Raw genomic sequence first — 280,458 nt, 5'->3', positions numbered from 1 at the left:
GCTTCAGATGAGAAATACATTTGAAAATTGGACCTGGATCGGTGGGTTCAAAATAAAACGAGTCCACAGTGTCAACGGGGGTGGCAAGATTTTATTTCTGCCCTGTACCAGGCTCTTAATTTAGGCTTGGTTCATAAAATGGCATGTGCTCCAAAAAATATTTTCCTATCTAGATCACCGCTGTTACTAATTTATCCTCCACATACTGTAGCGATGTATTGAAAAAGCTCACACTTCGGCAGGAAAAATAAACACGATAAACCCCTCAGTTTTCGGAGTCCATTTTGTGCCCATAAAATTGGCAGAAATGGTCACAGCCGTGGAAATGGTAGCACAGGTACCAGGGGCTTTAGAAAACCCTCATTCTTTAACATTAGATGGAGTGAATATTGGACTGTATCCAACCTGATTAACTGGTATCTACCCCAGTGCTTAGAGAGTGTTGGCACTTAACGAGCACCATAATTATCATTATTATTAGTCAAAGTGTCACAGCACAGTGGTCACTGTGATCATCATTTTCACATGGATTTACTGATGATCTTGTGGGAAGAACATGGCCCTATTCTGCCACTGGCCTGCTGTGCCACTTTGGGAAAGTCCCTGAACATCTCTGAATCTGTGCTTCTTCATCTGTTAAGTAGGGATAGAGATTGTGAGGGAGGGGGACTCGGTCAAGTCTCATAACAGTGTGTCTACCCCCCCCAGCATTTAGCATGTGCTTAATAAATGTTATAAATGATATAAGATCTTCAGCAACAGCTGTCCCCAAATAAAGGATTCAGAGGCTATAAAACTTCAGTTTCCCATGGGGAAAAGTCAACAGGTAATTTTTTGTGTCTACCTGAAAATGTACCTTGTGAGATTTTAAACATATCCTTCGGTGAAAGCTGAAATGCCAGCTTTGAAATTCACTTTATGATAGTCGATTCTGCCTTCGTTATCCTTTTATTAACAACTAAATGAATTACTGTTCACTGAGAGCATCTTTTTGTGGAAAGGGAAGTCAGTCATTTGCATTTGAGTTGACTGTGCAGAGCTCTACTAAGTACGTGGGAGAGTACAATACAAAAATAGGCAGATTCCCTGCCCACAACTAGCTTACAGTCTAGGATCATGGGGGTGGGAGTTAAAAGACCTGGATTCTATATGTTGCCGACTTGTACTTCCCAAGCGCTTAGTACAGTGCTCTGCACACAGCGCTCAATAAATATGATTGATTGATTCTACTCCTGGATCCACCACTTATCTGCTGTGTGACTCTGGGCGAGTCATTTCTTTGTGCCTCAGTTTCTTCATCTGTAAAATGGGGATTAAATCCTATACCCTCAGAGTTAGACTGTGAGCCCCATATGGGACAGGGACTGTGTCCAACCTGATCATCTTCTATCTACCACAGTGCTTGGCACAAAGTACCAACAAATGCTGATCTCCATAACCTTGGGAGAAAAGGGAGACCATTTTTTTCAAGATACAGTTGTAGAAAATGGACACCCTGAGGCTGAGAGGTGTCTGAAATTCCATATAAAGTTGCTGCAGTTTAGTGGTTTTTCTAGAGAGGCATTGGCAGTCCCTGGCCTGCAAACCTCTGGTTTTCACTGGTCTGCTCTTAAGGGATGTATAAAACTTAATTGTTCATTTTGGAGGTGGAGGGAGTGGGAATTTGGCTTCTGCGGAGAAAAACCAGTAAATTGGAGCCCCCCACCTCGAGTTCTCTGAGCCTGCGGCCCTTTCTAAAGCATCTCCTCCAAGAAATTAACAGCAAGTCTTTGTTCTAGCTGTAGACCGATCTCCATCAGAAGGAACTGAGGATTTTGGTTCCTGACTTGCCATGGCTACTTCCTCACCTGCAGAATGGAGGGGATGGCAACAACCGTCCCTACACTCACCTGGGTGAGGAGTCTCTATATGTACTTCCCAAGCACTTAGTACAGTGCTCTGCACACATTAAGTGCTCAATAAATGCTCTGCACACAGTAAGTGCTCAAATGCTCTGCACATAGAAAGTGCTCAATAAATATGATCGAATGAATGAATGAATGAATGGCGGTGTTTTAGCTGCTGCTGCCCCTAGCATTCCTGCCAATCTTCACCATGTTCCCTAGCCCTCCTACTCTACCCATTGTGGCCTGCTACCTGGAGCGGTGATTTGAAAAGCGAAAGCATTAGTGGGACCCCAAAACGTCTGTCTGGCTTTAAGGGATGTGGTGATACGTCCCACAGTCGAGGTCAGCTGCCATTATAGGCTTGGTGCAAGGCCAACTCCTTCCTTCCCCCACGGAGTCCCTGAGAATAGTAGAGCAACAACAAATCATCCGGCCAGGGCCTGACTTGGGACAGTGTTTCTTGGAAAATAATTTGGGCACGGCTGATGACTTCTTTGGTGATTGCTGGATCCCTTTACTCATGGAAATAAAAATAATAATGATAGCATTTATCAAGCGCTCACTATGTGCAAAGCACTGTTCTAAATGCTGGGGAGGTTACAAGGTGATCAGGTTGTCCCACGGGGGGGCTCACAGTCTTAATCCCCATTTGACAGATGAGGTAACTGAGGCGCAGAGAAGTTAAATGACTTGCCCAAAGTCACCCAGCTGACAAGTGGCGGAGCAGGGATTGGAACCCATGACCTCTGACTCCAAACCCTGGGCTCTTTCCACTGAGCAAGAGCACAGGCCTGGGACTCAGAGGACCTGGATGGTAATCCGGGCTGTGCCGCTTGCCTGCTGTGTGACTTTGGGCAAGCCATGTAATTTCTCTGTGCCTCAGTTTCCTCATCTGTAAAATGGTGATTGGATTGCCCATTGTTGGTTAGGGACTGTCTCTATATGTTGCCAACTTGTACTTCCCAAGCGCTTAGTACAGTGCTCTGCACACAGTAAGCGCTCAATAAATACAATTGAATGAATGATTGGGAGCCCCAGGTGGCATAGGGACTGTGTCTTCTCTGCATAGACTGTGTCTGCCCCAGTGCTTAATACAATGCGTGGCACATAGTAAGCACTTAACCAATACCTCGTTTATTATTGTTGTCTCTTACTACTTTTCTCCCTTCATCTGTTCCTCCCTCCTGGACCCCATCTAGTATCTCTTCTGTCACTGAGATTGTCTACCCCTTTCGTCCTATCCCTCTCTTCTTCCCCGCTCTGATTGTTCAGATTAAAGTAAGACGAATTCATGGGTTTGAAAACCTTCCACCCATTACCCATTCTCTCATTCATTCATTCATTCAATCGTATTTCTTGAGCACTTACTGTGTGCAGAGCACTGTACGGAGAAGCAGCGTGGCTCGGTGGAAGGAGCCCGGGCTTTAGAGTCAGAGGTCATGGGTTCAAATCCCGGCTCTGCCAATTGTCAGCTGTGTGACTGTGGGCAAGTCGCTTCACTTCTCTGGGCCTCAGTTCCCTCATCTGGAAAATGGGATGAAGACTGTGAGCCCCCCGTGGGACAATCTGACCACCTTGTAACCTCCCCAGTGCTTAGAACAGTGCTTTGCACATAGTAAGTGCTTAATAAATGCCATTATTATTATTACTGAGTGCTTGGGAAGTACAAGTTGGCAACATATAGAGACGGTCCCTACCTCACAGTCTAGAAGGGGGAGACAGAGAACAAAACAAAACATATTAACAAAATAAAATAAATAGAATAGATATGTACACATAGAATCTCCACAATAACAACTTTAAGTGTGCCACCCAAGTACAATTTGCCTAAATGGAACGTTCTCCCCACGTGTCTTCACCAAACCATGACCATTCCCTTCTTCAAAATAACTCAAACCCTATCTCCTCCAGGAATCAATCGTATTTATTGAGCGCTTACTGTGTGCAGAGCACTGTACTAAGCGCTTGGGAAGTACAAGTTGGCAACATATAGAGACGGTCCCTACCCAACAGTGGGCTCACAGTCTAGAAGGGGGAGACAGAGAACAAAACAAAACATGTTAACAAAAAATAAATAGAATATATACAAGTAAAATAAAGGAAGGAGGAATTCTTAGCTTAAATTTGTCCAGTTAACAGTTAAGTTTTATACATCCCTTTGTCCAGTTCTAGTCACTCCATTGCACTGATCTTTAGCACTTAGTAGCAGTAAATTACATATGTTCCTATACACAGAGTTCTGCCAAAGGGTGCTTCACTATTTTGGCTGGGACACTGTTTGGGAATTAGGGAATGTTTGTCCAACAACATAACCTTATTCGGATTTAGGGCACCAGTGTTTGAAAAAAACAGTTGGTTCACTGTGGCAAATGTGAATACTACACGAGTTTTCCGTAAGGCGGGGTTTTGCAAGAACACAACTCCTGAGTAAAAGGTCATATGTTTCTTGAAAACACAGTTGTATTGTGGGTTACATTTTCTACATTCTAGACTGTGAGCCCACTGTTGGGTAGGGACCGTCTCTATGTGTTGCCAACTTGTACTTCCCAAGCGCTTAGTACAGTGCTCTGCACACAGTAAGTGCTCAATAAATACGATTGATTGATTTTCTTATAGTCTGAAGTGCAATTTGGAGGCAAATATATTAGACCTGATGAAGTAATAGGGCACTATATTAGCGGTTTGGGGGGGGTGGGTGTTAAAAAAAACTAGATGAATTAGACACTAGGCCTATAATTATGGTATTTAAGTGCTTACTGTGTACCAGTCACTGTACTAAGCGCTGAGGTGGATACAAGCAAATTGGGTTGGACACAGTCCCTGGCCTGTGTGGGGCTCTCAGTCTCAAGCCCCGTTTTTTCAGATGAGGTAACTGAGGCACTGAGAACTGAAATGACTTGCCCAAGGTCACAAAGCAGACAAGTGGTGGAGCCGGAATTTGAACACATGACCTCCTGACTCAGGCCTGTGCTCTACTGCACTCGATATCTAAAAATAGGGTGGGAAAGGGCTTGGTGACAGAGCCAGGGTGAAAGAATGAATAATAATAATGATGGCATTTATTAAGCACTTACTATGTGCCAAGCACTGGGGAGGTTACAAGGTGATCAGGTTGTCCCACGGGGGGCTCACAGTCTTAATCCCCATTTTACAGATTGAGGTAACTGAGGCCCAGAGAAGTGAAGTGACTTGCCCAAAGTCACCCAGCTGACAATTGGCAGAGCTGGGATTTGAACCCATGACCTTCTGGCTCCAAAGCCTGTGCTCTTTTCCACTGAGCCATCCTGCTTCTCTAATCAATCAATCAATCGTATTTATTGAGCGCTTACTGTGTGCAGAGCACTGGACTAAGCGCTTGGCAAGTCCAAGTTGGCAACATATAGAGACAGTCCTTACCCAACAGTGGGCTCACAGTCTAAAAGGGGGAGACAGAGAACAAAACCAAACATCCTAACAAAATAAAATAAATAGAATAGATATGTACAAGTAGAATAAAAAATAGGGTAATATGTACAAACATATATACATCTAATACATATATACATAAATATGTACAGACATATATACATCTAATACATGTATAAATATATACAAACATCTAATGAATGAAGACCAGTGGTATTTGCAGACACCTGCTGTCGCTGTTGGTTAAATTCCTGTGGCCGAGCACGCCGAGGGCATCATCATCAATCGTATTTATTGAGCGCTTACTATGTGCAGAGCACTGTACTAAGCACTTGGGAAGTACAAATTGGCAACACATAGAGACAGTCCTTACCCAACAGTGGGCTCACAGTCTAAAAGGGGGAGACAGAGAACAAAACCAAACATACCAACAAAATAAAATAAATAGGATAGATATGTACAAGTAAAATAAATAAATAAATAAAGTAATAAATATGCCATGCCAAGTGATGTGGCCTCCTGGATGCTTCCAGTATTAATTACTGCATGGCAAACCTCCAGATTTTACACACCTGTACTTTGCCTTTTGATGGGAAAGCACATGTGATCAATTGAATTGTAAAGTTCCCAAGAGACCTGACCTTGTTCTTTGTTACACCCTCACGTCCTCTCAAGAGTGGGTATTCAATATATATTGTATTCAGTTGGCTCACACAAATGTTTGGGACCACTCACCATTTCCTGTTTTTTCCATATTTTTTAAAATGCGGCAGTAACGCCATATAGCGTGACTCTATCCCCACATCGGCACGGTAGCTGTCTGGAGAATTGAAGGAGAGAAAAGGAGTTTTAGGATGGCTGAGGAGCCATCTCAAAGCACTGGAGGAGAGGGATGTACCCTAGAACCCAACTAGGCTGTGGGAGATGAATGGGGGGTTTGAAGAGGGAAATCAGCCTCCTAAATTACATGGATAAGCCCCAGTGCGGTTCTCTGATGAAATAATTGAGTGTATTATAACTTTGGCATTTATAAGGAATGTGATTTATAAACAAGCTGCAGCTGACTTGTTTCAATTATAACAGAAGCTGGAAAACGGCATTATTTTCCTTCAGGAAAGTGCATTTCTCAATCGCAGGCTTTTGCCTAAAGCGACACAAATAACCCAAAAAAAATTAATTTCAACCCAGCACTAAGTGAAATTAGCCTCCACCCCAGGGACTATATCTAGTTCAGACAACTCAAGGCAATCAGCTAAAATATTACTTGATCGTGAATAGAGTTGACCTAAATATAGCTTCACAAAAGTGGGTTAACATTCCAAAGTCGTTTGACAAACTGTCATATATCTGTGGATCCTCCCACACATAATACAAAATCGGTTCTTCGTCTCTCTACTTTAAATAATAAGAAAAAACCCAAAGTACGCAAAGGAGTACTTTATGAAGGAATCCCCGAAGTCTTCCTATTTCCTTCCTATTTTCATTCTCACGCTGACCTATAGCATGAGGTCTCTAAAGTGCTGCTTACCTAGCTAGAAGTAACGGCGACAAATCATGGGCAAAATTTGAATTAGAATCATTTTAAGACAAAAGATTTTTTTTTATCCCGGTTCCCCCCAAAATAGCACCTTACACAATGCCAGAATTGTATATCAGTTCCTCATTTGAGAGATTGAATCAACGACTATTCTATTGTTTTAAGAATGCTTTTTTCAGTAAGTTTATCTGAGTGAGATGATTGAGTCATTAGCGGCAAAGTTTACATTGGATAGTATTTTTTACAAGGGATTCAAGTAGGATATACTCATTTCCTCTATAATAAAGGGGTTATGTTCCTGGCAAACCGCGCATTAAGTACACACACACACCCATCTGCTCTTCTCCTTTACTGATGCTGGGTACAATTTAATAACTGGGATTTAAGTGCTTACTATAAGCCAAGTAATGTACTAAGTGCTGGGGCAGGTGGTAGTTACTCAGGTCGAGACCCTGGTTCCACTTGGGGCTCACAGCCTAAAGGGAAGGGAAAATACGTATTTAATCCCCATTTTATAGAGGCTTAATATATGTCTAAACATGCACTTGGCAGTGTGCTGCACTGGGCTCACCTCCCTACTTACGTTCCAGTGGGAACATGGGTGGCAGGAACGGATTGGCACTGAGCAAGCCACTATTGAATCAATCGGTAGTATTTATTGAGCGCTTACTATCATCATCATCATCATCAATCGTATTTATTGAGCGCTTACTGTGTGCAGACCACTGTACTAAGCGCTTGGAAAGTACAAGTTGGCAACATATAGAGACAGTCCCTGCGCAACAGTGGGCTCACAGTCTAAAAGGGGGAGACAGAGAACAAAACCAAACATACTAACAAAATAAAATAAATAGAATAGATATGTACAAGTAAAATAAATAGAGTAATAAATATGTACAAACATATATACATATATATACTATGCGCAGAGTGCTTTACTAAGCACTTGAATCACTAAAATCTCTTCCTCTGAGCAGGTTCTTCTAAGGAGGCTGCATGGTCTAGTCAAAAGAGCGCGGGACTGGGGCAGGCGATTCTAGTCCCTGCTCTGTCATAGGCCTGCTGTGTGATCTTGGGCAAGCCGCTTTACCTCTCTGTGCCCCTGCTTCTTCTGTACAATGGGAATAAAAATATCTGTTCTCCCTCTATCTCAGACTTCAAGCCCCATGTGGGCTAGGAACTGCATTATATCTGATAATCCTGTACCTGTCTTAGAGCTTAGCACAAGTAAGCTGAATACTGAAATTATTATTATTATTGTTCTCAGTCCAGAGTCTTCAGGACCAAACTCACCTGTTACTGCTGGCAGGATAGTCCATCCATGGTAATAATAATAATGATGGTATTTGTTAAGCGCTTTGATGGTATTTGTTAAGCTATGTGCCAAGGACTATTCTAAAAGCTGGGGGAAATCCAAGGTTATCAGGTTGTCCCAGGTGGAGCTCAGTTTTAATCCCCATTTTACAGATGAGGTACCTGAGGCCCAGAGAAGTTAAGGGACTGGCCCAAAGTCATACAGCTGACAAGTGGCGGGCCGGGGATTAGAACCCAGGACCTCTGGCTCCCAAGCCCGGGATCTTTCCAACTGAGAAACTCGGCTTCTCTGGGTGTGTTGAGAGAATGCGTTACGGATGAACTGAGTGCCTTAGTTTTGGGGGTCTGGTAACTCACATAACTCCTTTTAGACTGTGAGCCTACTGTTGGGTAGGGGCTGTCTCTATATGTTGCCAATTTGTACTTCCCAAACGCTTAGTACAGTGCTCTGCACATAGTAAGCGCTCAATAAATATGATTGATGATGATGATAACTCTGCATTTACCGGCAATAGCCGCGGACAAAGAAATGCTCTATCGCCCAGATGGCCGAGGTACCTGTGAATGCCAACCTACTACAAACTCCTTTAAAACACCTTTGACATTGAACTTCTTCGCTGCAGAATTTGCCTGCCCTAACTTATGTGACATTAATAGTGCTCAACTGACCTTTCTAGGCTTCAATCTGCCACCCCAAATGTATGGGTGGTTGTTGAGTTCACAGCATGAAGTTGGGTGGAAGGCAAAGTGGCTACCAGCGGAGCTTGGGTAGCCCAAATAGCCCTCATTACACGCACTAGGCAAATTACGCGGTGTCACGCTGTCATGTGGAAACCCACACAATTTAGAGCCTGTCGCCAGGGGTTTGCATTCCCGTCCCAAATCCCTGTAAGCCCGTAGCCCACTTCTGAGATGTGGGACTCGGGAGCCGGGGAAGCTGAGCATTTAAAGTGAAAATACCAGACCCACAAAGATGCCTGGCATTTTATCCGTGCTGATTAGAAATGCTCTATCGCCCAGATGGCCGAGGTACCTGTGAATGCCAACCTAGTACAAACTCCTTTAAAACACCTTTCACATTGAACTTCTTCGCTGCAGAATTTGCCTGCCCTAACTTATGTGACATTAATAGTGCTCAACTGACTTTTCTGGGCTTCAAACCCATCTGCCACCCCAAATGTATGGGTGATTGTTGAGTTCACAGCATGAAGTTGGGTGGAAGGCAAAGTGGCTACCAACGGAGCTGGTGTAGCCCAAATAGCCCTCATTACACGCACTAGGCAAATTACGCGGTGTCACGCTGTCATGTGGAAACCCACACAATTTAGAGCCTGTCGCCAAGGGTTTCCATTCCCGTCCCAAATCCCTGTAAGCCCGTAGCCCACTTCTGAGATGTGGGACTTGGGAGCCGGGGAGGCTGAGCATTTAAAGTGAAAATACCAGACCCAAAGATGCCTGGCATTTTATCCGTGCTGATTAGAAATGCTCTATTGCCCAGATGGCCGAGGTACCTGTGAATGCCAACCTACTACAAACTCCTTTAAAACACCTTTCACATTGAACTTCTTCGCTGCAGAATTTGCCTGCCCTAACTTACGTGACATTAATAGTGCTCAACTGACCTTTCTAGGCTTCAGTCTGCAACCTCAAATGTATGAGTGATTGTTGAGTTCACAGCATGAAGCTGGGTGGAAGGCAAAGTGGCTACCAACGGAGCTTGGGTAGCCCAAATAGCACTCATTACATGCACTAGGCAAATTACGCGGTTTAACGATGTCATGTGGAAACCCACACAATTTAGAGCCTGTCGCCAGGGGTTTGCATTCCCGTCCCAAATCCCTGTAAGCCCGTAGCCCACTTCTGAGATGTGGGACTCGGGAGCCGGGGAGGCTGAGCATTTAAAGTGAAAATACCAGACCCAAAGATGCCTGGCATTTTATTCGTGCTGATTTTTGCACAGGCCGTTGAACAGATAACTGGCCACCCTAGAGGTGGGGCTTTATTAGTCCTAATGCTGAAATGCAGTTTAGGTTGCTTGGGAGAGCCCTTACCTCCTCACAGTCTGCTCTCACGGGAAGGGGTCTGACAGTAGCCGCAGCTAAACAGGGCCAAGTGATACACGCAAGCGAGCAAGCAATCTACAAGGAAGAATATTACTATTCTGCAGAGACGCGGCATGGCCTAGGGGAGAGAACAGGGGCCTGTGTTCTAAACCCAGCCGTGCCACTTGTCTGCCGTGATCTTGGGCAAGTCAATTCTCCGAGTTTCAGCTATCACATCTGTAAAACAGGAATTAAAACCGTGAGCCCCGCGTAGGACAGGGACTGCGTCCACCCCGATTTGCTTGTAACCACCCCAGCACCTTGTGGGAAGCGCTTAACAAATGCCACAGTTACTATTCAGTGCTTACTGTGGGCAGAGCTCTTTTTCTTTCAATCGTGTTTATTGAGCGCTTACTGCGTGCAGAGCAAGTTGGGAAGTCCAAGTTGGCAACATCTAGAGACGGTCCCTAGCCAACAGCGGGCTCACAGTCTAGAAGGGGGAGACAGAGAACAAAACAAAGCATATTAACAAAATAAAATGGAATAAATATGTACAAATAGAGTAATAAATTCGTACAAACATATATATAGGTGCTGTGGGGAGGGGAAGGAGGGGGTTCAGTCTGAGACTCAGCTCTGGACTAGACGCTGGTAAACATACAGTTGGAAGTTGGAATCGGCCCCTAATAATGACGGCATTTATTAAGCGCTTACTATGTGGAAATCACTGTTCTAAGCGCTGGGGAGTTTACAAGGTGATCAGGTTGTCCCACGGGGGGCTCACAGTCTTAATCCCCCTTTTTACAGATGAGGGAACTGAGGCCCAGAGAAGTGAAGCGACTTGCCCATAGCCACACAGCTGACAAGTGGCGGAGCCGGGATTTGAACCCATGACCTCTGACTCCAAAGCCCGGGCTCTTCCCACTGAGCCACGCTGCTTCCCCTGTCCCTGTGGGGCTCATAATCTCTGAGGTAATAATAATAATAATGACATTTATTAAGCACTTACTATGTGTAAAGCACTGTTCTAAGCGCTGGGGAGGATACAAGTTGATCAGGTTGCCCCACGGAGGGCTCACAGTCTTCATCCCCATTTTCCAGATGAGGGAACTGAGGCACAGAGAAGTGAAGTGACTTGCCCAGAGTCACACAGCTGACAAGTGGTGGAGCAGGGATTTGAACCCATGACCTCTGACTCCAAAGCCCAGGCTCTTTCCGCTGAGCCACGCTGCTTCAAGAGCCCCAGTACCGAGAAGGGTATATAACCTGTCACGACTCGTCCAGTAAATCTTTTTACCAGGCTAAATAATAATTTTTAAAAATGCACGGGGGTTGGGGGGGAGAGGAAGATGAGCCCTCGTGTTGTAAGGACAGAAAGCATCTAGCCCGTCCCCCCACTTAAACGGTTCGAGGGCTGGTAGGAATGAGAAAAACAGCCCCGGCTTGGGAGTCAGAGGTCGTGGGTTCTAATCCCGGTTCTGCCACTTACCAGCTGTGTGACTTTGGGCAAGTCCCTTCACTTCTCCGGGCCTCAGTTGCCTCATCTGTAAAATGGGGATGAAGCCCATGAGCCCCACGGGGGACGGCCTGATCACCTTGTGTCTCCCCCAGCGCCTAGAACGGTGCTTGGCATAGAGTAAGCGCTTAACAAATGCCATCATGATTCACTCATTCCATCGTATTTGAGCGCTGACTGTGTGCAGAGCACTGGACTAAGCGCTAGGGAAGTACAAGTCGGCAACATAGAGAGACGGTCCCTGTCCAGCAACGGGCTCACTGTTATAATATGATTAACATGATATTATTGTGTTAATAATAATATGATAATTAATAATAATATTAAAATAATATGAATAATAATGATAAATAATATGATAATTGTTCTATTAATGATATTATTAAAATATGATTATTATTTTAAAGGATGGAGAAAAGGCCGCCAACTTGGTACGGCTCCAAACGACTGCGTTGGAAAAGCAAGAGGCGGCCACTGCCCGGCCAAGCCAAGGAGCCCGAGGCGGCAGGAGGAAGCCAGCCAGCTCTCCGGCCAACCGCCAGAATAATAACGATAAGAATCATGGCATTTATTAAGCGCTTACTATGTGCAAAGCACTGTTCTAAGCGCTGGGGAGGTTACAAGGTGATCAGGTGGTCCCACAGAGGGCTCACAGTCTTCATCCCCATTTTCCAGATGAGGGAACTGAGGCCCAGAGGAGTGAAGTGACTTGCCCAAAGTCACCCAGCTGACAATTGGCGGAGCCAGAATTTGAACCCATGACCTCTGACTCCAAAGCCCGGGCTCTTTCCCACTGAGCCACGCTGCTTCTCTAGTCTAGAAATAATATGATAATCATTGTATTAATGATATTATTAATATATATAATTATTAATATATATAATAATTATTTTAAAGGATGGAGAAAAAGCCGCCAACTTGATACGGCTCCAAACGACTGCGTTGGAAAAGCAAGAGGCGGCCGCTGCCCGGCCAAGCCAAGGAGCCCGAGGCGGCAGGAGGAAGCCAGCCAGCTCTCCGGCCAACCGCCAGAATAATAACGATAAGAATGATGGCATTTATTAAGCGCTTACTATGTGCAAAGCACTGTTCTAAGCGCTGGGGAGGTTACAAGGTGATCAGGTTGTCCCACAGAGGGCTCACAGTCTTCATCCCCATTTTCCAGATGAGGGAACTGAGGCCCAGAGGAGTGAAGTGACTTGCCCGAAGTCACCCAGCTGACAATTGGCGGAGCCGGAATTTGAACCCATGACCTCTGACTCCAAAGCCCGGGCTCTTTCCCACTGAGCCACGCTGCTTCTCTAGTCTAGAAATAATATGATAATCATTATATTAATGATATTATTAATATATATATAATTATTAATATATATAATTATTATTTTAAAGGATGGAGAAAAAGCCGCCAACTTGATAAGGCTCCAAACGACTGCGTTGGAAAAGCAAGAGGCGGCCGCTGCCCGGCCAAGCCAAGGAGCCCGAGGCGGCAGGAGGAAGCCAGCCAGCTCTCCGGCCAACCGCCAGAATAATAACGATAAGAATGATGGCATTTATTAAGCGCTTACTATGTGCAAAGCACTGTTCTAAGCGCTGGGGAGGTTACAAGGTGATCAGGTTGTCCCACAGAGGGCTCACAGTCTTCATCCCCATTTTCCAGATGAGGGAACTGAGGCCCAGAGGAGTGAAGTGACTTGCCCGAAGTCACCCAGCTGACAATTGGCAGAGCCGGAATTTGAACCCATGACCTCTGACTCCAAAGCCCGGGCTCTTTCCCACTGAGCCACGCTGCTTCTCTAGTCTAGAAATAATATGATAATTATTGTATTAATGATATTATTAATATATATATAATTATTAATATATATAATAATTATTTTAAAGGATGGAGAAAAAGCCGCCAACTTGATACGGCTCCAAACGACTGCGTTGGAAAAGCAAGAGGCGGCCGCTGCCCGGCCAAGCCAAGGAGCCCGAGGCGGCAGGAGGAAGCCAGCCAGCTCTCCGGCCAACCGCCAGAATAATAATAAGAATGATGGCATTTATTAAGCGCTTACTATGTGCAAAGCACTGTTCTAAGCGCCGGGGAGGTTACAAGGTGATTAAGGTGGTAAGAGAAGCCGTGTGGCTCAGTGGAATGAGCACGGGCTTTGGAGTCAAATCCCTTGTCAGCTGTGTGACCTGGGGCAAGCCACTTAACTTCTCTGTGCCTCATCTGTAAAATGGGGATGAAGACTGTCAGCCCCATGTGGGACAACCTGATCACCGTGTAACCCTCCCCCAACCCCGGCGCTTAGAACAGTGCTTCGCACATAGTAAGCGCTTAACAAATACCACCATTCTTATTATTAGGTGCCAAGCCCTGTTCTAAGCGCAGGGGAGGTTACAAGGTGATCAGGTTGTCCCACGGGGGGCTCACAGTTTTCATCCCCATTTGACAGATGAGGGAACTGAGGCACAGAGAAGTTGAGCAGCGAAGCAGAGAAGCAGCGTGGCTCAGTGGAAAGAGCACGGGCTTGGGAGTCAGAGGTCATGGGTTCGAATCCATGCTCCGCCACATGCCTGCTGTGTGGCCTTGGGCACGGCACTTAACTTCTCAGAGCCTCCGTTACCTCATCTGTAAAATGGGGTTTAAGACCGTGAGCCCCATGTGGGACAACCTGATCACCTTGTACGCCCTCAGCGCTCAGAACAGTGCTTCGCACATAGTAAGCGCTTAACAAATGCCACCATTATTATTATTATGTGCAAAGCACTGTTCTAAATGCAGGGGAGGTTACAAGGTGATGAGGTTGTCCCACGGGGGGCTCACAGTTTTAATCCCCATTTGACAGAGGAGGGAACTGAGGCACAGAGAAGTGAAGTGACTTGCCCGAAGTCACCCAGCTGACAATTGGCAGAGCCGGGATTTGAACCCATGACCTCTGACTCCAAATCCCGGGCTCTTTCCACTGAGCCATGCTGCTTCTCTAATCTCTCAACATGTTTGTCTACGTGTTTTGTTGTCTGTCTCCCCCTTGTAGATTGTGAGCCCGTCATGGCCGACTTGTGCTTCCCAAGCGCTTAGTACAGTGCTCTGCGCATCAGTAAGAGCTCAATAAATACGATTGAATGAATGAATGAATGTGGGCAGAGAATGTCTGTTGTGTTAGGCTGTATTCTCCCAAGCGTTCAGTACAGTGCTCCGCACATAGTAATAATAATAATGGTATTTATTAAGTGCTTACTATGGGCAAAGCAGTGTTCTAAGTGTTGCCGACTTGTACTTCCCAAGCGCTTAGTACAGTGCTCTGTGCACAGTAGGCGCTCAATAAATACGATTGGAGTGATTGGAACCCGTGACCTCTGACTCCAAAGCCCGCGCTCTTTCCCCTGTGAGCCCGGGCTTTGGAGTCAGAGGTCATGGGTTCAAATCCCTGCTCCGCCACTTGTCGGCCGGGTGACTCTGGGCGAGTCACTTCACTTCTCTGGGCCTCAGTTCCCTCATCTGGAAAATGGGGATTAAGACTGTGAGCCCCCCGTGGGACGACCTGATCGCCTTGTATCCCCCCCAGCACTTAGAACAGTGCTTTGCACATAGTAAGTGCTTAATAAATACCATTATTAATATTATTATTATTCTCTGGACCTCAGTTCCCTCATCTGGAAAATGGGGATTAAGACTGTGAGCCCCACGTGGGACAACCTGATCGCCTTGTATCCCCCCCCGGCACTTTGAACAGTGTTTTGCACATAGTAAGCGCTTAATAAATGCCATCATTATTATTATTATTCTCTGGGCCTCAGTTCCCTCATCTGGAAAATGGGGATTAAGACTGTGAGCCCCACGTGGGACAACCAGATCGCCTTGTATCGCCCCCAGCGCTTTGAACAGTGTTTTGCACATAGTAAGCGCTTAATAAATGCCATTATTATTATTATTATTATCATCATTATTCTCTGGGCCTCAGTTCCCTCATCCGGAAAATGGGGATGAAGACTGAGAACAGTGCTCTGCACATAGTAAGCGCTTAATAAACGCCATTATTATTATTAATTTTATTATTCTTGGGGCCTCAGTTCCCTCATCAGGAAAATGGGGATTAAGACTGTGAGCCCCCTGGGGGACAACCAGATCGCCTTGTATGCCCCCCCAGCAATTAGAACAGTGCTTTGCACATAGTAAGCGCTGAAGAGATACCATTATTATTATTATTATTATTGTTATTTGGGACGGAGCGAGGAGGACATGGCCGCCACGGGGGCGGAGCAGGAGGAGGAGGAGGGCGGCCCTCCTGAGGAGCCAATTCCCGGCATGCCCCGCGCGCGGGCGGGGGGCGCGCGGGGCATGCCGGGAGCCGTAGTCGCGGGCGAGCCCTCCGCCCCCCGCGCCCGCCGCCGGCGGACTACAACTCCCAGCGTGCCCCGCGCCCGGCGCCCGAGCGAGAGGTGGGGGGGAGAGAAGGCCAGACAACATGGCGGCCCCAGCGCGGAGGGAACCAACTTCTCTCCCCACGAATCCGTGAAGAAAGAGCCGGCGGGGGACGAGGAAGAGGAGGGAGGGACGCGCGGGGGGGGGGGGGGAGAAGAAGAAGAGACCCATCGCTGATTTTTCTTCGTTCATTGGCCCCCGACGGGTGGGGCTCGACTCGTCCCCCCCCCCCCGCGTCGGGTGATTCTTCCCCGAGCGGCCATGGGGGTGCAGGGGTTCCAGGAGTTCCTGGAGAAGCGGTGCCCGGGGGCCGTGGTGCCCGTGGATCTCCTCAAGCTGGCGCGCGTCGTGTCGCGCCAGCAGCACGGGCCGCCGCTCCCCCACCATCACCACCAGCACCACCATCACCAGCAGCAGCAGCAGCCGTCGTCGTCGTCCCGCGTGCCCAGCCTCGCCCCCCAGCCGGGAGGGTACTGCTGCCCCCCGGGCACCCCGGGGCCGCCCCCGCCGCCGCCCCCTCAGTTACCTCAGGGGGCTCGGGTGCTGGTGGACGCGGGGTCGGCCCTGCCCCGCCTGTACGGCGGCTACCAGACGGACTGGGTGTGCGGGGGCCAGTGGAACGCCATGCTGGGCTACCTGGCGGCCCTGTGCCAGGCCTGCGCCTACCCCGCCGGTGGTGGCGGCGGTGGTGGTGGCGGCGGCGGCGGGCTGGAGCTGGTGGTGATGTTCCCCGGCGGCCTGGGCAAGGAGCGGCTGCCCGAGTGGGGCCGGCGGTGCCAGGCGGAGCGGCAGACGGCGCAGCTGATCGTGGGGCACGTGGGCAACAAGGGCACCCCGCCGCCCCGGGCCTGGTTCCTGCCCCCCGCCTGCCTCAGCCACTGCGTGCGCCTGGCGCTCATCCGCTTCCGGGTCAAGGTAAGCCCGTCACCTCTCACCCCCGCCGCCTCAAACGCATTCACTCAGTCATTCGATCGATCGATAAGTGCCTCTGACCCCGCCGCCTCAACCGCAGTCACTCAGTCATTCGATCGATAAGTACGAATGAACACAGGGCCGTGACCTCTGACCCCCGCCGCCTCAACCACATTCACTCAGTCATTCGATCGATAAGTACGAATGAACACAGGGCCGTGACCTCTGACCCCTGCCGCCTCAACCACATTCATTCAGTCATTCGATCGATAAGTACCTCTGACCCTGCCGCCTCAACCACATTCACTCAGTCATTCGATCGATAAGTACGAATGAACACAGGGCCGTGACCTCTGACCCCCGCCGCCTCAACCACATTCATTCAGTCATTCGATCGATAAGTACCTCTGACCCTGCCGCCTCAACCACATTCACTCACTCATTCGATCGATAAGTACGAATGAACACAGGGCCGTGACCTCTGACCCCGCCGCCTCAACCACAGTCACTCAGTCATTCGATCGATAAGTACGAATGAACACAGGGCCGTGACCTCTGACCCCGCCACCTCAACCACAGTCACTCAGTCATTCGATCGATAAGTACGAATGAACACAAGGCCGTGACCTCTGACCCCCGCCGCCTCAACCACATTCATTCAGTCATTCGATCGATAAGTACCTCTGACCCTGCCGCCTCAACCACATTCACTCAGTCATTCGATCGATAAGTACGAATGAACACAGGGCCGTGACCTCTGACCCCCGCCGCCTCAACCACATTCATTCAGTCATTCGATCGATAAGTACCTCTGACCCTGCCGCCTCAACCACATTCACTCAGTCATTCGATCGATAAGTACGAATGAACACAGGGCCGTGACCTCTGACCCCGCCGCCTCAACCACAGTCACTCAGTCATTCGATCGATAAGTACGAATGAACACAGGGCCGTGACCTCTGACCCCGCCGCCTCAACCACAGTCACTCAGTCATTCGATCGATAAGTGCGAATGAACACAAGGCCGTGACCTCTGACCCCGCCGCCTCAGCCGCACTCACTCCTTCCTCCATTCGATCGATAAGTACCTCTGACCCCGCCGCCTCAAGCACAGTCACTCAGTCATTCGATCGATAAGTACGAATGAACACAGGGCCGTGACCTCTGACCCCGCCGCCTCAACCGCACTCACCCCTTCCTTCATTCGATCGATGATAACTACGAATGAACACAAGGCCATGACCTCTGACCCCACCGCCTCAACCGCACTCACTCCTTCCTTCATTCGATCGATAAGTACGAATGAACAGAAGGCCGTGACCTCTGACCCTGCCACCTCAACCACATCCACTCAGTCATTAGATCAATAAGTACGAATGAACAGAAGGCCGTGACCTCTGACCCTGCCGCCTCAGGCACAATCAATCATTCGTATTTATTGAGCGCTTACTATGTGCAGAGCACTGTACTAAGCGCTTGGGAAGTACAAATTGGCAACATATAGAGACAGCCCCTACCCAACAGTGGGCTCACAGTCTAAAAGGGGGAGACAGAGAACAAAACCGAACATACTAGAGAAGGGGGAATCATTACTATATTATTATTATTTGGGAGCTAAGTTTTCCCAAGCCCCCCAAAAGGTGGGTCCGGGGAGAGACTGTGAGCCCTCTGTTGGGTCGGGACCGTCTCTCTATGTTGCCAACTCGTACTTCCCAAGCGCTTAGTCCAGTGCTCTGCACACAGTCAATCGTATTAATTCGTTCAATCATATTTATCGAGCGCTGTGTGCAGAGCACTGGACTAAGCGCTTGGGAAGTACAAGTCGTCTCTACCCGACAGCGGGCTTGCAATCTAGAAGGGGGAGACGGACAACAAAGCTAAACATGTAGATAGCTGTCAAAACCGTCAGAATAGAATTACAGCTATATTCCCTCATTCAATTGTATTTATTAAGCTCTGACTGTGTGCAGAGCACTGGACTGTTGGGTAGGGACTGTCTCTGTATGTTGCCAATTTGTACTTCCCAAGCGCTTAGTACAGTGCTCTGCATATAGTAAGCGCTCAAAAAATACGATTGATGATTGATGATGTAGACAGGTGTCAGAGTCGTCACAACAAATAGAATCATAGCTATATTCATTCAATCGTATTTATCGAGTGCTTACTGTATGCAGAGCCCTGGACTAAGTGCTTGGGAAGTACAAGTTGGCAACATAGACCATCCCTACCCAACAGCGGGCTCACAGTCTCTCCCTAGACCCACCTTTTCGGGGGCTCGGGAAAACTTAGCTCCCAAATAATGATAATAATCATGATTCCCCCTTCTCTTCATTCGTTCAATCGTATTTATCAAGCGCTGACTGTGTGCAGAGCACTGGACTAGGCGCTTGAGAAGTACAGGTTGGCAACATATAGAGACGGTCCCTACCCAATAGCGGGCTCACAGTCTCACCCCGGACTCACCCCCCTTTCGGGGGGCTCGGAAAAGCTTAGCTCCCAAATAATAATAATAATAATCATGATTCCCCCTTCTCTTCATTCATTCAATCGCATTTATCTAGCACTGACTGTGTGCAGAGCACTGGACTAGGCGCTTGGGAAGTACAAGTTGGCAGCATATGGAGACAGTCCCTACCCAACAGCGGGCTCACAGTCTCACCCTGGACCCACCTTTTGGGGGCTCGGAAAAGCTTAGCTCCCAAATAATAATAATAATAACCATGATTCCCCCTTCTCTTCATTCGTTCAGTTGCATTTATCTAGCGCTGACTGTGCAGAGCACTGGACTAAGCGCTTGGGAAGTACAGGTCGTCCTTACCCGATAACAGGCTCACAGTCTAGAAGGGGGAGACGGACAACAAAACATGTAGACAGGTGTCAAAATCGTCAGAACAAATAGAATTATAGCTATATTCATTCAATCTTATTTATTGAGCGCTGACTGTGTGCAGAGCACTGGACTAAGCGCTTGGGAAGGACACCCTCTCCATCCCCCCCATCTTACCTCCTTCCCTTCCCCAAAGCACCTGTATGTATGTATATATGTTTGTACGTATTTATTACTCTATTTTACTTGTACATATCTATTCTATTTATTTTATTTTGTTAGTACGTTTGGTTTTGTTCTCCGTCTCCCCCTTTTAGACTGTGAGCCCACTGTTGGGTAGGGACTGTCTCTATATGTTGCCAACTTGTACTTCCCAAGCACTTAGTACAGTGCTCTGCACACAGTAAGCGCTCAATAAATACGATTGATTGATTGATATAGAGACCCTCCCTACCCAACAGCGGGCTCGCAGTCTCTCCCCGGACCCACCTTTCGGGGGGCTCGGGAAAGCTTTAACTCCCAAATAATAATAATAATAATAATAATAATAATCATGATTTCCCCTTCTCTTCATTTGTTCAATGGTATTTATCGATCGCTGACTGTGTGCAGAGCACTGGACTAAGCGCTTGGGAAGTCCAAGTCATCCCTACCCAACAACGGGCTTGCAGTCTGGAAGGGGGAGACAGACAAAACAGAACATGTAGACAGGTGTCAAAACCGTCAGAACAAATAGAATTACATTTATATTCACTTATTCACTGGTATTTATCGAGCGCCGACTGTGTGCAGAGCACTGGACTAAGCGCTTGGGAAGGACAAGTCGTCCCTACCCGACAACGGGCTTGCAGTCTAGAAGGGGGAGACGGACAACAAAGCTGAACATCAATCAATCAATCAATCATATTTATTGAGCGCTTACTGTGTGCAGAGCACTGTACTAAGCGCTTGGGAAGTACAAGTTGGCAACATACAGAGACGGTTCCTACCCAACAGTGGGCTCACAGTCTAGAAGGGGGAGACAGAGGACAAAACCAAACATATTAACAATATAAAATAAATAGAATAGATATGTACAAGTAAAATAAATAAATAAATAGAGTAATAAATATGTACAATCGTATATCCCTGTCCTGTATGTCTATGAACATGTAGACAGGTGTCAAAACCGTCAGAATAAATAGAATTACAGGTATATTCACTCATTCAGACGTATTTATTGAGCGCTGACTGTGTGCAGAGCACTGGACTAAGCGCTTGGGAAGGACAAGTTGGCAACATCTAGAGACGGTCCCTACCCGACAACGGGCTCGCAGTCTAGAAGGGGGAGACAGACAACAAAGCAAAACATGTAGACAGGTGTCAAAAGTATCAGAATAAATAGAATTACATTTATATTCACTCATTCGGTCCTATTTATTGAGCGCTGACTGTGTGTGCAGAGCACTGGACTAAGCGCTTGGGAAGTACAAGTCGTCCCTACCCGACAACAGGCTCGCAGTCTAGAAGGGGGAGACGGACAACAAAACAAAACATGTAGACAGGTGTCAAAATCATCAAAACAAATGGAATTATAGCTATATTCACTCATTCGATCGTATTTATTGAGCGCCGACTGTGCAGAGCACTGGACTAAGTACTTGGGAAGTACGAGTCGTCCCTACCCAACAACGGGCTCGCAGTCTAGAAGGGGGAGACAGACAACAAAACAAAACATATAAGACAGGTGTCAAAACCGTCAGAATAAATAGAATTACAGCTATATAGTGTGGCTCAGTGGAAAGAACACGGGCTTTGGAGTCAGAGGTCATGGGTTCAAATCCCAGCTCCGCCACTTGTCAGCTGTGTGACTTTGGGCAAGTCCCTTAACTTCTCTGTGCCGCAGTTCCCTCATCTGTAAAATGGGGATTAAGACTGTGAACCCCATTTGGGACAACCTGATCACTTTGTAACCACCCCAGCGCTTAGAACAGTGCTTCACACATAGTAAGCTCTTCAAAAATGCCGTCATTATTCACTCAATCGTATTTATTGAGCGCTGACTGTGCAGGGCACCGGACTAAGCGCTTGGGAAGTACAAGTCGGCAACAGATAGAGACGGTCCCTACCCACCAGTGGGCTCACAGTCTAGAAGGGGGGAGACAGAGAACAAAACAAAACACGTAGACAGGTGTCAAAACCCTCAGAATAAATAGAATTACAGCTATATGCACATCATTAACATTAAATCATCTATCTAGATGATAGATGATATCTATCTACCTAGATATTTAATCTGTCATTACATAGAGAGTAAATATGTACAAGTAAAATAACTGAGCCCGTTGGTGGGTAGGGACGGTCTCCATGTGTTGCCGATTTGTACTTCCCGAGCGCTTAGGACAGTGCCCTGCACACAGCGCTCAATAAATACGATGGCATGAATGAATGGTATTTGTTAAGCGCTTACTATGTGCGAAGCACCGTTCTAAGCGCTGGGGGGTGGATACAAAGTGATCAGGTTGTCCCACGTGGGGCTCACAGTCTTCGTCCCCATTTGACAGATGAGGTCACTGAGGTACAGAGAAGTGAAGTGATTTGCCCAGAGTCACACAGCTGACAAGTGGTGGAGCGGCGATTAGAACCCATGACCTCTGGCTCCCAAGCCCATGCTCTTTCCACTGAGCCATGCTGCTTCTCGATAAATACGACTGAATGAATGAATGGTATTTGTTAAGCGCTACTATGTGCGAAGCACCGTTCTAAGTGCTGTGGGGGGGGAATAGCAGCGTGGCTTAGTGGAAAGAGCTCGGGCTTTGGTCATGGGTTCAAATCCCGGCTCCCCCACTTGTCAGCTGTGTGACTTTGGGCAAGTCTCTTCTCTGGGCCTCAGTTACCTCATCTGGAAAATGGGGATTAAGACTGTGAACCCCCCGTGGGACAACCTGATCACTTTGTCACCTCCCCAGCGCGTAGAACAGTGCTTTGCACATAGTAAGCGCTCAATAAACGCCATGATTATTATTATTACAATTCGGCAACAGATAGAGACAATCCCTACCCCACAATGGGCTCCCAGTCTAGAAGGTGGGAAACAGATTAAACAAAACAAAACAAGTAAACATTTCACCCCACTCCTTCACCATCATAAACCCTTGCCTTTTTTCCAACTTCTCATTCTATTCCACAGCCAGGTAACTATCTTTTATGTAAAGAGATGGAACACTTCATGACCTCATTTCTAGTATTTTTTTTTCCAGTTACTTACCTCCTACCCCCAGTACTCTTCTTCCTTCCTTTTAGACTGTGAGCCCACTGTTGGGTAGGGACTGTCTCTATATGTTGCCAACTTGTACTTCCCAAGCGCTTAGTACAGTGCTCTGCACACAGCGCTCAATAAATACAATTGATTGATTGATTGCCCTTTTTATTGTTTATGTCCTAGAAAATCTTTTGAAGCCTTAAATTTATTCTCCTTTATTAAAAATCATTAATCCAAAGCATTTCACTCGGCTCAGGTACCTTGAGAGCAAGTCATATCCGTGCATTACCTAAATCTATTATGCATTTACTCCAACTGTCATAATAAACTGCCTCGTCCACACTTTGCCTTTCTCACATTTGTTTTGACCGCTGGTTAACAACAATAATGCGTCCGCTTTTCCCAGTGCCTGAATACTCTTATTAAAGTCTGGATGATTTTCAGTGGACTATTAGTAATTCTTCTTTTTCAAGGCTTCTTGGGTCTCGTCCACATTGTCAAATAAATGAACAACTAACTATAGTTTTAAATTATTAAAGTGTGTCGAATACTAGCGGTTGTCTTACGCACCTTCCAAGTTTAAATTTGAAAATCTAGAACAGGAAATTGAATTATTGGACTTGCAAAGCAGTGTGGTCTAGTGGATAAGAGCGTGGGCCTGGAGTCAGAAGGACCTGGGTTCTAATCCTGACTGCCACTTGTTTGCTGCCTGTCTACAGGTTACATAACTTCTCTGTGCCGCAGTTCTCTCATCTGTAAAATGGGGATTAAGACTGTGAGCCCCGTGTGGAATAGGGGCTGTGTCCAGCCCAATTATCTTGTATCTTCCCCAGTGCTTAGAACAGTGTCCGGCACACGGTAAGTGCTTAACAGACACCATTAAAAAAATGGAGAGGAGAACGAGCTCTTTGCTTGGGAGAAACTGATGGTAACACTGTTCAGTGGTGATAGTTTCCAGGAATGTTTTAAGAAATTATGGAAAGAAGGGACTCAGAAAACATTAAGAATAGAATAGGAATTGCCATTCCAGGCAAAATGAACGGAATAGAAAGTTGGCATAAGCCAGAAGGGAAGGGGTTGGCAAGGATTTGAATTCAAGGCTCTTGACTCTCCGTTCCAGCCTTTTTCCATTAGACTACTCGGCTTTCCTGAAAGTAAAGAAAGAAATCATCATCATCATCAATCGTATTTATTGAGCGCTTACTATGTGCAGAGCACTGTACTAAGCGCTTGGGAAGTACAAATTGGCAACATATAGAGACAGTCCCTACCCAACAGTGGGCTCACGGTCTAAAAAGAAATGGGAGATGAGGTTAGCAGAAAGACATAGATATGTCTTTTCACGAATCCAAGCTTTGTATTATGGAATTGTTCACCTCTGTGAATAATTCTCCAAGTGTGTGTCTGCGGTAGGAGAGCGAACATACCAGGGGTGGTTGCGTTCCAGGTGTGTTCACAAGGCCGGGTGAATCCACGTGTGCACACATGTGAAGTCAGCGAGGTGCACAAGAGGGGATGGGATGTCTGGGAGTGTGAACCCACGTGTGACGTCGTGGAGGGTGTCCATACCAGCCCATCTCGTGGGTATGATGTTCCCAAGTGATCACCACCATCCTCAGGTTCCCGTTCCTTCCCTCCCTCGGCCTGTCCCGTGCCAGACCCAGAACATGCCACTGTGCACGTGTGCCTGAAAAGGTCAATCCCGGACCTACCATCCCAGCCAGATTGCGGGCGCCAAAATAATAAAAGCATTTATTAAGCACTTACTATGTGCTAAACGTCGTTGGGGTTGATAGGTGATCAGACGGGATACAGTCCCTGGCCTACATGGAGTTCACAGTCTTATTCCCTTTTTACAGGTGCCAAACTGAGGCCCAGGGAGTTGTGTTAAGTGGGAAGCAGCATGGCCTAGTGGATAAAACACAGGCTCTGGGAGCCAGAAGACCTGTGTTCTAATCCTGGTGCTGCACACCACATGCCTGCTCTGTGACCTTGGGCAAATCACTTCTCTGGGCCTCAGTTTCCTCAAGTGCAAAATGGGGATTCAATGCTTGTTCTCCCTTCCTACGTATACTGTGAGCCCCATGTGGGATAGGGATTCTATCCAGCCTGGATAACTTGCATCTACCCCACCGTTTAAAACAGCGTTTGACACATAATAGGTGCTTAAAAACAGAAATGGGACTTGGCTCAAGCTCAAAATACAGGTCAGGTCTCGGACTCCCAGTCCTGTGCTCTTTCCACTAGACCACCCAGCTGCTAAAAGACAGTCCTTTGTAGTTTTGTCATGTCTGATGCTTGCAAGTGATTTGCCTCCTCTCCCATTCCTTACAAAGACTTGCTCAAAAAAAAGCTGCTTCTTTCCTGATGAGTTACCCTGCGCAGTTCTATCCTTGGCAACTTACTCCCAATTTTCAGCTGGGATGTGACATTGTCTGAGACTTTGTTCTATTAAAGTTTACTGATCTTACAATTTATTCTGTGTGATTAAATGTAAATAGTTTTAGGTCTCTCTCCCCCATTAGTGTACAAGCTCCTTGTGGACAGAGAGTCCAGTCTAGAAGGGCTCACAGTCTTAATCCCCATTTGACAGATGAGGCAACTGAGGCACAGAGGAGTTAAGTGACTGGCCCAAGTCTGTTTTACCTTCCCAACCACTTAATACAGTGCATTACACTCAGCAGGTACTCAATAAATGCTGTTATAGCTACCACTCCTACTGCTAGGGTCTTGGGAAAAGCCTGAGTGGAGAGAAGAGGGATAAGGAAGGAATGTTGCCAGCCACAATAATTTAAAATGAGGTTGAGGAAATTGGCTGCGGGAGTAATGAGAAAGGGGGAGATTAGAAAAGGAAGTGGAAGGAAAAACCTATTTGGTGTCTGTAGCTCTGGACTTGAAGGAAGGAATTGAGGAAATGGCAACAATGTCGCACTTATATCCTGTTCGTAAAATTGTAAGACCATGGAAATGAGTGTAATTTGGTTTGTTTTTCCTGAAGTTTCTTTTTCTTGCTTGATTGAAATGAAAACTGCTAGGAAGGAATTGAGCTTATCTTTTGATTCATTCTTGGAAGAATTTGCCACTGATAAGCCATTCCTTAAGGAAATAGCACAACGAATGGATCATCTGTATCCACATGATCTCTACTTTGGCTTTAAAGACATTTATTTAGTGTGTGTTTAGTAGGGAGCAAATCTAATTTTTTCCCCTCGCAAAGGAGCCAGAAAGTCAGATAGATGTGGTAGGCATCTTGGAAAAGTTTTCAGTTGTCAGAAATGGAGAAATGTTGCTTCTTAACCAGATGTTTTGCTGGAAAAGGACCTTTTGATAGTCCCACTGGCAGGTAACTAGAGAAAAGTTGTTCCTTTGGGAGAGGGAAAATGAATGGGAGTAAGGAATTGAAAATTCAGTACCGTCATATGCTATGATACAACCAGGTTCTATTATTTCAAAATGCGGTTGTATCCTAAATGGTTGTATTCTGTGGTATGTTCTTCCCACAGACTTTCACGTTGTAAATTAGAATCCATTCCAGAACTTGTAAGAACCAATATGACTGTGTGACCTTGGGCAAGTCACTTAACTTCTCTGGGCCTCATTCCCTCATCTGTAAAATGGGGATTAAGACTGTGAGCCCCATGTGGGACATCCTGATTACCTTGTAGATACCCCAGCGCTTAGAATGGTGCTTGGCACATAGTGAGCGCTTAACAAATACCATCATTATTATATTCTGTAATGACAAACATCACTAAACTATCATTTCATTTTTATAAAGCAGGTCAGGGAACGTGTACCAACTCTGTTACATTGTACTCTCCCGAGTGCTTAGTACAGTGCTCTGTACACAGTAAGCACCCAATACATATGATTGATATCAGAATATTAAATAAATGAGTCATAAGGTGACTATGCATTCTTGTAAAAAGTTGCAAAAGTAAATGTTTGTTCTACTGACTGGTAATGCTTTTTCCAACAAAAAAAAATTGTTCAATTTAGATTTGACAGCAGGCTTCTTTCCTACTTGAATCACTCAGTACCAGGCTAACTCCTTATGAACACCTCTCCCTACCTTTAAACTCATCTCTTCATTAAGGTCTTCCTTAGTGAATAATTATAAAGTTGTCCACCGTCTTGAAAACTGAAAAAGACATTTTAATCCCCAAGTTTTTGCTGGTGGTGGAGAAGCCACGATTCATCTGTCCTGGCATCTTGCAGTGATTCATTGGCTAGTCGAAGTTCGACGAGGTCTTCATTGGATTCCTCTGAATGAGATCCAATTAACTCATTGACATTGCCATTATCCATTTCTAAATTAAATTGCTTCAGTTCAATAACATTTTTTTCTTTGATTATCTGCTCAAGCATATCTGCCCAGCTCCCCAGTGCCTCGAAAACCTAAAACATCTGTATGGATAGAACTTCTTTCACCGTGGATTTTTAACTTCAACCCAGAGTGAAATTAACTTATCCCCCTCGATTATTGCATCAGCCTCTTTGCTGACCTTTCTGTCTCCCATCTCTCCCGACTTCAGTCCATATTTCACTCTGCGGCCCAAGTTATTTTTCTACAAAACTGTTCAGTCCACGTTTCCCCGCTCCTCAAGAACCTCCAGTGGTTGCCCATCCACCTCTGCATCAAACAAGACTCAAAGACGCATCAAACAAAAAAGGAGAATTCCAAGAATGTGGGCTTCGGGAATGGGGAGGTTGATGGTGGTGTCGTCGGCTTTGATGGGAAAGTTAGGTGGACATGGAATTCGAGAGGGAAGATTGAGAAGTTCAGTTTTCAATTTGTTAAGTCTAAGGTGCTGGCAGGATGCCTCTGTAGGTATGTCGTGGAGGCAGGCGGGGTTATGAAGTTACAGAGGAGAGTGAGTGGTTGGGGCCAAGTGGGTTGATTTGGGAGTCAATCAGTTGTGTTTACTGAGTGGTTACTTCGTACAGAACACAGATTTTTAGGGACAGGCGTTGCCAAGGTGTCGCCTAAAACTCTGTTCTACAAAACATTTCAAAGGTTCATCTGTAAACATTTTGAAACACATCCACATGTCCAAGACTGAACTCCTTGTCTTCCCTCCCAAACCCTGCCCTCTCTCTGACTTTCCCATCACTGTTGACGGCACTACCATCCTTCCCGTCTCACAAGCCCGCAACCTTGGTGTCATCCTCGACTCCGCTCTCTCGTTCACCCCTCACATCCAAGCCGTCACCAAAACCTGCCGGTCTCACCTTTGCAACATTGCCAAGATCCGCCCTTTCCTCTCCATCCAAACCGCTACTCTGCTCATTCAAGCTCTCATCCTATCCCATCTGGATTACTATATCAGCCTCCTCTCTGATCTCCCATCCTCGTGTCTCTCCCCACTTCAATCCATACTTCATGCCGCTGCCCGGATTGTCTTTGTTCAGAAGCGCTCTGGACATGTTACTCCCCTCCTCAAAAATCTCCAGTGGCTACCAATCAACCTCCGCATCGGGCAGAAACTCCTCACCCTGGGCTTCAAGGCTGTCCATCCCCTCGCCCCCTCTTACCTCACCTCCCTTCTGTCCTTCTCCAGCCCAGCCCGCACCCTCCGCTCCTCCACCACTAATCTCCTCACCGTACCTCGCTCCCGCCTGTCCCGCCATCGACCCCCGACCCACGTCAACCCCCGGGCCTGGAATGCCCCCAATCCCTCTGCCTATCCGCCAAGCTAGTTCTCTTCCTCCCTTCAAGGCCCTACTGAGAGCTCACCTCCTCCAGGAGGCCTTCCCACACTGAGCCCCCTCCTTCCTCTCCTCTCCATCCCCCCGCCTTACCTCCTTCCCTTCCCCACAGCACCTATACGTATGTATATATGTTTGTACATATTTATTACTCTATTCATTTTACTTGTACATATTTATTCTACTTATTTTATTTTGTTAATATGTTTTGCTTTGTTCTCTGTGTCCCCCTTCTAGACTGTGAGCCCACTGTTGGGTAGGGACCGTCTCTATATGTTGCCAACTTGGACTTCCCAAGCGCTTAGTACAGTGCTCTGCACACAATAAGCGCTCAATAAATATGAATGAATGAATGAGTGAAACAAGGATGTTTTCGGGGAAAAGGAACTTCACATGATTTTTCTGGCTTTGACTATTTACTGGAGCCTCAGATGAAGCCACTTTAGGGTTGTCATGGTGCTTTTGATTTTCCCGAGGACTAGGTCAAAGGCGGCACCTCTCCTGGTCACTGACAAAAGATACGCTAAAATTTGGGAATAGGGAACAAACATTCATATCGTTATTCTTTGGAATTGTCTATTCAAAGTACAAAGCCCAAATATAAGATGATTCTTCTATGTGGGTTACTGTTTGAGGGCTACAATAATCCGGGCTTGTATTTTGCTGTCTTACATTTTAAACTACTTTACCCTGGGAACTGCTGCAGAAATGCTGGCAGACAGAATAGCTGTTAAGAGTTTTGCAGCAGCTTAGCAATTTGTTAAAGAGGTAGCTTCTGAATTTCAGGGAAGGATGTTCAGAGGCTCTTTGTACAGAACCATTATTCTTGCCCAAGTAAGAATGTTTTTGAAGCAAAAAACATGCTGGGTAGGGACTATGTCTACTCTGTGTGGTGCTTGGCATATTAGTACCGAATGATAATCATAATATCCTAAGATGAGTTAGTATTTTGAGCTTTCAGTGTTTCCTTCTGGAGCTTTTGCATATAAAGATTAGCAGAATCCATTCTTTTTCATTTAGAGAAGCAGCGTGGCTCAGTGGAAGGAGCCCAGGCTTTGAAGTCAGAGGTCATGGGTTCAGATAACCGCTCCGCCAATTGTCAGCTGTGTGACTTTGGGCAAGTCACTTAACTTCTCTGGGCCTCAGTTCCCTCATCTGTAAAATGGGGATGAAGATGAGCCCCCCGTGGTACTACCTGATCACCTTGTAACCTCCCCAGCGCTTAGAACAGTGATTTGCACATAGTAAGCGCTTAATAAATGCCAATATTATTTATTGAGCACTCGCCAGGTTATGGCAACGGACTGAACATGGGCATTGGAAGAGAGGGAGGAGTCAAGGATAATTCCAGGGATATGGGCTTGGGGAATGGGAAGGTTGACGGTGATATCAACAACTGTGACGGGAAAATTAGGTCGAGAGAATTTGGGAGGGAAGATGAAAAGTTCAGTTTTAAATTTGTTGAGTTTTAGGTACCGGTGAGGTGTCTCTGTAGGTGTGTCTTGGAGGTAGGAGGAGATGTAAGATTACAGAGGAGAGTGGTTGGGGCCACTGAGGTAAATTTGGGAGTCAGTCAGTGGTATTTATTGAGTGCTTACTTTTTGTAGAGCACTGTACTAAGCAGTTGGAGTACAATTGAGTTGGTTACCACGATCCCTGACCTTGAAGACCTGACATTCTAGTAGAGCGGTCTGCGAAGAGTTTGTATTTGAAGCTGGGGAAGCGAATGACCTCCCCAAGGGAGTGAGTATAAATTGAAAAGAAGAGGGACACAGAACTGAGCCTTGAGGGACACCCACTGCAAAAGAAGTGAGAGACAGAGGAGGAGCCAGGGAAGGATCCTGAGAAGGAGTGGACAGAGAGGAAGGAGGTCAGAGGAAAGAACTGTCAAAGACAGCCGAGAGGCTGAGAGGGCATAAGACTGAATAATGTCTTTTAGATTTGGCAAGAAGGTGGTCACTGGGGACCTTGAAAGAGAGCAGTCCCTTGGAGTGAAGGGGGGAGAAAGACAGATTGTAGAGGGTCAAGGTGGGAATTGGAGGAGAGAAAGAAGAGACAGCAGGTGTGTACTAGCTTTTTAAAAAAATGGTATTTAAGTGCTTACTGTTCGAGGAGTTTGGACAGGACTGGTAAGAGGGAGATGTGATAGCTGGATGGCCCAGTGGAGTCTAGAGAAAGTGTTTTTAGCCTAGAGGAGACATAGACATGTTTAAACACAGAGAGGAGGAGCCGTCAAAGAGTGAGTGGTTGTAGGTGACAGGGAAGGCTGAAAAGAAGGTGCAATATTTTTTTAAGGTGAGAAGCAATAGGGCCAAGTGGAGCAGGTTGATTTAGAATCAGGTGGGAGATCTGAGAGACAGCTAAGGATGAAGAGTGTGAATAATGGGGTGGGAGGGAACTGGGGACATAGGGAGGGAGAGTTTGGGAAAGTCATGCCTGCTGGTTTCGATTTTGTTAATGACGTGATTGACAAGGCCATAATGAGCCCTGGGGATTTCAGAACAGAGTTTAAAAATATGCAACCATCGGCGGGGACAGTTGGAATGGGAGTTGAGAAAGGAAAAGTAGTGTTGTTGAGCAGAGTGAGGATGAATTCTGGATGATTGAAGTTTTCCTGGTACCTAGATTTCCACCAACAATCGGTCAGTCATATTTATTAGTGCTTTCCGTTTGCAGAGCACTGCTAGGGGCTTGGGAGAGTACAGTATAACAGAGTTGTTGGACACGTTCCCTACCCACAATGAGCTTATTGTCTAGAATCTTAGAATCTACAGTCTAGAGCACAGTGTGTGGCACGAGTGCAGCAATTGAAGAGGCAGAGTGTAGAAATGACCAGAACCAGGGGTCTGGTGGTGCAAGCTGTGAACGGAAAGACAGGGGAATGAGAGTCCGCTGTTGGGTAGGGACCGTCTCTATATGTTGCCATCTTGTACTTCCCAAGTGCTTAGTACAGTGCTCTGCACACAGTAAGCGCTCAATAAATACAGTTGAATGAATGAATGAGAGAGTCAAGTTCCGTGAAAGTGTAGATTTGTGCATAACCGTTGCAGAGGTTTAGGAAGGGAGTTTGGCGGGCATGATGGCGTGACACAGGTGGAAGAGATCACAGGTCTCTGAGGGTGGAATGGACTGTTTGGGGGGAGGGTCGTGTGGCAGGTTAGGAGATTATGGTTGGAGAGTGGGATTTTAATAATTATAATAATGATGGCATTTATTAAGCGCTTACTATGTGCAAAGCACAGTTTTAAGTGCTGGAGAGGTTACAAGGTGATCAAGATGTCCCACAGGGGGCTCACAGTCTTAATCCCCATTTTACAGATGAGGTAACTGAGGCTCAGAGAAGTTAAGTGACTTGCCCAAAGTCACACAGCTGACAATTGGCGAAGCTGCGATTTGAACCCATGACCTCTGACTCCAAAGCCCGGGCTCTTTCCGCAGAGCCACGCTGCTAGATAGCGATGGCACGATTAGAGACTGTGCTTAGAGAGGAATCGGGCAGCTGGAAGGTTATCGGGAGCATCTATATGGACGTTGAAATTTCCAAAGATCAGTTTAGGGGAAGAGAAGGAAGGTGATGCAGGGTGTCAAAGTGGCTGGGAAAATTGGAAGTGGGGTCAGGATAGGCGGTAGATGATGGCAATTAATAACTCCTCATCCTCCCATCCAAACCCTAGAAGTGTGTTCTAGTGGGTCGAGCTTGGGCTTGAAAGTCAGGAGGACCTGGGTTCTAATCCCTACTCCACCACCTGTCTGCTGTGTGACCCTGGGCAAGTCACTTAACTTCTCTGTGATGATGATGATGGCATTTTTTTTTAAACATGTATTAAGCGTTTACTATGTGCAAAGCACTGTTCTAAGCGCTGGGGGAGGTGTTACAAGGTGATCAGGTTGTCTTGCCCCTTGTGGGGCTCACAGTCTTAATCCCCATTTTACAGATGAGGTCACTGAGGCCCAGAGAAGTTAAGTGACTTGCCCAAAGTCACACAGCTGACAAGTGGCGGAGCCGGGATTAGAACCCACGACCTCTGGCTCCCAAGCCCGGGTTCTTTCCACTGAGCCACGCTACTTCTCTGTGCCACAGTTACCTCATCTGTAAAATGGGGATTGAGACTAAGCCCAATGTGGAACATGGACTGTGTCAAACCTCAATACCTTTTATCTACCTCATTGCTTATTAATATTAATTAATATTAAGCATTTAACAAATACCATAAAAAAGCCCTCCCCATCTTTCCTGTCACAGAAGGCAACGCCAGTATCCTCCCTGTTCCACAAGCCCATAACCTTGGCATTACCCTTGATTTATCTCCCTCATTCAACCCAAATATTTACTGTCACCAAATCCTGTCAGTTCTACCTTCACAACATCTCTAAAATCTGCCCTTTCCTCTCCATCCAAACTGCTACCACAGTGATCCAAGCGCTTATTATACCCTTCCTTGACTACCACAGTAGCCTCCGTGCTGACTTCCCTTGCCTTCTGTTGCTCCCCAGCCCAGTCTTTTCTTCAGTCTGCTGCCCCGATCGTTTTTCTGATAAACTGTTCAGTCCACATCTCCCCACTCCTCAAAAACCTCCAATGGTCACCCATCCACTTCCGCATCACACAGAAACTCTTTACCACCGGTTTTAAAAAAACTCAATCAGCTTGCCCCCTCCTATCGTACCTTGCTGATTTCCTACTATAACCATGGGCGGGCACTAAGGCTTTTTAGCCTTTACAGCCTGGCATTATTATGATTCTTAAAATGGTATTTGTTAAGCACTTAGTACGTGCCAAGAATTATACTAAACACTAGGGTAGATACAAGCTAATTAATTAGGTTGGACACAGTCCACGTCCCACATGGGGCTCACAGTTCTCATCTCTATTTTACAGATGAGGTAGCTGAGGCACAGAGGAGTTAAGTGACTTATTATTAAGTATCAGCCACTTAAGAACCATCAAAACCAAGGAAAGTGAATTCTGCATTTTTGTTGTCTTGGACCTTGTATTGGGATATTTTGGGGGGAGTGGAGGTGGAAAAATCTCCACCCTAAAAAGACCCTGAGGAAATGGCACACTATTTCAAGAACTTAGTTCTGCTGTTTCAGAAAACTAATAAATAAGGCCACAGAGAAGGCATTCTCGGAGCCAGTAGTTTTAGGGTGAGATTTAACTATTAAATGGTGTGTGTCTGTAGATGTCAGTCAGTGCTCTCTACTTCAATCAATCAATCAATCAATCAATCGTATTTTTTGAGCGCTTACTGTGTGCAGAGCACTGTACTAAGCGCTTGGGAAGTACAAGTTGGCAAAAACTTGTTAAAAGTGGTGATGAAAGTACTTGATAAAAGTGTTCCTTGGAAATGGAAGTGGAAGGTGGGGGTGAGGGGGCTCATGGAGGTTCACGCCCCTTGCAGAGATTAGAGGGGGAAAGGGTTTTCTCTCCTTTTCCAGCTTTGAAAGGTTTGGAGGATCATGTGGTGAAGATGGAGAAAGATTGATACTCGGCAGAATAAGGTTGGTTCCAAAATTCTTCCTGCAAATCCCAGAAAGAACATGTGAGTGGTGGCAGGCTGGGTGGGAGGAAGTTTGGGGAGCAGAAGGTTCTTTATTTGCCCGATGCTGCTCTCCTACCTGGCTTGGGGCAGCTCCTTGGCTCAGAGACAGTTATAGAGCGGTAAGGTGGAAGGAAAGACTCTTCCTAAATTTGCCCAGAGGCCTATGTAGACCAGACTGGCATTGGTACACGGACAACAGAGAACATCATGGTCCACTGTTCAAAATTATTTCATCTCCCATCATTTTGTTATGGTTGGACAATTAGTCTGAAATGGGGATTTTTGAGTTCACAATTTCTAAGTGGTATTCATCCACAAGCGCTTAGTACACTTCTATGCACCAGACCAAACTCAGTAAATACCACCGATGGATGAAATTTCTCCTCCATGATACCTCTGTCCATCACTAATGTCTTTGGCTGATAAAGTGAAGTTTCTTTTGCTCTGCTAAAATGAATTTCATCATCATCATCATCATCATCAGTCGTATTTATTGAGCGCTTACTATGTGCAGAGCACTGTACTAAGTGCTCAGGAAGTACAATTTGGCAACATATAGAGACAGTCCCTACCCAACAGTGGACTCAAATGGTGCTAGTCAGGCAGTTTAAATCATTAATCTTGGAGGATGAAGGGGACTGGGTTTCCACATTTGGCTTAGAGTGAAAGTAAAATCAATCAATCAATCGTATTTATTGAGCGCTTACTGCTTGCAGAGTGCACACTAAGTGCTTGGGAAGTACAAGTTGGCAACATATAGAGACAGTCCCTATCCAACAGTGGGCTCGCAGTCTAAAAGGGGGAGATAGAGAACAAAACCAAACATACTAACAAAATAGAATAGATATGTACAAGTAAAAAATAAATAGAGTAATAAATATGTACAAACATGTATACATATATACAGGGTAAAAGTGGGGAGGTGTGAGCTTTGAGATGTTTCCTCAGTGGAGTGATCTCTGGAAAGGTGCTATTTGAAGTCAGTTGAAATGCTTTGTTGACTGTGTTCTGCTGGGGTTGAAACTCTCAGGAGACCACCCAGCCCGGAAAGGAATTGTGTGTTAATTAAAATGCTTTCATTGCTTTTAAGGACAAACCAAAAGGGGCCTTTGGCTCTAAATTTACCTTCCTTTGATTCATTGCTCATAGCTAGAAAATGGATCATAGAATTTTCTCCACTCTATAAATTGATAATTAAAAATTAGAAGAAGTTTAGAGGGTGTCTGAGAATTTCAGACCTTTTTTTTTTTGTTCTTTAAAGCTCATTTGTGTTTCTCCTTATTTATGTGCGCTGATGTAAAAATGCTACTGAACTTTTACCCTTCTGGATGAATGGGTTTTGAGGTTGGAAACCCGGTTGACCCATTTTGCCTGGACAGTCAGTTCCCTAGCCCTGAGTCTGGGGTGGAAGAAGCCAGTAAATTAATTAGCGTGGCTTAGTGGAAGGAGCCTGGGCTTGGGAGTCGGAGGTCGTGGGTTCTGATCCCGGCTCGGCCACTTGTCTGCTGTGTGACCTTGGTTATAAGCCACTTCACTTCTCTGGGCCTCAGTTACCTCATCTGCAAAGTGGGGATTAAGACTGTGAGCCCCTCGTGGGACAAACTGATGACTTTGTATCTACCTCAGCGCTTAGAACAGTGCTTGGAACATAGTAGCGCTTAACAAATTCTATTATTATTATTATTATTGTTGTTGTCGAGGGCCTCCTTGTGCATATTCTGTGTTAGCTGGGGCTAGAGAAGATGATTCTGGCTTTGTGTTTTCTTTAAAATAGCCGACATCAGTCATTGCCATCTTGTTGTCTCTCCGTCTACCTGCTCAGCCTTAGGTGAAGTAGGCAGAATGCGCCTGGACTACATTATGTGTAAAAATGCTCCCTCCGTCAGGCTACAGAGTCCCATTTACAAAGTATCTTTTAGGTCCTGTTAATTATGAAATCATGGAATAACATGTATATCTACTTTTTTCATTTGACACCTCAGTTATTTATTAACAGGTACTTCAGTGATCTTCAAACCTTCCAAACTGGAGACTTGATCAAGGCTCTTCCAGGCCACTTTCGGGGATGGAAGAGGAGACCTAGGCCCCTGGAGATGCTCAGCATTTTTAGAATGGGAGTGTGGCCTGACTAAAAATAGCCAAGACTGCAGGCGACGCTCCCTTCCTGATAGTGACTAAGAAAAGTAGCAGTGGTGGAGGCCACTGTTTTACCAGAGGTCTCTTGTGGACCTTACTTTGATCAGTCGATCAGTCAGTGGTATCTACTGAGCGCTTACAGTGTGCAGAGCAGTGTACTAGGAAAAACCCATATATTCCAAAGGAAAAATCCAGGTTGCTCATGGGGATGTGCTCTGCGTAATCAGTAAACGGCAGAGAGATGAAAAGGAAGTAAATAATAATAATAATAATAATGTTGGTATTTGTTAAGCACTTACTATGTGCCAAGCACTGTTCTAAGAGCTGGGGTAGATACAAGGTAATCAGGTTGTCCCACGTGGGGCTCACAGTCTTAATCCCCATGTTACAGATGACGTAACTGAGGCCCAGAGAAGTTAAGTGACTTGCCCAAAGTCACACAGCTGACAAGTGGTGGAGCCAGGATTAGAACCCGTGACCTCTGACTCCCAAGCCCGGGCCATTTCCACTAAGCTTCAAATAACTTAAGACCAAAATAATATGGAGTTGTAAAGGTGAAGAGCATCCTGAAAGCGCTGTTTTGGTTGGTCTGGAAAACTGAGCCCAACATTAGTTAGACCCTGACCGTGGGTCAGCGGGAAACTTCCCCATAATTTTAGGTTTGAATTTGCTGGGGAAGGCATCATCTTGCCCTCATCTCTCTTGCTGTCTTTCCAGGGTATTTCAGACTGTGCCTCATCACCTCATTGAATTTCTTCAAAAATATCTATCTGTGGACTGGAAATTTACAGTAATAAACCGTGCCTGTCATTGAGAAGCAGCGTGGCTCAGTGGAAAGAGCACGGGCTTTGAAGTCAGAGGTCATGGGTTCAAATCCCAGCTCCGCCAATTGTCAGCTTTGTGACTTTGGGCAAGTCACTTCCCTGTCCAAAAGGAGCTCACAGTCAAGAGGACGAGCTGAAAGTGTAGGGGGCAATATAACGAAAGGTGGCAAGCACACAGGCTGAAGCTAGATCTTAAAAACAGGGTCTGTGTTTATTTAAAGGAATTTGCACATCTAACAGAGGTCTACTTTGGAAGCTAGATAACAGAGAATGTTCCCTGTTGCCTGGGAAATCTAAAGTTAAAGGACTTTATGTCAGACGTTCATGCCCTGAGGTGAGGTTAACCAAGAAAAGGTGTTTTACCTGAACACAGAAAGACTTGGGCAGGGTCCTCAATATGCAGAAGAAATTGGATTCCTAATGATTCTCAGCCTCCTTTGCAGGCTCCTCCTCCCATCTCCTTACTGTAGGGGTTCCTCAGGGGTCAGTTCTTGGTCCCCTTCTGTTCCCAATACTCACTCTCTTGGGGAACTCATTTGCTCCCATGGCTTCAACTGTTATCTCTATGCTGATGACACCCAAATTTACATCTCTGCCCGTTCTCTCTCCCTCCAGGCTCGTATCTCCTCCTACCTTCAGGACATCTCCATCTGGATGTCTGCCCACCATCTAAAACTCAATATGTCTAAGACTGAGCTCCCACCTTATCTTCCCTCCCAAACCCTGTCCTCTTCCTCACTTTCCTTTCACTGTAGACGGAACTACCATCCTTCCCGTCTCACAAGCCCGCAACCTTGGTGTCATCTTTGACTCCGCTCTCTCATTCACCCCACACATCCAATCCGTCGCCAAAACCTGCCAGTCTCACCTCCACAACATCACCAAGATCCGCCCTTTCCTCTCCATCCAAACCACTACCCTGCTGGTTCAATCTCTCATTCTATCCCCACTGGATTACTGCATTAGCCTCCTTTCTGATCTCACATCCTCCTGTCTCTCCCCTCTTCAGTCTGTACTTCACTCTGCTGCCCGAATTATCTTTCTACAGAAACGCTCTGGGCATGTCACTCCCCTCCTCAAAAATCTCCAGTGGTTGCCTGTAAATCTATGCATCAAGCTAAAACTCCTCACTGTCAGCTTCAAGGCTGTCCATCACCTCGCCCTCCTACCTCACTTTCCCTTCTCTCCTTCTACAGCCCAGCCCACACCCTCCTCTCCTCTGCCACTGACCTCCTCACTGTGCGTCGTCCTCGCCTGTCCCATCGTCGACACCCGGCCCGGAATGCCCTCCTTCCACTCATCCGCCAAGCTAGCTCTCTTCCTCCCTTCAAAGCCCTACTGAGAGCTCACCTCCTCCAGGAAGCCTTCCCAGACTGAACTCCCTTTCTCCTCTCCGCCCCTCCCCATTGCCCCCCTCCCTCCCACTGTCCTGCCCCCTTCCCCTCCCCACAGCACTTGTATATATTTATACATATTTATTACTTTATTTATTTTACTTGTACATATTTACTACTCTATTTTATTAATGATGTGCATATAGCTATAATTCTATTTATTCTGACGGTTTTGACACCTGTCCGCTTGTTTTGTTTTGTTGTCTGTCTCCCTTTTCTAGACTACGAGCCCGTTGTTGGGTAGGGACTGTCTCTATACGTTGCCAACTTGTGCTTCACAAGCGCTTAGTACAGTGCTCTGCACACAGTAAGCGCTCAATAAATACGATTGATTGATTGAACGAATGAATCATAATAAGAGTATGTAGTATGGGGTTACTCTGCACTCAGCACTGGTAGATTCAGGGTTATCAGATCGGACACAATCCCTGCTTCCCACGGGACTCACAATTGACCTTATCCCCATTTTACAGAGGAGGAAACTGAGGTCCGGAGAGGTTGTGACCTGCCCATGATGACATAGCAAACCAGTGGCAGTGTGGGGACTAAACCCCAGGTCTCTTGGCTCCCAGTCATGAGCTTTTCCCACTAAGCCACACTGCCTATTTAGGGAGTATATCCTACTTCTGGGGAATAGCATTCCCCTCTAGTAGTTCTGCCTCGCAGCGTCCTAGCTTCTCCACTCCAGTCCATATCAATCAATCAATCGTATTTATTGAGCGCTTACTGTGTGCAGAGCACTGTACTAAGCGCTTGGGAAGTACAAGTTGGCAACATATAGAGACAGTCCCCACCCAACAGTGGGCTCACAGTCTAAAAGGGGGAGTCCATATATCATTGTTGGTTTAAGGTTCAGTGTCAGTTTAAAAAGTTAATCAGATGCTGAACATGATCAGGAAAGGGGTAGAAAGTAAAGCAGAAGGCATAGTTTTGCTTTCCCAATCTATTTATTTTATTTTGTTAGTATGTTTGGTTTTGTTCTCTGTCTCCCCCTCTTAAACTGTGAGCCCACTGTTGGGTAGGGACTGTCTCTATATGTTGCCAACTTGGACTTCCCAAGCGCTTAGTACAGTTCTGTGCACACAGTAAGCGCTCAATAAATACGATCGATGATGATGATGATGATGATGCTATGCACACAGTAAGTGCTCAATAAGTACGATTGAATAAATGGTACACCCACACCTGAAATACGGCAGGCAGTTTTGGATTTTTTTTAAATGGTATTTGTTAAGTGCTTAGTATTTGTCAGACACTGTTAATCCCCATTTTACAGGGGAGGTAACTGAGGAACAGAGAAGTCAAGAGACTTGCCCAGGGTCACTCAGCAGACAAGTGGTGGAGCCGGGATAAGAAGAACAAGGTCCTTCTGACATCCAAGCCCAAACTCTCTCCACTAGGCCACATTGCTTCTCAGCATTCAACTTGCTTTTGAATGTAGGAAGTTTTAGTAATTACGTAGTAGAGGAGAACCCGCAAGAAAATCAGGGGATGGACAAGATTGGAAGATTAGGGTAGGGCTCTTCAATCTTCAATCAGGAGGCCTTCCCAATCAATCAATCAATCAATTGTATTTATTGAGCGCTTACTGTGTGTAGAGCACTGTACTAAGCGCTTCCCAGACTGAGCCCCCTCTTCCCTCTCCCCCTCCTTCCCCTCTCCATCCCCCCCCGCCTTGCCTCCTTCCCTTCCCCCCAGCACCTGTATAAATGTATATATGGTTGTACATATTTATTACTCTATTCATTTATTTATTTTACTTGTACCTATCTATTCTATTTATTTTATTTTGTTAATATATTTGGTTTTGTTCTCTGTCTCCCCCTTCTAGACTGTGAGCCCACTGTTGGGTAGGGACCGTCTCTATATGTTGCCAACTTGTACTTCCCAGGCGCTTAGTACAGTGCTCTGCACACAGAAAGTGCTCAATAAATAAGATTGATTGATTCAATCTGGAAAGAGGAAGTCTGATTAGGGACACAGTTAAAATGCACAAGTCACGATGGGTGTGGGCAGCGTGAGAAACGTTGTGTGCTCGAAAGTGGTAGCTTGAAAACTGACAAGAGGAAACATGTCCTCATACTGGGGTTAGTAAACATGGAATTGAGTGAGCTGCACATAGTGAATGCTCAATAAATACCATTGATTGACTTCCACTAGATTGATTTCCATTAGAGAAGCAGCGTGGCACAGTGGAAAGAGCTCGGGCTTTGGAGTCAGAGGTCATGGGTTCAAATTCCGGCTCCACCAATTGTCAGCTGTGTGACTTTGGGCAAGTCATTTCACTTCTCTGGGCCTCAGTTACCATATCTGTAAAATGGGGATTAAGACTGTGAGCCCCCCCCATGGGACCACCTGATCACCTTGTAACCTCCCCACGCTTAGTACAGTGCTTTGTACATAGTAAGCGCTTAATAAATGCCATCATCATTATTATTATTCCAAGGGAAGTTATTCAAGCGAAGCTATCATCAAGCTCAAGTGTGGGTCTGTTCAATTCATCATTGAGGTGTTCTCAATGGGATACTCAAGGGAAAGTTACAAATTTAGACAAAAAAATTAAGGATGACAATAATAATAATAATTGTGGCATTTGTTAAGCTCTTATTATGAAATGATATGATATGAAATGTTTAAATCACTGTAGTCTCAAGCACTGTACTAAGCATTTGGGTAGATAAAAGATAATCAAGCCTCACATGGGGCTCATAGTCTAAGGAGGAGGGAGAACAGGTATTGAATCCCCATTTTGCAGATGAGAGAAGTGAGGCACAGAGAACTTCAGTGACTTGCCTGAGGTCACACAGGAGGTATGTGGTGGAGCAGGGATTAGAACCCAAGTCTTCTTACTTCCAGGCCCCTGCTGTTTCCACTACTAGGTCATGCTCCTCTCAACAGTATAATATATGGTATATAATATGATCATATTTCTGTAACGGTTGAAATGGCTGGCAAAGATGGTCTATCCCTCCAAGCAGCCTTTATTGGCCCTGTTGGAAGCAGAATTCGGAGCCGAATGAACCATACGTCTAAGCCAGTGATGGTATTTCTTGTGTTCTTTTGTTTTTGTACACCAAATTTGGAAATTCTTCTCGGTAGTCTTCTTTTCATTTGAGCCAGGAAGAGCCACCCTCCTCTGACCGACCTGTGCACCTCTTCTTCTTTTTTAGGTCTTCCAGAGCCTGGAGGACCATCACTTAGAAGTGGTAGCTTTCTTTCGGGAGCATGGATTCCACGGGCTTCTTGCCCACGATTCTGAGTATGCCCTCTGCAACATCCCATCGTATTACAGTTCCCATGCACTGAAGTTGAGCTGGAATGGGAAGAACCTCACAACCAACCAGTTCCTCATGCAAGAGGTGGCCAAGCAGTTGGGTCTGAAGCGGATTAATTTCCCCATATTTGCTGCCTTGTTGGGTAGGTATGGTGGGGAAGGAAGTGCTGGGAACATGGACGAGAAAAACCAAGTTAGCTCAAACGCTGTTCAGAGGAGACAATAGAAATTGTTCCTCTTCTACCCCTTTCTTGATTTCCCCTCAGCAGCGTCATCTGCAACCAAATTTCAACGCTCTCGAACACTTGATTTCAAGTGGGACCCCCTCAGAGTGTGCTGAGCCCTTTTTTTTTTGGTTTGTTTTTTGATATGAAATGTCTAAAGCGTTGTAGAAAGCTGATGTAGCGTAATCTGTTCATTGTAAAGGATAGTTTTCAGCTGTGGTTTGATGAGCTATCTTTGAGGACCACTGGCTTTGTTTTTCCCCCAGTGTTTCACATCTTTCTTTAGATTAGTTTGGGCGCAAGAGCTGTTGAGTTGAGGCCAGTCTTGTCTCCCAGCCCCAGGCTCTGCTTTTTGCTTCTGAAAGCTCAATCTGGATTGGGATCTATTTTTAAAAGCAGCCATAGTCCTGGAAATGTGTTTGGTTGTCACCTCTCCTTTTCCTGGCCTAATATTTTGGTAGACTGTAGAATGAAATGGCAGACACGCCACCGGGAATAAATCCCTCATCTATCATGAATAAATGGAGACTGTACTTTCTAGGTAACCACATTCTCCCAGATGAAGATCTGGCTGCTTTTCACTGGAGCCTTTTGGGACCGGATCACCCTCTGGCATCATTAAAGGTAGTGTGCTTCATCCAGGGCCTTTTCTATTCTATTTGTCCCCCCGACCCCCGTCGGGATCTAGTTTAGTATCTGTCAATCAATCAATCAATCGTATTTATTGAGCGCTTACTGTGTGCAGAGCACTGTACTAAGTGCTTGGGAAGTACAAGTTGGCAACATATAGAGACAGTCCCTACCCAACAGTGGGCTCACAGTCTAAAAGGGGGAGACAGAGAACAAAACCAAACATACTAACAAAATAAAATAAAGCTCCTTGTTGGCAGGGATAGACCAATTCTGTTGTAGTGTTCTTTCACAAGCACTTAGTACAGTTCCCTGCAAACAGTAGGAGCTCAATAAATACAATTGATTGATTTCCCAAAGAGGAGGATTCAAGTCTGTCATTCACTAGCTCAGTGGGTTCGTGGGAGTTGATTTCTTTCACCCATTGTAAAAACACTCCTTTCGTGGTTATGAAGCAGCGTGGCTCAGTGGAAAGAGCCCGGGCTTTGGAGTCAGAGGTCATGGGTTCGAATCCCGACTCCACCCCATGTCTGCTGTGTGACCTTGGGCAAGTCACTTCACTTCTCTGGGCCTCAGTTCCCTCATCTGTAAAATGGGGTGAAGACTGTAAGCCCCATGTGGGACAATTTCATTACCTTGTATCTACCCCAGCGCTTAGAACAGTGCTTGGCACATAGTAAGTGCTTAACAAATACCAACATTATTATTATTATTATTATTTCATGTGCCAGAGGACTTTCTTTTCCTTAGCCTGTCTTGGATGCGAACTATTCACCCACTTTTTAACATCTTTCTAGGTCCGCGCACACCAGTTGGTTCTACCACCCTGTGATGTTGTCATCAAAGCAGTCTCTGAGTACGTCAGTTCTATTAAAGATCCCTCGAACCTGGATAGAATTGGGAAAGATGTTTTCAAACAGTCACAGGTGAGCCAAAGTCACCTCCAGGTCCCACCTGTCACTCATCTAACACATTATTCAGCAAGAGCAGCTGCCCCAAGGAAAGTGTATCACTTCTTTTGGTCCTTCCTCCCTCTCTAGTTTTCATCCAGTCTTTTTTCTGTTCCTCCAGTTTCTTTTGTTCTGCTTAAGTTTCCTTCTTTTCTGCTGCTTCTCTCTCTTCACTTTGTTCCATCCTTATTGGCACGTTAGCTTTTTGTTTAATGTATTACCCTTTCCCCCCTTATTCTGAGGAAAAGAGAATAAAAAAAAAATCCATCTGTTCCCACATCCCCAAACCCTCCCTCTTTTTGATGTTAGATGATTTACTGTGGGTCTTTTAGGTTAAAAGCTTACATGATCAGAATCATTCTGGACTGTCAACATGCTCAGATCAGATATTTCCCTTATCCTGGTGGTGGGGGGCATTTTTCTGATTTGTAATCTACTGGTTAATGAGCCAAAGATCTTTATTTATGAAGGCGCAGTACCTTTACTTCAGAACCCAAGTATGTATAAAGTAAAATACATTTTGTTTTAAGTTTCCCCTTCTGAACCTTTTTAGTTTTGCTATCCAGTCTAGGATGGAAGATAAAATCGAGCGATTCAAGAAAGCAGTTGAGTACTATTCAGTTGCAACCAAACTCCGCCCACTGCCCATGGGCCCATCACCATTTTTAGGTGAGTTTTCCTATAGTCAGAGCTGCGCCCCTGTTCCCTCCAGCATCCTTCCTCCAACTCTCTTCAACACCTCTTGTTGGGAGAGGCGGAAATGGGGGTCACTGGATTTTTCTGTACCTTTCTCACAAATAATCCGGAGATCAGTTTGATTTCAGCCCGCCTCTCAATATGGTTTCCAGAAAATCACCCTACAGTTTGTCCTTACGGGGGAAAGAGCCAGAGAATGCGGTAGTTCCGAAAGCACCGGCCACTCGCCTTCAAGGCCGCCAGTGTAGTGGGTGCCGGGCCTTTCATTCAAACTCGGTGAAGTGCTTCTGCGTCCTAAATCCACAAGTTTTTGAGCACTCAGTGGGAGAGAAGAAAAAATTATTTTGGAAACCACGTGTGGAGTAGTTACTCTCGGGGAAGGGGCTGGCAATGCTGTATGTTGGTGGCGTTTTTTACTGAAGCTGAGCCCTTTCTCTTGGATCCAGGGTATGGGCCCAGTCAGTTTGGAGTTCCACCCCTTCCTCGCAATCAAATGGGAGGTGTCCCTGGTGGAAAGCCAATGGTAAGTAATCATCAGAGCACTGGAGCCAGGGAAGAGACTGCGCCACTTAACATGGGATCGTGCTACCAGAGCAGTTTTATTTTTGTTTTTATGTTCAGATAGTTCACTCACTTAATGCCATACGTGTCTGGTTATTGGCAAACCTCAATCTGCTTAGAGATGCAGCGTGGCCTAGTGGAAAAAAGCACAGGTCTCGGAGTCAGAGGACCTGGGTCCTAACTCCGGTTATGCCAATCATAACCCTGGACAAGTAATATTATTATTATTATTATCAGAATAATAATACTCTACTAGATGCTGGAGTAGTTAGAAGATAATCAGGTTGGACGTGGACCCTGTCCCACATGGGCTTCACAGGCTAGGAGGGAGTAGGCTTTAGCCCTCATTTTACAGTTGAGGAAACTGAGGCACAGAGAAGTTAAGCGACTTGCCCAGCGTCACACAGCAGACGAGTGGCAGAACTGGATTTAGAACTCAAGTCCCATGACTTCCAGGTTCATCTATGTTCTTTCCACTACACTGCTTCTCTTAACTTCTCTCTTAACACTGTTAGCAAGTCACTTAGCTTTTCTGGGGCCTGAGTTTCCTTATCTGTAAGATGGGGGATTAAAGAGAAGCAGTGTGGCTCAGTGGAAAGAGCACGGGCTCTGGAGGCAGAGGTCATGGGTTCAAATCCCAGCTCTGCCAATTGTCAGCTGTGTGACTTTGGGCAAGTCCCTTCACTTCTCTGGGCCTCAGTTACCTCATCTGTAAAATGAGGATGAAGACTGTGAGCACCCCCGTGGGACAACCTGATCACGTTGTAACCTCCCCAGCACTTAGAACAGTGCTTTGCACATAGCACTCAATAAATACCATCATTATTATTATTAATAAATACCTGATCTCTTCTTATGTAGACTGTGAGCCCCATTTGGAAGAGAGATTGTGTCTGACCTGATTATCTGACATCTACCCCAGCGCTTCGTACCGTGCTTGGCACGTAGTAATTGCTTAACAATTGCCACAGTTATTATTCTTTTTATTATGAGTGGTTCTTGTCTCCTCACTGGGGAAAAAGGGTTAGAAATAAGTCTGTAAAGGAACGCCGTATTGGACTTTTCATTGTCATGAAGAAAGGAGAAAGAGAATGTATTTCTCCCCTGTGCACGGTTGCTACACAATATTGCTGCACACTGTGTGTTCTCTCAGGCTCCTAGTGCCATATGGAGGAGTGCCTGTGGGTGTGATAGCTGGATAAACCTGTTGCATGTGGAAAAGAAGAGAGGGGACAAAGGGAACTTGTTCTCTTCTTTGGACTCTCTTCTCTGGAATAGAGTCATCCCCATTATTAGACTTCGGATAAACATACAAAATGCCTTCACGTATCTCATTTGATTCTCAAAACAGTCCTGTGAGATAGGGAAGGAGGGGCTTTTGGTCTTTTTTTACAGCTGGGAAATGGAGGTCTAAGAGGTTAAATTCTTCTCCCAAGAGCATGTAGTAACTGACATAACTGGGCCCTGAGTGTAAGGCCACAGATTCCCGTCCCAGTCATTTTTTTTTTTTTCCTTTACGCCATTCTGGTTCCAATTGGGAAACCGGGGTTGAAACTCAGGGGTTGAAAAATCACAAATTCACCAAATCAAAAATCACAATCACAGGGGTTGAAAAATCACAAAGTCTGGAACAATGGACTTTGTAGATGGTGCGTCTCATGTTTTACTAGTGTAGTTAGAGTGGAAGTGGATGAGTTTAGAACTAGGGATGATTTCCCATTCGAGGCTCCTTCAAAATTCTGCTTGGATCTTTTGGCCCCACGATCAGGGGTCAGTTATTCTGGCTGTGGGAGGAAGATGCTCAGTAGTGAAGTCATCGTCACTCATGGGCTAGACATAAATGTATTCCCCTCCTCATTTCGTATCCTGGTTCTTCCACGTTCTCTAATTCATTCATTTATTCATTCATTTACCCATTCATAGTATTTGTTGAAAGTAGCCCTGTTCTTCCTTGTTGTTTTAGTGGATGAGGTCAGTACCATTTTGCAGACTGAGGCTTTCCATTTGGAAGGCCTGGGGAAATGATAAAAAAAAACCATTTTTTGTTTGCTTTGTCTTTCAGTTTCCTCACCAGATGCCACCGAAAATGCAGTACCCTTCAAGCTTCCCACAGGGGCCCAACTCTGCTTTCCTTTTCTCCTCTCAACCTTTGGGGGAACCTCCCGCTTTCCCAGACGAACCAGTGCTGAAAGGGGGCTCCTTCGCCAATTGGTCCGTCACTTATGATTCATCAGCTTCCAAGTTTTCCAATCACCTGACCTCCAAAGCCTCTCCCCCTTCTGGGCTAGGTTCTTCCCCCTCCTCTTCATCTGATGGGGAGGAACAAAATGGGGGTAATTCCAAGTAAGTGCCTCCCCCCCGATTTATTAGGTTCCAGGTAAAGACCCAAGAGGCAACAAGCAGCTCATTCACTGGTCGAAGCATTATTCTCTCCCCAACTAGCTTGACCTAGTTCCTACTGTGAGAAAATCTGGGATATTTTCCCTAGCTTTAAATTCCCAATTATAATCAGTTTTTCCTCCTAGCATTTTTCAAACTGTTCAGCAGTTTTAAAGCTAAGCTCCTTCTGGACCTGGATGAGGCGGTGAGGAGAAAGGTGGAGAGGGTAGAGCCGAAATCAGGGGAAGTCTAGGAAAGTGGGAAGTGGTTTTTTTTTTTTACTTTAAACCGATGGGTTTTTCTTCCTCCTCCTATTTCCTAAAGAGGGTTATGAGTGGAAGAAGAGTTGAAGCGAATATGCATGTGTCAAGAATGAATTTTTAGGTTGAAGTACCTTATATCGAGTAGGAGTAAGAATTACTTAGTAACGTGGAAAGGATAATGAGAGTTTTGACTCTTTCTGTGGACTGTGTAGGATGCAAGTCATTTTAGGACTTGTGAAATAAAGAGCAAATACACATTAATACAAGGAGAAGGCTTTGTTCCCGGTCCTCTACTCTTCTCACTCTACACACTTGTCTCACCGAGAGGCAGTCCGCTCACATGATTTCAGCTCCCACCTCCATCCAGATGACTCCCAGATCTTTCTCACCGACCCTTTCCTTCCATTTGCGCTACAGTCTTTCCTCCTGCCTCCAAAACGTCCTACACAGATGACCCCACCCCCAGGCCTGTAAATTCAGTGTGCCAGATACAGACTTCCGCAACTGCCCTCCTGAATTCTCCTGACTTTCCCATTCCTGTCAACATCACCATTTTTCTTTTCTGAGACACTCAGTCCCGGCGTTGTCTTCGTCTTCTGTCTTTGACTTCTCCCCGTCAGTCTCTATAGCTTGCCTAAACGCATCCTTCCTCTCATATTTCACAGCCCTTGTCACCTTCTGGCTGAATTTTGGTAGCAGCCTCTTTTGACTGATCCCTCTGCCACAAGCCTCTCTTCTTCTTCAGTCAAATCCTACAAATAGCTCCTCTTAGCAGCTTAGAACAGTCTTTAGAATGTACCTTCCTCCTGACCTTTGAAAACCACCCATAGCTGCCTATTTCTGTATGCGTTAAGCCAGACTTCTAACCATTGGCTTTAAGGCTGTCCGCCAGCAGTTACCTGTCTGCTGTCTTCTCTCGCCACACTGCAGCTCCCCCTCTCCGCCCCTCCCAAGCTAACCTTCTAATTGTTCTTCACTCACAACTGAAATTCCTCCTCCGTCAAATCCTCACCTCCAAAGCCCTTTGAAAAGCCATCTCCCCCAAGAAGCATCCTCTGATTAATCCCAACCCTTTTGCCCACCCTAATTAGCACCCCCCTGTATGTATCTGTTTAATTAATTAGTTTGATCATTTGTGTCTGTCCTCTTACTCTTTTGCATAGTGTTTGTTTGGTCATTTATGCCCCGTCGTCTCCCCGGTTACATTGTAAGCTCCTCAAGAGCAGGCACCGAGTTTTTTATTTCAGTAGTTTATTCCCATGCTCCCAGTGCGGTGCTCTGCCAAAACAGATGGTCAGTAAATGCTGAAGTCGATGGTAGTGATGAGTGTTATTCAGGGTGCCTGGAGGCTTCGTTGATGAGAGTACACTCAGGGCTGAAGAGCAGAAAATGAGAAGAAATGGCAGGAGTTCTGGCTCACTGCCCTCAGGTTTGGCCGGATGCAGGCTTTAATTTGAGTTGATTGAGTTAAGCAATAAAGGACAACTGTGGCTACTGATGAAGGTCATGCCCGGGACCCGGTGCTGATTCCTGGCTCGGACCGGTGTTTGGAAGGCTTGAGAGGTTTGTAGGGAATGGAGTTGAGAGAGCTTATCAACTCCCTCCCTTTCTTTCTCTCCCACGCTTTCTTTTTCTAAATTGCTTAGTCACATCTCAGAGGCGCTGCAGCACAAGCCCGGGTGGGAGGATCCCAGCGGCGACAAAGTGCCCCAAGGCTGGGTGCAGCCGGTCAGCGCTGGCGACTCGGATGCTAACCTGGGCAATGCCGAGCCCCACATCCCATCTCTGCTGTCCATGGCGACGCGAAACCACATGGACATCACCACTCCGCCTCTGCCGCTGGTAGCCCCCGAAGTCTTGCGAGTTGCTGAACACAGGCACCGGAGGGGACTGATGTACCCTTATATCTACCATGTCCTCACTAAGGTGAGAGGGGAAACCAGCAGTCCCGCCCTCTGCTCGTAGTCTTGTCTTGTCTTATGCTGTCGAGGCACCTCCTGCTTGTAGGACTGCAGGATTAAACATCCTGATGGGCTGCTGACCTTCCAGCAAGGAGGCGAAGGGCCCCTCTTGTGCTGGGTCTCTTGGGGTTTGGGAGCAGTTAACTCTTCTGGACTGCTAGGAACTCAGGGTTAAGAGATATCTTAAAAAGGAATAATAATAATAATGGTACTTGCTAAGCGCTTTGTTATACGCCAAGCACTGTTCCAAGAGCTGAGGTAGATACAAATTAAGCAGGGTGGACACAGTCCCTGTCCCACCAGGGACTCAATGCTCTTAATCCCCATTTTGCAGATGAGGTAAATGAGGCCCAGAGAAGTTATGAGACTTGCCCAAGGTCACCCAGCAAACGTGTGACAGAGCGTGGGATTAGAACCCAGGTCCTTCTGATTCCCAGGCCCATGCTCTATCCACTAATAATAATAATGATGGTATTTGTTAAGCGCTTACTGTGTGCAAAGCACTGTTCTAAGCACTATGGGGATACAAGGTGGTAAGGTTGTCCCATGTGGGGCTCACAGTCTTAATGCCCATTTTACAGATGAGGTAACTGAGGCAGAGAGAAGTTAAGTGACTTGCCCAAAGTCACACAGCTGACAATTGGCTGAGCCCGGATTTGAACCTATGACCTCTGACTCCAAAGCCCAGGCTCTTTCCACTGAGCCACACTGCTTCTCTAAGCCATGCCTCTTCAAGGGAACAAGGACTGACTGATGGGAAAGCCTTAATACTGGCCATAGAGGGAACTGGCCAGTCCTTTCGGCTTGGATGATTCCAGGGATGTGAGCTGGGAACATTCCAGGACGAGAACCCGTCCCTGCTGAACGCACGTGCTCCCCCTTTTACCAGGGCCTCTCTGAAGCCGACCTTGCCTCATAATCCGTCCACTAGAAACGCTTCAGGGCCAAGCCTTGCGTATTTTCCCTTCCCCCAACTAAACTGATACGATATTTTGGAAACAAAGAATATCGTTGGGAGTCATTTTCCGTCAGCCTGGACAATTCAAGCCTCTGTATTATAGACTGAAATAGCCCTCCCAGAACGGATGTGACCGTGACCCAGCCCTGAGCGGTCATAGTTGGGGGCAGCTCCCGGTGACCCCACAGAAGTTGGAGCAAAGTGAGTTGTCAGAATCCGAACCTTTTCCTTCAGAACCCATCGTCATATAACCCGGAGAAGTCTGAGATCCGGCTACCGTTGTGCCTTGCCCTCCCCCAGCCAGAGAACCGTCCCTGATTCCAATGACTTTGGAGAAGCCCTGAATTCTGACTGACGGATGGGGGTGCTTAATTCACAGGCTTCTCTTCTTTTCAGGGTGAGATTAAGATTCCTGTGTGTATTGAGGATGAGTGCAATACAGAACTCCCCCCAGCCGCCATCCTGTTTCGAACAGCCCGTCAGTACGTATACGGCGTCCTTTTCAGCCTGGCCGAGACCCAGAGGAGACTGGAACGCCTTGCCATCCGCAGGCGGATCCCTGTAGAAGGTAAGAGCAGGAATCCCGACCTCCCACCTGTTTCAGAGCCTGAAGCGTTGGCGCGTGCCCGTTCAGACAGGCCCGCTTTAGCCCAGTACTCCCTCTCTCAGCTTTAAAACTAGCTCTTTCTGACTGCGTCCCTGGGCAGAACACCCTTTTGAGAATCCTTTGCATTAATAGCAGTCATTCGTAGTTGATTTTATATACAAGTTTTGAGAGGCTGGGGCGGGGGGGCCTTTAGGGGTAAGGTAGAATTAAGATGTGTGAATGAGTTGGAGCACACTCAAGACTGTAAGCTTGTTGTGGGCAGGGAACATGTCTACTAACGCTGTTAGGTTGTACTCTCTGAAGCGGTGAGTACAGTGCTCGGCGCTGTTAGTATGACTGATTGATGAAGACTGGCTCAGGAATAGTCCTGAGATTCCCCAACCTTCTGAGTCACTTCTGCATTGGTCTGTTTGTCTCTGATTTGTAGTTCCTCCCATAATCCTGAAAGAGTGGTCTGCCTACAAAGGAAAATCTCCACAAACACCTGAGCTGGTGTCTGCGCTGACCTTCCGGGAGTGGACCTGCCCCAACCTCAAGAAGCTTTGGTTAGGCAAAGCTGTGGAGGACAAAAACAGAAGAATGAGGGCCTTCTTGGCTTGCATGAAGTCAGACACGCCTAGCATGCTCAACCCGGCCAATGTGCCCACTCACTTGCTGCTTATGTGCTGTGTTCTCCGGTAAGAGAGGGTACAGAGAGTCTTGCCCCTTGATCTCCTCGTAGATTTTCCTAAGAGGGTGTTTGTGAGGCAGAGAGGCTAGTCGTCATGCAAAGCATCGGGGTGATTTCTAACGTGGGCACCTGGGCAGGGTGGTGCCAAGCAAAAGCCACCTGGGGTTCCAGGTGGTGACATTAGAGGCTGGTTGAGTTGTGAGCTTTTGGGTTGGGTTCCTGCGGCTGCTTGGGCCTTTGAGAAGAAAAGTATGATCATTTGCTGCCTCTGGAAAAGGAGAAAGAAAGATCGTGTCAAGGGAGGCTTGTAATAATATGTATCGATAAGGTGCTCATGCAGATTAGACGGGGGGGTCAGTAAGACAAGGTCTCTTTTATAAAGTGCAGTTTGGCACGGTCCAGGAAGAAACTTTTCCCCATTTCTTCTACTGAGGTAAACTTAAGTCAAATGTACCTCATCCTTTAATTTAATCAGAGTGGAGTCTGAAGCACTTTAGCAGATATCTGGTATTCAGACTAAAAAATATGAGGAGTACATGATCCACCAAATTCTCAACCCTGTTCTTGCCAAGATGAAAATGTTTACCACGTTCTTACAGTGTGCCAAGGACTAATTCAGATTTTGACATTCCCTGCTCCCTTGCCTCGAGGTTGAAGATAGTGAGTTCGTTCCTAAGAACTCCTCCTATCTTCTCTGTCAGGGAGCAGTAATACAAAATATTAACATTTTACAACATTTAAAGGAATTCTGGGCTTGTCTCTTTCATTTTTCTATATATTTGAACATCTTAACAGAATTTTTCCAGCAGATTGAAGCAAAAAGCTCTCTACTTTGATAGCTGACCAGGGTCCAAATTGTAGCATGGATTATCCGGTTAATTTTTCCCCTTGTGTCTATTGACTTGCAGGCTTTGAATTTACCACTTTGGGAAGCAGCCCAGGTGACTGACTCAATGGCCACCTTCTAAAAGGGACAACAAGCATTTTGCTCTCTGTTCCAGTTTCTCTCGTTGAGAATCTAGTTCCTGTTCAGTCATTGAATACTTAAACTGGGAGGGACTTTTAATGGGTATCTGGGGTAGTCCAGTTTATTTAGGTTGGGGCACAGCCCCGTCATTAGGAGTGGAAGTAACCAACCCCCTGCCCAATTTCTGATTGGCACGGGGAGAAAGTATAGGTTGTAGTAGGAGAGAGGTGCTGGAGAGTGGATAGATGTATGTCTTAGGTCTTGTTTCTACACTGAGCACCCCTCCTCTAGAGGCTTATCCACGTCTCCAAGATAGAGAGCTTACTACCTTAGGGCTTTTTTGCCAGTTTGTGAAAACTTAAATGTCAAGTGAGACCTGGCTTTAAGAAAGGAAGTGGGGAACTACACTCCCCAACATTGTGAAACCTAAGACAGAGGTCGGAAAGATAAGCGTCCAGCCACTGCAAAAACAAGAGCCGTTTGAGCCAAATACGCAGCCTGAACAATCAAGTCAGGAGGGTAAGATAGAGTGTAGATACATATAAATGAGCCGACGTGTGGTTGATGAGATATTGGAGAAAAATTGGGTGGTGAAGAAGAGTTGGGAAACAGAATAATAAAGAAGAAAAGCATTAGGGAAGGGTTGTCACTTTATTCTGCAATTAGTGAATCTTGATATCTTTTTTTTGCCCAAACAGAAGTTGGAATGTAATAATACCGCCAAATGGCATTTGCCTGTTTCCCAAATAGAAAATTAGAGATCTGTAAAGGCTTCCAACATTTCCACAAATATCCCTCACTGGGATATTCAGAGACAAAGTGCCAGTCTCATTTCAGGCATGGTTGGCCTCAGGTTCATCTGTGAGGCTTTGCAGACGAGCTGAGGAGTCAGATCCTTTCTGCAGAGGAAAGTCGAGGGGCATGTGAAATTTTCATTTGGCCTCACGTGGCTGATTGCAGGTGCCCTACTGAACTGGCATTTCAGTTCAGCAGCAGCAGTCATCGCTTGCTCGGTTGGTTTAATGGACTTCTTTCCTCTAGTTATATGATTCAGTGGCCCGGTGGCCGGATCCTGCACCGCCACGAGCTGGATGCCTTTCTGGCTCAGGCCGTCTCTGCCCAGCTTTATGAACCAGATCAACTCCAAGAACTGAAGGTAAGTTGATCAGCCGTGGCCCAGCCCCCTCTTTTTCCAGGTTATGAAGACTGAATTGTTTCCGGCACCATTTTCTGGAGCAAACCGGGGAGAGAGTCAAGTGTGATTGACTATGTATGAACAAGGTATCATATTCGAATTACTTAGCACCCTACTCCCGGGGAAAGGAAGTGAGTTAGAGTGGGCATCTTGTGAACCCAACAGGTCTATCAGAGAAAGCAATCCCCAAGCCATCAGCCCTTGGTGGAGGAATTCCAGAAAAGCCGTTGAATACGATTGTTGGCATTTTTGTCCTTGTCTGTTTTCTTTTGGTGGGGGCGGAATAGTTGTCTTTTGCATTTTCAACAAGTCTCTGTGAAATATCATCATCAGTGGTATTTATTGAGCGCTTACTGTGTGCAGAGCACTGTACTAAGCGCTTGGGAGAGTACAGCAGAGGTGGTAGAGAGGTTTCCTGCCCTTAATGAGCTTAAATCATCCCAGAGAAGGGGCATTCTAGAGAACAGCTCTTGGAGAATACAAATTTGGAGGGGAGTCCCTGGGGTCCTGACCGGGTCAGGGATTTGGGGAGGGAGATGGGACCAGGTTCGGAAGCCATGAAATCAACCAGTCCCTTTCTCGTTTCTTCCACCTGGCGGTCTCAGATTGAGAAACTGGATGCCCGCGGGATCCAACTTGCAGCCTTGTTCATGAGTGGAGTTGACACTGCTCTGTTTGCCAATGATGCCTGCGGACAGCCGGTCCCTTGGGAGCACTGTTGCCCCTGGATTTACTTTGATGGGAAGCTTTTCCAGAGCAAGCTGATCAAAGCTGGACGGGAGAAAGCCCCTCTGATCGAGCTCTGTGACGGCCAGGTACCAGAACTCTGGGCAGGCCTGCCCTCTTAACTGGCACAGTTATTGTCTGCAGTGATTATATCTGTCATGTGCGGCAGGCCCCGACTTAGGCACCGTGCCAGGTGCGGACCTAGAGCCCGGGGCCTGAGAGATTAGGATAGGGCAGGTAAGAAATGAAACGGTGCGCAAACAAGAAGTTCAAATGAACGTTCCCTGTCCACGATGAGTTAACGGTCTGGAGGGAGAGATAAAAATAATTTACAGATATGTACATATATTGGAGTTCCTGTGGTGTATAGTTTTGCATTTTGCTCGGATCACGAGCCCTGAACAGGCGACCATTGAGGTCGTGGTGAGTGAGGGCAACTTTTGAACCACACGATTGTCAACAGCTAAGTCTTAGGTTTATTCTGTTGAGGGCCACCGACGCGACGTCCGATCTATTGAAAAGCTCTCTGTTCCTTATTTACAGACCGAACAGGCGGCCAAGGTGGAAAAGATGAGGCAAAGTATCCTGGAGGGAATCAACCTCAATCGCCAGGCTCCACCTCCTCTCCTTCCACCGCCTCCATTTGTGCCCCCTATGGTGCCACCGCCCTTCTATCCCGTCCCTCTCTACCCCCGAGCTGTCGGGTCGATGCCACCTCCTCCTCCTGGAAGGACTAGGGGCTTTGCTGGTGAGTGTCAATGGACCTGCCCTCCTTGGCTCTCTGTCCCCTACTTTGCTGTGTTTCCCATTGCCTTCTTTGTAATTTTCCTTGCGCTCCGTCTTTTCCCAGGTCTCCACCCCATCCCTCCACAGGGAGGGAAACTGGAAATTGCCGGCATGGTGGTGGGCCAGTGGGCTGGCAGCAAACCCTCAAGAGGGCGAGGTTCTTTTGGCATGCAGGTGGTGTCTGTTGGTGGACCAGGGAAGGGGTATGTATCTCGGTGGGCTCAGCCTGGTGAATGCAGAGGCCTCAGGGAGACTGTTCAGCCATTTCTATCCCAGAAGGTAGATGGAGAAGCAGAAATGCTAGCTTTTCATTTTTCCAGCTGGTTTCTGAATCTTCTCTTAGTCCTTCCCCCACAGTGTCCCTGGGAGAAAATCTAATTTCTACAAAAAATTTCTAAAATCCAGTTTTGCCTCCGTTTTTTTTTGGCAAATAACTGTTTCAAGCCAGATGCTAAGGGCTCAGCTATAGTGGAAGTGGAACTGGGCCAGAAGTTGGAAAAAGGCCCTTCCCTCGGTTTGCAGTTGTGTCATTCTCTACAGCAAAACCCTCTAGTGGTTAATCCTTTGGTAGTTAAAGAGCAGATCTGAGCTCCGCTTCCTTCTCGGTTGCATTCTGCTAACTTCACTGTATTTTTCTTCCTTAAAGGCGCGGAAGGGAGATGATTGGAAAAGTCCCCAAAGGAAATAAGAAAGTCAGCAAACAAGTAAGTGTCCCTGCTTTTTAGGGGTCGGCTGGTCCCTCTCTTTATTCCCTCCTTCCTTTTCAGAGACTGGAGCTCATTTCTGGGACTCAGCTATTTAAGTCAAGTCTAAGATCTGGGTTCAGAACTCCAGGCTAGCAGAGTCACAGCCAGAATCTTAAAATTGCATTTCTGCGTTGCAGAAAAAGAGTCAGATGGAGGGGGTAACTATAGTAGACTGTAAGCTCGTTGTGGGCGGAGAATGTTCATTCGTTCATTCATTCAATTCATTCAGTCGTATTTATTGAGCGCTTACTGTGTGCAGAGTACTGTACTAAGCGCTTGGGAAGTACAAGTTGGCAACATATAGAGACAGTCCCTACCCAACAACAGGCTCTGTTTATTATCCTAAGCGCTTAGTACAATGCTCTGCACACAGTAAGCACTCAATAAATACGATTGAATGAATGCATGAATGAATTTAAGCAAGAAGGGGCTATAAAATATACATTTCCATGGAGGTTGAACCCACCAAAAAGGATACAAGTGAGGCAGCAGGAAGGCCCTACCAGAGAAACCAAAAGTGTAGGTGCCTCTAGGCTAATGATTTTCTGTGGGAACTGAGGGTCCTCTCCACCAGTGTCGAAGGAAAGAAAGCAAATGTGGAGATCTGGCAGTTGTGATCCTCCAGAGAAAAGGAAGTTTAAAAAAAAAATGGTACTTGTTAAGCACTTACTATATGCCAAGCCCCGTACTCAGGGCTGGGGTAGATAAAAGTTAATCAGGTTAGACACATTCTCTGTCCCACAAGAGGTTCACAGTCTAAGTTGGAGAGAGTAGGATTTAATCCCCATTTTACAGATGAGGTAACTGAGGCACAGAGAAGTGAAGTGACTTTCCCATGGTCACACAATGGGCAAGTGACAAAACCAGGTCCTCTGACTCTCAGTCCCACACTCTTTCCACTAGGCCATTCCCTGAGAGGTAAAGTCAGACTTTGAGGTCTCAGGCGGGCATTCGTTCTTTATGACTACAACCAAATTAACTACATTTAGTAACTACATCTAAATAGGTACATCTTTAGACCCACCCAGACCTGTGCCCTGCTAGAGCCCCCTTGTATGTTTTCAGTTTACTGGGTACGATTAGATTTGTGCAATAGTTCCGGGCATGTGTTTTAAGCCACCTTTCCCCTCACAAAGTGAAGTCTAGAACAACTTCTAGACATCATCACAACCATCAATATTCTTCAAGGGCTCAGAGCCTTAAATTGTATCAGTTTTACTTGAATCTACCTCTAGCCAGGCTTAGGTTGGATGCTGGCCTCCCCTCAGGTGGCTTGGGACCAGGTCAAACTAGCTAAGCCATAAGACCAGGCTGCTGTATATGGCCAGGGAAGAGCATGTGGTTCTGATTAGTTTTTCTGGCTAACACTACTTCTCGCCTCAGTTTTCAAAGACAGTTGTCATCAGTCATGTAATTAGGGTAGGGCTGTGGGGCTCACGATATTATATCAAGGACCATCTCATATTTTATCCATCCCCACCACCAGAAAGGTAAAACCCTTATGGTATCACAGACTCTCTTAAAGTCTGGGAAGGAGAACTGGGAGAGGGCCCTGTCATATAGGCTATGATCCAAGGCCGCCTCCATCAAACAGCTGTTCAGAACTCGGAAGCTCCAGTCTTTGTGATTTTCCCGCTCCAACCTATCATCATGATCATCAATCGTATTTATTGAGCGCTTACTATGTGCAGAGCACTGTACTAAGCGCTTGGGAAGTACAAATTGGCAACATATAGAGACAGTCCCTAACCAACAGTGGGCTCACAGTCTAAAAGGGGGAGACAGAGAACAAAACCAAACATACTAACAAAATAAAATAAATAGGATAGGTATGTACAAGTAAAATAAATAAATAAATAGAGTAATAAATATGTACAAACATATAAATATATACAGGTGCTGTGGGGAAGGGAAGGACGTAAGATGGGGGGATGGAGAGGGGGACGAGGGGGAGAGGAAGGAAGGGGCTCAGTCTGGGAAGGCCTCCTGGAGGAGGTGAGCTCTCAGCAGGACCTATGAGGGAGGACAAGAGGCATAACTCCATGGGTGCCATGATGAGCATTACCTTTAAGCGTTTCCTCCTCGTGGTGGTGAAGCCTCTGTTTTCATCAACACAGAGTTTTGCCCACCCTCCTCACTTCTCTCATCCCAAGTCTCAAACAAGACCCAAGACCCAAGAAATAAAAAGTTGGGTATTTCTCAGTGAGGTTGGAATTGGGTTTTTTCATCCTGGTAGCTCTTTAAAGCCTGCCTGCCTCTCCTAAGCACTGTTCTGCTTGCCCAATCCCCTGTTTGTCCCCACATTTAAAATGTAAAGTTGGCAACTGTATGTTTCTCTTCTCCCAGTGACTCTCTCTTTTTTTTCTTTTTTTATGGTATTTGTAAAATGCTTACTATATCCCAGGCACTGAACTAGGAGCTGGGGTTCCAGTGACTCCAGTGACTCTCTCTTTTTTTTCTTTTTTTATGGTATTTGTAAAATGCTTACTATATCCCAGGCACTGAACTAGGAGCTGGGGTTCCAGTGACTCCAGTGACTTCTAGTGACTCTCTCTTTTTTTTTCTTTTTTTATGGTATTTGTAAAATGCTTACTATATCCCAGGCACTGAACTAGGAACTGGGGTAGATACAAGTTAGTCAGGGTGGACACAGTCCATGTCACACGCAGGCCTCACAGTCTTAATCCCCAATTGACAGATGAGATAACTGAGGCACAGAGAAGGTAAGTAACTTGCCCACAGTCACACAGCAGACAAGTGGAGGAGCCGGTATTAGAACCCACGTCCTCCTGATTCCCAGGCCCATTCCCTATCCAGTAGGTCACGCTACTTTGAGAGACATTGGTCTTGATTCCATCACTCTACTTAGGATTGGTTCAGAATTTCCAATTAGAGAGAATACATTTTTTTCCTAATCTATGCATTGAATTACTAGATAGCTCCAGTGGCTGATATTTTGTCATCCTTTGCCCAGAAAGAGGAACTTTTTCACCTAATGGCCTTTTCCTGAACCCCATAATGAAAGGAACCATTTGGCAAAGTGTGACCACCTCATTTCTGGAGGAACTAAAACCAACATAGTACAGTCAGTTCTTTAGTGCTGCTTGCTTGCATTGCATGTTTTATTCCTCCAAGTTCTCAGTACAGTGGTTTGCACTCAGCCCTCAATAATACCATTGATTGATTGATTGCATTTTAGCTAAAACCTGTTATGGAACATTCTTCCACAACACATATCTGCCAATACAATGAAGTGCGGTGTTGGAAAAACATGTGGCATCTATTTTATTTTATGGTGATGGTTGTTAATCGCTTATTATGTGCAAGGCACTGTTCGTACTAAGCACTAGGGTAGATACAAGAAAATCAGGTGGGACACCATCCCTGCCCCATGCCGAGCTCACAGTCTAAATTGAAGAGAAGAAGATTGAATTCCCATTTTACAGATGAGGTAACTGAAGGATGTAGAAGTTAAATGACTTGCCCAAGATCCCACAGTAGGCAAGGGGCAGAGCCACCACGGTTAGAATCCAGGTTCTCTGACTCCCGGGTTCGTACTCTTTTCATTAGGCCATACTGCTTCCTGATCAAGTAATGAGTACTGTAACTCAAATTTTCGGGAACATGAGGTTCTTCAGAACACCAACCTCATGTTATAGAAGGACAAGATGTATGATTCTTTAAAGGCAATGGTCTTTTAGGGTTTTTTAATGGTATTAAGTGCTTACTGTGTGTCAGCCACTGTTCCGAGCGCTGGGATAGATACAAGTTTATCAAATCAGACGTAGTCCCTGTCTCACATGGGGCTTACAGTTAAAATACAACAGAGAACAGATATTGAGTCCCCATTTTACACTGAGATTAGAACCCTGGTCCTCTGATTCCCAGGCCTGTGCTCTTTCACTAGGCCACCCTGCTTCCCGTATTTTTAACTGCCCAGTCTTGCCTAGAATTGGCGCGGGCACTGTTTCAATTAGCAGTTGCAATTTTGAAAGAAAATAGAAATCAATATAGGGTTCAGGATGGAGATTTCATGGACTCTGAACTAGGTCTGTGGTTCCTACTGGGAAACAGATCAGCCCTGGGGTAGCGAAAAGAGGTCTCCCGGAGTATTGCAGTACTTGTCTTGGGGCAGGGCTGCTTCCCAGCGGGAATATCAGCCCAATGGGGAACTCTGCTGGGATGATAGAACAGTCCTCCACCCTCTAATGCAGCACTCCTGCTGTTGGCTCGGCACACCATTCCAGGCTAAGGTTCTCGTTAAGAACAACTCTACCCTAAGGCTAGGAAAAGTTTGCTACTTTGCCACAATCTCCATGGCCATTGAGGAGGCCAGGACAGTTGCCCCATTTACCACTCCCCTTTGTCCCAATCCAATCTTTTATGGAGTCTAATGAACCTTTGGAAGTTTCCGTCTCCAATTATTTACTTCAGTAATAATAATAATAATGATGATGGTATTTATTAAGCGCTTACTATGTGCCAAGCACTGTTCTAAGCGCTGGGGTAGATACAAGGTAATCAGGTCATCCCACATGGGGATCACAGTCTTAATCCCCATTTTACAGATGAGGGAACTGCGGCACAGAGAAGTGAAGTGACTCGCCCACGGTCACACAGCTGACAAGCGGCGGAGCCGGGATTAGAACCCATGACCTCTGATTCCCAAGGCCGTGCTCTTTTCATCTGAGCCACGCTGCTTCTAAGTCTCATGTCCGCTTCTAGTTGGGGGAGTGCCCTTCTTTGTCTCAGAATGTTCCCATGCAATTTCAGTTGGGCGTGTTCTCTGCTCTGCATATTCAGGGGGCCAACCTCCATTAGTCAGGGAGAACCATCCCTCTCACGGGATCGGCACCAAGGGCTCAAAATCACTCGCCGCTTCTTCACAGCTTTTGGGGCACCCCATCTGCAGTTGAAAGGGAAGCCGAGATCTCAATCAGCTCCTCTTCTTGCTCTCTGCTAGCAGGCCTTGGTTTCTGGCCCAGTCCCGGTCCCTGCAGATCCCTCTCGCCTTCTCCCGACTCCGAGGTTGGGCCGAAGGTTTCTCTCACTGTCGGGGGGTCCACCTCAGCCCTGGGATGAGACTAAATGTCTAGGCATTGGAGCCACGGCGCCTTCCAGGGCCGCACAACTGCTCCAACGCCTCCAATCTTGAAGTCCTCGGCCACTGCTGCCGCCACCCAGCCAGCAGCAGCTCCGGGCCACTTCCCCCACCCTGGGCTAGCACCAGGGCTACTACTGTTAGGCTGGTGGCAGCAGCAGAGGAAGAGGTGGAAGAGGAGACGGCAGAGGAGGGAGAGCTGCCACAGCACCAAAGAGTAAGTTCCCTCTTCCCCTCCTTTTTCGACTGATGGACTCCTCTTTCTCCTTCCCTCCGCTTTTCTTTTCCCTTTCTGCCCTGTTTCTCCCCTGCAGCCCACCCGAAATAAAAAGTCCACACCCCTGTGCCTTCCCGTCCTGATGGGTGTTTCCGGAATGAAACCCATATCCCCTGCCAGTCAATGTTCAAGGCCGGTTATTCATTTAAATGTCTGTGTATTCAACAGTGTTGCGCCGAAGGAGCGTTCAAACCCGGGGAATTCAACAACAACCGCCCCCCCCACTCGCAGGTAAATGGGAACAATGGCACCACGGGCGAGGAGGAGGGGTGCGGCAACAGCTCTCCGGCTCCATCACAGAGTGCCTTATCAAGAGACAGTGATGTGTGCAATAACAATAGTCCCTACTTCAACGCACTGAGTGGGGAAAGCGATTGCTGCCGGGAAAAGAAGCTGGGAACCGCGGCTCTCCAGAAGGAGGAATAAATCGCAGAGCTTACTAGTGCAGGAAGTATGAAAACATGTATGCTATCTGATTCCAGACCCAAGTTCGAGGGGGCAGGACAGGGGAGGAGGTTGGCATTGGCCAGCGGGAGGGTGGGTTCCCATTCTGCTCACCGATTCTGTTCCCGATTTGAAAGGTTGTGTTAATAGGGGAAATCCTCTTTAGCGGCAGGTGAGAAATGAAGTTTGATCCTGTTCTCAAATTAACTTTTGGTGCGCTCTCTTTCTCCCCTACCTTGGTCCCAAATGCCCTACCATAAGGATTTATGGAAACTCGTGATTTGAAGTCACACGAATATTGAATTACACAGCATCCTGGGGTCCTTTGAGAAGTTGCCTCTGTTGTTCAGATTTCAGTCTCTGAACCTGTGAGCCTTTATCGAAGAGACTGTCCTCGGGGAGATTTCAGCCATAATCCAGTGATTTTTGAATTGGACTTGCTGACATCTGTCTCTTCCTGGACCTGTTTTTCCCCAGGAATGAATACATCAATACTGAGGCACAATCAATAGTCTCCAAAGTTTTAGTAGCTACAAATTTGGTTCATTGACTTCTCCAGTTGCCTTACACCCTCCTTCCCCATCCCCCCAACCCCCCCCCCAAAAATTCCCTTCCGTTCATCCCACTCTCCTGGAGCTTTTGTCTAATAATCAGATGGGTACATGTTTTCAGGGTTATGGATTTTTAAATTTTTTTTATTTTTTATTTTTCTTTTTATAAAATGGCCTTTGTACAAGGGAATTCAAGTGAATTGGAAAGTGCTGGGCAGATTTTTCCTGCCTCTGAACTGATGTATTGTTATATGAAATGGAAGACATGGTACAGTTCACCCTGTCACTGCTACCCAGACCCTGGAAGGTGATGTAGATCTTTCAGGATTCAAGGGGCAGTGAGAGGGTTGAAATAAGCTGAATGAATTTTGGGGAGCGAGAAAGGGGGTTAAAAAAGTGTGTGTGTGTGTATGTGTGTGTGTTGTGTGTGTGTGTTGTGTGTGTGTGTGTGTGTGTTTGTGCGCGCACGCGTGCACGTGTATGAGTGTATACAGCAGGTGTATATATGAGTGCTTGTACCTCTACAAGCATACACACACCCTTTATATAGAGACAGAGATCTATTTATCTATACATATTATAAATATATATATATAAATAAGAACTCATTGATGTCCCAAAGGAGATGTTGCATTTCTCAGAAATGCTCCTACAGATATGGAGTGGTGGGTTTCAAGAGACCATACTCTATAGCTTAAAAAAAAAAAAATCTTACCAAGTCTCAGCTCATCTCTTGAGTGAGAGGATGGGCATCTCCAAACCAGACAGAACTTGCTTTCCGAAGCGCAACAAGCACTTAGAGAGACGAGTACAATCCTGTGCAGAGACCCTTTAATCTCATACTATGAGAGCAAATGGGGAAGGGTAGAGGGGGAAGGGAGAAGAACATGGGGACTGCCTTATGAAGGAACAGCCTGGATTGTAGGAGATAACAGGGAACGGAGATTTGGAAAGCCGAAGGGCTAGATAAATAAATTGAGATTTTAGGAGAGATCCTACATTAGGTTTTAGGCTGCTGAATTGAGGCGATTCCTATTAAAAAGTTTTCCATAGAGGGGGTGGGGAAGATACCTTGGGTATAGTGGGAGGTGTGGGAAGTCAAAAGATTTTTATCTCTTCTGCCTAGACTGTTCCATTTGTTCACTCGCATTTTGACTTTCGGATTCTTTTCATTTGTCTTAGAAGAAAGACTTCTTCTGGGTAGGTCAGAGGACTCTGATCTGGACCTCCCGAGCTCGTTAGCAGAGTTTTCCACAACTGGCTTCTGTCTTCATTCCCCAAAGAGGCCAGTGCCTAAGAGTGGAAGGTGCTCTGGTTAGGTAGGAATTCAGCTTCCACCTATCGCAAGACATTCGTTAGGCAGTTTTGCCTTTCCAATCAGTGGGGTTAAACCCTCTGACTTCCCTTTGTGACTGACACTTAAGTAGTCAGAGAAGACACACTTTTTTGTAGGGGAAAGAACATTACCAGTAGTAAGCTAGAGTGTGGTGAGAACTTTGGGGAAAGAGATTTCTCTCCCCCGCCCCCGCCTTTCACCCTTCATGAGAGAAAGTAACATTGCCACTTGGTTCCGAAATTTCTAGTAGGTTGGATTTCTAAAGATTTGACAAGCAGGGGGCTTCTCTTTCTTAAAAACAAACGAAGGAAAAAAGAAAAAAGCAAACCTCACCCCATGATAGCTGCTAAGTGCTTTTCCCCAGACTACCAAACTTTGTATTCATTATGCCCTCTTATGCCTACCATAGGGACATATTGTAGGGGATAGAATAGTCACCGACCACTTTATTCTTGCCAGGTATTTCCAGTTACGGAGGAACCATAGACCTCTTCTCTCTCCCCATTCCTGCAGTGTTTTTTGGAAGTTTCTGGGGGAGAGAGAGAGAGATGTGGAGTTATAATCCTAGAATTTCAATAGAGGAACCTTACAAAAGAGAAGGTACTTTGAAGGCTTCTCATTGGAATTAACTCAAAACTGTTCATGTCGCTTTGCATTCTTGGTGAATTTAACTGTTTTCCCTCCTGAACCAGTGGTGGAATGATGAGGAATCATACAAAGATTTCACGTGTGAATAGGGGCCCATGTGTTTTGTTGAGTTTGACCTCTGGCCCCTCGCTTTTTCCTTCCGTACTTCTTTGATGGTTTCAGTGCAGTTAGGTCCACGGCCTACTGAGGGGCTGTCTCTTGAGCCTTGGGCAGTCGGGGTAGCGTGTGGAAAGGCACTTTTAGTGGAGCTATTTCACCAGTTCAGCTTATCCAGAGGTCTGGGAGAAGGTAACGTGGTCCACTTTCTGTCCTCTGCGGATGTTTCACGTGACTCAAGGTATCAGTGGTTTGTCTTCCCCTCAGCTGGGAAGATCCGACCCTGGTCTGCGAAGTTGTCATCGTCATGTGGGACTGTGGACAGTTCCCATTTCAGCAGTAGGAATTTGGGGCGCTTAGAGATCGAAGGAGCAGGACTTTAGTTTGCTTATGGTTGTGCCTGTCAGCCAAATTGGCTACAGTTGCCAGGGACCATTGGAAAATTACCCACCTCTTTCCCATGTACCTTATTTAGGTTTTAAAGGACACTCAGTTCTTCCATAAAGTATGTTTTTAATGTATGTTTGGGCAAGATCCTGACTAGGGAAGATTCCTCTGACAAAGCCAGCCTGTTTGGACTCAGCGTGTCACACTACCAAAGAAACTACTTGCGTTTGTGTGCGGCATCAGAACTGATGAGTCCAATGAGGTGAATTTTCCATAAGCTAAGTTTTCACGAGAATGTGACCCTTGCATTACGGGGGAGCTGGGTGTAGTGATAAAAGGTAGGACCTGAAACGCTAGTTTGAAGGGGGGGAAAGTGACCTAGTCAGAGGGATTAATAACTTCTATAGGCTACAAAGCTGAAACCCACATATACTATCTCTCATTCCTCACTGTGTGTGTTCGTGGGAGAAGAATCTAACAGGCTGAAGGAAGAACATGCTACCCTCTGCGGTGTGTGGGCTGTGAAGAACCTGTGCCATCCCTTTACATAGCAAAATCTAAGGAAAATGTCTAGACTGTTTTCAAGTCAAACCCGGAGTGATTCATGGGGCTTTTCAAGAAGTCAGAAATTTTGAGCCTGTGGAGGGACTCATAGGAAAGTCAGGGAGAATAATTCGAGATAGGAGAAAGCTCCCTCCTAGTACAATGCTCAGCCCACAAGCGCTCAAGTATTTTTGATTGATGCGGTGGTCCTAATAACATGGAATTTGGCTTAGGAGCAGCTTTCTTTCATCACCCTAGACTTCAAACCTCATTCTTTTCACCAAGTCCCAAAATGTGTTCAGGTTAACGTGAATCCTTTGGCTTATTGGTCTAGTGTGACTTGCTGCAACTGCATGCATCACTGTTTCCTAGTGCGGGGTGGGAGGGGTGGGGTGGGATGAGATGTGCTAACCTGTTTCTCTCCTCAATTTTAATGTGTAATATTGACTTGGAGAAGACAAATGGGTCTTTTCCCCGTGGGCCTTTTTAAGTAAAGTTGGTCATTTGGTGGAACAAAATTAAGGGGCATGTGTGGCCCAGACTTCCGTCTTTTTAAGTCTTTGCTAAATGTGCAAAGCAAACCAATCACAGTCCCAGATTAGTTCTTAAAAACTGGGACCGGGTACTCTAAAGGGAAGAGAAGTGGCTCAGGTAGGATTGAAAATTGGTTATTCCAACTGAGACCGAGGGGATAGGTTCCTGTTGATGTTTGGAAACAACCAGAAACTGTATTTCTTTCTCTTTCACTTTTTCACATTCATATCCTCTTTCGTTCTCTCACTTTTTCTTTCACTGTCTTTCTCTTTCTTTTTATTTTTCTCTTTCTCTCTTTTGCCAGTTTGGAAATGAAAAATAATTTGTGCTAAACTGTCACCCCGCCCCCCCAACCTCTCTTTTAAAGGATATATAGTCCTTGTTTTTGAAACTGAAGTATATTTGACAATTTTCATGACAGTATTGCTATATTTCACGAACAACAAGATGATTTCCACTTTAAAAGGTATTTGTTTGGGGAATTCAAGATTTTTCTCTCACGGGGGATGGAGAAGACCAAGTTCCAGTTGAATATGGGCGATCCCTTTAATTTTTTCCAGTTTTTGCCAAAAGGATAGTTTTTATCCAGTGAGACTGATCAGAACAAACTGCAGGTGCTCCGCCTTTAGTTTGACTTCTCTTTTTTACTTAACGCTTGCTATTTGAAGGCTGTAAGGAAGGGAAGAAGACAGCTTCAAAATTGCACTTAACATTTCTCTGCAGTAATGCATACCGTGAACCAGAACTAGACGGACACGTGATTAATCAGTTGGAGAGGAACATTTTTACTTTTGCAAGGGAAATCAGGGTGCTCTGGGATGTGTCTCAGTGTTGAGAGCGACACTTTGAAGGCGCAGTTTTTACTTTTCAAATTGATGCCACATTTCTGAACAGACCTCGTGCTGCCCTTCCCAGCGGATGGTGCTGGATTTATGCCCCAAATGACGTTTTCATCCCGATTTTGTACAGCCACAGGTTGATTTATGCACATAAGTCAAGTACGTGGGCCTGTGTACAAACATAGAGCTGTAACCAGGCACCCGCAGTTCTTGAAAAATCCAGCCTTTTGATGGCAAGGTTCAAGTCCAGCCGGTAACATTGAACGGATAAGCGATGAGCCGGGAGGGCACTCCCGGTTGTGATTTATAATCTCCTGAAGTTTGAGTCGGGATTCCTAGATGAGGCGAACGTTAAAAACCGGAAAAATGATCAATGGTTGGCTGGTAGAAAATTTATTTCTCTCCATCTTTAATTTCCAGCATAGTTCATCGATTCATATTATGTTGGTTAGATGCCTAAAAATACGGCACAGGGTTTCAGTGATTTATTAGGAGGAGGAGGAGGAGGAGGAGGAGGGGTTGGAAATTTGGCAGTGAAAGTGTGTTTTGGGTAGGGTGGTCTAGTCCACAGACACTCCCAGGGCACGTTTAGGCACTTGTGGAAAAGTCACTGCCACCTATTTAGCACCCAAGATGTCTCCACACCCCTTCTTTAAAGAAAATATACAAGTAGAGTACAGTTTAATTTAATCTAGTTGGTGTAATTCTACTAAGGTTTAATCATTATACTAGTTAACTTCCTGAAGTATATTTCCTAAATATGCATGTGTTCTTTTTTTTTATTGTCCGCCCCGATGTTTTTCTTCCTTGTGTAACTCTTGGACATTTTTTTTTTTTCCTGGTTTAAATTTCATTTTTTCTTAATTCACTGCAGCCCAGCTCAATGCATTGAATTACCTATTACTGCTGATTATCTTTGATGTTGTCGGAGGTTGTTTTGATGTTCTAGGAATAATGAAAAAACACAAACGTATACCTTGTTTTCAAATTTCAAAGTGAAAGAAAATACCCTATTTGCTAGGGCATCCACCTTCCCAGCTGTAACCATTGCACCCCTACTTTAATATATGCTCTTTTTTCCTTGTTGGTAGTAACTAATAACTAGTGAATTTTCAAGTAAAACTCTTACAGAAAATGAAATATTTCAGAAAGACTTTTGAAACTATCGTGCCCCCTTGAGCCTGATTAACTTAAGCTTCGGTTTTATTGTTTTCTGGGGTAACAGTTACCCCGTTTTTTTTAAATATTTTAGAATAACAAACTAGGTTTAAAAATTTCACTGAAAAAGAGTAAAATGGTTTTTCTTTAGTGCTCCCTGTCAAATGATGTTATTTACAAAAATTTTTAATTTTTTTCTCCTTTTTTAATATTTTCCCTATATGCTATTGCCCACTTGTGTAGTGGCTGGATAATGTGTATCTCCCTATTTTCCACTCCTAAATTCCAAATCCCCTTCCTTTTCTGTACACCCCCCTCCCTTCCCCACCCACAAAAAAAAAAACCAGCTCCATAGTTTTACCAATGTAAGTTTGAACGGATGACTCTTTGGGGAAACTGCAGTAGTTAATTGAAAAGCATCAGAAAAAGGATCTGAATTGTCTTGGGAGTGTTTCTATGATGGGAATTGGTTTGCTGTTCTGTTACTGCTGATGGAAAGAGACTTACAGTGCTTAATAAAAGTCTATTCTTTTAGTAAAAAAAAAAAAAATATTCCAAAACTACTTCCGGTGTGCTGGATTTTTATTTTGTGTTCCCGTTCTGAATCCAACCTGACGGCCGAGAAACCGCTTGAAGTCAAAAGCACTACAGTCGTGCATCATGTAGGGTTGAAAACTCAGAGCAGCAAACGAATCAATTACTGAAACACCACAAAACAGCCTGCGTTCAAACCACATTTATAATTTTAAAACTTCCCAATCAAATTGGAGTCCTCGTAGACGGTAGTGACAGTGACGCGGAAAGCTTTTGAAAAGTAATTTTTGTTTGGGAACGTATGGGTTTAGCTGTAAATTGTGAGTGGAAGCCAGGAGTCTCAACTCCTACACTTTATTCCTTGCTGAGAAACCTTGGGTTTTCCTTCTTAACCATTTGGTGCCTTGGTTTATTGCTCATAAAAGAGAGAGAATTGAACTTCAAGGTGAGAGGGTTACAGTGATCTCAGCTCGCTAAGATTGGTAAACGGCGGTCAGCTCTATAATTGAAAAAATTGGAACAAGCTGAGCCTTGTTACTAATTCTTAGTGTGCTTTGTAATTTACAGAGGGCATGGGATTAATTAAGGTTTGGTATTTTATTTTCCTTAATATTGACGGACTTTTCCCAGGGAGGTAAGAATACGATTGCAGGAGAATTCCGGGATCGTGTTTAGTAATTTTGCTACCCAAAATCCACAAATACCGAGGATTAAAAAACTGATAGAAGTTGAAGAATTGCAGTTCGTTGGTGGTATGGACAGGATTGAGTGACTGAACTCATTCATTCATTCAATCGTATTTATTGAGCGCTTACTGTGTGCAGAGCACTGTACTAAGTGCTTGGGCAGTACAAGTTGGCAACATACAGAGACGGTCCCTACCCTACAACGAGCTCACAGTCTAGTATATACGTGGTGTTTGAATTGTATGTTTTCCAGAATATTGGTTTTTGCTTTGAAATGCAGTACAACATCCCTAAAAGTAATGCATTGGCAACAAAAAGGGCACTAGCTTTATCAGGAGATAAAGTTTGGTACCGAAACCCTTGCGGTAATGCTCAAATAACACATCTGGTGGTTTGTCCCATATAACTGGAAAGACCTCCGGCCTGGTAGTCCGAGGATTTGGGGTCTATTCCCAACACTGCCAGTTGCCTTCTTTGTGACCTTGGGCAAGTCACTTAACTTCTCCATGCCTCAGTTTCCTCATCTGTGAAATGGGGATTTAACGCCTGTTTTCCCTCCTATTTAGGCTGTGAGCCCCTTGTGGGACGGACTGGGGTCAACCTGATTAACTTTTGTAACTCTCCGGGGTTTAGGAGAGCGCTTGACCCAGAATAAGTGTCTAACAAATACCATAATGAGAGTAATAGTACTGAACACTTCATTCAATTGCAGCGTGGCTCAGTGGAAAGAGCCCTGGCTTTGGAGTCAGAGGTCATGGGTTCGAATTCCGGCTCCGCCAACTGTCAACTGTGTGACTTCCCAAGCGCTTAGTACAGTGCTCTGCACATAGTAAGCGCTCAATAAATACGATTGATGATGATGATGATGATGACTTCGGGCAAGTCACTTAACTTCTCTGGGCCTCAGTTACCTCATCTGGAAAATGGGGGTTAAAACTGTGAGCCCCCCCGTGGGACAACCTGATCACCTTGTAACCCCCCCTCCAGCGCTTAGAACAGTGCTTGGCACATAGTAAGCGCTTAACAAATACCATTATTATTATTATTATTTATTAAGCACCTACTGTGTGCAAAATACTTCTGCCAAGGAAAACGCTGAGTCCTTTGCACAGGGTGAAAAGAAGGCACAAAAGCAGACAGAAAGAGAGCAGGGGAGTTACCCTCAGTTCATCATCATCATCATCAATCGTATTTATTGAGCGGTTACTGTGTGCAGAGCACTGTACTAAGCGCTTGGGAAGGACAAGTTGGCAACATATAGAGACAGTCCCTACCCAACAGTGGGCTCACAGTCTAAAAGTTGTTCCCTGCTGCCTCAAATGTTTCCAACATGGACAGTGGGGCCGAAAGTGGAGGTGTCTGCAGGGGCCCGGTCATCTGAGCACAGACTTGATCATTTTGCTAGAATAAATTGGGCTTGTTGTTGCTTGGGATGTGGTCCCCGATAATTCTGGCTCAAAGATTGGCAGGGAGAGCTAGGGATCATCATCATCATCATCAATCGTATTTATTGAGTGCTTACTATGTGCAGAGCACTGTACTAAGCGCTTGGGAAGTCCACGTTGGCAACATATAGAGACAGTCCCTACCCAACAGTGGGCTCACAGTCTAAAAGGGGGAGACAGAGAACAAAACCAAACATACTAACAAAATAAAATAAATAGAATAGATATGTACAAGTAAAATAAATAGAGTAATAAATATGTACAAACATATACAGGTGCTGTGGGAAGGGAAGGAGGTAAGATGGGATGGAGAGGGGGACGAGGGGGAGAGGAAGGAAGGGGCTGAGTCTGGGAAGGCCTCCTGGGGGAGGTGAGCTCTCAGCAGGGCCTTCCCAGCAGGGATCATAGGCCCTAATGCAAATTTTTAACTAGGGATATTTCTAACCTGTCAGGAATTGTTGCTTCGGCTTCTGGCTGGGATCCCTGCCGAAATAAGAACTCCAGGGAACCCAACCAGAGCTGCAGCAGACTAGGAAATGGGTTCCACCTCCTTCCGTAGGTTACTCCTCTGCTGGGGGCACAGCAAGAATCAGCCCCGCAACCCTGGGGGCACAAATCAATGGCCATTTCACAAGGTGCTGCCTCTCTTCCTTGTCCCTGGCGTGTTTTCCTCCTCTGGATGTGTGGGTGGAGGGCTGCATTTGAAAAGCCAGGGTGCCGTTCTTCAAAACAGGTTTAAAATCCCATGTTAAAGTGCATGTTCCACTTTTTCCTCTTTCGGGAATAGACTGTAAACTCGTTGTGGGCAGGGAATGTGTCTGTCAATTCTGTTGTTCTGTATTCTCCCAAGGTATAAGTGCTCTGCACACGGGAAGCGCTCAATAGGTACCATCGACTGAATGAATGGAGCTGCTGCCAAAATGCCCCTGCAGGTGGGAAAACAGTGGACAAAATTCCAGGGAAGCCCAGTTCAGGAGTTAGGGAGCAGCCCCCGAGGAGCAACCAGGAAGAGAGCATGCAGCCCACAACTGGCTGCCCAGCAAAGGTGTTAATTCAGTAATGGCATTAGAGGCTATTTGCCCCCGCAGATTTTTTCAGCAGGACTGGCAGAAATCAATCAATCAATCATATTTATTGAGTGCTTACTGTGTGCAGAGCACTGTACTAAGCACTTGGGAAGTACAAGTTGGCAACATATAGAGACAGTCCCTACCCAACAGTGGGCTCACAGTCTAAAAATCATTGGGCCTTCCAAGCAGGCAGGGCTGAAAAGGCCCAAAATGATGTCTCTCTGGGCTTTACCCTTTAAAGCGTAGCCTGTCTGATCTTCCAAACTTTAATCGATCAATCAATAAGTGGTGGCTGAGCACTTACTGTATCCAGAGCATAATTACTAAGTACTTGGGAGATTACAATACTACAAACTTGAGAAGTTCGTTGTATGAGAAGCAGCGTGGCTCAGTGGAAAGAGCATGGGCTTTGGAGTCAGAGGTCATGGGTTCAAATCCCGGCTCCGCCAACTGTCAGCTGTGTGACTTTGGGCGTGTCACTTAACTTCTCTGCGCCTCAGTTACCACATCTGTAAAATGGGGATTGACTGTGAGCCCCAAGTGGGACAACCTGCTCACCTTGTAACCTCCCCAGCGCTTAGGACAGTGCACATAGTAAGCGCTTAACAAATACCATCATTATTATTATTAAACTTGTATTAACCCATTGAATGCTTAAATATCTTAAAAGAACATCAGTGGTATTTACTGAGTGCTTACTGTGTGCACAACAATTTACTAAGCGCTTGGAAGAGTACAGTATAACAAAATTGGTAGACATGTTCCCTGCCCACAATGAGCTTATGATCTTGAGGGGATATATATATATATATATACACACACATGTATATATGTATATATATATATGCATATGTATCTCAAATTTTATAAAATAATTTTTTAAAATACATATGATCGGAAGTGTCCAAATGGGGGTGGTTTTGTGAGCATGGTTAAGGGTTTGACTGATGTAGGTTATGTGTAACCTGGGGTGGAGAAAGGAGGGACTAAGGGAGGATATTGTAGGTAATAATAATAGTAATTACGGTACTGTGTGCCAAGCATTGTTCTAAGCACTAGGGTAGATACAAATCAATTCCCTCTCCATCCCCCCCATCTTACCTCCTTCCCTTCCCCACAGCACCTGTATATATGTATATATGTTTGTACATATTTTTTTTTACTCTATTTGTACATATCTATTCTATTTATTTTATTTTGTTAGTATGTTTGGTTTTGTTCTCTGTCTCCCCCTTTTAGACTGTGAGCCCACTGTTGGGTAGGGACTGTCTCTATATGTTGCCAATTTGTACTTCCCAAGTGCTTAGTACAGTGCTCTGCACATAGCGCTCAATAAATACGATTGATGATGATGATGATGATGAATTAGGTTGGACACAGTCCCTGTCCCACATGGGCTCACACTCAATCCCCATTTTCCAGATGAGGTAACTGAGGCCCAGAGAAGTGACTTACCCAAGGTCACACAGCTCTATCCATTAAGCCACACTGCTTATCAATGTAGATGTATCTGTTGTGGGGGTCGGGGGGCCGAGGACCAAGGAAGGTTGTGAGATCCCGTTTCCTGCGGAAGCAGCGTGGTTTAGTGGAAAGAGTCCGGGCTTGGGAGTCAGAGGATGTGAGTTCTAATCCTGACTCTGCCACTTCTCTGCTGTGTGGCTTTGGGAAAGTCCCTTACCTTCTCTGTGCCTCAGTTCCCTCATCTGTAAAATGGGGATTAAAACCGTGAACCCCAAGTGGAACAACCTTGTATCTATCCCGGCTCTTAGAACGTTGCTTGGCACATAGTATTATTACATACTGTAATAATAATAAAGTTTCCCAGGAGTTTTATTGCTTTCCCTGTAGACTGCAAGCTGGTTACGGGCAGGGAACGTGTCTGCTAATTCTGTTGTACTGACTCTCCCAAGCGCTTAGGACTGTGCTCTGCACCTAGTGAGCGCTCAATAAATAGCATCAACTGATCCCTTATCTCAGGTGAAACACAGGTAGGGCTGCCAGGACTCAAATGCACACACGGACCAGGAAATATCATCATCATCATCATCATCAATCGTATTTATTGAGCGCTTACTATGTGCAGAGCACTGTACTAAGCGCTTGGGAAGTACAAATTAGCAACATCTAGAGACAGTCCCTACCCAACAGTGGGCTCACAGTCTAAAAGGGGGAGACAGAGAACAAAACCAAACATACTAACAAAATAAAATAAATAATAGAGTAATAAATCTGTACAAACATATATACATATATACAGGTGCTGTGGGGAAGGGAAGGAGGTAAGATGGGGGGATGGAGAGGGGGAGGAGGGGGAGAGGAAGGAAGGGGCTCAGTCTGGGGGAAATACTGACATGAAGCAGGGACACATACACCCGCAGGGCCACAATCAATCAATCAATCAATCGTATTTATTGAGCGCTTACTGTGTGCAGAGCACTGTACTAAGCGCTTGGGAAGTACAAGTTGGCAACATATAGAGACAGTCCCTACAGCCAACCATCCATAAGACACAGTGAAGAAAGCGGACACTAAAACGGAGGAAGCGTGAACTTGGGTCGCCTCCGTGGAGGCTGCCCAATAAAAATAATAATCATAATGGTATTTGTTAAGCGCTTACTATATGCCAAGCGCTGTTCTAAGCGCAGCGGAAGATACAGAGAAGCAGTGTGGCTCAGTGGAAAGAGCTCGGGCTTGGGAGTCAGAGGTCAGGGATCAAGTCCAGGCTCCGCCGCCTGTCAGCTGTGTGACTGGGCAAGTCACTTAACTTCTCTGTGACTCAGTTACCTCATCTGTAAAATGGGGATTAAGACTGTGAGCCCCACGTGGACAACCTGATCACCTTGTCGCCTCCCCAGCGCTTAGAACAGTGCTTTGCACATAGTAAGGGCTTGACAATGTCCATCATTATTATCATTATTACAAGGTCATCAGGTTGTCCCACGTGGGGCTTACAGTCTTTGTTATCGACAAGGAGGGGGCAAAATAAGTTAACGTGTAAATCAGCCGCAGGGTTCGAGAAGCAGTGTGGCTCAGTAGGAAAGAGCCTGGGCTTTGGAGTCAGAGGTCGTGGGTTCAAATCCCAGCTCTGCCAATTGTCAGCTGTGTGACTTTGGGCAAGTCACTTAACTTCTCTGGGCCTCAGTTACCTCATCTGTAAAATGGGGATTAAGACTGTGAGCCCCCCGTGGGACAACCTGATCACCTTGTAACCTCCCCAGCGCTTAGAACAGTGCTTTGCACATAGTAAGTGCTTAATAAATACCATTATTACTATTATTATTATTATTATTAACCCAAGGTGGTGATGCAGATAGGAAAAACGACTTGGAGTTCAGATAATAATAACCATGGCATTTGTTAAGTGCTTACTATATGCCAAGCACTGTTCTAAGCCCCGGGGGGATACAAGGTAATCAGGTTGTCCCAGGTGGGGCTCACAGTCTTAATCCCCATTGTAAAGATGAGGTAACCGAGGCACAGAGAAGTGAAGTGACTTGCCCAAAGCCACCCAGCTGACAAGTGGCAGAGCCAGGATTAGAACCCATGACCTTGGACTCCCAAGCCCGGGCTCTTAACATTGAGCCACGCTGCTTCTCTCAGTAGAGGTTGGAAAGCTAACTCCCGAGAGGTACGAGTGACGAACAGCCGCCATCCCCGCCGCTTCTTCCCTTTCCTTTGGTTCCCCATCGGAGCTACGCAAAGGATTTTTTTTTTTTTGATGGTATTTATTAAGCGCTTACTATGTGCAAAGCACTGTTCTAAGCGCCGGGGAGGTTACAGGGTAATCAGGTTGTCCCACAGGGGGCTCACAGTCTTAATCCTCATTTTACAGATGAGGGAACTGAGGCCCAGAGAAGTGAAGTGACTTGCCGAAAGTCACACAGCCGACAGTTGGCAGAGCCGGGATTTGAACCCATGAACTCTGACTCCAAAGCCCGGGCTCTTTCCACTGAGCCACGCGTGCGAAACCTTGGCACCCCGTTATCAGGAGATGTTTACCAGGAGACATTGCCCACGCAGGATGGGGGGTCTCGGACAGGTCGTAGTCGTTTTGAACAGCGTCAGCCCTCCTCGATTACAGAATCTTCCGCAAGGCCGGCGCCTATTCCTCACGCATCCCGTCGTTGAGCCTTGCGCACCATGGAGTCGGTTATGCTAAGCCTTTAGGGAAAATGCAGTCAATGCCTCTTCTGCTGGAGTATGCGGCTGGGGTGGACCACGGTCTTAATCCCCATTTACAGATGAGATAACTGAGGCCCAGAGAAGAATGATGATGGCATTTGTTAAGCGCTTACTATGTGCCAAGCACTGTTCTGTCCCACATGGGGCTCACAGTCTTCATCCCTATTTTACAGATGAGGTCACCGAGGCCCAGAGAAGTGAAGTGATTTGACCAAAGCCCCACAGCTGACAATAATAATAATAATGGCATTTACTAAGCGCTTACCACGTGCTAAGCGCTGGGGTAGATACAAGGTAATCAGGTTGTCCCACGTGGGGCTCACAGTCTTCATCCCTGTTTTACAGATGAGGCTAACTGAGGCCCAGAGAAGTGAAGTGACTTGGCCAAAGTCCCACAGCTGACAATAATAATAATAATAATGGCATTTATTAAGTGCTTACTATGTGCCAAGCACTGTTCTAAGCGCTGGGGTTGATACAAGGTAATCAGGTTGTCCCATGGGGGGCTCACAGTCTTCATCCCTGTTTTACAGATGAGAGAACTGAGGCCCAGAGAAGTGAAGTGACTTGGCCAAAGACCCACAGCTGACACTAATAATAATAATGGCATTTATTAAGCGCTTACTACATGCCAAGCACTGTTCTAAGCGCTGGGGAGGCTACAAGGTGATCAGGTTGTCCCACTTGGGGCTCACAGTTTTCATCCCTGTTTTACAGTTGAGGTAACTGAGGCCCAGAGAAGTGAAGTGACTTGACCAAAGTCCCACAGCTGACACTAATAATAATAATGGCATTTCTTAAGCGCTTACTACCTGCCAAGCACTGTTCTAAGTGCTGGGGAGGATACAAGGTGATCAGGTGGTCCCATGTGGGGCTCACGGTTTTCATCCCTGTTTTACAGATGAGGGAACTGAGGCCCAGAGAAGTGACTTGACCAAAGTCCCACAGCTGACACTAATAATAATAATGGCATTTATTATGCACATACTATGTGCCATAAGCACTGGGGAGGATACAAGGTGATCAGGTTGTCCCCCGTGGGGCTCACAGTCTTCATCCCTATTTTACAGATGAGGTAACTGAGGCTCAGAGAAGTGAAGTGACTTGACCAAAGTCCCACAGCTGACACTAATAATAATAATGGCATTTCTTAAGCGCTTACTACGTGCCAAGCACTGATCTAAGCGCTGGGGTAGATACAAGGTGATCAGGTTGTCCCACTTGGGGCTCACAGTCTTCATCCTAGATGAGGGAACTGAGGCCCAGAGAGAAGTGACTTGCCCAAAGTCCCACAGCTGACAAGTGGCAGGGGCGGGATTAGAACTCGCGACCTCTGACTTCCAAGCCCGGGATTTTCCCACTGGAATGGTGTGGGGACGGGCACACCCGGCTTTTCCCGGCCTGGGCGACTTGGAAATGGCCACCACACGCCCGCCACACCCAAGATGGCGACGGCCCGCCCCGGGCTGAGGAGCGTTGGCTCGCGCCGCTCCCAAGATGGCGGCCGCGGGCCCCCCCGGAGCCCGCGCCACACGGGCGGGCCACTCTCAAGATGGCGTCGGTTTGGCCTCCCCCCGCGGCCCTGTTATTTTGAATAAACTTTATTGGGCCACCGGAGCGGCCGCCGCCACCGCCCCGGAGCTTCTCCGCGGGCCTTCGCGGTTGGGGACGAGGCGGAGCGGGGCGGCCCCGCCGACCTCCGTGGGCCGCGCCGCCCTCCTCGCCTCAGGCCGGCCGCGCGCGCGGGGGCCGTCGTCGTCGTCGCCGCCGCCTACTAGGCCTCAGCCCCGGCCTCGAGTAGCGGGGCCCCCGGCGTTTACCTCAGGCCTAACGGGGTGCGGGGCGAACCCTCTCGGGGAGACCCCCACTGTTTACCTCAGGGCTAACAGGGTGGGGGGGGGCGAAGGCTTTCGGTTTCCATGGAGACCCCCGCGAGCAGGGCGGGTGGGCCCTGAGGGGGAAGAAGGAGCCTGGCCCGACGTTTTGGACGCACTTGGGGACCCGCCTAGCCGTCGAAGAAGTCGTTGTGGGGAGAGGGGGCCAAACAGTAGGCCGGACTGACAGCTGGGGAGACCCCCCCGCGGCTCCTTCCCTGTTGAATCGATGCCCGGCGAGTCGCCCCGTTGGGCCCGAAGATGGCCTCGGTGCCCGTGTATTGTCTGTGCCGCCTGCCCTACGATGTCACCCGCTTCATGATCGAGTGCGACCTCTGCCAGGACTGGTTCCACGGCAGGTAAGGAGGGCCGGTGGCAGGCCGTCGGTCGGGCGTATTTACTGAGCGCCCGCTGTGTGCGGGGCACTGTGGTAAGCGCTGGGCGAGGCCAAGTCGGCTACGCGTGGAGACGGCCCCCTGCCCAACGGCGGGCAGGAGTGATGACGCCTGGGCAGCGCCCACCGTGTGCCGAGCGCTGTTCTGGGGAGGGGTCATTAAGAAATGATGGCCTTTATTATTGTCATTAATAATTATAGTATTATTAGTAGTATTATAATATAGTATTAGTATTATATATTATATTAGTATTATAATATAGTATTCGTATTATATATTATATTAGTATTATATATTAGTATTATATTAGTAGTATATATTATATTAGTGTTATAATATAGTATTAGTGTTATATATTATATTGGTATTATATATTAGAATTATATTAGTATTATATATTATATCAGTATTATAATATAGTGTTAGTGTTATATATTATATTAGTATTATATATTATATCAGTATTATAATATAGTGTTAGTATTATATATTATATTAGTATTATATATTAGCATTATATTAGTATTATATTAATATTATATATATTATAACAGTATTATAATATAGTGTTGGTATTATATATTATATTAGTATTATATATTAGTATTATATTAGTATTATATATTATATCAGTATTATAATATGGTGTTAGTATTATATATTATATTAGTATTATATATTATGTTAGTATTATAATATAGCATTAGTATTATATGTTATATTAGTATTATATATTAGTATTATGTATTATATTAGTATTATAATATAGCATTGGTATTATATATTATATTAGTATTATATATTATATTAGTATCATATATTTGTATTATATTAGTATTATATATTATACTAGTATTATAATATAGTATTAGTATTATATATTATATTAGTATTATAATATAGTATTAGTATTATATATTATATTAGTATTATATATTATATTAGTATTAGTTTTATAGTATTAGTGTTATTGTTAGTATTAATAGTAATAGTATTATTAGTAATAATAACTATGTGCAAAGCACTGTTCTAAGCACTGGGGAGGATACAGGGTGAGCAGGTTGTCCCATGTGGAGCCCACGGTCTTCATCCCCATTTTACAGATGAGGGAACTGAGGCCCAGTGAAGTGAGTGGCCCAGGATCACACAGCAGACATGTGGTGGAGTCAGGATTCGAACCTCTGACTCCAAAGCCCGGGCTCTTTCCACTGAGCCACGCTGCTTCTCTATTAAGCGCTAACGATGGGCCAAGCACTGCTCGAAGAGCTGGGGAGGTTACAAGGTGATCAGGCTCACAGGCTTCACCCCGTTTTACAGGTGAGGGAACGGAGGCACAGAGAATAATAATAATAATGATGGTATTTGTTAAGCGCTTACTATGTGCCAAGCGCTGCACAGGGGAGGTTACAAGGTGATCAGGTGGGCCCACGGGGGGCTCACAGGCTTCACCCCCGTTTTACAGGTGAGGGAACGGAGGCACAGAGAATAATAATAATAATGATGGTATTTGTTAAGCGCTTACTATGTGCCAAGCGCTGCACAGGGGAGGTTACAAGGTGATCAGGTGGGCCCACGGGGGGCTCACAGGCTTCACCCCCGTTTTACAGGTGAGGGAACGGAGGCCCAGAGAATAATAATAATAATGATGGTATTTGTTAAGCGCTTACTATGTGCTAAGCGCTACTCTGGGGAGGGTACCAAGTGATCAGGTTGTCCCACGTGGGGCTCACAGTTTTCACCTCCGTTTTACAGGTGAGAGAACGGAGGCACAGAGAATAATAATAATGATGGTATTTGCTAAGCGCTTACTATGTGCCAAGCGCTGCTCTGGGGAGGGCACAAGGTGATCATGTTGTCCCACGTGGGGCTCACAGTCTTCACCCCCATTCTACAGGTGAGGGAACAGAGGCCAAGAGAATAATAATAATAATACTGATAGTATTTGTTAAGCGCTTACTATGTGCCAAGCGCTGTCCTGGGGAGGGCACCAGGTGATCAAGTTGTCCCACGTGGGGCTCACAGGCTTCACACCTGTAAAACGGGGGAGGGAGCAGAGGCACAGAGAATAATAATCAATCAATCAATCAATCGTATTTATTGAACGCTTACTGTGTGCAGAGCACTGGACTAAGCGCTTGGGAAGTACAAGTTGGCAACATATAGAGACGGTCCCTACCCAACAGTGGGCTTATGGTCTAAAAGAGGGGGACAGAGAACAAAACCAAACATACTAACAAAATAAAATAAATAGAACAGATACGTACAAGTAAAATAAATAGAGTAATAAATATGTACAAACATAATACATATATACATATTATATTATATATAATAATAATGACGGTATTTGCTAAGCGCTTACTATGTGCCAAGTGCTGCTCGGGGGAGGGTACCAGGTGATCAGGTGGTCCCACGTGGGGCTCACAGGCTTCACCCCCGTTTTACAGGTGAGGGAACAGAGGCACAGAGAATAATAGTAATGATGGTATTTGTTAAGCGCTTACTATGTGCCAAGCGCTGCTCTGGGGAGGGCACAGGGTGATCAGGTGGGCCCACGGGGGGCTCACAGGCTTCACCCCTGTTTTACAGGTGAGGGAACGGAGGCACAGGGAATAATAATAATGATGGTATTTGTTAAGCGCTTACTATGTGCCAAGCGCTGCTCTGGGGAGGGCACAAGGTGATCAGTTGTCCCACGTGGGGCTCACAGTCTTCACCCCCGTTTTACAGGTGAGGGAACGGAGGCACAGAGAATAATAATAATGATGGTATTTGTTAAGCGCCTACTATGTGCCAAGCACTGCTCTGGGGAGGGTACAAGGTGATCAGGTGGACCCACGTGGGGCTCACAGTCTTCACCCCCATTTTACAGGTGAGGGAACTGAGGCCCAGAGAATAATAATAATAATGATGGTATTTGTTAAGCGCTTACTATGTGCCAAGCACTGCTCTGGGGAGGGTACAAGGTGATCAGGTGGTCCCACGTGGGGCTCATAGTCTTCATCCCCATTTTAATAATAATAACAATGATGGCATTTATTAAGCGCTTACTATGTGCAAAACACTGTCCTAAGCACTGGAGAGGTTACAAGATGATCAGGTGGACCCACGTGGGGCTCACAGTCTTCACCCCCATTTTACAGGTGAGGGAACTGAGGCCCAGAGAATAATAATAATAATGATGGTATTTGTTAAGCGCTTACTATGTGCCAAGCACTGCTCTGGGGAGGGTACAAGGTGATCAGGTGGTCCCACGTGGGGCTCATAGTCTTCATCCCCATTTTAATAATAATAACAATGATGGCATTTATTAAGCGCTTACTATGTGCAAAACACTGTCCTAAGCACTGGAGAGGTTACAGGATGATCAGGTGGCCCCACGGGGGGCTCACAGTCTTCATCCCCATTTTACAGATGAGGTAACTGAGGCACAGAGAAGTCAAGTAACTTGCCCAGAGTCACACAGCTGACAAGTGGCAGACCCGGGATTTGAACCCATGACCTCTGACTCCAAAGCCCGGGCTCTTTCGTCATGCTGCTTCTCTAAAGTAATAGTAATGATGACATCAGGTCAGCACCTACTGTGTGCCGAGCACTGCTCTGGGAAGGATACAAGGTGATCAGGTTGTCCCACGTGGGGCTCACAGTCTTCATCTCCATTTGACAGATGAGGGAACTGAGGCCCGGAGAATAATAATAATAATGATGGTATTTGTTAAGCACTTACTATGTGCCAAGCGCTGCTCTGGGGAGGATACAGGGTGATCAGGTTGTCCCACGTGGGGCTCACAGGCTTCACCCTCATTTGACAGATGAGGAAACCGAGGCCCAGAGAATAATAATAATAATGATGGTATTTGTTAAGTGCTTACTATGTGCCAAGCCCTGTTCTGGGAAGGATACTTATTTATTTTATTTGTACATGTTTATTCTATTTATTTTATTTTGTTAATATGTTTTGTTCTCTGTCTTCCCCTTCTAGACTGTGAGTCCACTGTTGGGTAGGGACCGTCTCTTTAAGTTGCCAACTTGTAATTCCCAAGCACTTAGTACAGTGCTCTGCACACAGTAAGCGCTCAATAAATACGATTGAATGAAAGAATGAATGAATCAGGTTGTTCCACGTGGGGCTCACAGACTTCATCCACATTTTACAGATGAGGGAACTGAGGCACGGAGAATAATAATAATAACAATAATAATAATAATAATAATAATGATGATGGTATTTGATAAGCGCTTACTATGTGCCAAGCACTGTTCTGGGAAGGATACAAGTTGGTCAGGTTGTCCCACGTGGGGCTTACAGTCTTCATCCCCATTTGATAGATGAGGGAACTGAGGCCCAGAGAATAATAATAATAATAATAATAATAATAATGATGTATTCGTTAAGCGCTTACTATGTGCCAAGCCCTGTTCTGGGAAGGATACAAGGTGATCAGGTTGTCCCACGTGGGGCTCAAAGTCTTCATCCACATTTTACAGATGAGGGAACTGAGGCACAGAGAATAATAATAATAATGATGGTATTTGTTAAGCGCTTACTCTGTGCCAAGCACCGTTCTGAGCGCTGGTGTAGATACAAGGTAATCAGGATGTCCCGTGTGGGGCTCAGGGTCTTAATCCCCATTTTCCAGATGAAGTAACTGAGGCACAGAGAAGTTAAGGGACTTGCCCAAACCCACACAGCTGACAAGTGGCGAAGCCGGGATTAGAACCCATGACCTCTGACTCCCAAACCCGAGGTCTTTCCACTAAGCCCCCGTGTTTCATTTCAGAATCCTTATCGAAAGTTTTAGGATTCTAAAATTTTCCCACAGATCAGGGCCACCACACCTCGCAAATGCAGCTTTTCTCTCCCCATATCCCATCCTTCAGCCCCAGTTAATCAGTCAGTCATCTTTATTGAGCGCTACTGTGTGCGGACTACTGTACTAAGCGCTTATTTTATTTTGTTAATATGTTTTGTTTTGTTGTCTGTCTCCCCCTTCTAGACTGTGAGCCCGCTGTTGGGTGGGGACCGTCTCTATATGTTGCCAGCTTGGACTTCCCAAGCGCTTAGTACAGTGTTCTGCACACAGTAAGCGCTCAATAAATACGATTGAATGAATGAATGAATACAAGAGAACACTACAGCTCCCTTGTACCTTCAGGGGCCAGGCCTCCTTTATAAACGTCTTATTTCTCGACCTCTGTGAGTTTTCATTCTCTTTCTAATCTTGACTCGAAGTCTCTCTTTGCCGGGGTTCATTGACTTTGAAATGTGGAGAGAGGGGATGGAATCCAACTGCTGCTGAAGTTGCCAACTTGTACTTCCCAAGCGCTTAGTACAGTGCTCTGCACACAGTAAGCGCTCAATAAATACGATTGAATGAATGAATGAAGTAAATTCCTTGCAGAACCATTGTTGTTGTTCTGGGGTGTCCAATTATGAGTTATTCGGACCTAAACAAGGAAACATAATTAACTGAAACCTTGAGGATAAATCAATACACATTTTTTTAAAAATCTGGACCAAAGCCAATCAACCTTAAGTAAGAGTAGAGTACACTTCTCCAAAGCTGTAAGACTGAATAAATAAATATTATTATCCTGTTACTGAATTCGTAATTTTTAACTAAGGGAAAAGTCCCAGCTCAGTGAATTGTGCAGGTTCCAACACTTGCCTGCTGTGGGACATTGGGTAAGTCATTTAATTTCTCTGTACTTCAGTTTCCTCATCTGTAAAATGGGGATTAAATACCTGTTTGCCCTCCCTTTTAGACTGCGGGACAGGCATTCTGCCCAACCTGATTATCTTGTGTCTGCTCTTAGTTTGGTGCTTGGCACAGCATAAGTACTTAACAATTACTGTAATCATTATTAATAATAATAATTTCATGAGGCTATCTGGCAGTCAGTGGCAGAAGTAGCTGAACACTTTATCCTGTGGTCTAGTATTTTGTGCCTTAAAGACATTCAGCAGCTTCTAAAAGAGTCATGATTTGGAGATCTTGTTCACATCAAAACTGGAAGTGATTGAACAGACTTTATTTTGAGCAACAGCCATCATCATCGCCATCCTCCCCACAGTATTTTTTGTGTACTTTCTGGCCATTTCTCCTCTGAATGGTTAAAAGTAGAGACGATGGGAATAAGTGCGAATAAAAGAAAGAGTGAAAGTTTTTTCCTAACTTCAGGCTGCCACTCTGACTCCATGGGCACTGGTCCAGTCAGAATTTTCTCAGTGTCCTGCTGACTTGTCCTTGAGGAATTTACAGTCTAATCGAGAAAGGCTGGGATACAGTATATTAATGGAAAAAAATGACACATATGTAATAAATACCGGGGAAAGAGGGGTAGATAAGTAGGAGAGTCATCAGGGAATTCCTCTTGGAGAAGGTGGATTTGTAGAAGGATTTTGAAGATGGGAGGGACATGGTTTGACAAAACTAAATGGAGAGCTTATTTCATCTGCGAGGGAATGTCATGAGCAGTGGATCGAAGATGGAAAAGTTAGGAATGAGGAGATTTGCTGGGAAGAAGAAGGCACAGAGTGGAATGTAGTGGGAGAAAGAGGGGTAAGCTGGGTCAGTCTTGAGTTTAGTGGTCAGGAGTTTTTGTTTTATGCAATGGAGAATTCTTGGCGGTTCTGAAGAGGAGGAGGATGGGCTCCAATTGGCGGGCGACTCGTACATTTATAAGAAAAACTGAAGACTGTAAGATCCTTTTAGGCCGGGCTTGTCTATTTGTCTTCTGTTTTGGTATTTATTAAGCGCTTATTTTGTGCCGATCACTGTGCTGAGTGCTGGAGGAGATATTCAGTTGTAACAGATGAGAAACCGTCCCTTTCCCACACGGGACTCGCAATCTAGGTTAGGGTAGAGAAGTGTTGCCGTGTATTGCTATGACAACAAGAAACAGTCAATAAGCCAAGAAAGGATCTTCGAGGTGAGAATCTTCACACTCAACAGTCCTTAGTTTGTCTACTTTCCCAACTGCCCAGTATATTGGTTTGCACCCAAGAGGTGCTCAATAAATCCCACTGATTGGGATTTGTTACTACGTGACAGGCACTGTACTAAGCGCTGGAGTAGGTACAAGAAAATCGAATTGGACACAGTCCCAGTCCCATGTGGGCTCACAGTCTCAATCCCCATTTTACAGGTGAGGTAACTGAGGCCCAGAGAAGTGAAGTGACTTGCCCAAGGTCACACAGCAGATATGTGGCAGAACTGGGATTAAGAAACATTGCGGAAGAATTATCAGCAGGGCTTTAGGGATTGACTGTGGAAGTATATCAGGAAGAGGGGGCAGAGATGATACTGAGATTGCAAGTTTGTGGGCCTGAGAGGAATGGTTGATAGTAGTAGGAAGATTAGGAAGTGGAGTGGGTTTAGGACAGAAAAAGAGAATTTCAGCTTTAGTTCTGCTGGGGTTGTCTAGATAGAAATGTCCTAGAGGGAGAAGTGGTGTGGCCTAGTGTCTTGGGCTTGGGAGTCAGAGGACCTGTGTTCCAATTCTGGCTCTGCCACTTCTCTGCTGTGCAAGTCATTATGCCTCTTCCCTGCTGTGCAAGTCATTGCCCAAGGTGTAAGACCTTGGGCGAGTCATTATGAGAAGCAGTGTGGCTTAATGAGAAGCAGCGTGGCTCAATGGAAAGAACACGGGCTTGGGAGCCAGAGGTCATGGGTTCAAATCCCGGCTCCGCCAATTGTCAGCTGTGTGGCTTTGGGCAAGGCACTTGACTTCTCTGTGCCTCAGTTACCTCATCTGTAAAATGGGGATTAAGACTGTGAGCCCCACATGGGACAACCTGATCACCTTATATAATAATAATGGCATTTATTAAGCGCTTACTATGTGCAAAGCACTGTTCTAAGCGCTGGGGAGGTTACAAGGTGATCAGGTTGTCCCGCGGGGGGCTCACAGTCTTCATCCCCATTTTCCAGATCAATCAATCATATTTATTGAGCGCTTACTGTGTGCAGAGCACTGTACTAATCAATCAATCGTATTGAGCGCTTACTGTGTGCAGAGCACTGTACCAAGCGCTTGGGAAGTCCAAGTCGGATCCTCCCCAGTGCTTAGAACAGTGCTTTGCACATGGTAAGCGCTTAAAAAAAGCCATCACTATTATTATTTACCTTCTCAGCACCTCAGTTTCCTCATCTGTAAAAAGGTGATTAAGACTGTGAGCTCCATGTGGGACATGGACTGCGTCCAACCTGGTTAGCTTGTATCTACTTCAGTGCTTAGTACAGTGCCTGGTACATAACACACTTAACAAATATCATAAATAAAAACAGAAAAGGAGGAAACATGAGGTCAGGGCTGGAAATGGAGAGTTGGAAGTCATTTGAATAGTTGAATAGTTGATGAGCTCCCCTTTCGAGAGATCCCCAGAGTTGGAGACTGACCACCACTGACCTGACCACTAAACTCAAGACTGACCCAGCTTACCCCTCTTTCTCCCACTGCATTCCACTCTGTGCCTTTTTCTTCCCAGCAAATCTCCTCATTCCTAACTTTTCCATCTTCGATCCGCTGTTCGTGACATTCCCCCACAGATGAAAAAAGCGCTCCATTTAGTTTTGTCAAACCATGTCCCTCCCATCTTCAAAATCCTTCTACAAATCCACCTTCTCCAAGAGGAATTCCCAGAGGGGAAGAGCAGCCAGAAAAACAAAAAAAGACCGGTTGGAGGGGGAGGGTGAGGACCAGGTTTTCCTGTGTCCGTGAAACTCAAGCGGAACATTGCTCCTTCCCTGCCTTAAGGTGCCAACTTGGGGCTCAGCTCCATGGTTTGCATTGCCAAGGGGATGAAACCAGAATGGGATATGACTCTTTTTTTTTTTTTTTAATGGCATTTATTAAGTGCTTACTATGTGCAAAGCACTGTTCTAAGCACTGGGGAGGTTACAGGGTGATCAGGTTGTCCCTCGTGGGGCTCACAGATTTAATCCCCATTTTCCAGATGAGGGAACTGAGGCCCGGAGAAGTAAAGTGACTTGCCCAAAGTCACACAGCTGACAATTGGTGGAGCTGGGACTCTTATTGACGTGGGGTGAAGTTAGCCTGGTTCTTTCATTTTTCAGTATAGAAAGAGGCTGTGGGGTTTTGCTTTCTGCCGTATAGGAAGTGAGGGGAGGCAGTGGCCTGATGAGGCTTCTCTCTCAAGTAGCAAATCAGGAATTTATACATTGGTTGAGTCCGATTAAAACTGTGGCCTGATGAGGCTTCTCTCTCAAGTAGCAAATCAGGAATTTATACATTGGTTGAGCCCGATTAAAACTGTGGCCTGATGAGGCTTCTCTCTCAAGTAGCAAATCAGGAATTTATACGTTGGTGGAGTCCGATTAAAACTTCAGTGTTGAGCGGCAAATTTAGCTGGAATGGATTGGATAGTTTCCTCTTCCACCTAGGAGCTCCGATTTCCGTTCAGGTCAGCGATGACGGTAGAGTTGTTTCTACCTGCCTAGGGTTAAGGTTACCCGTTAGAAATGGCTAGAGCTTCTGCTCTGGATAGTGCAGGAGCACTGTCACCGATTAACAGAATTTACTAAGTACCTACTCTGTGCGGAACATAGAAGAACTAACTGCTTGAGAAAATATAGAAGAAAGAATAGGCACAGCTCCTTGCCTTCAAGGAACTTACAATCTAATAATCTAATAACAGGGGAGCCAGGCGGACCTTATTATGTCCAAATAGCTGGGGCAGGAAAGAGACCAGGGGCAACTGGCAATGGAAAGAGACTGGAAAGATAAATGAATAAATAAGTGTGTGTCATTCAATATGCTCGTAATTGCTAAGGATGACTGTATATTCAAAAAGTGCTAACGTTGGCTTTCGGAACGACATGGCTATGTTGTTTCCCTTAACATAGAATCCTGCAAGAATGCAACCCTGTTAGGGGTAGAGGAAATTAATCGGAGAAATCATCATCATCAATCGTATTTATTGAGCGCTTACTGTGTGCAGAGCACTGTACTAAGCGCTTGGGAAGTACAGGTTTGCAACACATAGAGACAGTCCCTATCCAACAGTGGGCTCACAGTCTAAAATCTCCATGGAGGAGGCTTAGAAGGTGGAAGAGCCAGAGGCTGGTGGATTTGAAGAGGTGGGAGAAGCAGCTTGGAGCAGCAGTGTCACTTAGTGGATAGAGTATGTGTGATATTGCTGTGTGATATTGGGCAAGTCGCTGAACTTCTCTGGGCCTCAGTTACCTCATCTGCAAAATGGGGATTAAAAGCGTGAGCCCCATGTGGGACAGGGACTGTGTCCAACCTGATTGACTTGTATCTACCCCAGTGCTTTGAACAGTGCTTGGCACATAGCACTTAACAAGTACTGTTATTATTATTATTATGGCAGCCCAAATCACAGAATCCTTTGTGGACTTCAGTGAGAAGCAGTGTGGTCTAGTGGAAAGAGCCTGGGCCTTGGGACCCAGAGGACCTGGGTTCTAATCTCAGCTCCCCCTCTCCTCTGCTGTGTGACCTTGGGCAAGTCGCTGAACTTTTCAGTGCCTCAGTTTCCTCATCTATAAAATGGGGATTAAATACTAGTCCTCCCTCCTACATAGGCTGCAAGCCCCATGTGGGATAGGGACTCTGTCGAATCTGATTATCTCATGTCTACCCCACTGCTTAGTACAGTACTTGGCACATAATGACTGCTTAACAAATACTGTGACTATTCTTCTTATTAATATTATTATTGCTACTACCCCTCCTTTAAAGGAAGTCTGATGGTTTAAGTGAATACCAGAGGGGATTCCATAAATACTGACTGCTTCCTGATCTAATGTAGCTCTCAGGGCAGTTATAAGGATAAATATCTTCCAGCCAAATGCTTGAACAGAGCGCTAGGTGAAGAGGAAAGGGATGAGGGATTGCAAAGGACTTTGAGAGAAGCGTTATAGAAAAGGGCTCGTTACTGTTGCATCTTACTGGCCAGAAGCAACTTTTAACCTTGAGCACAAATTGTTTCACTTTTCCCCCAGTTGTGTTGGAGTAGAAGAGGAGAAGGCGGCTGACATCGACCTCTACCATTGTCCCAATTGTGAGATCCTTCATGGACCATCTGTCAGTAAGTAACTCTTCTCCAAAAGTGGGTCAGAGCATGGCCAGAGGACCCTGCTGATTGCTCCCCAGCCTATCCTAATAATCCTTTATATTTCCAAGACAAGGATGAGGAGGCGACGAGAATGAGAAGCAGCGTGGTTCAATGGAAAGAGCCCGGGCTTGGGAGTCAGAGGTCATGGGTTCGAAATCCGGCTCTGCCACATGTCTGCTGTGTGACCTTGGGCAAGTCACTTCACTTCTCTGAGCCTCAGTTCCCTCATCTGAAAAATGGGGATTAAGAACGTGAGCCCCACGTGGAACAATCTGATCACCTTGCATCCCCCCCAGCGCTTAGAACAGTGCTTTGTACATAGTAAGCACCTAACAAATGCCACCATTATTATTATTATCCCCATCACTAACCGAGATTGAATGGCTAACGGCTGTAGAGCGTCAAAGACACTGACCTACGAAGAGTAAGACCCAGTAGCTTACAACGTAATGGGCGAAGAGAAGCACACATAAATTGGTGCCTAGAATATAGTTGAAAAAAAATCATGATAGAGATAAAAATTATAGCTACAAGCAGATAAACAAGAACCAGTATAAGAAGGCGACCCACGCACAATAAAGTGACTGAAGGGAAACTATGAGAAGGATAATGGGGAATGAATCAAGGTATACCTCATGGAGGAGATAGTTTTTAAGAAGGGTTTTGAAGGAAGGGGGGGGTATGGTTTGATGACTCTGATTTGGAAGGATGTTTCAGTCAGGGAGAAATCGGCATCTCTGTTCAAGAGGATTTCTCAAGCAACGAGGCTATTCCAGTTGAGCGGTTAGGGCTTAGGTTCCCTCTTCCTAAAAAAAGTTTGTGGGGACTTGGGGGACCAGCAATCCGCAGAAGAATTTGACAGTTGGATATAGTGAATGGTGTGGAATTCCTAGCCCCAGATCATCGTTTTGCCTTCCAGCCAAGGATATCCCATGGGCCTCAGTACTGGGGGAATCTTTGACAGTTTGTCACCTGGGGAGTGGCTCCTTATGTTGATTCTCCTTGCTAAGTAAGTTCTTCCAACTCGAGTCGGCATATCCATGTACAGTTGTCTGTATGCCATTTTGTCCACCATGGTACGTCATTTTGAGTAACCACAGTTTTCCATGTCTGTGGAGAGCAGTGCATTTGCGTTTTCACTCTATGTTTGGTTAGAATTTGGCAGCAAATTAGGGAATGGTCTTCCGACAACATGCTTCGGATCTGGATATGGACCGACACGGTAGTAGAAGAAGCAACTGTGCATAGTACCGTGCTCTGCACCCAGTAAGCGCTCAATAAATACGACTGACTGAATGAATGAGTAAATGATTGAATGAAGGAATGAATATGCACATGGTGGTGGGCACTGGGGTAAATACTACAGGGTGAGTTTCTCTTAACATAGAATCCTGAAATAATGCAGCCCTGTTAGTACAGGAGAATCGGATACACTTGTCATTTCAAGCCAGCTGGGCTCTTCTGCACCAAGATCCCATTATGTTTCTCCACGATTGTATCAATCATTGGCTGTTGTTATCCAGGGAACTTAAGGGTATTTAAGTGCCTGAGAGCTTACAACAGAAGCAAAACATTTTCCTTGACTTTTATTCTCATGGGGCAGTTAGAAGTTTTCTCCACTTAGTAAGAAGAGGAAGAAGAACAAAAATGTATCGGGTAATAGTATGAATACGCCAAGATAAAATAACTGAATAAACAATTGAATATACATTAAGTGCTGAAAGTGGACATAAAATGCAAAAGTTCTAAGGGCAGCTGTTGCATTGGTGGACTATTTATCAGTCAGTTTTATTTATTGAGCACTTACCATGTGCAGAACACTTTAGTGAGTACTTGGGAGAGTACAATGCAGCAGAATTGGTAGACGCGTTCTCTGCCCACAAGGAGCTTATAGTATAGAAAGGAGGACAGACATTCTTCCCTAATGCTAAACTTCTCACTGTACCTCGATTTCATCTATCTCGCTGCTGAGCTCTCACCCACTTTCTGCGTCTGGGCTGGAACGTCCTCCCACTTCATATTCAGCAAACTTTCTCCAACTTCAAAGCCTCACTGAAGGCCCATCTCCTCCAAGAGGCCTTCCCTGACTAAGCCCTCCTTTCCTCTTCACCCATTCCCTTCTGTGTCGCTCTGATTTGCTCCCTTTATTCATCCCCGCTCCCAGTCCCACATCACTTATTGTGTGCAGAGCACTCTACTAAGCAGTTGGGAGAGTACAATATAACAGACTATTCCCTGCCCACAACGAGCAACCTGGAAAAAAGGAAAAAACAAGCATGAAAAAACACCAACAGCAGAAAAAGACATGCACGCAACTAGCTAGACCGGACTCTTTGAAAACAGCAGGAGAATCAGAGCAGAGCATGTACAGACGAGGCTGGATGTTTCAGGGTACAGCTTAGGATCACCAGACCGTCACTTCCATCTCCAGGCAGATTGGGAAAGACTGCTTCCAGCAGGGATCTGACAGCAGAATCCCCCTCCCCACCAAGCCACTGCTCCAGTGAGGAGAGACTTCTCCCAAAGAAGGTGTGTTCAACACCAGTGTTTGAAAGCCTTCCTTCATCCCTTTGGCACTCCCTCACCAGGAATAGTTGTTGTCTCGCTCTCCTTTCCTCCTCTTGCATTCATTCATTGATAGTTATTAAGCGCTTACTGTATGCTTTCTTTCCTCCTCCCCTTCCTACTCTTCCTCCTCTTAATTTAAATTGTACAATCGGTTCTTTGCACCCCGACTGCTCAAGGATTTCATTTTTGCTCGTCTGCTGTGCATGAAAAGGTTACAGACCTCTGGGGCAGAGTTTCATCAAAACCCTCCCTTTTTGGAACTAGACTGCTCGCTGCCCTCCTGCTATCTGGACTTTTAGACTGTGAGCCCACTGCTGCGTAGGGACTGTCTCTATATGTTGCCAACTTGTACTTCCCAAGCGCTTAGTACAGTGCTCTGCACACAGTAAGCACTCAATAAGTACGATTGATGATGATCTGGTCTTCCTGTAGACTGTGAGCTCCTTGCTGGCAGGGGACATATCTACCAACTCTGTTGTATTGTAGTTCCCTAAGTGCATAATGAAGTGTTCTGCACACAGTAAGCATTTAGTAAAGACCAGTGATTGATTGATTGGTCCTGGAACTGGCACTCATATATAGATGTTATGTTTACTGTATCTACATACATATATATCCGTATAATTATAACAGTATAGTGATGTGTAGCCCAGCACTGGTGGCAGCACATGAGAGTTCAGGCGTCTTGAAGCAAGCATAAAAATAATTTTTGTTCCCCTCTAACAAATGTTAATTTAATTTTACCTGGCATAATAGAAATCAGGGAAGCACTGTGGCCTAGTTTAAGAGAGCAAGGGCCTGACAGTCAGAGGACTCAAGTTCTAATCCCACCTCTGCCACTTGCCACTTCATCCGCACATTACATAACTTCTCTGAACCTCAATTTCCTCATCAGTAAAATGGGAATTATATCTCACTCTTTCTTTGTACTGTGAGCCCCATGTAGGATGGGGACTGTGTCCAACGTTATTTTCTTGTATCTTCTCCAGTACTTAGTACTTGGTGTATAGTAAGCACTTAATACTATAATTATAATTAATTATCACTGACCTCATATCTTCCATGACTTTGGTCTTATCAGCTATGGTTTTGCCAACCATAGGTTCTGTATTGTTTGTTAATGTTATCACTGTCATGTATTACCATTATCAAGTAAGTGCTTTCTTTGTGAAAAGCACTGTACTACGTGCTGGGAAAAGGATCAGCCTACCTGATATTTGTGGGTGGCAAGGGAACTCTGAACTCCATTATCTCAGGGAAGTGGAGAACTTGTTTGTGGGGTGTGGATTAGGGTAAGGGCATTACTTGTTTATGTACGTAAATTACCACACAGAAGCAAAGCCCTATTTGCTTGTATCCACCCCAGTGCTTAGTATAGTGCCTGGTACACAGTAAGCGCTTAACAAATACCAGAATTATTATTATTAATATTATTATTAATAAAACCAGAGGATAATATGTGAGAAAAGTTCCTGAGGCAACTTTGGCTCAGCACTCTCCAAGAAAAAAAGCTTCAGAAAGTCACAAGGATCTCTTCCCGACCCTGCTGTTCCTTTCCAAATTCACTGCTGCTCCCCAAAGACCAAATACTGTCCGTCGCCTGCCCATCTTCATACGTTTGCCTGTCTCTCTTCCCAACTCAGTGAAAAGGCGAAGAGGGGCTCAGAAAGTGCAAGACCTGTTGGTGAATAAAGAAGTGGGGAAGACGATCCAAACTGGGAGCCCTATATTCATTCAGGAGCTGCGGAGCAGAACATTCCATAGGTGAGAGCCATGGATCTTAGGAATCTTCCCTTTGAACTTGGGAAGGATCGGAAATCGGCCTTTGCTTGCAGGCTCCTTTGAGTTCTCTCACTGGTCCTGTTATTAAAGCTTACTTTATTCTTTTTCTTCTTTCATTCTTGCTCCTCCTTCCCCTTCATACAGCCCCCCTAATTTTAATCTCTGTGTGATTCTCCCCTTTTTAGAGGAGTCTCCCCACCCCACCCCACCAATGTCAAACAACTACAGGGCAGATTCCCGGTTTTGTCATTGACTTGCTCACTCATTTTACATAGTTGTCTTCTCTCGTGGATGGCTTTGTTGTCTCCTAAAGGATTCTGGGGTGATTGGATCGATGAGGCCGTTTGGCTCGGAAGGGATAAGAGTTTGCAAGTCATTTTCTCTTATGACTTGAATTGTTGTTTTGGGGTTTCAGTGCAGATGAGGTGATCTTGAAGCCCACGGGGACCCAGCTGACTGTGGAGTACTTGGAGGAGAACAGCTTCAGTGTGCCCATCCTTGTACTGAAGAAGGATGGGCTGGGGATGACCCTGCCTTCACCAACATTCACCGTGAGAGATGTGGAATATTATGTTGGTGAGTCAGAAGGACCTGGGTTCTAATCCCGGCCCCGTCACATGTCTTCCTTAACTTCTCTGGGCCTCAGTTTACCTCATCTGTAAAAATGGGGATTAAGAGTGTGAGCCTCCTGAGTCCAACCTTACTGACTTGTATCTACTTCAGTGCTTAGAACAGTGTTTGACACCTAGGAAGAACTTAACAAGTCCCATAATAATAATAATAATTACTACTATTATTCTTAATAATAATAAGACTGGGGGGGGGGGTCTAATAACCCCATCACACATGCACACATGCTTCCCTAACTGTCCCTTGTTGCACTGTGTCAGATAAAGATTGGACGTAGCCCCTCCTCCCCCTCTTGTCACCTTAGAAGCTGTGCAGCAACTCTTAATATAACACCTTGATTTGATATGGCATTTTTGTTCCCAAAGCACTTTTAACATGTTTATCTCATTTTTGAGAAGCAGCTTGGCTCAGTGGAAAGAGCATGGGCTGGGGAGCCAGAGGTCGTAGGATCTAATCCCACCTCTGCCACGTGTCAGCTGTGTGACCTTGAGCAAAATCACTTAACTTCTCTGGGCCTCAGTTCCCTCATCTGTAAAATGGGGATGAAGACTGTGTGCCCCAGGTGGAACAACCTGATTAGCTTGTATCTACCCCAGCGCTTAGAACAGTGCATGGCATATAGAAAGCGCTTAACAAATGCCAACATTATTATTATTATTACTATTATTACTGTTATTATTATTTTGTCCTCACAACATTGTGAGGTTTGGAGAGATAGGTATTATTGTTATTATCTGTAGACTCTAAGCTCCTTGTGGGCAGGGATTGCATCTGCTAACTATAATGTACTTTCCCAAGTGCTTAATATCGTGCTCTGCACATAATAAGCAGTGTGGCCTAATGAATAGATCACAGGGCTGGGAGTCAGAAGGACCTGGGTTCTAATCCTGCCTCCACCCCTTGTCTGCTGTGTGACCTTGGGCAAGTCACTTCAATTCTCTGTGCCTCAGTTTCCTCCTCTGTAAAAATGGGAATGTAAACCGTGAGCCTTATGTGGGACATGGATTGTGTCCTACCTGATTAGCTGGTATCTACCCCAGCTCTTAGTACAGTGCCTGGCCTGTAGTAAGTGCCTCACAAATACCATTAAAAAAAAAAGTAATCAGTCAAATGCCATTGACTGATATTATTATCTCCATTTTACAGTTGAGGAAGTGAAAGCTAGAGGGGTTGAATGATTTGCACAAGGTCACCAGCTGGCCCCAAGTCCTCCAACTCCCCAGACCTGTACTTTTCCCGCACCACCATGCTGCCTCCGTAAAGAGTGAATAGGAGGGTCCACTCTGTGGTCTGGGAAGGCACCTTGGATTCTGCCTTGTCTTAATGAACCTCTCAAATCCAGATGTGGTATCTCTGCCCCAGGTTCCGACAAAGAGATCGACGTGATTGACGTGACCCGACAAGCCGACTGTAAGATGAAACTTGGGGATTTTGTGAAATATTACTGCAGTGGAAAAAGGGAGAAAGTTCTCAATGTCATCAGCTTGGAGTTCTCCGAGACCAGGTGAGGAGAGTCTGGTAGAGGCCCTCAGGCAGCCAAGACGATATTTTTTTCTGCACTTTGGGTCCATTTTACTGGAGGACTGTCAAGAAGGACAGTCATCATATTGCTCCTCTAAGTAACCTCTATTGCCATCCCCGGGGACAGGATACTCTCCTTTCTTATGTTCTTATGGTTTGGCAGTTCAGAACTGGCATGCTGCCAGCTTTGTCAGTTTCAGGGGCCAGCAACTGGGAGAAAATCCAGTGGTGAGATTGGGGCTCAGGCCAAGGCAGTGGTTTAGGAGCTCTCTCAACAAATGATTCCACTGATTAAACCTCTCCTTTTAGACTGTGAGCCCACTGTTGGGTAGGGACTGTCTCTATATGTTGCCAACTTGTACTTCCCAAGCGCTTAGTACAGTGCTCTGCACACAGTAAGCGCTCAATAAATACTATTGATGATGATGATGATGATGTTGCCCTCTTCCCGTTAGAAGTGGCCCTGGTTGAAACTGGGAAGGAAGGCCGTACACCAAGGGGCTGCCCAGGCTTGCCAGACCTCTTCAATGCCAGTCCTGAGTACCCCGGGTTTCCAGACCTCTTCAGCACCGGCCCTGGGTATGATCTAGGGGGGCTGGCCCATTTTCCCTCTTTCAGGTCTAGAGCAGCACTATTACTAGACCTGGTGGATAAATGCTACAAATTAATATTTCTACTACTACAACTGCCGCTGCTCCCCCTTCTCCTCCTATGTCTTCATTCACCTGGGGAATCCCCCAAATGAGGCCGAAGGTGACTGAGGTAAATGCTCTGATTGCAGAAGGGCTCAACCACCACGGTTTACCATGGCCTCTCTCCTCCTCCTCCTCCAGACTCTCTAACCTAGTGGAGACCCCCAAGATTGTGCGGAAGCTCTCCTGGGTGGAGAACCTGTGGCCAGAGGAGTCTGTGTTTGAGAGGCCCAACGTACAGAAGTACTGCCTGATGGGGGTGAGAGACAGCTACACCGATTTCCACATTGACTTCGGGGGAACCTCTGTCTGGTATCATGTCCTCAAGGTAGGTGATGGAGGCGTCGCCCCACAGGGTGGAAGGCATTCGGACTTCCTGCTCCAACTGCCGTGGGAGGACCCCGATTGGAAGCCCTCATCCCCCCACCCCGATTGTAAACTTTCTGAGAACAGGCCCCAGTCTCCTCTGGAATTAATAACGTTTTTCACAGAATTTGTGGGTTTGAGAAGGGCTAGTAATCCATAGCCGCCAGCCTGTAATTGGGTAGACCACAGGACTGTCTTATTGCTAGGGCCAAAGGGACCACTGCCTCAGACCCATTTCCCTGAAAGGGAATTCACAGGTGGCCGCTGAGACCCACGTCACCATCCTTCCCAGGAGGCCTTCCCAGACTGAGTCCCTTCCTTCCTCTCCCCCTCGTCCCCCTCTCCATCCCCCCCCATCTTACCTCCTTCCCTTCCCCACAGTACCTGTATATATGTATATATGTTTGTACATATTTATTACTCTATTTATTTTACTTGTACATATCTATTCTATTTATTTTATTTTGTTAGTATGTTTGGTTTTGTTCTCTGTCTCCCCCTTTTAGTCTGTGAGCCCACTGTTGGGTAGGGACTGTCTCTATATGTTGCCAATTTATACTTCCCAAGCGCTTAGTACAGTGCTCTGCACATAGTAAGCGCTCAATAAATACGATTGATGATGATGATGATCCTGCTGGCCCCACTTCCCTCTAGTACTTCCGCTGCAGGTGCCCATCTGGGCTAAAAAATAGCCCTGGCAGTGTTGTGGTGGATGGTGTGAGCCTGGAAGTAGAGAGCTGTGCATGGAGAGAGAGAGAGCTGAATGTTCGTGCCAAGGATAAATTCTGGCATCCTCTACCCCAGGATTCCACACCTCATCCAGTGCTTAATCTGGCCCACGTAAAACACTACATCCAAACCACTCTCAAACTAAAAGCCTCGGCTTGACTCCTTCGTCTGTAGGCCTGTGGTTCCCCAATCCCCCATCCATCTTTCTTCCAGGGCGAGAAGACCTTCTATCTGGTCCGCCCTACCAGTGCCAACTTGGCCCTGTTCGAACGCTGGAGCAGCTCCTCCAACCAGAACGAGATGTTTTTTGGAGACCAGGTGGACAAGTGCTACAAATGTTCTGTGAAGCAAGGACAGACCCTCTTCATCCCCACAGGTGTCCCTCAAGCCCCCTGGGAGGTTGGGGGAGATGGGAAAGGGTGGAGGGAGTGGGGAACTGGAGGGGAGTCAGCGTGAGAATGGTGTGTTTCTTTATAGATAGGCGCGCTTACCCACCCACTTCACATCGGGCCGGGAGCGGAGATGGGAATGTGTTGGAACCTGGGAAGCATGGCCTTTGGAAAGAGCAAGGGAATCAGAGGACTGATTACTAATCCCAGCTCCACCACTTGTCTGCTGTGTGGCCTTGAGCAAGTTACTTAACTTCTCTGGGCCCCAGTTCCCTCCTCTGTGAAATGGGGATTAAAACCTACTCCCTCCTACTTATATTGTGAGCCCCATATGGGCAGAGGACTGTGTTCGGCTCGATTGTTTTGTGTCTTAGTACAGTGCTTGGCACAGGGTAAGGCTTAACAAATGCCATTATCAGTATCGTAGCAAATGCTTAACCAGTACCAATGAAAACAACAGAAAACCCAACAGCCTCATTGAGGGAAAAACCCTGATCTGTCTTCACGTGGAGCTGGGTTTAAGATCAGGTCAATAGATCAATCAACCAATCAATCAGTGGTATTTATTGAGTGCTTACTGTGTGCAGAGCACTATACTAAGCACTTGGGATGGTGCAGCTCAGCAGTTGGTAGACATGTTCCCTGCCCACAGTGAGCGTACAGTTCTTGCTGTGATGGGGGAGCAGGATGATTTAGGTTTCCTCAGTGGTTTCCTTCCCCAGCTGTTCCGCTGAAACAGCTTACGGCTCTGGACTCCTGACTGGAAATGCCTCGCCTTGTTTTCCCGTAGGCTGGATCCACGCTGTCCTGACGTCCGTTGATTGCCTTGCCTTTGGAGGAAACTTCCTCCACAGCCTCAACATCGAAATGCAGCTCAAGTGAGTCTCAGTTATCCACGGTCAGGTTTTCAACCAGTAGCGCGCAGGAACGTGGCCAAACTTGCCATGTGTGGATCCCTAGGCTGAGACCAAACACTTAACCACAGTCAAAGAGGAGAGATTTCAGTTGGATTTGAGGAAGAACTGCTTGCATGGTAAAGCATTGGAACAGACTTCCAAGTGAGATCTCGAGCAAAGGAGAGACAACCATTGGATGGTTTTATTTATTTGCCTGGCTGATGGCCAGGGGTTGGATGATGCCCTGCTCGTGTTCCTTACCTTTCAGCATTCGATTCTCTGATTGATTGTGTATAGCCGGGTCTTCTGCCATTTATTTTTTTTTCCTTTTCCTTTGCCATATGTGCCCGTCTGTTTTCTCTACCCTCTTTTTTGTTTGTCCCGTACTCGATTTTTGGCTAATTCAGAGTGGGGAGAAGGAGATTCTGGGAAATGGTTTGTGTTTCCAGTCACGCTATTCCTGCTTGGTAGGAAATCCCTTAGCTAGAGGTTAATGGGAATAGCTTTACTCTGGATCTTGATCTTTCTACAGACTCCTAAAAGATCCAGATGCAATTCCTGTAGCGAACCACTGATCTCTTGAGAAGCGGCGTGGCTCAGCGGAAAGAGCCAAGGCTTTGGAGTCAGAGGTCATGGGTTCGAATCCCAGCTCTGCCAACTGTCAGCTGTGTGACTCTGGGCAAGTCACTTCACTTCTCTGGGCCTCAGTTCCCTCATCTGTAAAATGGGGATGAAGACTGTGAGCCCCCCGTGGGACAACCTAATCACCTTGTAACCTCCCCAGCGCTTAGAACAGTGCTTTGCACATAGTAAGCGCTTAATAAAGCCATTATTATTATTCTGGAGAAGCGGTGTGGCTCAGTGGAAAGAGCACCGGCTTTGGAGTCAGAGGTCATGGGTTCGAATCCTGGCTCCGCCAATTGTCAGCTTTGTGACTTTGGGCAAGTCACTTCACTTCTCTGGGCCTCAGTTACCTCATTTGTAAAATGGGGGATGAAGACTGTGAGCCCCATGTGGGGCAACCTGATCACATTGTATCCTCCCCAGCGCTTAGAACAGTGCTTTGCACATAGTAAGTGCTTAATAAATGCCATTATTATTATTATTATTATTATTATCTCTTGCTCTCTCTCACTCTCCCCAGGGCCTATGAGATTGAGAAGAGGCTGAGCACCGCTGACCTCTTTAAGTTCCCCAACTTTGAAACCATCTGTTGGTACGTGGGGAAGCACATCCTGGACATCTTCCGAGGTGGGGAGCCCTTCGCCGCCATTGCCGTCAGTTTTTCCTGCACATGCTGCATCATCTCCCGCCCCCATCTCCCCTACCCCATTCTTCTAATCATGATGTCTGAGCGGATTTGGTGTAGCAAGTATAGGGGAGTGGGTGGTAGAATTTGTGGCATGAGGTTTTTGTTTGTTTCCATTTGGCTGAGGGTGTGGGATGATTCTCATGGAGCGACGTGATCCTTTTGCTCTTTTATTCAGAGAACCCTGCAGGGCTAGAAGAATAAAGCCCCCATTATTTTTTTCTTTTGTCTGTTGGATTTCACGGTAGAGCCGTTAAGGAAGTCCTCTCACTGCATTCAGTTTTCCATGAGCATCTCCTGTGCGTGTCAGGCAGTTAGTCGTATTTATTGGGTGCGTACTGCGTGCAGGGCACTGTACTAAGCGCTTGGGAGAGTACAGTATGGCAGAATAACAGACAAATTCCCTGCCCACAGTGAGCTCGCAGTCTAGAGAAAGGTCACCATACAGTGACCTTTAAGGAGAAAGGAATGGGGAATCATAGAGGAGGGAAAGTCAGGCAGCATGAGGAGTTGGAAGGTGGGATTTGGTAACTGTTTTCACAGGTCAGTGATCATCTCTGTGCTTTTCTGTCCCCCGTGTTAGGTTTACGGGAGAATAGAAGACACCCTGCCTCTTACCTCGTCCATGGAGCCAAAGCCTTGAACACGGCATTCAGGTCTTGGACCAAGAAAGAAGTAATGTACTTGTTTATAATGCCTTGTCTCCTGTACACCTCATTCCCTAGCTCTCCCCTTTAAGGTAACCTTGAAGGGAAGGTGAAAAACATCCAAGGAGAATCGTGGACTCAAAAGATACGGCAGAACTGGGGTGCCGGGACTAGTCTCCTCAGTCTTCTTCCTGAATCTGCCGCTGATTTATAGTCTGGCCTGTGCAGGAAATCGAAAACATTTGGCCTGACCTGCCAGAGTCGAGTCGAGAGGCCGGCCCTTCCCAGGAAGCACCCGGGCTCCGTCTCCAAGGAGGGTCTCGGGCGATGAGCGGCAGCTTGGGCTTCGGGACGGGGGTGCTGAGGACCGTCTCCCTTCTGGTTTGGCAGGCGCTCCCGGACCACGAAGACGAGATCCCCGAAACGGTGCGGACGGTCCAGCTCATCAAAGACTTGGCCAAGGAGATCCGTCTGGTGGAAGTAAGAGGCAACCCAGGGATATTACCTATTGCAGGATTCTCCCCCAGGGCTACTGACTTTACTGATGGTGTGATAGTTGTCAAACACTTACTCGGCGCCAAGCACCGTACTAAGCGGTGGGGTAGATGCGGTCAGATCGGACATGACCCCTGGCCCAGGTGGGGCTCACAGTTTAAGGATTGCCTACTTGCAGCAAGCCCTGCGTGAGGGCCCTGAGAGCAGTGTGGTTGAGCAGCTCCTCTGAGGACATGTCAGCTTCCCCTTAAAAGTCCCGGATGTGAACCTTAAGGTGCATTGGAACGCTGTTCTTAATGAACTGAATCTGCACAACGACGTATAGACCAGAGCTCCGCCACTTGTCAGCTGTGTGACTGTGGGCAAGTCACTCAACTTCTCTGTGCCTCAATTACCTCATCTGTAAAATGGGGATTGAGACTGTGAGCCCCATGTGGGACAACCTGATCACCTTGTAACCTCCCCAGCGCTTAGAACAGTGCTTTGCACATAGTGAGCGCTTAATAAATGCCGTCATCATTATTATTATTATTATTATTATTACTATTATTGGGCTGGCATTCTACTCCAGCTGTGGGAGTCAGAGGTCATGGGTTCTAATCCCAGCTCCGCCACTTGTCAGCTATGTGACCTTGGGCAAGCCACTCAACTTCTCTGTGCCTCAATTACCTCATCTGTAAAATGGGGATTAAGACTGTGAGCCCCACGTGGGACAACCTGATCACCTTGTAACCTCCCCAGTGCTTAGAACAGTGCTTTGCACATAGTGAGCACTTAATAAATGCCATTATTATTATTATTGCTATTATTGGGCTGGCATTCTACTCCAGCTGTGGGAGTCAGAGGTCATGGGTTCTAATCCCAGCTCCGCCACTTGTCAGCTGTGTGACCTTGGGCAAGCCGCTTAACTCCTCTGTACCTCAGTTACCTCATCTGTAAAATGGGGATTAAGACTGCGAGCCCCACGCGGGACAACCTGATGATGATGATGGCATTTATTAAGCGCTTACTATGTGCAAAGCACTGTTCTAAGCACTGGGGAGGTTACAAGGTGATCAGTTTGTCCCATGGGGGGCTCACAGCCTTTATCCCTATTTTACAGATGAGGTAACTGAGGCTCAGAGAAGTTAAGTGACTTGCCCAAAGTCACACAGCTGACAGTTGGCGGAGCTGGGATTATCTTAATCACCTTGTATCCCCCCCAGCGCTTGGAACAGTGCTTCGCACACAAAAAGCGCTTAACAAATACCAACATTATCATTATTATTGCTCCCAATAATACTACTGACCCAGCTGCGTGACCCGAAACAAATCATGTAGAAAAACAGGGATGTCCGATGCCGCTTTTTCCCCAGATAGGCTCACAAGATCCATTTTTCCAGGCTAGTGTTCTCAAAATTGGTTTTTTCTAACCTGTTTCATTTTGTGTCCCATTCTCATCCCCCCCGCCGTAAGGCCCATGTGGGGAAAAAAAAAAAGGAAAAGGATTTTATGTCCTTTGTTTCCTCCCAGAAAGAGGGACATGGGGAAGGTTTTGATAATAGGGGGAAAAGCTCAACTGGGGAACAGCATAGTCTAGTGGAAAGAGCATGGGCCTAGGAGTTGAGTTCTAATCGTGGCTCTGCGAGTTGCCTGCAGTGTGACCTTGGGCAGATCACCTCACTTCCCTGTGCTCAATTTCCGCATCACTAAAGTGGAGATTCAATACCTGTCCTCCCTCCTACATGAACCCCAAGTGGGACAGGGACTGTGCCCAAATTAATTAACTTGTATTTATGCCAGTGCTTAGAACAATGCTTAGCATATAGTAATCAATCAATCCGTCATATTTATTAAGCCCGTACTGTGTGCAGAGCACTTTTCTAAGCGCCTAACAAATACCAAAGTAATAATAGCCAAACATCCTAGGTTAAAGAGATCAATGGTGGTTGAGAAAATTGAACCAGGTTCAAAACAGTAGTTTTAAACTCTCCATCAGACCTTCCCTCAACTCCTTAGCAGGATAGAACTCCAGTTTTAAAGTGTCGGGGCCGCAGTGCCTCAATCCTGGCAACTTGTAGGTGACTACAGCAGAGAAAAGGGGAGGAGGAGTCAATCACTTAGTGGTATTTATTGAGTACCTAATGTGTGCAGAGCACCATACTAAGCACTTGGGAGTACAGTAATAATAATAATAATAATGATGGGCATTTGCTAAGCGCTTGCTATGTGCAAAGCAGTGTTCTAAGCACTGGGGAGGATACAAGATGATCAGGTCGTCCCACGTGGGGCTCCCAGTCTTCATCCCCAGTTTACAGATGAGGGAACTGAGGCACAGAGAAGTGACGTGACTTGCCCAAAGTCACACAGCCGACAATTGGCGGAGCCGGAATTTGAACCCAGGACCTCTGACTCTGACACAGTTTTAGACTGTGAGCCCACTGTTGGGTAGGGACTGTCTCTGTGTGTTGCAAACTTGTACTTCCCAAGCGCTTAGTACAGTGCTCTGCACACAGTAAGCGCTCAATAAATACGATTGATGAGGATGATGACTCCCAAGCCGTAGGCATGATCCCTGCCCTCAAGGAGCTTAGAAATCTAGTGGAGCAGGTGGCGCTGGGAAGCTATTTCCTTGAGATTAACAACTAGGGAAACTCTTGCCTTCCCAGTGATAAGCACGGACTTTTTTGCAGGATATCTTCCATCAGAACATCGGAAAGACCGGCAGCCCCTTTGGGCTACAGAGAAGCACCCCAGCCACAACCACCGTGCCCCCAACTAAACCAGCTTCCACACCTTCAGTGCCCACACCCAAACTGTCACCAGCCTCCAAAGGGGGAGCCAAGAAGAAAAGCCTGAAGCCCAAAGAAGCGACCAAGAAGACGGAGCGCAAGGGGAAGGAGAGCTTGTCTACAGCAGTCAGAGAGCTGGACCTAGATCTCCTAGACCAGTACACACAGCAAGCCCTGAAGAAGATGAGCGGCTCCCAGAAAGGGAAGGTTGGTGGTATCTCCGTGACAACCGTAAACGCGTCTTTTCTCCATCATCGGTGGGAATGGGGCCATCACCCCCTGCTCTCATCTTCCCAGCCCCCTGGGTTTGATTGCCTTAAATCTCTGCCCTCAAGCCTGCCCTAAGGGGATGGGAAGCGGGGGCTGGGGGGGAGAGAGAGAGAGTCCGTCCCGTGGGTTTGGGGAAGGCCCGTTCTGCTCGAGCTAACCTTCCTGCCTCCACCTCGGTGTGTGGGAGTGGACGGTGGTTAAGAAAGGGGGAGGGAGAATCATGGTTAATGGTACCCCCTCCTTATAGCCAATCTCTGTCCCTCACCTAACCAGGAGGCCTGCATTTTCACCATTGGCCAAGACCTTTTATTATTTATTTATTTATTTATTTATTTTACTTGTACATATCCATTCTATTTATTTTATTTTGTTAGTATGTTTGGTTTTGTTCTCTGTCTCCCCCTTTTAGACTGTGAGCCCACTGTTGGGTAGGGACCGTCTCCATATGTTGCCAATTTGTACTTCCCAAGCGCTTAGTACAGTGCTCTGCACATAGTGAGCGCTCAATAAATCCGATTGATGATGATGATGATGACCTCAAGCGCTACATTCAAACAGCGTCGCAGAAGCTGCCTGCCTGCAAACATTTGCCTCTAGTTCTTTCCACCTCTAACGCGGTGCCGAGGACCATGATTTGCCAGAAGAGAAAAAGTGCGATTTCTAAAAGTCGCCTTTTCCATTTTTGTTGAAATCCCCGGATGCCTGAATGTAGCCCGATTTCAGTGTCGTCGGATTGCTTGTAGGCCCAGTACTACTTTGCAGTAGATTTGAGTCATTAAAGAACAGACAGAGGGTTTTAATTTGCAGAATTTCTGTTTATCGGAGACGCATTCTCAATTAGGGAAGCAGCGTGGCTCAGTGGAAAGAGCCCGGGCTTTGGAGTCAGAGGTCATGGGTTCGAATCCTGACTCCGCCACATGTCTGCTGTGTGGCCTTGGGCAAGTCACTTCTCAGAGCCTCAGTTACCTCATCTGTAAAATGGGGATTAAGACTGTGAGCCCCACGTGGGACAACCTGATCACCTTGTAATCCCCCAGCGCTTAGAACAGTGCTTCGCACATAGCAAGCGCTTAACAAATGCCATTATTATTATTATTATTATTCCTGGAGTATTTCCAGTTTCAGGCTTGAACAGAGACCAGGATCTGGCTAGTTTGGAAATTCTTAGTGAGTTAGAGGATTTTCACTTTAGGGGGGAAAAATACTCAAAGGTTCTTCAGTTAGAGGCTCCTTGAATGCTAGGCACCTGCTTTTTTACATTTACTGTTTCCTACGCATGACCTAGCTGCAGAGGAAAGGTTCTTGGCATTTTTAGTGTGTGCGGGGGTTCCTTCTGGCTGAAAGGCACCGATTTCTGCCACGGTGGGCCATAGGGCCGGCAGCTGGAGGAAAAGTGGACTGAGGTGCATCCTTCCCTTCAGATACTGAATTCCTAGCGCCAAAGCTGTCCACAGTCTCAGAAGCAGCGTGGCTCAGTGGAAAGAGCCCGGGCTTTGGAGTCAGAGGTCAAGGGTTCAAATCCCGGCTCCGCCACTTGTCAGCTGTGTGACTTTGGGCAAGTCACTTCTCTGTGTCTGTTACCTCATCTGTAAAATGGGGATTAAGATTGTGAGCCCCCCATGGGACAACCTGATCACCTTGTAACCTCCCCAGCGCTTAGAACGGTGCTTTGCACATAGTAAGCGCTTAATAAATGCCATCATTATTATTATTATTAAGTTCCACCTTTCGGGCCAGGGCTCTAAAGCTCATGGGTTCGGCAAAGCCCGCCTGGGCCCCTGCAAAGGATTCCCGGTCATCACCCAGTTGAATCGTTTTCCATTCCAGGTCAGTGTCCCCGCCTCCTCCTTAACCGACACCGAGGAGGACTCACCGGACCCCACGCCAAAAGCGGAGCTGGATGAGAGCGAACTGATGCTGGGGCTGTCCAACGGCAAAGCTGCTGGGTGAGGAAGTTTGGGGCACAGGGCGAATGAAAGGGTTAAGTCCCCAGCGATCGGTGGAAACTTTCCAGCCGAGAGATCGGGAAGTGGAGTTCCCCTTTTCTTTTGGAGAGTCAAATCACTAAGGCTAGTAGAGCATTGCCTAGGGTAGCCCCAGTGGAGCTTCGTAAGCCCAGCCCTTGAGGAAATGAGAATTTGTTGGGATCCAAAAAGGGACAGTTTTCGTCTTATAGTTTCCTTCCCCCCTTATCCGGTTCAGTTTCTCATCAAAACTGGTGGCCCAAGGCTTCCTCTTAGCATATCGTGTCCCAGAGGCGAAACGGAAATTGCCGGGAACTGGCAGGAGATGGAATCAAGACGATACCGTGAAGGGGGAAGGGATGGAATGGCTCAAAGATAGAAAACTGCTTGGGCAGGGAATGCTTTTCGGAGGCCAGATGGTTCAAACGAGCCCCGTTGGCTGTCACCCCGTGTTGAGGAGCCAGGGTAAATAGGGTTCTTGCTGTCCCAGTTGTAAATCTGGGGCTCTGCTGCTCCGTATTTTCTTCTCAGTAACAAGAAGGTCAAGGCCTTTACCCGGTCCCGGAGTTCCAAAGCCGCGGCGAGGAAGGCCGCCAAGGCCAAGCTTCATTCGGAGCTTATGATCAAGGAAGAGTTTGACCTGGATTCTGAGGAGGATCTGCAGATTGACGAAACCCCACGCAAAGAGAAAAAGGTCCTAGCACCCCGGAAAAAGTTACCAAGTGCGTTTCATCCTCTTTTCCCCTTGTTCTGCCCAGCAACTGTCACAAGCCTCTGTCTCGGGCAGGTATGCAGCAGCCCTCAGTCTCTAGAAGGCAAGGTTTCTCGATGCTTCCATTTAGAGAGAGCTTTCCCAGCTACAAGGAGCCATTAAGCAAGGTGTTGAAAAATGAAAGGCATGTGCAGTTTCTCAGTGCACGCCTAAGACCTCAGCTTCATCATCCCTATAGCTTGATGCTCCTTGCGGCCTTGGATACCAGGCGGCTGGTAATCACCTTTAACTGATTCCTTATCTGTCCAAGCAGACAGGATTTATCCTCCCTTCCGAGATTGCATCTCCTTCGATGCCCCTGGTTCATGCCAGGAATTTTATGTGTGCTTTCTAGAATTTCCCCGGAAGTTGCCCCGGGCCAAGCCCTGCTCTGACCCCAACCGAGTGCGTGAGCCGGGAGAGGTGGAGTTTGACATCGAGGTAAGAGCTGCCTTTTCTCTGGGCAGCCGAGCTCAACGACCGGGCTCTCGCTTTTCCTCCCATTGCTTTCCCAGACTCTAAGGCCCTCAGGGGTCCGTTTTCCCTGGATCAGTTTTGCTTGGGAATCCCCTGGGAGCTTGCCAGCCTGGGCTGGTGAGACAGGGTGCCCTTTCTCCTAAGGGTGGGAGGTTGAGGTGGGTGAGTGTGGAAAGCTGCCTGGGAAGAGTCAGCTAGTGTCCCAGCAGCTCTCTGTGCCTGGATTGGCCAGACCCCAAAAGACACATGTCCCGCTCCTAAGTGAAGCCAATATTTCCTTTCCCAAAACAGGAAGATTACACGACAGACGAGGAAATGGTGGAAGGGGCCAAGGACAAGCTGGGGGTCAGCAGTGCGGCGGGCGGGATTCTCGACCTTCTCAAGGCCAGCAGGCAGGTGGGGGGACCAGACTACGCGACCCTAAAGTAAGCACCGGCTTTGGCGTCCATTTCCTGAATGGCCTTTCTTCATCCTAACTTGGGGCTGTGAAAGAACCACTGTCTCCCCTCACCCTCTCACCTTAGGCAATGCATTTTAACATGGGAATGTCCATCGAAACTGGTTACCTGGGAACTGGGGTGGGTGGGAGTGGGGCTTGAGCACTGGGTGGTCAGGCTCAACAAAGTGTTTTGTGGCTGGAATTTTTTTTTTTAATGGCGTTTATTAAAGCCCTGTTAAAGCACTTATTTTAACATGGGAATGTCCATTGAAACTGGTTAGCTGGGAACTGGGGGGGTGGGTTGGGGCTTGAGTACTGGGTTGTCAGGCTCAACAAAGTGTTTTGTGGCTGGAATTTTTTTTTTTTTTAATGGCATTTGTTAAAGCACCGTTCTAAGAGCTGGAATTTGTATCTGCAAGTTCAGTGCCCTCTCTTCCCTGCCCAGAAACTGGCCATCAATTGGCGAAGTCATCCTGGGCCATAAAGGGAGGGTCTCTGAACTGAGATCTAACAGGGCCGCCCCAAAGAGAAGCCATAGAGAGACTCTCCTTTGGCACGGTGGCCAAGCCGTGGGTGGGCGACCTTTCTCAGTGAAAAATGGAGCCCTGGACGTGTTTGGATCTTCATCTGAATTCTTTATTTTGATTTGGGATTTTTTTTAACGTGAGGCGGGGGTGTGACCCAGCGTCCCGATCAGGCTTCATCTTGTCTCTCTTCCTCTCACCCTAAGCAATCAACTGAAGTCTCCCTTCTTCTTAACTGGTCTTGCTGGGCAGCAGATATCCCTGGCCCAGGAGGCCTCCCTTCAGTGATTCTCCCTTTCCCCCCCCCGCAGTGAGGCCCCTGCCTCGCCCAGCACCCAGGAAGCCATCCAGGGGATGCTGTGCATGGCCAACCTGCAGTCCTCCTCATCCTCCCCTGCCGCCTCCAGTCTCCAGGCTTGGTGGGCCGCGGGCCAGGAACGGAGCAGTGGGGGCTCTGTTAGCAGTAAAGGCGGAGGAGCCAGCGGGCCGGCCGGTCAGAGGTCTCCGGGGAAGCGACCGGTGAAGCGGCCTGTCCACCACAGCACAGAGAGTGAGGAGGAGGCCAGCTTGGATGAACAAGAGAGCCTGGGGACCTGCTTCAAAGATGCAGAGTACAGTAAGGATCCCGCCTTCGTTGCCGCTTCATTTCCACAACTCTCAAGGCAGAACCCACTCTTTCCAATCTTAATAATAATGATGGTATTTTTAAAGTGCTTACTGTGTGTCAAGTACTGTTGTAAGCGCTGGGTTAGAGACAAGATAATCAGGTTGTCCCACATGGGGCTCACCGTCTTAATCCCCGTTGTACAGATGAGGTAACTGAGGCACAGAGAAGTGACTTGCCCCAAGCCCGTGCTTTTTCCACTGTAAGCCACGCTGCTTCTTCAGAGAAGCACAGGTCCGACGGACAGCCTCGGGTGCCAGGCTTTTGATCGGAAGGGAGAATGCGTGGAGTGATTGTGATTTTCCCGAGAGGCGACCCAACAGGTGGAGCTAAGGAATCTGGTCGCCTGGCAAGGATGAGAAATGCACGTCTGCCTCTGAGTGTCCTATCACTAGACACCAGCGGCAACGTAACTAGAAAGCCTCTGGGTGAACTGGACTTCCCCAGGTCCAGCTAGGCGGAGAGTGTACCTTTTGGCTTCATTTGAGGTTCACTTCAGGTTAAAGGGCACCGTGTTCCCCACCCCTCAGGGAAAGTTACTCAAGGAAGGAGAGAGACCGAGGCTCCCCGTCCTGTGGTGTCTGTCCCCACCTCCCTGCCCACTGCTTCAGGCCACCTCTCAAGGCTGTGGAAACATCCACACGTAATACACATGTCCAGATGGGTGACTTTCATCCCATGTGTCAACGTGGAGGTGTGTGTGAGTTGTGCACTGAGCTGGCCGTTCCTCCTTTCTGCAGTTTATCCCTCCCTGGAGTCAGACGAAGATGATCCCGCTTTGAAATCTCGACCAAAGAAAAAGAAGAACACGGACGATGCACCATGGAGTCCTAAAGGTGTTCCCACCCTTGCCCCCAGGTTGCCCCAATTAGAGATGTGATTTTCATAAGCAGATAATATCGGCATCAGGAGCCCTGATTTTTTTAGGGCTGACAGTCCTGCCCTTAAGGCTTCTTCCTGCCCCCAGATCACGCTTGGTGCTGTTTACTGTTAAGATTATCTAATTAAGGACGCGTAGAAAGCAGAGAGAGGGAGAAATGTGCTTGGCATTTAGTAATAATAATTGTAGTATTTGTTACGCGCTTACTGGGTGCCAAGCACTGTACTGGGGTCGATACAAGATAATCAGGTCCCACATGGACTTCACTGTCTAAGTAGGAGGGAGAACAGGTATTGGAATCCCCATTTGGCAGATGAGAGAACTGAGGCACAGAGAAGTTAAGTGACTTGCCTAAGGTCACACAGCAGGCAAGTGGAGGAGCCAGGATCAGAACCCAGGTCCTCTGACTCACAAGCCCGTGCTCTTTCCACTAAACCACCACCGCTTCTCATGATGCAGTGGATTGTAGGACCTAATAGACCTCATGGCTAAGGGAGACCATATCATTGGGCTGAAAAGTGGAGAGAGGTTTTTCCCTTCTCACTTCATTTGATTTTTTTACCTGGAGGGAGTCATGTAATGTCTGTCACTCGGTGTCCCTCAAGCTTTGTAGTCTAGTGTTAAAATAAGAGCGAGCTGGCTGGCTGAAGGAATGAGAGAAGTTCTTTTTAAGAAAGAAGGATAGAGATTGGGGACTCACTCCTGGACCTCCTCCTCCTCCTTATCATTAATATTAATATAACAGTGGCATTTATTAGATTTTTACTGTTTGCCACACACTATACTAAATGTGCTGGTAAACATAAGATAATCAAATCAGTCCTTATTCCACTTGGGCCCCTCAACCCAAGAGGGAGGGAGAACAGGTATTTTATTTCCCTTTTATAGGTGAGAAAACAGAGAGAGAGAGAGAGAGAGAGAGAGAGAGAGAGAAGATAAGGGGCTTGTCTGAAGTCCCGTAGCAGGCGTATAAGCAGAAGCAGGATTAGAACCCACATCTCCTGACTCTCAGTACCGTGTTCTTTCCACTGGACTAGTAAACATAAGATAATCAAATCAGTCCTTATTCCACTTGGGCCCCTCAACCCAAGAGGGAGGGAGAACAGGTATTTTATTTCCCTTTTATAGGTGAGGAAACTGAGAGAGAGAGAAGATAAGGGGCTTATCTGAAGTCCCGTAGCAGGCACATAAGCAGAAGCAGGATTAGAACCCACATCTCCTGACTCTCAGTACCGTGTTCTTTCCACTGGACTAGTCTGCTGCTCTGGCAGAGGTCTGCATAGACCCAGGCCAGTGATTAACTAGCCTAAGTCGGACAGATGTCTCTAATTTCCTCATGCGTGGGCTGATGCTGAACCTTTTTTTTAAGCCAAACCAAACTTCACAATTTTAGCTCCCTTCCACCCCTCAGGATACAGATATCTCTCACAGAAGGCCCCCACTGGCATGGCCGCACACCGCACAAGCCTAAGTGGATTTTTTCCAGAGTTCCCTGCAGGATGGGCTCTCATTTTGTCGCCAAATGATGCAGCGCGTGCCAGACCAAAAGCCTTAATCGACCCTGTAGCTAGGCCCGGGCCGAGCCCGAACCTGCCTGCTTTTGTGTTAGCGGCCACAAGCCTTGTCCAAGGACGTACTTCTACTTCCCGGAGCTTGTGTTGTAGGCTCCTGGTCCTTAAAGTTGGTGTCAGCGTTAGTCATCTGAGTCCCAGCCTCGGAGGGCGGGGAGGGAGGGGAGCAGGAGTCAGTGCTCAGAGTCATGGGTGGAAACTGAACCCCTCCCCTTCTTTTCAACCACTATAAAAATGACACCCTCCTTTCCCTTACAGCCCGTGTGACCCCAACCCTTCCAAAACAAGACCGCCCTGTGAGAGAGGGAACCCGGGTGGCCTCCATAGAGACAGGGCTGGCTGCAGCAGCAGCCAAACTGGCTCAACAGGTATGTGGCCAATGGTCTACAAAGCCACTTGGGCTTCACATTTCTAATCCCACCCATCTCTTGTACGTATCTATTCTATTTATCTTATTTTGTTAGTATGTTTGGTTTTGTTCGCTGTCTCCCCCTTCTAGACTGTGAGCCCGCTGTTGGGTAGGGACTGTCTCTATGTGTTGCCGACTTGTACTTCCCAAGCGCATAGTACAGTGCTGTGCACACAGTAAGCGCTCAATAAATACGATTGATTGATTGATTGATCTCCAGCAATTGCTGATCTCACCAGGGGAAGGGAAGACCCATAGGGTTTGAACACCCCCAATTCCTTGTAAATGGGTTCAGAGTACTAACACTTATCTCAGACCGTTTGGTGAAGAGGAAGGCTGGCCTGGCAAGCCTTGCACTGGGAGCGGAGAAGGGCCGTATTAAGGAGAGATAAAACTCGAGGTCAGAATAAATTCCAGGACCCCCCTCCAGTGGCTTGGGGAGTTCTAGTTTTCATCTTCTTGATAAGTTTCCAGGAAGCCTGTTTGGTTATTCTCTAAGAGAAAAAAGGCATTAAAAAGTTTACCAAAGGCAAGTGGTCGAAGACGTGGAGCATCTCGAATATCACAGTGGCCTGGATCAGCCCGTCGTGTCCTCTTCTGTGCCTCCTGGCCCTCTGGGTTTGTCAGGTTTCAAGAGCTCAGCAAAGTTAGAATTGGTGAGTCATCCGTGGAAGACTCCCAGAGACAAACGATGCAGGCTGCAAGGCATGGTGGAGGATGGGAACACTCAGACCTCAGCCCCATCCCAGTGTCCCAGGGCGTTAACCGGTGCCTTTGGACCGAAGAAGGCCAAACCAAAGTCTCAACCGTGACAGAGTCAGAAGCGTTCTTCTGCTTCTCTTCCTACGAACCTGGTGTGCGGGTTGGTTATTCCTACAGTCTAGTCCCTAGACGATCATTACGTGGATCTCTTCATCTCTGATCCTAAGGTTGTATGAACGGGGCCCTGCCAACAGATCCTGGGCACCGTCCTGTGCATTTAATGGTTAACATGATCCCTTTGGATTCCCAGACTGGTGTCCTCTGTCTCCCTGTTCTCCCTGTCGACATTCCCTCCTTTTTTTTTACCCTGAATTTGCCTTACCGCCCGGCCTGTGTTTCAGGAGCATCAGAAGATCCAGAAACGGAAGTACTTCAAGAAGAAATCATCCCCGAAAGATGTGGAGCCGCCTTCCTCTCAGGACAGCGAGCCCAGTGAGCCCAGCGTGCCAGTGCCAGCGCCCGTGCCAGTGACCCCCAGCCCCCCACCTCCTGCCGAGCCAAAGCAGGAGCCCTTTGCTGGCAGCCTGGCCGATCACGAATACACAGCGCGGCCCAGTATCTTCGGAATGGCCCAGGTGAACCGAGGCACCACACCCATGGCCCCCGGCGTCTTCTTATCCCAGCGGCGTCCTTCTGCCGGCTCCCAGGGGTGTCCGTCAGCACAAGGTAAAGGACGCTCATCTCCACCGGCCCTCCGGTTTTTGCTGGCCGTGCAGGACAGGGAGAGTGTCCAAAGTGTCCTTTTGGGAACTATCCAGAAATGGGAGGGAATGAAGAAGGGGAACACTGGGGATGATGTACCGGGGAATGTGGGCTTCCCGGAAATTCCCACAAGGTACTAGGGCTGTGGGGAAAACCTCGACCCCAGTTATGAGCTGTAGGGTTGTAATGCCGCTGTCTCTGGTGGAGGGAGCGGGAGGTTGGGATGGACAGAAGCAAAGCGGCCAGGGCTCCCTGTCCAGAGAGGGAGGTGCCCTCCACTCATTTTTCTCTCTTTCTGCCCCGATTCAGGAAAACGGCCCAAGAAAGGCTTGGCCACCGCAAAGCAGCGGTTGGGGCGGATCCTGAAAATCCACAGAAATGGCAAACTCCTGTTGTGAGCTCATCTTCCCCATCCCTGCCCCTCCCCGCACCCCGCTCGGCCTCCCCGCCAGCTTCTGAGACAATGTTCTTCATTTGGGGTGGTTACCTTTTGGGGAGACTGCCAAGGGGCCTTCTCAGTTCCAGTTCACTCCCCCTCTGCAGGACAGACTAGGGCTTCGGTGCTCCCTCCTGCTTGGGGAGCTCAGTTTGGAGCAGTGTCAGAAGTGACCTCCTGAAGACCGGGCAGCTGGGGCCGAAGAAGAACGTGCTCAGATCACCCAAACGGATGCGGCATCTGGTCTGTGCTTTTCCAGAGCAGCCAGCCGGCTGGCATCCAGCAATACGACTCCCTCAAGATAAAGGGGAGCAGAGCTCCAGCCTCCCCTAAAACCTCCATGTCACCCATCACGGCGGCGGAGATGCCTAGGCCCCGGGTGTCTCCCTCTCTTCCCTTCGGACTCCAGTTGGGAGAGGGAAAGCCCCAAGAAGCAGTCGGTGGGAGCAGCTAAAAACATTCAGGGAGTTTGTCAGTTTTTCACACTGTCAGTTTACAGAGAAGCAGTAGCAGAGGGTTTCTTGTGTCCAGTCCTTACTCCTTTTCCTCCCACTCCACCTTGCTTCCCGGTTAGCAGAGTGATATCAGGGGAGGGCGTGGTGACGTTGCAGACAGCCTGGTTTGGGAAGGGACAGGCCCCGTTTGCTCCCGAAAAGAGAGGTACGGCAAGACAAAACTTGGAATTGGTAGACCCAACCAGAACCGGTGAGAAAAAGGCTTTGAGGGGAATTAGGGTTTGGAGAGGCATCTCTTAACCAGATCCCAGGCATTAGCTACTCCCTGAGCTCTTCATTCCCTGGGTGTGTACATGCATCGTAGCTACAGAGGTCTTGCTGGGTTCATCCCGTATGACGGAAGCTGCAGACACTTGTAATTCCTGCTTCCCTGGCCTTGGCCATATTTAGGATTGTAGAAGCGGGTGACTTTTGCCAAAGTAATCTGGGAAATGGGATTGCGTTCTGGCATACTTTCCTCCCCGTCCTTTGGCTTTCTCTAGCAGGACTAGGGGAACAGAGAGGGCCAGGCCGTAACCACAAGTTGGGGCGGAAGACGACTAACCATCTAGAGCTTTGGCCAAAGACGTCTCTGCCTTGCCTGGCTCTTCTTGGGCTCAGTTTCTGGAGGGACCATGCGGTTAGCTGTAAATAAGGGACAGCCATTCCCGAAGTACTAATGGCACAGTCCTTCACAAATCCCTCCCAATCCTCCCACCCCATACCTGGCTGTGGTGGGGAATGTTAACTTTGATGTCTTGGTGAAGACCTTCCCGAAAAGGCCCGTGGAACTCCCGGCTGCAGGTGGTGAGGAACAATCTCCCAGGCAAACAAAGAATCATCCAAGACAGGAAACTACAGCAGTACCTCCACACTTGAACGTTTATCCACCCGGAACTCACCCAAGAGCTCAGAGAGGGTCGGAAAAGACATTTTCTAAGGATGAAGGGCCGTCGAGCTGAATATTTTGGCAGCAGCAGGTCTTTGGGTGTCAACTCCAGCAGAATGGGTCTGTTAGTTGCAGCTCACTTAGACTTTTCCCTTTAGGGAAAGGTGGGTGTTAGTGTAGGGGGGAAAAAAAACAACCAAAAAAACCTACTCTGGAACTTTGAAGGGAATAAGGCCGGTGAAGGGATTGTCAAAGCCCAGTCTGGAAGAGGCCCCTCTCCTATTCTGCTGACCAGATAAGAGGAGACCAAAGGCAAGTTATGTGCTCGGCAACCTTCATCCTTCACTGCCCTCTTTCCTTGTTGCTGCCTTCCTAGACCCTTCTTCACTAAATGGGAGACTCCGGACACTAGAGTGGACAAGGGCTCCTTTCTCCTTGGCTCTGTGCTGATTGATTGAATTGCCCGTATCGCTATCACAGTGACTTAAGGGCATCTTGGTGTTTTCTAGCACAGAGTTCAAAGTCAGAGGAGGAGATGCCTGAGGGTCACCCTGATTCGACTGGCAGGTGGCAAGTCTCCCTCCTTGAAGTGTCCTGCTCGGTGGAGGCCTGGCTCCACAGTTTCGGGAGAGCTGTTCATGAATGTAGTGCGGTGCGTGGAAGGGGAAAAATGCCCAGGAAGAAGGCCCAAATTGTGTACTGTTCCTCTACCTTCACCTCCCTCTTCCCCCTAAAATGGGACCAGTGCTTAGGTAGAGGGAGCACATAGGGCCTCTGCTCCCTTTAGGTTTGTTCTTCGCTCCCAAATCATTGGTTTCATTGTTTTGCTTTTTCCCTGTCCTCTCCAGTGACAGGTTTCCCCTCCCCGCTTCCCCTTTCGGGAGCCATAGCCACAGCTGTGGTTCTCTGGCAGGGCATAGGGCCTTTTAAGTTCCCTTCAGTACCAGAGAGCCTCATCCCTCCCGCCTACCCAAATTTCCAAGTGACTTCCTTCTCCTTGGGAGAGGCCTTCCGTCCGGTGATCCAAGCAAGGAGCCATGTTCTTCCCAAATGTGATTTTCCCATCCCACCCCCTCCTTCAAGTGTTTGGTGAAGAAGGGACTCTGAATGGTTTGGGCTTTGACACACCACCACCCCTGCCCCGAAGGCCCTGTTTTATAGTTTTTAATCTATAGTTGAGGGAAAGAACTGATGACTAGACTCAGCAAAACTGAGTTTCCAACCACCTTACACGTTTCTCCTGAAGACTCTTTGAAGCCTGATTTCTCTTCTGTCGCTAACAGGCCCGAGGCCCTTCTAATCCTCCTTCCCCGTCACCTCATCTTGCTTTTCCAAAGGCAGCTAATTGTCAGCAGAACCCCGCCTGGTTTGGGGGTCTGTCTCTCTGGCCCCTTTTCTCTTCGAAGTAAGGGTTCAGGGAACCAAAACCCACCATTAATTAAGACTCTTTCGTTTCTTTTCCCCCCTCCAGTGTGTGTCGTTTTTTAATGAAGGAAAGAATTTCACCCTCAGAGCCTTTGAGCTTCTTGAAGAGGCTTGTGTGGATTTGACTTTTCAGGTTATTACATGTTTTAGGAAAGCTGGGAGGGAGGGAGGGAGGGAGGAAGAGAGGAAAGGGCATTGGTTCAGAGCAAAGGGAGGAATGCCTCTGTTCCCTGTTGCCCCAGGGATGGGGAAGCGGGTTGAGGGTGGGCTCGGAAGAAAGGATTTCTACTCATCTGTAATATATTTTTACAAAAACAAACTTTAAAAACACAAAAACCCACCATGCTTCTGTACATGTTTAAATATATTTTTAGAAGTGGGTAGAATTGTGTATTTCCAATGCAGAGACTTTTTATATGCAGGTTAGAGTGACACCAGACTTCTCTGTGGTTGGTTTTTGGGGTTTTTTTCTGTTTTGGTTTTTTTTTCTATTTTGTGTTACTAATGTAATTTATATTTTTTTTAGATCCTCCCTTTCCTAGAAAGATAAAGTGATATATTGTTGGAGTCTTCTTTCCCTGGCCTTTTTATTGATGGGGGGGGGCGGTGGCGTGGGAGCGGGGACCATCAATCGTATTTATTGAGCGCTTACTGTGTGCAGAGCACTGTACTAAGCGCTTGGGAAGTACAAGTTGGCAACGTATAGAGACAGTCCCTACCCAATAGTGGGCTCACAGTCTAAAAGAACTGGGTTCTACCCTCTCTTCCACAGACTTGCCCCAGGGATTCAAATACTTGTCCAACTTGGTTTGTTTTCATTTTTCATTTTTCCCCTCTTCAAGCCCCTTGTGGCGCGCTCCGCACGCAATTTTCTACATGCAGTTGAGTTTGGGAGGTTAAAGTGGGAAAGCTTGTGGAGAGATGAATCAGGTGCTTGAATTTTGCCACCTTCCCATGAGTCCAAACCGCCATTCATTCATTCAGTCGTATTTATTGAGCGCTTACTGTGTGCAGAGCACTGGACTAAGCGCTTGGGAAGGACAAGTCGGCAACTTATAGAGACGGTCCCTACCCAACAGCAGGCTCACGGTCTAGAAGGGGGAGAGATGGAGGAAGGGCCCGCTGGCCCGGGGTGGGGACGGGATCGGGGGTCATTCATTCATTCATTCAATCGTATTTATTGAGCGCTTACTGTGTGCACCACTTTTCCAATCACAGAATGGCCCTGTGCCGGCCGGCTTCTGCCCCATGTTACCCACTTCCCTAGAAGCTGAGGGCACTCTCACTTGTCACAATTATAGCTTTGCATCATCCCCAAAAAAATTAAATGCAAGGCAGGCCAGGGCTAGGAGACAGGTTTCCGAGCTCAGGCCTCTGATGTTTACTTTCCCCATTATCCAGCGGCCGAGAGACTCATCTGTCCGGTGACTCATTCTGATCAGAGTTGGAAAGAATCGCATTCTCCTCAGGCTGGAAGGAAATGCGATAGCTGGCGGGCAGTAGTGTACCGTAACCTATCTCAGAGAGTTATCTACCCTTAAATTAAAAAAAAAAAATCAGTCCAGAGATGGCAATCACCCAAGCAGCCTGAACTGTGTGTCCCAGAGAAACTCCTTAATCCAGGATGCAGAGGCTCCTTCAATACTGGGAGTAAGATGGAGTGGGCACAAGGGGAAATATTTGCAGAATTTGGGGGGTGAAACAAATTTCCACAGTCATTCATTCAGTTGTATTTATTAAGCGCTTACGGTGTGCAGAGCACGGTACTAAGCGCTTGGGAAGTACAATTTGGCAACACATAGAGACAATCCCTCCCCAACAACGGGCTCACAGTCTAGAAGGGGTAAGCGCGTGGGAAGAATAATTTGGCAACAGATAGAGACAATCCCTACCCAACAACGGGCTCACAGTCTAGAAGGGGGAGACAGAAAACAAAACAAATAGGCATTAATAGCATCAAAACATGTTACATTTGGGCTGCTTATGATCATTACTTTGTGTTTTGATCCGTGGTGGCCCTTGGACAAAGGAATGCTTTGAGATTGCCCTCTCCGGAGGCTCTTCGGTGTTCCAGATATCCAGTTTTGACGGAGGCCCCAAGGAACGGAGCCAATCGTGGGGGTCACAAAGAGGGAGACTGTCAACTGAGAGGGTAGAAACGCAGCCCCACATTTCTGTCCCTAAAGGACCACTCTAGGTGTGCTCACAGACACGGACGGCACATCAGCAGGACTCGAGCGACGGGACGGGCTGTAGGAAACGAGAGAAGAAGAGTTAAAGTCGGTGCTGAAATCACAAAATAATAATGACGGTGACAGGGCACGATTTTAGCCGGCAGGAGAGATGCAAATGGAGATGGCCTAAAGATAGGAAGAAATGCAGGACGGGAGATGCCGGAGGCTAACACAATCTGGAAATCATTCATATAAAAGTGGAAATAATCAAATCCATGCGGAGAGACCGGCTCTAAGGGGTAAGTAGAGAATGAAGACATGGTGGCTGGGCATTTTCACTACCGTTAACAGTCTGACTTGGCTCCTGGCTAATCCGCTCACCTAGAAACTGGCCTGCAAACACAGGCCCGATAGCAACCCGCCAGCATCACGCAACAGCTGAAATTTAAGCCACTGTTGATCCCGCCCGCTCCTCCAAGTGCAGTGGAGGTCTCAGGGAATGGTAAGACGATATCGGTGGCGAAGGGAGGACTCAGGGAGCTCCAGGAAACTTTGTTTCAGGCCCCGGTTGCCCTCTAAAATCCCTGGGCAAGTCGTTCAACAAGGTGAAGGCCACTTTGAGGGTGGTAGGGAGGAGGGTTGGGTAGAACCAGCACCTTCCTCATGACACCAAATTGGAAACCGGCCCCCATTGTGCTTTCCAGAGCTGCCTGGGTTCGGTGCAGATTCCTTAGGGCGATCTTGGGGGTCCCCAAGCACTCTGGGGGTTTGGGGGGGTCTCTGAGTACCTGGAGGCAAACTCGCTGACTGCCTCTTTTTTGTAGCTTTAGCTGCAGAAAACGCAGTCAGCCGGCTCACACTGCAGAGGGAGAATTTTGAGAAGACTGTGCCAAATTTTGACACATAAACATCACCCAAGTGCGGAGGAGGAACGCCAGGGGTGACTAACTATTGTGCCCTGCTTGGTCTTGTACTTCCCAAGCGCTTAGTACAGTGCTCTGCACACAGTAAGCGCTCAATAAATACGATTGATTGATTGATTGGTCCTCGTGGGGGCGGCGGGGGCGGAACGGGAAGGGGGGGTGTCCCTTACAGTCTTCCCCTACTGCCCCAGAAAAAGCTAGTTGCAGAACTGTACATAACCCAGCTAAAGCAGTGTGCTTAGAGAAGCAGCGTGGCTCAGTGGAAAGAGCCCGGGCTTTGGAGTCAGAGGTCATGGGTTCAAATCCCTGCTCTGCCAACTGTCATCATCAATTGTATTTATTGAGCGCTTACTGTGTGCAGAGCACTGTACTAAGCGCTTAACTGTCAGCTGTGTGACTTTGGGCGTCGCTTTTTTTTTTGATGGCATTTATTAAGCGCTTACTATGTGCAAAGCACTGTTCTAAGCGCTGGGGAGGTTACAAGGCGATCAGGTTGTCCCACGGGGGGCTCACAGTCTTCATCCCCATTTTCCAGATGAGGGAACTGAGGCACAGAGAAGTGAAGTGAAGTCTTTTAGACTGTGAGCCCACTGTTGGGTAGGGACTGTCTCTATATGTTGCCAACTTGGACTTCCCAAGCACTTAGTACAGTGCTCTGCACACAGTAAGCGCTCAATAAATACGACTGATTGATTGATTGATTGAAGTGACTTGCCCAAAGTCACCCAGCTGACAATTGGCAGAGCTGGGACTTGAACCCCTGACCTCTGACTCCAAAGCCCGGGCTCTTTCTACTGAGCCATGCTGCTTCTCTAACTTCTCTGTCCTCAGTTACCTCATCTGGAAAATGGGGATTAAGACTGTGAGCCCCCCGTGGGACAACCTGATCACCTTGTAACCTCCCCAGCGCTTAGAACAGTGCTTTGCACATAGTAAGCGCTTAATAAATGGCATCATTATTAAAGCACTTTACAATGGACCTTCTTTACCAATATACACTAAATGCTTTTGTGATCCCAAAGAATAGGTCTTAGCAGTCAAGTTTTAGGTCTCAAAATAATAATAATAATGGCATTTATTAAGCGCTTACTATGTGCAAGGCACTGTTCTAAGCGCTGACTATCTGTCAATTTGGTACGGAGGCCCACATTTTAGCAGCGGAAACAGAGGTTTGTGCGAAAAAATAAAAAATCTCATGTTTTTAATAGTTAACTTCAGATTATTTAGGGACCAATTGCCCAGACACTTTTACTAGTCATCATCATCAATCGTATTTATTGAGCGCTTACTATGCGCAGAGCACTGTCCTAAGCGCTTGGGAAGTACAAATTGGCAACATATAGAGACGGTCCCTACCCAACAGTGGGCTCACAGTCTAAAAGTCCTCTTTCCTTTTGGACGTTTCACTGCCCAGGGAAAAAGAAATGGAAAACAGTTGGTCTTGGGGAGATGGATGAAACTTTTGGCAAAAATGGAAGGTTTGAATTATTCATGGGTTTCAGTTATCCAAGCTAACCTTCTTTCCTCCTCCTCGGGTAATCGGGTGTTCGCTGCCTGGCTTCTGTGCTACCCAGGCCAGGATTTCACAGACATCCAAGCTGAAGCTGGGTCACCGAATTATGACTAGCTTTAGGGGAGCTCTGATTCATTGTTTTGGAGCTTGTCTAAAATTATCATCGCCGAAATAGTCCCCTTGATCCACTTTTTCCCTCTCGGTGATAGTGTACGTCCTATAGGGCCACTTCCTCCAGTAGCCTGCTTTTTAGTCATCCTGTTGCAGCATGATGTGTGTGATGGGGGAGTTGATTAATCAATGGTATTTACTGAGTGCCTGCTGGGTGCAGAGCACTGTACTAAGAGCTTGGGAGAGCAATCAATCAATCAATCGTATTTATTGAGCGCTTACTGTGTGCAGAGCACTGTACTAAGAGCTTGGGAGAGCAATCAATCGATCAATCGTATTTATTGAGCGCTTACTGTGTGCAGAGCACTGGACTAAGCGCTTGGGAAGTCCAAGTTGGCAACATATAAAGACAGTCTCTACCCAACAGTGGGCTCACAGTCTAGAAGGGGGAGACAAGAATGGAGTCGGTAGACATATTCCCTACCCATAACGAGCTTACAGTCTAGAGAGGGACGGAGGCTACTATAAATGGCCGTCTTTTATCCGTATCTCACCCCAGGTCCACTCAAGCTGGAAAAAGGACCTCGGCATATTCTATGTGATACCTGGGAGACCGTTTTATAGGGGTGACTCTTCATACTTTGGCCTTAGACTGCCTCAGTCAGAGGTAATGCAGTGATACTCTATTTTTATTTATTTATTTTACTTGTACATATCTATTCTATTTATTTTATTTTGTTAGTATGTTTGGTTTTGTTCTCTGTCTCCCCCTTTTAGACTGTGAGCCCACTGTTGGGTAGGGACTGTCTCTAGATGTTGCCAACTTGGACTTCCCAAGTGCTTAGTACAGTGCTCTGCACACAGTAAGCGCTCAATAAATATGATTGATTGAGTGTGAGCCCACTCTTTTAGACTGTGAGCCCACTGTTGGGTAGGGACTGTCTCTATATGTTGCCAACTTGGACTTCCCAAGCGCTTAGTACAGTGCTCTGCACACAGTAAGCGCTCAATAAATATGATTGATTGATTGATTTTGTAATTGCTTCAAGGAAAAAGGACTGAAGGAGCTAAAACTTTCTATAGGCTGTGTACAAGCAAGGGTGAAACTAGCCGATCCCCAAAACAACTCCCAGTCCTAGAGGAGTCCTCTAGTTGAACCTTAGCCCCAAGGGACGAAATAAAACAAGTAGACAGGTCAGGTGTCAGTACCATCAGAATGAATGGAATTATAGCTATATTCACATGATTAATGAAATAAATCTGGTATCTACTCTCGATGCCAGGATTGTGTTAGTTTTAGGGCTGCTCAGATCTCAATCAATCAATCAATTGTATTTATTGAGCGCTTACTGTGTACAGAGCACTGTACTAAGTGCTTGGGAAGTACAAGTTGGCAACATCTAGAGACGGTCCCTACCCAACAGTGGGCTCACAGTCTAGAAGGGGGAGACAGACAACGAAACAAAACATATTAACAAAATAAAATAAATAGAATAGACATGTACAAGTAAAATAAATAAATAAATTGAGTGAAGTATGGATTGAAGTGGGGAGAGACAGGAGGATAGAAGATCGGAGAGGAGGCTGATACAGTAGTCCAGACGGGATGGGATGAGAGCTTGAACGAGCAGGGTAGCGGTTTGGATGGAGAGGAAAGGGCGGATCTTGGCAATGTTGCGGAGGTGAGACCGGCAGGTTTTGGTGACGGCTTGGATGTGAGGGGTGAACGAGAGAGCGGAGTCGAGGATGACACCAAGGTTGCGGGCTTGTGAGACGGGAAGGATGGTAGTGCCATCAACAGTGATGGGAAAGTCAGGAAGAGGGCAGGGTTTGGGAGGGAAGACAAGGAGTTCCGTCTTGGACATGTTGAGTTTTAGGTGGCGGGCAGACAGCCAGATGGAGATGTCCTGAAGGCAGGAGGAGATGCGAGCCTCTCGTTTATGGGTGACCCTCCATGCTTCAGAAACCCTCCTGCTTGTCCTCCGCACCCCCACACCCGGCAGCACACACACACGGGAGGCCTCTCGGTGTACGATAAAACTGGATTTGGAAAACCTGAGGAGGGAGCTTGTCATCAGACCTAATGGCAGAAATGACACCTGCCCAGGTGGTGTCCTGTGGAAAGCGGAATTGGGCTGGGATAGAGCTCACCGATGGCTACCGTTCCGGAGAAAATGCTCTCCCCCAGAAATTGAGTGGGGCTTCTCAGGCATTAGCCGAGCTTTGCACATTCAGGCGAAGTGGTTTTTGTGGAAAACCTGATTCTCAGGCTGGGAAAATGAGTCCTGAGGTGTGGGTGCCTAGGGAGGCTGGTGACATGGGAGTCCGTTGAGCAAGAAGCTAATTGCTTCTTCTTCTTCTAGACTGTGAGCCCGCTGTTGGGTAGGGACCGTCTCTATATGTTGCCAACTTGCGCTTAGTACAGTGCTCTGCACACAGTAAGTGCTCAATAAATTCGACTGAATGAAAGGGCACCACAATGCTACCAGTTTAGAGAAGACAGTCTAAGCACTTGGTAAAAACATACACACTTTTGGAGAAAGTGGGCAGCTGACACCAAACTCATCCAAAGAAAAACAGAGGTTTTCATTTCCCCTGAATAACGCAATTGGACACTTAGCATCAGAGAAGCAGCGTAGCTCAATGGAAAGAGCCCGGGCTTTGGAGCCAGAGGTCATGGGTTCAAATCCCAGCTCTGCCAATTGTCAGCTGTGTGACTTTGGGCAAATCACTTAACTTCTCCGGGCCTCAGTTACCTCATCTGTAAAATGGGGATTAGGACTGTGAGCCCCCCCGTGGGACAATCTGATCACTTTGTAACCTCCCCAGCGCTTAGAACAGTGCTTTGCACATAGTAAGAACTTAATAAATGCCATTATTATTATTAATCTGGATTTCTCCTTCCAAATATTCCCCAGGGTTTGGCCCGAAGACCATAAATGGTGGTCCTCACCAGACCCACCCCATCATTATTGTTGTGTATGAACAAACGCCACTTGCGAAAACTTCTCCTTCCAAGGTGTATAAAACCGCTCCTCTTCCAAAGTCATCTCCAAAGCTCCACTATGGCTCTGCTCCTCTTGGAGCAAAGTAATCAATTATATTTATTGAATGCCGACTGGGAGCAGAGCACTGTACTAAGTGCTTGGGAGAGTACAATACAACAGGGTAGGCAAACACATTCCCAACCCACAACAAGCTTACGGTCCAGAGGATGAGGCTTTAATGGCAGAGGATGAAACCCTAACTGGTGAACCTCTTCGGCGGTTAAACAGCTGGATCTGGATGAAACAGAGGAGATCATTATTTATAATTGTGGTATTTGCTAAGCACTAATAATAATAATAATAATGATGTTTGTTAATCAATCGTATTTATTGAGCACTTACTGTGTGCAGAGCACTGTACTAAGCGCTTGGGAAGTACAAGTTGGCAACATATAGAGACAGTCCCTATCAATCAATCAATCAATCATTTATTGAGTGCTTACTGTGTGCAGAGCACTGTACTAAGCGCTTGGGAAGTCCAAGTTGGCAACATATAGAGACAGTCCCTACCCAACAGTGGGCTCACAGTCTAAAAGGGGGAGCACTTATGTGCCAGGCATTATTCTAAGCGCTGGGGTAAACACAAGATAATCGGGTTGGACACAGTCCATGTCCCACAAAGGGCTCACGGTCTTAATCCCCATTTTACAGATGAGGGAACTGAGGCACAGAGAAGGTAAGTGACTTGCTCAAGGTCGCACAGCAGACAAGTGGCAGAGCCGGAATTAGAACCCAGGTCAGTCTGACACCTAGGCCCAAGCTCTATCCGCTAGGCCACGCCGCTTCTCCTGGGGTAGCATGGCTCAGTGGAAAGAACACGGGCTTTGGAGTCAGAGGCCATGGGTTCAAATCCCGGCTCCGCCACTTGTCAGCTGGGTGACTTTGGGCAAGTCACTTCACTTCTCTGGGCCTCAGTTCCCTCATCTGGAAAATGGGGATGAAGACTGTGAGCCCCTCGTGGGGCAACCTGATTACCTTGTATCTACCCCAGCGCTTAGAACAGTGCTTTGCACATAGTAAGCGCTTAACAAATACCAACATTATTATTATTATTATATAATACAGATAGATCAAACACAGTACCTGTCCCACATGAGGCTTAGAGTCTAAGGGGGAAGGAGGGCAGGAATTTAATCCCCACTTTACAGATGAGGAAACTGAGCCACAGAAAAGTTAAGTAACTTGGCCAAGGTCACCAAATAGGGAAGTTGCAGAGCCGGGATTAGGATTTGGGACACCTGCTTCCCAAGTCCTGTATTCTTTTTCCACTAGGCCACATTGCTTTTCCAGGGCTGTAGGGATGATTTGAGTGCTTTGTTTGTTTGGTTGTTTTGTTTTAATGGTGTTTTTGTTAAGCTCTTACTATGTGTCAGTCACTGTACCAAGTGCTGGGGTCGATACTACATAATTAGCTTGGATACAGTCCATATTCCACATGGGGCTTACATCATCATCATATCAATCGTATTTATTGAGCGCTTACTATGTGCAGAGCACTGTACTAAGCGCTTGGGAAGTACAAATTGGCAACATATAGAGACAGTCCCTACCTAACAGTGGGCTCACAGTCTAAAAAGTCAGCGTGGCTCACTGGAAAGAGCACGGGCTTGGGAGTCGCAGGTCATGGGTTCGAATCCTGCCTCCCCCACATGTCTGCTGTGTGCCCTTGGGCAAGTCACTTCACTTCTCTCTGCCTCAGTTCCCTCATCTGCAAAATGGGGATTGAGACGGTGAGCCCCACATGGGACAACCTCATCTCCTGGTATTTCCCCCAGCGCTAAGAACAGTGCTTTGCACATTGTAAGTGCTTAACAAATACCAACATTATTATTATTATTATGATAATCCCCAGGAGAATCCACTTGACAGATGAGGTAACTGAGGCACAGATGAGTTAAGTGACTTGCCCAAGGTCTTACAGCAGAGAAGTGACAGAAGCAGGATGAGAACCCAGGTCCATCCTCTGTTCATTGTACCACGCTGCCTCTCTAATTGTTATCGGCTTATTCATTAATTCTCTTGTATTACATGTACATGTATTACATGTACAAGGGATTCCCTTCATCTCCCGCTAAAATCTTGCTCTTTTTTTCCCACCCCCAGTTTGACTGTCCTTAGTGGGAGTTTCTTCCCTTCGTAGCAAGGATCTGCCGATGGCTGCCTTTATCCTAATCCTACCCCGGCATCGCTCAGGCAGGTTGTAGCCAGCTGGGAATCTCAAGGGAAGCTCAGGCGAGAAGCAGTGTTGCCTAATGGATGGAGCAAGGGCCTGGGAGATGGGAAGGACCTAAGTCCTAATTCCAGCTCCGCCTCTTCTCTGCCAAGTGACCTTGGGTAAGTCACTTACTTTTTCTACCTCGTCTGTAAAATGGTGATTACGACTGTGAGCCCCATGTGGGACATGGACTGTGTCCAACCTGATCGGCTTGTATCTAGCCCGGAGCTTAGTAAGTTCATAAACGCTTAGCAAGACATAAATGCTCCCCCAAGCAATTAGTACAGTGCTCTGCACATAGTAAGTGCTCAATACCATTAATTGATCGATTGATTTTAAAAAACGGTGGCTGACAAAGCCCTATATCGCACAAGCAGCAGAAGTTCCTCACAGCCGCTTCCTGGGATGAAGAAAGGAAAGAAAGTCATTCATTCAATCGTATTTATTGAGCGCTTACTGTGTGCAGAGCGCTGTACTAAGCGCTTGGGAAGTACCACATGTCTGCTGTGTGAGCTTGAGCAAGTCACTTAACTTCTCTGAGCCTCGGTTACCTCATCTGTAAAATGGGGATTAAGACACGTGGGACAACCTGATCACTTTGTATCCCCCCAGCGCTTAAAACAGTGCTTTGCACATAGTAAGCGCTTAACAAATTCCAACATTATTATTATTATTATTATTATTATTGGGAAGTACAAGTTGGCAACATCTAGAGACGCTCCCTACCCAACAGTGGGCTCACAGTCTAGAAGGGGGAGACAGAGAACAAAACCAAACATATTAACAAAATAAGTAGAATAAATACGTACAAGTAAAATAAATAAATAGTCAAGCGAAGCATTGTGCCCCAGTGAAAAGAACACAGGCTTGGGAGTCAGAAAACCTGAGCTCTAATCCTGTCTGCTATATGACCGTGGGCAAAGTCACTTGATTTTTCTGTGCCTGTTACCTCCTCTGTAAAATGGGGATTAAGAGTGTTAGCTCTATATGTATATATGTTTGTACATATTTATTACTTTATTTATTTTACTTGTACCTATCTGTTCTATTTATTTTATTTTGTTAGTATGTTTGGTTTTGTTCTCTGTCTCCCCCTTCTAGACTGTGAACCCACTGTTGGGTAGGGACCGTCTCTAGATGTTGCCAGCTTGTACTTCCCAAGCGCTTAGTACAATGCTCTGCACACAGTAAGCGCTCAGTAAATACGATTGATTGATTGATTGATAGCTCCTTGTGGGACATGGACTGTGTCCGATCTGATTAGCTTGTATCTACTCCAGAGCTTCGTATAGTACTTGGCACATAGGAGCTGCTCAACAAATCCCATAAAAAAACCTCAAAACAAACGGGAATAGTCCTACAGGAGTGAGGGGGAAGGAATTGGGAGATCAAAAGTTATAGGAGATAGCTCCTGGCTCCCTGCACTAACGTTTTGTACATATTTATTTTATTTTGTTAATATGTTTTGTTTTGTTGTCTGTCTCCCCCTTCTAGACTGTGAGCCCACTGTTGGGTAGGGACCGTCTCTAGATGTTGCCAGCTTGTACTTCCCAAGCGCTTAGTACAATGCTCTGCACACAGTAAGCGCTCAGTAAATACGATTGATTGATTGATTGATAGCTCCTTGTGGGACATGGACTGTGTCCGATCTGATTAGCTTGTATCTACTCCAGAGTGTCTTATAGTACTTGGCACATAGGAGCTGCTCAACAAATCCCATAAAAAAACCTCAAAACAAACGGGAATAGTCCTACAGGAGTGAAGGGGAAGGAATAGGGAGATCAAAAGCTATAGGAGATAGCTCCTGGCTCCCTGCACTAACGTTTTGTACATATTTATTTTATTTTGTTAATATGTTTTGTTTTGTTGTCTGTCTCCCCCTTCTAGACTGTGAGCCCACTGTTGGGTAGGGACCGTCTCTAGATGTTGCCAACTTGGACTTCCCAAGCGCTTAGTACAGCGCTCTGCACACAGTAAGCGCTCAATAAATACGAATGAATGAATGAAAAGGTATCCAACTCTGGGGAGGAGGCCAGCTGGGCCCTCTGCCAACAGGAGCAGGACTACAGAGGATAAAACTGCAGCAACTACTCCGTTACGCTTACCCACCGGTTCAGGAAGCAAACCAGAAGGAATTGGGCTCTAATCATCATCAATCGTATTTACTGAGCGCTTAGTGTGTGCAGAGCACTGTACTAAGCGCTTGGGAAGTACAAATTGGCAACATATAGAGACAGTCCCTACCCAACAGTGGGCTCACAGTCTAAAAGGGGGAGAGACTCCTGGAGAAGAGGAAGATACAATCAAGCAAATATCTTGCTTCATCTAAGGAAGAGATTTACTCCTGATGGTTGACTTAAAGCAGTGATTGCCAATGGATAGCACTCACCAGTGTGATTTCATCTCCCCCACCCAAAAAAAAAAACCTCCTTTAATTAAAGAAAACGGGCAACATCTAGCAAACGCGGTCCAACAGAACGGGATTTGGCTCCCTGAGCATGATTACGGGAACTAGTTTTGGCCCCGGTTAGTACAGATTTGATTTTATATTCTACTTTTTCCCCCTCAAGCTGTCACTGATTCTGTAAAATGAGCCAGAACCTGTTGGCAGTCGTAACTGCGTACAGCTAAACAAGCACCGTCACCCCTCTGAACTATTGTTTGAACATGTATGATGGGGTCAATATTTATTGGGTGCGCATTATAGTGATTACTTTTTCACTGATCCTTCCGCGTAGTTAACGGCCCCTGGTAGCCCCACATTCCTCAGAATTTCCAATGGTCTTCAAATACTTGGGAAGGAAGGCAGCATTTCTCCAACATTACTGAAAACCCGGCTACAGGAATAGCCTTTCGTCAGTAATACTGAGTACCTACTGTAGTTAGAGCACGGTACGAGGGTTTGGGAGCATGGCCTAGGGGCAAGAGCCCGAGCTTGGGAGTCAGGTGTCGTGGGTTCTAATCCCCATTTTGCTACTTGTCCGCTGTGTGACCCTGGGCAAGTCACTTAACTTCTCTGGGCCACAGTTACCTCATCTGTAAAATGGGGATTGAGACCGTGAACCCCACATGGGACAATCTGATTACCTTGTATTTACCCCAGTGCTTAGAACAGTGCTTGGCACATAGTAAGCACTTAAATACCATAATTATTATTAATATATTACAGTAGTAAAGGAGCTTTAGCTTTAAGCTGAAGTGAGATTTTTACACAAAAAATAATACACTTCCCAATAGGCTGCATAAACATTGTAATAGGGAGGTTGTGAATTTTCTTTTCTATAGAGTTTCACCAGTGGAAAAGATCCCCCAGTAATTTAGTATGTTGAGAGACCACACATGTCAGACTGTGAGCCCGTTGCGGGCAGGGATTGTCTCTATTTGCTGCCGAATTGTACTTTCCAAGCGTTTAGCACAGTGCTCTGCACACAGTAAGCGCTCAATAAATACGATCAGCTGAATGACTAGAGCAGGTGGATGAGAGCTCGGGGTTCCCTCCAACTCTTGGCAAGTTCCTGTCGCTCCTTTAATCTCATGTAGAGACTTCCCTATTTAAATTAGTTTTGCAAAAGCAAAATTTAGCAAGTTTTGCCAAAGCAAATCTAGGTAAACCAGAACCAAGGCATAGTCAACCTTTCTTTGGGCCAGGCCAACACATACGGTGTGGGGAACTTTAAAAAAAATAAATTAACGTCTTTTAGGAAGGAACTAGAAGGGACCACGGGTGTTAGATTTCTCAAAATGCCTCGTGGCTTAATCGGAATTTACTCCTTTTTGCTGTTCCTGGGTTGGGAGGCTCGGTTGCTGCCACCTGCACAGCCACACCACCTCCAGAGCAGCTTCTTTGGGTTTCCTACCTCTTTTCCCTGAAAAGGCGCAGCCGGGCCGGGGTAGGTCAAAAAACACGGGACTGAGATGCCACAACCTGAGCTGTGGAGTTAATAATGGTCACAACTCCCAACACCTGTGAGGGAGTTGCTAAACCCCCCTCAGGAATGCTTGCAGGGATTCATGCCTGCTGGGGAATGAGTGGAGCTAGTCGAGTCAATCAATTAATAATAATAATAATAATGATGATGGTATCTGTTAAGCACTTACTATGTGCCAAGCACCCTTCTAAACCCTGGGGGTAGATACAAGGCGATCAGGTTGTCCCACGTGGGGCTCACAGTCTTCATCCCCATTTTCCAGGTGAGGTAACTGAGGCACAGGGGAATTAAGTGACTTGCCCAAAGTCACACAGCTGATCAGTGATAGAGTCGGGATGAGAACCCACGACCTCTGACTCCCAACCCCGGGCTCTTTCCACTGAGCCACGCTACTGTGTGCAAAGCACTGTACTAAACTTTTGGAAAGTACAATTCGGTAACAGCCGTGTGACTTTGGGCAAGTCCCTTCTCTGTGCTTCAGTTCCCTCAAATGTAAAATGGGGATTAAGACTGTGAGCCCTACGTGGGACAACCTGATGACCTTGTATCTACCCTAGTGCTTAGAACAGTGCTTGGCACGCAGTAGGCGCTTAAATACCATCATTATTCATCCCTACCCAACAACGGACTCACAACGGTTTGGCAGAGGCTGTTGGTGACTACAAGATGATCGGAAATTAAATCCCACTCAACGCTGATATCCCGTATTCCCTCCAAGACGGTCATTTTGGGGATCGTCTACCTGTCTCTGTCCCCCACCCAGGCATTTCAGATGGACATCGTGTGGAAAGCATCTACAGAAAAGGCACCCTGGCCTGGGAATGTATATGTATATGTTTGTACATATTTATTACTCTAACTTGTACATACTTATTGTTTTTATTTTATTAATATGTTTTGTTTTCTGTCTCCCCCTTCTAGACTGTGAACCCGCTGTTGGGTAGGGACCGTCTCTAGATGTTGCCAACTTGTACTTCCCAAGTGCTTAGTACAGGGCTCTGCACACGGTAAGCACTCAATATATACGATTGAATGAATGAATGGAGGTTCTCATTCCCCAGGCCCTTTAGGAAAGGCGGGCTTGGACTGCAGGACGAAATTCCCCACAGAGCCAAGTTCATTCCCGAGGCATGGGAAACAGGGGATTGCCTCAAACTCCTATATTCCGGCCTTTCAGGGGACGCTAAACAAATCCCGGCTACGCCAACTGTCAGCTGTGTGACTTTGGGCCAGCCACTTCACTTCTCTGGGCCTCAGTGACCTCATCTGTAAAATGGGGATGAAGACTGTGAGCCCCCCGTGGGACAACCTGATCACCTTGTAACCTCCCCAGCGCTTACAACAATCAATCAGTCAATCAATCGTATTTATTGAGCGCTTACTGTGTGCAGAGCACTGTATTAAGCGCTTGGGAAGTCCAAGTTGGCAACATATGGAGACAGTCCCTACCCAACAGTGGGCTCACAGTCTAAAAGGGGGAGACAGAGAACAAAACCAAACATACTAATAAAATAAATAGAATAGATATGTACAAGTAAAATAGAGTAATAAATATGTACAAACATAGATACATATATACAGGTGCTGTGGGGAAGGGAAGGAGGTAAGATGAGGGGGATGGAGGGGGGAGAACAGTGCTTTGCACATAGTAAGCACTTAATAAATGCCATTATTATTATTATTTTACACATAGTAAGCACTTAATAAATGTCATTATTATTATTTTACACATAGTAAGCACTTAATAAATGCCATTATTATTTTAGGGACAGGGTGCCATTGCAGGCTGCAAGGCCCTCACATCTCGCGAGACTTGGGAAGAGTTTGCGCTTGCAGGAGAGCGTGAGAGGGCAGATTTCTCTTCCACGCGGGGGGGGCGCGCGCGCGCGCGTTCCAGAATTCTCGCGAGAGTTGCCTAGCGCAGCGAGAACTGAAGCCCGAAATCTCGCAATGGTTTTCCGGTTTCGGAAGGAAACGATCTTGGGAGAGGTCTTGGTCCACACGTTCTGGGAAAGTTTAAAGAAGTCGGCCCTTGTTCGTGCTCCTTTTAGGTCTCATTTCTTCCTAAATTACCACGCGAGACTTCGGAGGGCTCTAAGGAGGAGGGTGGCTCTTACCTAGATAAGTCTCGCGCTGGGGTGGGGGGGGGTGCTGTACAATTCTCGCGAGAGTTGCCTAGAACAGCGAGAACTGAAGCCTAAAACCTCGCGCTGGTTGAGGAAGGAAACGATCTTGGGAGAGGGTGAGGTCCATCTGTTCTGGGAAAGTTTAAAGTCGGCCCTTGTTCGTGCTCCTTGTCGGTCCCATTTCTTCCCAAGTTGCCACGCGAGACTTCGGAAGGCTCTGACATAACGAAGTCTCGCGCTAGAGTGTCTCCCCCCCCCCCCCCCCCCGCTATATAAGTCTCGCGAGAGTTGCCTAGCGCAGCGAGAACTGAAGCACAAAGTCTCGCACTGGTTTTCCGGTTGAGGAAGGAAACGATCTTGGGAGATGGCTCGGTCCATTCCTTCTGGGAAAGTTTGAAGTCGGCCCTTGTTCGTGCTCCTTTTAGGTCTCATTTCTTCCTAAGTTACCACGCGAGGCTTTGGAGGGCTCTAAGGAGGAGGGTGGCTGTTACCTAGCGAAGTCTCGCGCTGAGGGGCGGGAGGGGGCGCTGCATGAGTCTCGCGAGAGTTGCCTAGCGCAGCGAGAACTGAAGCCTAAAACCTCGCACTGGTTTTCCGGTTGAGGAAGGAAACGGTCTTGGGAGATGGCTCGGTCCATTCCTTCTGGGAAAGTTTGAAGTCGGCCCTTGTTCGTGCTCCTTTTAGGTCTCATTTCTTCCTAAGTTACCACGCGAGACTTTGGAGGGCTCTGAGGAGGAGGGTGGCTGTTACCTAGCGAAGTCTCGCGCTGGGGGGGGGGGGGGAGGGCGCTGCATAAGTCTCGCGAGAATTGCCTAGCGCAGCGAGAACTGAAGCCTAAAACCTCGCACTGGTTTTCCGGTTTAGGAAGGAAACGATCTTGGGAGAGGGCGAGGTCCATCCGTTATGGAAAAGTTTAAAGTCGACCCTTGTTCGTGCTCCTTTTAGGTCTCATTTCTTCCTAAGTTACCACGCGAGACTTTGGAGGGCTCTAAGGAGGAGGGTGGCTCTTATCTAAGGAAGTCTCGCGCTGGGGGGAGGGGGCGCTGCCTAAGTGTCGCGAGAGTTGCGTAGCGCAGCGAGAACTGAAGCCTAAATCCTCGCACTGGTTTTCCGGCCGAGGAAGGGAACAATCTTGGGAGAGGACTAGGTCCATCCGTTCTGGAAAAGTTTAAAGTCGGCCCTTGTTCGTGCTCCTTCTCAAGTTATCTCGCGAGACTCCGGATGGCTCTGACCTAGCGAAGTCTCGCGCTGGGGGGCGCGGCATGAGTCTCGCGAGAGTTGCCTAGCGCAGCGAGAACTGAAGCCTGAAACCTCGCACTGGTTTTCCGGCCGAGGAAGGAAACGATCTTGGGAGAGGGCTGGGTCCATCCGTTCTGGGAAGGTTTAAAGTCGGCCCTTGTTCTTCTCAAGTTACCACGCGAGACTCCGGATGGCTCCGCCCTAGCGAAGTCTCGCGCCGGGGCTCTCCGTTTCCAGAGGTAAACCGTGCTCTCGCGATACTCCGAGGAGGGCGCAGAAGCTGCGGTTTCTTGTTCGTCCGATTCGCGGTCGGTTCTCGCGCGACGTCATCTTAGGTCTCGCGGCGGGCGGCTCTCGCGAGATCCGGCGGCGGCGGCGGCGGCTCCTCGGGCTCGGGGCAGTGACTGGGGTCCGGCTGGTGTTAAGATGGCGGCGGTGGTGGAGGAGGAGGGCGCAGGAGCCCGCACCTAAGCTCCGTCGGGGTGGCCGCCCTTCTGAGGTACCGGCGGGGCGGGGGATCCGGGCCGCGCTTCGGAAGGGAAGGACGGGGTGGCGGCGGGGAGGGGGGGCGGGTGTGTCTGTGTCTGTGTGTGTCTGGTTGTGTGGGGAACCGCCATTTCACCCCTTTTCGTCCCGGGGGAAGACGCGTCCCCCGGACGGCGCGGCCCTCATGGCGTCGTGGAGCCTTCGGGGCCGCTCGCGGACCTCTGAGGGGACCACCACTCCTTCTCCTCCACCTCTATATACGTTCGCACCTATTTATCCCCCTATTCATTTTATTGTACATATTTACTCTATTTTATTGGGTTGATACGTTTAGTTTGGTCGTCCGTCCCCTCCTTTTAGACCGTGAGGCCGCTGTGGGGGAGGGAGAGGGGACGACGACTCCATCCCCTCCCCACAGCCCCTCTCTATACGTTCGCACGTATTTATCCCTCTATTCATTTTATTGTACATATTTGCTACTCTGTTTTATTTGGTTTATATATTTAGTGTGGTCGCCCCCTTCTAGACTGTGAGGCCGCCGTGGGGGAGGGAGAGGGGACGACGACTCCTTCCCCTCCCCGCAGCCCCTCTATATACGTTCGCACGTATTTATCCCTCTGTTCATTTTATTGTACATATTTACTCTATTTTATTGGGTTGATACGTTTAGTTTGGTCGTCCGTCCCCTCCTTTTAGACCGTGAGGCCGCTGTTGGGGAGGGAGAGGGGACGACGACTCCTCTCCCTCCCCACAGCCCCTCTATATACGTTCGCACGCTTTTATTTCTCTATTCATTTTACTTGTACATATTTACTACTCTATTTTATTTGGTTGATACTCTGTTTTATTTGGTTTATATATATTTAGTTTGGTCGTCCGTCTCCCCCTTCTAGACTGTGAGGCCGCCGTGGGGGAGGGAGAGGGGACGACGACTCCTTCCCCTCCCCGCAGCCCCTCTATATACATTCGCACGTATTTATCCCTCTATTCATTTTATTGTACATATTCACTCTATTTTATTGGGTTGATAGGTTTAGTTTGGTCGTCCGCCTCCCCCTTCTAGACTGTGAGGCCGCTGTGGGGGAGGGAGAGGGGACGACGACTCCTCCCCCTCCCCGCAGCCCCTCTATATACGTTCGCACACTTTTATTCCTCTATTCATTTTACTTGTACATATTTACTATTCTGTTTATTTTATTGGGTTGATAGGTTTAGTTTGGTCGTCCGCCTCCCCCTTTTAGACCGTGAGGCCGCTGTTGGGGAGGGAGAGGGGACGACGACTCCTCCCCCTCCCCGCAGCCCCTCTCTATACGTTCGCACGTATTTATCCCTCTATTCATTTTATTGTACATATTTACTATTCTATTTATTTTATTGGGTTGATACTCTACTTATTTTATTGGGTTGATAGGTTTAGTTTGGTCGTCCGCCTCCCCCTTTTAGACCGTGAGGCCGCTGTTGGGGAGGGAGGGGGGACGACGGCTCCTTCCCCTCCCCACAGCCCCTCTATATACGTTCGCACATATTTATCCCTCTATTCATTTTATTGTACATATTTACTATATTTATTTTATTGGGTTGATATGTTTAGTTTTATCGTCCGCCTCCCCGTTTTACACTGTGAGGCCGCTGTTGGGGAGGGAGAGGGGACGACGACTCCTTCCCCTCCCCGCAGCCCCTCTGTATACGCTCGCACGCATTTATTACTCTATTCATTTTACTTGTACATATTTACTACTCTACTTATTTTATTGGGTTGATATGTTTAGTTTTGTCGTCTGTCTCCCCCCTTTAGACTGTTAGGGAGAGGGGACGACGACCCCTTCCCCTCCCCACAGCACCTCTATATACGTTTGCACGCTTTCATTACTCTATTCGTTTTACTTGTACATATTTACTACTCTATTTATTTTATTGGGTTGATACTCCATTTTATTGGGTTGATATGTTTAGTTTGATCGTCCGTCTCCCCCTTTTAGACTGTGAGGCCGCCGTTGGGGAGGGAGAGGGGACGACGACTCCTCCCCCTCCCCACAGCCCCTCTTTATGCGTTCGCACGCATTTATTCCTCTATTCATTTTACTTGTACATATTTACTACTCTGTTTTATTTGGTTTATATATGTTTAATTTGGTCGTCCGTCTCCCCCTTTTAGACTGTGAGGCCGCTGTTGGGGAGGGAGAGGGGACGACGACTCCTCCCCCTCCCCACAGCCCCTCTATATACGTTCGCACGTATTTATCCCTCTATTCATTTTATTGTACATATTTACTACTCTACTTATTTTATTGGGTTAATGTGTTTAGTTTTGTCGTCTGTCTCCCCCCCTTTAGACTGTTAGGCCTCTGTTGGGTAGGGAGAGGGGACGACGACCCCTCCCCACAGCACCTCTATATACGTTCGCACATATTTATCCCTCTATTCATTTTATTGTACATATTTACTACTCTATTTATTTTATTGGGTTGATACTCTATTTTATTTGGTTGATATGTTTAGTTTGGTCGTCCGTCTCCCCCTTTTAGACTGTGAGGCCGCTGTTGGGGAGGGAGAGGGGACGACGACTCCTTCCCCTCCCCACAGCCCCTCTATATACGTTCGCACGCCTTTATTACTCTATTCATTTTACTTGTACATATCTACTACTCTATTTTATTTGGTTGATACTCTATTTTATTTGGTTTATATATGTTTAGTTTGGTCGTCCGTCTCCCCCTTTTAGACTGTGAGGCCGCTGTTGGGGAGGGAGAGGGGACGACGATTCCTTCCCCTCCCCCTCCCCACAGCCCCTCTATATACGTTCGCACGCATTTATTACTCTATTCATTTTACTTGTATGTATTTACTATATTTTATTGGGTTGATATGTTTAGTTTGGTCGTCCGTCTCCCCCTTTTACACTGTGAGGCCTCTGTTGGGTAGGGAGAGGGGACGACGACGACTCCTTCCCCTCCCCACATCACCTCTATATATGTTCGCACTCTATTAATTTTACTTGTACATATTTACTATAGTTATTTTATTGGGTTGATATGTTTAGTTTGGTCGTCCGTCTCCCCCTTTTAGACTGTGAGGCCGCTGTTGCGTAGGGACCGTCTCTACATGTTTCCAACTTGCGCTTAGTCCAGTGCTCTGCACACAGTAAGCGCTCAATAAATACTGTTGAATGAATGAATGTTGCCAGCTTGTCCTTCCCAAGCGCTTAATCAATCAATCAATCGTATTTATGGAGCGCTTACTGTGTGCGGAGCACTGCACTAAGCGCTTGGGAAGTACAAGTTGGCAACATAGACGGTCCCTACCCAACAGTGGGCTCAGTCTAGAAGGGGGAGACACAGAACAAAACCAAACATATTAACAAAATAAAATAAAGAGAATAGATATGTAATAAATAGAATAGATATGTAATAAATAGAATAGATATGTGATAAATAGAATAGATATGTAATAAATAGACATAGAATAGATATATAGTTCAGTGCTCTGCACGCAGTAAGCGCTCAATAAATATGAATGAATGAATCCCCCCGCCCTACCTCCTTCCCCTCCCCACATCACCTCTATATATACGTTTGCACTTATTTATTACTCTATTCATTTTCCTTGTACATATATACTACTCTTATTTGGTTGATATGTTTAGTTTTGTCGTCCGTCTCCCCCTTCTAGACTGTGAGGCCGCTGTTGGGGAGGGACCGGCTCTAGGTGTTGCCAACTTTTCATTCATTCAGTCGTATCGATCGAGCGCTCACTGCGTGCAGAGCACTGGACTAAGCGCTTAGTCAATCAATCAATACGATTGAATGAATTCATGTTGCCATCGATAAATACGATTGAATGAATGAATGAATCTCCCCCACCCTACCTCCATCCCCTCCCCACAGCACCTGTATGTATGTTTGTACAGATTTGTTACTCTATTTATTTTACTTGTACGTATTTACTACTCTATTTCATTCTGTTAATTTGTCTTCTATATTTACTACTCTGTTCTACTTTAATATATTTTGTCGTTTATCTCCCCCTTCTAGACTGTGAGCCCGCTGTTGGGTAGGGACCGTCTCTATATGTTTCCAACTTGCGCTTAGTACAGTGCTCTGCACACAGTAAGCGCTCGATCAATACGATTGAATGAATGAATGTTGCCAACCTGTCCTTCCCAAGCGCTTAGTACAGTGCTCTGCACGCACTAAGCGCTCGGTAAATGAATTAATGTTGCCATCGATAAATACGATTGAATGGATGAATGAATCCCCCCGCCCTACCTCCATCCCCTCCCCACAGCACCTGTATATATATTTGTACAGATTTATTACTCTATTTATTTTACTTGTACATATTTACTACTCTATTTTATTCTGTTAATTTGTCTTATATTTACTACTCTATTCTATTTTGTTAGCCAGTTTTGTTGTCTGTCTCCCCCTTCTAGGCTGTGAGCCCACTGTTGGGTAGGGACCGTCTCTATATGTTTCCAACTTGCGCTTAGTCCAGTGCTCTGCACACAGTAAGCGCTCAATAAATACTATTGAATGAATGCTCTGCACGCAGTAATTGCTCGATAAATACTATTGAATGAGTGAATGAATCCCCCCCGCCCTACCTCCATCCCCTCCCCACAGAACCTGTATATATTTGTGCAGTTTTATTACTCTATTTATTTTACTTGTACATATTTACTACTCTATTTTATTCTGTTAATTTGTCTTATATTTACTACTCTATTCTATTTTGTTAACCAGTTTTGTTATCTGTCTCCCCCTTCTAGACTGTGAGCCCGCTGTTGGGTAGGGACCGTCTCTACATGTTTCCAACTTGCGCTTAGTCCAGTGCTCTGCACACAGTAAGCGCTCAGTAAATACTATTGAATGAATGAGTGTTGCCAACCTGTCCTTCCCAAGCGCTTAGTCCAGTGCTCTACACGCAGTAAGCGCTCAATAAATATGAATGAATCCCCCCACCCTACCTCCTTCCCCTCCCCACAACACCTGTATACACGTTTCCACACATTTATTACTCTATTTATTTTAGTTGTACATATATACTACTCTATTTTATTTGGTTGATATGTTTAGTTTTGTCGTCCGTCTCCCCCTTTTAGACTGTGAGCCCGCTGTTGGATAGGGACCGGCTCTAGGTGTTGCCAACTTCTCATTCATTCATTTGATCGTATTGATTGAGCGCTTACTGTGTGCAGAGCACAGTGCTCTGCACGCAGTAAGCGCTCAATCAGTACGATGGAATGAGTGAATGTTGCCAACTTGTCCTTCCCAAGCGCTTAGTACAGTGCTCTGCACGCACTAAGCGCTCTATAAATACGATTGATTGAATGAATGAATCTCCCTGCCCTACCTCCTTCCCCTGCCCACAGCACCTGTATATATATTTATATATATATATATTTGTGTATATATATACATTTATTACTCTATTTTACTTGTACATATTCACTATATTTTATTCTGTTAATTTGTCTTCTATATTTACTACTCTATTCTATTGCTATTCTGTTTACTATTCTATTCTATTGTTCTATTCTATTCTATATTTACGACTCTATTCTATTATGTTAACCTGTTTTGTCGTCTGTCTCCCCCTTCTATACTGTGAGCCCGCTGTTGGGTAGGGACCCTCTCTATATGTTTCCAACTTGTGCTTAGTACAGTGCTCTGCACACAGTAAGCGCTCAATAAATACTATTGAATGAATGAGTGTTGCCAACTTGTCCTTCCCAAGTGCTTAGTCCAGTGCTCTGCACGCAGTAAGTGCTCAATAAATAGGACTGAATGAATGAATCCCCCTGCCCTACCTCCTTCCCCTCCCCCCAGCACCTGTATATATATTTGTATACATTTATTACTCTATTTATTTTACCTGTACATATTTCCTACTCTATTCTGTTAACTTGTCTTATGTTTACTACTCCATTCTACTTTGTTAATCTGTTTTGTTGTCTGTCTCCCCCTTCTAGACAGTGAGCCTGCTGGTGGGTAGGGACAGTCTCTATATGTTTCCAACTTGCGCTTAGTACAGTGCTCTGCACACAGTAAGCGCTCAATAAATACAATTGAATGAATGAACGTTGCCAACTTGTCCTTCCCAAGCGCTTAGTCCAGTGCTCTGCACGCACTAAGCGCTCGATAAATACGATTGAATGAATGAATTAATCCCCCCGCCCTACGTCCTTCCCCTCCCCACAGCACCTGTATGTATGTTTGTACAGATTTATTACCCTATTTATTTTACTTGTACATATTTACTACTCTATTTTACTCTGTTAATTTGTCTTCTATTTACTACTCTATTGTATTCTGTTTGTTTAGTTGTCTGTCCCCCCCCTTCTAGACTGTGAGCCCACTGTTGGGTAGGGACCGTGTTTAGATGTTTCCAACTTGTGCTTAGTCCAGTGCTCTGCACACAGTAAGCGCTCAATAAATACGATTGAATGAATGCTGCCAACTTGTCCTTCCCAAGCGCTTAGTCCAGTGCTCTGCACGCAGTAAGCGCTCGATAAATACGATTGAATGAATGAATCCCCCCGCCCTACCTCTTTCCCCTCCCCCCAGCACCTGTACATATATTTGTATACATTTATTACTCTATTTATTTTACTTGTACATATTTACTACTCTATTTTATTCTGTTAATATCTTTTGTTGTCTGTCTCCCCCTTCTAGACTGTGAGCCCGCTTTTGGGTAGAGACCGTCTTTAGGTGTTGCCAACTTCTCATTCATTCATTCAGTCGTATTTATTGAGCGCTTACCGTGTGCAGAGCACTGGACTAAGCTCTTAGTCCAGTGCTCTGCACACGGTAAGCGCTCAGTAAATACGATTGAATGAATGAATTGAGTGAATGTTGCCAACTTGTCCTTCCCAAGCGCTTAGTCCAGTGCTCTGCACACAGTAAGCGCTCAATAAATACGATTGAATGAATGAATGATTGAATCCCCCCCGCCCTACCTCCTTTCCCTCCCCACAGCACCTGTATATATGTTTGTACAGATTTGTTACTCTATTTATTTTACTTGTGCATATTTACTACTCTATTTTATTCTGTTAATTTGTCTTCTATATTTACTACTCTATTCTAGTTTGTTAATATGTTTTGTCGTCTGTCTCCCCCTTCTAGACTGTGAGCCCGCTGTTGGGTAGGGGCAGTCTCTATATGTTGCCAACTTTTCATTCATTCATTCATTCATTCATTCATTCAATCATGTTTATCGAGTGCTTACTGTGTGCAGAACACTGTACTAAGCGCTTAGTCCAGTGCTCTGCACACAGCAAAAGCTCGGTAAATACGATTGAATGAATGAATTGAATGAATGTTGCCAACATCCTTCCCAAGCGCTTAGTCCAGTGCTCTGCTTGCAGTAAGCGCTCAATAAATACGAATGAATGAATCCCCCTCGCTCTATCTCCTTCCCCTCCCCGCAGCACCTGTATATATGTTTGCACATTTATTATTCTTTTTGTTTTACTTGTACGTATTTACTACTCTGTTTTATTTTGTTAATTTGTTTTGTTGTCTGTCTCCTCCTTTTAGACTGTGAGCCCACTGTTGGGTAGGGACCGTCTCTAGATGTTGCCAACTTGTCCTTCCCAAGCACTTAGTCCAGTGCTTTGCGGGCAGTAAGCGCTCAGTAAATATGATTGAATGGATGAATGAATGAATAAATATGATTGAATGAATGAGTGACATTAGGAGAGTGTATTGTAGACTGTGAGCCCGCTGTTGGGTAGGGACCGTCTCTAGATGTTGCCAACTTGTGCTTAGTCCAGTGCTGTGCACACAGTAAGTGCTCAATAAATACTATTGAATGAATGAATATTGAGCGCTTACCCTGTGTAGAGCACTGTACTAGGCGCTTGGAAAGTTCAGTTCGGCGAAAGATTAGAGACAGTCCCTACCCAACAACGGGCTCCCAATCTAGGGAATATAGAAAATTATCTTTAACTAGAGTCTATAAATAAAGACTGAGCCCCCTTCTCCCCCTTGCCTTACCTCCTTCCTCTCCCCACAGCACCTGTATATATGTTTGTACATATTTATTACTCTATTTTACTTGTACATATTTACTATTCTGTTTATTTTATTTTGTTAATATGTTTTGTTGTCTGTCTCCCCCTTCTAGACTGTGAGCCCGCTGTTGGGTAGGGACCGTCTCTATGTGTTGCCCACTTGTACTTCCCAAGCGCTTAGTACAGTGCTCTGCACACAGTAAGAGCTCAATAATCCCAAGCGCTTAGTACAGTGGCCTGCACACAGTAAGCGCTAAATAAATATGATTGAATGAATGAAAGCCCGGGATCCGCCCCCAGCTGCCCTCCCCTCCATCAAGCAGTCGCTTCCAGGAGACCCACACTTGGCCTGCCATGTGCTCTAACTTTTTTTTTTAATTTCCTCCCTTTCTGTGTGAAAGAGGTAATCCTTTGCCACATGCCGCCTTCCCTCGCGAAACTCTCTTCTGCCGTGGGACGAAGCTTCCCTTCTCCCCCAGGCCTCCCTCCTGGAAACCCTAGACTCTAGTTAAAGATAATTTAGCAACTATTTTTCCTAGATTGGGAGCCCGTTGTTGGGTAGGGATTGTCTCTAATCTGTCGCCGAATTGTACTTTCCAAGCGCGTAGTACAGTGGTCTGCCCACGGTAAGCGCTTAGTAAATACGATGGACTGAATCCCTCAAGTTTTCTCCCCCAGAAACCATTCGCATAAAGAGGCCCGTCTTTCCTATTCTTCCTTTTCATTCATTCAGTCGTATTTATTGAGCGCTTACCGTGTGCAGAGCACTGTACCAAGCGCTTGGGTAGTACAAGTCGGCAACATATAGAGACGGTCCCTACCCAACAACGAGCTCACAGTCTAGAAAGGGGAGACAGCCAACAAAACAGGTAGACGTTCCCTTCATTAAATGTCACCCATGCCCCTTTTTTTCCCCCTCTTCCATCTCTTGAGGATGCCTCCGGGCGGGCAATAGCCTGCCAGTCTGTTTTAAGATTAAACAGTTTTATAAAAGCTCCTTCCAGTCCCTCCGGCCCAGGACTTGGGAGCTTTTGACATCTTCCAGCTTCTGGCCCTGGTCTACCTGTGCTTCTCCCTCCATTTGCATTACAAAAAACACACATATTCAACTTTTTTTTTTCAACAGAAATGGTACGAGTCCTATTCCACCCTATAGAAATATTACATAATTTTATTCTAGTGATTTTTTTCCATTAACATCATTTTGATCTTATTAGGCCGAGCCATCTGTTGCTGCTGCTAAATGGCATTTGACAGGGACAATCACCCGGTGCCAACTAATAGTCTAAAGAATTTCAGTCTTAAATCATTGGCCCCGAATGACCTCTTGGGCCATCTTGTTCCCCTCAAAATCCACACCCAAGTTTCCTGTCCCCACCCTGTGACAGGTGCTCTTTAGCCTTCCAGGCCTATGAGTGGCCTCCTCTGATGATGGGATATTTTGCTCCTCAAACACTTCCCTCTGCAAATTTCCTTCCCTGATAATTCAGAGCAAAGAAATCTGCCTCCTTGTCAATTCCAGTCTACTCTTCGGTTCCCACTTCGAATTTTTCCAAAAACAAAATATAGTCACTTGGGCTCAGCATTTGGACTGAAAATGAGCAACACAAATCACCTCTAGTTATTTGTTTTTCAAAAAGTACGGAACAGCAGATTGGAAACCAAGGCAGATATGGAAATTCATCTCGTAAACTGCTGTGGTCCTACTGACTTGGAGAAACTCCTCCCTGAATTCCGAGGCCGCTGGATAATTTACTTGCCATTACACAAGATTTGTTAAGGATCTTCCAGCGTTTTACAGAAAGAGTTCAAGGCTTAGTTCTCCTAGTCTTTTGCATATATTTTATCAGTCACTAATAGGTTAACTCCTTGGCTAAAATAATGCAAAGTAGTATTGATCTTCAAGAAGTTTTCTCTTACGGACCAGAGGAATTATTATTTTTCAGTTGAGTCCCAAAAATAAAATGGCATTGGAAAGATGAAAATCTTGTAATTGGTTGATTAAACAACAAATTCATTGGTGCTTAAGTAGGGAGAGGAACAGAGTGGAGGAACCAAACTTGGAGAGTAGTATCACTCAAAATTTAAATGAAATGTAGGAATAAAAGAAACACTAGGTGTGGTCTAAAGGTTTTTCAAGCTTTAATTCTGATTCTCTATACAGGTGGCATTCTGGAGCCAAGTTTTATTTGTTTGAATTAATTTAGGATGGTAGTATCTTAAAGGCTGACTCGGTTCTGTAAAATGGGGGCCATCACACTGGATGTTAGGTGAGGTTGAAAAAATTATCTTTTACGTATAAAAATCTTTTCAATAATTACATCCCACCACACAGATTTGGAAGTCAAGTTTGAAGGAGCTTTCCCCCCTGTTCTTTAATTCTTTTTGTAGGTACTATTTTTTTTCCTGCCTGATACGTTGACACTAAATTGCCTGAATTATTGCCCTGATGCAAATTCTAAAAGTGCAAATTGATTAAAAAATCAGTGAGCTGTTCACTTTCTACTCTATAGTCTGGTAATTTTTGAAACTTTTTTTTTTTAAGGCCCTGAGCTAGTGTGCCTTGACTGGATTAGAGCTACTGGGGCGGGAAGGCATGAAAGTTGGTGAAACAGGGATTTGGCATTCAGACCAGGGCGAGTATGGATTGGCTGTAATTCTAGGTTAGTTTTTGGAGTAAGGAGGGTGGGTGATTCTGATCTTTAGTTGAATTGTTTTTCATTTCTGCCATGACTTGATCTGATAGCATAGGAATGATTGCCACTTCCTTTGGCAGATTCAGGAGGCTCAGTCTTTGAGTGGGTTCATTCTGGCATATTCAGTTTGATTTTGGATTTTACTTAACCATATTCCCTGGACAGTTGTCCCCTTTCCGTAATCATCAGACTCCATTCTCTGTACTTACCTCCCTGACATTCACCCAACAATTATTATTTTTTTAAGGGGGGGGGGCACCCAAAGTGAACAGATACTACTGGCAGCACTAATTCTTTTCTACCTATGTTGTTTTAAAAAGTTTAGCTAAAATGAAATACTACACTGGCTTTACGTCTTTTCAGTGGCTCACGTTTCCGGCTTAACTGTCAAGGATCGATAGTCAAAATGTTCTTTGGTTTGTAGTTTGAAGAGTGTTAATTGGTAAATTTTAATCCCTTATATGTACCTTCCATTTTAATACCACTCCTTCCACAAAATGAATAATAGATTTTCTGAGATTCCAGTTGATTGTTTTCATTACATGGGACCAAACCCAAATTAAGCAAATTCATAATGGAAAAAGACTGTTGATTGTAGTTTTGTTCTTTGTGGTGGGGGTTTTCTGCTGAGTGAGATTTGCCTAGCACCTTTTTCAACTGCTTTGTAAGTACCATGGTCTTGGTTTAGTCTGTTTTTTGTTTGTTTTTTGGTTTCTTTTTATGGACACGCTGGTCTTTTAGCAGCCCCTGACTTGGGTTACTTAGCTTATAAAAGACTTACAAAATAGGTCTTAAAGATGTATCAGTTTTTGAAATATCAATATTCCAACAGAAAGTGCTGATCTTCCACTGCCATCTTGCCATATTCCCCTCGGAACTTGCCAGAAATCATTCAGAAATCAGAGCAGCTAACCTGCTCTAATGCAGAACACAGACTTTTGCTAGCTAATTAAAATGTAGACGTTTCATGGCTCACTTATACTCTTCTGAGCATGAAACTGCTGAGCTTTTGTTAGAAGTTGGTCTTGTAGCTCACAAGTCCACCCTGGTTATGATATGAAGATTCAGAACTCTTTGATTTCATTGTACCTATCTCCATGTGCATGTATAAATAATAATAATAATGGCATTTCTTAAGCGCTTACTATGTGCAAAGCACCGTTCTAAGCGCTGGGGAGCTTACAAGGTGATCAAGTTGTCCCACGTGGGGCTCACAGTCTTAATCCCCATTTTACAGATGAGGTAACTGAGGCACAGAGAAGTGAAGTGACTTGCCCAAAGTCACACAGCTGACAATTGGCGGAGCTGGGATTTGAACCCACGACCTCTGACTCCAAAGCCCGGGCTCTTTTCCACTGAGCCACGCTGCTTCTCTAAGCTGTTGCATGCTTATGCCTGAATATGAGCTGGGCCCATAGAGTTCGTGGGCCAAAATTTGACTGAATATATGATTTGAAGTTACTTCACGTGAACCTTGGTGTAAAATGAAAATATTATCAAGTGGAAATTTTGGAAAGAGTGACTTCATTAACCAAAGCTTGAGATCCTCTGGCGAAAGATGGCAGGGCTTTGTTCACACCCACTGGATCTGATTTCCGTAATAAAAAAAAATCACTGACACCTGTTCAAGGCTAGTGATGTCATTTTTCCATTGTGTTGCCTTGTTGCAATGCAGGAGTTCATTTGGAATTGAGAGTTTTGGGAATTCATTTTTGACGACCAGAATGGTATTTCCTCGAGGAGTCATGTGAATTCCAATGGTGTGACTCCCCCCCCCCCCTTTTTTATCATTTATTATACCAGTTTTGTGTGCAGGGGGCCAACCAGAGTGACCAAAACTGAAACTACGGTGAAAAATCATATGAATAGTAAAAATAGAGACTCAGTACCATTTAGAGAAGCAGCATGGCGGAGTGGATAGAGCACAAGCCTGGGAGTTGGAAGGTCATGGGTTCTAATCCCGGCTCCGCCACTTGTCTGCTGTGTGACCTTGGGCAAATCACTTGATTTCTCTGTGCCTCAGTTACCTCACCTGTAAAATGGGGCTTGAGACTGAGCCCCATGTGGGGCAGGGACTGTGTCCAACTTGATTTGCTTGTATGTACCCCAGCCTTTAGTACAGTCCTGGCACATAGTAAGCGCTTAACAAATACCGCAATTATTATCAAAGATAAACTTCAGTCTTGCTGAACTAAAAATTCAGTTATGGTTTTAATTCCTCTCCACTTGTAACAAACTTTGTACTCAAGTGCACAATACCATGCCGTGCACACAGTAAACACTCAAATACCATTAATTAGTACTGGATTCATCCTCTTTCAGCTTGTTTCTCTGTGCTTTCCATTTTGAATAGTCAATGAAATTACAATTTATGGTGTGAAAGTCAGGAGATAATTTGGAAGACTTGAGCAAATACGATGGCAATGGAGATGACATTTTAAAGAAATATTAGAGAAGCAGTGTGGCTCAGTGGAAAGAGCCCGGGCTTTGGAGTCAGAGGTCATGGGTTCAAATCCCGGCTCTGCCAGTTGTCAGCTGTGGGACTTTGGGCAAGTCACTTCACTTCTCTGGGCCTCAGTTCCCTCATCTGTAAAATGGGGGTTAAGACTGTGAGCCCCCCGTGGGACAACCTGATCACCTTGTAACCTCCCCAGCGCTTAGAACAGTGCTTTGCACATAGTAAGCGCGTAACAAATACCATTATTATTATTATTATTATTATTATTATTATATTAAACCATAACTACTTTTTAAAATTTTTAAGGAGGTGTCGGACTTGATTCTGTTGCTTAGAGGCCTAAAAGGGAAATATTTATCTCTCATCTTTCAAGATCATTCTGGTGCTTTCCCTGTCGGTTCTTAAAATGTATGTGCGTGTATCTGGGTTTTACCCATTGCCTAGGCTTTTTTTACAATGACTTCTTAACCGTATGAAATATTGATAGGTGACAAGAACATGGTATTTTGTGGTAATTCTGTTTGCTTCCTTGTGATCAGACAAGTTGCATCAGTAGCTAGTGACCAGATGTTTATATGTCTATGTGTCAGGGTTAATTGTCTTGATTCTTTAGAGGCTTTTAATTTGATGTGTCATAATGGCCAAGTTGCTAAAAACTTGACATACTTGTTGACCTGCTTGGTCAATTGGGTTATAAAATGGACACAGCCTATAAAAGAACGACTGCATGTACACTGAATAGCTAAGGTGTGGTTTTTTGGGGTTTTTTTTTTTTGGCCATTCACTTTAAAAGATTTCACATTTTGTCAGTTACCTTAGTTTGACTATTTGGCAGTTTACTTTGCAACTTCCAAAATACTGGGACACCAACTCTCAAAATGTGGTTCCTTGAGAACCTGAATTTCTGTTTTGACATTTTGTATGCCACTTCAGGTACAAAGTATAGATAGGGAGTAGTTTGTTTTTTAGAAGTGGGCCTAAAAATATTTGGTGAACAACACTGAACTTGTCCTGGAATGATTTCTAAATCCATTTATATGTGAAATAATTGAACTTACTGTGATCATTCCAGGTAATAGTAAAGTTGCCCATCTTTCAAACTGTGAATAAAGATTTAAAAATAGTGATGGAGTGCCTACTTTGTGACTAATTTTGTAGTAAAACAGAAAGCCAATTATCCAAATCTTGATGACCTGAATGGCTGAGTGTTGATCCATACTAAGGGTAGTTTGGTTAATTGGGGTTGGTGGGTGGGGAAGGGAGAGATTATAGCCCTAAATTAAATGAAGGCACACTTGTATGAATGCCAAATTCAGTTGTTTGACTTACCCATTCAGTTAAATACGCTGTTTTTTCATTTGATTAAGATTAACATTGTCTTAGGTTTGGTGTGTATAGATGCTAGTGATGAGAATTGTTGAAATTTTCTTCCTGAAATGTTGTTCGCCTTGTCATCCCCTAATGACTACCCAGTTGATAGCCGCCATGAAAATGTATAGTGCTTTTTTAAGTTCCAAAGTTTTATTTATTTATATTTTCCCCGCATTACCTACCTGTTATCGGCATTCACACCTTTCCTGTTAGGAACAGGAGGGATTGTCCACATTTTACTTAGGGGAATAGAGACCTAGAGAGATTGTGATTTTTCCAAGGCCCACACTAGGCCAGTGACAGAAGCGGCCAGTAGAACCCCTGCCCTCTGATTCTTGTTCTTTCCACTTGCTCCTACTGAGGAAAACTCAGCGCTTAGAACAGTGCTTTGCACATAGTAAGTGCTTAACAAATGCCATTATTATTTATTATTATTATTATTAAAACTCCTGGTCATTGACTTCAAGGCTCTCCACCAGTTCTCTCCTTACCTCTCTACTCTCTTCACCTGTTACTCTGCAGCCTAATCTTTCCATCCCACCTAGGCCAACGTTCCCACTGTCTCTCACTTTTCCTACTCTTCCTCTTTGCCTGAAACTCCTTCCCCCTTCAAGTCTGCCCTCCTACAACACTCCCCAGCTTCAAAGCCTTCCCGGAATCCCACCTCCACCAGGAGGCATCTCTTGATTAAATTTCCTGTTATGATGGAGGACCCTGAGCCCCCCACAATCCCCTACTGATCTTTGTTTTTGTCTTTGTTGTCTTTTTGTTTGCATCTCTCCAGGTGTGTCTGTCACCAGTCTCTTCTCCCCCTTTTTATTTTTAGATCCTGAGGGTCCACCCCCACCACCCACCCTAAAGCACGAGGGACTGTGTCTAATTTGCACCTGTGCATTATCCAGCGTTTAGCACGGGGCTCTGCATACATCCAACAGAAATTCCTCACCTTTGGCTTTAAAGCACTCAATCACCGTGCCCCCTCCTACCTCACCTCGCTACTCTCCTACAACCCAGCCTGCACACTTGGCTCCTTTAACCCTAACCTTCTCACTGTACCTCGATCTCGTTTCGCTGCCGACCTCTTGACCACATCCTGCCCTTAGCCTGGAACTCCCTCCCTCCTCATGTCCAAAAGACAATTAATTTACTCTCCCCACATCCCAAAAGCCTTATCAAAGGCATATCTTGTCCAAGAGGCCTTCCCTGACCAAGCCCTCGTTTCCTCTTCTCCCACTCCTTTCTGTGTCACCCTGATTTACTCCCTTTATTCATCCCCACACCACTTGTACATATCTGTCATTTATGTATTTAGATTATCTGTCTCCTCCCCTAGACTGTAAGCTCGTTTTGAATAGGGAATGTGTCTGTTGTACTCTCCCCAGTGCTTAATACAGTGCCTTGCACACAAGTGCTTAATAAATATTACTGAAAGTAAGCGCTTAGTAAATACCATTGTTACCCATATTACTGAAATCATATCTCAGAAGCCACCTCAGTGCTTTTATATATTTATAGGATGATGATGATGGCATATATTTGCAGCATCCCATAGCACGCATTGATTTTGGTTATGCTACTATTTACCCACCTGTTCACGTATCTATTTTTCCATTCTCCTGTTGTAGCAGTTACTATTTCTCTCCTTTCTTAATCTGTAAATAATTTTGTGTGCCTGTCTCGAGTAGATTGTGAGGGTGAGAATTGTGTCTTTCAATACCGCACTTTTCCAACTGCTTAGTTCAGTACTCTGCAGTGGTCTTCCATTGATCCGTTGAGAGCAACGGATGAGAACCTGCCATAAAGAAATTCATTCAGTCGTATTTATTGAGCGCTTACTGTGTGCAGAGCACTGTACTAAGTGCTTGGGAAGTACAAGTTGGCAACATATAGAGATGGTCCCTACCCAACAGTGGGCTAACAGTCTAGAAGACTGGATCATGGATCCAGTGGATCCATGGATCATAGTAACAATGTTTTCTCTTCCTTAACTCGGTCTCTTGTGCTTCCTCCTCCCTAACTGTGGGTGTCCTACAAGGCTCTGTGGCAGTTTATTCACTCCCTTGGGGAGCACTTCCCCTCCTACCACTTTTTAAGTATCGCCTTTGTGTGGATGGCTCCAAAACCTTCCTTACCGGCCTTCCCCCTTCTGGCAATTTCACATTTTCTCTTGCCTCTGGGATATTTCTGCCTGGATGCCTTGCTGCCTCTCCAAGCTCAGGATGTCTCAGACTAAACTCATTTTTCCTCCCAAATCATCTCCATCACAGTTGACGACACCTCCAGTCTGCCTTCTCTTGAGCGTATAACCCTGGTATTAACCTTGACTTGATTTTTCCCTGTTTCAATCCCCACAAAAATAAATTAAAGAAAAATAAGATTTTTCTTCCCCCCCCCCCCCCCCCCACAACATGCTCAGGATCCACTCGTTCTTTGCCATCTGGAAGGCCACCACGCTGATCTGTACACTTGTCATATATCCTGTCTTGACTACTTTATCACTGTCTGTGCTGGTGTCTCTGCCTCTACTCTCTCCAATCAGTGCTTAATTTTGCTGCCTGCCTCACTTCCTCAGGCTTCAAAAACCTTCAGTAGCTGTCCATTCCTCTCACCAAGAAGAAACTCCCGACCATTGGCTTTAAAGGCACTTAATCCCAACTCCCCGTTCTATATCTCAACCGCTTTCTCCTCCTACACCCCAACGTGCGTTCTTTGTTTCTTTCAGGCTAACCTTACTGCTTGCCTGGTTCTCATCACTCTTCCCTCCCTCCTGCCTGGCACGCCTTCTGTACTTCCCAAGCACTTAGTACAGTGCTGTGCACATAGTAAGCGCTCAATAAATACAATTGAATGAATGCCCTCACATCCGGCAGACCACTGCTCTCCCCAACTTCAGTGGCTCTTTGAAATCACTTCTTTTATAAGAGGCCTTCCATCTCCCCATTCTGTATTTTGTGTCTCCTGTCACCCTTGATCCCATAGCATTACGCCTTCCTGTCTGCCTTCCCCTGCTAGATTATGAGCTTTTTGAGGGCAGGGGTCCTGCCTAGCAATTCTTTTGACAACGCACACAGGTGCTCTAGCGATCGATTTGTTTACGCAGTGCCCCTCGCACTCTCATTCCTGCCATTCGTGTTTCTGCTAGGATCCAGAGTGCAGTGAGTGCCCATAATCAGGGCTTAATAAATACCGATTTGAAATATTTGAATCAATAAAAATAGTCTTTTGACTAGTAGAGTTTGCAAATTGCTGATTGTTATTGTAATTATTCATTAAACTTACTGCTTAACTGTCCAGCAACCTCTTCTGAGAGGCTATTTTATTAGGGAATATGTCGGACCTTCATAAAGAAGGTTGGACTCTCTGGGTATTGTTTATCTAAAAGCTGTTTTTTTGTTTTTGGGGTTTTTTTTAGGGTTTTTTGGGTTTGGTTTTTTTTTTTTGGCCTTGCTAGTCACCCCTCTCCAGGACCTATTTCGCTCCACTGCCAGGGAACATTTTTCTAAAATGTTTCTTCTCCACTCTTCCGAAACCTTCAGTAATTACTCATTCCTCTCTGCATCAAGCAGAAACTCCTGACCATTTGCTCCATCATATCTTTCTATCTTCCTCTCCCCCGTTTTCTTTCTCTTTCTCTCTCTCCCTCCTCTCTCTTTCAATCTCAATAATAGCTCTTCTCCAAGGTCACACATTTCTCACTCCTCCCTAGCTAACTTTCAGTGTTTGCTACTATCCTCTGACCCGACCTCCTGCCTGAAACCCTTCCCTTCTACAAACTCACCTGACCACAGAGCTCCCCATTTTCAAAGCCTTCCTGAAGTCCCTTTTCCTTCCAGGAGGATTTTTCTTCTCTTCAGGTCATCTCCTCCTAACAGTCACTTCAGCACCTATGCAGTCTCGCCTCTTTTGTATGTATTCATTTACATACTCTACTGTCCATCCTCCATTCTTTTCCCTCTTATGTATGAGTTATTTTGTAATGCTCTCCCCCATTAGATTGTAAACTTCTTGACAGGAATTTTGTCTCTTATTTTTCTCTCCCAAGCATTCATTATAGCTCTGCTGGAGAGGCTTAATAAATGCTATTGATTGAAATGAAGACAGTTAACCATACCACCTCTGCCAAAACTCCCAAGAGTTCATTCTTGATTCAATTACTGGTTCTTTTGAAATCAATCAATCAGTAGTCTTGAGTGCTTCCTCTTCACTAAGCACTTGGGGGAGTACAGTGTAACAGAGGTGGTAATAATAATGATGGTGTTTAAGCACTTAATATGTGCAAAGCACTGTTCTAAGCACCGGGAAGGGAGGTTACAAGGTGATCAGATTGTCCCATGGGGGGCTTACAGTTTTAATCACTATTTTACAGATGAGGTAACTGAGGCACAGAGAAGCTAAGTGACTTGCCCAAGGTCACACAGCTGACAATTGGCGGAGCTGGGATTTGAACCCGTGACCCCTGACTCCAAAGCCCGTGCTTTTTCACTGAGCCATGCTGCTTCCCTGCCCATAAGGAGCTTACAGTGTAGAAAGAAGTAGAAATTTTCATGATTTGCTCTTGATAACGTGCAGGAATGAGGGGATAATTTGTGAATATGAAATCTGTTTGAGGAAACTTCAGAGAAATAGGATATGCTGAGAACACTGCAGAACCACAGAAGATCAAAAGATAGTGTTCAGAACTTATTACAAGGATCTCTAATGATTTAAACAACTGACTACAGGGCAAGTAGGTATCTTTTAAAAAATCAACCTTGTTTATAGCTGTTTTGCATTTAAGGAGATGTCTTCTAAATACAGTGGGGTTGATAATGATGGCATTTGTTAAGCGTTTATTGGTGCGAAGCACTGTTCTAAGTGCTGGGGTGATACAAGGTGATTTGGTTGTCCCGTGTGGGGCTCACAATCTCAATTCCCATTTTACAGATGAGGGAACTGAGGCTCAGAGAAGTTGTGACTTGCCCAAAGTCACACAGCTGACAAGTGGCAGAGCCGGGATTAGAACCCACGACCTCTGACTCCCAAGCCTGCACTCTTTCCACTGAGCCACGTGGCTTCTCTATATTCCATCTAAATTTTACTGATTAAGAATTGGGGTCCAGAGTAGGTAGGTAACTAACCTAAATAAGAAATCTGGAAAATGTGGGAAAAAATGAAATATTAGAAGCCACATGAAAACAATCATTGAAACTGTGCAATTAGAAAGTCCTCACCAGCTCATAATGATAAATAAGTTTGTAAGGGTTATATGTTTGAAACATAATTGTGTAAAATTCCTCCCCTCCACTTTGAAATTTGAGAACTATTCTCCTCAAAACTCATACTTACATAGTTAAGTCTCATGCCTTCAATCCCACATTTCCTACTGTATTCAGTTCCTCTGCAGTGCAGGGTTGTAGGCTTGAAAAACCTTGCGTTACAGAAAACCTGTGCCTTGATACTCACTCTTTGATGCTTCTCACATGCTCAGAATTGTTTTGACACCCTATCATATTGTATCCAGACAGATGACATTGTGGAAAGAACATTCCCAGATGCCCTAAATAGCATTCTATCCCAAATGTGTATAGTAGAATTAGGCTTTATCTCTTTCACAGTGGAGTTCTTTCCGTTCTGCTCACCGCTTCCCGTTTATGAAGAAACCTACTTTTGGATAAGCCAAGTACACTTCTCTCCTTCAAAACACAATTCAAAGCTCACCTTCAAGGAGTTTCCTGACAGACTAAATTAGTCCGAAGACAAAGACTTTTTAGATTTGCACTCTGCTTTTAGAACTGTAAAATTTAAACTAGTCAGAATTAGTAAGCTCTCATGCGTGCAAGTGTTTTGTTTTTTTTTCCCCTCTGGACTTTCACTCCCATTGAGTTGTAGTCCTCTGGACACTAAACTCTTTATGAACAAGTATCATGGTGACCAACTCTACTGCATTTTACTCTCCCAAGCTCTTAGTATGATGCTTTGCATGTTGTAAATTCTCAGTAAATGTCACTGATTCTGTAAATGCCCAGAAAATGACTTGATTAAAATTAAAATTTTTGTCTAGGTTATGTTGCCTCTATTTCCACATTAATTGATGCTCAAAATGGGAAACATTTCAGCATGCCTATATACTGGAGGTCTGGAAGTATATTATATGGTTTCAGAGAAAATCTTGACAGTGAAAATTCATCACCTTTTTTTTTCCCCTCCCCAAATGGTCCGACCAGATCACAGAATGCAGGGGTTTGGTTTCATTGTGTGTTCAAAGTAGACCAAGTGTTTTATGTGCCAGCACAGTCTTACGTGCTTTTGAGGTCAGCTTAAATTGGTGCTGAAAATTCAGAAAAGGAAAGCGTGAACATGTGAGAAATGAGGGAGTCCCAAGAAGTCATCTAGGTTTCATGTCATGTTCCTGTTTATTTCTTCCCTGGAACATGGGAAAGATATGGTGAAGTCTCCTGTCAAAAACAACAGGAAAGCCTTGGTCCTGTCTGTACAAAAATATTGATTACAGTGATGGTTTGCATCCTACATTCTCTCATTCCATCCATCTGTGAAAAAGGATTAATTTGGAAAGCTTTTTTGCTTTAAAGTAAAATTTTGAATTTTGCCATCCTGGTTTTGATCATTTTTCTTGTTATTAAAGTCTGAAGTTGGTTATTAAAGTCTGAAGTTGGATTTGGCTTAATACTCAATGGGAGTTTTACGAAATCCTGGAAAAAGTTTGATCAATCAATGGAATTGATTAAGGGCTTACTGTGTGCAGAGCACTGTGCTAGTGTTCAGGAGAATGCAACAGAGTTGGTAGACACGTTCCCGCCCCACAAGGAGCTTTTGAGAAATTTTCACATTTGGAAATACGTGTGTCTGTAATTTCACCTGGAGACATGATTTGTTCCTGCATACTTGGTGTGTTTTTTTTTTTAAATTAAAGTTCAAACTAATTTTAAAATGTACTTGCAGTTCAATTTTTTTAACCAAGAAATGTTCAGAGATGAAGTTCTGCTTTTGGGCAAAAACTCATAAATGAAAGAAGTGCCTTGAGCAAACACTTACTCGAAATAGTTCTTCTCTAATGCATTTTCACAAAGGGCTTTTGAAAGAACCTAATGGCAAAATTAAGAAGGTTCTTCCAACAACGCATGTCTGCCTGGTTAGTGTGCAGTGTTTTATCGGAAGACACAATTACACAAATGCACTTTTGGGGTGAGTACTGTGATGTACTTTAATGATCCGTCAATCAGGGTATTTATTGAAGTCTTACTGTGTACAGAGAACTGTACTAAGCACTTGGGAACATACAGTATAATAGTTGGTAGACATGATCCCTGGTTTCAAGAACCTTAGATCTAGCAGTGGAGACAAACACGAAAATCTGCACGAATACAACCCTCATGGTGTTGGAAAACTACTTTTGACACTTGGCCCTGACTTGTCCTAGAATCCTGACTGAAATTTTGAGAATACTGTGTTCCGGGGGCTATTCCAACCTCCTGTGGTTTGTAACACTTTGCGAGGCTAAAATTGTAATGGGAAAAAATGGATAACTGAACACGGTAGTTACAGTAACCAATCAATCATATTTGAGCACTTACTGCATGCAGAGCATTGTACTGAGTGCTTGGGAGAGTACAGTGAGTAGACACATTCTCTGCCCACGGTTGAGTGTATATCTTAGCCTTATTTAACAGATGAGGAAACTGAAGCATAGAGAGATGCCGAGGCTTGCCCACAGCCACCCGTCAGGCCTGTGGCAGGCATGAAAATCATCAGCCACCCACATGTCACCAAAAAATGGCTTCGCACGTGCTGTGTGTCAGCGCAGCAGATGTAGTATTGTCTTAGGAGGAGGGGTGGTTGCAGTCTATGGGGTACGGCTTTATTTTCCTTTACTCTGACCGGTTTAAGTGGCACTCTCGGGCCACCATTTTTGAAGACAGAAGTTGAATCTAGGTACCGGCTAGAAGTTTTTGGCCCTAAAACCAGTGAAAGCATTCTTTATCCCTTCTACTTCAGAAATGTGCTTAATTGAATCTGTGCTTGTGGAATGCTTGTTCCCTCACTCGGGGCTATAAAGTCTAGAATACTTCAGAGCTTTTTTTATTTGAGCGTAATCTCATTTTCTTCTGGTATTTAGATATTATTCAGTTGATTCTTCTTGAAGAACCCGGCATTATGGTACATGTGGCTTCACTGACTCCATGTACGTTTCAGAACAGTGTCTGCTATCGTTGTATCGTATTCTGTTGATATAGACGCATTGTCAGAAGAACATTCCCTAATTCCCTAGCAGCGTTCTATCCAAATTGCGGAATGAAACTATTCGAGGAAGAACTGGGTGTACTGTCTTGACAAAGAAACATAATTAACTTAAAGCACTGGGGAATATAAACTGTACTGTAAAAAGAGTTATTCAGTCAGTGGTATTTATTGCGTGCTTATGGTGTGCAAAGCACTGTACTAAGCACTTGGGAGAATACAGTAGAGTTAATTGGTAGGCACGATTACTGCCCTCAAGGAGCTTAGAATCTAGTGAAAAAGGCATTAAAAACTTTAATTCCAGGTAGGGGAAGTGACAGTATAAAGATATGAACATGAGAGCTGGATAGGGATGAAGTGAGTATTAGAATGCCAGGTTGGGGAGACTAAGTGCTCGAGGGGTATGGACTCAACCAAGTGCCTAAGTGGCAGAAGGGAGGGTGAATAGTAGGAGTAATGAGGGGTTAGTTGGGAAAGGCCTCTTGGAAGTTACTGAAAATCACCATCTCCCAAGTGCGTGTTTTTTTTTTTTTTTCCCTTCTCTTTTCCCCCATATTTACTCTGGCTTCTCACAGTATATCCCAGCCCACTCATTCTTTGCTCCTCAAAAACCAGCGTGCTCGAGGCAGCTGATCCCTTGCTCACAGAACTCTAACCTCACTTCTGTGAGGTCACTACTCTTCCCATCTTCAAAGCTCTTCAAAGATCACATCTCCAGGAAGCCTTTGCTGACTAATCTCTCATCCGGCCCACCCCATTTCCTTTCCTACTCTGTCACCCATGCCCTTGAAGTTATTCCCTCTAAGCAGTTACCCCCCCCCCCCATATATATATATATCCTTATGCTCAGTTGCTACCCCAACTGTTTCCTCTTCTAGACCGTAAACTCCTTGAGGACAGGGATTGTATTTACCTTACCTTGCTGATTTCCCAACACTTCCCAGCCTGCACACTTTGCTCCTCTAGTGCCACACTGACTGCACCTTGATCTCGTCTACTTTGCTGAAGACTCCTTGCCCATGTCCTCCTCCTGGCCTGAACTCTCTCCCCCTTTACATATGACAGACCACCACTCTTCCCTCCTTCAAAGCCATACTGAAATCACATCTCATCCAAGAGGCCTTCCCTCACCAAGCCCCTATTTCCCGAACTCCCTTTCCAGTCTGCATCACTTATGCAGTTGTATCTGTACCCTTTAAGCACTTGATATTGTCCCCACCCTAAGCCCCATAGCACTTATGTACACACATATAATGTATTTGAATGTTTCTCCCCTTCTAGACTTTAAGCACCTTGTGTTGTACTCTTCCAAGTGTTTATAGTATAGTGCTCTGTACAGAATAAGCACTCAATAAATAACATTGATTATCTTTAGCTCTTGGATTTTTTGAAAAGCTTCAAAACAAATGGAACATGCTTCAATTTAAATGTCGAAGTGGCAAAGCAGAAATTTACTTCAAGGTGCTTTTAAGTTCTTACGGGGACAAGAGGCCATCTTAACATGCTTGCTTACTGATTGCTTCTGGGATAGCCAGCATGTCTCGTTTCTTCCTTTGAAGTCCTGGGAATATATGAAATTAATTTGAAATGGCAGATACAGCATATACCAGAGGGTCTAACCGGACAAAAGCCTTAAGTATGTTGTTATTCCATTTGTATCAGTGTTACCAGGATGTGTAAATGAACACAACCAGTAGATTTCAGATTCTTTGTGCTACTTGAAGACAAGAAGTTGATATCAGATTATAAAATCTAAACATTTGTTAGGGCTCAGACACAAGTAACTGGGTCATCGTGGCCTAGGGGATAGTAGATCTGGGTTCTGATCCCAGCTCCACCACCTGTCTGCTGTGTGAGCTTGGGCATGTCATGAAGTTCTGTGCCTCACCTCCTCTGTAATATGGGGATTAAGACTGTGACTCCCATATGGGAGATGAATGGCGTCCAGACTGATGATCTTGTATCTACTGTCGCACTCAGTACATTGCCTGGCAAAAAGTAAGTACTTAACATGCTGGAAAAAATTGTCATCCCTGGAAAAACATAGCTGTGTTAGGCACTTCTGGAATTATAGAAGACAAGACCTAAAACAGGCCAAAGTGGCAACCTTCCTATATCTGACTGTAGGTAACCTGGCTGCTGGAGCCGGTGAGATGGAGTCTTCCTTACTGTTAGTAAAGGAGGTGACCCAAAATGTTTGTCAAGGATGCAAGAAGATATTTGTTTGCTTTTTGATATTTGTGTTTACTTAAAGTGATAAAGGTCATGTTAAAATTTAGCAGCCATGAAATGGCAGCCGTTTTACTATTGGTTTAGCATTCTGTTGCTTTCCAAGATGTAGTTTGAGGAGGTAAACAGTCGAGAAATTATTTCATGGTCTCACTGAATGACTTTTGCAGGCTTCAGAGTGAATTTGTCATTTCTGAGTGAAGTTTGCTTGTTGCTGGGGACAAGACCTTCTATAGGCATTCCAAATAACTATGGGCCAACACCACTAACTTGTATTTTCTCACTAGGGTTTGGCAGGTTCAAAAATAGACACCAGTTTCTGTCTGTCCATTTGGGCCACCAGACAGGATTGACTGGTCCAAGTTTTTGTTTTGACTGTGAGTCAAGTCTAATCATAGCCTAACAGGGTGGAAGCTTCAGAATGGCTTTCTGGGCATTAATGAAAAAGTCACAGTTTGCTAATCTTCTTCCCCCTACTCTCTTTAATTTGTGTAATTCAGGGATTTTTATTTGTTTCCGAGGATGCTGAGTGACTTTTTGGTTTGATGCCACTTCCTCTCTGACATACTGAATGGGAATAAGTACTCTTAAATGTAGTGAGACACATTTTGTAGTATTCCGTGTCCCAGTTCCCCCCCCCCCCCCATAAATGGTTACAAATGAGCTCATGTCCTTTATTCTTGCATTCTTAATTGTTGTGATCATCAATTTGTACAAAGCTTGTGTCACTTATTTTCAATACCTACACCTTCATAATTTTACAGTGCTAACAAAACGAAGCAGCAGCATGGCCTAGTGAAAGAATGCAGGCCTCGGAGTTAGTGGACCTGTGTTGTGATCCCTGATCCAGCACTTGTCTGCTGTTGGGGAAATCACTTAAATTCTCTCTCCTCATCTGTTAAATGGGGGATTCAATGCCTGGTCTCCCTCCCGTGTACAATCTGAGCGTCATGGGGACAAGGACAGTGTCCTGTCTGATTATCTTCTTCTTGTCGTTGTATTAGTAATAGTAATAATAGTACTAAACGCTTACTCTATGCAGATCACTGTACTAAGAATACCCAGGTGGGAATTAGATTGGTGTCTGTCCCTTGTCACATTAATAAATGCTCTACAAATTCATTGTCGTATTTATCGAGAATTTACTGTGTGCAGAGCACTGTACTAAGTGCTTGTGAAGTACAAGTCGGCAACATATATCCAGCTCATTGTTAGCAGGGAACATGCCTACCAACTCTGTTATATTGTTATAGTGTACTCTCCCATGCAGTTCTGATGTGACCCTCAAATCAAATATCTAAAAAGGCTGCATGCTGCCCTTTCGCTTAGACTGATTGCTTCATCATAATTGGTAGGGATAGTTTTTACTTGAATCTGGAAAATCTCTACTTTGTTCTATCTTGCCGCCCTCTAACTCTTTTCTTCTGAAACTATCCTTAAATCTCTTGAGAATCTTAATATAAAGTGCAGTGGACTTTTTACATCCTGGGTATTTAGGTCTACTGAGTAATTACTAGACCCTCTTATGCAAAGGGAAAAGATAGTGGCAATCTCATGCTGCCTTTGCGAGGGGATTTATGGGGAAATGGGATGTTCCTTAATTGTAGTATCAGAACAAGGTACGGCGGAGGTTTCTTTAAAAATGGGAATAATGGGAATGTTTTGCTAAATGTGTATATTTTGGTAACTTGTTTGAATAGTAATGCAAACTGTTTTATATGATGGCATAATCTAGAAAGTGAGCAAATTAACAATACTTCTCTAATTCCTGATGACAGGTTTTTATTCTATTTTAGAATTACTTAAATGATAATATTACAATTTTTTGCACATTCACTGCCCTAGTAATCCTGCCTGTGGCCATCTTGTGATCAACTGAAGGGGAAATGAATAATAAGCAGTGCATTTTGGGAGTTGTAGTTTGAAGCCCATGTCAGTCAGTAGTCTGAAAGGAGAGGAATAAACTGAATGATTGCTTCGTTCAGGGTTCAGTTTTTAGTTCATTTCTAAGAATATTTCCATTGGAAATTTCATGTGAATATAAAATGATGCCAGTTTTCAAAGGGGGGGTGTGTGTTTGCATAAATATTTGTCCTTTTACTAAGTTGTAAGATTCCCCACTCCGTCTCTGAAAGGACAGTCTATTAGTGAAATCAACCCAAATCTGATGGTACAGCTTTCTGTAATTCTGTTGTAAGATTTTCTGAGAAGTAGAAACATTTTCTCTGTGTTGGCTGGTGCACCAAATAGTTTTCTTGCTTTGCAGTATATTTTCCTCCGTATGCATTATGATTAGTATTTAGTGAGTTGAGATGTAAGTTTGTTGTGGGCAGCGAATGTGTCTGTTGTTATATTGTACTCTCCCAAGTGCTTAGTACAGTGCTTTATGCTCAGTAAATGCAATTGAATGAATAAGGGAGTGAATGAGCATGTGCAAAACACTCTGTTGAGCACTTAGGAGAGTACAGTGAAAGGAAGGAGGCCATTTTTAGACTACCTGGAATGCATAAAGTCCTTCTTATGTACTGATAATTGTCAAACTGCACATAATTAACTGAAAAACAATCTACAACGTGGCCTATCCTGGATATGTGGCCTTTTCAGCTTACCTTTCTAATTCTGTGTTTTGCTTCTGCTATATAACACTAGGTTTCCCCTTGGGTTGCCTTCCACTTTCTTAATTAAAAGTTCAAACTTTGATGTCCAGTTAAGGCAAGCACAACAAATCCATTCTAGCATTTTAGTTTAGTGAAGGTCAGTTGAATCGCTGTAGTTTTCTAGGTCTGGGATTTGTCCAACACCTTCTAACAGTCTTCTGGGATATCAGGAAAAAAAACCCCTCAGAAACCCCCAAATCCTTGTAATTACCTGGAATTTATTGTTGGGGCTGTAGTTGACTAGAACTTGAGATTCAGGATCTATTCCCAGCTTTACCACTTGCTTGCTGAGCACTCCTGAACATCTCACTTAACCTCTCTGTGCCACAGTTCTCTCCTTTGTAAATGGCTGTTCTCTGATTATTTTGTAACTGGGACCTAACCCAGTGCTTTGCACATAGTAAGTGTTTAATAAATATTGTTATCTTCTGGTGTCAGGTAGATTCTAAGATCGTTGGGCAGAGATTATGTTTACCCACTATATTATACTCTCCAAAGCCGTTAGTACAGTGCTTTGTACACAGTAAGCTTTAAATAGACTGGTGCACTGAATTGGGAATTCTTCATTTCAACCTCTTGCCCTCGGTGACTTAGCATGCAGATAGTTTTATGTGGATAGTTTGGTATTGCAGACTGTTTTTAAAATTCCAAGTTGTATGGATTCACAATCTGAATAAAACCCAAGATTCCTTCCAGTTTTTCTCCCTTCCTTTGACAACTCTATGGGAGAGAGGAAGGAGTAGGGAGCCCTCTGGGATATCTGGCTTCTGGGAGACCTAAACTGAGCATGCCCCAGCCCTTTAAAATGTGCAAGAGAAGCTAGGTGGAAGATGGAAACCATATAAATTCATGTCAGCCGACCAGTTAGCTAGATAAGTCCCAATTCTAGGGTATTTATTTCTGTACAGTCTACAAGAGCTGCAGGATGGTCCCAGCTAAATTATGGCGAATGGTGAGCCTTTATATAAGGTTCTGAATGGGTGGTAGTTCAGTGCTGTCACTGGATTTTGCTATCTGGGCCGCATTTACTCCAAAAATGCAGGGATAGGCTTAAAATAAAACTTCTGTAAGCCTAAAAGATCTAAACAATACAGATGTCACCTCCAATTTTAGGAGTTCCATTAGTGTTAGTCCATCACAAGGTGCAATAAAATTCTGCAGTGCAACTGGGATTGAAGCAGTGTGGCCTAGTGGAAAGAGGTACAAGGCTGGGAGTCAGGATTAGGCTCTAATCCCGGTTCTTCCATTTGCCTGTTGGGTGACCTCGGACAAGTTACTTAGCTTCTCTGTGTTTGTTTCCTTAACTGTAAAATGGGGATTAAATATCTGTTTTTCCTCCATCTGAAGTTGGGAGCCCCATTAAGTACAGGGATGGTCTGATCTGATTCTCATGTATCTTCAGGGTTTAGTACAGTGCTTTGCACAAGGTGGAAAAAACCCAGGCCTGGGGAGTCACAGGACCATGGTTCTAGTCCAAGATCAATCACTTGAGTGCTGTGACCCTAGACAAGTCCCTTAATTAACTTCTCTGGGCCTCAGTTTCCTCATCTGTGAAATGGGAATGAAATATCTGATCATTCTCCTACTTGTACAGTGAGTCCCATGTGGGACGAGGACTCAATCTGACCTGATTATCTTGTCTCTGCCCCAGTACTTAGTACAGTGCTTGTCACATAGTAAGCACTTAGCAATAATAATTGTGATATTATGATGAAGCAATGTTTGTCGCAACACAATTTCTCTGGGTGATGCATGTGTGGGGAAAAGAAATCAAGACTTTATCCTAGTAGAGTGGAGGAACTTAAGTGCATTTTCTCTGACCTCTTGGTGAAAGATAGGATGGAGCAAAACCTCACGAGGTGGTATTATCTGTGGAGAACTGGAAGACTGTAATGGCAGTTCGACTAGCCCAGCAAGCCTCAGTTAAGAATAATGTGAATCTTTTAGGGGAGACACTTCAAGAAAGCTGTGATACCACAAGGCAGAATTGAAAACTGTCAGGCTTGTCTGCTAGCAAATGCGATTGACTAATAAGGAACGATCTTTGCATGCACGTGATGTGGAAGGGATTGCTCGTGGGAGGTCTCTTGATCCACACTTACACCTACAGTTAAATTCTTACTGTCAATACTATCAATCAATCAATCAATCAATCGTATTTATTGAGCGCTTACTATGTGCAGAGCACTGTACTAAGCGCTTGGGAAGTACAAATTGGCATCACATAGAGACAGTCCCTACCCGATAGTGGGCTCACAGTCTAAAAGGGGGAGACAGAGAACAGAACCAAACATACCAACAAAATAAAATAAGTAGGATAGAAATGTACAAGTAAAATAAATAAATAAATAAATAAACAGAGTAATAAATATGTACAACCATATATACATATATACAGGTGCTGTGGGGAGGGGAAGGCGGTAAGGCGGGGGGATGGAGAGGGGGACGAGGGGGAGAGGAAAGAAGGGGCTCAATCTGGGAAGGCCTCCTGGAGGAGGTGAGCTCTCAGCAGGGCCTTGAAGGGAGGAAGAGAGCTAGCTTGGCGGATGGGCAGAGGGAGGGCATTCCAGGCCCGGGGGATGACGTGGGCCGGGGGTCGATGGCGGGAGCGAGGTACAGTGAGGAGATTAGTGGTGGAGGAGCGGAGGGTGCGGGCTGGGCTGGAGAAGGAGAGAAGGGAGGTGAGGTAGGAGGGGGCGAGGTGATGGAGAGCCTTGAAGCCCAGGGTGAGGAGTTTCTGCCTGATGCGCAGATTGATCGGTAGCCATTGGAGGTTTTTGAGGAGGGGAGTGATATGTCCAGAGCGTTTCTGGACAAAGATAATCCGGGCAGCAGCATGAAGTATGGATTGAAGTGGAGAGAGACACGAGGATGGGAGATCAGAGAGAAGGCTAGTGCAGTAGTCCAGACGGGATAGGATGAGAGCTTGAATTAGCAGGGTAGCGGTTTGGATGGAGAGGAAAGGGCGGATCTTGGCAATGTTGCGGAGCTGAGACCGGCAGGTTTTGGTGACGGCTTGGATGTGAGGGGTGAATGAGAGAGCGGAGTCGAGGATGACACCAAGGTTGCGGGCTTGTGAGACGGGAAGGATGGTAGTGCCGTCAACAGAGATGGGAAAGTCAGGGAGTGTCCTTGGATCTTGAAGGGCGGCTGTAGATGTGTATTTATCACTTATCACTTGCTGCCTTAGAGCAAGCCCCAAACTACCATTTCCTTACCAGATTTTAAGTTCCTTAATAATATGTGTTAATTATAGCATTTACTAAGCACTTACTGCATACTAAGTGCTGTGATGGATAAGGGTTCTGAGACGGGGCACGGTCACTGTCCTACATGGGGCTCCCATGCATATCCCTATTTTTCAGGTGAATTAACTGCAGCTCAAATAAGTTTGGCCTTCTTTGTGATCTGGAGCAAGTCAAGAGGCAGAGCTGGAATTGAAACCCAGGTTTCCTGACTCCTAATCCTGTGCTATTTCTACTTGGCCACATTTGTCCTCATTCTCTCCTTTAACTCTCTAGCCAGTACAATCTCTTGTACAGAGTACTTATTCAGTAAATTTAGAATCGGAAGCATATACTATGGATGAAGATTGAGGATTGAGGGGTTTGGCTTTTTCTTGCAGTCGCTGAACATAAAGATCTGGAATACCCTTATGTTCATACAGCTCTCCCCATCTTCAAAGCTCTTTTAAAATGTTTCCATCCTGAGGTGTTCTCTGATTAATTTGTGTTCTTTCCAACTACTACTATACTACCAGCTATGCACTTAAGTGCTTATAAGTACATAGCATTTCTATACGTAGCCACTTTTCCCTCCTATAGGAATATCTTTGCTTTAGTGTCCGCCTCCCCCACTAGACTGTAAGCTCCTTGAGGGAAGGGATCGTGCCTATTAACCCTTATAGTCTCCCAAATGTTTAGTTCAGTGCTCACTGTAGGTGAGCAATAAATACTATTGATCTTATTCAGATATTGCAGTGCTGACTGCTATTGTTTAGTGCATTTACCATGGGTGTATGCATGTCAGTTGTGGATTTTAAGGTCTGGTTGATTGAATCTTCTGTCCTGACGAAAGGATTCATTAATAAGTGTTAAGGAAAGAAAAGGAAAAAATAAATAGTACATAAAAAGATTCATTCTTTTGCCACATGATGGTGCTCCAAATCAGTTATGTAGATCTGAAAAACATACTAGTGTGGGGTATTCTGAAGATGAAACTAGTGGTTTCAAAATTATACTTGACCTAAATTCAAAAAGCTTTGTCTACAAAGATAATTTTACTCAAAGATAATTTAGGACAGCACCTAAAACCAAATGTTTTTCAGCTAAGGGGTTTCCAGAGATTTCCTAGAACCCTTACCCGAACCGTACCATCTCTTGTTCTCCAAAGGACGATAGCCTCCGGATGAGACTGCGAGATTGAGACTACCACCTCAGGTTAAAAAAAAAAAAAAAAAAAAGAAAAAAAAAAGAAAGAAAAAAGTTCCAATTTGGAGTCACACAGAAGCACTGCAGCATGGTTTGGGTGGAAATAGTAGAGAATGTTTCAAATGTCTAAATATTGTAAGGAAAAATAGATTCCTGTAAACTGGAAATCCCTATTTAATCGGCTTTAAAGGACTTCAGTTTAAAGCTGTTTTGACAATAGGATTGTATTCCTTAAACCCAAACCTGGAATAGTTAAAGCCAGAGTTGAATTTTGAAATGGAACTCTTCGTAAGTGGTTACATGCTGACTCACATTCATGAGTACCAGATGTTTCAAAATTCAGCTTTGTCATATTTTATATTTTACCTTCTGCATTTCTGGTGCTTTCTTAAGAGGAGGTCAAATAATTTTTATGTAGTTGCTTGTTAAATTTCAACTCATCCCTACGGAGTGTTACCTTTTTTTTTTTTTTAACAGGCGAGCAGACTTAGACTTTGTAGGCTCCTGTCGCCAGAGACTTCTCCCCTTTTAATAGATTGTAAGCCTCCCTAAGGGATGGGGACTGGGTCCAGTTCCCAGCTGGGTATTCTCTCCCAGGGTTTAGTAGGGCGCTGTGCCCACTTACTACTTGCTACTTGGGCTCAGTAATGAGCCCAAAAATAATACATCACTCATAAGATTGGAATGTCACACAGGGCAGGAAAGTATTTGTTCACTCAGGGTGAATCTTTCAGAATGTTTCTGTCTGTAATAAGCTCTTGAAAAGCAAGCAGGTACCCCGTTATTAATGGTTTTACCCTTTTTATTATCTAGTAGGAATATGAGCTTTTGATTTCAGCCAGTCGACGGTGTCGAACATTATGAGTGCAGAGCGTTGTACTAAATGCTGAGGAGAGTGCAATGCAAAAAAGTTGGTAGACTTGGTCTCTGCCCACGGAGAGCTTATGGTGGAGGCTGACATTAAAATAAATTACAGATGGATGGGTGGGGTGACTAAGTGCTTAAGAAGCACAGACCTAAGTGCATAGGCCACAAAAAACGGAGGGTGAAATGGGATGATGAGGCCTTAATCAAGGAAGGCCTCTTGGAGATACAGTCATAGTGGGCTTTGATAAGGCGCGGGGGGAGTAGTGGCCTGTTGGATATAAATGAGGAAACCAAAGGGAGAACATATGGGCATGGGGTTGGTAGCGAAAGCCAAGATCTCAGTACAGTAATTAGGTTGGCATTAGAGGAGCTGCGTACACATTGGGTTATAGTAGGGGATCAGCGAGGTAGGGTAGATGGGGGAACTGATTTTCTTCTTCCTCATCAATATTGATCATTTATTGGGTGCTTGGGAACATACAGTTGAAATTTTGGAGTTTACAGTCCAACGGAGGTCAGGGAGACAAGCAGGCGTGCTGCTATACACAAATTGTTAGGTACACCTTTACAAGATAGGTAAATAGGTAAATGAAACACACATATACACATCAGCGCTACAGAAAGTTGGTTATGGTAAGGGAATTGAGAAATAATTTTGAGGACTGCTTCCAGAAGGAGCTAGGGTTTTTGGTGGGGTCTTTTTGTTTGTTTTAATGCTTTTGAGGGTAAGAAACTTGATTTGACTTGGCTGATTTGAATGGGGGAGGGAATGTGTATTAGAGCAGAGAGAGGAAAGCAGTTGTCCCAGTAAGTTAGCATTGTTTTACTAGAATAAAATCCTAGTGACTGTCTTAAAAATGTTTGTTTTGAAGAATAGTTTGCTTTGCTTTAACACATGTTCATTAAATGAATTGATTTTTATACAGTGGGAGTTTTAGGGGAACATACCTTCCGCAACATTAGTCTGTTCTGGGATTATTATTATTATAGTATTTTTTTTAAATGTTTGCTGTATATCAAGCACTGTTGTAAGCGCTGGGGTAGATAAAAGTTAACCACATGGACTGAGTCCATGTCCCACAGAAGGCTCAATCTGATCAGGAAGAAAAACAGGCACTGAATCCCCATTTTACAGCTGAGGAAAAGGGCACAGAGAAGTTAAGTGCTTGCTCAAGGTCACTCAGCAGGTGGACAGAGGTAGATACAGAACCTGGGTTATCACTCCCAAGCTTGTGCTCTTTCCATTAGGTCTCAAGGAGATAATATAATCCACAACAACCACCCATTTCCCCAATAATCTGTTCACAATCTGAAATTTGTTTTGATGACCGTCTCCCCCTGCTCCTCCCCAAATTGTAAGCTCTTTGAGAGCAGGAATTGTTTCCACCAAATGTCTTGTGCTCTCCCAAGGGCCTAGGACAGTGGTCTGCCCACCGTAAGCACTCAGTAAACACCTTTGAATAAGAAAAGTTTGTAAGTATGCATGGCACTGATCAAAAAGAGATGCAGCTCCACTCCCCAGCTTCTGCCTCAGTTTTTCCAAACTGCCCCCTTTTGCCTCTTCACTCCTTAAGCTGGCCCAGCAGGAACATGATAGACAAGGATGAAAGTATAAATGGGGCTGCACAAAGCCCTCTCCCTAGAATCCTATTTAATTGAACAGGTTCTCAGTCCAGAAATCTCAGGACCAAGGCTAGCCCACCGTCCTGATAAAGAGACTCCATCACTGTACTGTTAAGTACTAAAGATTTTTGGCAAGTAAGGTTGGTACAGTAAATAACAAAAGTGGCAAAGACATGAAGCCCTCTGCTTAGTGGTAGATATAGTCATAGTGGGTCTTAAAACCAGCTGCACCCCAAACTCATGAATGACCATTTACTCAGTGGTATATATAATTGTTGGAACAGTTTTCAAGAACACACGTACACACGTCATAGCAGAAATGACTACACCCTCTGCTCTTTTGGTACCATTGGTCATTCTTCAGGAATATTAGCCGCTGAGTCCGCTTTTCTCGGTGATTGGGAACAGGAGTGAGTCATTTGGGATTCACAGCACTGATTTCTCTCTTCCTGCTGAGCCTAGATTGTGAAATTAAGGAGAGTTGCTGTTCGATGGAAATGAGGCCGTGTAAAAGATGAAATCTGGATCACAATTAGCAAATCTAAATGTAGATCAGTTGGTGATTTGGGAAAGAATGGAACCTTAAATATGATAGAAGAAAATCAAATTTAGGCAATTTCAAAGAGACATATCCTTTCTGTGGGGTCTTTTGTTTAGACAGCTATAAAATACATAATAGACAAATTTCTATTGTTTTAAAGATATTTAGCTGGGAAACAATATCCCTGGAAAGGAAACTAGCAAAATGTCAGTGTTTTTTTTGCCATTTGTAGCTGTGAATTTATGTAGATGAATTTAGAGTGCTTATCCTTTTGGCAAAGTTTGTGTTGTAGTGATGTGCTGTTTTGGGTTTGTTTTTTTTTTTCCACAATATACCAGGGTTGCTTTTTGGTTATTGTGATGAGTTTTGGCCCTGCAGTAGGTTTTAATAAACTTTCAATTCATGTAGCCAATTTAAAGCATAGGTCAGAGAACAGTCATTGCACAGTAAAGTTATTTTCTGGCCTTCCCCTTTCATCTTTGGATCTGCTCCAAAAGGCCTGTAGTAGAGTAATTAATTAACCTAAGTGTGGCCTCCCATGTGCTCATTTTCAAATTTGTCTCTTGGTGACAGTTTTCTTTTGTATTTTCCTGGATTAATTGTGTATCTGAACCTCTCAACACAAGCTCATGGGCTTACTCTTTTCCTTTCTATTCTTAAAATATCATTTTTAATGCCTCTTGCTTAGATTCTAAAATTCTTGCTTGCATCTTTTAGTTAACCACACCCATGCAGGTGTTTAATTTTTCTATAAAATGCACACCTCAAAACTTAGGGTTTGGGGGTTTTTGTTATTTTTTTTTCTATTTTAATTTCCAGAGTTGAAATCCTGTAGGGGTATTTCCCATATGAAAATTCAAACCAATAGGGAAAACTTCTTTCCTTGTAAACCTTTAAGGATGGTGTTTGTTAAAGTGTGGCTGGAGGGGGCCCATGTCTTGTGTCCGTACCATAGGAAGATGTGCTTGTCTAGAAGGGGTGTCCTCCTTCCCTCCTGAGTGTGCATGCCTCCTAGTACTCTTTTTCAAAATTGTCATTAGAGCGGGGCTTCTACCTTTCATTCATTCATTTTTACTGAGTACTTACTGTGTGCAGAGCATTGTACTGAGCACTTGGATAGTACAGTTCAGCAGTAAAGAGAGGCAATCCCTGCCCAGCCCGGGTTTACGGTCTAGAAGGGGGGAGACAAACATTAAAACAAGTAAACAAGCATCAATATAAATGTACATATTTAATATATATTAATATATATAATATATATACACACACCCCCAAGTGCCGTGGGATGGGGAGATGGGGATAGAGCAAAGGGAGCGAGTCGGCGATGTGGAGGGGGGAGCTGAGGAAATGGGGGGCTTGGTCTGCGAAGGCCTCCTGGAGGAGGTGAGCCTTCAATCAATCAATCATATTTATTGAGCGCTTACTGTGTGCAGAGCACTGTACTAAGCACTTGGGAAGTACAAGTTGGCAACATATAGAGACGGTCCCTACCCAACAGTGGGCTCACAGTCTAGAAGGGGGAGACAGAGAACAAAACAAAACATATTAACAAAATAAAATAGAGTAGATATGTACAAGTAAAATAAATAAAGAGTAATAAATACGTAGGGCTTTGAATTGTTGTGGAGTGCTGAAAGAAGTAGAAGAGGATTACAAAATACAGTCACATCCTTCCACCTACAGCCCTGCAGAGGTGAAGTTTGGTCCTTAAGTCCCAAGTTCAGTCAGTCAGTGAACTGTGGGTAGGGTTGGTATTCCCCACTCCAATCTGACTGGGGTGGGGCATGTTTGAAAGCTTCCCAGTGCCCGAGGACATCTCTCCTCCATCTTGCATTGGGTACATCTTGCTTGATAATACACACTGCAGGCCCTGAGATGGGTCGTCATGATCTCCTAGAAAATTAGGGGTAGAATAGTTTTTCACTTGTGCTCAGGGGTCTCACCATCATATTCCGGACAACATGTGTTTTCCCTTTGATTTACACCTTGCAATCTCAGTTGTTGGAATGAAGTGATGTGGCATTTTGTTGCTGGATTGTCTCTGTGATAACACATTGATTGGGATGTGGGGCAGAATTGGCAGTTAAAATTAATTTCAGGATTTTAATTATTTGTCTAACTTTAAGTACTTTCTCTGCCTCCGTTCCGGACCCTCGCTAGTGACGTGCAGATTGCATTTGACTTGCATTTGTGTTCTGACTTGATGTCCTTTTCTTGCAGTGTCCCGAAGAATCACAAAAATGAAAGTGGACAGGACTAAACTGAAGAAAACGCCTACTGAGGCTGTAAGTACTCAGAAGCTTTTAATTTTTTTCAAGCTCATAGAAAAGTGAGGAGGGAGACCAACTGCACCTTGTTCCATGTTCTGAATTTCCACTTCAGCTGGGCTATGTAGAAGAAAACATGAAACCAGTTATGGTCATCGCACATCCTTGGTTATAATAAAGGTGGCTTAAGATGATGTGGAATGCCAAAAGCAAAATGTTGTTATATTCAGTTGTCAATCTACATTGGTATCCCAACATAAGTTGTTAATTGCAGATAACTTTAAAACAACTCGAAGCTGGTATCCCAGGTTCAGTTATGCCACAACCTAATTGGTATAGAATGCATCGTGATTATATTAGATAATGGGTGTGCCGTGATTACAGATATTTACTGTTGTTTCTCCTTAAGACACTTTCTAAGAAATAAACTGACATAGAAATAACACTGAATACATAAAAAGGTATGTCCTCAGTTGCCAAATTCAAGCCATTCTCTAAGGGTGACACATGGTAGAGTCTTACGTGGACTCTAGAGAAGCAGCGTAGCCTAGTGGAAAGAGCATAGGCCTGGGATTTAGGAGCTGGGTTCTAATCCTGGCTCCACCACTTATCTGCTGTGTGACTTGAGCAAGTCACTCAACTTCTGTGCTTCAGTTCCTCACTTTTAAAATGGGGATTAAGACTCTGAGCCCCATGTGGGACATGGATTGGGTCTAACCTGATTATCTTATACCTACCCCAGTGCTTAGAACAGTGCTTGACACATAGTAAGCGCTTAACAAGAACCACAGAAATGGATTCTGGAGGCTCTGAGTCCTTAGGCCAGGCTCAGACTCTCCACTGCATCTCACACTTCCTAAAACTTAAAGCCTTCTAGGACTTCTGGTTTGGTGTTCAGATGACTAGTAGGAATAGTTTATGTGCTTTCTGTGTACAGAGCAGTGTTCTAAGCTCTGGGGGAAAAAATACACTGCAATTGTTAGATGCAGTCCCTGGGGCTCTCAGTCTACCACATGTACTTTTCAATTACCTTGGGGCGCTGAAACCTCAGTGCCTAGGAGCCAAGAAAGAAGAAAGTCATGCTTGCACAACATAAGTGTGTGTCTGCTTGTCTGGGTCTGGCTAGTAGCCCCTAATGCTAACCTTGTAATTTGGACCGGTCTTTTTATTTAATTTACTTGCCTGAATGAAATCCTTTATTCAGTTCGCACTTTAAAGGCAGGCCTTCCCCAAATGGAATATACAGTTCTTTATTCTCGAAGCAGCTTGGCCTAGTGGATAGAGCCCAGGCCTGGGAGTTAGAAGGTCATGGGTTCTAATTCCGACACTGCTGTGTGACCTTGGGCAAGTCACTTAACTGCCCTGTGCCTCGGTTCTTACTCTGTTTTACTTGTACATATCTATTCTATTTATTTTATTTTGTTAATATGTTTGGTTCTGTCTCCCCCTTCTAGACTGTGAGCCCACTGTTGGGTAGGGACTGTCTCTATGTGTTGCCAACTTGTACTTCCCAAGCGCTTAGTACAGTGCTCTGCATACAGTAAGCACTCAATAAATACGATTGATTGATTGTAAAATGGGGATTGATTGTGAGTCCTATGTGGGACAGGGACTGTGTCCGACCTAATTACCCAGACTGTGAGCCCACTTTTGGGTAGGGACCGTCTCTGTTGCCAACTTGTACTTCCCAAGCGCTTAATACAGTGCTCTGCACACAGTAAGCGCTCAATAAATACGATTGAATGAATGAATGAATTACCTTGTATCTACCCCAGCACTTAGAACAGTGCCTGGCAAATAGTAAGCACTTAACAAATATTATTATTATTATTACCCTGCCTAAAGAGTGTGGTGAAAAGGACAGTAGGGAAGCAGGACATCAGAGAAGCAGTGTGGCCTAGTGGAACGAGCACCATCCTGGGAGTCAGAGGACCTGGATTCTAATCCTGACTCCACCCCTTGTCCGCTGTGTGACTTTGGGCAAGTCACTTAACTTCTCTGTGTCTCACCTCATCTGAAAAGTAGGACTTAGACTGAGCCCCGTGCGGGTCTTGGACTGTGTCCAACCTCATTAGCTTGGATCTACCCCAGTGCTTAGTACAGTGCCTGGCACATAGTAAGCACTTAACAAATACCACATTTAAAAAAATTGAAAAGTGCTATTTCCTTTAACCCTTTACATTACCACATTCCTCCCTTGCCCTTTGTGTGGAGGTCCACATTGTACTTTTCTCTCCTTTGACTAGAAATCTAACGTTCAGATAGTAGCCTTCTGCAGAAACGTGCCCACAATGTAAGACCATTTTTGTTTTCTTTCAGCCTGCGGACTGCAGGGCACTGATAGACAAACTTAAGGTTTGCAATGATGAGCAGCTTCTTCTGGAACTCCAGCAGATCAAAACATGGAATATTGGGAAGGTGCGTAAGTTGGGTGTACCCTTTGTAAGAGGGAGGGCAAGGCCATGGGAGTCTATTTAAGTTTTTGGCTAAAGGTGGTGGTATATTAGAGGAGGATGTCGTTGGTTCCTTCCTTGAGTCTCTCAGCCCTAAAGCTGTTGCTCGTAGGCAAGAGGGTCATTTTTGAAGAGCCTTTTAGTGAAATACCTCGAGTGTGGTTGGTACTTGTCTCAGCCTTCTTTTTGCCTCCCTCTTTCAGTGCGAGCTGTACCACTGGGTGGACCTGTTGGACCGCTTCGATGGCATTTTGGCAGATGCTGGGCAGACAGTGGAGAACATGTCTTGGATGTTGGTGTGCGACAGGCCAGAAAAGGAACAGCTGAAATCCCTCTTATTGGCTGTATTAAACTTCACGGCCTTGCTCATAGAATACAGCTTTTCTCGTCACCTCTACAGTTCCATAGAGGTAGGCAAGAGACCGAGCCAGAAGAGCGTGTTTTCACAAGTTGAATTGCGTGCGTATAAGCGTGGGAAACACCTACCGCTTCAAGTTTTCCTCCTTTTTTGGTTGTAGCACTTAACGACATTACTGGCGTCGTCTGACATGCAAGTTGTGCTGGCTGTGCTTAACCTTCTGTATGTGTTCAGCAAGAGATCGAACTACATCACCCGGCTGGGCTCTGACAAGAGGACGCCATTGCTATCCCGGCTTCAGCATTTAGCCGAGGTGAGTCTCGGGCACCTCTCTAAGAAGCCCCGTAGATGGGTGTGAATGCAGACCGCATTGGTGGACAGTAGGTTCGGCTTTACCCCCCTGCCATAATCACCCAGTTGTCCGGGATTTTCAACACTAGGTTTGTTTAGGTAGGAGACTGAACTGGCTTTATCACCACACCATTGCCCGTGAGTTCTGAATTGAAATGTTTCAGATGAGTGAATTTCAGGAGAGAGCAGTATTGTAACCTCAGTAATTAAAAAGTACACTGAGTAAGGAGTCTAAATGTAGAAACCACTATACGAAAAGTCTAACCTGGACCACTTGCAAAAAGCATCTGGTCAGATTCTCCCAAGAGCAGATTTATTTTAAGTGGTATGAAGGTCAGTTGACTTCATCATTTCTAAAATACAAAAGCTATTTCTGTTTCTCCACTGTTTGTTTCCCTCGCTTTCTCCAACTGTAGCCCCTTCAAATAGTTATGGCTGTTGTGAGGCTGTGGTATCTTTTAGTATTAAGTCTAGAATGTTATCTACATTATTCATGACCAAATCCCCTCCGCCTTCCCTACTTCCAAACCCATCTTCTCACTGAAGCATTCCTTGACTACCTTTCTGTCACTATGGTCACAATTCCCACTACAATCTGACAGACCCCCCTGTTCCAGAGCTAGGATCTGAAATTTGGGTTGATTTTTGCATCTTCCCCCTTACACCGATTCCAGCATGCAAAGCCTTTCGGGTTCTCCCCAGCCAACTCTCTGCACCCTGACAGAGAGCAACACTCTCCAAAGAGATGAAGTATCTCACAGTAAGCTTCTTTTGTGGACAAGCCCAAGGAAGCCATGCAGTCATTTGGTAAAGCCTGCGTAATTGCTTATCTCCCAAGTCAAGGTGCTTCTTGCTTAACTGCTGCTATAGTTTGTCCCCAGAAGAGTACCGCCATTATTATGAATGGTACTTACACCTTCTGTGCATATCACAGTTGTAAATAAATGAGAAAGTGTAGTGTAGTTATTAGCCCCTTGTAGGAGATTGCACAAGTAAGTCTGTCCTGCTGACCTTGCTAGTTGTTTTTCAACTCAAATGAAGAAGTCCAGCTTCGGTTGAACAGCGGCCACTTTTTAAAATCAGTCAAAGGTAATTGAGTGCTCACTGTGTGCAGAGCACTGTACCAAGAGCAAGGAGGGTACAGCACAACAGAATTGGTAGACACGTTCCCTGCCCGCAGCGCGCTCACGTTCTAGTGGGGGAGGCAGACATAAATAGCTTCCGGAAGCAGGCCAACTCTTTCTGACCGCCCATGTGTATAGATGTTCCTCCTTTGGGGTTTTCAGTCATACCTATAATGTTATTTCCTCTTTTGAAAATTGATGCTAGACTTCACTCCCAAGATTCTAGCTGGTAATGGAGAAACCATAATCCCTTTATCTCTTTTGGCGTTTTGCAATTATATATTGTATTGACAGTTTGAGGAGATCCTTATTGGGTAAGGATTCCTGACCTGGTATTCCATTAAGTCATTGGCTTCTGCACCATCCATTTCTTTATTAAATTGCCTTTCTCTCCCCCCCCCCCCCCCAACCCAGCTTCTGGTTATCTGCTCTAGGTTTTCTCAGTGCCTTGGAAATCAGCACAGCTGGAGCAGAGCTTGCTCCGAGATTGATTCATTGGGAATTGCTTAAATTGGGTCATGTGGGGAGAGGGTAAGACGACATATACAGTGCTTGACTGTAATGTTGGGCTCAGATATCAAACAATGACCTGGCTTTATAATTCAAAGATTCAATAAACACTAAGCAGTAGGAAGGTGTTTAATTGGCATGTTAGTCAAAATTATGTATATTTTGAGTATACCTCTTTTGCTAAGGTCTGTCAACGTACAAGGGAGATTTGATGCAATCAATGCATCTTTCTATTCTCTCCTTGGAGACCCATATATTTTATAATAATAATAATAATGATGATGATGATGGCATTTGTTAAGTACTTACTATGTGCAAAGCACTGTTTTTAAGCGCTGGGGGGATACAAGGTGATCAGGTTGTCCCTTGTGGGACTCAGTCTTAATCCTTATTTTACAGATGAGGTAACTGAGGCTCAGAGAAGTTAAGGGACTTGCCCAAGGTCACACAGCAGACATGTGGAGCCGGGATTAGAACCCATGACCTCTGACTCCCAAGCCCGGGCTCTTTCCATTGAGCCACGCTGCTTTATCAGAGTATATATGGGAACTGTTCATGCAAATTATACATCTTTCTAATGGCTATTTTGGAGTCCAACCAAACCCCTCCTTAGTGAATTCTAGGGTTTGTTTTGACTCTTTATATTTGCCTGTGTTTCTAGCACGAAGTGCAGATGCCAATCCAAATAAGGAGCTTCTGGCTCTCTCGGCCTCTCTTCTCCTGTCAAGCTCCACATTTGTGGCCCATTTCTTTTCAAGCCACAGATTACTGGATTCAGTATTTTAGGACTTTGATACACAATCCAGGATGTTGTAGACAGATGATGTTTGAGGTGAGCCTGCACACATCCTGTTAGGTTTAAGTTTTGAATTTTTTTTTTCCTATTTTAGAACTGGACCCGCAGAAAGTCATGTTAGGGGCAGTGGATGAGCAATCTCAAGAACCCAGCAGGTGTTCTCCCACAGTCTAGGCTAGTTCTGAGTTCATGGTAGACGTTAAATACGTTTTCTTTGGGAAGTCAAGCATGCTGCAGATTTCTAGCCGCATGGTGCCTGAGAAGTGAATTGCCTGAGCAATTGGTAGAAAGGGAGAAGTGAGCAGGACCTTAAAACTGTCATGTTGGCATGATTGAAAGCACCAGTCTATTAAATCCTCGTAGTGATCATGTTCATAAATTTTCAGTGATCATTCCTACTGGGAGCAACTTGAGATGACCACTTAAAATCGTTGGAAGGTACTTCTAAGGATGTCTAAACTCACTATTGTCCTGAACGGGACATTTATTTCCATTAAGACATTTACTGGTCTTGCAGGAGCTTGCATGCAATTTGTATCTGATCCCGAAAAGTTGACAGTCACCTGTCTATCCAGGCAGCATTAGATCAGGTTTCTCCCATCCATTAGACCATAGTGTAAAGAAAATGACTGGTTATAGAGGGGACTTTTAGCAACCACCTTTCTTAATTCCCATTTGTTGGAACCTTAGAGGCTGAGGAATAGGACCTGCGTCTTGATCCTGTTTGCTGAGTAAATGTTTCTACATCCTTGTTTCTCTTTTCTGATATAATTATTCTATTCTTGCGGACCCAAATAATTTTGATTAGGGGTTGAGTGAGGCCAGTCTTTGTTCAGTGAAGTCATTTTAGGGTAGTACAGCTCAGAATACTTGGAGACAGAAAGAAAGCACCCTGTCTGGTGAAATGTAGTTCTAGTTCAGTGCTTGTAGAAGTGATATTCAGGATGGTACAGTGAGTTAATGACAAACCAAAATTAAAGCTGCTTTTTGCGAGCAAAGAAACAGCATGGCCTTATAGTTAACGCACGGGCCCAGGAGTCAGAGGACCTGGATTCTAATCCTGGTTCTGCTACTTGTCTCCTGTATAACCTTGGGCAAGTCACTTAACTTCTCTGTGACTCAGTAATCACAGTGTGACTGTGGGACATGGCCCCTATCCAACTTGATGAGCTTGTATCTAACCTAACCCAGTGCTTAATAAAGTGTGTGGCACATAGTAAATACTTAACAAAATACCATTAAAAAAACCAAAACCCGTAGCCTACCCTGACATTTGAGCTTAACTGCTTAAACTGTTTAGGACAACATAGCAATAGGTGAAATAGGAGGACAGACTGGATATCGCGATGGAACTTGGGTTGCAGGAAGGCCAGTAGGGAAATAAATTCCCAATATTTATCCAGCCTTATCTTGCTAATTGGGGAAAGTGGATATCTTTCAGGTCACATAGTAGGTGAGCACTTAGTAGAGTGCTCTGTGTAAAGTAAGCGCTCAATAATTACGATTGAATGAATTTGTAGGGAGACTGAAGCATAGGTTTTCCCATCCCTTAAAAAAAAAAAATCACACTTCCAGTTTTCCAGAAGTTACCTAGTAAGTCAGACCTGCCCACTGCATCTTACAGTGGCCCATTTTCTGTCATGGGAGATGTCACCTCTGTGTCGGTTTTTCTTTGTTCAGTTTGCTCTCCCACCACTCTCCTTTATTGCCCCCATCTTTTTCTAGTGGTATATGTTAATGCCAGTGTTTTCCTTGCTTTCCTCAACTCCAAACTTCTTATTGGTTGTCATAGTATAAATCACTTCCTGGCTCTAGATGAGGATAGTTTAGCCATTACACATGTCTGTGCCTGCAAAATTCAAAAGAAATTTTTGCATTTTGGCTCTGAGGTCCGACCCAGATGTCCCAGCTGTACAATGTAGAAAGATCAGAGTAATTAAGTTGGGCAAGCAATAACAGAGCTCATTTAAGACTATTGGAATTCTCAGTAATCAGTGCTTGAATAATTGGGAGTTAGATTGGGGGGCTGGGGGCAGGTATTGACTATTTCCCCCACAAAACTTTTTCAGTGCTAGGAACTGTACACTTTTAGATGTATGATATACTTTTATGACGTTTTCTGCTTTGTCACTTGGTGGGCAAAAAGAGAATGGTGGATCCATAGGGTTGCATCTGTTTCTGATGGGTTTCATGAAAGTATTATTATCCATAAATATGAATCATTTGCATACCGTTAAGCATTTCTTTTAGTCATTTGGGGCATACAGATTAAATGAATACACAATTATATGACCCAGAGGGTTCACGCTCCCTCCTCCGACCCTTCCTCCTCTGTTCTCATTGCACATACAGGTGGTGGACTTTTCTGGGAAGGTGATTTGTTTTTTTCTTCAGACTAGATTCAGAATGGCCCAATATTAAAAAATGATTTTTATTTTTATTTTTTAAATTTCAATTATGCATTGTCACATTTTTGGAGTTAGAATTAGAAAGCCACCCCAAACATGAGATTCTTTCCCCCCTCCCGTATACTCTTTAAGCAATATTAGGAAGTTTTTGACACATTCTTACTCATCTATTTAAACTTCAGGGTGTCTAAATTTAAGCTCCAGGGCACAGGGTAGCTAAATTAGTCTGGGGGAAAAAAATCCCACTAGAACAAAATAATACAATAAATAAAAATCCCTTTTAGATTTTTGGTCTGAAGTATTCACCTGGAATAGTGGCAGCTTATTGACAAGGGTGTTTATGTGAAACTACATTCCCTGATGACTTGTATTGATACGTATGGGTAACTTAAGTCAATGTTATGTTAGCATTATCCAGACTGGGCCTGGAACTAGGCGTTAAAGTGAGTAGTAACGATTACTTATTTTTCCACAGAGCTGGGGTGGAAAGGAGAACGGTTTTGGACTAGCAGAGTGTTGTAGAGACTTGCACATGTTGGTAAGTATTGCCTTTTGAGTCTGGGATTTTTTTTTCTTCTTTTGGTATTTTTGCCTTTTCACTATTTGTGGGTCATTCCATAGTGACACTGCCTATTATTCCCAGTGCCTAAAGGAAAGGCCTTGATAGCTAACATATCTTTTTCTCATGAAGTGAGGTAGTTGTGGTAAAATGAGGCCTTTTGATTCTTTTAATGTGGTTTTTGAAATGGTTGGGTTTGGATCTCCTTCAGCTCACTCAGTAATTGAGAAGAAACCAGGATCTAGCCACGTGTTATTTTGGCAAAGCTCAGCTTCCGGTTCAGTTTGTTTACTGAATGTTTTAAATGCATTAACAAACGTGGGAAAGTACGTTGACTCTGTACTGTCCGGAGAGGATGTTTTCTGGCATCGTACTAGTGGCAGAGCTGTGCCCCTAAGAAATGGGATGAAGGTTGGGGTGTAGTTTATGAATTGAGGCAGCCTTGGAGTTTGAGCCAGATGGAGAATCGTGATGGGTGAGCTGCATGCTGTTGTCATGCTGCCCCTTCCCCTCTGAACCCTTTTAAATGTCCACAATAGTTGTGGCTGCTGCCTGGCTTGCCTTACCTGGACGTATTCCTTTCGGTAGGTAAGGTAGCTCATCTGAGGGCCAAAGTGACTGTTGAATATGACCTTTGTGTGTTAAGCGGATCAGCGTTTACACTGAGGTGAAAACGTGGGACAGATCTTTTTAATAGAGTTGCTTTCCCATCTTGCTTGATGCTCACATACTTTTAGTGGAGTCATGTCCAGGGTGACATGGGATCTGCATCTCAGTATCTGTCTCAGGTAAGTTTTGACTGAAACGTGCCATTTGACCCGAGAAATTTTTTTTTAAAAAATGACTCGACTTCCTGGGGACAGAAACTGTGAGCTCCCAGTGCGATCTGTTAGTGCCAAAAATTCGTAATGTGCATTCTTGGTTCTGTGGAAGCACCTTGGGCTACTCAGGACTGACTGATTATATCGTGATGCAGGGCACTTTGGGTTTCCGAAGCAGGGGGCCAACTTTACTTGTCCTTGGGTCCCCCTTTAGTTAAATGATTATAGGATACTCAGAATTGTGAACTCCCATTGATTGGAATTGAGTCTTGGCGCCTCAAGGCATGTTAGCAGGTAGTTCAGTTTTCTTTCTCATTCCTATGTCGGTTGCCATTTTTCACTTTGGGATGAAAAGGAGGAAGTGAAATGTGGCAGAGTCAGTCTTTACTCCAGGCTGGCCTGTCTCCGCAGAATAGCAAGTCAGATGATGTGTGAATTGATAAAAGGTGATGGATTGCAAATTTTCAACGTGGCTCGGAGTGCTGTAGGCTTTGCTCAAAGAGAGGAGTGATGCTTTTGGAGGGATGAATGGATTTCATGTCAGTGTTAGAAAAAGCTTGGACCAGCTGCTGCACAAGTCGCTTGGCTGGAACGCTGGAACACTCTTCTCTCCTTCTCTGACACGAAGATGCTATCCTCAGGCTTAATTCTTGACCTTCCCTGTTCACCTGTGTTCCCCAAAGCAGGTTTTTATCTGTTTGTTTTCCCCTTGTAATTGGCTATGATCTCCTGGTAGGCAAGGCATATCCCCTGAGAGAGAAATCTGTCATCAGACTAAGAAGTCACCTCATTTCTCAGTCCCATTTGTAGTTAGCCGGAGCCCTTAAAGTCTAGAGAACGCAAGGTCAAACCAAGGCTTCTGACCCCGGTTTTCATGGTTCTGCTGCCACCGTTACACTAAATTGTCAGGAAAGCTCGAAGGGAGGCTAGGACTCCAGGGGGAATGTGTAGAGTTTAGGGGGGGTCTCTGTGGCGTCTGCTTTGTTCCGAATTCAGTTCAAACTCAATATCTGATTCCGTGCTGTGCTTTATACACAGAAATACCCACCCAGTGCAACTACACTACACTTTGAATTCTATGCAGAGCCAGGGGCCGAGGTCAAAGTCGAGAAAAGGGTGAGTCTCATACAGACTTGTTCTAGTAGGGTCTTCAGCCTAATGTAATGGGGGTTGATTTCCTAGGAAACTTCAGTTAAACGGAGGAAGTGTTCCTTAGCTGTTCTGCTTTGCCCCCGAGCTCATGTCAAAAAATGACTCCAAATGGGGAAGGGACCGACCTTGTCACACAAACCCAGCTCTTCTGGAGGATTTTGATCTAGCTTAAAGCTGGGGGCTGTTTGTAGACCTGGAAGGGGTAGGTGTTCATCCGTTAGCGCTGTCGTGCAAAGGCACTGGGCTGTCTCGTGTGTGAATAGCATTCTCAGCAGTGAGGCCCAACAAGCAGTGTGGTGGTCTGGATAGCAATGTGCCTTGAGTTATTAGAGATGAAACTTTTGAGAGGCTTTAGCCAGTCTGAGAAGAGTCACTATCCACACAAGGCACTGCCTGTAGGGTCCTGCTTCAATCATGTGGTGCTTAACAACTTTGAGGTGGTGTTTAAAAACAAAATTGGTACTGAAATATCTTAGTATTCGCAAGTTGTTGGTGTTGTCCTCTATATAAAATAACATCTGTTTGATTTTTAGGTTGTACTGGCACCCGAAAGCCACCCTGGTGGATTTTTAGGGAGGAAAAAACCAAAACAAAGCACGTTTCTCTTTTGTAGTTCCAATTTTCCCACAAAAATGGCAATTTAATAAATAATGTATATGATACTAAGTTTGTGTTTAAAGGGGCTAAGAGCTTCAGGTGCTTATGGGGGTCTTTATCTTCTGGAAAGATACAATGCGGCCTTTGTCCCCCACCCCTTCCAGAGAAGTTACCTCAAGAATCACTTACCTTACCGTTGTAGCCCTTGTCTTGGGCCTGTCTTTTCCAAGTATTGGTGGACTTTATGGCTCCATAGGAAAGCAGTAATTTCTGGGTCAGGAATTTTTCATCAAAGCCCCATCCCAGAGTGGCGCATTTATTATCCGCCAGCTTGTGCCAGGTTGAATTAGAAGCAGCCGATATGCTCACAAGATTTCCTAACAGTTCTTTTTCCTCTTTTTTCCTTTGCAGACAACCAGTAATACACTACATTATATTCATATAGAACAACTTGACAAGGTAAGAAGAATGTTTACCACTGGTCTAATGTTTGTACTTTGTCCAGTTCTTGGGTCTAACAGTTTTGCCTTTACTTGCAGATTTCAGAAAGTCCTTCTGAAATCATGGAATCTCTCACCAAAATGTATAGCATCCCAAAGGACAAGCAGGTATGACTTTTTACCTAAAATTATCTTCAATGCAAGATATTTATTTGCTTCTGTGTGCTGAACACTGTTCTAAGTGCTGGGTAGATACAGATTAATTGGGTCAGACGCAGTCCCTGTCCCACATGGGACTCACAGTCTAGGTTGTAATCAGAATGGCCTGGCAAACTCAATATAGGATATTAATTGTGGTAAAAGGTTTTGTCAACCCTGAGGGTTCCAGGATTCACATTCTTGTCAGAAATTCATTCATTGTCAGTCACTGAGCGCTTACTGTGTGCAGAGCACTGTACTAAGTTCTTGGGAAGTACAAGTCGGCAACATATAGAGGCGGTCCTTACCCAGCATCGGGCTCACAATCTAGACGGGTTCGTGTCTAGAAGACATGAATCACTTCTGGTAGAACTAACTCAGCAGGCTTGGCACCGGGCTCTTTTCATGTATTTTCTTGTTCTGCTGCTGCTTTGAATTAGCTGGCTTTATGGCTGATATTCCAGTTCTTATTGTTGGAAGGTAGGAGAACCATAACCATAAGCAAGAGGAGAGATAGGATCTAAAGGGAAGAAAACAAAAAGAGCAGGTGGAGGGGGTTAGGGCAAGGCTAAGCGAAAGAAAAAATGGCTAATATATGTGAACTAGGAAATGATGATGCCATCTACACAAACTCATTAGCGATGTTAGGACACAGTTCACCCTGCACTCCACCTCGCAAGAGGTGATCTTGTCTGGATACCAAACATAGACCAACATACGAGCCGTAAAAGGGAAATCCAGAGAGGCGGGTGAGTGGGGGAGCCTGGATGATGGCAGAGGGGCTTCAGAAAGACTGAGCACCTGACGGGGCCAAAGAGACAAATAGGGTCTGGAGTGGGTCTAAAATATTGGAGTCATGTGCATGTAATGTGTGCTCCTCAGGAGAACTCTGTGAGTAATAAGCCTTTGATACAGAATTCTGGGTGCTGAGGAGTGGACTGTGAGCGGGATTGGTGGGAGATTGGCTAAACCTGGGGACAGGCTCAGTGTCTTCGCTTCAGGTAGCTTCACAGTCCAGTGAGTCACAGAGAGTCTCTCGGGCTAATAGCTGGCTGAAAATGAGTTCACTGTTCTCATCTTGGGTAGTTCATGGGCAAGAAAGGCAGCAGAACAGGTTCACAGTTTCCAGACCAATACTTAACAGTTGGGAAATGAGCAGAAGCAGGGGCTGTTAAAAAAAAAAAAATCTCTTTTAGTTGCTTTTGTGTTTCAGATATAGTAACTTGAGGTTTCAGCTAGCCTTTTTTTGAGGGGGGTGGACACAGAGGTGATCTGGTTGTTTTTTATAAAAGGTGGTCAGCCTTTGTGTTGGGCTCAGCTATTTCAAATCAGACAGGGAAGAAACCGCGTGAAGAGTTTTCAGTTGTGGTAACAAAGTGAAAATTTGTGTTTTTCCTCATTCTGCAGATGCTGCTATTCACCCACATACGGCTGGCCCATGGCTTTTCTAATCACAAGAAGAGGTTGCAAGCTGTTCAAGCCAGACTTCATGCGATATCTATATTGGGTAAGGGAAGAAAAAAATCATGTAACACAGATAGTGATTTTTACCTTTTGAGGGCGGGATTCTCCCCAAAGAACCGCTTTATTTTTGCTCCTGCTGCAGAATTCGCCTTTCTAGGTTGCATTGTGTTTTTCTTCTACATTCATAAAGTCCTGTTACTACAAACACACCTGCCAATCTTTTTAGCTCCCAGTGAGAATCATATAAAGGAAAACGCGATGTTGTATGTGGGTCATTGTAAGTGGGTATCATCATCCCCCAGTCATTCTTCCCTTGGTACTTGTCCTTGAAAAGCATAAAGGCTTTCAAAGAGAACAGGCAGGATAACCAGAAAGAGGTCAGGCTCTGGACCCTCCCCTCGCCCTTGGTCTTAGGGAAGGCAAGTCTGTTTCCCTTCAGTTTTTTTTTCTTTCTCTCTGACTCCTAACAGGCTCAGATGCTAATTCACCTTGAGCTAGAGAATGTCACACCCTGCACCCTCCCACCCTTCAGCATAAGAGGAGCATTGATTCTTTCCGATTCCAACACTAGTCCAAGTTCCCCACTAGATATTCTTTGTAACTGCTAATCTAGACCCAGCTTGGAGACTCATGTGGCAACATTTTATTTTGCTTCTCCTTTCTTAGCTAATCAGAAAGATATTTGCCATGCGTATGCAAATTTTCCTCTCCTATAGACATATCTTTTTCCATCTTCCCTGGAAATGTTAGGGAGATTTGCTGAGGAAACGCGGGCATATGATCTGGCAGCCACTCCCTTCCAGGTTCAAGATCTGAATTTCAGGACAATTTGCCTATCTTCTCATCTTCAAATGTTCTGGAAAACATGGCCCTTCTGATTGCAGGCCACAAGACATCAACATTGTCTGAAACAGCGATGCCACCCACACAGAAAAGGTTGGAAGCCATACAGTCATTTGTCCCTTGCTTTAAGCTCCACAAGCTCCTGCCTTCCAGCATTCCCCAAAAACGATTCTGTGGCAGAACTTGGTCTCGGGGAAGGGGAGCCATTCCAGCAGGATGTCTATATAGTTGAGAAGCCACCTCCTATTATGAATCTTTTCCATTTTCTGGACTTCTTTTCAGTTTTCTGGACTTCATCATTAAAACCGACCAAGCAGAACTAGGAAAGTCACATCCTGAAAGTTATATTAGTATCTTCCCCCCTGCCCCTGCTCCTGGAGCCTGCTTACAATGAAGAAGTACCTGGTAGTCTCTTGTCACTCAGGGAAGCTGCCATTCATGTTTTTATAAAGCCAGCCTCATCCATAAGATAGATTAGCAAAGATAAACTTCAGTCTTGCTGAACTAAAAATTCAGTTATGGTTTTAATTCCTCTCCACTTGTAACAAACTTTGTACTTAAGTGCACAGTACCGTGCCGTGCACACGGTAAACACTCAAATACCATTAATTAGCACTGGATTCATCCTCTTTTCAGCTTGTTTCTCTGTGCTTTCCATTTTGAATAGTCAATGAAATTACAATTTATGGTGTGAGAGTCAGCAGATAATTTGGAAGACTTGAGCAAATACGATGGCAATGGAGATGACATTTTAAAGAAATATTAGAGAAGCAGCGTGGCTCAGTGGAAAGAGCCTTGGCTTTGGAGTCAGAGGTCATGGGTTCAAATCCCGGCTCTGCCAGTTGTCAGCTGTGGGACTTTGGGCAAGTCCCTTAACTTCTCTGGGCCTCAGTTACCTCATCTGTAAAATGGGGGTTAAGACTGTGAGCCCCCCGTGGGACAACCTGATCACCTTGTAACCTCCCCAGCGCTTAGAACAGTGCTTTGCACATAGTAAGCGCTTAACAAATACCATTATTATTATTATTATTAGCAGCAGGTTTTGTATTGGAAATCCTTTACGCCCTAAGTGGCTTCAGGTTTTGCACCTGCTTGGATCATGGCTAGGAAATAGTTGGACTCTCACTTTGCAGTCAGCTCTCTCAAACCAACCATCGCAAAGGCTGATGATGCTGAAGCTGGGGCATGAGCCTATTCCACTTTCTGTTGGACAGAGTAAAAGACCAGTATGCAGCCAGAATGTGAAATGCCATCATGGATCGTTTATTCTTTCCACCCGAGAGGCCATTCGGGGTGTGGGTGACTCCCATGAATCCCAACACAGGCCGCCAGCCGTTACAGTTAAAGCCATGGTGACCGTCTGCCATTATGCCTGTAATAGACCTGCCCAAAATGACCTAACCTGTGAGTAGAGAATCCGCGTTTTTCATGGCAGAGGTATTTTGGGAGAAGACATTGATTCTCGGTGAGGATGAGCAAATGAAGAAAACACCAGTAGTTACTTCAGCCTTTCCTCGAAGTCCCCAAGTATGGGACACCTGGGAAATAGAAGACAGGGTATGTCCCTTAAGCACATAGGCAGTGTATCTTGGGTTTTCCAAAAGTGCTCCCTTAATTTTCAGTTAGATGGTGCAAGAAATCAACTTTTCCCTCTTCATTTAGCTGCCTTCTAGTCCAGTCTGTCCTGTGCTGAGCTTTCTGGAAGACACTGATCCTAGTGGCTCTTTGACCTAGATGAGGATATCTTCTCATTATCTTGGAATTCAGAAACAAAAGGTCCAGTGGACTTGGGGCTTGATTCATGCTCATGCAGGACAGGGGTCAAGATCCTCAAAGCCCTTGCATTGTTGGCCTGGCTTCCAAGTAGAGCAGGGGTTAGCGACTTTTCATTTGTCCAGAATAAAAGGTCTGAGCACTTGGAGTGCCAAAAGCCACACAACTTACAGCCCTCCACGCGACTCGTGAATCGCAGCACCGAGCACCTGACGCAGTGTGATAAAACTGCCATGCAGCTCTTCTTAGTAACAGCTGTTGTTGCCTGTGAGGATGGGAAATGAAGGGTGTAGGGAAGGAGAGAGATCAGGGGAAAGGAGCGTGGTTTAGTAGATAAAACCTAGGACTTGGAGCCAGAGGACTTGGGTTGAATCCCAGCTCCACCACTTGCCTGTGTGACCTTGGATAAGTCACTTAACTTTTGTGTCTTTTGTTCCTCAAATGCAAAATGGGGATTCCTCCTGCTTCGACTGTGAGCCTCATGTGGGATAGGGACTGTATCCAGCCTGATTAGCTTGTGTCTTCCCCAGTGCTTAGATCAGTGCTTGGCAATGATAGCTCTCTGGAGCTTTTGTCAGCAATGGGCACCCTACCCAGGTTCCTCCACTGGATAGGGCAGGTGGCCACCAGCCCCCAGAAGGCACTGACCCTGCTCCCTGCCTCAGGGAGGCTGGAGAGTGGATCCTTGTGTCCAGACCCACATCCCTTTGATCAAGGAATCCTCACCCCGAGATCCTTGTGTCCAGACCCACACCCCTTTGATCAAGGAATCCTCACCCCGGTCCGTCCATGGAAGGAGCTTCCACATCTCATCTCAGTCAGGGATCAGATAGTCCCCACCCAACGTAGATACTCCTGTATACTTGACTGTTTTCCAGACCCAGCCCCTCTTCCTCCTTTTCCTCCCACTCCTCTCTGTAGCTCCTCAGCTTGCTCCCCCTTTGCAAGGGGGAGCGGGCTCCAAGAAGCTGCTGGGAAGGAAGGAGGTCAGACATTTGGGGGTTGGGAGAACTTTTCTGCATGCAGCCCCCTACTCTACCCATATTAGTGCCAGCAGGAGAAGCTGGGTGAGGTGGGCACGTGCAGGTTTGGTAAGATTGGCGTTTGTTCTACCTTACCCACTAGGGAAAAGGGAGATGAGAGAGAAAGAGAGAAGCTTAAACTTATTTCTGGTAGTTTTCTTCCTCCTCTGCTGCTTAACTCAGCCTGTACTAGACACGGTGTGTGGGAGCCTGCAGTAAATGCTCATGACACACATCATCATCATCATCATCAATCGTATTTATTGAGCGCTTACTATGTGCAGAGCACTGTACTAAGCGCTTGGGAAGTACAAATTGGCAACATATAGAGACAGTCCCTACCCAACAGTGGGCTCACCGTGCGCCTTGCCCCCCAGCACCTTTGGCACACAATGGGACATGAACCCTGCACCAGCATGTAACTACAGTCTGCCCACCCACCTGTGACCACTATCTGTGGGCACCATGCATGAGATGAGGCCCTGTCCTGGGATTGAGCAATCTCCTTCCCCACCTGGCTCAGTTGACTTGCCTCAGGGTGGTTATTTTTTACTGCGGGTGGGAGAGGATGAGAATAGCTTGAGCTCAATCTGCCACCTTGGCTCCCCTTTAGCCCCATTCCAGCTCGGGAACAGCAGCCTAACACTTTACAGCCCAACTTTCTGCTTGACTTTTTGTTCTAGAGGCAAAGCTAACGGCATCTTCTTCGGGCTGCTGAATGAGGGCCGTATTTGATTCTAAGAGTCGTAGATTCCCAACCCCTTAGAGCAAGATTGGATGCCCTGAACTATATGTCTAAAATCTTGGAAAGCTAGAGTCTTAGCACCAATCTAGTTTATTTGCAAAAGTGAACTCAGTTCTTTGGAGTACATTGTTTTTACTTTCCTGGAATGTCTTGCCCAGTTGGATCAAGCACGTCTCAGTATTATCTGAAACACCCATACAAGATTGATTTAAAGCTTAAGTCCATCAATTAGGACTTGTGTGACCGTGTCTCTTCCCCCCCCCCCCCCGCTTTTTTTTTTTTTTTTTTTTTTTTTGGGTTGTGGGGCGGAAGCAATGGAATCGCATCATCTAAACCAAGCCACTGCTGTGGTCCCAAGTTTTATGTTTTTGGGAAGCTTACCAAAATACACCCCCCTCGCCCCTTTTCTTGTTAGTCTTCACAGAGAAGATTGAGTATAAATTGAGCCCCGTCTCTGTGTAGAATGATGTCTTATGTTCTTGGAAGAGTGCACGGCCCCTGGAAACACAAAATTTACAATCTAGCCAGGAAGCTGACATTCCATGTTTAGCCACACTTTCCCAAAATGGTATCTGATTTCTGCACTGTTTCCTTTTCTACAGTCCCAGCTGGATGCTGCTATCCATGCCCTGGACACCAAAAGTTGGTTCTATACTATCTGGATGGCTCAAAACTTTGGGATAGGCCATCTTGAAATAAACTGGGGTGAAATGAAATTCTTGAGCATATCTATCCTGGTAGAGGTAGGGGACTTATCCTAGGAGTATCTTTTTTGGTTCACTCCATACAAGATCAAGTGATCTCTCCACAGAAGAGATTTGCATCTGTTCTGTTTTTCTATTAGTTTCTATCTCCCCTTCAGTATCGCCAGCTACACAATCTGTGTGATCATTTGGTGTGTCCCTTACCTATCTTTAGGGAAACATGGATTATTGAAACAGTGTGTAAACATGCCAAGGGATCACACCTGCATTTTCTCCCCCTGCCCTCGATACACAAAAACTTCCTCTCTCCTAGAGCTCAGGCTCTGTTGACGAGAGCACGATTAGGAAGGTGGAATGATGAGTTCAAACCCTTTCTGCTCGTGTTGCCAGCTGTCCAGTATTATTTTGATAACTCGTTAACTTTGCCAGCCAGTTTTTCCAAGCATACTTTTCTATATCGACTCTTTATACCATTTTAATTACCCTAACCCATAATTTTGAATGTCATCATGGGTTTCTGTGGTCATGCATTGTGTTTGATGCCATTTCAAGCCAGCTGCTTTGTTGCCATCCCATTACTCCAATCTTAAATACAAGTCAGTAGGCACAAGGGAGCTCAGTGTTCATTCATTCAATCGTATTTATTGAGCGCTGACTATGTGTAGAGCACTGTACTATAGGTTACAAATACTGCATTTGGGCATCCTATCTATATGACAATGATGTACTCCAATTACATTCTTCAAAATATTAATTTTTTTTGAGATCCAGTTATATTTGGAAAATATTTTTCCCCACAACCTGCCCTAAATTAGTACCCGAGGAAAGCAATTTTAAATTTGTACAGAAAAATTATAATTTCAAGAGGAACTTTCCCCAGCTGCTGATCTATACTATACTGTCTAAATTTTACTTTTAATTTGTAGGGGGAGCATAATAGCCGTTTAAGGGAAAAGCAACCAAGTTGGTGTTATCTTTCCAGTGACTTTTTTTTTCAGGCCAAGTCCCTGACTGGGTAGAGACGTGAGGAAATCGAAATGAAAACACTAGGAGATTGTTTTGAAATGGAATTTCTCTCCTCCTTCTTAGTTTTGACATCACTGTATGCATCTATTTTTTTAATATTTATTTCTTCAGTGTACTCCAATGCCTTGCAAGAGTCAGCAAACAGTATCCTGTATAATGGTTTGATAGAGGAGCTGGTAGATGTTCTTCAGATAACAGACAAACAGCTGATGGTAAGTTTTTATTCTTTCATTTTAGACTAAAGCTATGTCATGTAGATACTGAGCAATTTCCTCGACTACTTTACCAAGGGTATCAAACGAGATCTAAAATGGGAAGAAAACTGCTCAATTATTAGTATTTCTGTCCTCTTTCAATTTAAGCTGACTTGAGATTTGGGGGGGACGCTTTCCTTCCCTTTTGCATTTCATTCTCACCTAACATTATTCAATCTGTGGTATTTATGAAGGGCTTACTTTGAGTAGAGCACTGCTTGGTAAGATCTGGGAGGGAAGAAAGGAAAAGACTGACTTATTGTCCCTTTTATTCTGCTCTCAGGACATTAAAGCAGCTTCTTTGAGGACTTTAACATCGATTGTCCATTTGGAGAGAACGCCAAAACTGAGCAGTATTATCGACTGCACTGGAACTGCCTCCTACCATGGATTCTTACCGGTTCTTGTCCGGAACTGTATTCAAGCCATGATCGGTAAGCCTGAGAATCTGGGATGAGGGCAAAAGCTGTTCCCTTTGTTTCACCGTCACAGTATCCAACGCATTCAATTCTGGCTTTATTCTCTTCAGATCCTACCATGGAACCATATCCTCATCAGTTTGCCACTGCTCTCTTCTCTTTCCTGTACCATTTGGCCAGTTACGATGCAGGTGGAGAAGCCCTGGTATCATGTGGAATGATGGAAGCCTTACTTAAGGTATGCTTCTGGTGTGTTTTTTTTTTTTTTTTTGGCCCAGTGACAAAGGAAAAATTGTTTGAACTGCAAAGCTAACACCAAAGAAAGATGAGGAAAGCCTCCAGGCAACTGACTACTAAAAATGTTCTACAAAATCTGATCTATTTACCGTTATTAGGGTTTTATTCACCTGACTTGAAGTTGATTTTATCCAGTATAAAGGAACAAAGCTTGTATGTTTTATGTCATGTAAATTACATTGTGTGTGGCGGGGTCTTCCCTTTTCTGTCTTTTCTCTGCCTAGGTAATAAAATTTCTTGGAGATGAACAGGACCAGATAACATTTGTTACCAGAGCCGTCCGAGTGGTAGACCTCATCACCAACCTGGATATGGCAGCCTTTCAGTCTCACAGTGGATTATCCATCTTCATTTATAGATTAGAGGTATTTAAATGCATACCTCTTTTTTTTAAATTTCTTTCAGTATGGGATCCAAAAAAGCGTCTGAAGTGCTGAGATCATGTTGTGGGTCTTTCATATGTTGTATGTGCTGTTGGAGATAGTGTGAAGTATAGATTCTCTGCATCCATCCAAACTGCTTTTAATACTCTTTACATGTAGGAGAGAAACTGCTCTTCTCTCTGCCCCACCGACTGTGCCCCCCCACTCCCCAAACCACCCATTAAAACTCCCCACCAGCCCAGGGACTGGCAGCATGAGAATTTCTTAACTTTTAGTACTTTTGGGAGACCATGGCTGCGCTATAGTTGGAATTTTTGTGTGCTGTCAGACTGAGCTGCGGGAAACCTAAATCCCGTTCCTTGAGCCTCTGTGCCCTACTGCTTGTGTTGTACTTATCGTTGACCCTATTTCCAGTAGTTCTGTGTTTTCATCTCTTTTGTGGCTCCATCCTCCTCCCTGCCTTTACTCTTGTCTACTTTGCATTTGTGTATTTTTTTTTCCATCAAACTGCTTTGTGCACCTAGTAGGCAATAAGTACGATTACTCCTACTCATCAGTTTCTTGTCTTTTTTTTTTTTTAATGCAGCATGAAGTGGACTTGTGCCGAAAGGAGTGCCCTTTTGTTATCAAGCCAAAGATTCAGAGACCTAGTACAACCCAGGAAGGAGAAGAGATGGAAACTGATATGGATGGTATTTGAATTCCCTGTAAAACCTAGATATTAACCACATGGTTTATATTTTCTGTAATGTTTTCCGCTCTGGACAAAAGTGTGGACTCTAAAGGCTTTTATCCTCCTGTATAGCAGGATAGATAGTCTGCTTTGAAATACCTGTCCTTTGGAACGTTTGCCCTAACACCCAGTCCCGAAAGATCACTGGTCCGTTATAGATGTCTTGGACGACTGTTTGGTCCATGAGATGACTTGGCTAACTTCCTCCTATTCCTTTTTCCAGTGGGTATCCAGCTTTCTCGTCCTAAAACCTAACCTCATTTTTCTCTTTGCCCTCTAGTTTCCGACGTAGCCATGGAAAGCAGCCCCGGCCCATCCACCTCTACAGATCACCGGGCCGCCGATGCGGAACCAAGGGGACAGCAGAGTGCCCTCAGCAGTAGTAACATTCTTGTTACCCCCCGAACTGGTGTGTAGGAATAGCCTCCTAATGTAAATCCCACCCTCAGATCCGCGTCAGTGGACCTCTCCTGCGTGGAGGGTAGCGGTGATGAGGGAAGTCGAGGTCATGTTCCAAGCAGAGGAACTCATCCCTGGATGAGAGCCAGCTTCAGATTCTCCATAATGAAGCCAGTGTCTCAGCAGCTAGGCCAGGGAAAGACTGACTGCCATTCACTTGTCACATAATTCAGCTTTTCCCATTTGCATGCATCGCTTGGTGAGACGATCCTCCCTAGAGGAAGTGGGTCAGAGCATGTGGAAACCTGTTAGCTACCTTTCCAAGTCTGTAAGTTATGATTAAAAGCTGGAGATGGACTTACCTAGGGTACAGATATTCCTATCATAGATGCAGTCAGTTCTAGAACTTGAGTTTTCATTCTCCATTTAGAATAGAGCCTGAAGAGTGATAAGGGGGCAGTCTGAAAAGAAGCAATTAAACACAGGCGCGTGGCAGACACCATGTGGGAATAATTCAAGCTTTTTCGTTAATGCAGGTCAGGAGTAGAACTACTGCAATCTAGAGCGGACTGTATTCCGTAGTTAAGTTGTGTATGTAGCCCTGAAACTAAATAGCATTTTTCTAGGCTACCTTTTTTTTGTTGGTGCCAAAGTTCCTGACTCACTGTCATTTGGGGAGGTTTCTTGGAGAAAAGATCTGAGTCACCCAGGAAACACTGGCCTCTAACCTCTGCTTTACTTACATTTGGTTTCAAGGCTTTTCTCCTGACTTCACTTTAATTACATTATCCTCTCTGTCCATTTCCACTAATGTCAGAAGTAAAAATCCCCTCTTAACCTCATATGTTCTCCTTAACTTCTGTGCCTTTTCTCAGCTGAAAATTTTCCCCTCAGGTACCTCAGTCCCATTTTTCCCATTCTTTTTTAATGAAAGCTGTCTGAGGAAGTAAGGAAGCACACTTAGAAACCTAGGAGATCTGTTCTGATATGTCATAAGGTACCCAATATACCATGGACACATCAACTTCGTAGTCAAACAAGAACTCCCTCATGATATGTTTGTTTTTTTTTTGTTTCCCTCTATACCAGGAGTACAGTGTATTCCGCAGCGAGCAGCACTTCTGAAATCAATGCTGAATTTCCTTAAGAAGGCCATTCAGGACCCAGCTTTCTCTGATGGAATACGTCATGGTAATGTGCCAAATCAGTGTTGTCCTTTTGAGCCATTTAGTTTAGGAAGTAAAGAACAATCCATGAATTTCTCCTAAAGAGTGGGCCTAGAAGACTTTCTTTGCATTTGAAAATGTTGCCTTTCTGTACCATTCCAGTGGTTGGTGGTAATGATGAAAAGAAATCTATACAGTTACCAGTAGCCCCAAAACATTTTTTTCTTATGGTATTTGTTGAGCACCTGCTGTGTGTCAAGCACTGTTCTAAGCCCTGGGGTAGAAACTTGTCGATCAGGCAGGATACAGCCCCTGTCCCATCTGGGGCTCACAGTCTAAGCAGGATGGAGAACAGACGTTGAATCCCCAGAATAGCAGCATTACTGTTATTTTAAAGCCCATTTGCTGCATTACACTGTACCAAGTAATGGAGAAGCAGCCAAGAGACACGTTCTCTGCCCACATGGATCTCGCACATAATAATACTGATGATGATACCTGTGATATTTGTTAAGCACTTAATACGTGCCAAGCACTGTCCGTAAGCGCTGAGATAGATACAAGATAATTAGATCCCCCATGGGGCTCACAGTCTTAAGGAAGAAGGGGCGCAGGTATTGAATCCACATTTTGAAGATGAGGAAACTGAGCTACTGAGAAGTTGTGACTTTTCCAAGGTCACACAGCAGGCAAGTGGCAGACTGAGGTTAGAACCCAGGTCCTGTGATGCCTGGGCTTTTTCCTTTAGGCCACACTGCATATGTGAATGTTGATGGGTCAACAATTGAAGGCTTTGTTCTGGTCAGCCATTCAATTTTTTTTTTATGGACCAATAATGCTAGAACTCTTTGTACATTGAACATTTCCCCTAAAGCCCTCCCCGCAAACCTGTTTTTTAACCTGCTTTTCAGAAAACGAGCAATTTAGAGTGTTTTTATACATACCTAACCTATGCTAATGTCTTTATTCTTACCTAAACTATGCATTCTCGCTTTGCTAGTGATGGATGGCTCCTTGCCTACCTCGCTAAAACACATCATCAGCAATGCAGAGTATTATGGACCATCCCTCTTCCTCTTGGGTAAGTTAATTCATAGTTTAACTGCACTTGTAACTCTTGCTCCTTTAGAGATTGATTTTTGTGGGGTTGTGGACCCATACTTTCTTGCCTGGGTTATCCAGGCTGTTTAGGCATAGAAGATAAGGAATTTCGGTAGAAGCGGCTAGGGTCTTCATTGTCGTATTTATTGAGCGCTTACTGTGTGCAGAGCACTGTACTAAGCGCTTGAGGTCTTGAGGTAGGAATTAATGGTATTGGTCATGAAGCAGGGTAGGTTTTTTGAAGCATTTGGGTAGGTAGGGAGGGGAAGCAGCTTTGTTAAAACCTGGAGCATAACGATTACACTTTCTTCCGCTTTGATCTGCAGCTACTGAAGTAGTGACGGTTTTCGTGTTCCAAGAGCCATCACTGTTGTCCTCACTGCAGGACAATGGTCTAACAGATGTAATGCTGCATGCCCTCCTCATCAAAGACGTAAGTTCTTCTCTGTTGAATTGAAAGAGCAGGTTTAGTGACTGGGGTGGTCAAAATTTAACCTTAATGCACCTCTGTAGGTATTTCAACAGTGTACCATGAAACGAATGTAAACTGGATGGTTTTTGTTCGGAATTTCCCTGAGATTTTTGACCTCTGTGTGGACAAACTTGGCCTCCAAGGCCTATAATCCTGAATTCCTGGGACTGTCGAGGTTGCTTTCTGCAGCGTCCAGTTGTCGACAAGGTCGAGGGCCACCGTACGGGACGTGACTCAGAATTCACCTCCCAACAGGCACTTTATGCCATACAGCAGTTGTCTCTTGGATTGCTGGTCCTTGAGGCAGCTGTGCAAGAGCAGAAATGCCATCACGAATACTAGCTGGTCTTATGGTTGGGTACTTTGGGAGCTTAGCTAGGCTGTATTATGACAGGGCTCTGAGAGGACAGAGGAAGAATCAAAAGGTACTTTCACAGTGCTCCTCCACTGTCACCTTTCTTGTCCTCCTTTCTGGGCAAGCGTCCTCTCAACCCCATCCTGCAGCTTTGTGAGGACCTGTAACGTGACTGCAGCGGCTTCATTATCCTTTGCGTACTGGCAGGGTACAAGAGGCTGAGCTGACGTCTGGACTCCTGATTCCTTTCTGACTCCAGGGGCCTCGGTGGTCTGGCTTTCAACCGCCAACCCTTACTGAAAAGCTATGGGGACAGCGATTCACCCCCTCGCACTCAGGCTTTGTAGAGTTCTCTACAGTTACTTCAACCCCACTGTCCATCAAGGAAGGGTCCAGAAAAGGAGAAACTGACATATTGGAAGCTTGGGAGCCGTCCCTCCTTCGTGGTTCCAGTGATTTCTTCAAATTTCTTTTTGATGACTTTGGAAGTCTTGACAGTTTCAGATTCAGTAGTTTTCTGCACTGAAAATGAAACGACATTTTGGATTTGTCATAAATGGCCGTACTGGTTGGGTCTACCACAGGCTGGGGAGTTGGAAACCCAAGGCCCGATTCCCCTTCAACACCTGTGGACCTCTATTTGGCCACCTGCCCCTTAAGTGAGGTGGGCGGGGGGCGAGCAAAGGCGGAGAGTGATGTAAAGGCAATGGGAGTTACTTTAGTCTCTTTGCAGCTGATTGCAGTGCAGCCCATTCGTTTGACTGATTTGGTTGCTTTTCCTCCAGGTTCCTGCAACCAGAGAAGTTCTAGGATCGCTTCCAAATGTGTTCAGTGCCCTGTGTTTAAATGCACGTGGCCTTCAGTCATTTGTGCAGTGCCAGCCTTTTGAGCGTCTCTTCAAAGTCCTACTTTCCCCAGACTATCTACCTGCCATGCGGAGGAGAAGAAGCTCTGATCCACTGGGTAAGTCCCCAGGCTGTTAGGGGCTAGGTTTTGAATTTTTGATTCACTAGGCAGCATATGTAGGTTAGAAAATTGAAATCTGCCAGAGTAGCATCCTCATACCAATTCCCTCGGCTTCTTCCCCAACTGAATGCTCTGTTCTCAAAATGCATTCTTTTAGGTTTATTGAAACACTTGACTCATAGCCTCTACGATCAGAGGCTTTCCGGGCATTTTAGTTGAGCTGTCTCTAACGTCAAGTTAATGCTGTCTGCATCGACTCCCCGCATGAATTAGCCCAGTGGTTATCAATGGAAAACAATCCCCTTGGTCCTAACACCACCCTAGTCCGGTACCTGAAGTCTGTGGCCCGTTCTGGGATTGTTCAGAATTTGCTCTTTCCACATATCGGAGAGACCAGACCATTAGTGCCTTTTTCACAGATGTAGGCAGCCAAAACGGTCCATTCCAGTTCTTGCAAATGCATTTCCTGCTTCTAGGCCTCCGTTGTAGAATGCACCGGCACTCGTCGCCTGGGCATCTGAAGGGTTGGTGGTTTTTTTATTTTGGTTTTTTGTTTTGTTTTCTCAGTACTATCCGTCTGCTAAGGAAATCCAACTAAACTTGTTGGGCGAGATGGGTGCTGAGCCTGGAAGCATAAGTCACTGAGGCGGCATGCAGCATATACAGTCACTTTAAGCCACGTATTGGAGTAGATTGGCCTTACCCTGGTGGTGGCTTTTCTTGGTGTGAGATAGTGCAGGAGTGCCAAGAATTAGGAGGCTCTCTAACCTATCCTAGAAACCTCTCTTCCAATCCCACCACTGACAAACTGGAACTACAGAGCCGGTTTTCAATATTAGGAGGGGTTTAGATAACATTGTTTTTCTGCTTTAGTGATGTCTCTCTCTTCCAGGCGACACTGCGTCCAACTTGGGCAGTGCTGTGGATGAACTGATGAGACATCAGCCTACACTCAAAACCGATGCCACGACGGCCATCATCAAGGTAGGAAGGGATAAATTAGGAAAACGCTATTAAGAGAAACATTCGAGATGCTAGATCTATCTGCTTTGAGTCTTCGTCATATTTTGCTGTGAAGCGTCATATTTAATGGCGGCCCCAAAAGAGGTGAGGGCACAGTGTTTCTGCTTCTTTTGAAGTCTTGGAGTTACAGGGTTTGTGACTGTATGCTCACTCTGGGAAGGGAACAGGTCTACTGTGCTGTAGTTGGGTAGGGACCATCTCTATATGTTGCCGATTTGTACTTCCCAAGCGCTTAATACAGTGTTCAGCATACGGTAAGCACTCAATAAATGCGATTGAATGAATGAATACCAACTCTGTTCAAATATAGTATTCTCCCAAGCGCATAGTACAGTGCTGTGCACATGGTAAATGCTTAATAAATAAGATTGACTGGGCGGCTGCCTCTCAGCGCATGTCTCCAGGCACAGGGAAACCAGTGAGAGTGAAAGCAGTCACTGCTACTGTAAAAACAACTCCTGTACATGCCTTGCTGGCCCCAGGGCGTATCTCTCTGCTCAGCCATTCAGTAGGTGCCTAAGTAGTGCTCACCCATAGTGGCAAGTGACCAGAAAGAGTGCGTGGCAATTTTCAAGCACAAAATTTAAAATTTTTTTTCTCTCCCACATGGGTGGCTACAATCTTGCCATGAGCAGGATTCTTTCAATTAAAGGAATAAGTAATTACTCAGCTTTGGGGGAGATTGCTGGCAACATTGTGGTCATCATTTTTTTCCATCCACCTTCAAGTGGGGGCGGGTGGGGGGAAGCCTATCCTCCTTCCTCTTATGAGTGGTATAGTTGACAAGACCTGAATCTCTGTGCTTAATTTATTTTCCCATCTTGGCCCAGTTCAGCCACTGATATCATTTCACGTACCTTTCAGTTACTAGAGGAGATCTGCAATCTTGGAAGAGACCCCAAGTACATTTGTCAGAAGCCATCCATCCAGAAAGCCGACGGCACAGCCACTGCTCCTCCGCCTCGGTCCAATCACGCAGCCGAAGAGGCCTCCAGTGAGGATGAGGAAGAGGAAGAGGTGCAGGCCATGCAGAGTTTCAACGCCACCCAGCAGAATGAAACGGAGCCAAGCCAGCAGTAAGTGTTCTCATGTCGATGGGTGTCATTCACCCAGCTGCTGAACATACATACGTTGGTGGTGCAGGAAAGCGACTTCTGAATTCAGAAGGATTTTTTATTTTTGGTGGTATCAGTTCCCTGCCACGCCTAAGCACATGTCTTTGCCAGACTGAAATAAGACTGAACCAAATTCAGGTTTTTCTCCCAAGCAACTACTGGATGGTGGCTTTCGTAGCATACTTTCTGGTGGCTGCTTTGTGCTCGTTTTGCATACCTTCTCATCGCCAAGGCATTTCCAGGAGTAGCTGATGCAGAAATAAAAGTGAGCGGAAAGTTAAGGTCATCAGTACATTTTAATGCTTTCATAGGTGCCATTCCCATCGTCTTAAAGTCTTTTGCATATGGGCCCGTTTCTTACCTTTAATTTGGCTTAGTTCTTATCATTTGAAGCGTTCTTCCAGTGGTGAAGTCATAGTCAACAGGGAATCTACTTTGCCGATCAGATGGCATGTCTTTCATCTGCCGTGGAGGCAGATGATTGTTCTTCGTTTTCCTCGAGGTCCGCAGATTGCGTTTCCTGGGTGATGAAGATCTCATAGATCCCGTGAATTGCAGTCCAAAGGTTTAGAACAGTTTGTTCTTCAGCTTCATTTACAGAGAATCCAAATTGTCTAGGGGAGATCGTCTTGCTGGACCAGAGCTGTATAGTCGTCATTCTCCTTCAGGCAGAGTCATTCATATTGAAGGGAGAGGCATGCTCATTATCTCCCCAGAAGTAAGGTTGGACCTTTGGGAAAGCGAGCAGTCATAGCGTAGGGGTTTCATGTCCCCTCGAGGGGCAGGATTCGTATCTCATTCCCATCTGTCTACTCTTTACAAATGTTTAATACAGTGTTGTGGGTGCAGTAAATGCTTAATGAATGTTGTTACTACTAAAAGTAGGGCAGAAAGTCACAGAGCTGGAAATTGGGAGCACTGAATTGTGGCAGTGTAGACCTCTAGAAGGACTGTAAGCTCGTTGAGTGCGAGGAATGCGTCTGCCAACTCTGTTGTATTCTCCCAAGCCCTTAATACAGTGCTATGCACCCAGTAAGCAAATACGAACACCATTGATTGGAACCACCCATTGAGGCACGACAGTAACGCGGTGACTTTCATCGCGTCCCTCAGAGGCAAGTAGCTGATATGTAGTTTGGGCTGGGAGGATAGGATAGTTTTCATAGTGTAACTTAAAGGCAGCAGGGAGAGCAGTAGTGTTTCTGCAACTTTATGGACAAGAGAAGTAAGCAGGGCAGCCAGAACACATGGTTTCAGTATGTGTTCTGGCTGGAATGCAGTAACAGGATTAGGGAACATTGTTCTAACAAAGTAAGCCCAGACATGGTGCATACTACAGTGTGAATTCTCTTTAATGTGATGTTCTGCAAATTCTCCTCCCATTTTAGGAGAATTTGGTCTCTCCCTTATATAAACAGAACTCTTGTACAGTGTAAAGAATAGGCAGTCCTCTCCAGTGGGAACCACTGCAAAAGAATCAGCACGGATTTTTTTCCCCTGCTACACAGCATTTTTATTAAAGCCCCTTTGAAGCTGACTGCTGCCTAAAAGTGAAACTGGGGAGAGGGAAGGAAGAAGCAGAAGTTTTAATTCGTGGATATTTTTAATTTCCCTCTACTCAAACAAAAGAATGAAATTAACTGTCTCCTGCTTCCAGGTTGTGGGTGGTTAATCCATCAGAAGTGTTGCTTAAGGGTTTAAATGTTAGGCATTCTTCAGAGTGATCCTTCCTATATCTTGATTAGCAGGGGTTTTAAGTAGATTAGTATTAGGCTAAAGAATGAAAATATCCGTTAGCTTCACAACCTATGCTCTCAGTTACCAAATGCAAAGCCTGGAATTTTTTTGTGTTTTCTTAATGGCAGTTAGCTCCATCTAGACTGTAAATTCATAGTGGGCTTGTGTTGTGCACAGAGTAAGCACCTAATAAATGTGATTAATTTAAGCATATGTTGTGTGTTAAGTACTGTTCTAACACTAGGGTAAATACGAGTTTAGTAGGTTGAACATGGTCTCTGTCCCATGTAGGACCCACAGTCTAAGTATCTTTGTACAGTGAAATCCTGTTTGGTAAATTAGAGAATGAGTCTTTGCTTCATTAGTACCGTGAAATCCTTTTCGGTAAATTAGAGACTGTTTTAGTCATCTTGAAGATACTCACCTTTGTTCAAATTTCACTGTGACCCTATCTGAAAGGCCTAGCCTATTGCTGCCACCTGGACTTTGATCGCAGACAGTGGCATCAGCAACTTGGTCGAGTGACATTAGGCTTGAAGTCAGAGACGGAGGTCTGGAACAGTTTTCTTGGTTCCTCTCCTAGAATTTGACAACCTCATAGCAGCTCTTAATCACTAAGAGTTGTGTTGTTTTTGCAGAACTTTTAATCCACTGAGGCCTATACGTTGCTTATCCATTCCATGGCACATCCAGGTGCCCATCCTTGGTGGGTTAAGTTTAGATGGTTGAGCCTTTTGTCAGTTGATAGGGTGCTATAAGTTGGTAAGCATGGATCAATCTGAAGTGAATGGCAATTTTTTTCCGAGTTTCAAGTTTGATGTTCCTAGTTTCTGAGGCTTGAACCTATCTGGGCTATTGTAAAACCTAAAAATGTTGGGAGTCTCAAAGTTTTTTTTCATTTGATTGCTTGTTCAACATTTTGACAGGTATGGGAGTGCAGTGGTTTAGGGAAAAGAGGTGATTTAAAATGTACACGGTAGCTACAACTGCAGTTGATCACAGTCTTTTTTGTATGACCTGGTTCAGGTTTTTGCTATCAAGTTTGACTTGTAATCCTTAGTAGGGTTGAAGCCACTCTGGTATTCTACTTGACTAAGCAGATCTGTTCATCCTGCTTCTTATTGTGTAATGAAAATTGGTAGTGAAAATTGGTAGTGTATAGACAGTAGTTCAGCTCTCAGGAATGGCAGCACATATGGAGAAGGGATTGTGATCTCCCCTTAAAGCTTTAAGCTCCTACCCCAGGACTCCAGTACCCCAGCAGTTTGTGTCCTGTTCTTTGTAAATGTGGGGCTGGTGTTTTTTTTCCTACAAGTTGAAAAATATATTATCTTACGTGCTGTATTCAAAATACGAAAGAAGAATCCAGTAGCCTTATTTTTGAGTTCCTCCTATAAAAATTTGGGATTGGGGAATAAAAAATGTTCTTAAAATCTTTTTTATTGGGATATGGGAAACTGCTTTCTTTTACCACCCTCCCTTTCCATTACCCAGTTACACTTCAAGAAGTGGTGCTCTGTTTGGTGTTGGATACCTGTTCCAGTTTGCCATTTGTAGATGCCAAGAGCTTTGCATATTTGGCTTGATTTTGGTTTGAGGTTTGGCACCATCCTATTTGCTTCTGTTTTCTGATAACTGATCAGTATGTAACAATTGTCTTTCTCTTTAATAGGGTTGTTGGGACAGAAGAGCGGATCCCTATCCCACTCATGGATTACATCCTCAACGTGGTAAGTTTTTTGATCTGTGGCAGATCCTTTGTTTAAATTTGGCTGGGGTAATCTAGGAATAGAAGTGAAGTCTTGGATTGGTGGGGACTTCCCCCTTTAAGATCTAGTGCAATAAGAGACCATTGAAGAGTAATGTACCAGACAGGCCATTTCTATTTCTTGGGATATTAACTTTCTCATCCAGCTGACCACGGCTTTGCGTAACTCTGGAAGATGCTGCCTTTATCTCTGCCCAGACGTCAGTAAACTCCAGAGTGGTCAACTTCTCGCTTTTTTTCAGAATCTTCAAAATCAGTGCAAGATTACAAATCTTTAGAAGGTGGTCTCCACCTTTCACATGAAATCATTTTGGTTGGTATTTTTTCGGAATCCCAAATCCCTAAGAGAGCTGGACTTTACTACCTAAATCATTCCAGATAAGTCAGGTTTGATAAAAACAGGATTTTTGTTACCTGGGACCCTCCTTGCTTTTATGGGACAAGCCCATCTCCAAGGGGACTTGGCAACTATGTTTGTCTATTTCAAATAGCAGTCATCATCTTCCAAAGATTAATTTCATCCCACTTTATCAGGCGTTTGGCAGCCACGATTTTAATCCTGAGCAGTGCCCCCATAGAATAGAAGCACGAAGTCCACTCCATCTTCAATTATCAACCATTGTGGTTTGGCTCTAACTTCTAAGGGAGATGTTTGTTTTGGCCGCACCTTCTTCCATAAATTCAGCTACGTGCTCTGGCTCTGTCAAGCACCTGGAGCAGAGAGGGTTGGGTCCCTACCCTTTTTTTGGCCAGATTTCTGACCAAAAGCAGTCCCTCAAGCTCTCTGAAAAGCCCAGAGAGGGTGCCTGGGAGGAGCAACCAGAGGGATGATCACCTCACATATCTACACAGGTTTTTCCTGTAGTAATCCTCATCTCTGAGCTTGTGCCTGAAAAGGTCTTGTACATCATGGGTAATTGGGTAAAATGTACAATGGGAGCAAGAGCAATTCATTAGCATTGATTGAGGGCCTACCATTTGCAGAGCACGCTTCTGGCACTTGGAAAAGTACAGTAAAATCGAAAGGCATTTTTTAAAATCTGATGTGGGGGAAGCAGTGAGGTGTGAATTATATACAAACAGTGAAGAGCTGTGCAAAACATAGTTTTAATTGAGTAAACTTATGGAAAAACAAATGGATTTGTAAATTGCTAAAAGGAATGAATAAATGAGTATATACTTCACCAAAGGTGGTGACTGGGAATGGCACGATGTGGGGAATTGGGTTTCCAGAAGCACTTTGAAGATGAGGAGTGAAACGTTTGGCATATTTGAAGTGGAAGGGAGTTCCAAGCAGAGTGAAAGCCATGAGTAGTGGGAAGGAGGTGAGACTCAGAGCCGGTAGTAGTAATGGTTATTTATGAAGCGCTCACTATGTACAAAGTGCTGGGAAAGGATACGCAGTTGGGAATTGATCTTTGAGTGGAATGAAGAGTGCAAAGCAGATGCGACAAGATGTAAAAGAGAATGGTAAATTTAAGAAGTAACGTTCTTTCCTAGATGAAGTTTGTGGAGTCTATTCTCAGTAACAACACAACAGATGACCACTGTCAAGAGTTCGTGAATCAGAAAGGTCTCTTGCCTCTGGTGACCATCCTGGGCCTTCCGAACCTGCCCATCGACTTTCCCACGTCTGCTGCCTGTCAGGCTGTGGCCGGAGTCTGCAAATCCATATTAGTAAGTGTTGAATGAGCTACCTTTTCACCCCCCTCTCCTTCCTTTTCCACATCACGCCCCGCCACAGAGTTATTGGCAATTCTCCATTTAAGAATTTGGGAAGTCATATTCCTGAAGAAATGTTTCTCCTTTTTTTTTCATCTGTTCTTTTCTTCCTGTCACTTTCCAGGTTCAGATCATAGGATTAGAAAGTTTTTGGATTCAAAGCAGATGAATGTCAGCTAGCTATATAATTGACTCATTCCTCTCTGACTTAAGGATCACGAGGTGCAAAGCTCAAATCATTGAGCTTTGTGTTCATTCCAATATGCTGTTGTTTGGATTTATTGTAAAAATCAATCGATATCATCATCAATCATATTTATTGAGCACTTACTGTGTGCAGAGCACTGTACTAAGCGCTTGGGAAGTACAAGTTGGCAACATATAGAGACAGTCCCTACCCAACAGTGGGGATATAATACAAGACTGATTGAAATGCATAGGAGGAATAGTTTCTCTAACCGGCCAAAATTGTCATACTTTTCGTGGAATGACCTTACCTTTTTCTTTGTGTTCATGAATAGGTTTAGGCGAGTCTTTCAGGTCTTTTTCCTTTAAGTGTTCTTTCAAAAGAGGGCACCCAGCTGAGAAACAGCCCCAAAGTTAAGGTCTTTATAACAGCCTCTTAGTAATGGGTGTATGTTATACTGATTGGGAATAGTAATGTCTGGGTTTTTTTTTTTTAAGGTACTGTATATAAGATTGGTTTGCCAGGTGACCTGAAGTAGAAAGTTCTATTGGGTGCTCTAGGAAATGGTTGTATTTTGAAAATGGGACAGAAATTCTTAAAAAAAAAAACCCCGATTTGTTTGGTTTCAGACGCTATCACACGAGCCAAAAGTTCTTCAGGAAGGGCTTCTTCAGCTGGACTCAATACTCTCCTCTCTGGAACCACTCCATCGGCCAATTGAAGCACCCGGAGGATCAGTATTACTGCGAGAGTTAGCGTGTGCTGGCAACGTGGCTGATGCCACCCTTTCTGCCCAGGCTACCCCTTTGCTGCACGCCCTCACTGCTGCACATGCCTACATCATGATGTTTGTTCACACCTGCAGGGTCGGACAGGTGAGCGGGGTCCAGAAGCTACTGCAAATGATGCCATAGGTCTCATGTATAGGTCCCACTGCTCTCTTAGTGGAAGGTGATAAGACCGCTAGCGGAATATGTAGTGGGCAAAAGAAAATTGGGGATATAAGAAATGTTCGTGATCTCCTTCCTGGTTAGAGAAGGGGCTGAGTTTCAAAAGTAGTGCCTTTCTTCTCGGTTGGCCAACAGAATAGAACATTCACCTGTGTTAGGATAAATTTTGGGTGGGAGGAGCAGAGCGAGAGGTAGAGGCAGGCATCTAATTTTTAAAAAGTTCTTAGCAGTCAAAGGGGTGCCTGTGACAGTTTTGCCTCAGACCACTTTAATTTCTTCCATCATTTAGTGGTATTTTTTGAGTACTTACTGTGTGCAGAGTACTGAACTAAGCACTCGGGGGGATGTATAATACAGAAGAGTAGACAGTAGACACATTCCCTGACCTCACGACATGTAATCTGCTTTTAGCCACCCAAATGTGAACTTGGATATAGCCATTTGTGTGTGTGTGTACACGCAGTACATGACACATAGTAAGTGCTTAGCGAGTAGGGTAGTTACTAACCATGTTGGACACAGTCCCTGTCCCATTTAGGCTTCAAGTGTCCAGGAGGGAGTAGGATGTAATCTCCACATTACAGGTGGGGAAACTAAGGCCCAGAGAAGTGATGTGACATGCCCAAGGCCACAGAGCAGACAAGTGGGGATCTGGGATTAGAATCCAGGTCTCCCCACTCCCTGGCCCGAGCTCTTTTCACTAGGCCATGGTTGCTTCTCCTTTTTCTTGGCAGAGCGAGATCCGAGCCATCTCTGTGAACCAGTGGGGCTCCCAGCTGGGCCTGAGTGTCCTGAGTAAACTGAGTCAGTTGTACTGTTCCCTGGTGTGGGAAAGCACAGTATTGCTCTCACTCTGCACACCAAACAGGTAAGAATGGAAGGAGCACCTCCCTTTGTCTCAGCAAACATTAAGGAGGTGCTGATTTTGGGGGAGCCGATGGGGCTTCTTTTGGTATTGTAAGGTAGCCACAGCTGAGAGACAGTCCGTTTCTTCATTAATTGTGTTGTATTCGCAGCCTACCCTCTGGATGTGAGTTTGGACAGGCAGACATGCAGAAGCTGGTTCCCAAGGAAGAAAAAGCAACCACCAGTACAGGCCAGGGAGCCAAACGGACAGGTAATCTGAACAAAGCTAAATGGGCATTTCTTTATACGCTCTGGGATCACGTCTGATAAATGAATCTAGGGGTAACTAAACCGATACAGAGGTTGGGAAGAGTAGAGTCTGAACTACCAGAGCCTGCCTTTATGCGTTTAATAACAAGGTGTTAAATAAAGCAGTATTAAAGTCTTCTATCCTAAGGCTCTAAAGTAATTGCACTGTTCCCCTTTTTTGGCTGTGTAGAAGGTGAAACAGAAGGAGCAGCTGGGAGCGTGGAGACTTCTGCCCAGGGATTATTGGAAGGAATCGGACTGGATGGCGACACCCTGGCCCCTATGGAAACAGATGAACCCAGTACTTCCGACCCCAAAGGGAAATCAAAAATAACCCCAGCTATGGCAGCCAGAATCAAACAGATAAAGCCTTTGCTATCAGGTCAGTTCTCTGAGCTGTTCAACAGCAGCAGCTTCTAGCCCTGCAAAAATGATCTAGTTTTGGATTTCACGCATGGAAGAGTCGAGTGGCCGAAGGGATGGCCGTTTTTTTAACTCTGCTTATAATCGATCAGTGGTATTTGAGTGCTTCCTATTATTATGGTATTTGTTAAGAGATTACTATGTGTTAAGCACTGTTCTAAGCCCTACTAGGTGCAGAGCACTGTACTAAACACTTGGGAGAGTAAAATACAGCAGAATTGGAAGATTTGTTCCCTCCCCCTATGAGCTTTCAGTCTATACGGGGAGACTATCATCATCATCATCATCAATCGAATTTATTGAGCGCTTACTATGTGCAGAGCACTGTACTAAGCGCTTGGGAAGTACAAATTGGCATTAAATAAGTAATATATAATGTATAATTTATGGGCATGTACATAAGTGCCGTGGGTTTGAAGTTGGGGTAACTTTCAAACACCCAAAGGTCAAAGATCCAGGTTCATAGACAATGCAGAAGAAGGTAGAGCAAGCGGGGAAAAGAGGGTTTAAGCGGGGAAGGCCTTTTGGAGGAGATGTGATCTAAACTGGTACTTTTTCAACTTTGGCATATTACAGTAAAAATAGTTGCGGCTTTAAGCACTTGCTTTGTGTCCAGCACCGTGCTAAACACTGGGGAGGACAGTCTTTTCCATGGGATCGGCTCCACCTGTTACCCCATGCTAGCAAACTGCTGTGGCTTGGGGTGTAGAGGGGGGTGTGTGGGGATTTCCATTCTCACTCAGCTCCCTGTGAGAGCCAACTGCCTACCTGCCTCAATCCTGATCCCCCTTCCCAGCCTGGGGAATAGTTGGGATAAGGGAGGGGTTGGAGCACCTGAGCTGTGGTGCGGGTTTAAAGCGCAGTGCCCAGTCCACGGTTGGCCGGGTGGCAGTCCCTCTGCCCTGCGGGACCTGCGGCTCTGTGGCTAAACCCACGTCCGAACCTCAAGCCTAGTCTCATCCCCGGAGGATTCCTCTGCCACCCGCCTGGCCGCCTGGGTTAACTAGTAGTGGGGGGACTGCTTGCTCCCGTGAGCCCCTGATCCTCTTACGTTCAGTAGCTCACGTTCCAGTTTACTCACTACAGGTCAATGGGTGCGGTCCTTTGAGAGTTTTGGGAGATGGGAACTGAAGGCTCTGATGGGTGAATGATACTGGAAGAGGCTCCACGTGTTTTTGAGAATGAGAGACGTATTTGTTCTTTAGGACCTGCCTGGTATAAGGCCCTATGATGAGTGGTGTTAGAGCAGAGAGTATTTCTCTTCTCCTCGAGGAGCCAAAGTGGATGGGAAATTAGTTTCACACTTAGGGAAATCAATCAATCAATCAATCGTATTTATTGAGCGCTTACTTTGTGCAGAGCACTGTACTAAGCGCTTGGGAAGTACAAATTGGCAACACATAGAGACAGTCCCTACCCAACAGTGGGCTCACAGTCTAAAAGGGGGAGACAGAGAACAAAACCAAGCATACCAACAAAATAAAATAAATAGGATAGAAATGTACAAGTAAAATAAATAAATAAATAGAGTAATAAATATGTACAACCATATATACATATATACAGGTGCGGTGGGGAAGGGAAGGAGGTAAGATGGGGGGATGGAGAGGGGGGCGAGGGGGAGAGGAAGGAAGGGGCTCAGTCTGGGAAGGCCTCCTGGAGGAGGTGAGCTCTCAGCAGGGCCTTGAAGGGAGGAAGAGAGCTAGCTTGGCGGATGGGCAGAGGGAGGGCATTCCAGGCCCGGGGGATGACGTGGGCCGGGGGTCGACGGCGGGACAGGCGAGAACGAGGTACGGTGAGGTACGGAAATGCCAAATTCAGGTATTTTACAGGCCTCTGTAGCAGTATTCTGGGGCTAGATTTTGAATTGGAGAGCCATGGGCAGATACCAACCTGATTTACCATTCCGGGTTTTCAGCTTCCTCCAGGTTAGGCCGAGCTCTTGCTGAGCTGTTTGGACTCCTCGTTAAACTGTGTGTGGGATCTCCTGTTCGTCAGAGAAGGAGCCACCACGCAGCCAGCACCACCACGGCCCCAACACCCGCAGCTAGATCGACGGCCTCGGCTCTCACCAAACTCCTCACCAAAGGCTTATCCTGGCAGCCGCCGCCTTACACACCGACTCCCAGGTTCAGGTGAGTGCTTCAGTGGTTAACTATTTGATCCTTGGACTTTACTATCATGAGGTCTGGGTCTAGAATGTACCTCAGAGCCTTAAATTATGGGCCCCGAGAGACAGGGAAAAGGATTTTTAAATCGGCATTAGAGAGTGGACTTTTCAGGTGCCAGTTCTCATTGGATAAGCATCTTAATTCATTTACCTCCCAGATATTAATAGCCCAGATTGTATGATGACCCCACTATCCCATAGGTGTCATTCCATCGGGAGGTTTATTTTGCCCCTCTTTCATCCATCCATAGCTTCTACGTGAACCATAGCAATTATAATTATATCTGTAGTTTCTTAGCTACCCAACCGTAGAAACGTTAGCTAACTTTCTCTTCCGCTCCTCAGGCTGACTTTCTTCATCTGTTCCGTTGGCTTCACATCCCCCATGCTGTTTGATGAGAGAAAGTATCCCTACCACCTCATGCTGCAGAAGTTCCTGTGCTCTGGAGGCCACAATGCTCTTTTTGAGTAAGTGCTATCCCTTCACATCTGGATCATTTCCTTGGTTGTTTTTGGCCTTATTATCTGGACTAAAGTCCATCTTGGGACCCTTGGGAAGTCATAAATCCGGGGGAAAAACCAGGGAGAGAATAGCAAATCGTCACTTTGGTGTTTAAAAAAAAAAAAAGGACTGTCCTATATTTGGCGAGTACACTGCCTTCAGAGAAGTCTTGTCTTTTTGGCAAGGTGAGAAGGGGATGCGTACTTTTGGTGTAGGAAATCAGCAGTTGATAGAGTTAAAGTTTCCAGGATCTCTGCTTTTACTTCAGAAGCGTGAAGCAGCGTGGCTCAGTGGAAAGAGTGCAGGCTTTGGAGTCAGAGGTCATGGGTTTGAATCCCGGCTCCGCCACATGTCTGCTGTGTGACCCTGGGCAAGTCACTTCACTTCTCTGGGCCCCAGTTCCCTCATCTGTAAAATGGGGATTAAGACTGTGAGCCCCACGTGGGACAACCTGATCACCTTGTATCCCCCAGCGCTTAGAACAGTGCTTTGCACATAGAAAGCGCTTAACAAATGGCATTATTATTATTTATTATTATTCAGAAATCATCCTAGCAAGCATGGGTGCCTATCCAATACATTTTTTAAAATGACCGATATCAGATTCTACTTTTAGCCCTGCCCTGCTCTGAGCTCAAATCTTTCTCTTTCCTTTTGGCGATCCTGATGACTTAAGTATCTTGCGAATCTGAGAGGTCAAGACTGGATCTGGGTCGTGGGCTATGACGCGAAGGGCCTTATAACACCAATACGCATGTTATATCTGGAGAATCTGGAAGTCTAGCCTTCATGCTGCAGTTGTAATTTTGTCTTCCCTCTCCTCGCAACCTCCTAGGACTTTCAACTGGGCGCTGTCCATGGGAGGCAAAGTTCCTGTTTCTGAGGGGCTGGAGCACCCAGACCTGCCCGATGGAACAGGAGAATTCCTGGATGCCTGGCTTATGCTGGTGGAGAAGATGGTGAATCCAACCACAGTGCTCGAGTCGCCACACTCCCTGCCTGCTAAACTGCCCGGGGGCCAGAACTACCCCCAGTTCAGCGCTCTTCGCTTCTTGGTGGTGACTCAGAAGGTGATTATCGGATACCGGGGCTAAAGGTGTTTACAGAAACAGTCTTTAGAAGCAGGAGTATTTGAGTAGCGAGGTGCAGTTGGCCGGGTGCTGGTGCATTGGTGATGGAGATTGCTTGTTTGGGACTAGGGAGAGGAATAAAATATGATGCGAAAGCTTCGTAGATGCAGTACACCTAGGTCTTTGATGTGTCCTGCTAATGATCGGGTCACGGTTGGGATGGAAAATTAGAGGAAACCATCACTCAAGGTGATCACACTGATACTTTGATACACCCGGGAGTGGGCTCTATTATTGCTTTTGCTGGGCTGCTAGGCCCTTGTTCCCTTTCCGTTGGGCCCAAACTGTCATTTTAAAGACTTAGCCCCTTTTGCGACCAGAAGCTTTCAGGGATGGTTGTGACTAAAGAATGTTCATGTACTGTGCCCTTTCCGTGCAGGCTGCCTTCACTTGTATCAAGAACTTGTGGAATCGGAAGCCACTGAAAGTCTATGGCGGGCGAATGGCCGAATCTATGCTAGCCATCCTTTGCCACATCTTGCGAGGAGAGCCTGTGATCCGAGAGAGACTGAGCAAGGAGAAGGAAGGTGCCCGAGGTGAAGAGGAGTCGGGACAGGAGGAAGGTGGTTCCCGCAGAGAACCTCAAGTCAACCAGCAGCAGTTGCAGCAGGTAGGATGCAGAGGATAGGATTCTTCCCTCCACCCCTTCCTGTGCCCCCCTGCACAAATAGAACAAGGGTAGGAATGATAAACCGAGCACTGGCCCAACTCCAGCTTTGTGCCCACCCGAAGAAGTAAGTGTCCTTTTCCTTAGTCTGGATTTTTGGTTTGCCAAATTTGGAATTTTCTCACTCCCCGTATTAGCTTTTTTTTTTTTTTCTTCCTTTAAGTCTCTAGCTACATGTAGCTGTCTTTCATACTTGAAGACAGTGCTACTCTTAGTGAGATTCATCTGTGGGTGTGTGTGGCTGAAATTGCCAGTGCAGGCTCTGCACCGAAAAGGATGGTCCTTTTGTGGTCGTGTGCGTTGGTTTGCAGCACCTGGAGCTGTGTTTTTTTGTTGTTGTTGTTTTGTTTTTTTGCTTAAGCCTTCTCATCTCCCGGTTCTGCCAGAGCTTCTATTCAGAAAGAGCCGTTCCTCTCTTTCAGTGCCCCATGCTGGTCTGTCTGCTGAAGTTGTCTCCCAGTTCGGGCTGTGATGCCGTATTGTCTGAGCCTTGGCTTTACTACACCTTTAAAATGTTTCCTCTGTCCCCCTTGTTTTCAGTTGCCCAATTTCAGCACATCATACAGCAGCTGTTTGGGTATCCTACTGTCATCCATTCTTCTCACATGTCCCACCCAACGAAGCTGGGTTGAGGTGAGCATCACTTCAGTGCTAGCAGACTGACTTGGTTCCAGGGCTTTCTCGTTTTTGATCCTATCTTGATACCTAATAATGGGTGCGGTCCATAAACGAGGCCCACGGAACCACTCCAGGAGGTGGAAGTGGCATTTGGGGGGCGTTCCGGGCCTGGCAACCTTAGACAAGATTTAGTACTGCACTGTACTGGAGACCTTCCGTTTGGTCTGAAGACTGATGCCTCACTGCCACCCCGCTGGCAATCTCCCAAAGGATGTGCTGACCTTCTTGATCCACTTTTATATTTCTTTGTCTCCCTTCACTGTAGGAGACTGTGTTGCCCAGGTAACAAATCTGACACAGCATTTAGCCAGTAAAGATCTACGGTTGTGTTTAGACCTTAGGGGCTGTGTTGTTTTTTGGTCTGCTTTTGTAATTGGGTTTCTTTGGTGGGGTTTTTTTTTCCCAGATCTCTTGTCAGTTCATACAGCCTGACTGACTCTACAAAGCAGTTTATACGTGTAATATTTTTGGTACTTTTTGAGCGCTTATTAATTGCCAGGCACTGTATCAAGTGCTGGGCAGATAAAAGATTATGAAGTTGGGTACAGCCCCTGTCCACATGGGCCTGCCAGTCTAAATATGTACTTGCTTGTCATGTTGGAGGTATGTCTGTAGAGCCAGCAGACCTCTGCCTTTTAAGTGTCTCTCTAGAACTTCTGAGGCGCTTGTAATGGATTTAGTTGGAAGAATATCCCAGAGGTTTGGAAATATATTTTTAAAGCCAGCATCCAGGCTCATGGTCACATCCTCTAGCGGGAGTGGGCCTGACATACAGCTCCAACCTGTTAGCAGCTAGGGATGGCACCCAGGCTGTCGAAGTGACCAGCCAGGCCATCATGAAGCAATTGAAGACTCTTGATGAGCTTCTCAGCAACTTACTCAACGCCAAAAAATCCACATCTTCTGCTGGGCTCAGGTGTTTTCTCAAGCCTGTCAAATCCGTTGAGGAGCTTCATTGTTGCTCCCTGCACTTTTCCTGAATCGGAGATGCTGCAGAGTTCAAATTCTCTGGGTCTGAAGCCACTCTAGGGCTCTAGGCACTTGAAGTCAAAGGTATTTCGCTGTAGCTAATCCATAAGGTCTTTAGCTACAATCTTGCAAGCAGTAAAGATGGCTAGGATCTTGCCAGCAGTAAAGAGGAGCGAGATGCCTCGATGTTTGCCACAAACTGATATTTCACCTTCCTTTGTGAATTTGGGGCTGGTGTTGGCAACCTTGAGATTCGGCAACATCTGTGTGTTCCATATGTGGAGGAAAAGTGTGCATGAACTTTTAAACAATGTAGCTCTCGACTGTTCATGCCTTCAGGTCCAGATTCTTTACCATTTTTCACCGCTCTGGCTGCAGTGATGACTTCCTCAATAGTTGGGACAATTGCCGTGTCTTTGAATGTTAGATTTTGTAGGTTATCCAGGGTCTCATCTCTTTGAAAGATGTGTGCTTAAGAACAAGTGTTGTCATCTTGACTCTATAGAGGTGCTGTGATGAGGGTATTGGCTGTATATTGTTTATAGTGAGCGTATTTGTAGATGAAGTGAAGTTAGGTGTCCTGTTGTGCCTGTATTAACTTGCCCCCTTTTCCATCCTTAAGTGGAAGGAGGGGAGTCTGCCACCAAAACCCACCGGCCTAAGGAAGCTCCCTCTCTCCCAAAGAGCCTCCATTCCCTTTTCCATCATGCCTATGCCCACGAGCACACAACACTCCCTCTCTTTATCCTGGCTTCAGGGAGCCAGGAATCCCTGTTCTTTTTAGTAGGCTGCTTTTGTCATCTTCAGAGACTTTCCAAAGGCCCCTAATGCCATGTTACCTGTGTTTCAGCTTTTTGAGTTAGGTAATGGAACTTAACCTAGGTCATAGCTTTCCCTCTTTCCATCCTTAGAATACTTTTCCTTGATGGCATGACACAGTTCAGCCTGTGCAGTCCCCTGTATGTGTCCAACTTTAGGCTGCTGATGACCTACGAAAGGAGTGTCCTGAGAGGAGGGATTGCATCTTTACTTATTGTATGTTCTCCTAATATGTGGTACAACAGCCCACCCACCGTTGCTGTGATAGGATGTGTCCCATTTTCGTCTTCCCCTTTTAGGACCTCTTCCTTGGAAAGGAGAGGATTTCTCTGACAGTCATCCCACTTGGGGGATTTTATCTTTAGGAAGAACAGGCATTAATAGTGAATCCATTACCTGAGGTGCCTAATGATTACTTCCTGTAGCAGACAGTTGTCTGCTGCTTAGTTATTGGTGAGTTGTGGGCCACAAGGTCATACAGAATGTTTCTGTAACAGTGATATTGCCATCCAATCAACCAATGGTGTTTTATTGAGCTCGGTATGAAGCAGTTGGGAGAATACAATACAAAGGAGTAGGTATAGGCAATCCCTGTCCACAAGGTGCTTACAGACTAGAGGGGGAGATGGACAGTAAAATGTAATTGGGTATGTATAAAAGTGCCGGGGAAAGTTGAATGTCAAAGTGCTTAATGTTTGTCCTTAATCCCTTAGTTCGGGGGCTTGATGTCAGCCAACATGGGAAGTCCGTCAATCCAAATGCACTGAGGCAGGGAGCTTCAACCAGTTATTTGGCTTATATGGTTCGATTATTAAAGGTATTAGATGGCACCAGGGCATCACTATGCCTCTACTACCAGAAGAGGCCATTCCAACCATTTTGGATCCCCTTGAAGAGTGAGCCAAAGCTTGCAGATTCCCCTTATCATCAGCAAAAGATGGAGCAGTCACTGGGTCCGCATCACATTGACTGAGTGGCTTGCCTAACCTAACTCAAGCCGTGGTGAAAAATCTTTAAAGCCAGAAAGATTTTCGGATATGGATTTGGCAAGATCTACCAGGATGAACCAAACCGAGAAAGCATATAAAGCTACCTTGGGTCCTCCCTTTTTTTTCCCCTAAAGAGAAACCTTGACTGGGGCGTACAGTTGGCCTGGAGCTCGGACAGGGACTTTCCTTGCGGTTAGCACTGCTTCACCATTCAGATAAGAGCTGAACAGCCGTCATTTCATTCATCTGTGCCCAGAGGCAGGAAACCTGTATAGGAATCTAGACAGGGCCACCAGGATCCCCAGCCACCCCTTTTAAAATCTAGCCACACATGACCCCAGTGAGGTGCCGGGTACGGGGGTGGCCACTTTAGTCATTTAGGGAGAACAGGTACCAAGGTCACAGAACAGATTGAGACCCCAACTGCAGTATAATAATGATAATCATAATCACATTTGTTAAGCGTTTGCTATGAGTAAAGCACTGTTCTAGGCGCTGGGGGGGATGCAAGGCGATCAGGTTGTCCCATGTGGGGCTCACAATCGTAATTCCCATTTTACAGATGAGGGAATTGAGGCTCAGAGAAGTAAAGTGACTTGCCCAAGGTCTCACAGCAGACTTGTAGTGGAGCAGGGATTAGAACCCTTGACCTCTGACTCCCAAGCCCAAGCTCTTTCCACTGAGCCACGCTGCTTGTCCATATACCACTGTGCTCTCCAATTTGATCGACTGTCATCAAGTACGATACATTGGCTCCATAGGAGTAGATGAGTAATGTAGCTACATTTATGTTTTTCACTTTTCCGAGAAGTTCCACAGCAGGGTAGCTGGCAGTTGGTAGTAAAATGGATATGCCAACTGTCCTTAGTGATTCCACCCCCTCTGACTTTCCCTCCCCTTGTCTTTTTCTATTATATTTAAAGGCTTGTGCCAAGCATTGTTCTAAGTGCTGGGGTAGATACAAGATAATCAAGTTGGACACGGTCCCTGGCCCACGTAGGGCTCACAGTTTTAAGTAGGAGGGGGAACAGGAAAGCAGTGTTGCCTAATGGATAGAACATGGGCCTGAAAAGTAGAAGAACCTGGGTTCTAATCCTGGCTCTGCCACTTGTCTGTTATGTGACCTTGGACAAGTCGTTTCACTTCTGTGCCTCATGCACCTCATCTGTAAAATGGGGATTTGGACTGTGAGCCCCATGTGGGACAGGAACTCTGTCCAAACCCAATTACTTTGTCTCTACTCCAGCGCTTTGTACAGTGCCTGGTAGATAATAGGCACTTAATAAATGCCACAATTGTTATTAATATTAATTAATTAATATGGGAAATCCATGCTTTCCCATGCCTCTGGAGACCTGGTGATTTATGGCTTGAAGTAAGGTGTAAATTTACTTGCATTGTACGTGCCATAAGTCAAACACTTTAGGTCTCTGGCTGCCTTTATCTTCTCTGGGGCTCTCTAATTGGAATCTCCACAGTGGAGATCTGTGACCTTTGGATATTTGATATTCGCCCCACCCCAACTCCAAGGCATTTGTGTACATATCTTTAAATGATATAAGTTACTTATTTAAGTCAATATTGCTATCTGTCTTCCCCTCCAGACACTAAGCTCATTGTGGGCAGAAGCGTTTCTGCCAATTCAGTTGTATGGTACTCTTCCAAATGCTTAGTTCAGTGCTCTGCACATAGTAAGCACTCAATAAATACTATTGATTGGGGAAACTGGGCATCCAAAAACATCCTGTTGGGCAGACTTCAGTTGAAGCCTTGGCTCCCGAAGAATGTCTTCTCTGTCTTCAGCTTACACAAGGACTGTTGGATCATCGAAGGTCCCCAGTCATCTCCTCCGGGACACAGGCAGCATCCAAGCTGATGCTGGATTGGAATAGTTGGTTTCTGGGCCTCTTCCTGTGCTCCCTATTGTACAAGATTCTGTCAGACGGACTGCGGAAGAGTGAACTTAAAGAAGCCCTCTTTGGGTCAAGTAAGACCAGCTGCTTATGAATGCCACACTCATAATGGAAGGACTCAACCCACTCGGCACGATCCACTCATCTTCTACTCAAATGTGACATCCAGATCCACAAACCCTTCGCACCGGTAGCTTGGCATCTTTTGGATGGGAGGTGGACAGAAGGGCTCCGCCTTGTCTTCGGGATGTGTTGGCATTCCAGAGACTGACCACCAGCATGTTCTGTCCTCTCATTTGGGCACTGAGTCCTTTTCATCTTAGACTGCTTTGTCACCAATGGACCTAGCGTACTGATGTCGTCTCTATGTTTCATGTTTGCCTTAGAAATAGGGCATTGGGAAGCTCCCACACTGTTCCTGGAGGACTTATTTATGGTTCTGCCATCAATTAAGACTCATCCATTCCTCGGGATGCTATCTGGAGATGATAAAGCCTTATCTACTTTATCAAGCCCCTGCATATCTGTGGCCTTAAATCCTTTAGGTCTGATGCTTGTCGCCTCTTTCTTGTCAGCGAGGGCCCCTGTGCTACCACTTAACCCATGTCTTTCTAATCCAAGTGAGTGAATGAATGAATGAATAATCCCTTTAATAGTAGTGGTATTTGTTAAGCACTTAGTAAGTGTCAAGGACTGCTCTGAGCACTGGGGAAGATGCAAGATAATCAGGTCAGACAGTCTCTTGTCCCACACAGGGCTCATAGTCTAAGTAGGAAGAAAAACAGGTATCGCCCATTTAACAGATTCTTTACCCCAGCCCTCAAGGTACCTCTGGTGCTGATCAGAGCTTCCTCCCTATGGTAGCTTCTACATTTTCTTGACTGTCAACCCTCCCACGTTTTTTCCTGATGGTAAATCTCCAGGATAGACTACCCTTATCCCTGATGTCGAGTTCAATCCATTACTACCTGGTTCACCTCAAACTTTCAGAAGATGAATAGCTAGCTCTTTGATTTTTCAGAACGCTGTATCTTCCCAGGGTGGGCCACCTTGAAGAGGATGAGGGCCAACATAGTGGCCTCAGCTGCACCCCTTTCTCTTAAAAAGGGTGGAGTCCTCTGGAAGGGACAAGTACCTTCTGTGGTGATCCTTAACAGCAGTTGGACGAAATTTCTAGAGTAGCTATGTGGTCTTTCCTCCGTTTCAGTAGCCATTACTGCTTGGGTGTGGGTCTATTCAAGCATCTCTGTTAAACGCCCCAATCTCACCATCAAGTTCAGAGCCCACCTACTGCATCTTTCAAAGTGATCATCTGGTGTCCCTTCGCCAAAGATAGGTATCTCGTAACCTCAATGCTGCACGGGTTTGTTCTCTTTCAAAGGCAGTGCTTGCTTCTTGGAGCCAATGACAGCACTATCAGGAAACTGGAGGTGGGGAGAGGCTTTCTCCTGTAGGATGAGGGGAGTCCTCATGTGCTTTTTTGGGTTAGATTGTGTGCTGTCCAGGGAGAGAGCCCCTTTAATGTTTTTTAAGACACCGGTGTGTCATGTAGAGTGCCTCCACACTTCTGGAGAATTCAGGTTAGCGTACACAATCCATCTCTCTGTAAAAAAGCAGCTTTTATTTTTGAAGGCTTGAAACTTCCACCTCCCTGTTCTTGATCTCATGATTATCTGCATCAGAGTCCCTGTTGCTAAAGAGCACTCCACTAGGCCTTTGGGGGCCACCAATAAAGTGGAGAACTTAGTCCCTTTGATCTGGATCCTTTTCCTCAAATTAAGCGGCTTTGGTGTTGTTTGATAGCTGTGTGTGCCTGGGAGAACCGTACCGAGCATCGCCGCAACTCTTCAGGCAGTGAGCTTTGTGGGCTTTCTTCCTCTGTCTGATCATTTTAGCGGTTTCATCTAACAAAAACTTGCATAATTGGCACTTGTTATGTCTCCCACTTATGATTCTTGAATTATGCTTTCTCTTTTTCAGTTAATGGACATGGGCTTCACAAGGGAGCATGCTATGGAGGCCCTACTAAATACCAGCACCATGGAGCAAGCCACAGAATACTTACTGACGCACCCGCCTCCCCTGATGGGTGGAGTTGTGCGGGTAAGTTAATTGCTTCTAGCTGCACTGCTAAAGGGAATGGTATACTAGCCTGCTTGAAAGTGTCTCTTTCTTTCACTGCTAATCCTCCTTCCAGTAGTTATTTTCCGTTTCTCAGACCTCTCCATTGCAACCTTCCAGAGACCAGTAGTGGTAGGAATTTAACTCGTTTCTGCACAGTGCCTACCGTGGGCTTTTTTTGGTGCCAATCTCTGCTACAACGTTTCCTCCCAAACAATGTGGGTCTCTCAAAGATTGTGGCTTACTTGGTTTCTGAAGGAGAAACTCATATTTGCAGTTGGAAGACGTTTCCACGGGTTGATGAAGCTGTGGAAACTCATCCGCACTCTCCCTTTAACTGCTTTTGCTGGTCTTTACAAGTGTATGTAATATTGGCTAGGTTTGTATAAGAACTTTATCAGGAGACGTCCTGTCCTCAATGATTCTGCCTGGAGCGGATCAATCAATCAATCAGTCAATCGTATTTATTGAGCGCTTACTATGTGCAGAGCACTGTACTAAGCGCTTGGGAAGTACAAATTGGCAACACATAGAGACAGTCCCTACCCAACAGTGGGCTCACAGTCTAAAAGGGGGAGACAGAGAACAGAACCAAACATACCAACAAAATAAAATAAATAGGATAGAAATGTACAAGTAAGATAAATAAATAAATAGAGTAATAAATATGTACAACCATATATACATATATACAGGTGCTGTGGGGAAGGGAAGGAGGTAAGATGGGGGGATGGAGAGGGGGACGAGGGGGAGAGGAAAGAAGGGGCTCAGTCTGGGAAGGCCTCCTGGAGGAGGTGAGCTCTCAGCAGGGCCTAAGCGGATCTTAAAGTAAACCCCGCGATTAGTTTTTTCTGGGGGCGGGAGGCTTTACCCTGACGGTGCAGGTGCCGGATGCGTTGTTGTTGCTCTGCAGGATCTGAGCATGTCAGAAGAAGACCAGATGATGCGAGCCATTGCCATGTCTTTGGGACAGGATATTCCTATGGATCAGAGGGCAGAATCACCTGAGGTAATCAAATTCAGAGCCCCCCTAGGAGGGGATAGGACAACATGGATCGATAGCCATGTTGTACTTTCCCATGTGCTTAGTACAGTCCTCTTCACACAGTAAGCGCTCAATAATTACGATTGAATGAGTGAATGGATGTCAGTGGAAAAAATTATTCAAGGAAATTTAAGGGGGGATTCACCTGTTTGCAACTTTGGCAATCATTTCTGTACTGCTTGCAGGAAGCTGCCTGCAGGAAGGAGGAGGAAGAACGTAAAGCCCGGGAAAAGCAGGAAGAAGAGGAGGCCAAATGCTTGGAGAAATTCCAGGATGCTGAGCCCCTAGAGCAGGAGGAGCTGCACAGTTTCACGGACACCATGCTGCCAGGCTGCTTTCATCTCCTAGATGAGCTGCCAGATACAGTTTACCGCGTGTGTGATCTCGTGATGACGGCCATCAAACGTAATGGAGCCGACTACCGGGACATGATTCTGAAGCAGGTCGTTAATCAGGTGAGGGCCTCTGGAGTCCGGGAAAAGGGAGAGATGTCCGTTGAGCCGGGTGGATATAGTTCTGAAACATCTGATCATTGCTGTTTAGAAGCGAGGTCCACAGTCTTTAAAACAACTCTGAATTGATAGACCTTGATTTCTAAGGAATATTTATCGATTGCTTTATAAATCAATCCGTGGTATTGAGCACTCACTGTGGGGCGAGCTCTGTGCTAAGCGCTTGGGAATGTACAGTGTAACAGTTGGTTTTGAGATATGAAAACCGTAATGAGGTCGGTGGGGGGAGGTGAAGGCTTAGTACAGTGCTCTGCACACAATAAGCGCTCAATAAATTAGATTGAAAGAATCGATGCTCACCAGGTGAAGAGCATCAAGGAGGCAAGGTTATTCATTTTTTTCCAGATTACTCATTTTATGGTTGAAAGAGTCCAAAAGAAGCTTTCCCTCGGTGGGTTTTATTTTCCCTCTACCCAATTCCCATCAACAGGGTCAACGTTTGAGTTATTGACTGATGGCCTTACTGAGTCACAAACCTCCCCACTCTGTGGGGAAGTATTTGAATAAGTGAAAGCGGCTTTAAGGAAAACCTGTGTATTTCTATATTGCTTCTAGGAAAGATATAACATTCAGGTTGACACTTGATTACCAGGTTTTTCTGTTTTTTTGCTCTGTTAGGTATGGGAAGCAGCTGATGTTTTAATCAAAGCAGCTCTCCCCTTAACAACTAGTGACACAAAAACAGTCTCTGAATGGATCAGTCAAATGGCCACCCTCCCTCAGGCCTCCAATTTGGCAACCAGGATCTTGCTTTTGACACTGCTCTTTGAGGTAAGGCTTAGCCCGTACCTGGCTAATTGTTTTCTCTTTCTGCCTCCTATCCTGTCGGGGAACACTAGTTTTTATCCTTGTACTCGTTCGGTAGTGAATATCTGTAGCAGAAACTTGAGCTGTCATAACTTTATCATGGTAGAATTAACAAGTTGTTGAAAGGATAAGGCGGCCTCAGAATTGAAGCGGCACAGCTTCCTTAATTCTGGCCAGTGCACTAGAAGAGGGTGCAAGGGGAGTCTGCAGAAAGCTTACTTTTATTCTAAGGTAGTCATTGTTCATTTGGTAGAGGAATTTGAGCAGCTTGCCTAGATGTCTTTGAATCTCCATGTGTAAACTGGGTTAGGAATTTCTTATTCATTCCACAGTGTGGGTTGTTGGAATTTGTGTGTGGTGGGGGAGGGGGCTTTTTGGTTTTGTGGGGGGTTTTGTGTTGGGTTTTTTTGGTGGGAGGGGGGAATTGTGTTTTTGTTTATTGAGGGTTTTTTCATCATCATCAATCGTATTTATTGAGCGCTTACTATGTGCAGAGCACTGTACTAAGCGCTTGGGAAGTACAAATTGGCAACATATAGAGACAGTCCCTACCCAACATTGGGCTCACAGTCTAAAAGGGGGAGACAGAGAACAAAACCAAACATACTAACAAAATAAAATAAATAGAATAGATAGGTACAAGTAAAATAAATAAATAGAGTAATAAATAAATAAATAGAGTAATAAATAGGTTTTTTGAGGTGGTTAGGCTCCAGGCTTCAAGGTTTCACTTCCATGGTACTAAAGTGTAGTTCCAAATCCATTGTTTAAGACAGTCTTTAGTTCTGCAGAGGTGATTGTGCTAGGCAGCCAACCGCCATATGACTAGGTGACATCTGCCAATGCTGGAGAACTTTAGACTTGAAAAACTAATGCCTTAAAAATTAAAAAAACCCTTGGAATTTCTTAGGAATGTCCAACTCCGTGGGCAGGGTACATATAAGTTTCCACGGTCCTAATTCCTTCTCCCAGAAAACTATCCAGGCATGATTAGTGGCATCTTGATTCCCCAGTAGCTTCATCCTAGTCAAATGATCTTCAGTTAATATTGTTTTCCATTGCAATCCCAACCCCCCCTTTTTTTTTTTCCCTTGGATGTTCATTTAGGAACTGAAGCTGCCGTGTGCTCGGGTGGTTGAATCCAGTGGAATCCTGAATGTTTTGATTAAACTGTTAGAGGTAGTTCAGCCTTGTCTACAAGCAGCCAAAGAACAGAAGGAAGTTCAAACACCTAAGTAAGTGATTGTTTTCGGTTGGTCTCTTGTTCGGGTTTTACTAGCCCGCAACTGCGCGTCCTCTTCACAGCATGTGGGGTGAAGCTTTAATTAGGTAGTGATTTTGCTATGAGGATCAGCACTGTGAATGCTTCCTGTAGTAAGCTAATTTAGATCCCTAAACGTTCCAGTAGTTCCTGTTTGTGCAGTCTTCATGTTAACTGAAACAAGATCAACTGTCCCATTTCAGGTGGATTACCCCAGTACTGCTCCTGATAGACTTTTATGAGAAGACAGCTATTTCTTCTAAAAGGAGAGCACAGATGAACAAGGTAGGTCTCTGGGATCTGTTGTAGAGTTGTAACAGTTGCAAGCCCTAGGGTGAAAATAATAATAATAATAATAATAATAATAATAATAATTATGGTATTTGTTAAGCACTTACTATGTGCCAAGCACTGTTCTAAGCACTGGGGTGGGGACAGGGTTATCAGGCTGTCTCATGTGGGGCTCAGTCTTAATCCCCATTTTACAGATGAGGTAACTGAGGGCACAGAGAAGTTAAGTGACTTGCCCAAAGTCACGCAGCTGACAAGTGGTGGAGTCAGGATTAGAACCCATGACTTCCAACTCCCAAGCCCGGGCTCATCCCACTAAGCCACGCTGCTTCCCAAAGAGGAAAGGGGAGCGGGAGGCCAAGGGAATCGGACTGAGGTTCAAATCTCTTGATGGGTGGTGGCCAGTTTTTGTTAGGTGGGGTAAACCAAAATAATCTTTTAGGCTGATTATCCCAGGGAAGGTCTTTGCTGTATTACGGAATTGACATTTCTTTGAAAAGCAGTCCTCAGTGCAGGCCACCAAGAGAAGAATTAAACCTTTAAGAACATGCCTTTACTTCCACCCCCTCCAAGAAGGGTTTTGATTAGTGAATATCCCCAGGAAGAGGAGCCAGCCTTCCCCGGTCTAAAGTCACCTCAGGTCTTGCCGCAACAATAACTTGCCATTCTCTGTCTAGTACTTACAGGCCAACAGTAATAATTGGCGCTGGTTTGACGATCGCTCTGGACGCTGGTGTAGCTACAGCGCAAGCAACAACAGCACCATTGACGCCGCCTGGAAAGCCGGAGAGACAAGTGTTCGCTTCACAGCTGGCCGGAGAAGATACACTGTTCAGTTCACTACTATGGTTCAGGTATGACATCCAGAGCTGTAACTAAACATTTAGGATAGTGCTGAGGGTTTCCTTTAACTATATTTAGGCCAGGAATTGAATAGAATGGCCAAAGTGTCCAGAAGACACTAGCAGGGGACAGATATACTGAATTTTATTGAGAACTCTTGCTCATCTTTATGGGGTTTGTAGTCCAGCTGAGTGTTGCTCTCAGGATAAAGGGCCTTTTCACATTTAGATCTGTACCCTTTATTTATCTCGCCCTCCGCCCCACAGCACTCATGAACATTTCCTGTAATTCTTTTTAATGTCTGTCTGTAAGCTCCTCGTGGATAGGAGATCAGTCTACCAACTTTTATAGTGTACTCTCATAAACTGTTAGAACTGTGCTGTGCACACAGTAAGCACTCAAATACAATTGATTGAAAACAGCTGCAGGAAGACTAAACTTCCACATGGGCCATTTCACCATGCCCTGAAGTGATGTGCTTCTCAGTCCTCTGGTACTAGGACAATAATAATAATAATAATAATATTTAAGAGCTTAATGTGTGCCAGGCACTGTACTATATGCTGGGGTAATTACCAGCAAATGGGTTTGGACAGAGTCCCTGTCCCACGTGGGGCTCACAGTCTTAATCCCCATTTTACAGATAAGGGAACTGAGGCCCAGAGAAGTGTGCCCAGGGTCACACAGCAGACAAGTGGCTGAGCCGGGATTAGAACCCATGACCTTCTGACTCCCAAACCCGTGCTCTTTCCACTATGCCATGCTGCTTAGCAGGATATGAGGCTGTCCTCTCATGCCCCAGAAAAAGGAAGTGTTATCAGACTCTTTTAAATCTGTTCTGTGACCACTGCTTTTTTGTGGGGGGCCTTATACCAAATTCACTAACCCTCCTGAAAATTGTCTGTCCGTAGACATTTATCGTTCATTTTCCTGCACATTTCATGGCTAGTCTCAAGAAGTGAAAAGGATGATGGTGAATCAAGTTCTGTGCTTTGGAAATAAGTGAGTGCAACTGTTATTTCTGAATACAACGCTCCCAATCCACCTGTCCCTGTCACCTTTCCAGGTTAATGAAGAAACAGGTAACAGACGTCCAGTGATGCTGACTCTCTTGAGAGTGCCACGGTTAAACAAAAACTCCAAAAACGGCAATGGGCAAGAGCTGGAGAAAACCCTTGATGAAGGGAAAGAGATGGAAATCAAACCCAAGGAGGAGAAAGCTAATGGTATGGACCGTCCTTTTATGTCTCTGTTTCTGGGAGGTTTGCTCCTTGGCTGAAGTCATTAGTTGGACTTTTCCAACTTGCTTCAAGATACCTTGTGAAATGTCTAAAAGTTTAGAGTACCATTGTTTGAAGGTTAATCTGTTGAAGTTGTCAACTGAAAGTTTTGCAGGTCCTGACATTAATTACACTGGTGTTTGTTGTGTGCAGTGTTGTATTGGTTCTTGGGGAACTTAGAAAGGAAAATGCACAAATCTTTCTCTAAGAACCTGCAGACATCATTTGACTAAACAAGTTTCCAGCTAGTTGACCGTGTTCTAAAGAAACTTAAATTAATCCTTGGAGAGCAAGATTCGTGAAAATGACTCGAACTTTTAAACAGATCAGAAGATGATGCAGTGGGTCGTGCTAAGACTCCTGCGGTGGATTCAGTGGCTTTGTTAGGAATGAACTGAGTCACCCTTCCTTTACTGGGAAGTCCATCTAGCTTGTATAATGAGGACTGAGGAGAGGTGTTAAAATAGAGGAAACATTTGCTAACAGTAAGAATTCAAAGTTTCCTTGGATTTCTGAGGTAGCATACCAAAAAGGATCTGGATGGAATCGAGTCCGTGCCTTAAATTTGCCTGCCTACTTTTTTTTCCCAGAAATTCCCCTGCCCCCAGAGAGTGCAAGCACCGAGAAGGAGCTGACGCCCGAAGACACCAAACTGGGGGACATCATGATCCAGGGTCTGACGGAGGAGATGGTGACCGTCTTGATTCGAGCCTGCGTTAGCATGCTGGGGGTCCCTGTCGATCCAGATACGCTGCACGCCACTTTGCGTCTTTGCCTCCGGCTTACCCGCGACCACAAGTACGCCATGATGTTTGCGGAGCTGAAGAGCACCCGCATGATCCTGAACTTGACGCAGAGCTCAGGCTTCAATGGCTTCACACCCCTGGTCACCCTCCTCTTCCGACACATCATTGAGGACCCCTGCACCCTGCGGCACACGATGGAAAAGGTGTGTGAGCTTTAATCTGGGATTTACGGGACTTGCTACGTGGCGTAGCTTAAATTGGAAGGCGGAACTTGGGGAACAGGAATCCAAGGTTGTAATCTCTGTGAAAGTCAAGGGAGAGTGTTGGGGGGGGTCACTGAAATTACCGAATTGCGAAAGGAGACGTTAGGGTAGAAGATTTTGAAAGCTGATGAGGAAGTGGCTGATTTGTTACTTGGATTTCTTTTCATAGAGGTATTAAATACCCGACCTCACAGTGCCCAGGTCCATTGATTGTACACGGGGAGGTTGAGTGAGGCATAGAAAATATGACTACGCAAAATGACTGTGCTAGAGGTCTCCCTTGTCTGTATTTTGAGCCTAAAGGATCCCTTTTATCACTTAACCCCATCCTTAAGACTTGTATCACAAGAAGCCTTGGCAATGGGATCCCTGTCGATACTGAACAGATGTCCTTTTCCCTTTTAAATAATTAGGTTGTGCGTTCAGCAGCTACCAGTGGAGCAGGTAGCACTACATCTGGGGTGGTGTCCGGCAGCCTTGGCTCTCGGGAAATCAACTACATACTGCGGGTGCTTGGACCGGCTGCATGCCGCAACCCAGACATCTTTACTGAGGTGGCCAATGGTTGTATTCGTATCGCCCTGCCGGCTCCTCGGGGATCTGGGACTGGTGAGTCGCAAATGCACCGGAGTGTGCATGTATTTGCGTGTGCGTGCTTGCATGTGTACGTTGTTGCCAACTTGTACTTCCCAAGCGCTTAGTACAGTGCTCTGCACACAGTAAGCGCTCAATAAATACGATTGATGATGATGTACGTGTGTGTTTTGAAAGGGAGACCATTGTGTAGCCAGGGATTTTGGATTTCCAAGGGATGACTTGTGCCCTACTATAGCCTGCCATAATTCTTGATTGCCAGTATAAAATAGCATTTTTTGTGTTTGTCCCCTTGGTGGGGCCAAAAACAAAGTACACAGATGATCAGGTTAGGCCACAGTAAGGACCTCAGTCAGCATCAGCCTAGAGCACTGGTTTGTTTTTTTTTAATGTTATTTAAGAGCTTACTATGCGCCAGGCACTTTACTAAGCACTGGAGTAGATACAAGATAGGTTGGACACAGTCCATGTCCCATACGGGGCTCACGCTCTTATCCCCATTTTACGGGTGAGGTAACTGAGTCACGGAGAAGTCTCCTGACTTACCCAAGGTCACACAAGCGGATAAGTGGCGGAGCCGGGGTGATAACCTGGGTCCTGTGCTCTTTCCATTAGGCCACGCTACTTCCCTGTTTGTCCTGTTCAGAGATTCAGTCATTTCAGCTATTTTTGGCACCAGGCTGCAGAGTATCCTAATTCTCTTTTCAAGCAGCGGAATCAGACTAGAACACGGAGTAGAGGTTCAACTTCCAGCAGGACTTCAGATTCCTTCAATCTAGGATATATTTGGGGGGGAGTGAGGAACCAAACTGATCCTCATTTCCTCCTTAACTCACAAGTGCTGTTGCAAAACCAGCAGGGTTTGGATGATGGGGAATTGGGAGCGGGGAGAGAGAGGAGAGGTGGAGGCTCGACCTGGTATTTTTAGTGGATGGTGACGATTGGCCGGAAAACGTAACCAAGAATCATGAGCATAAACCTTTGATATACTGTTTTGAATACCACAAAACTGTATATAGTCCTCCGTTCATCTTAGCAAACTTCACTTAATATGAAATTTGTTATGAGTCATTGAGTAAAGGAAAAATTGGAAGGTAGATTTTGTCAGGTTTTTCATAAATTTCTGTAACTCTTTGTCATATGTAAGATCAGTACATAAAATGGAAAATATTTGCATTTATGTTATTTGGGGTGTGTCTCCAAATTTGTGTCTCTGGAATTCTACCCTATATTTCTGCCTGCCTATTTAACCGGCATAGGGAAAGAGAAAACTTTCTTCAAATAGTGGGATTATGCAGTTGTGTTTTGTTGAAATCATGTGGTATATATTTGCTATTTACATAATCGAGCCCCACAGATGAAACAGTGCAATCCGTCATAACTTCTCTGAATGACAGTTTCTTTAATATTCATCGGGGGGGTCTTGCTTTTCTGTCTTTCCCCAGCTTCAGATGATGAATTTGAGAATCTGAGGATCAAGGGCCCGAATGCCGTGCAGCTGGTAAAGACAACCCCGGTGAAACCCTCTTCTCTCCCCATCATTCCGGACACCATCAAGGAAGTGATTTACGACATGCTGAATGCCTTGGCTGCTTATCACGCCCCAGAGGAAGGTAAGCATCACTGGAGGGCACAGAGGCTGGGGTGGCAAGGGGGGTGGCATTAGAGGCTAAAGCCACGGTTGTTCCGGAACAGTGTGCTAAATTGAGTTTTAGTCCTTGGGCCACTACTCTGTGATATGGAACTTCATCTCCAAAGACTGCTTTTCCGCGTACAACACCCAGTCTTTTCCCAGTGGGTTTTTAGAGAGAATCTCGCAAGTGACAAGGCAAGATCTCACTCCATTGTCACTAGCATGCAATGGCGGACCCCGTCTTTGCCATTAGGAGAGTATGAATTTCTTCCAGCCGTCTCAACCCGTTGAGACCCGAAGGTCCGGTGGCAGTTAGCGGAGAGCCTAAATGTGTGCCTTTCTTCAGCAGACAAGTCAGATCCCAAGCCAGGGGTAATGACTCAGGAGGTCGGCCAGATCCTGCAAGACATGGGAGATGATGTATATCAACAGTATCGCTCTCTGACACGCCAGGGAAGTGACTTTGAAACCCAGTCTGGCTTTGCCATTAATGTAAGTGCATAAAAGCTTGTCTGCGTATCGTAGCCATTGTATTGTATTGAGAAGGCCAACGGTGGGGACTCATAACTCCAAAACCTTTCTTCCCTGATGTTATTTTAAGTATTTTTATGGTATTTAAGGGCTTAGGATCTGTCCCGCGCTGGGATAGGTACAATTTGATTCAGTTGGACCCAGTCCCCGTCCTTCCTGGGGCTCACTGTAGGTGGGCGAACAGGTCTTGATTTAATCCCCATTTTATAATTGAGGAAATTGAGGTATAGAGGAGTTAAGTGACTTGCCCAAGGTCACACAGTGGGCAGGTGGCAGAGCCAGGATTAGAATCCATTTCCTCTGGCTTTCAGGCCCATAGCTCTTTCTGTTTGGTCATGCTTTGCACATAGTAAGCGCTTAATAAATGCCATTATTATTATTATTATTATTTAAAGGAGGAGCACAGTGACTGCCTTAGGCTTCCTAGTGAAAGCCCTTCAGGGCAGGGAACGTGCCTGCTGATTCTGTTGAACTCTCCCACATGCTTAGTACAGTGCTCTGCACATAGTAAGCACTCAGTAAATACGATTGATTACTCCCCCATTTCTCCTAAAAGATAGGGGTTGCAGCCTGTATTTGTAGCACTCACCATGTTCACAGAATGCATGTGCATTAGCCTTTCTAACACGGCAAGAGCATTCAGCTAGGAATCGGGAGATGTGGTTTCTACTCCCAGCCCTGCCACTGGCCCGCTGTGGGACCATGGGCAAGTCATTTGACCTCTCTCGGCCTCAGTTTCCTCATTTGTAAAATGGTATAGAACAGATTTTGGAGCCTCATGAGGGACAGGGAACTATGTCGAATCTTAGTATCTACCCCATTTAATATTTAATAAAACATTTAATAAAAGCTTTTATTATTAACGCTGCAGCCTGCTCTCTCCAGACTCTTAAGAGCGTACATATACCCTCCCCAGTTCTCATGTATATTATGTATCACAAATTATTTTCACCATTTTAGTTGTCAATATTTTTAGGTCTGCCTGCCCTATTAAGGGTGCAAACTCCTTTGTGGGCAGGGGACATGTCACTTCTTTATTCTTTCCTTCCCCAAAGCCTAGTGCAGAGTGTACTGCAGCGTGGCTCAGTGGAAAGAGCACGGGCTTTGGAGTCAGAGGTCAGGGGTTCAAATCCCGGCTCTGCCAATTGTCAGCTGTGTGACACTTTGGGCAAGTCACTTCACTTCTCTGTGCCTCAGTTCCCTCATCTGTAAAATGGGGATTAAGACTGTGAGCCCCACGTGGGACAACCTGATCACCTTGTATCTCCCCAGCACTTAGAACAGTGCTTTGCACATAGTAAGCGCTTAACAAATACCATCATCATTATTATTATTATTAAATGAGGATTCAGGAAAAAGTTAAATTCTTTAACAAATGTCCCAACCAAAATGTGAAGAACACACATCATGGCCACACTGGCTTTGTATATTTCATATTGTTTTCTGGTGGAATAAGTGATTTGGGGTAGATGGCTTTGTTCAAAAACCAGTGCGGCCCAGCGAAAGGAGCATGGGCCTGGGAAGGACCTGGGTTTTACTCCCGACTCCGCAACTTGTCTGCTGTGTGACCTTGGGCAAGTCACTTCGCTTCTCTGGTCTTGTTACCTCCTTTTAGAAATACTTTGAGCTCCACATGGGACAAGAGACTGTGTCCAACCTGATTAGCTTGTGTCTGACATAGCACTTAAGGGCCTGACACATCGCGAATGCTAAACTAGGAACAGTGCTTGGCACATAGTAAGCACTTAACAGATATCATCATTATTATTTTTTTAAAAAAAGCTTTGTGGTACTGTAATAAAGCGTGGTGGAAGTGATAAATAACTGATTCCAAGATTTCACCCCAGAAATCAATGGTCCAGCCCCTCTTTAACTCTTCCTACCTCTTCTTCTGTAGGCTCAAGTTTTTGCTGCTGATGGTGCAGCCACGGAAACACCTCAGTCAGGAACCCCCCAAGGAGAAGGTAAGTTTGTTTTTCAAATAACTAAAATAAAGGCAATTTAAGGTTTCAGTCATTGGCCTGTGCTGATGCTACAGGCAAGAGAGCCATACAATGATATGTTTGGCCTTGAATCCCCACTCTGCCGCTTAACCTGCTTGTTTATCTTGGACAACCACAACTTCTCAATTTTCTCCTCTGTAAAATGGGGATTCAGTGCCTGTTCTCACTCCACTTAAACTGTGGGACAGATACTGTGTCTGACCTGATTATCTTGTATTATTCACCCCAGCGGACCCGTTCCCCGCCTACAACGAGCGTAGAGGGGAAAGCAGGCAACAATATAAATGAGGAATTTATAATATATAACTTAAGGACAGGTACATAGCGGTATGGAGCCGAGGGTGAATAAACTGGTACTTTTTGTTTCTTAACAGCCTCAACTCCCGAAGAGTCTCGGGAAGGAAAGAAAGACAAGGAAGGGGACCGGGCCTCTGAAGAAGGCAAGCAGAAAGTCAAAGGCAGCAAACCCTTAATGCCTACTTCCACCATCCTTAGGCTGCTGGCAGAGTTGGTGAGGTCCTACGTTGGGATTGCCACTCTGATTGCCAACTACAACTACACCGTGGGCCAGTCGGAGCTGATCAAAGAGGTATTTTGAGCAAGAAGTATCCTGTTCCCAAAATAGAATAGGGATTGAACTTGGGGGTGTCATTTAAGCTGAGAATCAGTTAAAAAAAAAATACAGTTTTCACATGAACTCTACTCCGGAAGACCGTTTACATCTCTAACTCTAATTGCTCATCTAGTCTTATAACAACAAGTCAAGTAATCATACTTTCAAAAGGAAGACTAGCTTTAGAGTAGCATACCTCAAGTGGAAGGCTCTTTGGTAGCCCTGAGGTGAGACCTATGGAAGAGTGAAATTTAAAATGGAAGCAGGCAGTTATGGCAGATGTCACTCCAGTTCGTAGTGGAGTGGAAGACCACAGTATATGTTGATTTAATAATGATAGCATTCATTAAGCGCTTACTATGTGCAAAGCACTGTTCTAAGGGCTGGGGAGGTTACAAGGTGATCAGGTTGTCCCACGGGGGGCTCACAGTCTTCATCCCCATTTGACAGATGAGGGAACTGAGGCACAGAGAAGTTAAGTGACTTGCCCAAAGTCACACAGCTGACGATTGGCGGAGCCGGGATTTGAACCCCTGACCTCTGACTCCAAAGCCCGGGCTCTTTTCCACTGAGCCACACTGCTTCTCTTTATTGATTTGCTACCTTCAGTTGTTTTTACCTCTGACTTCTTTCTTCTATGTATTCTCTTCAGTGCCCTCCTCATTATTCAGATATAACTTTCTTAAAATAATTTTCCTGGGACCCCTGCTTTAAGAAAGGGAGGGATTGAGGCAGTGCATAGTACAAAGACTGTAGGTGACTATTCAAATAAATGTTCATATAGCTAAACGGCGATTAATGACTTTTCAGGATTGTAGTGTGCTGGCTTTTGTCCTGGACCACCTCCTCCCTCACACCCAGAATGCGGAAGACAAAGACACCCCGGCATTGGCTCGTCTCTTCCTTGCCAGTCTGGCAGCCGCAGGGAGTGGCACAGATGCCCAGGTGGCCCTTGTAAATGAAGTGAAAGCTGCTCTTGGCCGGGCCCTGGCGATGGCAGAAAGTACAGAGAAACACGCCAGGTAAAAATGGGTTCACGATCCAGAAAAGCTCATACCCAGTATATATTGGGTTTCTGACCGTCACTGAGCACGTACTCCATCTTAGGTCGGACTTTTCAAGATCTTGCCGTTTGGATTGGGCTCTTTAAGAAAGGCTAGCTTAGTGTGTGCAGCCCTGGTGATTCAATTTCCTGCTTGCTGTGGCTTTTCCCAACTCTGCTGCCTTGCTATTAAATAGTCTAGCATGTGGAGTTTGGCAGATTCTGATGTAACCATTGAAAGAAGACTTTCCAAGTTTGAAATCTAAGGCAAGCTTTCAGTTTAAGCGCTAACATGGCCCCACGGCCGTCTACAACTCGACTTAGTTTTTGGAATTGCCATAACGTAAATTCAGGGTTCGTCAGAAGCCATCCCTGTTGTTCTCTGTTACATCTCTTCCTAACGAAAAGTGGGGAGGGGTCTGAGGGGATCCTCTGGGGCGACTTAAGACCAACTGAACATAATCTGAAAGAAGGCAGTGTAGTATAGGTTCGATCAGTTGGTTTATGCCTTGCTCTTTTCTTCAGGCTTCAGGCAGTGATGTGCATCATCAGCACCATCATGGAGTCCTGTCCCTCCACCTCGAGCTTCTATAGCAGCGCTACTGCCAAAACCCAGCACAATGGCATGAATAACATCATCCGACTTTTCCTTAAAAAGGGACTGGTGAATGACCTGGCCAGAGTGCCTCACAGCCTTGACCTCTCCAGGTAAGAATCGCAGGACTGACCTTAGCTTTGGTTTTAAGACCTGCCCTGTGTCACAAGTTATGTCCGGGAGCGGGGCGGGGAGTGTTTTTTGGAGATGGGGACAATAATCTCTCATTTTTAATTGTACATTTGGCATTCAAGTACCTAAAAATGCTCATCCGGACTCCTCCTCATCCAGCCTCTACCTTGTTTCCGTTCCGTTTCACTAGTCCAGTACCGAACACTACGGTTTGAGTGCAGTAACAGAACTTTCAGGGGCAGGGTGTAGGACAGGAAATAAATTAGCTTTATCATCTGAATTTGGGCATCAGGGGTAGCTACCGTGGTTCTGCCCATAGCAAAGGCTCTTTCAATGGTATAAGGGCTCTATGTCGTCTCATCTTCATTCTGTCCCAGTGTGGTAGGGAAGAAAGACCCTGACTCTCTCATTTTACAGATGGGGAAGCAAAGGCAATGAAGTGAATTACTTGCTCCATAGGCAGGTGGACTTTATTCCAGTGGCTCCTGGGTTTTGAACTTTATTTACTAGATCATTTTGCCTCTTATTGCTCTGGAATGTTATTATTATTATTATGCTTACAACTCTGGAATATTCTCAATCTTGAGAATCTGAATAACCGTTTCTTTGGAATATTATTATTATATTTACAACTCTGGAAAAGTCTCAATCTTGAGAATCTGAATACCTGTTTCTCTGGAATACTGTTATTATATTTACAACTCTGGAATAGTCTCAATCCTGAGAATCTGAATAACTGTTTATCTTAAGAATTCACGTACATACAGTTTTCTTTGTAGGAGCAGTCTGTTGTTTTCCTTTTGCCCTCCTCTTCCTTGCCTTAATTTTTCTTTTTCTTTCCCAGAGTTAAGAACTCTGTTAGTAATGTGGGCCACTGCCCCCTCTCCACATTATGACCACCTCAGTTTCTGTTGCCCTGGTGAAAACTACTTACAGATGTTTCTTTCTTCCTGGTGAAACTGCTGGGTTCAGTTCTTTCATGTGACGTAATAGCATCTCACTGTAGAAGTTGAGGAAGTATTTCTCTTAAAGTCACACTCCACATCTGCCTCTTTCTCTCAGTCCCAACATGGCCAACACCGTCAACGCGGCCCTGAAGCCTTTGGAGACGCTCTCACGGATCGTTAACCAGCCCAGCAGCCTCTTTGGCAGCAAAAGTGCTTCCAGCAAGAGTAAATCAGAACAAGATGCACACGGAGCCTCTAGGGATGCTAATAGCAACCAACAGGATTCAGGTATGAAAGGAGAGGAGATTGGTTTGAGGCTTGGAGTCAAGCGTGCCGGGGTCAAACTGTAGAGCTAACAATCCACTCGAGGACTAACTAGGTTTATGAGGTGCTACGGGGGGTGGGCTGGGTAGGGATGAGGGAAGGAAGAGTAATTGGGTCTTGCTTCAGATAATCTCCAGTAGTTGGGGCCAAATTGGTGCAAGGTGAAAGTAGGGCTTGTTACTTCTGACTACAGGAAGCAATCTTGTTTCCCCAAGAAACACTCCATGTGTAGTTACATGATCTGGAGTAAAACCGGGCCGAGAACCGGAGTTGGCAAAATAATGGCCAGGTCCTGGCGGGCGTTTGACATGCTTCGCTCTGGAAGTCATTTAGCGGTTACTGAGAGTGTCTAGGGCAAACGTATGCCAAGAGTGGAAGTGGTTGTATTTCGTTGCGTTATGCTCCCCATCCCTCCCTGAACCCTTCACAGTTGGCCCAGTGCAATGCAGGCAGCTACAAAAAGGAGTGGATGCCCTGTTTTCGAGGAAGCGAGGTCGCCTCAAAACTGGCTTTAGAGAGGTGCGGCCTTGAGGTCTGGTGCTAATCAACTCTGCTGTTTCAGGAGAGTCTGGGGAAGCAGAAGTGCACGAGGAGGATCACGATGTCACCCAGACGGAGGTGGCGGACGGAGATATCATGGACGGGGAAGCCGAAAATGACACGGTGGTGATTGCCGGGCAGCCTGAAGTGCTCAGTACACAAGAGATGCAAGTAAGTAGAGAGAACACATCTGTGACCCTTGCTTAATTAAAAGGTCTGTGGGATAAGCTCCGTGCTGATTCATGTTCAGGCAGTCCTGTGATTTGCGATATAATTTGTTCTGACAGTGTTTTAAAGCAGTGTTGTAGGAATCAATTTTCTCTGAGGAACAATGTTTTATTGGGGAATTGGTTACTGAACCGAGGTCAGATGCTCTATTTTGACCAAGGTTGCCCAGAATTGTATAGTGAGTAATGTATTTAGTTTGGAACATAAAGATTCCATGGTGGGGTAGCTGGCGTTGACCGAATTTGAAGTAAAACAGGTATGTCAACCCTCGGTGGTGAGACTGCCTGGTGATCAAGTATTGGTGGCCTCCCTCAGCTTCAATTTGCCCACTCCTTCTCTTGCTCGAGCCCCACAGAGCTAATGCCAGAAAAGAAGGCAGTTATAAAATTGAGGCAGGCTGTAAACTTAGGAACGTTTAAAGTGTAGGACACAATAACTTTAGGACTGCCATGTGGTAGTGCTTGCGCTTTTGTTTCTATCAAGCTTTAAAAATTTCAAGCAAGGGAATATTTATAAAGTTGATTCTTTGGTTCTTCGTACTCTCAGTAAAGGCCAATTCTGCAACAGGCCCAAATTATTGAAAAAGTTGACCAGAATCTAAGTTGAACAGAGTCCTCAGGCACCGTTCTAAGTGCTGGGGTTAGAGACGAGTTAATCAGATCAAACACAGTCCCTGTCACACATGAATCTCACAGCCTAAGCAGGAGGGAGAAACGTGAATCCCCATTTTACAGTTAAGGGACTGAGGCCCAGAGAAGCTCTCTGTGGGCAGGGAACATGTCTACCAAAGAAGCAATGTGGCTCAGTGGAAAGAGCACGGGCTTTGGAGTCAGAGGTCATGGGTTTGAATCCCGGCTCCACCACATGTCTGCCGTGTGACCTTGGGAAAGTCACTTAACTTCTCTGAGCCTCAGTTACCTCATCTGTAAAATGGGGATTAAGACTGTGAGCCCCCTGTGGGACAACCTGATTACCTTGTAACATCCCCAGCGCTTAGAACAGTGCTTTGCACATAGTAAGCACTTAATAAATCCTATTATTATTATTATTATCCCTGCTCTGCCAATTGTCAGCTGTGTGACTTTGGGCAAATCATTTAACTTCTCTGTGCCTCAGTTACCTCATCTGTAAAATGGGGATTAAGACTGTGAGCCCCCTGTGGGACAACCTGATCACCTTGTAACCTCCCCAGCGCTTAGAACAGTGCTTTGCACATAGTAAGCGCTTAATAAATGCCGTCATTATTATTATTATTACCAACTTTGTTATATTCTCCCAACTACTTAGTACAGTGCTGTGCGCACAATAAATGCCCAGAAAATACAACTGATTGATTAAATGACTTGCCTAAGGTCACACAGCAGGCAAATGGCAGAATTGAAACTAGAACCCACATCCTCTGAGTGCCAGGTCCAAGCTCTTTCCACTGGACCATGCCGCTTCCCTCATCAAGAAAGGCCTCAGAAAGCACATGCAGATCAGGTTGGGTGGTGTGTCAAAAATGATAATTGGTAAATCAGAAGGTTCAGTAGGAGACGAATCCGTAGAATCCTTCAGGAGGTGAATGTTGTGATTGCCAACTAATGGTACTTACTGATGTCTGCCCTGCACAGGACACTCCTAGGCACTTGAGAGCATAAAATAGAAGTAAAAATCACCATCCACGCCCAGAGGTAGCAGTCTTAAATTTACACACACACACAGAAATGGGCAGTATACAGTAGGTTAAAATGAGTGGTTTTACACAGGATTTTAAAAAAATTGAGTCCCAAGCATCAGATACACATGTGAGGGTTAAGGTGACTGATAGGGTGTCCTGCCGAGGAAGGTGGGCAATTAGTCAGGGGCAGTGTGAAATAGAGGGAGCGGTCTTAAATTTACACACACACACACAGAAATGGGCAGTATACAGTAGGTTAAAATGAGTGGTTTTACACAGGATTTTAAAAAAATTGAGTCCCAAGCATCAGATATACATATGAGGGCTAAGGTGACTGATAGGGTGTCCTGCCGGGGAAGGTAGGCAATTAGTCAGGGGCAGTGTGAAATAGAGGGAGCAGTCTTAAATTTACACACACACAGAAATGGGCAGTATACAGTAGGTTAAAATGAGTGGTTTTACACAGGATTTAAAAAAAATTGAGTCCCAAGCATCAGATATACATATGAGGGCTAAGGTGACTGATAGGGTGTCCTGCCGAGGAAGGTAGGCAATTAGTCAGGGGCAGTGTGAAATAGAGGGAGCAGTCTTAAATTTACACACACACAGAAATGGGCAGTATACAGTAGGTTAAAATGAGTGGTTTTACACAGGATTTTAAAAAAATTGAGTCCCAAGAATTAGATATACATATGAGGGCTAAGGTGACTGATAGGGTGTCCTGCCGAGGAAGGTAGGCAATTAGTCAGGGGCAGTGTGAAATATAACCAAATGTCAGATGAGTCATGCATTCCTGACCTAGACCAAGCCTGTCATTTATTCTGTGGTTCGAAAGCATGTGGTAATTTTCCATGCTTTAAGCACCAAGTAACTGCTATTCATTTGGGCCCAGAATGTTCCATCGTGTGACAGGCCGTGCTCAAATGAGCTGACTGTGTCCTGGTGTATCTTTGCAGGTAGAAAACGAGCTGGAGGACCTGATTGATGAGTTGCTGGAGAGAGATGGTGGATCTGGGAATAGTACTATCATAGGTAAGTGCTCCAAAGTTACGAGCTGGTAGATTTCCAGCTGGAAAGGTAAAGGTAGAAGAGGGACTTTGGTTCACTGCGTCTGTCTCCGAGCACTTTTGGCAGGTGAGGCCAATGATCAGAAAAGGTCACAAGCATAACATGGGTGAGAGCTAGAGCGTCAGCACAATCCAGCCTGGCACGACCCAGTAGTTAATTAGAAAGCGTAGGTTGCATAGGCTTTTCACCACAAGCTGCAGTTTGGCTAACCTTGATTTATGTTGTCTAAACCTTTATCTTAATACATAACAGTGGCTTTTGTTCAGTGCTTTCTATGTGCAAAGCACTGGGGTAGGTATAATACAGTCAGATCAGACATTTTCCCTGTCCCTCATGGGGCTCACAGTCTAAGGGGATAGGAGAGCAGGTATTTATTCAGTTGTATTTATTGAGCGCCTACTGTGTGCAGAGCACTGTACTAAGCGCTTGGGAAGTACAAGTCAGCAACATCCAGAGACGGTCCCTACCCAACAACGAGCTCACAGTCTAGAAGAAGGAGACAGACAACAAAACAAAACGTGTAGACAGGTGTCAGAATCGTCAGAACAAATAGAATTATAGCTGTAGGTATTTAATTTCCATTTTACAGTGGAGGAGAATGAGGCCCAGAGAAGTCAAATGACTTACCGAGGTCACACAGCTGACAAATGGCAGACTGGGATTAGAACTCAGGTCCCCGACTCCCAGTCCTGTGCTCTTTCCATTAGGCTGTGCTGTCTACTTGCCATTAGTCATAGAGAAGGGTTGGAAGCAAACTAAGGCTTTCAGAAAACACCTTCATTGCTGTGTGTCATGCTGAGGAAAGACTGTCGTAATCTCTGTCTTGGTATCAACAGTGAAATTAGTAATAGTGTTTATTAAATGCCAGCGTGGTGCGGTGCACTGCGTTAGATGCTTAGGACGTACAGACTAAAGAAATGAAAAATTCTGTATCCACAAAGAACTTTGTAGCGGGAGATGGGCATAAAAAATCCTTACCATTGGAGTAGTCCAATCTTTCCATATGCAATTCAAGTTCTAAAGGTGGGTATAACTAGACGCAAAAATGTTTCAGTTGATTGATGGTTTATATGAGCCTGGGTGCCGTGAAGTTTATCAGAAGAGGCCTCGGAGGTGAGATTTTAGGAGAGCTCTGCATGTAGGAGAGAGCAGTGGTCTGTTGGATTTGGGAAAGATGTTGGTAGTGTGGGGAAAAGTGTGAGCCAGGGAGCGGAGCAGGGAGAATTGAAAGTGAGATTCAGCTGGAAGAGAGGCTTGAGAGGAGTGAAGGGCATCATCATTAAACCTGCTCTGGATGTCTGAGATGTGTAGGTGCTTTAAAAGAAAAACAGGTCTCCTTTCGATCGAATTCATCACTTTACATCATTAATGTCATGGAAGAGGATTCCTGGTGATCATGTGGTTTTGTTTAGCAGATTTGGACGATGGGAAAGGGGCAAAAAAAATGTACAACATTGGAAATTACTGTTAGCCAGGCCTTAAAGGAGCAACGTTAGGTTCGGTAGACGGCCCGATCCTCATTGAGCGTTGTGGGGAGTTTGTTTAATCAGGAGAGCTTCTCTTCTTCAGTGGGCAGAAGCGGGGAAGATGAATCCCAAGAAGATGTGTTAATGGATGAAGCTCCCTCCAACCTCAGCCAGGCTTCCACCTTGCAGGCCAACAGAGAAGGTCAGTGTAAAGTATTTTTGCCAGCTCATGAGCCAAGCCCTCCTTCCCTTGTTCCCCTAAAGCGTGGAGGTCTGTTCTTTTGGTTTTTTGGGGTGTTTTTTCCTGAGCGCCCTCACTAATTACGTGAAATAGGACCATCTCTGTGTGTAGGGCTTGCACACATAGAATGTACACATTTGTATATTCTGACAGAGACTGGTCTATACTTAGTCTCATTTTGTTGTTCCCTCAAAGCTGCTTGTTACTGTCCTTTTCATTTCTCACTTGCTTTTATGATAACTTGAAGTATGGCAGATGGGGGAGAAAGAGCCCAGGAGAAAATAAAGTCGGGGAAGCGAGTCGGGGTGGCAAAGGTCACACAGTTTAGTAAACACTGAGCCAGAACCAGGCAGCCAGTCAATCAAAGGCATTTATTTGAGTGCCGAAATCCTGGACTGGTTGGTATCGCTTTTTTGATGGATGCATCACCGCTTTGCTTCTTGCCCTTCTCACTCAACTCACTGCATCCATTGTAATCCAGTTCTCCCAATGCTTCCTTGCCTTTTTTAGATTCAATGAACATCTTGGATCCTGAAGATGAAGAGGAGCACACGCAGGAGGAAGACAGTAGTGGCAGCAATGAAGACGAAGATGATAGTCAAGATGAGGAGGAAGAGGAGGAGGAAGATGAAGAAGATGACCAAGTCAGTGGATGCGTTAAATTTTTCTTGGGGCTGGCCTAGCCACCCTGCTGCCGGAAAGTAGGAAAGGAGACATGCAGTAAAGGCCCGTAATCCACACCCTGCATCTCCGTCAACAGCTCAATTCCTATTTTTCCAGAGCTGTGGCTGCCCCTGTCTCCTAGGCAGGAGGGGAGAAGTTTCCACTTTTTCGAGGCAGAGAACCCCTGAGTAGGGTGGATGTGTCAGCCTCTCCCTTTCTTGCTTTTTGCTTCTCCCTAATCTTGGACACCCCCCCGCCCCAAATAGACACCTTACCCACTTTGACCCTGTTTAAAAAAAAAAATGGTGAAAGAATTATTTTAAGGATAGTTTACTAAAAATTTGTCACTTAGACCCTCAACTTATTTGTCCCAGTATAGAAAGCCATCCAAAGGTGTATATCTGTCTTCGGGGACTTACACTTAGGGATGACGCACAGGAAAAAACCCCAAAAATGCCAAGACCCAGGTTACGCCTTCACGTACTCGTGATGTGTAAATGTTTTGCATGTTTCCGATTTGATTACCCTAAAAATCTTAATTCTACCTTCTATTTTTCCATCAAGGATGATGAAGAGGGTGAAGAAGGAGATGAGGATGATGATGACGATGGTTCTGAGATGGAACTGGACGAAGATTACCCAGACATGAATGCTTCTCCCCTGGTTCGATTTGAGCGCTTTGACCGAGATGATGACCTCATCATTGAGTTTGACAACATGTTCTCTAGTGCCAGTAAGACTTAAGCTCTCTATTCATTGACATTTTCGTAGCATTTGTTAGGATAAAGAGACCAGAAGATATTTGCAGCTGTTCGTGTTACAGAAGTGCATGATGCCCTTCCCTGCCAATCTCTCAGCCCATCATTATTCTTTTGGGGAGAGAGTGTCTCTAGTTAGTTTTAAGAAGTGGAAGCTATGCCCTTGAATCCCCTCTTGCCAGATCTGTCTTTCCCTTTCCTTGGGGCATTTTGGCCGCCCCTGGTCCCTCATTCTAAGAGTGCCTTCCCACCCGTTTTCCCCCAGCAGACAGGCAGAACCCCTGCAGCTCAGAGAAAAAGAGTGATGGGCCAGGGTGCTAGTAATTTAGGCACCCAATCCCTCCCCTCCCTTCACTGCCCTGCACAGCAGCATCTTTCTGGAGTTCGACTTGCTGGAAGAGGCAAAGCTTCTAGCGATGGCCCTGTTTTTAGGATCCTAGAATATGAGAGAGACGATAGTTCTCGTGCCTGGTACCGCAGTGGGAGAGAATCAGCAAATCCATCAGGGAACTATCCAGAGTGACTCGTCATGCCACTATTATCAAATCTGCCTGCAGTGGGGAGCCTGGTCTCTGTTTCAGATCGGCAAATTAGCTCAAGATGTGTTTTACACATCGCTGTATAGGGAGATGAAGAAATCACTTCCTCTGACAGAAAGGCCAGAGGACTGTATTCAGAAGACACGTAATTGTTCGCCCCCATTAGAGTGGTAACTCTTCACAGGGAAGAGATTACGTCTTCTGTTTCCAGGTGCCCAGCTCAGTATTCAGAACTCAGGGCACTCAGGTACTGTTGATTCACAATTACCCGGGCACGAACCGATAGTGCAGCAAGAGAATTGGATTGCTTCTTAATTTGCTTTTAGCCTCCTTCAGGAAGGTCAGGCCGGTATTATGTGAGAAGGTAATAAGCGTAAGAACACTGCATCACTGAACTTTCCCAGGGGTCCTAAGATAATTTACACCCACTCCCTATGACGTCTACCTATTCTTTAAGTTAAAGCTGCCTGGGTGGTCTAGTGCTCATTACACCAAGCCGGCATGGTTTCCTGATGTGGGATTACCAGTTCCTCAGTGTCCTTATTGCTGCCGGCTGTCCTCTGCCTCACCAGAAAAGAGCTGTAGGAAAACCAGTCCTGTGGTAATTAGTACCCTGTCACCGGTGACCTTTCTTTTTCTCCTTCCTTTCAGCGGACATACCCCCATCTCCAGGCAACATTCCTGCCACCCATCCGCTAATGGTGCGGCATGCAGATCACAGCTCCCTGACACTTGGCAGTGGCTCGTCCACCACCCGCCTCGCCCAGGGCATTGGACGCAGCCAGAGAACATTGCGGCAGCTGACTGCCAACACGGGTCACACCATTCACGTCCATTACCCCGGGAACCGCCAGCCCAACCCTCCCTTGATCCTGCAGAGGTACGTTGGGCCCTTTTGAGGCTCCAGGAACCTGCGACTTTTGGTAGCACTGTTGTTCCCAAGCAGCGTCTTGGCCCCTTGGATAATATCAATCAGTCGATCGTATTTATTGAGCACTTTCTGTGTGCAATCGCTCGGGAGCGTGCAGCACGACACGTTCCCTGCCCACAACGAGCTTACAGTCTCGGGCTGTTGCTGTAGTCCAGTCTGTAATAACGTTAGCCAGGCTGGATATCGGTTCATTCCTGTTTTTCGCGATCTCAAGCGAAATGATGTCTTTTCCTTCATTCTGCTTCTCTTGGAACACCATTGGGTTTTTTCCCCATTCTGTTATAAATTACACGGCATTAGGGTCGGCAGTAATGGGGTTTCCATTGTGACGGTAGAATTTTGCGGCCCCGCAGGTTGCTGGGCCCCTCGGCCGCGGCCGACATCCTTCAGCTGAGCAGCAGCCTTCCCCTCCAGAGCCGGGGCCGAGCGCGCCTCTTGGTGGGTAATGACGACGTCCATATCATTGCCCGATCGGACGATGAGCTTTTGGATGACTTCTTCCACGACCAGGGCACAGCCACCAGCCAAGCAGGCAAGTGTGAAGGGAGGGTTTGCGATTTGGTCTGTGGAACCAGGAGCCCAGCATTATTGCATCATCCCTGTGGGAAGAATGGGCGTCCAAGTTAGATTCCAAAGGCAACCGGGAAAAAGGGGATGAGAATTCAGAGGCCCAGCGAGTTAGCACAGAAAATCATTTTGTGCTCAAGATGCGTGGCCATTACGTTCACCCTGGTAATTTTTGGATGCCCAGTTAAAATGAAGCCTACTAGTTGCCGGGCCCCGCAGGGTATTAACCCGTGAGTAGAAGCGTTAGGGATGTTTGTGTCAGAGTGGCAGCTTTTCGATTCCCCACGGCCTTCCAGATTCAACCCGCTCCCTCGAACACGACACCCTTTTCGGGCAGAATTCTGTGGGATCTGGAGTTTTGTCTAACTGAACTTGAAATGAAGCGGGGGCGGAGGATGGGTACTTTCATATTCTCTCACTTGGTTTGCAGGAACCCTCTCCAGTATTCCAACAGCTCTGACCCGCTGGACAGAGGAATGCAAAGTTCTTGATGCAGAGAGCATGCATGACTGTGTTTCTGGTAAGACAGTGGGTGCCTTTCCCCCAACGAAACTGGAAGAGGTTTCAAGCAAGGCTAGGCATTAGGGCAAGGGCAATGCCAGATGGACTGACATCTTCTAATCAAATGGTGCCAGTTCCCAGATTTGTGTCTGAAGGGTCCATTTTCCTCTTCCTGCCCCTCCGGTTCCCCTTTTCTCCTTCTCTTTTCCCCCTCCACCAACCAAATCTTCATTTCTTGGCGTCTTAATCCCCTGTCCATTTGAGTAAATGTGCCTGGGGCAAGTGCTTTTAGGGTCCTTCCTGTCATGCTGTATTCGGAAAATAAGACCGTCAGAGCTATTGCATTGCGAAGGTAGCTTAAAGCAGTCTCTCGGGGGCTGTCCTTGATCGGCGTTTTCTTTTTAGTAGTGAAAGTGCCTATCATCAATCACCTGGAATCTCTTCGGGATGAGGAGCTGGAGGAGCGGAGGGAGAAACGCAGGAAGCAGCTAGCTGAAGAAGAAGCCAAGATGGCTGATAAGGCGAAAGAAGAGAAGGAAAACAAAGATCAAAATTCCCAGGTTACTATGCATAGGCTCTTCCCCTTTGTTCAGGCTGACTGTGGGTAGGCTTTGGGCTTGCTTTCAGCGTGTGTGCACATCTCTCAGGACAGCGTAGCTGTGCTTGTCCACGTATACCCGAGCTGGTTACGACATTTTGAAGAAGTGGATCTAACAGGAACCGCTCTTCGCCACATGTTGAATGGACTGGTTAGGGGAAGACGCTATCTTACCCTCCAAGTGAAGTGAATTTAGAACCAGAGAAAGGAGTCCAGTTGAAAGTTGTGGGATGAGGCAGCCACGTCTTTATCCCCTTAGTAAGCAGAGCCTTGTACAGAGGACTCCTAGCTCCTGGAATCCGCAGTATTTGCCAAATCTGACTTTCCAGGTCTGGTGTGGGGATAGAGGCCAATTTTCTTCTCCCTCCCCCTGAATCCGGGATGAATCACTTAGGTTCAGCCCAAGGCTTCTACCGTGTGGAAATGTACAGGGTCCCAAAGATTTTATCCACACACCTCTCATCTAGAGGGCTTAGAGCTGTCATATAAGTTGACGGTTTTCCCGTCCCTCTTCCCAAATCTCCTGGGCTCCCCGGCTCTTCTTCCCCAACCCCCTTGTTTCTTTTGCAATGTTCTCAAAGAATTTGTATATTTAAATTCCAATGGTTTGTTTCTTACCACTACAGGGTGCCACCTCCAAAACGAATAGCTCCGCCGAGCAGAATCTCTCAGGTAATTTTACCCCTGCCCATTAACCTTTCCAATTGATTCTTTTTTCCGTCCCTTATTCCTTCCTTCAAATTGCTCTTCCTGGACTGGCTGTGCAGCGTATGAAGACTTCCTGTGCTCTTTGGGATGAGGTAGTAGATTGTATAGTTTTAGGGTCATACCCGATCTTGGAGATAACTATACAGTCTACTGTCTTTCCCACGGTGTTGCTGTTCTCATCTGATATCAGCTGACCCAGGCACACTTTGTGCAGGTGACAAAACCAAAGTTGTGTTTCCAAACATACGCGTCCAACATCTAAGAGAATGGGTAGTTCGGACCCTGTCTGTGTGGGGTTGTAAACCTTGCCTGCTTCTGGGGAAAAATTTTTGCTTTCTCGTCTCTTGTGTGCTACTCTCCTCTGATATTTAGAGGAGTTAGCTATCACTTTTGAAATTTGTGGTTTTGTTCTTCCTTTCTTTTGTCTTCTGGAACCATTAAAAGATTCCCACCGATGTTCCCTTTCCTTTTGGCAGCTTCCCAAGCAGGTAGCTTATTTACGAGGTGGAGAACGGTGGTTTGCCGTAACTAATGTATACTGCCAAAACATTCTTCTCTCCATTTGCCCCGCAAATCCCTTGGCTCTCGGAACCTGGACTGGTCGGCGTCTTTTGAATACAGAGCACCACTCTCTGCCCCCATTAGATTCCCAGCCCCCAAACCTTGATTAATTCCTCGCATTGATCTGGAGGTGGCTTTACAAAATTGGCCTCGCTTGTTAGTACTGGCCTCCTTTCATCAAGTTCTTGTGGTTTTGATGAGACCAGTCTATCCAGGACTTCCTTGCAAGCCCCCTGCCCCGGCTTTCCTGTCATAAACTGTCAACGTGCCCATGCTGGGATGAGGTAGTAAGTTGTATTGTTGTGGGGTAGGGATTTTTTTTGCCCCAATTAGCGATAACTATACAACTTACTACTTTCCCCAATGTGTGGAAAGATCAGTGTGCCCTAGTGTAACCGAGCGACCTAGAGACGCAATCCAGTAGAAACCGGGGGCCCTCTCACCTTCCTCCAAGCTGTCCAGCAGGGTTTAGGACTCAATAATTGCTCTGGGTTCGAGGAGTGAGTGACCAGAGGGAATTTCTGATAAGAGAGGCTGCTGGAACTGCAAGCCGTAACAGATGGGGTTCTGATGGTGGGCCAAGCTACCCTTATTCCTGCAGCTAGGCTCCACGGGAGAGAGGTGATAGAACAGTTGGCTCATTTTGGGATGGTTTGAGTAATGGCCTCTCTCCCCTGGGAGGGTGGCGTGGTAGGTGGTTGTATCTTCTGCCGGACTGCGGTGTGGCCAGACCGATGCCTTGGCTGACTTCTGCTTAACACGCTTTCCATCTCTCCGGTTAAGATCGAACTCCCAGGCCCGACAGCTACCCGTCGGCGGCATCTTCGGCCGAAGGCACCTCGGCCGGTCCCAAGCAGACCCTCGTCACTCTGGAAGCCGCTCAGCAGCAACCGCCACCGTCCATGGGTGAGCTTCCCCAAGAGCTACAGGTGCCCCCGGGAGCCGAAGCCTCCGCACAGCTGCTGATGCCCGTGGAGCAAGAGGATTTGGGACCCGGGAGACCAAGTGGAGAGACCGAGGCCACGCAGATGGAGCTGTCACCAGCGCCCACTATAAGTAAGTGGCGTTTTCTTCAGGAGCCACAACCGCTCCAGCTGTTTGGAGTTTTCTGTGACATGAAAGTTTCTAATGTTACCGACTCTTCAGAAACTCAGGGAAGTGCACGTGATTGGTAAATATCTTGTTCAGGAAGTTCGCCGTACCTCTCTGTAGGCCGGGGGTCTCTCTGAAAGGCGCTCCGCCAGCTCTGCTGAGCTTTCCTTGGTCTCGTATCCAGTTTCTGACCTCGGCCTGATGGCGCTTCCCTGGCTTTTCCCCAGCCTCCTTATCCCCAGAGAGGGCCGAGGACTCGGACGCCCTGACGGCCGTGAGCAGCCAGCTGGAGGGTTCGCCCATGGACACCAGCAGCTTGGCGTCCTGCAACCTGGAGGAAGGGGTCGGAGACGGCGCAGGGGCCGGCGGCGTGGAGCAGGCTGGGGTGGACACCGCCGCTCCGGTGGATCCTGCCCAGGCAGGTGCTGAGCCTCAGGGAAGCAACGACGGGCCTGTGGATTCCACCCAGCCGGGAGAGGACAGGTCAGTACCTGTATAAATTTATCCATATTTATTACTTTGTTCATTTTACTTGTGTATATTTATTAACGACGTGCATGCAGCTATAATTCTGTCGATTCTGACGGCTTTGCCACCTGTCCACGTGTCTTGTTTTGTGGTCCGTCTCCCCCTTCTAGGCTGCGAGCCCCTTCCAGGGACTGTCTCCGTCTGTTGCCAACTTGTACTTCCCAAGGGCTTAGTACAGTGCTCTGCACACAGTAAGCGCTCAATAAATACGAATGAATGAATGGAAAGAGAAGCAGCCTTGGCCTAGTGGAAAGAGCGGGCTTGGGAGTCAGAGGACCTGGGTTTTAATCCCGGCTCTGCCACGTGTCTGCTGGGTGACCTTGAGCAAGTCACTAAACTTCTCTGTGCCTCAGTTAACTCACTGGGGATTAAATTCTACTCCCTCCCACTTAAATTGTGATTCAAATGTGGGACAGGGATTGTGTCCCACCTGCTTAACTTATATCTGCCCCGGCACTTTGAACAGTGCTTGGCATACAGTAAGCACTTCATAAGTACTGCTACTCCCTCCCACTTAGACTGTGATTCAAATGTGGGCCAGGGATTGTGTCCCACCTGCTTAACTTGTATCTACCCCGGCACTTAGAACAGTGCTTGGCATACAGGAAGCACTTCATAAGTACTGCTACTCCCTCCCACTTAAACTGCGATTCTAATGTGGGCCAGGGATTGTGTCCCACCTGCTTAACTTGTATCTGCCCCGGCACTTAGAACAGTGCTTGGCATACAGTAAGCACTTCATAAGTACTGCTACTCCCTCCCACTTAAACTGCGATTCTAATGTGGGCCAGGGATTGTGTCCCACCTGCTTAACTTGTATCTACCCCGGCACTTAGAACAGTGCGTGGCATACAGTAAGAACTTCATAAGTACTGCTACTCCCTCTCACTTAGACTGTGATTCTAATGTGGGCCAGGGATCGTGTCCCACCTGCTTAACTTGTATCTACCCCGGCACTTAGAACAGTGCTTGGCATACAGGAAGCACTTCATAAGTACTGCTACTCCCTCCCACTTAGGCTGTGATTCTAATGTGGGACAAGGATTGTGTCCCACCTGCTTAACTTATATCTGCCCTGGCACTTCGAACAGTGCTTGGCATAAAGTAAGCACTTCATAAGTACTGCTACTCCCTCCCACTTAGACTGTGATTCTGATGTGGGCCAGGGATCGTGTCCCACCTGCTTAACTTGTATCTACCCCGGCACTTAGAACAGTGCTTGGCATACAGGAAGCACTTCATAAGTACCGTAAGAAGCAGTGCGGGGAGTGGAAGGCTGTTCTTCAGTCTCTGCTGAGAGCCACTTGCTAGAACCAGAATAACCCATTTTCTTTCTTTTTTTTTTTCCTTCTCCAAGCTCTCCCCCGGCCTCTTCCTCCGAGAGCTCCTCCACCAGGGATTCTGCTGTAGCCATTTCTGGAACAGATTCCAGAGGAATCCTGGAGGAACCTTTGCCCTCAACAAGCAGTGAAGAAGACGACCCACTCGCAGGTGTGACTTCTAGCAAAGCCAGTTACGCAGCCGAGCTTCGGGGCGGGTTGGGCAGAGGGGTTCATGAAGATCGGTCCAAGGCCAAAACACGGGGGGGCTTCCGGCCTCTGCGGGCAATACTAACCTCTGCCCTTTGGGGAAACTTTTTTCTCTCTCCTCCCTTCTCCCCCGCACCCGCTAGGCATCAATCTCCCCGAGGGTGTAGACCCGTCCTTTTTGGCTGCGCTGCCTGATGACATCCGCCGGGAAGTCCTGCAGAACCAGCTGGGGATCCGCCCGCCAGCCCGGGCTGCTCCCACCACCCCTACCCCGGCTCCGCCAGTGGTGGGTAACCCTGGGGTGACCGAAGTGAGCCCTGAGTTCTTGGCAGCCCTTCCGCCAGCAATTCAAGAGGAGGTAGGTTTGGTTGTCGAGGCGGTCCTGGAGGTCAAGTCGTCACCGCGGGGCTCCCCTGGGGCCGCCGAAGTGTCCCGGCCGCTTCCGGCTCATCTCTTGGTGGTATTTCTCCACCAGGTGTTGGCCCAGCAGAGAGCCGAACAGCAAAGGAGAGAGCTGGCCCAAAGTGCCAGCTCTGATACGCCCATGGACCCAGTGACCTTCATCCAGACCCTGCCCTCGGATCTACGACGCAGTGTGCTGGAGGACATGGAGGACAGCGTGCTTGCGGTTATGCCCCCGGATATCGCGGCGGAGGCCCAGGCCCTTAGGCGGGAGCAGGAAGCCCGGCAGAGACAGCTCATGCACGAGAGGTTGTTCGGGCACAGCAGCACCTCCGCGCTCTCGGCCATCCTCCGGAGTCCGGGTATGTGAATCTGCTTGGACTGAAGAAACCACACACACACACACACTCACTCGCATTCTCATTCTCCCCACAGCACCTGTATATATGTATATATGGTTGTACATATTTATTACTCTATTTATTTATCTTACTTGTACATTTCTATCCTATTTATTTTATTTTGTTGGTATGTTTGGTTCTGTTCTCAGTCTCCCCCTTTTAGACTGTGAGCCCACTGTTGGGTAGGGACTGTCTCTATGTGTTGCCAATTTGTACTTCCCAAGCGCTTAGTACAGTGCTCTGCACATAGTAAGCGCTCAATAAATACGATTGATTGATTGATTTCCGTGGTCCACGGACTGCCCTGAAGCCTAGTTCTGTGAGCGAGACCTCGGACCCGTCTGCCTTGGCCCGGTTGAGCAACATTACCTCTGGCCCTTTCACTCGTCTCTATCCTCTTCTCGTCCCTTGCAGCCTTCACAAGTCGCCTGAGTGGCAATCGAGGAGTCCAGTACACCCGTCTCGCTGTGCAAAGGGGCGGCACTTTCCAGATGGGTGGGAGCAGCAGCCATAACAGGTACCAGCCCCAATTTCCGACTTCGGAGTAGGTCGGGGGACTAGGAGTAGACGTGAAGCCCGTTCCCGTTACTTGAGCGAGACCCTCAAGTTCAGCATCAGTCCCTTTTTTTCCACCGATAAGAGAAGCAAATCCACCTTCCTCTAAAATCGTGGTGGAGGGGACCGTTAATCACGGGCAACTAAAAGTAAGATCAATCAATCAATCAATCAATCTATTTATTGAGCGCTTACTGTGTGCAGAGCACTGTACTAAGCGCTTGGGAAGTACAAGTTGGCAGATGTGAAGTGACAGGAGAGAAAGAGCTCCAGGAAATAATAAGGAACACCAGTCTGTAGGAGAGAAGGTTCATGATTCTAGGCACCAGTTCCCCACATACTAGTCATTTCTCCTGAGGTGTGGCAGTTGCGCTTTTGAAAAATCTTGAGGTAGAAATGACGTTAGTGTGCCAAGGCCAACACTCTGTGCGTTTGTATAACCAACTTCTGATTTGACTTGCCCGTTGTCCAAGAGCATTCGTTCCCGGATTTCCCGACAACCTTCCACCCCAAGAGGAAATGGAGGGTGGGTTGGCGGTTTTTCCCTTTTTTTTTCTCTAGCTTTTAGATGGTTACCGAGTCAGTAGGCTAACCGATTCTGTTCTGCTTGCAGGCCCTCCGGCAGCAACGTGGACAGCCTTCTGCGGCTCCGGGGGCGGCTCCTCCTGGACCACGAGGCCTTGTCGTGTCTTCTGGTTCTCCTGTTCGTGGACGAACCCAAGCTGAACACCAGCCGCCTGCACAGAGTCCTGCGCAACCTCTGCTACCACGCCCAGACCCGCCACTGGGTCATCCGGAGCCTGCTCTCCATCCTGCAGCGCAGCAGCGAGAGCGAGCTCTGCGTCGAGACCCCCAAGTCCTCGGCGGCCGAGGAGAAGGGCAAGCGGTCGGCCAAGGGCTGCGCCGTGGGCGGCCACGAGAACAGGCCGCTCGACCTGCTGCATAAGATGGAGTCGAAGAGCTCCAACCAGCTCTCCTGGCTCTCCGTGTCCATGGATGCTGCCTTAGGCTGCCGGACTAACATTTTCCAGATACAGCGATCCGGGGGGCGGAAGCACACGGAGAAGCACGCCGGATGTGGCGCCACCGTTCACATCCACCCTCAGGCGGCCCCCGTTGTTTGCCGACACGTCCTCGACACGTTAATACAGTTAGCCAAGGTGAGAATCCAGGGGTTGGGGACCCAAAAGCGGCTCTTGCCTCCCTTACGGCTCACGTCTTGATCCCGGAGTTCGGGTAGCGCGGTAGTAGGCGTCCGTTCCAGGGTCTCTGCCGTCCATCACGCCGCTGCGGCTTTCTCGCCTGCTGCATCTCTGGCTTTTTGGGGGGCACCTGGGAGACGGCGTCTTCCCTGGAGGACCTCTCCATCGAGTGGCTTGGTTTCGAGGGGGCCGGTCCTGGGCGTTGCCCTTTGTTCTTTTTACAATCAATCAATCAGTCAATCGTATTTATTGAGCGCTTACTGTGTGCAGAGCACTCTACTAAGCGCTTGGGAAGTCCAAGTTGGCAACATATAGAGACAGTTCCTACCCAACAGTGGGCTCATAGTCTAAAAGGGGGAGGCAGAGAACAAAACCAAACGTATTAACAAAATAAAATAAATAGAATAGATATGTACAGGTAAAATAAATAAGTAAATAGAGTAATAAATATGTACAAGCATATACAGGTGCTGTGGGGAAGGGAAGGAGGAAAGATGGGGGGATGGAGAGGGGGATGAGGGGGAGAGGAAGGAAGGGGCTCAGTCTGGGAAGGCCTCCTGGAGGAGGTGAGCTCTCAGTAGGGCCTTGAAGGGAGGAAGAGAGCTAGCTTGGCGGATGGGCAGAGGGAGGGGATTCCAGGCCCGGGGGATGACGTGGGCCGGGGGTCGATGGCGGGACAGGCGAGAACGAGGTACGGGGAGGAGATTAGCGGCGGAGGAGTGGAGGGTGTGGGCTGGGCTGGAGAAGGAGAGAAGGGAGGTGAGGTAGGAGGGGCGAGGTGATGGACAGCCTGGAAGACCAGGGGGAGGAGTTTCTGCCTGATGCGCAGATTGATTGGTAGCCACTGGAGATATTTGAGGAGGGGAGTAACATGCCCAGAGCATTTCTGGACAAAGACAATCCGGGCAGCAGCATGAAGTATGGATTTACAGGCCGATCCAACCACTTTTGTGCCCTTTCAAAGCTACCAGAACTCTCAGTAGAGGATGCTTTCCTCCTTGCTTTGCACCCGGTTTACAGGGCAGAGGTGGGGGCTGGGGGAGGGCAGGGAGGGTCAACTGCCCAAGGTGCCATCTGTCTCGAGGCCATCTGCCATCCTGAATTCGATAACTCTCCATCCCTCATCAAATCAGGGCCTGGCTCAAGGTTGGGGGTCAGCGCCAGCTATTTTGGGGAGCAGAGCCCGGCCCCACGGCCGGCCTGCGGCTCACTCCTTTGCTTCTCCTGCAGGTGTTCCCCAGCCACTTCACACAGCAGCGGACCAAAGAAACAAACTGTGAGAGCGACAGGGAGAGGAGCAACAAGCAGTCGTGCAGCCCCTGCCCTGGGCAGTCCACGGGCAGCGGCATCTCCACTGACTTCTGGGACTTGTTGGTCAAGCTGGACAACATGAACGTCAGCCGGAAAGGCAAGAACTCCATTAAGTCAGTGCCCGTGAGCGCCAGCGGCGAAGGGGAGAGCTCCCAGTACAGCCTGGAGGCGTCGCCGCTCGGGCAGCTCATGAACATGTTGTCTCACCCCGTCATCCGGCGCAGCTCCCTCCTGACGGAGAAGCTCCTAAGACTCCTCTCGCTCATCTCCATTGCTCTGCCCGAGAACAAAGCGACAGAAGCAGTGGCCAATCACGGCAGCAATGCCGCCGCCGCCGCCGCCCCTGCTACTACCACCGCCGTTGCTCCCACCGTCGCCTCTGCTGCCGCTGCCACCCCCTCTTCCACCACCACCACCACCGCGCCCGCTCCCACCCCCGTCCTGGCAGCAGCGACCGCCGTTGCGGCCGTCGCAACAACTGCCGTTGCGGCCATCGCTACAGCCGCTGCTTCTACCCCAGTGACGACCACCATCACCGCCACCGCTACTTTACCGAGTAAGTTGGGCTCCGAAACTTGGGGCGGTGGCGGGCTCGAGGGGACCGTTCAGATTTCCGGTCTCGCCCCTGGTCCAAGGTGGAGAGGACTGTCCTGTTAGGCTTCCCTTTTAGAGTTGGATAATTCTAACTAAGCTTTTACGTTCCTCCTCCTTCTTGCCCGCACTCCCTCCCGCAGTGTTTCTCAAGTGAAGGATAGGCGCTGCGGAAATGCCAGGTAGAAGGGGCGCTTAGCCTTACCCTCTCCTCCGCGAGGTAGTCTTCCAACTTGACGTTTCCGTCTGACTCGCTTTCAGCAGCAGCGCCTTTTGTGCTTTTTTTTTTTCCAGCTTCTACCAAAAGCAGTAAATCTCCAGCGAAAGCTGGCGAAGGGGGAGGAGGTGGCGGCGTGGACAGTAAGATGGTGGCATCGGGCCTGACCGAAAACCAGCTCCAGCTGTCCGTGGAGGTGAGCACTTGCTCTTCAGGCCCTGTCTGAACCATGCCTCACCCCCCCACTTGTTAGATCTGAACCAGTCTCATTGTTTCTTCTCTTTCTCCCAAGGTGTTGACCTCTCACTCTTGTTCAGAAGAAGGTCTGGAAGATGCAGCCAATGTTCTACTGCAGCTTTCCAGGGGTGATCCAGGAACCCGGGACACTGTACTCAAGCTGCTATTGAATGGAGCCCGGCAGCTGGGATACACCCTCTGCAAGCAGATCGGTAATGGAGGCTGGGGGGCCCCCGGGGGACCTTCCCTCCTGCTCTGACCTCGCCTCTGAAAATCCCAAGTAGACTCAAGGGCAGGAAAGACGCTTCAGGGTTGCCCACTTGGATTTCAGACTCCAGGGTGATTCTGCTTAGTTTCGTGGCTGAGTGGAAAGAGCCCGGGCTTTGGATTCAGAGGCCATGGGTTTAAATCCCGGCTCCGCCGATTGTCAGCTGTGTGACTTTGGGCAAGTCACTTCACTTCTCTGGGCCTCAGTTCCCTCATCTGTAAAATGGGGATTCATTCATTCAGTCATATTTATTGAGCGCCTACTGTGTGCAGAGCACTGTACTAAGCGCTTGGGAAGTACAAGTTGGCAACACATAGAGAAGGCCCCTACCCAACAACGGGCTCACAGTCTAGAAGGGGGAGACAGACAACCAAACAAAACATGTGGACAGGTGTCGACGGATTAAGACTGAGCCCCCCGTGGGACAACCTGAACACCTTGTAACCTCCCTGGCGCTTAGAACAGTGTTTTACACATAGTAGGCACTTAATAAATGCCATCATTATTATTATTATTATTATTATAATTTATGGCTTTGATGTGCCAGGGTTAGAAAGTTGCTCCTGCCCGCTCTGTATTTTGGGTAACCATAACTTTATTCTTCATTTTAATAGACCCACTGATAATGCCAGTTGAGTAAGCTTCCAGTGATCGAATCGGATCTCTTCCCTCCCTTGTAGTCTCCCAAGAGTTTAGTATAGTGCTCCACACATGGTGATGCTCAGTAAATCCTCCTGGCTGGTTCAACTGTCCCTCAGTAAATTACGCACATATCTGTAATTTATGTATATTAATGTCTGTCTTCCCCCTCTAGACTGTAAGCTCGTTGTGGGCAGGGAATGTCTGTTATATCATTGTACTCTCCCCCTCGTCCCCCTCTCTCTTTCCCCCTCGTCCCCCTCTCCATCCCCCCCATCTTACCTCCTTCCCTTCCCCACAGCACCTGGATATATGTATATATGCTTGTACATATTTATTACTGTATTTATTTATTTTACTTGTACATATCTATTCTATTTATTTTATTTTGTTAGTATGTTTGGTTTTGTTCCCTGTCTCCCCCTTTTAGACCGTGAGCCCACTGTTGGGTAGGGACTGTCTCTCTGTGTTGCCAATTTGGACTTCCCAAGCGCTTAGTACAGTGCTCTGCACATAGTAAGCGCTCAATAAATACGATTGATGATGATGATGATGAAGTGCTCAGTGCAGTGCTCTTCACACAGTAAGCGCTGAGTAAATACGACTGACTAAATGCGGAGCCAACCATTTATCCCACCAGTGTGGACTGGATACCTAGGGGCCTGCAGCATTATTGACTTCCCAGTGTCACCTTGAGTTTTTGAACTTTAATTGAGCAACCTGGTGAACTTGTGGCAGCTGGAGAACCCTGGAGGAAAGCAAGACAAATGTATCCCGGATTCCCATTTTTCTCAGAGTGGCCCTGCCTAAATCCGCAGTTGGGGTTGCCGGCACGCCAACGGGCGAAGCGCACGTCAGCCGGTTTGCTCGGGAGCAGGGCAGCTGTTTCCATTTTACAGGCAGCCTCTTCCGTCTTAGGGCTTCACGTTTTGCACTTCTTGTGAGTCGAGACTGACGGGTCTTCTGGTTCCTTCGCTTTGCCCCCAGGTACCCTTCTAGCTGAGCTTCGGGAGTACAACCTGGAACAGCAGAGGCGGGCTCAGTGTGAGACTCTCTCTCCAGATGGCCTGCCGGAGGAACAACCGCAGACCACCAAATTGAAAGGCAAAATGCAGAGCAGGTGGGTGGCAGACCGCTCGGTTGCTTGGGAGACCGCCAGTGGGAAGGCTACAGAACCGTCCTCGGAGAAACTATTAAGAAGGGGCCTTTCTAGGGGTGTTTTCTCAAAGGAAAACACCCCCCACAAAGTACCTCCTCGCATCCAGTTCGCCGTTCGCTAATGTGATTAAAATATTAACTCAGCTCAATGACCAGGAGAAAAAACGTTCTGCATCTTCTGTTTCCTTTCCCTTCTTCTCTTCCCCCCCCCAAAAAATACATGGGGAGCAGTGCTGTCAGTTGAGGGCTGCTGTTTTCATCCAATTTTCCCCTTCACTAGAAGCGCACACAAACCCACATATTCTCACCCTCTAGGACTCAGGTCAGAGGTGGAAGGCTTTCTGTTATTTGCTTGTGATTTGAAACGGCGGCTCTACCCGGGTTCTCTCTCCGTGGTCCAGGTTCGACACAGCTGAGAACGTGGTGATCGTGGCTTCTCAGAAACGCCCGCTTGGCGGTCGGGAGCTGCAGCTGCCCTCCATGTCGATGCTGACGTCCAAGACCTCGACCCAGAAGTTCTTCCTGAGGGTCTTACAGGTTATCATCCAGCTCCGAGATGACACTCGCAGAGCGAACAAGAAGGCCAAGCAGACAGGCAGGCTAGGTATGGAGCAGTTTATTCGTGGGAGCGAAGTAGCTCCTTCTCTTGATTGCGTCCGTGGGGCGTGAGGCGTCCGGTCACGTGCCTCTCTCAAAACTGAATTTCTCACCATGAGAAATTATAATTAGTGTTTGTCGAGTCCCTTACTAGGCTAAGCACTGGGGTAGATGTAAGCTAATCAGTAAATCAATCAATAAATGTTGGTACTTTGCAGTCCCTTGCCCACATTGGGTTGGGGCCGGGGATCCTTGGCTGTGATGGGGGAGTGAGTGAAATCTCTCTGCGCGGTCAGCTTTATTGGATGAGGAGCGGACCTCCAGAAAGGAATTTGGCTATGTGAGAACCCTGGATTGCCCCTGGTTGCAAAATAGCTAACAACTATTAGAGAACTATTAGGACTATTAACAACTATTAGAGAAGCAGCGTGGCTCGGTGGAAAGAGCCTGGGCTTTGGAGTCGGAGGTCATCGGTTCGATTCCCGGCTCCGCCAACGTGTCTGCTGTGGGACCTTAGGCAAGTCACTTAACTTCTCGGAGCCTCAGTTCCCTCATCTGTAAAACGGGGATGATGACTGTGAGCCCCACGCGGGACAACCTGATCACCTCGTATCCCCCCAGCGCTTTGAACAGTGCTTTGCACGTAGTAAGCGCTTAACAAATGCCATTATCATCATCATCAACTATTACTTTGAGTTAGTTCAGCTCCCAAGTACACTCTTAAAGCGATTAAAATTATTGTGGCTAAATTCTCCCTAACGGCACCCTCTTGCCTCCCGCTTGGAGTCTGAGAACTCCATTGGCTTCCCGTGTCAGCTCGGCCCCCGTGACTCCGTGTCCCCCAGGATGGTTTTCTACTGCAAATGTCTCTTTGGGTAGAACTCGGATATAGAGCCCTACGAACCTTACTGAACCCTCTAAGTGATGCACCCTGGGACTGTGCAGTGCATAAGACCACATGCTAACCCCTCTGCAGTCCTGGGAGCTGCACGGATGGAGTCGTAATGACTTGAGCATAGGCTCCCGCGCGCACTCGTGCTTCCAAACCATTGTCCGACCCGGAGCCGGCTGTGACCACCCAGCGGAGGCCGGCTCGGAGATGGCGCGTGCTCGGAGGGGAAGTGGGGAGTGAGTTGAATAAATTCTGATCTCTGTAGCACCAAACGTGATGGAATATACGCCCGCCTTACCCTCTTTTATCTCCACCCCCTCTCCTCCTTCCAGGTACCTCCAGTCTGGGCTCGGCTAGCAGCATCCAGGCAGCTGTTCGGCAGCTGGAGGCTGAAGCTGATGCCATTATACAAATGGTACGTGAGGGTCAAAGGGCGCGGAGACAGCAGCAAGCAGCAACGGTTAGCATGATGCCTGTGGTGCTTGCAGGCCACTCATTCATTTATTTACTTTAATTTCCTCATTCACATGTTCTTTTTCACATTGCGCGCTTTTCTGAAGGATGTGGTATTTGTTTCTGGGGAGTGGGGCCGGGGGTGTTTGCGTTTGTTTTGGTGGAAAAAAAAACAACTCGATCGTTTAGCTGTCACTGGAAGCATTCTGCCGGCTGCTCCGTTCCAGTTGTTTCAATTTTGAGTGATGAGTGCTTGGCCCCATTAGTCCGTTGGAGAAAGAGGGTGCGTTGTGATCTATTAAGGCTATTGTGTGTGGGAAGCATAAAGGTAAGCCGGAGCTCGAGGGAGACAGTGTTGGAATTTGGCCGGTGTCCTGAAAGAAGCACCTCAACGCAGTATGTACAGGATCAGAAGCGCTTAGTACAGTGCTCTGCGCATAGTAAGCGCTCACTAAATACGATTGATGATGATCAGAATACCAGGGGATTTCTTCGCGGTCGGAGGGCAGGACCTCAGTGTTTCTTATCAACAGAAACCACCCTCTTTTTAATGGAGCGTGAGAGGCAAAGAAGAAGGTGTCTGTAGGCCTTGTTCCCCCATCCAGTTTGCCTGCATTTCGCGATAATGATCTTGGCTGAGCTTCCTGAATCAGCTTACTAGTGAGCCCCAAGACTGGGGGTTGGAGGCAGCTTGCCGGAAGAACCCTCCTACACTCTCATCTAAATCAGAGACATCAGGAAGATGGAAGGGAAGAGGCCTGTGATCAAGACCCATCAACCTCACAAACTGATTTCCTTCAACCTTTCTACTGTCTTGTCCTTTCCCTTTCACCTTCTCATTATTCTCGAGAACGCGTTGTCGTAATGCACGATCTTTCTCATTCCATCTAATGAGAAAGGTGAGCTGATCCACAAGTCATACACATCGAGCTTCCGGCTGGCTTCACTGTGTGTCTGTCTCTGTGCCTCTTTGTCTCTGTCTCTCCTTTCTTTTTTTTTTTTAAAAAAAAGAGAAACACAGACCATGATTTCGTCAAGTTTCTGCTTTCACTAAGTTGCATGCCTGACGGTTGGCAGAATTAAACGTGCTTGTTGTCCAGTAGTGCTTTGGTAGAAGAGGACTTGATGTCTCTGACCTTCTGCAGAAGGAAACAAAGAGGGCCCTGCGCAACAGCTGCTTGCCGGGCCATTTCCCTGATGCAGCATGTGGATAAGCTTTTCCTTAGAAAAAGTTTGGGGTGGGCTCTTTAGAACTCCAAAAAATAGTTTTGGCAAAATATAGGAGAGATAGGAGAGAGCGTCCCACTTATCTGCCTTGTTTTGTCCGCGTTCTCCAAGGGCGATGGAACTGTGGGAATCTTCCAACTAGGCTGGCGGTTGCCCATCAGCCCTTATGAGCTGGTGCCTTTCCTCTCCGGGAGGAAAGTAAATTTTTCCTTGTTCAGCTTACCCCCACCAGAGAGAGTGCTGGGGAGAAGCAGAGGACAGACGTTCCTTTGAAGGTGTTTCTGTTTTGTCCAGACGGAGTCAGGCCAGTCGGAAGCTTCCGCACGGAGAGATGAGTCCCCCATGGACGTGGACCAGCCGTCTCCAGCCACGCAGGAGACCCAGTCGGTTGGTCAGTACCAAACTGTGTTCTCCATGGTTTTACTACACCCTGGGCCACCTTAGCTAGGAGGAAAGAACCGTAACAGTTCAGAAGTTAGGAGTTTGAGGGGGACCCGTTAAGACACCCCAGGTGGCTTTTATATAAGGGAGAGCACATGGGGATGTTTTTACAGTGAGCACTGATTAAAAAACGGGCTGTTATATAATAAGTAGCTACTTCCCCAGCTTCTCCCTCAGCTTGTCCTGGAGTCCTGGGTGAAGCACTTCTTCGGTGCTGTAAATTCTCCACCCAAGAAATGAGGCAAATCTGCATGCTTCACAGAGGGCAGAGGAGCCTGGTGTGAAAGATGTTCTGGTGTTGCTAAAGGATAATAATAATAATAATGATGGCATTTATTAAGCGCTTACTATGTGCAGAGCACTGTTCCAAGCGCTGGGGGGATACAAGGTGATCAAGTTGTCCCACGTGGGACTCACAGTCTTAATCCCCATTTTACAGATGAGGTAACTGAGGCTCAGAGAAGTTAAGTGACTTGCCCAAGGTCACACAGCAGACATGTGGTGGAGTTGGGATCATGTCACGTAGCAATAGCAACAATGTGTGTGTGTTTCTTTACCACATTGTAAACATAACTCCCCATGAGGGATCATTTGTCACTCCAGGCGTACTGATGAAGCCGCGGCTTGTAAGCTCGTTGTGGGCAGGGACCGTGTCTACCCACTTCTAAGCACTTAGTACAGTGCTGTGCACACAGTAAGCCCTGGATAGATACAACTGGTTGGTACCAAACAACTAAAAATACCCGCTTCATTCTTGCTGGGGGTAGGCTATAGTTCCGAAGTCCTCAGCGGGTGGAACCAGCTCTCAGAAGGCCATGCTTTATGAGAGCATGTTTAGTCTGGGGGAGGAGACAGGTTGTGCAGAGGAAAGGTGGTGTGGCTTCAGGCGGAGACCGAGAGTCAGAGGCAGAGTTCTGGAAGAGGAGCCGAGACAGGCGATGACTAAATTCAATCCTCCTTCCCCTAGGTTCAGAAGGATCTCAACAAGGCGAAAAGGAAAAGGAGGAGAGGCCGCCGGACCTGCCTCTGTTGAGTGAACAGTTAAGCCTGGACGAGCTGTGGGACATGTTGGGCGAGTGTTTGAAGGAACTGGAGGAGTCACACGACCAACATGCCGTTTTAGGTGAGCGGTAGCCAGAGGGCTGCAGGCCACCCCCCCAGCTGCTATGAAAGACCTCTCTGTCCTCAGCCCCTGCCTGCAGGAGACAACAATTGGACTGACTAATTTCTGACGGTGGGTTTTTTTTTTCCCCTCCCTCCTTCATTCAGTGCTGCAGCCCGCTGTCGAGGCCTTCTTTTTGGTCCACGCCACGGAACGGGAGAGCAAGCCGCCTATCCGGGACACGCGGGAGAGCCAGTTGGCCCACATCAAGGATGAACCCCCTCCGCTCTCTCCCGCTCCCTTAACCCCGGCCACCCCTTCCTCCCTGGACCCGTTCTTCTCGCGGGAACCCTCTTCTATGCACATCTCCTCCAGCCTGCCTCCTGATACACAGAAGTTCCTTCGCTTTGCAGGTGAGGGGTTTTTTCTAGGCTAGCTGAACGTGAGCCGTGCTGTTTCGTTGATATATCGAGCGGGGTTCTGACAAAGGAGAAGCATCCTTCTGCTCAGAGTGGTTTTTCTGTAGGCTGTCATTCCCCTAGAGAGTGCGAGGTGATTGGGGGCTTTGCCTATATTTGAGGGCTCTTTTGGTGGGAACAGTACTTCAAGAAGATAGGAGAAAGAGTGAAGGGGATGCCCAGGGGGACAGGACAAAAGGAGCTAAGGAACACCAACTCTGTGGTGATCAGCCGTAGAACATCTGTGGGCCTACGAGAATCAGTCAATAAGTGGAATTTTCTAGCACTTAATGTATCAATCGCTTGGGAGAGTACAACAGAGTTGGTAAGTACAAAATCCTTGCCCTAAAAGAGCTTAAAATTTCAAAGAAGCCTGGAACTGAGGTGAACCAGGCAGTGGCCACTTTCTGGATGTTTAAGCCTGTAGCTGAATTTGTGAATTTTACCAGATGGTTAGAGCAAGCATAAAAAAAAAAAAAATTAGATCCCAAAGATCAGGTCAGTATCAGAAATCCTCTAAACTGAGCAGATCACCCCTTTTTTGTATGTGTATGTGCCTTGGGAGCTGTAGATGTTGCCAAGGGTGCCAAGTCGTTGCCGGTAAACCAAAGGAACAATGAATGATGCTCGCTTCCCACTTTCCGGTTCTGCCCACAGAGACTCATCGCACTGTGTTAAATCAGATCCTGCGTCAGTCCACCACCCACCTTGCAGATGGGCCCTTCGCCGTCCTTGTGGACTACATCCGGGTCCTCGACTTCGATGTCAAGCGCAAGTATGTTCCCGGGGAGGAGGCTCCATCATAATATCGATGGTGGTGATAGTAATAACAGTAGTATTTGTTATAATGACGGCATTTGTTAAGCGCTTACTATGTGCAAAGCACCGTTCGAAGCGCTGGATTTGTTATTTGCTATTGTTAAGCGCTTACTGTGTGCCAAGCGCTGTACTGAGAACTGGCTTGGATACAGTGATAAAGTCCCTGTGGGGCTCACGGTCTTAAGTAGGAGAAAGAAAACAGGTGTTTAATCTCCATTTTACAGTTGAGGAAACTGAGGCACAGAGAAGTTGCGACCTGCCCACGGGCACACAGCAGGCAGTGCACAGAGCCAGGATCAGAACTCAGGCCCTTAAGAATCACTTAAGTGGGCAGGTGTGCATCGGCCTCCAGTTGTCTCTAGGCCATTGAACTTGCAGTAGGAGGTTTAGGCTTCCAGTGTAGGATAAGTTGCCTTCTGTCAGACTTCAGCTTCACTTCAGAAAGGAGTATGCGACCATTCGTCGGATGCCCAAATGGGAAGAGCTGCCTTGGTAGGTGTGGAAGAGCACAAAGAACTTGCCATCTAGTTGCATCTCATTATTGCAAGGAGCAGGTCTGCTTTGAGAAGGTCAATCAATCAATCAGTCGTATTTATTGAGCGCTTACTGTGTGCAGAGCACTGTACTAAGCGCTTGGGAAGGCCAAGTTGGCAACATATAGAGACAGTCCCTACCCATCAGTGGGCTCACAGTCTAAAAGGGGGAGACAGAGAACAAAACCAAACATACTAACAAAATAAAATAAATAGAATAGATATGAACAAGTAAAATAAATAGAGTAATAAATATGTACAAACATATATACAGGTGCTGTGGGGAAGAGAAGGTCCCAAATGTACCCCCGGGATGTAACGTGATTGGGACTGTGCTGTCTTCTTCACCTTTCCTCCCACATCAGATCTACATAACCATACCCGAAGGCTCCCTTTTGAAGGAAGCTTCGGCACTGAGATGTATTAAACTCTCCAAGTGGGAAAAGGGAGTGTGCTAGGTGATGACTCCGGTAGCTCCTCCTTGGAAAGCTGAAGGGGCATCCTCCAAGATTTCCCTCCTGTGATGGTGGCCCCAAATCATCAGTCATCACCAATCGTATTTATTGAGCGCTTACTGTGTGCAGAGCACTGGACTAAGCGCTTGGGAAGTCCAAGTTGGCAACATATAGAGACAGTCCCTACCCAACAGTGGGCTCACAGTCTAAAAGGGGGAGACAGAGAACAAAACCAAACATACTAACAAAATAAAATAAATAGAATAGATATTCTATCTACCCAAATCGACAGGGCCTGAGCCCAGTTTGACTCCTGAGTGGTTGACGATAAGCAGATTTTCGGTGCGCCAGGCGACAAACATATCCAGGATTTTGGCCTCCAGGAAGCCTTGCCCCCAGGCTCGCCTAATCACAAAAGTGGAGGTGGTTTTCTCTTTGTGACCAACCTTTGATCGTTGATCTGTTCATTGTCCTTCCCTGTCCCTCCTAGAATACTCAAGTTCCGCTGACCAGGAGCGTCCTCAAAGTAGCCCCCGTCGGGTGCCCGTGGTGACCGTCTCCACCTTTCATGTTCCTCCTAGGGTTGGCCAACAGAGCGAAAGCGTTATCCAAAGTTGGCCTGCCAGTTTAAGTGGGATGACTGAAGTCGTCAGTCAGTGGAGGTTCTCAGACAAGGACTTTATATGTTTTCCAAAATCCCACCATCCTTCCCTGGAAACTCAGGACGTGACAGCAACTACAGAGTTGCCAATCATTGGATTTGACTTTCTCTTCCTATTCAGAACGCAGATATCTACTCCTCGTGCTCCCAAAGACACCGCCTTCTTCGTTCTCTTGAGTGTAATTTCTCCCTTTCCTATCCTTCCCTGCAGATATTTCCGCCAAGAGCTAGAACGTCTGGATGAGGGCCTCCGGAAAGAGGATATGGCCGTGCACGTCCGCCGGGATCACGTGTTCGAAGACTCCTACCGTGAGCTGCACCGCAAATCCCCCGAGGAAATGAAGAATCGATTGTAAGGGTCCGACGGGCCGCCGGTCTAAAGTGGGAGGTTGGATGCTGTCGGTCATTAGTTGTTAGGCCCCTTTGCCACGTGGACCCATTCGAACAGCCCACTGTTGGGTAGGGACTGTCTCTACATGTTGCCAATTTGTACTTCCCAAGCGCTTAGTACAGTGCTCTGCACATAGTAAGCGCTCAATAAATACGATTGATGATTGGAACAGTAAGATAACGTAGCTATATGCAACGAGGACCCCCTTGTTGGTGTGTTTTACCTCAGGAAAAGAGGCTGTGGAAACAACGATTTGGATTTTTTCAGTACTTGGAATTTTCTGATTGCCCAGAGCACTGGTTTTGTACTGTGGATCTACACAGTATTTCATTCATTCAATTGTATTTATTGAGCGCTTACTGTGTGCAGAGCACTGTACTAAGCACTTGGAAAGTACAAGTTGGCAACGTATAACGACGGTCCCTACCCAACAACGGGCTCACAGTTTAGAAAGGGGAGAATTTGACACTTAACAGGCAGGCCAAAAACGGGTAGAAAAGCTTCTCGAGCGTTTGAGGTGACCTTAAGGAGGTCCTTGTTTTGGCATCCGGCCTCCCGGATAGTTCCTTCGCAACTGCCTAAGCACTAGGATAGAAGTTGACACAGTCTCAAGTGGGACATGGGGGTTGGGGACGAGCTCTATTTGAGAATGATGTGGGTTGCTGAAATCTTCCCTTGGAAGTTTTTTGGGGGGAGTGGGGGTGTTTGGTTTTTCAGGGCAGCCATAACAGTGAACCAACGGGCTTGAACCTGAAGGGAGGTAAATGCATATCGAAAGCCCTTCTGACCAGCCTTTAATTAGAGTACCGTAGCACTAACAGTGTGTGAATTTGCCATCAAAGTCTCCGGAAGCCCCCAGGTAGTCCCTGTATTGAGATCTCACCCGTTCTTCCCATGCAGGTATATAGTATTTGAAGGAGAAGAAGGTCAGGATGCTGGGGGGCTGCTGCGTGAGTGGTACATGATCATCTCACGGGAAATGTTCAACCCCATGTACGCCTTGTTCCGTACCTCGCCCGGTGACCGGGTCACCTACACCATCAACCCGTCCTCCCACTGCAACCCTAACCACCTCAGCTACTTCAAATTCGTCGGGCGCATTGTCGCAAAGGCGGTCTACGATAACCGGCTCCTGGAGTGCTACTTCACCCGGTCCTTTTACAAACATATCTTGGGCAAGTCAGTCAGGTGAGGATTTAATTATTCCCCCCGCCCCCCTCAAGTGAGGAAGCCGCGGGCTCCGCTCTTGGCTCGGAAAGCTGCCTGCCGGGAAGGACGGAGGCCACACGCTCGGTTTGCGCTGACCGTTTGGCTTGTCCTCTGCAGGTACACAGATATGGAGAGTGAAGACTACCACTTTTACCAGGGCCTGGTTTACCTATTGGAAAACGACGTCTCCACTCTTGGCTATGACCTCACTTTCAGCACAGAGGTATGACGGGCAGTTCTCTAAACACCGAACTCTTAGCTTGGATCGGGACTATCTTGTGTCTCTTTTTATTTAGCGGGCCTTTATGGGATGCTCAAGGTTGACATTACAGTTGGGCTAGCCTAACAGTTTTTATATGTATATATGTTTGTACATATTTATTATTTGTTTTTATATGTATATATGTTTGTACATATTTATTTGTCTATATGTATATATGTGCATATTTATTCTATTGATTTATTTTACTTGTACATATCTATTCTATTTATTTTATTTTGTTAGTATGTTTGGTTTTGTTCCCTGTCTCCCCCTTTTAGACTGTGAGCCCGCTGTTGGGTAACGACTGTCTCTGTATGTTGCCAGCTTGTCCTTCCCAAGCGCTCAGTCCAGTGCTCTGCACACAGTAAGCGCTCAATAAATACGATTGATTGTTTTTCGTGGATGCAGACTTCTTTCCAAAGCATCGATCTTGGCCGTCTAAAGGTGCCATAGGTCGTGTTGACAAGATTTGGCACTCTATATCTGAGGATCTTCCTGTTGTGGTCTCATCATCTTCGCCATGCTGAGTCCTTACACCTCATTTTTTTTCTTTCTGATGGTGTTTAAGCGCTTACTATGTGCAAAGCACTGTTCTAAGCGCTGGATAATGGCATTTATTAAGCACTTACAATGTGCAGGGCACTGTTCTAAGCACTGGGGAGGTTACAAGGTGATCAGGTGTCCCACGTGGGGCTCACAGTCTTAATCCCCATTTTACAGATGAGGTAACTGAGGCATAGAGAAAAATAATGATGGCGCTTATTAAGCTGGAGAAGTTAAGTGACTTGCCCGAAGTCACACAGCTGACAAGTGGCGGAGCCAGGATTTGAACCCATGACCCCCGACTCCAAAGCCCGTGTTCTTCCCACTGAGTCACGCTGCTTGTCACTTGCCGAACAGTAACTTACATGTGGTTCCTTCGCCTTCATGGCTTTCCTTGTGGAATTTGGAACGGGGAAAGGGAGGTCCCTGACTCCAAAGCCCGTGTTCTTCCCACTGAGTCACGCTTCTTGTCACTTGCCGAACAGTTACTTACGTGTGGTTCCTTCGCCTTCATAGCTTTCCTTGTGGAATTTGGAACGGGGAAAGAGGTCCAGATTCCTCTGTTGCGGTTTCTCTTGGCTGTCCGACCATTTTTGTATTTTTTTTGAGGAGCGATCAGTAGCCGATGAGAAAGAGGGGACCGGGCCCGTGCGGGTGAGAGTTTGGGCCGACCTCTGGAGGTTTCCCGTTGCCTGTATGCCGTCTCCTCAGTCTAGCTGCTTCAATTTGCCTAGGTTCAGGAATTTGGAGTCTGTGAAGTTCGTGACCTCAAACCAAACGGAGCCAATATCTTGGTAACGGAAGAGAACAAGAAGGAGTACGTGCATCTGGTTTGCCAGATGAGAATGACAGGTATGCATAGCCTTCTGCAATCTTTCAAAACCGTCTTTGAGGTACATGCAACTTACAAACACAGCCCACGCAGCCTTTGCTCTTTTATTTTTATTAACAATATTAATAGTGTTTCTCTATGTCTTTCCTCGACATTTGTGTCTCTATAAATAGTTGATCTTTCCGTATTCTGTCACATTTCTCTGAAGCTCCTGGTGAGCCGGGGACATGTCTGTGCTTCTGTTGCATCTCTCGAGTGCTTAGTACAGTGGCCTGCACTCGAGCATTCAATAAATACCATTAGTAGTGTTGTTATTGTTGGTATTTTTAACTGCTTACTATGTGCTGGGGGCAATTATTGGGTAGTTTTTAGTGAACTTACTGTGTGCAGAGTGTTTTATTAAGCACTTGGGAGAGTACGGTGTAACAGGGTTGGTAGACCTGTTCCCTGCCCGCAATAATAATAATATAATAATAATAATAATGAGCTAATAGTCTAGAGGGGGAGACACACAATAAAGTAAGCTACTGTTTTGTCTATAAGTGCTGTGGGGCTGAGGGAGGGGTGAATAAAATGTACAGATAGTAATAATAATAATAATAATAATGGCATTTATTAAGTGCTTACTATGTGCAAAGCACTGTTCTAAGTGCTGGGGCAAAGGTGAGGGAGTATGGGAAATGAGGTCTTAGTCTCTTCTAGGGGTTTATGTGGTTTTAATAAGGTACTCAGGAGTTGTATAACTGTACAGGTTTGACGCTTGTGGCTCTGCATGTACCCCGAGCCCTTTCCCAAACCCCTGCCCGTTCCCACAGCGTCCCCGCTTTTCTCAGAATGCCTGCCCTCAAGGAGTTTATAATCTAATTGGGGTAGACGAGCATTACAAATAAATAATGGTCATTTAGTGCCATGGCAGTTGTGCAAGATGATCTGACCCAAGCAGTAGGGGATTAACAGGAATGGCTTCAGGAGGAAGGTGGGGTTTGGAAGCCGGGAGCGGGGGCTCGCAGGAAGGATGACATTATTGTTGTTGATTGGAATTAGGGAGCGAAAGAAAGGATCGGAGAGGTCCTCACAGTTGCAAGTTTAGATGAAAGGAATGGTGATAGTGCTGTGTAGCGATATGGATGTGTAGAAAGAGGGAGGTTTTTTTTTTAAGAAGGTAAGATTCCACGTTAGACTTAGGATGAAGTGGCAGAAGTTCATCAGAAGGGCGCTGGCTCAGATCCGTGTGAATTGAAGAGCAGCCGATAATTTACAGGTCTAGATTTGGGAGTTACGCACAGAGCGGGTAGTTGAACGCATGCGAACAGATGAGCCCTATAGGCGTGTGAGTTTAAAGAGAAAAGAGCCGGCCGGGGTTTGCACAGCTAAAGGGCGAGGAAAACAACCGGCAGAGACCAGAGCGAATTTTGAGGAGACAGTAATTGCTACTGTCACAGGCAGCTGAGCAATCAAGGAGGTCGAGATTGGATAGGGCGGCTTTGGCTTTACCTAGTAAGCAGTCACTTGAGGCCTTAATGCTCAGCATCTCCGCAGAATGAGGAGGATAAAATCTGTGGGAGGTCACAGGAGTAGCAGCCCCTCTCAAGAAGCTGCGGCAGGCCGGGTAGGGAAAAGAGATGAGGGTCAGTATAGCTGATGGGGAGGTAGGGTGCACTAGTTCAAGAAATAAGATGTACTTTCAATCCTTACGAGCTGTCTTCCCCGCCTTATTTGAAGATTTAATTTGTATTTGTGCTCCATGGTCATTTCAAGGGGTGGGTGTGATCATGGAAATAGGGAAAGGAAAGCTGAAGGAGAAATTCCACTAGGTAGACCAGAGACCGCAAGACATTCTGGGGACACTCGAGAGAACAGCGGAGAAAAGTAAGGTTTCCACTGTGCCTGCCTTCCCACAGGAGCAATCCGCAAACAGCTAGCCGCCTTTTTGGAGGGCTTCTATGAGATCATTCCGAAGCGCCTCATCTCCATCTTCACGGAACAGGAACTGGAGCTGCTCATTTCAGGACTGCCTACAATCGACATCGACGACCTGAAATCTAACACAGAATATCACAAGTACCAGTCCAACTCCATCCAGGTGAGTTGCCCTCTTTCATTTCTCGATCCCTCCCTCTCTGCCCATCCCCTTTATGGAATCAAAGGATCCTCAAAGGATCACGGATTGGAGCCGGATTCTCGGTTAGGATTGAAGACCGCAGTCAGGTGCGTGGAAAAGGGAAGCTTGTAATATTTTTTAGTATGTTGAGAAGCAGCGGGGCTCAGTGGAAAGAGCCCGGGCTTTGGAGTCAGAGGTCGTGGGGTTCGAATCCTGGCTCCGCCTGCTGTGTGACCTTGGGCAAGTCACTTCACTTCTCTGAGCCTCAGTTACCTCATCTGGAAAATGGGGACTAAGCTGTAAGCCCCGCGTGGGACAACCTGATCACCTTGTATCTCCTCAGCGCTTAGAACAGTGCTTTGCACATAGTAAGCGCTTAACAAATGCCATCATTATCATCATTATTATTATGTTGCGTGCGTATTGTTTGTTTTAGACTGGGAAGTCTTAATTTCAGTATTTCTAGGCATTTCTTGGCTTCTCACCCACTCACCGTCAGTGATTCTCACGGACAGGGCCATGAGAAGGGAAGAGGGAAAGGGCGCTGAGTAACACCACCAGACTCTTCACCGAGCAACAGATGGAAAAGATCTCTGCATTAGAAAATGACAGTTGACTGTGAAAGCTTGTGGGAACCATTTCCTCCTAAATCCTGGGCATTCTTGAATGCACAGGAGAAATCAAGGTTTACTCTTGGATGAGCAGGATGTTTCAGGAACCCGCTTTGTGATTTCACACGTAATAATAATTATGGAATACTGGTTAAGCGCTTACTGTGTGCCAGGCACTGTACTGAGCAGTGGAGTTTTTGGATCTGCAAAAACTAATAAGCACATTACAGCTCTTCAGTGTTGTTCAATTTTGAATTACTTTAAAGATATTTTAGCGAGGGTAAAGCCATTTCGTCATCAAATTGGACACGGCCCCTGTCCCACGTGGGGCTCGTGGTCTAAGTGGGAGGGAGAACTGAGCCCGGAGAAGTGAAATGACTTGCCCAAGGTCACCCAGCAGGCAGGGTGATTGGAACCCGGGTCCTCTGACTCCCGGGCCTGCACTCTTCCTGCCAGACCAAGCTGCTTTGTACTGCATTTTGACTACAAAGTTATTAAGGAATGGCAACGCGAGCCCGTTTGGCTACGGCATTCCGGGATGTTGGAAGAGGTAGCGTGGGCTTCTGGCGGCCCTGGAATTGGGTGCGTCTTCCCGAACGCGGGGTTGTGCCTTCCCTCCTTCCAGATCCAGTGGTTCTGGAGAGCCCTGCGTTCCTTCGACCAGGCGGACCGCGCCAAGTTCCTCCAGTTCGTCACGGGCACCTCCAAAGTGCCCCTCCAAGGCTTCGCCGCGCTGGAGGGGATGAACGGCATTCAGAAGTTCCAGATTCACCGCGACGATAGGTCTACAGACAGGTTGCCTTCAGCTCACACATGGTAAAGGCAGCGGCTCCCCCCGGGCAGCCAGGCCATCCCCCTGGAGTCTCAGCCCGAGGGCGGCGGTTGGGGGGGCGACGAATCCCAGAACGTGCCCCGGCCTCGCTCTGCTTCCCAGCTTTTCCCACCGAACGGGATTTCCTAGACGAGGGGAGCGCGTGGGGGTGGGGTGGGGATTTCGGCCCGGGAGAGGAACCGTTTCTCTCGCGGGGCGAGGAGGATCGGTAAGCGCCATTCACCTTTTCCCCCCCCCCCCCCCGTGTTCCTTCTCCCTAGTTTTAACCAGCTGGATCTGCCAGCCTACGAGAGCTACGAGAAACTACGCCACATGCTGCTGTTGGCCATCCAAGAGTGCTCAGAGGGCTTTGGCCTGGCTTAAGAGCCACTGCCCCCTCGTTATTTTTCTACTGTCGAACTTGGGGAGGGGGAAAAAAAAACAGAAAGGAAACAAAAAAAACCAAAACCAAAAAAAAAAAAAAAAAAAAAAGGAAGGAAACTCAAATAAATAAAGTAAACCAACCATGTGTGTGTCCCGCTGCCCTGCCCCTCCCCAGCGCGCCCAGCCGGCCCCCACACCAGAGAGGAGGAACCAGCCTTCACCAGGACCTGCCCGAACGGCCAGTGCGCACCACAGAGCCTGTTCTCAGAAGGATTTTGGCTGTCTTGAGACTTGAAACATTTGGATAGGGGAAAAATTATATATATGTACACATATATATATATTTTTTTGTTCTGTTTGCATTTCTTAATTTGTGCTTGGAATGTGTGTTGATGTGCACATATCTAATGATTCAGTGGGAGGGAAAATTCGGCACCGGTGTCATGGAGATGAGGTTTAAAATAAAGAGCACTCTTGATAAGAACTCATTTTTCACACTGCTATTTTTTCCAGCTTGAGTAAAACCTTGTAAATAATAATGATAAAAAAAAAAACGAACCAAACCCAGATATCTGGAAAAAACATCAGAAAAACCACTCCCCGCCCCCCCGCAACAGAGGGAGTTTTCACTTGAAGGCGGTTTTCCAGGGGACATGGGGACTCCTAGGAGGGGCAAGATGGTCATCTCGTCTCCGGGAGTCACGGGAAAAACCTATCCGCTAAACAGGGCATCTGCTTGTGGACAATGAAACGATTCTTAAGATTGCAGACGGGAACGGAAGCAGCAGAGGGAAGCGACACCTTGTATGGAAAAGAAAAAAAATGTACAAAATGTGCAGAACAAACAGCCAAGTTTTTTAGTTTGTTTTTTTGCTCTTCTATTTATTCAGTAAACCTTTTTTTTAAAAAATTGAAAATCTGGGGATTAATCAAACTGTTTGGATTTCGTGTTTTAGATTGGAAAGTAATTCAAGCCTTTTTTTAAAAAACAAAAAGGAATTTCTGCAAGTTCTCCAACAGAAGAGCCTTCTGAAAGCCTGGGAGTGTGTGTGGATCCAATTTAACTCTCTTTTCTCTGAGCCGGTCACCTAATCAGCCTGTCTTGGCTTTTATTACTTCCAGTGCTCCTCCAGCTGAACAGGGGCTTTGTCGGTTTAGTCCTTCAAAGGAAAAAAAAAAAATTCAATAAAGGTTTAGTTTGAAAGATACATTGGTTTGTTGGGGGTTTTTTTGTGTGTGTGTTGAGGGGACGGGGGCAGGCGTATGGCTATCTTCCTTTCCTAATTTTGCGGTGGCTTGACTTTTCCCTCTCTGGTTTAAAACCCACACTTGTCTCTCCGCGTAAGGTGCAGATCTGAAAAAACATAGCCAGCACGGTGACATACAGGCAAAAACCCAGAGTACAGCGTTGATCTGCTCCTCAAACGTGAGCATGGGAGGGGAAAACGGCTGTATTTTGAGATCTATTTCCCATAGACTTGTGTGCTATAAATTATCTGCTCCAAAACCTACAGGAGGGCACTACGAAATGTCTTTACCCTCGCTAAAATATTTTTAAAGTAATGCAAAATTTAACAACATTGAAGAGCTGTAATACGCATTATTAGTTTTTGCAGGACTCTGCTGACTTTTCAGCATCGGTGGAAAAATTCGTCCAATTTAGATTATTTTCTACAGTCACTTGTATTTATTGAGCGCTTAGTTTGTGCAGAGCATCGTACTAAGTGCTTGGGAGAGCATAACAGACACATTCCCTGACCACACTGAGCTGACAGTGTAGAAGGGGAGACATTAATGTAAAGAAATTACATATATGTATTGAAGTGCTGTGGGGCTGGGAGGAAGGGATGGAGAAAGGGTGATGTGAGAGGAAGAAAGGAGGGCTTAAGGAAGGCCTCTCGGAGGAGACGTGCCTCTCAAAAAGGCCTTAAAAGTGGGGAGCATCAGTGTCGGATAAGAAGAGGGAGGGAGTTCCAGCCCAGGGCAGGATGGGGGTGAGGGGTTGGGGGTGAGATAGTTTGGACTGAGGCCAAGTGAGAAGGTTGGAATTAGAGAAAAGTGCACAAACTGGGTTGCAGTAGGAGAATAGTGAGGTAAGATAGAAGGGGGCAAAGGTGATGGAGTTCCTTAAAGCCGAGTGAAGCACTTCCGTAGTAAGTCCTGAGCCTCCATGCACACCTGGGAACTCTTCTCAGGGTCATCTTCGGTCATTTTTGGAAGTTCATCTATTTCCTTGAAACTTGAAAGATTTTTTTGGGTCCCAAGTGAGAAGGTTGGAATTAGAAGTGCACAAACTGGGTTGCAGTAGGAGAATAGGGAGGTAAGATAGGAGGCAAAGGTGATGGAGTTCCTTAAAGCCGAGTAAAGCACTTCGGTAGTAAGTCCTGAGCCTCCAAGCACACCTGGGAACTTGTCAGGGTCATCTTCAGTCATTTTTGGAGGTTCATCTATTTCCTTGAAACTTGAAAGATTTTTTGGGTCCCAAGTGATAAGGTTGGAATTAGAAAGAAGTGCACAAACTGGGTTGCAGTAGGAGAATAGGGAGGTAAGATAGAAGGGGGCAAAGGTGATGGAGTTCCTTAAAGCCGACTAAAGCACTTTGGTAGTAAGTCCTGAGCCTCCATGCACACCTGGAAACTCTTGTCAGGGTCATCTTCAGTCATTTTTGGAAGTTCATCAATTTCCCTGAAACTTGAAAGATTATTTGGGTCCCAAAATCTAAGGGAAGACTACCCTTAGCAGCAGCTCATCATCATCAATCGTATTTATTGAGCGCTTACTGCGTGCAGAACACTGTACTAAGCGCTTGGGAAGTCCAAGTCGGCAACACAGAGAGACAGTCCCTACCCAACAGAGGGCTCACAGTCTAAAAGGGGGAGACAGAGAACAAAACCAAACATACTAACAAAATAAAATAAATGGAATAGATATGGACAAGTAAAATAAATAAATAAATAGAGTAATATAGAGCAGCTATTGGCAATCCCATCATCCACCACCAAGGAGCGAGGATTTCTCTGATTAAGAGTCTTAAAGCGACTCAGAATTAAGGTAAGATAGAAAAGCAGAGATTGTCCTTTTTTTTCCCCCCTGCTTGCTTCTCTTTTGCCTTCAGGTAGAGCAGGAAGCCTGGCTTCCAGTTTGTGGGGGAAAAGAAGGAAGCACTTTAACTTCCTTCCACTCTAAAGTGGCCAAGGATCTGGGTGAGGTAGAAGAGCAGAGAGTTCCTTTTGAGTTTAGAAAAGTCTTTCTACCCCGCTATAATTTGCCATTTTAGGATCAATCGTATTTATTGAGCGCTTACTGTGTGCAGAGCACTGGAGACTAAGCGCTTGGGAAGTCCAAGTTGGCAACATAAATATAGGATAAAGTAGAGAAGCCGGCTTTCAATTTGTATATGGGGCAGAGGTTCCTCTCTTCCTCCCTTCAAGGCCCTGCTGAGAGCTCACCTCCTCCAGGAGGGCTTCCCAGACTGAGCCCCTTCCTTCCTCTCCCCCTCGTCCCCCTCTCCATCCCCCCCGCCTTACCTCCTTCCCTTCCCCACAGCACCTGTATATATGTATATATGTTTGTACATATTTATTACTCTATATTTTCCTTGTACATAGCTATTCTATTTATTTTATTTTGTTAGTATGTTTGGTTTTGTTCTCCGTCTCCCCCTTTTAGACTGTGAGCCTGCTGTTGGGTAGGGACCGTCTCTCTATGTTGCCAACTTGGACTTCCCAAGCGCTTAGCACAGTGCTCTGCACACAGTAAGCACTCAATAAATATGATTGATTGATTGTGCAGAGCACTGTGCTAAGCGCTTGGGAAGTCCAAGTTGGCAACATAGACAGTCCCTACCCAACAGTGGGCTCACAGTCTAAAAGGGGGAGACAGAGAACAAAACCAAACATACTAACAAAATGAAATAAATAGAATAGCTATAATAAATAAATAAAGAAATAGAGTAATAAATATGCATTTATATGAAATGAAATTTATATGAAATGAATATGTATATATGAAGTGAAGAGGAACCACACGAAAATGGATAAACGCACAGGGAGAAAACAAAAAATTAGAGGAGCAGAAAGAACAGGCCATAACGTACATACTCACTCACATATTGAGCGCTTACCGTGTGCAGGGCACTGTACTAAGCGCTTGGGAAGTACAAGTTGGCAACATAGAGAGACGGTCCCTACCCAACAGTGGGCTCACAGTCTAAAAGGGGGAGACAGGGAACAAAACCAAACATACTAACAAAATAAAATAAATAGAATAGCTATAATAAATAAATAAAGAAATAGAGTAATAAATATGCATTTATATGAAATGAAATTTATATGAAATGAATATGTATATATGAAGTGAAGAGGAACCACACGAAAATGGATAAACGCACAGGGAGAAAACAAAAAATTAGAGGAGCAGAAAGAACAGGCCATAACGTACATACTCACTCACATATTGAGCGCTTACCGTGTGCAGGGCACTGTACTAAGCGCTTGGGAAGTCCAAGTTGGCAACATAGAGAGACGGTCCCTACCCAACAGTGGGCTCACAGTCTAGAAGGGGGAGACAGAGAACAAAACCAAACATATTAACAAAATAAAATAAATAGAATAGACATGTGCAAGTAAAATAAATCAATAAATACGATTGAATGAATGAATGAATAAATGTCATTATTATATAACACCCAAGAGCTTGGCACATAGTAAGCGCTTACCAAATACCACCATTATTATGAAACACATTCCCCACCCACCTTGAGCCCTGTGACACAATCCCAACGGGAGGGGGAGCGTGCTGAGCGCCCCCGCGGGGAGCCCGGGGAAGGGCAGAGTGCGCACGCGCGGCCCCGGGGGGGCGAGAAGGACGTACTGCGCACGCGCGCCCCCGCGCCTCCCGCCCGTGGAAGGCCCGAGTGCGCACGCGCGGCCCCAGAAGGCGAGAAGGCCGGCCTCGCGCCCCCCGCCCGGGGAGGGGTAGAGTGCGCACGCGCGCCCCCAGAGGGCGGGGGGAGTGGCCAAGCGCCTCCCGCCCACGGATGGGCATAGCGCGCACGCGCATCCCAATTAGGCGAAAGGGCATAGTGCGCACGCGCGCCCCCCACAGGGTGCTGAGAGAGGCCTCGCGTCTCCCGCCCGTGGAAGGGCATAGTGCGCACGCGCGCGCGTGCTCCCAGAAGGCGAGAAAGGCAGCCTCGCGCCTCCCGCCCGTAAAAGGTCATAGTGCGGACGCGCCTCCCCCCGCCCCCCACAGGGCTCTAAGGGAGGCCTCGCGTCTCCCGCCCGTGGAAGGCCAGAGTGCGCACGCGCTCCCCCAGAAGTAGAGAAGGGCGGCCTCGCGCCTCCCGCCCGTGAAAGGGCACAGTGCGCACGCGCGGCCCCGCGCCTCCCGCCCATGAAAGGGCATAGCGCGCACGCGCGCCCCCGGAAGGCGAAAAGGGCGGCCTCGCGCCTCCCGCCCGTAAAAGGGCATAGTGCGCACGCGCGCCCCCCCACGCCCCCCCCGCACCAGACAGGGCTCTAAGAGAGGCCTCGCGGCTCCCGCCCGTGGAAGGGCAGAGTGCGCACGCGCGCCCCATAGGGCGAGGGGAGTGGCCTCGCGCCTCTCGCCCATGGATGGGCATAGCGCGCACGCGCGTCCCTAGTAGGAGAAAAGGGAGGCCTCGCGCGTCCCTCCGGTGGAAGGGCATAGTGCGCACGCGCGCCCCCCCACAGGGCGCTGAGAGAGGCCTCGCGTCCCCCGCCCGTGGAAGGGCATAGTGCGCACGCGCGCGCTCCCATTAGGCGAGAAGGGCAGCCTCGCGCCTCCCGCCCGTGAAAGGGCACAGTGCGCACGCGCGACCCCGCGCCTCCCGCCCATGAAAGGGCATAGCGTGCACGCTCGCCCCCGGAAGGCGAAAAGGGCGGCCTCGCGCCTCCCGCCCGTAAAAGGGCATAGTGCGCAAGCGCGCCGCCCCCCCCCACCCCCGCACCAGACAGGGCTCTAAGAGAGGCCTCGCGGCTCCCGCACGTGGAAGGGCAGAGTGTGCACGCGCGCCCCCATAGGGCGAGAGTAGTGGCCTCGCGCCTCTCGCCCATGGATGGGCATAGCGCGCACGCGCGCCCCTAGTAGGAGAAAAGGGAGGCCTCGCACCTCCCCCCTGTGGACGGGCATAGTGCGCACGCGCGCCCCCCCCCACAGGGCGCTGAGAGAGGCCTCGCGTCCCCCGCCCGTGGAAGGGCATAGTGCGCACGCGCGCGCGCTGCCATTAGGCGAGAAGGGCAGCCTCGCGCCTCCCGCCCGTGAAAGGGCACAGTGCGCACGCGCGACCCCGCGCCTCCCGCCCATGAAAGGGCATAGCGTGCACGCTCGCCCCCGGAAGGCGAAAAGGGCGGCCTCGCGCCTCCCGCCCGTAAAAGGGCATAGTGCGCAAGCGCGCCGCCCCCCCCACCCCCGCACCAGACAGGGCTCTAAGAGAGGCCTCGCGGCTCCCGCCCGTGGAAGGGCAGAGTGCGCACGCGCGCCCCCATAAGGCGAGAGTAGTGGCCTCGCGCCTCTCGCCCACGGACGGGCATAGCGCGCACGCACGTCCCGAGTAGGAGAAAAGGGAGGCCTCGCGCCTCCCTCCTGTGGAAGGGCATAGTGCGCACGCGCGCCCCCCCACAGGGCGCTCAGAGAGGCCTCGCGTCCCCCGCCCGTGAAAGGGCATAGTGCGCACGCGCGCTCCCATTAGGCGAGAAGGGCAGCCTCGCGCCTCCCGCCCGTGAAAGGGCACAGTGCGCACGCGCGACCCCGCGCCTCCCGCCCATGAGAGGACATAGTGCGCACGCGCGCCCCTAGAAGGCGAAAAGGGCGGCCTCGCGCCTCCCGCCTCCCGCCCGTAAAAGGGCATAGTGCGCACGCGCGCCCCCAGAAGGCGAGAAGGGCGGCTTCGCGTCTCCCGCCCGTGGCAGGGCCGAGTGCGCACGCGCGCCCCCAGAGGCCGAGAAGGGCGGCCTCGCGCCTCCCGTCCGTGGAAGGGCATAGTGCGCACGCGCGCGCTCCTATTAGGCGAGAAGGGCAGCCTCGCGCCTCCCGCCCGTGAAAGGGCACAGTGCGCACGCACGGCCCCGCGCCTCCCGCCCATGAAAGGACATAGTGCGCACGCGCGCCCCTAGAAGGCGAAAAGGGCGACCTCGCGCCTCCCGCCCGTAAAAGGGCATAGTGCGCACGCGCACCCCCCCCACCCCGCCCCCAGGGCTCTAAGAGAGGCCTCGCGTCTCCCGCCCGTGGAAGGGCAGAGTGCGCACGCGCGCCCCCATAAGGCGTAAAGGGCGGCCTCGCGCTTCCCGCCCGTGGAAGGGCAGAGTGCGCACGCGCACCCCCAGAAGTCGAGAAGGGCGGCTTCGCGCCTCCTGCCCGTGGCAGGCCCGAGTGCGCACGCGCGCCCCCAGAAGGCGAGAAGGGCGGCCTCGCGCCTCGCGCCTCCCGCCCGTGGAAGGGCACAGTGCGCACGCGCGGCTCTGCGCCTCCCGCCCATGAAAGGGCATAGCGCGCACGCGCGCCCCCGGAAGGCGAAAAGGGCGGCCTCGCGCTTCCCGCCCGTAAAAGGGCATAGTGCGCATGCGCGCCCCCATAGGGCAAGAGGAGTGGCCTTGCGCCTCCCGCCCATGGATGGGCATAGCGCGCACGCGCGTCCGGAGTAGGAGAGAAGGGAGGCCTTGCGCCTCCCTCAATCAATCAATCAGTCAATCAATCAATCAATCAATCGTATTTATTGAGCACTTACTGTGTGCAGAGCACTGTACTAAGCGCTTGGGAAGTACAAGTCGGCAACACATAGAGACAGTCCCTCCTGTGGAAGGGCATAGTGCGCACGCGCGCCCCCCCCACAGGGCGCTCACTCACTCAATCGTATTTATTGAGCACCTACTGTGTGCAGAGCACTGTACAAAGCGCTTGGGAAGTACAAGTTGGCAACATCTAGAGACGGTCCCTGCCCAACAGTGGGCTCACAGTCTAGAAGGGGGAGACAGGGAACAAAAGAAAACATTAACAAAATAAAATAAATAGGATAGATATGTACAAGCAAAATAAATGCATTCATTCATTCACTCAATCGTATTTATTGAGTGCTTACTGTGTGCAGAGCACTGTACTAAGCGCTTGGGAAGTACAAGTTGGCAACATCTAGAGATGGTTTCTACCCAACAGTGGGCTCACAGTCTAGAAGGGGGAGACAGGGAACAAAAGAAAACATTAACAAAATGAAATAAATAGGATAGATATGTACAAGTAAAATAAATTCATTCATTCATTCACTCAATCGTATTTATTGAGCGCTCACTGTGTGCAGAGCACTGGACTAAGCACTTGGGAAGTACAAGTTGGCAACATATAGAGACAGTCCCTACCCAACAGTGGGCTCACAGTCTAGAAGGGGGAGCCAGAGAACAAAACAAAACATTAACAAAATAAAATAAATAGGATAGATATGTACAAGTAAAATAAATTCATTCAGTCAGTCATTCAATCGTACTTATTGAGAGAGGCCTCGCGTCTCCCGCCTGTGGAAGGGCATAGTGCGCATGCGCGCACGCGCGCGTGCTCCCGGAAGGCGAGAATCAATCAATCAATCCATCAATCGTATTTACTGAGTGCCTACTGTGTGCAGAGCACTGTACTAAGCGCTTGGGAAGTACAAGTTGGCGACATATAGAGACGGTCCCTACCCAACAGTGGGCTCACAGTCTAGAAGGGGGAGACAGGGAACAAAAGAAAACATTAACAAAATAAAATAAATAGGATAGATATGTACAAGTAAAATAAATGCATTCATTCATTCACTCAATCGTATTTATTGAGTGCTTACTGTGTGCAGAGCACTGGACTAAGCACTTGGGAAGTACAAGTTGGCAACATCTAGAGCCGGTCCCTACCCAACAGTGGGCAGAGTGCGCACGCGTGCCCCCACAGGGCGAAAAGGGCGGCCTCGCGCCTCCCGCCCGTGTAAGGGCATAGGACGCACGTGCGCCCCCAGAAAGCAAAAAGGGCGGCCTCGCTTCTGTGGAAG

At 46.2% G+C, this 280,458-nt stretch overlaps 3 protein-coding genes and 1 long non-coding RNA gene across 11 annotated transcripts; 3 read left to right on the top strand and 1 right to left on the bottom strand.

The window, feature by feature from the left end:
* Positions 1-6,053: 6,053 nt before the first annotated feature.
* LOC119929899 lies at positions 6,054-16,714 on the bottom strand. Its single transcript, XR_005451598.1, has 2 exons — positions 16,635-16,714; positions 6,054-6,111 (listed from the first exon to the last, which is right to left on the bottom strand). It is a non-coding gene; the product is annotated as an uncharacterized LOC119929899 (long non-coding RNA).
* FAM120C (family with sequence similarity 120C) lies at positions 16,370-66,046 on the top strand. Of its 2 annotated transcripts, none has more exons than XM_038748246.1 (16): positions 16,370-17,023; positions 41,865-42,111; positions 42,734-42,816; positions 43,620-43,748; positions 44,339-44,441; positions 44,915-44,991; positions 47,092-47,240; positions 49,318-49,597; positions 50,987-51,158; positions 51,625-51,874; positions 53,876-53,990; positions 54,635-54,844; positions 55,299-55,503; positions 55,606-55,744; positions 56,188-56,245; positions 61,834-66,046. In XM_038748246.1, the coding sequence occupies exons 1-16, from the start codon at positions 16,370-16,372 to the stop codon at positions 62,089-62,091; spliced, it is 3,129 nt and encodes a 1,042-aa protein (XP_038604174.1). In that variant the 3' UTR covers positions 62,092-66,046. The 2 variants fall into 2 exon arrangements, with proteins under 2 accessions (XP_038604174.1, XP_038604173.1); XM_038748245.1 differs by having other exon boundaries at positions 47,092-47,372.
* Positions 66,047-77,848: 11,802 nt separating this feature from the next.
* Positions 77,849-117,507, top strand: PHF8 (PHD finger protein 8). The gene is made up of 21 exons (XM_038747813.1): positions 77,849-78,351; positions 89,376-89,461; positions 93,700-93,820; positions 94,254-94,414; positions 95,831-95,972; positions 96,823-97,009; positions 97,990-98,152; positions 98,956-99,043; positions 100,206-100,312; positions 100,954-101,045; positions 101,408-101,497; positions 104,185-104,490; positions 106,381-106,499; positions 107,049-107,239; positions 107,624-107,709; positions 108,037-108,170; positions 109,020-109,324; positions 110,113-110,208; positions 112,082-112,191; positions 113,336-113,660; positions 114,006-117,507. Exons 1-21 carry the CDS (start codon positions 78,254-78,256, stop codon positions 114,092-114,094), a joined length of 3,096 nt encoding a protein of 1,031 aa, XP_038603741.1. The 5' UTR covers positions 77,849-78,253; the 3' UTR covers positions 114,095-117,507.
* Positions 117,508-133,607: 16,100 nt separating this feature from the next.
* HUWE1 (HECT, UBA and WWE domain containing E3 ubiquitin protein ligase 1) lies at positions 133,608-272,635 on the top strand. 7 transcript variants are annotated; one of them, XM_038747643.1, is made up of 83 exons: positions 133,608-133,662; positions 172,051-172,115; positions 174,417-174,515; positions 174,754-174,960; positions 175,069-175,221; positions 180,573-180,635; positions 182,516-182,593; positions 183,638-183,685; positions 183,766-183,834; positions 185,272-185,371; positions 191,553-191,653; positions 191,979-192,129; positions 192,225-192,352; positions 192,636-192,776; positions 193,381-193,486; positions 193,808-193,936; positions 195,016-195,117; positions 196,093-196,173; positions 196,520-196,626; positions 197,806-197,983; positions 198,879-198,970; positions 199,874-200,085; positions 203,534-203,591; positions 205,130-205,306; positions 206,168-206,413; positions 207,223-207,356; positions 207,505-207,605; positions 207,834-208,025; positions 209,985-210,201; positions 210,582-210,704; positions 211,574-211,808; positions 212,248-212,478; positions 219,884-220,006; positions 220,938-221,033; positions 221,255-221,524; positions 222,200-222,352; positions 223,496-223,623; positions 223,853-223,934; positions 224,618-224,794; positions 225,850-226,009; positions 226,654-227,012; positions 227,486-227,681; positions 229,112-229,279; positions 229,646-229,791; positions 231,728-231,794; positions 232,208-232,422; positions 233,257-233,468; positions 234,014-234,196; positions 235,278-235,450; positions 236,049-236,197; positions 238,871-238,946; positions 240,552-240,650; positions 241,200-241,333; positions 241,917-242,085; positions 243,301-243,529; positions 243,934-244,112; positions 244,578-244,667; positions 245,054-245,208; positions 245,873-245,918; positions 247,299-247,571; positions 247,835-248,090; positions 249,493-249,626; positions 249,808-250,022; positions 250,140-250,428; positions 250,882-250,984; positions 251,636-252,182; positions 253,455-254,091; positions 254,421-254,539; positions 254,636-254,792; positions 256,475-256,607; positions 257,047-257,249; positions 258,467-258,594; positions 260,109-260,205; positions 261,223-261,378; positions 261,525-261,770; positions 262,473-262,590; positions 264,495-264,635; positions 265,575-265,862; positions 266,001-266,106; positions 267,423-267,540; positions 269,422-269,603; positions 270,858-271,048; positions 271,325-272,635. In XM_038747643.1, the coding sequence occupies exons 2-83, from the start codon at positions 172,071-172,073 to the stop codon at positions 271,425-271,427; spliced, it is 13,278 nt and encodes a 4,425-aa protein (XP_038603571.1). In that variant the 5' UTR covers positions 133,608-133,662; positions 172,051-172,070; the 3' UTR covers positions 271,428-272,635. The 7 variants fall into 7 exon arrangements, with proteins under 7 accessions (XP_038603571.1, XP_038603570.1, XP_038603572.1 ...); XM_038747642.1 differs by lacking the exon at positions 133,608-133,662 and adding an exon at positions 134,342-134,456; XM_038747644.1 differs by lacking the exon at positions 133,608-133,662 and adding an exon at positions 134,649-134,716 and having other exon boundaries at positions 229,649-229,791.
* Positions 272,636-280,458: the final 7,823 nt, after the last annotated feature.

Source organism: Tachyglossus aculeatus, chromosome 6 (genome assembly GCF_015852505.1).
Source record: "Tachyglossus aculeatus isolate mTacAcu1 chromosome 6, mTacAcu1.pri, whole genome shotgun sequence".
NCBI lineage: Eukaryota > Metazoa > Chordata > Mammalia > Monotremata > Tachyglossidae > Tachyglossus > Tachyglossus aculeatus.
This window is presented reverse-complemented; position numbering and strand designations above follow the sequence as displayed.

Bases quoted from the DNA above. Each gene is read 5' to 3' on its own strand.
- HUWE1 (XM_038747643.1), top strand. From the start codon at position 172,071: ATGAAAGTGGACAGGACTAAACTGAAGAAAACGCCTACTGAGGCT. The intron at 208,026-209,984 runs GTCAGTTCTCTG...CCGGGTTTTCAG, and splicing joins GATAAAGCCTTTGCTATCAG to CTTCCTCCAGGTTAGGCCGA. The intron at 244,668-245,053 runs GTAAGACAGTGG...TTTTCTTTTTAG, and splicing joins CATGCATGACTGTGTTTCTG to TAGTGAAAGTGCCTATCATC.
- PHF8 (XM_038747813.1), top strand. From the start codon at position 78,254: ATGGCCTCGGTGCCCGTGTATTGTCTGTGCCGCCTGCCCTACGATGTC. The intron at 78,352-89,375 runs GTAAGGAGGGCC...CTTTTCCCCCAG, and splicing joins CAGGACTGGTTCCACGGCAG to TTGTGTTGGAGTAGAAGAGG. The intron at 99,044-100,205 runs GTGAGTCTCAGT...CACTCTCCCCAG, and splicing joins AACATCGAAATGCAGCTCAA to GGCCTATGAGATTGAGAAGA.
- FAM120C (XM_038748245.1), top strand. From the start codon at position 16,370: ATGGGGGTGCAGGGGTTCCAGGAGTTCCTGGAGAAGCGGTGCCCGGGG. The intron at 49,598-50,986 runs GTGAGAGGGGAA...TCTTCTTTTCAG, and splicing joins TCTACCATGTCCTCACTAAG to GGTGAGATTAAGATTCCTGT. The intron at 53,991-54,634 runs GTAAGTTGATCA...TGGCGGTCTCAG, and splicing joins ATCAACTCCAAGAACTGAAG to ATTGAGAAACTGGATGCCCG.